We start from the raw sequence: 260,585 nt of genomic DNA, 5'->3' as shown, positions 1-260,585 counted from the left end.
CCCCTCCTGACTTGCAGCAGGGAACAGACATGCCTGTTCTTTTTGCAGAGTTTTCCATCTGCTTCCTTTGATCACAGAGAGGAGACAGAGAAATGCGCAGTGGAGATGAGCGGTAACTTACATCCTTGCAGAAGGCTCTGCTTGCAAACCAAGGGGAGAAAAGGGAAAAGAAAGGACCACACACCTGCAGCACAGAGAGCAGAGGACCCAGCGGGATGTGGGGATGCAGCCAGCATGGGTAGTGGGAGGTCTGGTGCTGGAGGGAAGAGTTTGAGTGGTTTGGGCTTCTCCACACCTCAGCTTTGGTTTATAGAGGGCAGAGGTTGCTCTTGTTGAGCGTGCAGGATTGGATGAATAAATCAGGCTGGATCCAGAGATGAAGTATCAGCATTTTTGTAGATCGTAAGCTACCTAGGAAACCCTGTGCCTGCTTAATTTTGCCACATATCGATTCAAGTGAACCATTTCATACACCCAGAAATGAGCCATTTGGTTTTGACTTTGGGAAACTCATAAGGTCATTATAACTGGAAGCCTGACTTTTCCTGCAAACTCGGTGGCAATTAATTGACAAAGGTGAAGGGAGAAGCTACTGCCCAGCCATGACCAGAGCCTGGGATTCCTCCAGCAAGACAAGCGTTCAGCCACACCGAGGCACTTTCTGCACCTCCTAACCCTGCTGTTGGCTGTGAGGTTCCTTGTGCAGGCCAGAGGAGGTCTCCTGGGGTGCTAATAACACACCCCAACCACCACACCACAGCGATGTCCGGATCCTGCAGTGATGAAGCTGAGAGCAATGGGGAGTGGATCCCAAATTGCTGAGGAAACACGAAATTCAGCCTGAAAGCCCTCCCCAGCAATGCTGTTCCATCCCAAGCCCAGGTTGCATTTAGCACCAGGAACACACCCTGCTCCCACCCGCCTCGCCCCGCTGCAGAAGCCCAAGCTCTGTCAGAGGGCCGTGAAACGCAGCTCTGCACCAGGGGGGACAGCACGAAGGAGCGTCTGAGCGACACGATAGTTGGCGGATACCCTCTAATTATGCTGACAGGAGAGACAAAAAGCACATACCAGCTGACACTTGGCTGCATCTCCACTGTGCTAACTGGCTGCAATTAATGAGATGGCGGCACTGAAGCTAGAAGGAGCCCAAGCCAGAAAGAAACCTCACCGATTAATTAAAAATTAACAGAGACCCAGAAGAAAATCTTCCCCACCTCCTTCCAGTCAGCTGCCAGCCTTGGAAAAGCTTGCCAGGGGAGGTGCAGGAGAACTCTGAAAGGGAAGCAAGCCCTGAAATTCAAACTGATGCTTCAAAACTGGCCAGAGGACTCACAAGCTGCCCATAAACCCCATGCAAATCATAAACCCCAATGGCAGGTCGCCAGCAACGGCCTGAAAATGGATCGCACTTCCATGCTGTTAACACGCTGGGAGACAACTTGCACAGATTTATGTTCTGCTAATGCTCCTAAGGTGCTGCGAAGCTGCGAGGATAGATAATGGCTTTGATCAGCCAAGAGCTGGGCTGGGACCTACGTTGAGAGCAGGAAGAATATCTAGAGGAGAAGCAGCCCAGGGCCCCAGCTCCAGCCAAAGCCTTGTCCCCTGAGAAGCATGCCCCTGGCCGGGAGCTGGGATGGAGAAGGGATGAGCAATCTTAGCTTAGCTCTAGTCCTTCGCTGAATCGAAACCAAACAGGCCCATAAACCAGAAAGGAACGTGCCGTAAATGGGACTGAACTGCTGCACAAATCATCTCCAAGAAAATATTCGGGTCCGATCCAAGGCTCGGCAGCTAGTGGCCACCTTGTCTCTGTTTCTAGCAGGCTTGGATTTGATCACTGTATAACATTTCTTGCCAGCATAGAGCTATGAAAATGCCAAGAGAAATCCCTTAGTTTTAAACAACAATAGGGCGATAACACTCACCGACTTCACAGCTGCTGTGGAGACTGGCCATATTTTCAGTGCATTCAAAGACATAAACCACGCTGAAACCACAAAGCATTATTAGTAAAAATACTTGTGCATCAGAAATTGTTTCCACTTGCATTACTCTAACCTCTCTCAGCTCAAACATTAAGACCCCAAACTCCCTTGTAGGTCAGATTCTTATTGGAATCACACGTGTATATATGTGAATACATATACCTGTGTACAAAAGTACACATACTAAAATATTAAAATCTTAACCAACTGATCAAAGCTCCTTTCCATGACAAAAATAAAAAATAAAATAAAAATAAAAATGACAGGCCAGTGTCATCTTCTTCCCCCACATACCTGGACTGGAAAAAAGCTAATTCTCATGTTAATGTCCCTTTTTCCATGAGTGAGTCTAAGTTCTTCCCCTGTATGGCTTCACGATGCAGGCAACTTTCAGCCAGTACCACCTGAGCTCATCCCACCTATTTTATTAACAGAATTAGTATCAAGATTTAAACAACCTTTAGGGGCACTTTCTACCATAAACGTAATTTGCCTTCAGTGTGGCTCATGGGAAATCAAGGACTGAGATAATCAATGAAGTTCACAGGACTTCTGTGCCTCCACAAGTTGTAGACGTCCACAGAGAGAACAGTTTCTGTGCCAGGATGAACTTGGGTGTTAATTCAGGCAAATACATTATTTTCCTCAACTGTGCTAACCCACGCACTCGGTGATAATAACCTTCGTGTTAGATTGCTTTGACCCATCACCACTGCTCAGGATTTGGAGAACGACAGATCCCAATCCTGGCTTTTTGCCACATCAAATAAAGTGAAAAAGCAATTTAAACAGTCTCTTGGAGGAAAATGACAGCGCTCAAAGGAAAGGTGCTCAAGATATAATTTAATTTAGGTGCGATGAGCCTCACACATCTCTCCTGGGTAAGTCAGTCAATGAAGTTTCCATCTCATCCATTAGAAGGGTTAGAATATTTTAATTTTTAATTTTTTAAAGCTCTTACAGAGCAGGCTAAGATAAGGTCACAGATATTAATTAGGATGTTACAACAACATAACAGCTAAAAAACTGTGAGATCCCATCAGCCTGGGGCACATCCAGCGAGAATATAATCCACACCAGAGACCATCACAGGTTTCCAAAGAGCTGGGAGGTGCCGATGAAGCAAGGGAGCTGCAGGTGGGCTCGCTCCTTCACTGCCCCCAGGACCTGCTCCCCTTTGGCTGGCCGTATTGCACCCCACTTCACTCTCTGTACCTGCCACGGCTTTGGTCAGGACGGGTTATTTTCCTCCTAGAGGCTTGCTTGATGCTGCGTTCTGGATTTCTGATGATGATGATGGTGGTAACACACCGAGGTTTTGGCTGTTGCAGGGCAGTGCTTGCACAGAGCCGGGGATGTTTCTGCAGGGACTGCCCCCGCCATGTGGTGTCGTGCTCAGTGATAAAAGCCAGGACATAGGAGGGAAGGGGAGATGTTCAGAGCGATGGTGTTTGTGTCCCCAGATGTGCACAGCAGGCACAGAGCCGTGTGAGGGGCACCCGAAGCCAAGGCGAAGCGGTGACCGTGCGTATCATATCCATCTCTGATGCAAAGACAGCGGTATCAGCTGCAGGCTTGTAGACATGAGGGTGCTGCTTCTGATCAGCGTGTGAATGGTGGCCAGCTCTCAGGGGGAGGAAGGATGAACCATATGTGGGCAAAACCACCACAGTGGACACCATTAATCTTTCCCTTGAAAGTGCAGAAGCAAAATGGCAATTTGACCCTCCTGAGATCCTCCGCAGCAGCAGGAGACAGTAAAACATGAGGTGCTACCTCCTCCGTCACCTCTGCCCATCTCCTCCGCCTGCAGGAGGCTCTGCAGCTTCCCTGCAACGCGGGACGTTGAGCTGGAGCTAAGTCTGCTCAGGCAGGATGAATAATTAATGGCAAGCACTTAGTGCAAACGTTTCTGCACAGCTCTTGCGCTGGGCGTTAATCAGTCAGCTCACCGACTCTCTAATTGCCACACTGGCTGGGGCTCTCCCTCTCTGTATAAACGCAAGGCTGACATCGCTCTGGTCCCTGCTTGCTGTGTTTGTACAGAGTAAAAAAAAAAAAAAAAATGCACCTGCACGGTGCAGATGCTCTTTAAGAGACAAAGAGGCAGCGAGGCGAGCTAGTGTCAGCTCACATGCAAAGGAGAGGAATGAGAAAGTTTGGAAGAAAAAAAAAGTCGATGTTATCGAAAGAGATTCAGGAGAGAGGGAGAAGATGAACAGAGAAAACACTTGTTACGGGGGGGGAAAGCGGTGGCACCAGGTGCTAGGAATGGCCAGGAAAGCAGCGAAAAATGGGGTTTTGAGAAGTAGGCTCAGAGAATCAGGAAAGCAGACAGGGTTTGTAAAGTCTCTGCGGCAAAAAAAATACTGGGGAAATGTGAGCATATGCTATCCAGTGATAAACATCCCTCAGCATGCAGCGAATTAACTAAGGCGCTCGCTGCGCCCAGATGCTTAATTAAGCCAACTACCAACAACCCGCGTTGGGTGCAAAGCAGAGGAGAGCAGCCTAACCAGGGCTGCAAGTGGCGAAGCACCTTGCTCGGAGAGGGCAGGGTGGGAGGCAGCAGGACTCGCAGGGACGGGGGGAAGGTGCCTGTGGGGTGGTTCCTGCCCGGGGTGCTGCACTGCCACGGGCTCGGGGTAGGACAGTCTGCACCAGGCTGTGAAAGCGAGCAAGAGAAAAAGGCTTCCTCTGCTCTGCGTGATCCAAGCCCCAGCCAGAGCGTGGGAAGGCTGCAGGCTGCAGGCTAACGCTGCTGGGGGATGAGGCAGATCAATCGGCACCGGTCTGGAAGCACCTCTCCGCGTTTCTGCTGGCAGACGGACTCCTCTCCTCACCTCGCTCAGTATCTGATGACTTCCAGGTCTTCCCGTTGGGTCTGCGGTTCTGGACCTCAGGCAGCCTCTGCTCTGTTAGCCTGTAGCTGCTGCTCCGAGCCGCTGGCAAGGGGCTGGAGGTCGGGCAGTTCCTCGGGTTGCTCCGTGCCCCGCTGGGACACCAGGACACAGAGAAATAGGACTCAAAGACCTGGAGCATGCAAAAATTCATGGCCTCTGAATTTCAGGGCTATTACCTGACTGAACCAAGTTGCAATGTGGCTTGGTTAAATAATTGATTTCTTCAAATGCACACAAATAAGGAAAAAAAATACACTCGGTATGCTGGGCTTCGTGAGGCTCGAGGTGTTTGCCTGCTCTCCAGCCCACCGGTTGGTGTTCAGTGCTCCGCAAGCTCTGCTGCCCCTGTGCACCAAGGCATCACTGTGTTCTCACAAACGTGATTTTCTCCCATTCAGATTCTTAGGCACAACATAAAATTCTAAAAAGCTGATTTGCCAAGCGTCTGGAGAGACAGCAAGCTCCTGCCTAGAGGTTTACAGCATTCCTCAAAGACTATGCTAATTTCCCAGGAGATAGCGACTAAACAAATTTGGCCTTTCATCTGCAGCCTCCAGTTAAATCCCCTTCAACACATCAACTTGGGAAATCAGCCTTCGGTCTTATTTTTCTGGATTTTCCATACCAGGCTCAACTCTGCAGTGGAGCAAAGCCCTGCTTCAGAGGTACCTGTCCTAATGCAAATGTTTGGCTTCAAAGCCTCCATATTTCTGCAGGGGAGGAGATTCTGATCGTAGTATTTTAGGAGTTGGGTCAGCTTCTTGGAAGATGTCTTCAGCTTCCAGGTTTTCCTGCACTTCACCTTGCAATCTCTTTAAGGTGTAACAATGACAAAATTTGGGTCAAACCCTTAAGCTCCTGAATGACTTTGCAGCCCATGATAAACTCCTGGAGCAGATCTCTAATTTTATAAGAGTTTTAAAGAAAGACCTCACAGGCTAATTAAGCCTCCCCTCCTGAGCAATCCCACTTCTGATTTCTATCAGTCCCCATGCCAGACTCCTTGCTGTGCGTGTTAATGGTCTTCTTGTGAAAGTGCAGGGAAACCTCTCGATGCTAATTCCAAAGCATTATTTTTGACTTAAATGTACATACAGCAATAATGAAATGACCTAAGAAACTGAAAACTCCAAGGAAAGTCTAGCTGGTACAAGAGGAGAGGGGAAAATACAAGTGTCTCCCTGGTTTCGGACCCTGGCAGCGTGTGAACACAGCCCTGCTGATTTACAGCCCCCTTGTACGGCTCAAGGGCACGGCTGTGGCCCCGCAGGTTAGCGGCACCAAGAGCACCACAGCGAGAAATCTTGGCTCCTGTTCGCAGGGCGAAGACGGGATTCAGAGGGACTCCATAAACACAAGTCAGGATTTTGTACCAACCGTTCGGAAACGTTAAGCAGAAGGTGCCCGCCTTCACCCACATGCCTCTCCCTTGGCTCCAAGGCTGGCTGGCAGGCTGGGCAGTTTGCTCCTCGCTGGACAGCAAAGCCTGTTACCACCCTCACAGTTAATAGCACGGATTTGGCGTTCACACTGCCTGCACAGACAGATCCCTTCTCCTTTGCTTGCCTCACAGTAATTTGCATGGGCTTTCCAAGCACCACCACGGCTTAATTTTCCTGCCCTTCTAATTCTGCTTTTAGGTGTGAGGCTTGGCTGCTCTGTCAATCACGCTTCCCTTCGCGTGGTCCCAGTGAGGAAAACCTGCTGTATTTTAAGAGACTCAGGTAAACCTTCCCAAGTCTGAGGATTTGATCAACTTCTGCGCTTCATCTGCTCACTGATCTCATTCTTTCATCTCATCTCATTCACTTGCTGGAAAAAAAAAAAAAAAGGCCAGCCTTCACAACTATCCTGTTCCCATCTTTTTGGTGGCTGTGCTGCTCTCTCCGTGGTGTTTTCTCTAATCTGATCCAGTCAGTGATATTCTTCACCTCTGCTGGGTGGTCAAATCACGGCTTCATCTCAGCAGATGAAGGGAGGGCTGCCTGGCTCCCACTGGCTCTGCCTCGCGCTTTTATCCAGGAGGAGGTTGGGAGAGCAGCAGAGAGGCAGTAATCGGAGCGCTCCGCCGAGCTGATTTTGCAGACTGAATCTGCTTTAATTACGCTCACCCATGAATTAAATATCTCCCCTCCCAAACACATTCTGGACGGTTTGCCAGGCGGGCACACGAAGCGGTCGCAGTCAATGGAAGCCGTGACTCACGTGTGGTTGCAAGGGAGGGGAACCACCTCGCAGTCCTGCAAACCCCTGCACGCAGCGCTTTGCACACACGGCTGGTGGTGAACTTGCACTTCCATGCACATGTACGGGCACACATGAAGCAGGTACTGGCAGCACAAGTAGTGTATTTAAAAATACAAGTATAATTTATTTTTTTTTTAATGCACGTTCTCGTATTTTTTTTTTTTTCCAGATGCTCTGAGGTGGGTTGATTCTTGCTCCTCAAACACACGCTTGGAGCATCGCTGCCTAAATCCCCCAGCTGCTGCCCAGTGCCTGCATTTGGGACATCCGAGGGACAGCTGGAGGCAACAGGGTTTGCTGAGCAGAGATGTCCACAGGGAAGTAAAACACAAACTAAACTACAAACCAGAGGCTTTATCAATACAGAAGAGGATCATAGCATTAAACGGGAAGAGCTAGAAGACCTTGAGGAGTTGGGAAAAAGTGAAGGGGAATGAAGCTTGATATTGCCAGGAGCAGGTCATGCATTTGGGGATTACTGAAACACCCTGTTGGGGATGCATGAGGTGAGTGTGTGCAGGGAGTGTAACACGATGCTGGAAGGCAAAAGGGGAAAAGATTTTGGCAAGAGACCTGCACAGGGCACATGACTGAACCATCACCAGATCATGCCTATGCAAGAGGGAGATTTCCTCCCAGACTGCAAGAGGAAAAATATTGACAGCAGAGACAGAGATGCCAATGCCGTCATATGAGCAACTGCTGCTACATTTACCGTAGAGCAGTGAGATTTTGGGGGTGTTTTGCTGCTGCTGTGAGCTTGTCTGCCCTACAAATTATCTCTCAGTGGAAAATGATGCCTGCTATTTCTGAACAAGCGGGGAAAGGAGAGTTATGTGATGAGACGCTCAGAGAGCCAGGCTGGAGGATTAGCTGCACGGCTGGGTTTGCTCACTTGTGAGCTTTCCTGGGTCAGCTAGCACATGGGTACCACCCCAGCCTTGACGAGAAGGTATTTATTAATACACAGAGGCAGACACAAAGGTCTCTCCAGAGTTTACAGTGGAAAAAAAAAAAAAAAAAAAAAAAAAGAGAGAGAAGATTTTGTGTGCAATTTGATTTAGTCTGGCCCAATCAGGACAAGAGCTTAGTTCTGAGTGCTTTCAGCTGAAATGCTCTGAGGCACGGAGAAGATGCTGCAAATTCATGCTAACAAATCAGCTCCAGACACACAGAGGCTTCCATCAACACCGGCTGGTTCTGCAGGCGCAGCTTTGCAGGTCCTTTGAGAGCCCTTCGATTGCAGATCCCACTCCTCACCGCCACACACAACGCAAGCTCACAGCCACCACGAGGACACCACCGCGTCCTACATCACCCGCTGCCATCCACCACCAGAATTTCCCCAAATTTCTCCGGCAAATAACAATTGATTCCCCTGCACATTTACCTCTGAGCAGCTTGAAATTACCCAAGGCAAGATTGTTTCCAAAAGCGAGCAGAGGGAGGGTGGGCACTCTGTTTTGCTCAGGGTATGTTCTCCAGGCCCCACGAGCCAGCTCAGCTGGGGGATACGGGGAGCTGCTCTGCTTTTCTGCTGCAGCGCCACATCCTGGGGGATTTCCTTGCTAGGTTATCTTAATATCACCTCGCAGTTGTCAGTTCTTTTCTGTACACACGCCCTTCCCCAGATTAACTTTCGGGCAGGTGAATTCCCCAGCTAGATGATTTTGTAGTGAAATCACTGGATTTTGCAGGCTTCCATAGGTCCCAGAGAGAGCAACACATATATCTACAGTCAATCACTCACAGAAAAGTGAGACAGAATTAAGAAAAATCACCATAGAAAAATGAGACCGAATTATCTGAACCTCACACTAACAATCTATCACAGGTATATCACAAGGGACAGAATTTCACATCTGAAAGGGCTTTTCAATCCACATCTGAAGGGTAGTGTATAAATGCTACAGGTTATTTAAGTCGGCCTTTCAAGTAGTATAAATTGGCAAGTCAGCTCCAATATTAATCATGAGATAAATTTCAAGTTGACTTGAGTACTTTCTGTTGGGTTTTTGAGCCTGCAGGTTCACATTTGCGACCATTTTTCTGTGGTCATGAGGACTAAAGAAAAGAAAATGCTTTTGTGATGAAAGCTGATATGCCCACAGAACTGGAGAATTCCCAAAGCTGGGGGGAGCGTGTGTGTGTGTAACCCCCCGAAACCACGAGACTTGCAGCAGGAGCTCACTGCACCAAAAAACACTACAGAGCTGTGTCACCGATCCCATGCAGAGCCTCATGCCTTGAACTGCTTCTTCCCAAAAAGCTCTTCCAGCTCTCGCACCCCTCTCTTTGCACGCTCTCAAGTCAGGCTTAGGTTAGTGCAGCACACCACGATAACCAAATACATCAATTGTTTGTTCCTTCCCAGTTGGATGAAAGCAGCTTATTAGCAAGAGCATAGTAAATTATTTACAAGATATAACAAACCAAATTTGTTCTTAGAGACATATTCAGACACACAGAGAAGGAACCCTTTGAGCACTGTTAGGGTCAGTATGAATCATCCTGCTCTCCAGTCATTTAATTACTCCAGGATTTGGGCTGCATAAGCTATGGTCTACACTTTTATTAATGAAAACATCCATTATTATTCTTTTATTTATGTGGAGCAGTGGAGCACCTGGAGGCCTTCTGCAGCTGAGCCCCTCATACCAGCATCCTGGTTTAGGAAAAATATGCCCTCAAACACCTTTGGATCGTGACAGGTTCAACTGCTAGTGATCTTGGTCTAATCATAAAGCAACTTTGAAATATTATACATTTAAAAAGAAAAAAAACAAAAAAGGTAAGTGCTACAGGAAACGGGCTTCAGGCATATTTCAGTGATAGTGGGGAGAACGTGGCTTGCTGAGAAGCAGCGCTTTGAAGTTGCTCCCAACTGGATAATGAATGATTAAAAGAACAAATGAGTTAAGCCAAGCAAAATGCACGGGTGTGCCCACAGCACCCTTCATCTCTGGAGCACACTGACTTTGTAAGACTGTTTCAAAAGGAAGGAAGAATCCCCCTGCAAAGAAGTGCTACGTACACCAGATCTGCACTGCACCCGACTGCTAATGGTGCTCACAAAAGCCTGCGTCAGCTTGCAACCAAAATGCTGCACTGCCTGACCAGCTCGATGCCATGTGGATCACGTGCATCAGACACACAGCCTTGGGCTAGGAGATGCACCGGGTCTGGGTAGGAAAAAGGCACCTGAAGACTCAAACCAGCATCATGGGTGCTATTTGGGAAGTCTCACAGCATCTGCTATCCAAGCACAATGCCTAATGGAAGAAGGGTTTAACCCACACCCTTCTCTTGTCCCTTAAAACCAAAGCATGCTTTTCCAGACCGCCCTCCCCAGCCAAAGTGTCCAAATTCCACCTAGACATCACAGCACATAAAGGTTGTTGTTTCTGGGCTAACTCCTTCTACTCTATAGAAACAGGGCAAATCCGTGGCAGATTCCCCTCGGGGCACACAGGGAAGGGATTTCTGCTTGGAAAGCCTCTCTGGGTTACAAAGCCTCTTGCGGGGCAAGCTATGCAGCACGGTGAACAGGAGTTAATTACCCCAGAGAAAAAGACCGGCGCTGCTCAGAAATGAGTTCGTTTCCATTTTAAAATCAAGGGGATTGCAGTAAAAAGTAAATAGATAAGAACCGTGGAAAGAAATAGAAAATACTGCCTGCAGAGCCCTTCCAGGCTGTGTGGATGACACCCGGGAGCTAGGAGATTCCCAAGCTACCTGCAGAAATACCGCCTGTGAGAGAAGCGCAGGCAGGAACTGCAAGCAAAGGCGTCCGAGCCCACCTGGCATTAGATGCAAACCACGGGCACTCCAGTCTGGAAAACACCCCTTGAGAAAGGCTCCCAGTGGCTAACTCCTCTATTTTCAATTTGACATCCAAACTTCCCTGGGACGACGTGTCCAGGAAAACAACCCCCCCGAACTTACAGCGACGGAGAAGCAGCAGCCGCAGAAGCCCACAACATCCATTTTTTAAGCTCTGGACATTACTGCACGACTGTGAGCAGCAGCAGGGGAGGTATAAGGAGATGGCATAATGCTTGTTTGCAGAACTTTTATGGCTAATTGACATTTTTGCAGAGCTCCCCAGACAGCCGCAGGCAGCGCTGGTTGGCCGGGCCGTGGAAAGCAGCCTTGAGCCACGTCCTGCGTGGTGCCCAGACGGGGACCATATTTCTGACAGAGACTCTGGGAAAGAAGTAATAGGTATAAACATGCCTAAACATGATAAATCTGAGCAAAAGCACTTGTAGCCAATCTTTGTTCAAACAATATGATTGTCTTACAAATTACACACTTCCCTTAATTTCCACTTTTATTGTGAGATGAGCTAAATCCCTCAGGGGCCATCAAAGCATCCCACTGAAGAAATACCACCGTATACAAAGGAAGGCTTTCCTTTCAACCGGCAAGGATGGCTTCAGCTGCTCATGAAGGGCTTTTTTTTGTGTGTGTGTGTGTGTTTTCTTTTTTTTTTTTTTTTTTCTCTGCATTTAGCTCATCCATCTATGGAAGTAACAAGGTGTGAAGACAAACTTTGCCATCACAGAGGAATATTGCTAATGATTTCCCTTTCAACTGCTTGCTCAGCTTTACCTTTGCTAGAAAGGATTACCTGGTGCTGACAAAAGGTGTCATCTCCACTCAGATTAATTGCACTCACATTAATTACTAGTGCAGACCAAGGCTACCGAGTGTAACATTATTTCAGCACATTAAAACAAGCTTTAAGTAGAGTTTGCTGTAATGGGACAGCACACGGTTCTTCCAGGTCGGTACAGAACTGCTGACCCTGTTACTCACAACAAAATAATCCTTTTAGGGTGACTCAGACCACGATGGCGTGGCTTTCCAGCCTTTTCTTTCTCGTTACTTCTTCTCCCTTTATGCCTGCTTTCCCCCCTCCATCACGGTACACCATGGCACCTTGCCCTGAGCTTTATTAGGTGACTCGTGGCAGCACATTTCCCCGCTAAGAGCCCTACAGGAGCACTGCACAGCTCTGCTGAAATTGCATCCCCTAAAACGCGCCACTTTCAGGATTATATTTCCCCACAGCACACAGCGAGTGCCTCAGACTCTATAAACCATGGTAGCACCACTGACTTCAGCTGAGCTCCAGCAGGTTGAGGATGCGAGCCAGCCCCAACTGGTCCTGGTCAAGGTTTTGCTGAGGGATGAAGGACAAACAACTGGCCCAGGTACCGAAAAGCCCGAGCAAACTCAGGTTTGCAGCACTGGCTGCATCCTTTGGGAGGCCTTAGGAAGGAAGAGCTGCACCACACCAAAAAGGAGCTGACCACAACTCGGTCTTACAGGTTTCCTGACGTTGGAGTCGGGGTTAGCCCTAACTGCGCATCGGTGAATTTTCACTTGGCTCAGCACCTGCTTAATCAGCTGTCAAAGAGCACGAGGATCGGCGAGAAACCTCTGAGAACCCGCTCCTCGAGCATTTCAGTCTAGCAGTAGCCAAGCCTGTGGCTGGAGCAATGCTACGAGCTTTCAGTCACCAGCAGCCAGAGGGAGAGTGCGGAGCCAGAGCCCTGCGGGAGGCACTCCTCCTTCCAGCCAGGCTCAGCCCAGAAATCAGAGCAGAGGGGAGAGGAGCCTGCTTTCCTCGCCTCCAGCTGTGGGCTGCTTTGAGAGGCACAGCACCTCCGAGGCCGGCCAAAGCTCTTTACAGGCTAAACCAGCAGTCTTGAGCATAAAAGCAGTGCTCGTGGTAGGGGGTGGTGGATTAAAAGGGCATTGTGCATTAGAGCTGAGCTCAAGGCTTGGTAGGACAGAGCCGAGAGCCAAATTCAGGGCAGGCAGAACATCTTGCCAACAGGGAGCTTGTAAAATTAAGTAATTCCTCACACAGACACAGGGCAAGATATGAGAATTAGACTGAAGAGCTTGGCCTTTTCCCCTCTCATCTTTCCCTATCTTAATGACCCATTACTTGCAGTGCCAAAAGTACGGAGCCGGCGGGACCCGCCGGTGCGGCTGCTCTGCAGAGCACACTCCTGGTTGTGAACAAAACCCACCCAGACACAGCTCCTCCTGTCCTGGGAGCAGCCCTGGAGCTGGTCAAAGAGCAGGTGGATCCCACACCAGCCTCTTCCCCGGAGATCCCAAAGAACCCAAACACCGCGACCCAATCCCGGATAATCCAGCTGCTTCGTGCTGCCCGCACAGCCCCGCTAAGAAGGGGTTTGCCAATGCGCTGGTAAGCAGCAAGAAGGTTAAATTAGTTCAGTTCATACATATTTAAGTACCAGGGCCTGCATTATCAAACTCAGGCTCAAAATATTTGTAATGGCACAATTAGCCTCAGGCACATTATCTCACTAGTATCAGCAACTGTATGTATTTATTTACAAATGACACAGGGGGGAATTAAATGTTGCTGTCGCTGTTGTCAGGGAAACAATCTACTTCTAAATTTTTAATTTTTTAATTTAAAATGTTGTATTCTAAGCAGGGACAGTCATTAAAATTGTATGAGGAAAAGGTGGGGGGGGGAAAAACTGGTGTATCTACCTTTGGTGGAATTGATGTACGCTGTAATTACAGCAGGTTACAGGAAAAAAAGTGTCTTTCATGTGAGACCACGGTTATGAATGTTTCTGCACACTACTTATGATTACTGTTGCTTAAGAAGGAGAAAATAATTTATTCTGCATGTGCAAATCCTCAGCAAAAATTGCAGGTTGGAATACATAATTTACCTTGTGTACTGCAATTTTTATGTAAATACAAGGATCATCACCATAAAAATGGTTGCTCAGTAGAGACAGTTTTATAATGATATAAATGGTAATTTGTGTAGTAGAATTTAATAACTAATATCCTAATTTCGTATTTTCACAGAATTGGTGGTTCTGGGAACATGCTTTCCTTGAGCAAATACCTTCTAAAGCCTCCGTGGCAGAGGTGGGCTATCAGATCTGTCTGGAGAATTGCTGCAATATCTTGTCAAGACATTTCTGTAGAAGAAAAACCAGGCAATGGCAAGAGGAAAGCTGCGTATCTGGAATAACACACAGGGTGAGGCTGCCAGTCTCCAGCCTTAGTGATCACACAATTACAGGCAATCGGATTTCCCTAAGGAAGAAGTAAATCTTACTTGGAGCTCGCTCCTCCAAAAACCCAAACGCCAAAGATTTACCAGCCTCTGCAAACCCAAACTCACCCCCCCACCCCATCCCCAAAGCCGACACTCCCTCACCTATCTGCCTGTTACACTGCACGCACATTTTGCCTTTTAAACTGTTTCATGTGCCCATAAAATGAAGCTGTGAACCCGGCCCGTACCCAAGCAGCACAGGGAGCAGGCTGGGGAAGGAGCACTCATCCCGTACCCTTGGGGTCCTCCTCGCCGTCTGCCCACGGCTCTCGCTCCCAGCCCACGTGCTACAGGGAAGGAACATTTGGTGATGGAGTCAGATGGAAAGCTCGTTTCTTCCTCCCTGCTCTATTTGCACTACCTGAGCTAATAGCTGGCGAGGAGGGGCTCTCCGGGGTACCCCATGCATCTGCAGAAATCCTGGCTTTATTTTTGCTCCAATATGCAGCCATCTGTCGACAGCTCCAGCACAGGGAGCAGGAGCGGCAGGATGCCTTGGAGCCTCCTCCACTCTCACGTCCTGGAGCATCTCTCCGGAGCATCCACGTGTCCTGACCGAGAGCAGCCGTGCTTGTCACAGAAAAGCCAGTGTTTGGTGCCACGGCCCCAGCTGTGACAAGTTTTCCCTTAGGGAAGCCCAATCCCATCCCCAGTAATACCCCAGGAAGCTGCTAAGGAGAAAGGCAGGAGGGAACAGTGGAGCAAACAACCGAGAATAAATGCATTCTGAGGATTTTTTCCCCTTGCATTTCTTGTAATTAAGAGTTGCTTTTGCCTTGAGGGCCGTTAACATGGGATGCATTTATTATTTTTTTTTAATTACTTCTGGTTTCCAATTCCAGGCCCTTTATTTGTTTTCATTTACAGCTGTAAAGTTGTTTGGTTTTCTCCCAGGTCTATCCTCGAATAGAAGACCTAGTAATATGAGTTCTGGGACATTTTTGTGGCAGGGTTAGGAAGTCACAGCGCTACTTGTGATTCCGTAGATTAAAGCCGAGGACATTAAATAGTTGCTAATGGGTTAACCCCTTGGTGTCAATAGGTTGCTGGCTTCGGTAACTTCCATTTGATAGAGTTGGAAACTCCTTGACATTTTGCACCAAGGGGTTAATTTGAAAAGGGATGAGAGTTCAGTTTCAGTTACAAGCGTAGGCTTAATAACAAAGGAATGAAAAATTTAGGTTACCTGGAGACCAACCAGAGTGTAAAATTGTCCTTGAAGGTGCAATTCTATGTGAAGGTGAAAACGAGGGCTTTGAACATCATAATGTTGGAAGAACAGAGAGGAAATACGAAAACAAGCTGGTACTTCAGCTTTTTTCCCCCCACCACTTGGCAGTATGTAAGGGGATGGTAAAAAAATTACACCAAGGGAGTGAAAAGGTATCAACACAATACATACATCCAAAACAGCTGGAACTGAACCATGATTTACTCTGAAAAGAGATTGAGCAAAGGAACTGGAGAAACTGAACGCCATCGGAAACCCACAAAGAAAAGCCAGAGCAGCTCCTTTGCCCTGACTTGTGCAAAAGTCGTATGAAGTGACCAGCAAGTGCTGAGCTTCCTCAGGATTACGCCAGAGCAAAGGGAAAGCAGCAGCTCAAGTGACCTGATTCTGGCCGGATAACGTGGGGACATGGTGTCAGACTTAGCTCTTGAGGTGCCCAAGCAACACCTGCTCCACTCTTTGTCCCCTTCTGCCTTGCATTTACCCTCCCAGCACTGATGATTTCCTACACGTTCCATGGGCACCAACCACAAGAAGGAACACGTCCACCCAAACACTGAATATTGGCCAATGTGCAGACAAACCACAAGCTCGCAGAACAAATTAAGGTATTCTGAGTTCTGCACATCTCTGAGGGGAGGGATACTGACAATGAACTTTTCAGTAGAGAGCTCTGGGAAGCCTGAATAGCCACAGCCCAACCCCTCCTACCTGGCTAAGAAATCACTCAACGCAAGAAGATGCTGCTCGCACTCTTTTTCCAGGATGTCACCTAGGCATTTCTCATTTAACAGCCTTGTCAAGTTCCTGCTGGAAAGATACTACAACAGCTTTAATAACGGCGTAGTGAAAATTGCTACAAGCCTTTTGTCCGACAAGGTGCAGGATGCCAGACAGGCATTACTAAAGCAGCAAAACTTGTCATGTAAAATCTCATCCCAAACGCAAAGGCCAAACTTCTCGGAATAACTTTGCAACACCATGCAAGATTTAGGTCACACAGAAGGCAATACACGTAGCCAGCATGCCCTGGTGGAGTCCCAGTTAGACTGGGAAGCCCTCGGCATTTCTCGCTGGTACACTCTGCTTTGTGGTATCTTGTCTCGCGCTACCACCACCACCAAACAGGGGAACTGAAACTCTTTTGCATACGAGATGTGCTGCTGTGCTGAAGGATGCTCTCATTTGCTGGTGCGCCGGCTGCATTTGAGCAATCCTGGCTCCATTCAGCAGAGCAGATAACGCTATGCAAATGTTATTGTTACCACAGGTTAAAAAAGTGTGACACGTATGCCTAGAACAAGCACATAGGTTTTGTGGTTGTTTCGTTTTTAATTTTCTTGCAATGTTTTTTTGCATACCTAAATTCTCCATTGCTTTTCCTAACGACACCCAGTGCTACTCACACGACACATAAAGTCAAAGCCTGGAACGTAATTAAGATGTTAAGAGGTAGCTTCATCTGGACACATAAACCAGAGCACCTGCTTATGGTAGCAGGTGCCAGACTGGATATGCTCGGGCAGCTTGGAAGCCCATCCCAGAGTCTGATTTCACATGCAGCCAAACAACCTTGTCGCGCTGGAGCACAGAGCGCGTCTGCTGTGCCTCCTGGAAGTGCTTGCTTCTCCGAACTGGCTGTTTGCTTCATCCACACTGCACTGAGGAACACTTCTGAGCTCAAAAATGGAAAATCACTGGACAGATCAGGTTACTGGACAACGTGAGATAGGTATCTAATCCCTTGCATGGTCTTATGCCTTTACATTCAGAGTGGCATTACCTCTGCACTGTCCAACACTCTTCTCGTGTTGCTCAGATACAAAAATTAGGAGAAATAGAGAGAGTTAGGTACAGAAATGGGCCACGGCTTGCTTTTGCAACCGTAAATTACCAGCTGAACTCAGTGGGAACAACAGGTGATATGACACTTGGATGGTTTCAGTTCCAGAGACCGCTTCTTGAAGCTCTCATTAACAGCAGGCTCATTTTCACCATGAAAAGGAGTAATTTCCAACCCATGCATCATCTAACTATCCACGTTAGGGAGTAAGAGACAACTGTGATGCAGAGGTCCTGAAAACACACTGAGAGCTCATTTTTGAGATCCTGATTTCAGATGGGATTCACAATACCAAAAAAGCAAGAACATTGTTTTTTTTGCCTAAAACCTTGCCTCAGTCGGTGAGCTCCGTTCCATCTTAAGGAAAAACAGATTACCACAGAGGCAACTCCTGTCTCAAGGCAACATTAAAACAGGGTCATGTAGAGGAAATACATTGTTTGGCAGTGATGGTGACAAAAGGCAGAGTCCAGTTATAAACTCCTGACCTAAACAAGGAGGTATCAATAGGCAGAAAGTTTCCTCTCCTCAAACACGTTGTTTGAAGAACGGCTCATGTCAAATGTTAATTACAATGGAAAAACATATAGGAACGATCATAAAAAAGTACAGTAATGCCCCCAAAGCTGTAGAATGAGAGACCTTTGAAGGCTCAGAAGTTCAAACGTGTAGAAAGATCAAAGAACTCGTGTTCCACTTTGTTAGATCAGAAGATGAGACAACTACCTCTTTAAAAAAAAAAAGGAAAAAGAAAAAAAAGGCTTTTCTTTTTCTTCAAATCTTCCCAACACATTCTTCTAAACTGTCTGTAAAGCAGGAAAACAGAAAGGAAATAATCGAAAATTTACAAAGAATGAGAACAAGCCATTCAGACAAAATTGTTATGTGAAGATAGAAGAAGCTATCAAAAGAAACTGCCAGGGACTTTGAAAAAGTCTGTAGAGCTTGGAAAACTCAAGAAACAGACCAATTTCTTAAAAACAACAACAAAAATGCTGCTGGAACACTGTGAGCATGCAAGCTGTGCTATGAGGAGCTGATACTTCCGCTGTCAGCATGGCAATGGAGAAAAACATCAGCGGTTCAAATGAAATTATAAAGAAGAAAATGGAAATAAAGACTAGGACTTCCGTGCTGCCTGCATTTTTTTTTTTTTTTTGCTGGTAAGGCTTTTTATGCAGCAGAGACATGAGGTTAAATGCACTATTCCAAAATCTTGCTTCCATTTTATCAAACATTAATACCATCACTTCACAAGGTTCCTCCCCCACTCCCAATTTTTAAAAATCTCCCTCCACCCTTGAGGGAGTCAACAGCTCCTCCCTATTTAGTATTGTCAGCAAATGTACCTAGCATCCCTTCGAGTCCTGCAACCAAGTCATTTAGTTGTCACCGTTCTGAAAAGAAGTGTGTTTATTACAGCATTCTACTCTGCAACCAATCTCTTGAAATTATATATTAAAAAAAAAGACCTAGTATGTCAAAAATACACTTCACAGGTCTGCCAAGAAAACATGAGTACTTCAACCCTTTAACCAGACCTTAAGGCCTGTTGCAACTCCACAGATGACAGCTGCTCATGAAGACCTCCCTGTGAAAGAACACCTTCTATTTCCCATGAAGAGGATGGAAGTCAAAACATTTTTGCTCTTCAACTTATCCAAAGTTATGTTTTTCTTTATTCCTCCCCCCCCCCCCCAGGCTCTAAGGAAATAGAGAAAAAACAAACCTGGGGCTGAACATAAGAATCTTGCTAAGTTAAAATAATTCATTTCTTAGGATTTTGGAGCTTCAGTGAAAAGATAAAGCAGCGAGCTGGCAGACTAGAAAATTGCAAGCTTTATCACAGTCCAGTACAACATATTGCTCATTCTCATACAGGATGGTTCACATGGACAATAAATGGGAAATTCTGCAATAGTTTTTAAAGACTCATTGATTAAACTGGAAAGATTGTGTCTGAATGTCTGCAGCAACACATTCACAGTGTCCTACATAGGTTTATTTTTTTTTTCTTTTTTGTTTTTATTATCATTTTTACTTAGTGCAGTTTCTCGTTTTATCTGCAACAACCACAAAAAACTTGAAGTAATCAACCAAGTTCTACCGAGGCTTTTTCGTTTTTTTTTTTTTTCTTCACATTTTTAGGGCAATTGCAAAGATCTTCACGTGGATCAGGACAGTGCACCATCTCAGGCAACAGCAGCTGGGTATCAGCTTTTGAACTTACCCTGCGGGCTGTCCTGGAGCCAGGGGACTGCCAGGAGCTGTGTAGCAGCAGGGCTTCGGGGGCTGCTCTAACACCTCTTTCCTACAAGCAGCAGCATATTCAGAGGAAAAGCACTTCCAGTTAAAAGGAGTGAGGGATCGGGACCAACGATGTGGCTTTGCCTAGAGTTTTTTGGAATCCTGACCAAGTTGTCATGCAGAAAAATAGTTCAGCACCAACTCCACTGTGTCTTTTGGCCTTTTTTTTGTGCATCCCTATCGATGAAAAATTGTTGCAGGGTCATCAAGGTTATGAGACAAGAGGTCCGATGACTCAAACGAAGGCACAACTTCAGTTACAAAGGCAGGAACAATGGCCTCAGGTCAGTAAAGCACAAATAAACACTTGGCTTTATATATAAACAGTCCTAAACCAGAAGTTAAGCTTTTGCTTTAGGACTTTGCTGATGTAGAGCCCACAGGCACAATTACAGAGGCACTCTGAAAAACCTGTACTGGCCCTGGAGATGACTCTTCCACAAAAGTAACTTTCATTTCTGAAAGTGACAATATTTTGAAAGCAGAATTAATGGACAATTTTATAGCCTGAGGAATGCAGGTAGGACATCTTGTACGTAGCCGGTAATTTCAGCATACTTCTCAGCTTCTGTTGAAAACTTATGAAGAGACACAGCCTGGCTTAAAGACTGTAGGTTATAAACCATCATATTCTTAGTGATAATACCATTAAAAGATGCCTCATAGCCTAGCCGTACCTTGCAATCATTTATTAAACTCTGGGTCATGCTGAAGAATATATAAGAAGGTGGGAAAAGCTGGTAGCCTGAGGCTGCAGTCCTAATTGCGTGCTTACACTCGCATTTCTCTAGCTTTTAACTTGGTGACATTTTAAATGGAGTGATTAATCGGCCTTTACTTTGTTATTTGCAATGTACACATTTAACGCTGCAGGCCAGATAAACTAGCCAACATAAATTAGCCACCTTATTGGCAGATTTATACCACCAGAGCATCTGGTCCTCCCTGAATTAATCTGTCCTGTAGACAGGAACCGAGCACAAGTCGTCTTTTGAACTCCTGTGAAAAATACGAATATTCAACTTTTCACTCGACTTACCTCTCAGTCCAGTTGTGTTTTTCTTTAGCAGGTTCTCCAAATCCAAGCTGACACGAGGCACGTGACTTACCTCTGGGAGCCCTGCGTGCTCAGCCCTTCTCACAGAGCAGTGTTTGCTGTGTGGCATGGCAGTTTCCCTTGTCAGGCACTGCACTGGCTGCCGCAGGAAAGCACTTGGCACTACTGATGGCTTTTCAGGTAGAAAATCTGCAGAAACTGGTTTTGCACAGCAGATGAAGCAGCCTGCCATTTTTTGCCCTGCCAGGATCTATCACAGAAGCAGCACACAGGAAATAATGCTCCACAGACAGTTATGTAAAATTCAATTTTTAAAACTCTTCAGAATTAATTCTTTATGGTATCACAGTGCAATGAGGCAGGAGGAGGAGGAGCAGGCCAGGCCAGGAGAGACAGAAAAGGCTTTCTGGTTTTGCAGTGAGATTTAGGGTCAAAGTTCCCACGCTGCTACAAAACCCAGCAGTATCATGCCCAATTTCTGTCTCTGTGAAGCACTGACATGGGCCATCAGAGTTAATACAGTGAAAATACCAAGCTCCCATTAATGCCTGCAGCAACACCAAACTCCAGTTACCCAGCTTACCACAGGAACAGGCAGCAAGCGCCCAACCTCAACTTTCTGATTTGGGAAGTGTGAGCAAAGCCAAACGGCGGGCTGAAAGAAGGAAGGGAGCTACAAACTGGAAATGAGGATGTGGCCTCCTGGTCAGGGGGATGATACGTGCACAGAAAGGTGCTGGAAGAAAAAGGAGGGGTGCAATACAAGCACAGGGCACGGTGAGGACAGTGAGGTGGGGGTCGGGTCCCTGTTGTTGAAGATGCGCTGGTGAAGTTAGCACTCCCACATGGAAGTGCTTGAGGAAGACTGGGAACAGCTGGGATACAGGATGCAAAAACAGTCTGGGAATCAACAGATTTGATTGGAATGAGTCACCTAAGAACCTGCCTCCCAATTCAAATTATTACAATGCCCAAGTCCCAAGAGACACATATTTAAAAGGTATTCAGATAGTCACATATACACAAAGACATTTAAGTCTACCCTGGTATCCCCACTGACAATAGGTTTTTAGTGGTTTTGAAATTTTACCTTAATTTTAGCTGTTTTCAGTGAAACAAATCAAAATAATTATAATGCTCTCAAAATTTTAATGATCCATTCTAATCCTTTTTTTTTTTTTTTTTTAATTAGAAACACTTATCATAGCAGGCTAGCTTTAGTAATGGAATCCAATTGTCTTTATTCATTTTATTAAATGTAAAGCATTATTGTTCTTATAATTTAGGTCATGAAATAAAAAATTACCAGTGTTGTTGCTTCAGGTTTTAATAACCATTTTCTACAATATGAAATAGTTTGATTACCAAGACCTACTGGTGGTCAGTGATGGCAACTCCCAAATAATGCTTCATACTCCTAAGAAATGGCACACAAAACTTACCTTCCATTATGCGTTTTAATAACCGAAAGCCGCTTTATTCTGCTTTTTATACAACCAATTATACATTAACATGTACATGTACCCAATTCCAGTCACAGTGTATACATATTTTTGGATCCGCAGCAATATAAAATGAGTTCTACCTGTATATACATGTGCAAGTCTGAATAAATCCTGAGTAATTTTAAAGTACTGTTAGTAAAATCCTGTAAATTTTAACTGATGCAAATAAAATTGAGGTCTTACAGTGTTATGCTCTTGTGAAGAAGCTGTTTTTCAAAAACAGAAATATAGCGCTTTGCATTAGCTTTATGCATAGCTTTGCGCTCTGTACACTGCACAGTATCCACTTACGGTCCAGGTAATTAGAAAACGTGAAAAGATGCTGACCGCATTCTTCGGTTAACTATTGCTTCCTTTACTTCTTAATTAGTGGCAAGTGATTTATTCTGCTTCATAATAACCAAGTGTGGAAGACTTCTACGGGTTTTAAATTATATTCTTTCTGCTTTATATATTTTGTAAACATTCAAGTCACTCAGGCCCTTAAATTCTTCAGAGAAAAACTATACAATTGTACAGTCAAATACTTATAACATGTGTCCTGGGGAAAAAAAGGAAACAACAGCAGAGTATGAGCATTACCTTAAATGCGACAGTATGCTATAGGGAATCAAAGGAGGCAATGTTCTTTAAGGAGCAACTTGGACAGAAACTGAAAGGCTGCTCAAAAACCCTGTCAGTATGACACACCGGCACAGGCAACATGAGATGATCTCACATGACCATAACAAATTGTCTGAGCAGAAGAGAGGGAAGCGTTCCCACTGAGGAGTGGATCCAAACCCAGCACGTGAGTCAGAACTTTCATATGGTATTAACAGAGCAACTCACTCATCAACGTCTGCATACCCCATGCCAGGAAAATGCAGGCACTTCTCATATTAATGCGAAGTGGCAGAGGACAAAAGCTAGCGTCAGGGCGTACGTAGCTGTCTTTAGCAGGAGTTGGTTTGATGCAACTTCCCGGGCATGAAAGAAGATACCCTTTTTTCTTCCCCCTCATTCTGCTCGTACCACGAGTGAAGGCACCACTGTCTGTGCTCCTCTGGCACAAGGGTCCTGGCAAGTTAGCTGGTCCCATGGCTGCTATAGTCAAAAACTCCTTTCCTGAAGAAGGGTGAGAATTCACAGATGGTGTGTTTGGACAGAGTTGACCCCACTTTATCAATGTGCAGTGGAGATGATGGAGATTTCAGCATTGCAGCAAAAAAGCTCCTGAGGTATTTCTGTGGAACAAAATGCAAAATGTCATGATTACAACCACTTCAAAGAATTAAATGAACAGCAGTACAAAACAAACAAACAAACAAAAAAATAGACTAAAACAGTATCTCCATGGACTATGAAAAGCCCTTTTAATTACCACCAGCATTGAAATCCATCCATTAAAAATGTCTCCTGACATGTCCACGTTAAGATCAGGAAAAGCAGAAAAAAAAACTATTTCCCACTTGCTTTCCCTGCCAAGCACGCTAACTGTTTTATTCTGTGCTCGTGTGATGCTTCTGCTAATCATGACCTGCTAATACTGCTGTCTAGCATTACCAAACACTGCAGCAGGTGCAAGCCTCAAATCTATTCTGCAGGAATTTCACTACATATGGACACAAAAGGACTTCAGAAATTGTTCCCTCATCAAGCCTTTATGAACCCTGCATTGAAAAGGATTTGTTTTGACCAAGGCCATCTGCACAAATATTGTATGACTTCCATAACATTTCAGAACCTAACAGCATCTTTTCACTGAGTTGCCCTCTAAATATTATTTTTTTTTTTAAGCAGTCTGACACCTAAGAAGCATTCCCCTTCCCAGAAGTTAATATTCACCAACCACTGCGCGACTCGCATCCATTTATATCTACAGAAATCGTGACAGATGTACATTAACACAAAGTTAGCTTTCACAAACCTGATGGGGTTTCCTTCACATATGGGTTGAATTATTAGTATCATTTAACATAGTTTAATAAGCCACATTTATAACTTTGAACTAAAACACAGTAGGTAAAATGTTGATCAGATAGGTACTAAAAAAAATAGATTACCGAATGTCACCCAAATAGCTGCATAGGAAATCTCATCTAGAACACAGGGATAATGAACTCCTTTCCTCTGCTACAGACTGACCACAGAAAAAGATAGCCTGAGAAATTATTCACTAATCCTGGATGCAGCGGGAAGTACATCTATAAGACAGAACGACACGGATATCCTATGAAAAACACCAGGTTTAGTCACTGAATGCAGCAACTTCTGGGTCATGAAAGAGGTTCGTTCAGGAAGCAGTCCTAATTATTCACTTTCTTCTCAAGGAGAATTTCTCCATAATATAACAACCTGTTATCTATTTAAAGTACCTTGGAAACCAGCTGTATTAATATCACAGAAAGCGGGATAACAACAACAAAAAATAGCAGCTGGCACATAAGCTATTCTCTTGGCAGGATTGGTAGATTTTCTTCTTTATTCAGATCTCCCACAGGTTGTATTAATGCTCGTGAACAAAATTCATTACAAAAATGCCTTCAAGATGAATTCCAGCAGACTAAGAGGTAATTTAAAGTGAGCAACAGATGTCATATCGACATTTGTCATAATTAGTTCGCAAAGTAGGGCCCTTTAAAAAAGTCCCAATCCAGTAATGCCTGAAGGATGAATATGGTGGAAAATCAAATGTAAAACAAAGCATACTGTTAGAGTTTTAGCACTGTGCTGAAAAGTTACTGCAGTAATTTCAGTTTATGGCTACTGAAGGCTCAAAGGTACCAAAATTCCTCACCGGAGACATTATAAGACCTATTGCATTCACCTTGGTATGTATGGCCAGATAATTGACTGTCATGCCTTTGCTGTAGAGCCATTATTCATTGTTTTGGCATGATAGCTCTAATGGCAATGAACAAAAAAAAAAAAAAAAAAAAGGAAAAGAAAAATCCCTCTGCTGTAAGCGTGTACTTATCTGACAGGGAAACACTAGGAACAGCAGGTATCCTTATTTTCCTGGATCTGTATGCAAGAGTTGCTCACTGAATATCAGATTCTTTGAACGTGAAGAAGATACTTGGGAAAATGGCAACAAGCAGACCCTACCGGATTATGATAGAATTCATTTTGTAGGAAGGTTCTCAGCCATATGGCTTTGCATTATGTGCTCTTCAACAACCATTTCCGAACAAATTAGCCCTCTTTTAAATCCCATATCTGCATTCGCCCTTGTTTGCAATGCTGATGTGTTAGCACAGCGCAGAGCCGGTGCGCCCTTGACACGAAGAAGCTGTTGCTTCGGTAAAATTGAGGCTGCTCTGTCCAGATACGTTGGCTAGGAGTTAAGTCCCATAAATGGAAAACAGTGATTGATGGCAGAAGCGTTTGTTCTCACAATTACTGGTGTGTATGCCTCTGTTACAGGGCTGCGGCTAGGCAGGAAGGGGGAAGGTTGCTCTGCCCTGCGTGCTGCAGTGTGGACAAAGTCAAAGAGTGTGTCAGGAGAAAAGGAAGAGCCTTCCTTACTGGTGTGTGGAAATAAGCATCCCTAGTTCAGACAGGATAGGCAGAGGATGAGGGTCACAGCAATCAGAGAGAGGGACAGGCACGTCAACACCAAACACTGGCGATGACAGAGAGAAAACTTTCCCAGGGATCCAGGAGGACCTTGGCACGGACTTTGCTGCAACCCAGGAAGCCGCTGGAAGCTGCAGCAAGGCTAGATGAAATGGTCTCCTCTGCTGGGACACAATGGACAGGGGGAGAGCTGTTTTCAAAGCTTTTATATTAAATCCATTTCCAGCAGCAGATACGATTTTTCTCTATTTACAGAACAACGCTGTTGTTTGTGCTGAGTTAAAACTAGGTGGGATGCACTCTGGTATCTTTTGATGTGTTCCCTTTAAAAGAAAAAAAAAAAAGTCTTTGATGCTGGCAAGCTCAGAGTGCCAGCAGAGAAACATGTACAAATTTTATATAAATTAATGCTGTGACATCCTACCTTCACTTCACCAACAGCATCCAAACAGCATCACCCCAGAAATGCAAAGCACCACGTTATAGCAACCCTCCTTTTGCAAGTTATGCATAACTAACTTAGAAAGAAAAACCTACGTAAATGCTACAAAAATTCCCAAAGTCTTGTCTTACTTGTTTTGTTTGTTAGCCTTTCAGAACTAGTCATTTGTTCTGGATTATTTAGCCTGGTAATCAGTATTCTTCAAAATGCACTTAGGAGTTTAATTTCACTAATAGCGTTCAACCTGCTATGCTGTTGGTTTGCTGGAAAATATCCTAATTACAAATTTGTAAATGTCTCAGTGTGAGGGCACAGGACCCTGGCATTGTAACAGGAATGGAAAATGGGTAACTTAGCTCGTGTTGGTTCCTCAATGTAAGCACACATCCAGGAACAGCAGTTAAGAGAATGAAAATACTTTTGGCATGTACCAAACTTTTAGAGACAAAAAGCCAGGTGAAAAAAAAAAACTGCAAAATAGGAAAAGCAGTGCTTTTCCTCTCTTGGCATGCATTATATCCTTAATGACCTTTAACTTAAAATTTATGAAAGTCATACCTGCAAATTTTCAACTTGGATTCTGAGTGTTTGGAAACGAAGCAAGACTGGAGAACGGTGCGAGGCCCACCTACGGATTTGAGTAGCTTTCCCTCCAGTTTCATTATGCAAATGGCAAAACGGTAACCATTTTGAAAGCTTATTAAAAATTATTACTTTAATAAGGTTTACTTCTTAAGCAGAAGGCCAGTGATCAGACTTGATCCATCAGCACAGCAAAGTCATTCTAATGATTTTTGCACTACTTCATAATGTGGGGACCTCATAATTTTATACATTTTAATATAAATCTATAACTTAATTTAAAGTTATTAAAGTAGTTATAATCAAAAAGCTTTCTTGAATGTGAAAACGTTCTTATCATCCTTTCAACTGTGGCATTTTGAAGGGGAATTCAGTTCAATGACATTGTTCTCATAATCCATTACAAACAGCGACAGCCTCCGAGACCAATAGCAGAGCTTAGGAAGAATTGGATTTTTCATTAAACTTTGGCTTGTTTAAAAAGTCATCAACTCTGGTACTTCCAGAAAGTGAAAAAAAATTTGACCTCCTTCCCCTATTGCAGTTTCTAGCAATTTCCCCCAGAAAAACAGTGTCTTAAATTCTTTAAATGTAACACTTCACAATTAGCATAATAAATACCACTAATATTTGACAGGCCTAAAAGCACCACAAACTGGAATCAAGGTAAGCCTCGCAAGGCTTCGGGGATTTTTGAAACAATAGCCTCTTCTCCCCAACCTTCCTTCAACACCTACACATCAATCTGATGGTGAAAATCTTTGCCACAAGGTCACAGAAGGTCGTCAGTGGCAGAGGCGGGAATAATTAACTTGCTCATCTACCTTTGAGCATCAGCTCCTCTCTCCCTTTAATAGAGATGCTAGTTTCTCTTGGCACCAATCACGTAATTATTCTGTTGACTAGTGTTAAGTGCTGCAAGCTTTAAATCAAATCTTGATTTGAATTATTCATAGAGCAGAGCATATGCAGGTACCAACAGCTGTTTTCTATAGGATAGGTAGCTGATTGCAAAAAAAAAAAAAAAAAAAAGACAGATTGGAGCATATTCCCTGACTCTGAAAAACTGTATTACGCTACAATTAGTCCCACCGATTTCAAAGGGAATATTCACCAAAGCCTGATATTCCTGAGGAAGAATCTGGCCCCAAACGAGAAGACAGGAGTGTGCTTAGCTGCCAGTCTGCCACCACAAAACCAAAAATCTGCTCGGAGGACAAAGCATGCAAAGGGAGCCCCTTGTCACTGCTTAGATATAAGAGCCTACCTCCTGCCTTTGTCTCCTAGGAGGGAATTGTTGGACACATGCAAAGGAAAATGAGCGTTTGGGGACTCTTTCCTAAATTAACCAGCTTTCTCTGTTTTAGACAGTTCCACTGGTGTCCTGATGGGAAGAGAGAAAAAAGGACTTTCAGGGTGGTTTTTCAAATACGAAGCGCTAGGGAAACGCCAGTTCTCATCACAAACAACAATCCCTACCAGCAAAGAAAAAAAGCCTGGCTTAAACGGCCCTGACAGGAGATGGTGTCTCGTGGTGACTTGGGGTTGGCAGAGGGCCCTGTCTGCGGTGATACCATGCACAGCATCTGAAGAGAAAGGATCTTACGTCTGCCCAACAGAAATAGGATGCAAACTTCTCATCAGATCTGCTTCTTCCATGGCTTTTTTTTTCTTCCTTTTTCCTTACTGGCAGAAGTTAGAAGGGATCAGCATGCTGCCAAGGGAGGTCAGCTGTGGTTGCACCCAGCTGTACCACAGGGAGGGCGCACAACAAAGGAACCCTTGGCAAAAGGATGGCAAGCTAGGCTAGCGCTGCCTCACTTGGGACACGCACATCTTAAACACCAACAGGACTGGATTATCTGGGGCAGGAAAAGCCATTAACCAAACTATTGGAAGTTTCTGTAGGAACTGAGTTCCAGGGGACCAGGTTCTCTCATATGCCAAATATGCCGACATTATCCAGCGAGGGGTACTCACACTGTCCAACCCGAGGCATTTTGTCCAGCCAGCAGTCCCAGCCTGTTCCTCCAGGACATGGCTCAGGTCATCACAGCGCAGCTTCTGCCTTGTGTTTGCCACTAAGACGATCTCCCTTTCCCTTAGGGATGTCCTGAGGCTAACTGGTTAATTAGGTGCGAGTAATTGCCAGCAAAATGCTCTGATTGCTCTCTAAAAGTAGTTTCAGATCCATTTCTGGATTTGTTAAATACGAGCGAGCAGGGAAAGAATTGGCAGACAGCAAGAATATGAAACACAAGGTGCCGTTGCTTTGGAGTACAACAGCATAGAAGTATTGGGGACCGTACGGAGACTACAATTAACATCTTCACCTCCAGCCATTCAAGATTCATTCAGTTCTCCGCTCACCAGATATAATTACTCACAAGCGTTTTGGTCCTCTGTGATTTTTTTTTTGGTTTGCTTTTTGTTTTTGCTTTTTGCTGTTGCTGTATTTAAAAAGAGAAAATGTGGGGCCTCAATTCCTTTTCCCAACAGCTTGACATATACGGTGAGATATCATAACGCAGATCTGAGTAGAATATGTGAGCAGGACAGCATATGATATCCTGTATCTCAAGTTATATTTCAGGCCCTGCAGGAAGTACCTGATGTCACCTCTGTACCCGGACACATTCATCTGCCTCGCACCCCCCAGGTCCTTATGTGCAGCTGTGATTTCATAACAGTGAGAAAAGCCTCAGCGCCTGGGAGACAACCTTCTGCCTAAAGGATCTTGTTGCTGTGAAATATTTGAAACAAAAGCTTCTAAAATGATGACACGATCACCTGGGCCAGTATCTTTTGCAGAAAGGCCTTGGAGGCTGGGTTCTCCTTACAAAAACTCCAGTCCTAGACACTGCCAAAGTTCTGCAGAGCTTCCTTGAGGAGTCAGAGATAACAAATGCCTCCAGAATTTATCTGTCCCGTAGGTACCACAGACCTTGTTCTGGTCTCACATGGCTTGTGCAAGCACAAGGAGATTTTTCAGGGGAATGAAGACAGATTCACAAACGTTTAAAAACGACAAGTCACAACTGTTAGTCAGACTATTCGAGGGAGGGCTGTCTGCTTCAGACTGGCAAACATTAATTAGGCTCAGGGCTGGATTAACTGGCTTCACATTATACAAGCGAAGAATAAAGGACTGACTCGTTTTAATCAAACCCTTACTGTTCACTTTGATTAGGCCTAATCAGAGGCAAGACTGTTTATGGATAATGCCGAGTAGTCAGGCAGAAACAAAGACCTTCCCAATCAGCATCACCCCTCCTGTATTTGCATCCCTTACACATACAACTTCCACCCCACCCACCACCAATTTGCCCCCAAAACAGAAGCACACCCCTGTTAAACTTACAGATGCCTCCCTGAGGGACTCCACTGTAATGTCCTCCTATCCATGGAAGAAAGAAAACCTGAAAGCCCAGGAGCAAGTGCTGCTGGAGAAGCAGCAGCCGAGCAGCTGCCCAGGGAGCAGAGCATTGCTGCAGAGCAGGCAGCAGGGTTCAGCTGGAGATGCTTCCAAAGAAAGCAGCGTTCAGGGGGTTCTCTTAGCACAGAGAGCATGAGTACGGCAAATCAAGTTGGGTCTTTGTTTTAATAAGCTAGCAAATATCTTGCCAATTTGACTGTGATATGCATATGTAAACTCTTAACTTGTTAGACCCAACTTGTTTGTTACGGAGCTAGATAGGAGGAGATAAGACTGAAAGCTCCTACCAAAAAATGTAATGTAGCTCTTTTGTTGTGGAACGGATTTACCTCTACTGCTCCCAGACATTAACATGACTAAGTGCTGGATCTATAAAAATAGGATATTCCTTTGATAGCGAAGAGTTTAGCCGTCGCTTTTGTTGGAGCTACAAAAGTGAACTATGGAGAGTTGTGTTCTTGGCTCCTGTAAGTCACTGCAGTGCCACCACTGCTGCAGCAACCCGTGCTGGCAGTGGACTTAACCCAGAGCTGAGAGTGAAGCAGCAACACTACTCACACCACCCTCTGGGCATGGTTAGAGGTACCTAAATGGCTTTGGAACGAAGCTGGTAAGAAACAAGCTTTTCCAATACCTAAATTCCAATTCAAAACAAAACAAAACAAAAACAAACAAACAAAAAAAAACAACACCCAGGACTAGCCCCTTGGAAAATTCTCCCTGTTTTTATGCACAGTACTTTGCAGACTCCTTGAAGCAGGGTTACAGTTTCCTCTCTAGCCATCTAGGTGAGAGCAGATTTTATCACTACAGCTCCAGAAGCGTTAGAGTGCCACTAAAATTTAATTTTACCCACGGTGGCACTGGAATTTACTTGAATGCATACACCTTTTTGAATTTTTGTAACGCACACGCATTCCGAGAGATGCCAGTTATGATTCAAGGTGAAATTGCTCTCCTAGGTTTTCAAAATCCAAACTATTCATTATAGCTATTTAGAGCATTTTTCTGTGCAAGTCTAATGGCATGAGCACATTATGTTGAATTACTATTATGCTGCATCAATTGAATTAACTGCTGAAGTCAGTCCACATCCCAAATTACAATCTTATTCTACCTGAAATTCATTTAAAATCCACAGGACTTAATATTTCTTACAATGTCTGCATGCTAAAAGCTTACATTCATGGGCTTTAAGTAGCCCCAATGAAAACTGAATTGTAGGCTGGAAAAAAAAAAAAAAAAAAAGGAAGCCAGCAAGGACTATGATTTACAGGTGCTCCATCAGCTTGAGTCTTCTTTTGGAAGTAAACGGCCTGGCTAGTGAAGGAAAACAATCTTTTCTCCGGAGCGCAAGTCAAAACAAGTCCTGTCAAAATCTATTCAGAAAGAATAACAACGGAATTGATTTTACCACGCATCCCCGGGCCAGCAGTGACAGCGTGTCATCTGCTGGAGTGGCCTTGGCAAACAGCTACCAAAGCACTTGACATGCATCACCCTCTGCTTCCTTTGGTGAAGTCAGATGCTGGAGGATGACTGATATGCTTGCTTCGAAAAGGGATAGCACCGAGTTCAAGCCAGTGTCCTTGGTCGAGCACTCCCTTTATTCATCTACTCACATCTGGAGGTGGGGAGCCATTACTGGAGACCGATCAAGGTGCACCACTACAAAATGTGATTTGTAGCAGGATGTTGGGAAATTTATTCAGAACTAACAGTAAAACACATTGTGATGCAGAGCTAAACTAGAGTTCAAGCTATATACTGTCACATATCCTGAACTAAATCATGTGGGTGGCGTCCCTGCCTATGGCAGAGGGGTTGGAGCTAGATGATGTTTAAGGTCCCTCCCAGCCCAAGCCATTCTCTGATTCTGTCATCAACATACCTTCTTATTTTTTGATACTCTAAAAGGAAAGAAAAACAGCCTGTGAGTTGCACACATCCTATTTAATTCTTTATTTGAAACACAGATGAACATTTTACCATAAAAGATCCAGTTTTTGAGGTAGGGACCTGAAGTTATGCATCTAAAGAAAGACATACCAAAGTTATTGTAAGGGGATATGTACACTACATGAGAGTTACCTCTAGCAAACTCTGCAAAACAGGATTTCAGACCTGATCTTGAATGAGCCGACAAGTTTGAGCAAATGAGACCAAGGGGCTGCTTATGCTTCGTGTCCCTCTGTGTCTAGCAGCCTGTTGAACAGAGCTTGAACTGAATGCAATTAGAGAACAATCCCAAGCTTTCACTTCTTCCAAACTATCGTTTTTCTCTTCTATTGCTATTATAAAACTAGCCTTTTGCGTTTGTTGTCATCCTGGCTCAGATTCTATGTTTTTTAATCAAAGTAAGTTTTTATTGGTATGGGATCAGCTGCTGACACATGCAAAGTCCTAATCTCTACTTATTTATATGTAGAGAACGTAATCAATGAGTAAAACTGAAATCATTATTCACTTTTTGAAGCCAACACAGCCTTGCACAAGAAGCAGTGACACCCAAAACCAGATGAAATGAAATGCTTTACTGCTGAAAGCTTCTACAGCTGCTCTGTGAGGGCTGCCACTTCAAAGAAGAGGAGCCAGGTGCCTTGAGCAGTCCCGATGACGCATTGAAGGCCACGAACCCAACATGGGAAATCGTTCTCGAATGGTTAACTGCAAAGTTTTACTACCTGCAGGCAAGGCAAGACTTCAGTGTTGCTGCTGAGAAGCAGAGAGTTTTGTTTAAAAATACTTTTAAACAGTTACTAGAGGTTATGAAGGGCTCTTGGTGCAAACTGACTATACCTAATCCAGTAAATTGTCCTTGACGTGGATTTCATACCAACTGATATTCACCATTTGGTCCCCTTCCCCACACACTTGTGCTCTTCTCTTTGTGGACAGGTCTATGCTCTTTCTTCTTGTGCTCCTATTACATCCTCTTACATTCCCCTGTTTCTCCGCTGGGAAATTAAAATCATCACTCTAAGATGTAGCATTCTGTACTTCAGACTACGGCTACGAAACAACCTTCTCAAGGATTATCAAACGCTGACATTTGCAGCAGTCTGCTTTTGCAATAGCAGTTGTATGGTATGCAGCCATATCTATAACAAAAGGACAAGCTTCCTTTTATCTTTCAATGATTATCAAATACATTCTGCATGCTTTCTGAAGTCTGTCTCATTGAGATGCTTCGAAGACCAGTATTTACAACTGCACTGTCAGAGGCAAACATGCAATCTGCAAGAGCCAGGCTGGTGAGCAGCTGGCTTTAAAGCTCTTTTAAAAAGCTTTGGTATTAGGGATGTTGTTGTAAGCTGATACTGGAGTCTAATAATTTCCTTTTAATAATCACTTTGAACTGACACACAAACAGTAGCTTAGAAAGGTCCTTGTGACTGGCGTCAGCAACAGGAAAAATCACACAGAAACAGAAACTCCTACTGACCTCACCGGACAGGATTTATTTATTTTTCCAATAGAAGTTCCAATTCACCTGGAACTAGCATGAAGCCAGTTGTCTCAGCTAAGGCACGGACTGTGAAAGAAAGGCTGGTGGGACGTACTCATGAAGTTCATACTGAATATTCAGATGACAAATCACCTACAGTTTCGTTAAAATGCTTCTGCCCTCATGACTCCATGGAAAACCGCAAGAAATGAGGACTTAAAGTGGCTAGAACATACTCAGTGTGCCCAAATTTGTGGACAAGTATTTTGAGATGTTTTCTCAAATTTCTCTTTTTCTGGTTGCCACTGAGGTGTTAATTCTGAAACAAGTAATACATTTCAATGACAGTAACAAATTCATGTTTGATGTGTGTTTTCCTTAAGAACTAGATTCTTGGAGTCATGCAAAAATAGCAGAACCCGCTTCAAAGGGAGAAGATGGAGAGGCTAGCTTCAGAGCTGTGTACAGAAAACCCTAGAAATTATCACCTTCAAAGGAAGGTTAAAAACACGTTAAAAACAAAACAGAGCATTTGGCCTCTTAAGTTAAAGAATCATAATTTGGAAGCTTAATTTTGACCAGAGGAAACAGCAATATTTCTGTTCAGTGCTTGTGATGCTTTCACCAGCCAGTTCTACAGCTTGGAGAGGATAATTGAATTATGCAGTTCATACAAGATTTATTTCTGCCTCTTGCATTAACACCTATCATTGATAAACTCATCATCAGACCCCAGAAAGTTACGAGGTTAAGGACAATTGTATTATTAATTTTAAATAAATTGAGCATGTCAATCTTTTAAAGAGATTCAAAGTATTAAAAAAAGGCAGAGACAATGCCAGGAAGATGTATGTGCTCCTTCAAAACTCAAAGAGGATTTGCTTTACCCTACTGGTACAGGTGGACTTACTTTCTTTCCCTGAGCTCCACAAGGAGAAGCACAAGGAAAAACACCTCCTACCGACCATTGTGCTGTCTGCTGGTGCATCCCCAGTCAGGGATTTTGCCTCTTGCCCCTTGCTGTCGACAAACATACCTGAGGAAACAACAGCTGTGGGGATGAAGAGTGCAAAACAACAGAGGAGACAGGCTGAGGTTTGAGTTGTGGGGTTGTTTTGTTTGCCTTTAAGCAACAGCCTGCTGGAATTTTGTCAGCTTAACAATCGTGCTCTTCTGAGTACACTGATGGAAGCAAGACTAGAAAAGAAGGTCTTCTAGCCCATGGCTAGAAGACTTCTGAGTAAGGAGTCAGGAAACATGACCCCATCTGTTATGTCAGCTCAGACAGTTACTTGTGCAGTTTTCCTGGCTGCACAATGGTTGAACAGGGCTAATACCGACCTTCATTACTACTACAAAGCATGAGCCCAAGAGAAGAAGAAAAAATAAGCAGGGGAATGATTATGATACAAAAATGCAGTGTCCAGGGCAGTGGGGATTTCAGGAAAACTTTTTACTGTCATCCACAGATCTAGTAACTCCCCCAGTAATAAAAGATACTCTGCAGACAAAATGGAAACAGATACCTTCATTGAATTATCTCTCTCCTGTGACATGTACTTCCTTTACAAAGTTTTTGCTTATAAACTAGAAAAGGAGGTATACATCTGATTTCATCAGGGGAAAAAAAAAGGATCCTATATCCTTATTTACCGGTTTCTAATTGCATGAAAGGATAGATACACACTAACTTCTACTCATTAACTTTAATCAAAAGAATTCTTGGCTGTTTCATTTAAGGCGGATTTAATCAAGCAAGGTTGGCTCTGAAGTGAAATTACAGTCTTTAGACTGTGGAACAATTAATTTAGAGTTTTGCCCTGCAACAGGTCCCTGATGAAATACTAAATTAATAGATTGCAACAAGGCTCTTAGGATAGGTGATTTTAAACATAGGTTAGGTGCTTTCTCTTGTGATATATAGGTGAAAACCCTGTGCCAACTTGCCTATTATTTTTCAAAACCTCTATGGAAATATAAGATATTGGTCAAAAGACTTTATGTTATACCTACAAGATCCAAAGCAAAAGTTTTTACATTGCAAATATGTATCACGCTAGAGATCAAAGAGTTTTTTCTCTCCATGTTCATCTCACACACACAAAAAAATATGCATAAGGTGCTTTCTTACCAACAACGTACTGTCAAGCTTTTGGTTATTAAGCACTTTTACCAGCTAGGATAGAAAGGATAAACGAATAACTTAATGTTTTACCTAAACTTCGCGTTTATTGTGATTTTGAATCACAACCCTTGTACTCTGGGAGTCTTTTACTCAAAGTAATGTCATACCTGTTACAATAGAGTAATACACCCACTTCTGAACTAAAGCTGAAACAAGGTAATTTACATGGCAATCTTAAAAATAAAATAAATAAATAAATAAAGCAACAGCCCACCAGCAGCACCCAATACACTCTTCCCCATTCTAGCTGCACTGAGCAGTGCCACAAAAGCCCTCCTGCTATTCTCAGGACTTCTGCTCCTCTTGTGGCTAGAACCCAAGGGGTGCAGTGTAGGAAAAAAAAACCCAACTTCCTAAACTGCTATGGGTCCCACAAAGGACATTTTGGGCAAATGATTTTATAATTAGGCACAAGAAAATTTTCCCTGACTAGACCCAAAGAGAGGCAATTACAATGGCTGTTTAGATGTGTGCAACGGAAGTAGCTCTCTGCTGTACATTTAGCTAATTTTGAAGAGTAGTTTTGCTCCTACAACTCCCAGTCTAACCGCCTCATTTTCCCAGATCAGACTGTGAGTTGCAATTTAGCCTTGACATAAGGAGAAGAGCCTACGAGACCATTTCAGTAACCAACTGCTCAATTCAGCACACACTTTAGATGGGCTGTTGGACTGAAATGACAGCCTTGGTTGTTTCATCCCTTAAAGAGGTGCACATTGCATCTTGAAATTTTATTTATGTGCATGCTTGGAAAAAATGTAGATTAGAAAAAGAAACTGCTGTTCCTCAGGGGATGCTGCTCAGGAATGCACTGGACTAGTCAAAGCTGTTCTATCCCACTCCAAAGTTAATCTAAAAAGTCCGGGAAAAACAACACAAAGCCCATTCAAGATATGCAAAGATCTAATACAGAAACTGGAAGAGGAGATTAATTTCTTTATCGTCCACCACAGAGATGACAGCTCTACTAATGATCTTACAACATGGAACATTTGTTCACTATTATTAGACTGATATTTGTCAGACTGCCATGTATTTTTAGTCAATAAGGTCAGCTCAGACTTCAGGTAAGAACATACAATTATTTTTTTTTGGTCTAGAAGATGGGCTTTGCTTTTATTAAAAGTGCTGTATTAGCTCATTAGCTCTTGCCTAACCATGGGAAACAATCAAATAAGCTTTTATACCATATAAAATTACTAGAATAACATCACCTGCGAGGCTTGCAAACCATTGCATAGTGTTTACAGCAAATCAAGGCACAGAATGGGGTATGAAAGCCAACTGAATGCATACTAGCCATGTTTCTGCTCATTATCAAGGTCTGACTTCCTCACCCTTTACCTGATCCAATTTCCACATGAGAAATGTGTCCTGTTCAAAAGGCCAAGAGACCATGTCCCTTATAGAGGCAATCCATCCATTACTACTTTCAGGTTAGTCTACTGAAACATGCTCAAAGTTCATTCCGGACTGAAAATGATGAGAAAGCAACAGACGGCATTTTAAATAGAATCGGTGCCTGTGCTATAGTACCCTATCACACATTCTCTGTCTGCCAAATAGTTTCCCAGTATAATTCAAGATGTGCTTTGAGTCTTCGAAGACTTCATGGGAAACAATCACTACTTAGGTGGTTTCTTCCACTGCTTTGCAAGGAGGCTGCAGTTATGTTCGCTGAAACTCACCGGCTACTGACCTTCAGTGCAAAGCCAGAGCAAACTACTGCAAAAATGCACAACGAAAGAAAGAATAAAATACCAGGAGCAGAGGTCCAAACATCAGGCATTTTTGCTATTTTCATGAAATGACAACAAGCTTATTGCATCAAATTCCTTATGGCAGGAATGGTAATATTTACTTGGCTCCTTGTCCTCTTAATACAACTTTCTCTTGACCACTGGAGATCTTGAGTTTCTCCAATGCTGACTGATTTGCCAAGATTACTGAATGGTATGGCCCAGTGTACTACCTGGCATATGGCAAAACATATTCATGTAAACAGTGTTCGTATATTTTTATTATAGTATTCGCAAAACATAAAGGTAATACAATTCTAAATGACTTCGCTAAAATAGATACAACTTAATGTAAAGCTAAAAACTGGCTACATAGAGAGCCATAAATACTACATGACTGTGATCAAAGCATCACTCTACACAGCAGTTTTAACATTCAGAAACATTACAATAAAGTCGGTTAGGAAATCAATGAAAGGTCAGAAAGATTAAGGGATTAAATTTCTTACTGGTACAAAAATATGCAAACTGAGTACTAGACGGGAATGCGGCCATGCCTTTATGCCCTCTATGGAGGACATGAAACAAAAAACAGATTACATTTTGTGCTATATGTAAGACAGCCTCACATCAAAAGTCAGTGGGAGGATGTTTTGTTTTTGGATCAAAGAAAAGGTGAAGTACATAGAAAAAATCAAAACATGCCAGAAAATATCCCAGTTGGAAGCAATCTACTTTTATATTAATTTCTCTAAAGCTCTACTTAATGCTATTTCAGCCCTACAAAGAAAGTAATTCTTTATGACTTGCATGATCAAGTTATCCCCATGTGGCTACAAAATAGTTGTGGGGTATATGGTTTAGTCTTTGTTCCCGCCTATTCTTCTTTCCCCAAACCCCACCTGCTGCCCCTGGGCTGCAATAATACGCGCATTAGCATGGAAATATAAAGACCTAAAGTGCGATAGGAGTTAAAACTGTGCCATCCACACAGCGCTGTAGAACAAACAAAAACCCCAAACCCTCACTCAGTAACTCTGTCCACCATAAAATTAAGCTTTAAAACTAATTCAAATAAAAAAAATAAAAAAAAACAAAACACTCCAAGCTGGGTTACAAAATAAAGCTCAGAGATGCCTAAATATCGCTTTCCTTCTGTCATGAGATATTTGGATATAGTAACCATGATAAAATAGTAAATCTTCAGATAACAAATCGCATTTAAAGCAGCAAGTTTTTTTTAATCTCGTCTTGCACAGAGACCATCTGTCTACAGTGAACACTTACCTCATCCGCAACCTTTCCCTACTAAATAAATGTACCTCCTGTGAACATCTCCGAAGAGTCGCTTTTTTCCAGACTAGGATTAATTTTTTTAAAAGGCATGTTTCATTACTTTGCAATCTACTGCTGCCATCTCCTGTGTTAAATGAAGCAGCAAGTAACTTCATACTTACAAGTAGGCTATTTAACTACGACTGTCCGGGAATGGTTTCTGTTGGTCAAGCAGATAGTACTCCACCTAAATACACTTCAGAAGGCTATGAGAAAGATGCCATTACCTCTAAGTGACTCCGTCTTTCTGCAATCACTCGTTCATCCTTGTTTCCAAAGAGCTTCTTCGGAGGGAATTCTAAAGTAGCAAGCTAGAAGATATTAAAGGATGAATTGGCATCATAAATGACAGGCTAAAATGAGAAAATTCTCTTTAAAACTACAAAGCGTCTGGAAAGAAGAAAAAGCCAAATATTCATGAGCTACAGTATATGCTATTAGCAAATATCCCATTATACATTTTTACCGACAGTATTATGATCTAGTCTGAAGCACAGCTAAAACAACAACACATTTTGTTCATACGTGAGTGACAGAAAGCAAATTTGGGAATTAGACTGTCACATTTACGAAGCTGAAAATTGAATCTAATGTTTTAACACCTACTAAGAAGGTAGAAAGATCTCTTCAGGAAGTTTTTTGTTTTTTTGTTTTTTTTTTTAAAAAGACTGCATTCAGTCTCTTAAAAACTGTGGTCTCCAATTGTATCGCCATTTCATTTGTTCATCTTATGTTAGATCATAAATGTAACATCCTTGCATTTAAGAACTATCACTGAAGTATGCTCTGGAATGCAGCACGGCTAGATGCCAGCTGACACCTGCGCACAACCTGAGGGACCTCCATGGTTAAACCACGACAGCTTCTTTCACAACAGGGACAGTCTAAGAGCACGTACACCCACTGTGATGGCAGCTCGGATGATAGCAAGAGGGACTTCCTGAGCCGTAACTCAACCATAGCTCAAATGCATTCAAATGTATGTCCAGGCAGGAAGGGGATAGTTTAATTTCTAAAGAGAACCCACATGAACAAACAAAATCCTATTTATCACAATCAAAATGAAAAGAAGGCAGGAGCAGAACATCTAAAAATGACTGTCCTTTAAGGAGTTCAACACAGAGGTGTTAAAAGCTATTTTTCCATTTCTTTTTTATTCCATAGGAACTGCAACAATCCGCTCTAGTAGAGGAGAGAGCAAGGGAACTTTATTCCTTTCTTGTATATCAGCAAACAAAACATTTGAACTAATTCCAGCCAGCTATATCTGGAAAACATACACACAGCTCAACAGTCGGTAACACATACCAATGAACTTTGTCTGCTAAACCACTGCTGCTGGGAACGACGTACAAGAAAGCAAGTCCTCTCCACGTAGTCCGTGTTTGCATTTTAAGGCAGTTGAAAACAATTTCTTTCTAGCTTTTATGGTATAAGATGGAAATATGCAACCTTACAGCGCTATTGCTGGAGTTGTTTTGCAGGCAGAACCCATGTGTAAAAAATGCCTCTTGCATGAATTCCCCAGGCTATCTGATGATATTGAAATAATAAACAAGATGCATCATTTTCTAGTATATCAGCACATAGAGGACTGTAGAGAGTCTATGGCTGGTTACAAGGAGCAGAAGTACACCGAATTAAATGAGGAGCTTCATCGTTAATGTTGAATGTAACCATTCTTTAAATACAAAGGAATTCTGCAATACAAATAATTTATTCCCACTGTCTGGTTCAACTCTGACTTGGATAGTTTTATAGAAGTGTCTAGACATCTTCAAATGAGCGATATCAAGTGATGTGGGGCACCAGAAGAGATGTCTGTTCTGCATCAGTCTTGCCAACATGCCCCAATTATATTTCTCAAGTTTTTCCAATCATATTGTGCTCTGTGTGCCTGCTTCTTCATGTTGGCAGGACAAGCAGTACGCAGCCAAATAGTATCCTGTAATTATGTCCTTGGGACTTATTTTCACTGCATTACTCACTCCTTAACCTATACAGAAATATAAGTGCTAATATTTTCAAGGGCTTCAAAATCCCACCCCTGCAGAAATTATATTTTATTAAGTAGTACTGAATCATGTAACTGCTAGAAACAAACAAGGTAAAACAACTGCCACCACAATCCCCTCCTGGCTCTAGGAAGACTGTTTTTGAATTTATTTACTAATAAATACTTTATTTATAGAATTTTAAAATAGTGTCTGTCAAGAAAAGGCCAATTTGCACAAATGAAAAAAAGCTACTGCTACCACTTCCTCAGACATACTCTGTAGAGCCAAAGCAAGCTATCACATCTGAAACCAAGAATAATTTCTATATCTAAATTAAGTTCAATTTTAACAGGTTTTGGGGGACTACTTCAACAAAACTTTGGGATGGGCAGCGGCCTTCGAAGTATTTTCCAAAGCTGTTAGCTTTTTGAATATATTTTAGGAGAAAAATGGTTAGTTGTATTTTCTAAAAACAGCCAGCCTTGCTAAACTCCTTGACAAGCAGGCCCATGCAAACTTCATGAGGTTCAACAAGGCCAAGTGCAAGGTCCTGCACCTGGGCCAGGGCAGTCCCAAGCACAAATAGAGGCTGGGTGGAGAATGAATTGAGAGCAGCTCTGAGGAGAAGGACCTGGGGGTGTTGGTGGATGAGATGTTCAACGTGAGCCAGCAATGCGTGCGTGCAGCCCAAAAAGCCAGAAGTGTCCAGGCCTCAAAACAGAAGCATGGCCAGCACAGCGAGGGAGGTGATCGTCCCCCTCTGCTCTCGTGAGGCCCCATCTGGAATGCTGTGTTCAGCTCTTGGCCCCCAAGAAGGACGTGGTCCTTTTGGTATGAGTCCAGAGTAAGGCCACAGGGATGATCAAGGGGCTGGAGCATTTTTCCCATGAAGATGTAGCTGAGGGAGCTGAAGAGAAGGCTCCAACAAGACTTTATAGAGGCCTCCCAGTACCTACAGGGTGCCTTCAGGAAAGCTGGGGAGAGGCTCTTCGTCAGGGAGTGTAGAGATAGGACAAGGGGTAATGGCTTTAAATGAAAAGAGGGTAGAATTTGCTTAGCTGTTAGGAAGAAATTCTTTACTACGAGAGTGGTGAGACTCTGGACCGGGTTGCCCAAAGGAGCCGCGGATGCCCCATCCCTGGAGGTGTTCAAGGCCAGGCTGGATGGGGCTTTTGGCAGCCTGGTCTAGTGCGAGGAGTCCCTGCCCATGGCAGGGTGGTGGAACTGGATGGTCTTTGAAGTGCCTTCTAACCCAAACCATTCTGAGACTCTATGAAACTCATTCTCACAAAAGTCGCTGGTCACATAGATTTAATGTTTCTTAATTCCCAAATCGCACCGATGCATAAATCTTTAAAACCAAGACAACAAAATTCCATTACCATAGACAAATTTAATACTTAAAAGACAGGCCCCAGCCAGTAAACCCGGCTCTAAAACACTTCAAGTTACAACTGAACCTAAATGAAAATCATTTTTTCATTATTCTGGTCCAGATGTTGACCAGCAATTTGATCTTGGAGAGTTATATGCAACAAAAACTTGCCATCCAGGTCAGAATGCCACTGTGCCAAACTGTATTTGCAACACGTATGTATGTTACTTATGTCTGTAATACTCACATGTACAGAGTATACCTACACACATACATGTATGTACCTGGAAAGATTTTACATCCTGCACAGGACATGTTACAAATAACCAATTGTCTACTGCAGGAACCATTTCTGTGTGGGCTGGATGCAGGAGGTACACCACCTCGGGTCTGCTGGCGTAACTCCGTGTCCCTGCTTGACTGCTTTGTCTTTCTCAAGGGTTCTCTGGCTCTTCTCTTGGCCAAACTCTTGGCAGTTGCTCATCACACAAACGAAACGCAAGCCACTTCTGTCATACGCCAGATGACCTCCCAACTACATGGCAGCAAAACCTCCAACCGTAAACTTCATCATCATTTCAGCAGCCCCTGGAAGCTCTGAATTGTTCCAATATGTCCTACGCTGCTCTATGCCAAATACCACATGAGATACAAAAGCAAATGCGTTCTCTAGAATACACTGCAAACTTAATTTTCCTCATTTGCCATTACAGCAGAAACTGTCAGACTGCAGAGCCTAATACCCATCAAAACAAAAAGGAGACATCCAAAACTCTCTAGGCTCTAATTTCAGGCTGTCCAAATGCTTAAGCAGACATCACAGCACCAGTTTTCACCCAGTTCACAGTCTGAAAATTATCTTTGCAACATAAGAACCAGAACTGTTTGTACAGCAATGTGGATTATGTAATTATGTGGCTGTGTAATTTCACTGTCATAGGAAGCTGATCCATTGTAGTATATTTATATAAAAATACTATATTAATACGTTTACCAGAAGTAGCGTACTTTTACGTATGGACCATTGATCTCTGTCAATGTCTTATAAAGTTAGTCCTTCAGTGTGAGGGAAAAATACTTTGGTGCAAGAGTTCCAGAAATATGCAGTGTTTATAAAAATGTTCTCATCTTGTCGTAATTTTCACTTATAAAAAGAACAAAAAAGCAGTCCAGTAATATGAATATATTGATGCAATGATAAACGTTGCCATAATTTCCTATAAATATTCTCTACCATGATGTGCCACTTGACAGGAAGACTCAGAATATGAAGCAAATTGTGTGCAATTCAGAAAATCAACAATTCAGCCGAAGTTATTCATACCTCATTCATTTAAGCCAAATCGCAGTAGTGGATATTTCAATAAATTCATCAAATTTTGTTATTAGTAGTGCTACAAAGCCTTCGAGAAGCTACACAGTAACTTCAAATGAAATTACCATTGCTACAGGTAATACACACAGCACAGTACGTGATCAAATTGTATTTGTTCGTACTACTTCAGTATGTACGATATATGCAGGTATAGATTTTGCACAGAGATGTTTGCCTCAGCTCCAACACTAAAAGAATTTCACATTCTCCAGATTCAGAGGTATAAATTATTCTTTTCAAATTAAATGACCACGTACCCTCTAGCTCAAATGTACTCTTAAAGGGTCACATCTTGACTAAGAGATGAGGGTTTTGCAGAAATATTAAGTGTAATTGTGGGACACTACAGGTGGTAAGGTAAATTATTCTACTTTCCTGAAATTTCTGAAGCATGCCCCTCCTCTCCCAGCCCGCCTCCCCCCTTCCTGCAGTGGCAATGAAAGTGTTTGGCAGTCAGTTTTTTCCTTCAGTTTGGATGTTTTGTCATTTTTCTAGGGCTGCTGATGAGGTGATGTGTATTCTGTCAGGGGAAATTAACAGGCATATTCCCCATCTTGACAGGAACAGTGAGCTAGAATGATTTCCTGAGAAGCTTCTGCATGTAGTATGCAAGATTTTTAATTTTTGTTTTGGCTGCAGAAGCATTTCCCTACCACACTTAACTACAGCATCACAAATTGCATTACATAGAAGCTAGTGGGCACATGCATGCATACACGTTACCATGGGCAAAAGTGGGACTACCCTTAGGCTCCAAATGCAAAAAAAGATAATGTTTTAAAATAGTACGGAGAGACCATAAGACTGCATATCAGCACTCCTAATGTCTTTTAGGCATTGAACTTTTTACAGTTAATGATGTTTATCCTATCTAGCAATTGTTGCTAGGCAGTAGCAGACTTCAGGAGAGGCAAACAGTCATTTGCAATTTATTCCCTAATTTCTTTTTAATAAATAAAGGCTGTGCTTTATTTCTGGTCTTGTATTGCTTGGGGGCATGTTATTTGTCTGTGTCTCAGCAATGTCATCTCCAAGAAACGATGCCCACCTACCATGATATAGTATTTGTGAGATTAATGCAATCAAGTTTAGACAGTCCCAGGTCCAATCCTCCAGTCAAAGGTGCTTCAGACCAACCAGGTATTATCCTAGCAAATCACAGATTATTCAATTCCTGTATTGCTCTCACATTTCAGCCAAGAGACTGATTTTAACTAGGTTATCAGCAAGCCTTTAATGCTGGTAAGAGTAGCTGGCAGAACAGCAAGTGCCCTTTCTTTAGTCACCCGTATTTTCTTATACACAACTCTTAAGATTCACCTAATTCTGGCAACAGCATTGTTGCTGTTTAACCTGGCAGCTCAGCACCATGCACCCCGGTGGGATGGGGGAGAGTCAGAAAAAGGGTAAAACTCGTGGGTTCAGATAAAGACACCTTAATAGGACAGAAAAGGAAGGGAAAAAAATAATAATGATGAAACAATACACAAAACAAGTGACGCCCGGTGCAATTGCTCACCACCCGCTGACGGATGCCCAGCAAGTCCCCCTGAGAAGCACTCACCTGTCCCCAAGCCATCCCCCCAGTTTAATTGTTCAGCTGGATGCCGTGTAGTATGGAATATTTAGCATGGGCTGGTATGGACCAGTTGGGGTCACCTGTCCCATCTGTGTCCCTTCCAGGCTCCTTTTACACCCCCAGCCTCCTTGCTGGCAGGGCAGCACCAGAAGCCGAAAAGTCCTTGGCTCTGTTTAAGCATGGCTGTGCAACAACTAAAGCATCTGTGTGTTATCAGCATTATTCTCATCCTAAATCCAAAACGCGGCATCATACCAGCTATTAAGAAGAAAATTAACTCCAGGACAAGCATATAGCTATAAACACATACATGGAAGCACAGACTTTTAAGGTAAAACCACACATCTTCATAACCTTCATCTACTGAGCCCCAGAAAAAGATGCAAATTTGGGGACTGGCCTTTTGGAAACCAGGAGAGTACAATTGAAAGCCCTAATACAGTAATAGATTTTGCCTGGGACAGGGAATATTCATTTCACGCTCTTTAGGATACAAAACTGTCAGCAGTATAAGGGTATCCTCTATATTCAGTTGGAAACTCTTCACTGACACTAATGGAAGTTTGCTAGGGACCTGCTGGATTTAATTCGGTTTAGGGCTTTTATGGTACAGTGGAACATAACATCTTAATGCAAGTCTTGCAAAGTACTTTGCCGATGATATTTCAATACAGAGTGGACCCAAGTAAAATACCACATAATGCAGTCATGTAGGCTTGTCACTTCTCAAGCGTGAAATTGTTCAAAGTGTTATGCTGCCTAAACATAAAAAAAAAAAGTGCCATTTTCCTACATCAAGCAAAAATCTACAGGATTTGAAACATCTCATTATTTCTGGTGGGTAAAATCTATGTTTTAGTGCCTACAATATGGTAAAAGATTTTTTAAGAAGAAAAACAGGGCAGACATTGATGGAGGCTGAGTCATCTTTAATCTTTCATCCCAAATTCTCTTTGTACTTCAGTGTTTTGATATATTTAAATGGGGGAAAAAGGGGAAAAAAAGAAAATTAAGGAAATGCTAACTATTAAATTAAAAAGTCAGTCTTCTTTAACTCTCATGTTACTTTTACAACTCTGAATTTTCTCATTTTTCAAAGGGCATGTCTGACTTTTGATCCTTTGTACCTGAATTCTCTGTCACAGATGAGAAAAATCAAAGAGAAGAATGTGGCACGGTTTTGCAGCTGGTATGGCTGCACCTGACTTGATTTTGCAGGGAGTAATGAAAGAAAAAACTGTCCTAGTTTCACTTTTTGAAGTTTAAACAAAGTAACTTAAGCCTCAACTTCTCAAGATGTACTAAGACTCCCAGACTCTAAAGAAATTGGACAAAAGCTGTATTCTTAACTTGGAACTTGCTCTAAATATTTAGAAATTAAGCAACAAGATTTTAAAAATCTTATCTTCTGTTTTTTACTGGTATTTCATCTGAAATAAATCACCTGTTCTATACAATTTCATAGGACAGCCTTAAGCAAAGGGAAATAGCGAATATTTAACAAACAGATTGAAGGCTATTTTATAAATTCTGAAAAAAAAAAAAATCTAATGGAGATCAAAAACAAGTCAATTGAGCATGTACTGTTCACTAAAAAGAAACAAACAGAATCAATTAAGAGCCACTTAAGTAACATTTTCCAGTTATATAGCTCAAAATATTTGAAGCTTAAATGACATTTTCCCAAGAGTGAGCCAATAAAATTCTAAACTTCCCCTGATTCAAAAAATAAAAATGTAGCTCACAGCCACGTAAACCCTACAGTGTTTCGCAGATGCAATAGGCAAGTGATGCCCTCAGAGGACAGGAAGATTAAAGGCAGTGTTCCCATTGTCAACTAATTGAGGAGAGGGAGTAACCATAGGTTTATTTTCTGGATACTCAGTTTGTCGCTTATTTTTCTCTCCCATTTCCAATTTTTTCTCTTGACTTCCATTTACTTCTCTTCCCATGTGTTATTCTCCACTTCCCAGCACGTCTCTATTTTATTGCTGTCTTTTTCACTAAGCTTTACCTATTTTTTTTTCTTATTCCACTGTCCATTTGCTACATCAAATTTCCTATCCCATACCTTCTTCTCTGCTATCTGCCGGAAGAGAAGAGAGATTTGAAGGCTCAGAGGCAGGACACCTGAGCAGCTATGGATCGCCAAAGCCCTGAGGTGGACTCACGTCAACCTTCTGACACAGCAAACTCCTCAGAGAATGAGCGGCTTTTATACAGCAACAAAGCCACTGCTTCCTGTAACAAGCAAACAAGGATAATCGACCTCCTAAACTTGAGTTAAGTGACCAGGGAACAGAACTGGAAAAAGCTTTTACACACCTTTCCTCCTGCCCACAAGAAGAGTCCCACAGAAGGGCCCCTGGCACCAGCCTAACAGCCCGTCCTTCACCAGCCTGGAGGGAAGCACGCTCTGCTCCGGCCCCTCTGCTCCCCAGCTCTTTGCAGTGTTTCTGAGACCCGAGGAGCTGCCCCAGGCCCATCCCTGCTATCTCTCCGCTCCTCTGTTGGAGCTGCCGGTTTCCAGCTTTCCGTCCTCACTTCTCCTTGTTGCTACAGGCTGCGACGTCTGGATCTCACTGAGACGTGCACAGAGCAATGAGCATCTCCCTTCTCCCTTGAGGGAATCCACCCTGAAAATCCTAAAGAAATCGGCCAACAAATAACTCCCTCCTGAAAAACACAAGAGACTGTACTGCAGAGCAATGCACTAGAGTTGCTATTTTTCTCTCTGTCTTAAGAACGATTTATGTCCCAATCTAGTTTCCCATCCTTTTACAGCACAACCTTTTCTCCAAAAGGAAGCTGTTTTGCCCACATGCATGAGAAGAATATTTTCTTCCTGCTCTCCATCACTGCCCTGCAACACTGGCACAGACATACTGAGAAGCACCACCACTTACATCCCCTCCCATAAGTATATGCAATTCTGTTGTGGCATCCCTCGAAGTCTAGATGCCATGACTAACTCCCCTGACAATCCTCTCTACAGTCCCCGGTCCACAAGCACCTTCTCAGGATGCAGGGGTTCCCACAACCCTGCTATCTCTAACTCTGGGTAACCTTCTCGGCAATTTCCACTCTTTGAAGTTGTAAGATCTTCCTGGCATCCTTTCCAGCAACCATCCTCAAAGACTGTCATCTCCAAAGAACATTTCGATTTCATCACTGAAGAGGGATAAGTACACCAAAAAGCAATTCACCTTCCTGTGAACTTCCCTGAAACCTCCCTCTGACGATGCAAAATTGCCACGTAGGATGGAACACCACAAGCTTCTCTTTTGCAGTTTGCTGACTGTGGCTCACTGTCCTTGAATCAAGCCCTCCTATCTATCGAAATCATCCGTAATTATCAAAACTGTTCAAGAGTTCTCAAGCAGATCGACCTAGATTCAATACGCTTTTTTTGAGCTACGGTGAGACGTGGATGCCACTATTTATTGCATTATTTTAACTCCATTTAGTCTATTGCCTGCTATTGAGAAAATCAAATTAACTGCAGCCAATGAAGTTACCTGGCATTACAGAGGTGTTTTTACTTTCCTTAAAGCAATTTTTAGACTAGTCGGAATAATAACACACCAAAATAGAGCCATAAATGATGCAGAATATAATATTTGACAAATTACTTCATCGTTTTGTTCATTATAAGCAGTACGATAGCGTTTAAATACAGAATACCTATAAAACTATAAAAATGAGTGATAGGATATATCACAGTTTGTGCAAGCCTTTCACAGCACTATAAAACCATGCTATTTTCTCTGGGAATTTTAATCTCTTAAGAAAACTGGAAATTAATATAGCTAGGGCATCTTTCTAAATGTAAACCACTACCCGCGTAGCTGAGAATTATTAACCCAGGGAAGAGGGACAAAAATTGGCCCAGGTGCCTAAGAAAATGCATTAAGTTTCCTATGCAGGCTGTAGATAGGAGGAATAAGAAGATGCAGAGACAGCATACATCAACCAAAAGGATACAGTTACCTCACATGTACACCAGTCAAAACCAAATGAAGCACAGATAAATATGCTTCTCAGATATATTTGGAAAATATCTTTTAGATTTTAAAAAATAATAATACATGCTGTGCCCTCGCGACCTTGGCTTTGCTCCCTTGTTTGTCTATCCCTTGCTCTAAGACAGAAATCTTTGGGGAAGCATACCAGTCCCACATGGCAGACCATGTTCTAACACAAAGGATCCAGAGAACCCACGAACAAGTTGAAAACATACCCTCTACCTTTTTAGCCTGTAATTTTGCAAACTAACCATTATTTTTTGTGTGTAGTTTCAGGTCATGGTGCTTGTTTATTCCTTTAAAGAAACGGCAACAACTGCTGGGTGTGCAAGGTCACATCTTCAAAGCTCAGCACATTGATTTATCTTCATAACCATGTGGCACAAATACCACTTCTCAAAAAGAAGAACAAGGAATCTTCTGGTGCTCTGTAACAGGGTTTATTTACCTTTCAAAAATAATTTGGGATTTGATTCATTATCCGCCCACTGGGATTTCTAGCAAGGTTAAGGCAGTGTCCCTGCAGAGCACAGGCAGCTGGGCAGAGCCGTGCCCGCTCCCCACGCAGGACACTCGGGTTGCACCCCAAGAAGCCTCTGTGCCTGCTGGCTTCCCCAACAGGAGCACGTTCAGAGAGAAGTCACTGTAGCCATTTTAACAGCTCTTCCAGAAGTGATTTGCTTCTTGCATACGAGCTCATCTCGGTGACATCTGGCAGCGTTTATGAAACATCCCCGTCTCGTGTGACCAACTGATGCCATAAATTTCAGTCACCCTTGCCTTTGAGAAATGCTAATAATGAAAACTCATCAAAGAGCAGCAGTAATTTCTACTGCTGACTAGATGGATGCCTTCCTGACTACTCAAAATTAATGGCAGATCTCAGGGTCTTAAAGAACAGCTGTCACCGAGAAATATACCTGCAAACAAATACGTAGTGTGCCTCTGCGTTTGATTTGTTACAAGTATAAAGCTGCAACTCTCCCAACAAACAGGACTGATTACAAGGAGAAGTTAGCTAGCCTTCTGTGTCGTTTAAAATGATAGAAAACAGAGAAAGAGCCATCTAAGTACGCAAATGGGAAGTTTAAAAGCAACTACTGACTCCCCCCTCCAAGAGTGAGAGTGGTTTATAGCCACATGGATTATACATAAATTTTCACTTATGTCTACTCTTACAGACACCATAAAGCTAGCTGCTTTATCACAGGATTAAAAACAAGCCGTAAACCTCATACAAATTAGGGATTTTCCCCTGCTATCAGCGTTGTCACTAGGTGAAGCTTAAAATGACTGATAACTAAATGCAATAAGCTCAGGAGATACATTTTTAGGGGGCTGCTTTCAAAGGATTTTGAAAAAGCAGCTATGGGGACCACAAAGACCACTGCTACTCTCTGTTTCATTACCCTCTTGAGATCCCAGTGTCACGGAGGTGACCGAGGACGTGTATTTGTTCCCAAGCATACCACAATTTATTCATCGCACACTTGATGAGAAATGCTGACAAAGCGAGATCCTCACACACCCTACACATGCAAAAGCTCCGAGACACACTTGACTAAAATGCCACGATACTGAAGTCAGCATCATTATTATGGGAAGGGGGGGGGGGGGAGGATGGTTCGAAGTGGGGATATGTCTAACTATCGCATATATTCGGCGCTGAGACACGTCAGCAACTTCCCAGTTACTGTCTGTCAGCTGATTTCTACAAGATCGGTATTTGTGTCCCCAGCAGGCCCTACACCTACACCTACAGGCACTCCAAATGCTGGTGCTGCACCTACACAGGTTTCAGTAACCCTGGAGAGCAGGGGTACAAGACCGGGCAAGGTACAAGACCGTAAAGTTGTTGTGTTGTTTATTTTTTTTTTGTTTGTTTGTTTTTTAACATACTTACAAAGAGTTACAGCACCTAAAATACAATCAGAATGGAAATTATGCTGCTCCAGATACGTAAATAACCCCCTGAAATACAGTAGTTTGCAATTCCTATTAATAACAACTTTGGTACTTAGTCAAAAATTGGGCTGACCTTAGAAGTGTATTGCTATAAACTCCAGTTCAAAAAAAGTCAAATTGGAGTTAGAACTTAAAGTGCAGCAAGTAATTTAAGGATTTAAAATATTGCTAAATCACTGCTGTAGCTTTTTTTTTTTTTTTTCTCCCAGAAAAAAATGCATAATAAGACTAGGACACGCAACGCTAAGATGAAGACTGAAAAAAAATTAAAGTATTTCATAAAAAATACAGTCTACACTCAACCTCAGCTCGGCATTGCCAACAGCACTGTACACCACAAGTCATTAAAGTATCATTAATGCCAACAGTACCTAGAACTGAGTATGACAGAAAATAATAGCTTCAGTTCAGAAGAGACTGGCCAGAAACGTAGCTCTGATTCCTTTTATCATTCACAGCTTCACAGCCATTTATAGATAATTACGAGCTAATTGCACATTTTAGCATTGGCTCCCAAAGCTCTGAACCCACAGAAAGGTGTGCTTTTTCATCCCACTGGCACTTGCATCACAGACATCCGCATAATGGCATTTGTCTTTTAAAGGAGACCACACAGTTCGCCCTCTGCACTATTACTTCTGGCTCTGGTTCTGAAATTAGCCCTATAGTGAACCAGACTGCATCCTCTACCTTTACTTTTCTTCTCCTTGACATTTTCAATTCTGTATCTCCAGCTCGATATTTTTCTTGAAAGCTACTGCTTCTTTAGGTATATTTTCATATTAAACCACAAGAGATTGTATTTTATTGATTTTTGTCATGCAGGGATGTCTAATAAATTTTACTGCTTGGGTTTTCTTGCTTTGGGCTCTGTAGTGGGATAGAAAATACTCTCTTGTAAGACGGAGCCTTCTTTATGCTCTGTGTCGCACAGACAGATGGTAAAAGACCCTTCCAGGTTATCATTATTATTATTTTTTATGTATTTACTTTGCAGCAATCAAGAAAGCGTCCCAAGAGGCTTACAGGAAGATCTCCTTGTGGACACACAACCCAAGGTCGCTCATGTAGAAACAAACTGTATTACTGGCCATGCAGGGCCAAGAAATTTGGTTTCTTCCTTTCTTCCACAGCCAACTCATTTCTAAATAAGAAACAGAACACTATTTTCAGCACAGCAAATCTGAAACCTCATTAGCGGAACACGATAAACTAATATTTGCAAAAGACCCTGAGGTAAGAAGTGCCTCTTATGGCAAGCAATTCACCCTTTAACTTTTCTACCTAAAGCACCGTATGGTAAGAAGGGGGATGCATCCCTGCTCCTGCTGGATGACGGCCGATACTCCTGTAAGCTTTCTGCTTGAGTCCTGCTAGACTGCCCCTGGGCACTGTGCCGCAGCCACCCCAAGCTCCTGGCTTGCCTTCCCTTGTGGATTAGCCCCGATCTTGTGGCTCTCTGGCAGGTGTGTAGGACCCTCCAGTGGGACAGTCAGGGTAGAGGACCCGCAGTAGGCGCTTTCAAGTGGTAATTTTAAGGCATTCATCTCTATAGCAAAGGCAAATACGGGAGCCAATGCTAAAATGTGCAATTAGTTCGTAATTATCTAGGCTATGGAAGCAAGGAACCATGCTTCATTTTAATCTTTATAACCCAAAAGCTGGGACAGTAAGTCAATATCTCAGCACAAAACACACCTCTTCTTCAACTCTTCAAGAGCAGCTGGATAAACTGTAAGCCATAAGCTTATGTTAGAACACCCAACATCTGTTGTTGTCAAATACAGGGGCAGAAAATGGTTTTTCAAGAGCATTTCCTTCCTTCAGACTACTTCAGCCCTATCTGAATGGCACCTCCACCAGTTAAATCACCCGTACCTTAATCTCATTTAGACAACAACTCACTTGTTTGCTTAATACAGCAAAATCAAAAGAAACATCTAAATATTCTTAGTATGCAGCAGCACCTGCAACCTATATCAGCCTGTTCCTCGTCCCTGAGGTTCCACATGAACAGAGGACAATCCTTTAACATCCTGCCCAAACCCTGTCATGCGAACCTCAAGAGAAACCTCCAGGTGAATTAAAATTATCCTAATAACTTTGTGCCTCCAGCTATGTCACCAATACCATCTATACATCTAAAGGAAAAAATGCAACTGGCAGCATAGCTGGAAGCAGCCAGGTTTTGCTACTATCTACACTACTGGTTGGAAGTAGCCTGGGTATGTTCACAAAATCTGGAGTTACAGTTGAGTCATATCCTAAATCAACTGAAACCAAAAGGATTCTTCTTGAAAAGTCTGCTTAATCTAGCAGCGTATCCCTGACCAACACACCGAGAACACGTTGTTCTTCACAAAGCTGTTAGAAGACAGCGAGACTGTCAATAACAGCTCATGATTAATGGAGCACAAGTCTTAATGTCTTCCAAAGCAAGGCAATTATTTAAAAAGAGAAAAGAACAGCCATAAGTCCAATCCTCCTCTCTGCCTTTCACTAAGCACGAAGAAAACAGAAAGACAGGGTTGCAGCATTAGGTTGCAGCATTCCCAGTGCCTACAGACACTCAGGAGCAGCTAAGAAGTGCCGAATCTTAGTGAGCCAGTAAAACTCTAGTTAAATTGTCGAGGAATTGTTCTTCTCAGAGGCATGCCCCTCTTACAGACAGCTATTATCCATCCGAAATTGGTAAAACAAAATGAGTATTTCGATACTATGCAGATTTACTAGATAATTGAGCAGAGCTTTGAAAATCAGATTATCAAATAATCAAAGCAATTATCCCGTCAAATGCTTCATGAATTATGAGACGAAGGACTCACCCCTTTCAAACTCTTCTTTTTTCAATTTCTACCTTGTTAACATGTAAGACTTGTGCACAGCACAATCAGTGAAACCTAGCATTCGATTTCTGCCTGCAGGTTAACCTTGTCTTGTGCTGAATTTATCCGGAGACCTATAAAGCCAATGGCATTTTCCCACGGAACTGTTTGGAAACTCACAGGTTTCATTAGCTGTTCAGGACAGACCAAAAAATCAAAAAAAAAAAAAAAAAAAAAGGTTGTCATTGACCAAACCACAGCAGGGAAGGTGGAAATAGGATGAGGAATTGAGAGAAACTACTCTGCGGAATTGCCTCTGCCAACCCAAGAAAACTTTGCTGCACAAACCTAGCATACCAAACAACAATTATTGCGAATGAATCCCAAAGCCAGGCTTTCGCAAGGCTCTTAAACATTCAAATTCAGTTTTATGATGCAAAATTCAGACACTGAATTAATTTTCCCACTGGAAATTAATAGGGAATTGTACAGTATGCTGGAAGCGACTATGCCAGTGGTTTCACTGTGCCTCAGATGCTCGTGTCCTAGTTGGCAACTATGAATTCAGACAGGCCACATGAAATAAATACACTTCTCTACATTCGAACCTGCAATGAACTATATGATGTGGTTAGCAGGGATGGTTTTTACACTTTATTTATGGGAACAAATTCTCCTGTTCATATACATTTGCAGACTGACATACCAAGCAAAGTGCTAAAAATTCTTTTGAAAACAGCAGCAGCAGAAAGTCTCACGCTACGGAAAGAAAGGCCAGACGAAGCATTTAGGGATCTACCACTTCAGTTACTTCTGTAGCTAATGGCAAGCTAAGGCTGACATGGCAGCACTATGTATACAGACCTACAGGCTCTCACCATTCTCTGAACATTATGTAATTAGCAATGTGAGCTGAAAAAGTGTATGTGACAAAATACGCTTCCTGTGTTTGTACTTCCTGGCTGTTAGAGGTGACAAGAATATAAATGCTAAAATCTAAAATTATCTATACCATAATTACTGTAATTTGTACTGAATAAAGGTGAAGGCTATAATCACATGCTTGTATAATAGTATTATAAGGTTTACATACAGATATGGATTCTAAAGATTACTACTATATTTTTCGTTCAATATTTATGGAAAGATACATTACTGTGGAGAGCAAAGTCCTGGGAGAGAAAGCAAGAAATAAGGTCTGCCAATACTTGGTCTGTTTTTCAAAAACTATTTTCCATATGCTTTCCTATACACATATAATTCTGCCAGATGTGTTATTATTGTTATTATTATTATTATTGTTAGGCATTGGAATGCGCTGCCCAGGGAAGTGGTGCAGTCACCATCCCTGGAGGTCTTTAAAAGCCATTTAGATGTAGAGCTTAGGGATATGGTTTAGTGGAGGACAGGTTAGTGTTAGGTCAGAGGTTGGACTCGATGATCTTGAGGTCTCTTCCAACCTAGAAATTCTGTGATTCTGTGATTATCACGGCACTCGCTATTTACAAGTACGTAAGTGTTGCAAACAATTTGCATGTTAACCTGTGCTCAAATATCCAGTTCTCTAAAAAACGACAAAAACAACTTTTAGACTGTTTATACATGCTCGGTGTTTGTCCTAGCATTAGCATGTTAGATTTACTACTATTTTATTACATTTTTGCGTTGTCATTCCATTGTTATTACATTTCCACTGCATAAATAAAAACCTACAGTACATACTCTTAATTATTAAAAAAAAAAAAAAAAGTAATTTCAAGATTGATGGTTAGTATCCAGAAGCATCTGTTCAGTCAAGCAACAAAGCATCAACAAGTTCATTTTTTCACTGGGTCAAATTTTCAAATGCAAAATAAATCTTAAAATATTGTTAGATACTATGCTCGCTAAGAGACATGGAGCTGGTAGAAACTGAAAGAACCTGAATTAAGAATCCACACATAGGCAAAAACAGACTTTTTAAAATAACGAGATAACATTTGCAGCAAGATTTCTACCATCATGTTCATTACTGTATGCTACACCCTGCTCTCTAGAGCATATATAAACCTGTGATTTTAACTTGCTTCTTGTTCACAAGTTTCTAAACATCAGTCTCAGCAATCACTGAACTTGTGAAAGGATTGGGACTTTGGTCACAGCAGGATCGAGCCTTCGGCATAAGCATTGAAGATTTCAGAACAAATTCATTTTAAATATTGTCTTAGAAGTTTTTAGTTTTTTACAGCCACAGTCCTTTCCATTTCCTACAATAAAGGCATCGAGAATTTTGCATTCGATACATATGTACGACCTAAATCTTATATATTAATTAAGTATACCATTACTGACGCACCAGTAAATGACAAAATCCAGTGGTAAAACCAGCAGAGCTTCTGGCAGACCAGCTGTGATGCAACAAGCTTTTGTCTTCTGCTGCCAAAGCAGCTCCTAAGCTCCAGAAACTCACCAGTTACATAGCAACTGGCTCAGCAGCCCCGCAAGCCAAGTGCCTCAAAGTTATTGCTTCCTCATCCTTTTCCCTTTTGAAGTAATCCCAGGAGATTAACACAGTTTTACGTTTAATGAAACGCTACAGCTGCACAGTTACAAGTCAGAAAGTGGAAGCAGTCAGAAAGCTAAGATCGCAGCTGAAAAGCTGCCCTAACTGCTCTGCACAAGGTACGTCGACCTAGTGCTGGTCGGGGTTTAACTTCCCTAATTGTGTTCTTTCTTAGCTGGGAGAATTCTGCATCTCAGACAAGATTTTTTTTCTTTAAACTATTACACAAATACACAGAGCTCTCCCAATTACTTTATAACTATCAGAAGAACAACAACAAAATTAACAAACTAAATCTCCACTAACCATGTCTTGGAAGTTACCAAAAAGTTGTATTTATCTGTCAGTGACCCTTTTGATAATCTCCAAACCTATGATTATCAAAAATCAGTGGCTTCACTTCATATTCATTCCCTTCTCATTAACTGTGCTGGCATTTCATGTTGAAGATTTCTTCCACTTCTTACTTATCAAGAGCAACAGAGGAATGGACCGCTTAAAAAGTAAATGAAGATCTTTTCCTTCTCTGGTGGTCATCCAAAAGAGGAGAATGGAGGCAAAAGGAAAGGACCGTGAGATCAGTCCGTGATGGCTAAATAAATAGTTCATGACTCTTCAGTCATTACTAAAGGGCAGAATTACTCCCAATAATAAGTGAGAGTAGAGAACTTGAGAAAGGATTAGAAAAATGGTGTTGTATCTTAATAACGTGCACCTACATAAAGTTGGGTCATTGCAGGCAGCATGGCTGGATGAAATAGGAACTGGATTCACTGAGATACAAAACATTTCTTACATCAACTTTGAAATAAAAAGTATTTTTAGTAAAAAAGGCAAACTACTTCGGACTTTCAAAAACCTGAAGTATTTAAAATATTTTAAAAGCTTGCAACAAATAATTTGAATTCAATATATATTTTAAAACTTTCACATACCATTTCTGACAAACTTGAGAAGTACTTTCTGCTCTTCGAGTTTCATGCAATTCTTATGCAAAGCAAGAGTCTATTAACACCAACAATTGAGTCTGCTCCAACAGAGTTAAATTCTGCTACACAGATCTCTGATTAGCAGAGGATATTTTCTTCAGAAGTAAAAAGAAGACATATGGCTCTCATTGACACTACCGATACCAGCCTTTCCTCCAGACATCTAGACTGAAAAACTAAAACCAGACAGACAGCATGTTGACCTAATGGCTATAAAATACAATCTTTACTGTCCCATACGTAATGTTCCTGAAAAACCCGACCATCCAAGCAACGTTCCCACAACTGCCTGCAATCCCAACTTCAAGATTCACGCTATGTGTTACTGCAATCTATCTCGCACACTCATGCCCCTGGCTGGGAACAGCGTATGGGGAGACCCAGGTCAGGTGGCAACTTTGGATCGAAGATTTAAGCTTAGGTAGACATTGCCGCTGCTTTGGATGTGGATATTATACATCCATTTGGTCATGGAACATGACAAAAAGCAGACTAGTGGAAGGGAAGCTGGCTCAATTATGATCTACAATTCTTCAAAAATCATAACCAGTCTTTTTGTGCTTTCGACAGTGAAAGATGTGAAAATATATTTATAGTCAGACCTCCATACATCATATACAGATACAGAAATTATTAAATTCTGTTCAATGGGCTAGAAGTCAACAGCTTTAGCACTTCAGAAATGTTGCCTACACACATCCTTATCTTCATGAATGAACCTGTAAATGCAAATATACATTTTTACCGCTCTTTGGCTATCTCTTCATGGATTTACTAATATTTTAAGACAGAGACTCATCATTAAGCTTAAAACGTCTTGATACTAGGTGCTTCCCGTAACGGCATTTAGAGACTTCCACGCACGTGAAAAATTTAAAGAGTGATGGGAAACTGTAAGCAAAGCCTACACTGAAAGCCCCACGAACCATGGCTCCTCCACACAGATGGAGGTGGGAACAAGGGACCCACACATGCATGAGCCCTTCACCAACCCTGGATTCAGGTAAGGAATGATAAATAGTCGATTGTTCCTCTGCTGTCCTTTGAAAAGAAAGAAGTGACAAGAAAGCGATGAGAAACGGGGAACACTGACCATCACAGATTTACAACACTCAAACTTGAATAACTAGCAGAGAGAGGAGAGAGCATCCCCCTCATCAAGGCAGGGATCAGGAAGGAAAAGTTTTCTGTAGCAACCAGCAATCCAGTACAATTCAAAACTGCGAACCTCTAAGAAAAGATGACGAAGGAAAAAAAGAGAATCTTACACTGAAAGTTCTCACATCTCAATTAAAGAGCCCATTCACTCCTGTTTCTGAGTGATGACAAACAAAAAGTACATTAATTACACAGACCACTGCAACTGAAAACCAAGGTATGATCTTAATTAAATTTCAAAATATAATCAGAATGTCATTAACAAATGAGGAGTGTAGCTGGGTAAATGGCAATTGTGTAGGCCTAAAATAAATAAATAAATAAACAAACAAACACTGTTAACATGCTGGTATTTATCTGCCTCTGGCACAATCTCACCCTACTTCAGCTTCCTCAGTCTTTCAGAATTTGCACGTGACACATTTCAGTTAGATACACAGCTCTCACCACCCAGTTATTTACATAACAAGGAATGTGCAGGCATATAAAATACAATATATTTTGAGACTGGAAGACAGACAGTTGCTGCCTCTGAAAAGATAGACATTTTTTTTTTAAGCCTTCCCAATAAATCAGTTTTCCAATGCATTCCTTTGGGAATTCAGTGACAGCAACATGAAATGCGAGATCAGCAAATTATTAAAATACTGATGTAGTAACTCACAGCCGAGCAGCTAATGAGATGTAAAGTTCACTTCTAAAAGCAGGGCACTCATATATTAAGCACCATCCACCATATTTTCCCTGTTCATTATAAATATTAATTTAGAGTTGGAAGGTGAGCGATGCAAAATAAAACACATCTCTGATGGCTTCTGATAATATTGCTTTTAAGAACCAAATTTCTTTGGAACAAAATATAGTAACTACAAATGCAACTTTGCCAAGTTTGGTATTAAAATGTATTTTAGTGTCATAATGAATGCCAAATTAAGTCACTGACAAATCAGCAGGAGACAGATGACTTTCAATTTGCCGAACAAACCAAACTCCTACTCACTTTGCAAAAACAATCCAAAATTATCATAAAGACTATTTTAAAAAGGTAAAAATATGGAAGCCATCAATCATTCACATGTGTAACATTGATAATGAAATTCCTTCAAAGAAAACAAACACCAAGTGTTTACTCCAGTGCACAACATTATAAGTTTCATCCGTCACAATGTGCTTGTCCCCTCCAACAAACAAAGGCACCCATCGTTTGTGGAAATGCTGATGAGCAGAAGAAACCAGCTGTGTATTAGTGAGGTTTCCTCTGCCCACAAACTTGCCATTTATTTGTGGGGCCTCAAAGTCTCAAAGCAGAAGTGGACACAACACAGCAGCCTGTACTGTATAAAACAGAGAAGACAACATCAGTGTTGCAGGGAACGGGGTTTCCAGAACAGGTACTTCAGTGACAGGGAGAAAACTACCACAAACGCAGTAGATGACACGATGAAACACTTACCTCTCTTCTCTTGAACTTTAGAATGCTTTATACTTAGCAAAGATATGCATATTGAACCTGACTGATAATTTACCCGACTCTGTTTTAAAGTGGAGGCTAAATAAAAACTGGAAGAAGATGCTAATAAAGCCACAGATCTGTTGTTTCAGAAAGTAACAAAGCAAACATTTCTGTCATGCACATTAGAAGCCAAAGCACATTAATGTGCTTCTTCAAAGAGCACCATATTTTAGCAAAAGGTATACTGACAAACTTGTAAGGCTTGGTATTTGCTCTGACTTACACAGAAACTGTTGAGAACAGAACAGATAACTCGGTAAAACACACTATAATACATCTCCTACATGGAAGTTAGAAATTTAATCATCTGTATAGTTAAACCAATAATTCTGTTAATGTAGTTGATGTAAATCTCAATGAATTTACCTAAGACCAGATAGATGGCAACACAAAAAAGCCAATAAAAAAGAAATTAGCACACTAAGATGGGAAATAGACTGAGATTGCCAGCATGACGGCACACAGAGTGAAGAAGCAAAAAATAATAAAAAACAATTATTTCAAGCATATATTCTCCATATTTGGGAAAGATTTACCTGTAATTGTTCTCAGGAGATGCACGGATATAATATAACACCAGGGCCCCTATGCCTCTTGCTCAAAGCTGGTAAGATACCTGCAGAAGGCGTTACCGCCTTTTTTTCTGACCTCCTAATACCACTCCTAAATTATTATGCTTCTTCAGAAAAAAATAAAACAAAAAAACCTCCCCGCTGTAACACCAAAAAGCCTGACTTTTTTCAGCCTGTGAGTCACAAACGCTTAATTCAAAAAGCTGACAATAACATGCTGCAGCACAAAGGACATTTTAATAGAAGCTTTAAGAACATCGGATTCCTCCTGAATCTGATTACTACATGCTGCAATGAAGTTGATCTCCCTCTGACATAATTGAAAAAGTCAAATACAATTGTTCCTCAATGTACTGTCATGACTCTGAAAAAGACTACTTGAACACATTTTCCTAAATGGGGAAGCTCAGTCTGCAGAGGGATATAGGTAACCTTTTTCTGTTTCACCTGCATGACTGTCTAGCCATCTTTTCAGGAGCTAGGATATTAGAGTAAATCCTAGATCTCTGACATCCAAGAGGAAACAGCAACTTACTTGGATCAAAAATATCACTGTGATGTTCATTCACAAATAATATTCTTAAAAGCTTTTGTAGAAAAAGAATGTTTCAATTTTCTCTTCATAATTCATTTTGCCCTTTTAAAACTTCCTGACAATCAGAAAAGATGACTGTAATTTTCTTTTCCTTAGGTTTACATTTCTTCAGATACTTGGCGTGTGGTAGTTTCAAATTCTGGTTTTCGTTCTTTTTTGGAATTAAAATGATCTTCAGTTTCTGAATCTCCACAAGACACAGATTCTGGATACTTTACTCTTTAAACCTCAAGGTCTTCCCATGCTTAATTAGTTTTTAGCTTAAAATTACATTAGGGTAGACCAAGAAAGCCTTCACACACTATTGAATTGTGCTCTCTCAAACATTAATGCATTACTATATAGCATTTGAACACACAGCCCAGGCTTCTTTACTTTTGACAACTCTCAAATCAGGATCACTTCGCTCACTTGAATGATTTATTTCTTCTAATATCCAATGGAACAAGGAGAAAGGAAACAAAGTATGAATAATTAAAAGCTAGATGTGGAAACCAAGAACCGTAATTCTACAAATGCTCACTCCAATGAACTAAGGCTCTGTCAGGCACAGCTCCTCATATCCTGAATGCTCAAAGTCTCAGAGGTGGTCAGAAAGATCAATTTTCCATTTTGCAGAAACCTGGAAGCCACTATTACAAAAGGGTATCTGTGGAACAACGCACTTCTTTTAAATGAGGAGTTGTCAGGATGACATGATATGACTGCAAGTATTTTGCAATGAACAAAACAGCAACCTCCAGGGAACGACGCCAGTCAGCAGTAAAGGGAATTAATGGTTAGAGGCAGCACATTTAGTCGCAGTTTTCACTGTAGCAACAGCGTGCAACAATCCATCCTTGCTCTAGCAGCCTTGGAGGTTCAAACTACCAAAGGGCTTGCCAATCTTACTAGAAGTATATGGCTAAGAATAATATTTTTGTGTAAGAATCTTTCAAAAAACAAAAACCAGCCAACCAACCCTACTCCCCTCTGCTGCCCATCTCCATCTCCAGCCTTTCCTGCAAAAGGACAATTACTACGACTTACCTCTGGGTACTTCAACTTCAAAGTTTTATGCATTTCCCGAAAACGACTATATCGCCTGAATACTGTCCACGTCTCATCCAGGACTGTTATCTGTATCAGATAATATAAAAAGAAAAAACAGAAGTAAAACTACACAACATACTACACAAAACGGTGTGCAGTATACAAGGTTATCAGATCAAAGTGGGTAATTTTAGTTTCCTTAAATTCCGTAGGCTTTTATAGGTTTACTTCTTTTTTGTTATTACACTGACAGAGGTTTTTGTTTTGTTGTTTTTAAAATCAGGATAACCGATTGCAAATTAAAAAACTGAACACACGTATTCCACATTCCAGAGTGGTTTGACAAGCCTGTAAACACATTAAAATATCCCCAATCACTCCTTGGTACAGTTATGACACTCACAGCATTACAATCAGTGGGTGTTCCACTAATGAATATCACCCATCACGAGTGTAGTGTAGCCTCCCTGTATGTTCATACGAACTCCTATATTCTCATACGCGTATGTATACATGTATGTAGAGATACACACAAATATATTAAATACGTTTCTCATACACACAGTTCATTACCATGTAGAACGTCGTTCCAATTTGCATGGTAAATATATTTTATATATATATATATATATAAACATATAAATATGAATATATATAAACCTATATGTAGGTTTATATATATTCATATTTATATAGGTTTTCAGTAGAAGATATTCCTTTAAAATACTCTGGGCCTGTGTCATCAGTATGTTGATGAAAACCCCATTTACAGAGGAAAATTCATTAAAATTAACAGAAATGTTCCTGTGAAAAAGCAACAGGAGCAAAGAGGAAGGCACTCCAACTACCCACATTTGCCACCACTTATATACCAAAACCTCACTGGAACTGCAAAAGCAAAATAAAAATTTCAGTAAAAGAATTTTTTTTTCACTGCCTGAAATTAGGTGTGATGAAAGAAATCTCTATGTGGGTCATAAAAGTGGTATGACTGGAGCCTTTGATTTTACAACAAAGTCCTTCCGTAGCTCTGATGATCCAAGGCTATCACAAAACGATGCTAGAGGGAGAGGTGGGCATTTTTCTACACCGACTAGCATTGCTGGAGAAAAACAGCTGGCATTGCCTACACCTGTGTACTGGGTCTTCTTCTTGTTGTGGTGGCTTTTTTGTTGTTGTTGTTTGTATTTGTTTTAAATCCAATGGGCCTCTGTCTAGCAATGATCTTGCGTGTGATCAAAAATAAGTATGTTCATAACACGCATTTTACAAAGCCGTGTGCTTGGCTTTTAATAATAAAGGGGCTCCTAAAATGAACAGGCAGCTCCCTCACTGCTGAGCATACCACAGAGTTACAGGGTTATGGAAAACAGGAATGGACCAGGATAACTGAGTAGGATAAAATGAAAGCGGGACAAGAAAGCCAGAGGAAGCCAGCAACCAAGAAACATTGCTGCCAGCTGCTAACTCAGGCTTTCAACAAGCTGATTTCTCGTACACCCTTCCCCATCTCCTCTGCCCTTGTTGGGGCATACAGAACAGTGAAACTGGGAGAAGTGCTTTGGAAACCAAAACATATTTTGTCGTATGACATCAGCAACCAGTTTTTGTTGTGTTTTCCAATTTTTAGCTACAAAGATACGCAAACAAAACTGGACTTTTCAAAATATACACTTTTCACAAATATGTACTTTTTACAGATAGCAGTTGGACTACATGATCTTGGAAGGTCCCTTCCAACTGAACTAGTCTGTTCTAAAGCGTATGTTTTCCTAGCCTATCTCCTCAATGCAAATTCGTTATTTCTGATGAAATTCATCTTTCATGTCACCAATAAACTTGACTGCTACTAGGATGTCTGTATGATGGTCTATATTCCCTCATAAAAAAAAATCATGCAGTTTCCCTCCCTCAATAGACTGTTAGCAATGTCTCAAGCCTTACAAATCAAGTGAATGGATTTAACATGCATAGGCAGGTTTAACTACAAACAGAGTAGCAATTCAGGAATATGCATGCTAGGCTGATCTTGATTAACCTATTAACCATTTTGTTCTGAGTAATTACTCAGAACTCAGTAAAGCGCTTTGTGACTTAAATGTTCGAGTAAACATTAGCATGCGATGGATAATCATAAAATAAAGATGCGACTCATTATTTCTGCTTTGCTTTAATTCTGTATTGCCAACTGAATTGTGAAATTCTGCTGTGATGGATTTCATTTGTACAGTCTCGATGCAGAAGTGACCTCTTTTTTCCCTAGAGCTCTCCCAGAAGCGTGCCTTTAGGGGAGCAGTCTAGCACAACACATCCAGGACTCTTCCAGCTGCAAAGCCTGGGGAAGGGCAGATACGTCAGCTTGCCAGCAAAGTCGTGTGTGCATGACAGATGTCTACGCGATGGGGCAGTGTCGAATTTATCCAACTGCCTGCAGTCAATTTTATTAAACTTCTTAAGGGAAGCTAATAAATACAACTGTTTTAACTATCTCTTCAGGAATACTTGTTAGAGCTGCACAGGAAGGAAAACAGCAAAGCCACAGACAGATCTGCGCTGCCTAGGACCTGATGCTGGCTCTCTAGGGTGTTTGGTGGCTTGGCTCGACTTGGGCCCCTTTGTGCTCTTCATTTACTTTCCCAGTTCATGTATGAGACTAGCAAGTAAACACACTCCAAAATTTTATTGTTGCTAATGATGTTTTTTTCCCCTTCATTCAGGTGAGATGCCATTAGCCATTCTCCCCTTCCATACCAGAGATATTATTGGAAAATGAATTTCAAAGCTGAACAAAATCTTAACCATTCCCCAAAGCTCCACAGTAATGTTGTTAAAACAGATGGGACCAAACTCCACTCCTATAAACAGGAAAACAATAGTGCACACGACACAGCAGTAACATTGCTAGAACACTGTCTTTTAATCCTACAGCTGATACAGCCAGTTTGGTCTGGGATTCCTTTCCCCCTATTTAATAAAGATGTATGACAGGTAATATAAACTTGCTACGTATGGGACTGGGACAAATGTAGATCTTGTGAACAGTAACAAGTAAAGTAAATTTGGATAGCCATTGACTTTTTGTTTGTAATTTACTAGTAGTTAAAGTATTTTCTTAATTAAAATATGCACAGTTGAGTGTATCTGTAAGATATTTTGAAATCATTCTTATCCGGACACTTAGGCGATCTATGAATACAGCATATGAAAATCTAGAACTTGAAATGTAGTAAGGAATTTATCCAGACCTGTTTCTTGGAACTTGTTTTGAACAATCTTTAAATGTCAGTTCAATTGCGTTGAGGGAAGGCTGGGCTTTTTGTTTGTTTGGTTGGTTGGGTTTGGTTTCTTAGTTTTTGTCTAATTAAGGTCCACATAGGGCATGCATCTTTTCCTTTAAGAGCTGTGTAATAATGAGCACTGCTTCTGCTTTACTCCAAAATTCTGCAATAGCTCATAAAGCTCAGGAGAAAACAATGTCCAAAAATACCAACACGCTGAGCAGACCCACCACAGCACTTGGCTGAATGGATCTGGAAAACAAAACAATACTGCTTTGGGGTGCGTCTGCCTGGATCTTCTGTAGAGAACATATCAATGATGACTGAAAGACTTCAAAACACAAGAAAAAGACAGTTTTGATGAAATATCAAACAGGATAAAGAAAATGAAAGGAGTCACAACAACTAGGGAAAGCTGAATAAAAATGAAAAGGCTTATATATACAGAACTTTGGTTCTTGTCAAAGGAACCCCTGCAGGGCTGTGCTTGATTCCTGGCTTGGCTTCCATCACCTGCCCTCAGGAGACCTTCTTGTGTCATCGAGCTGGAGGTTCCCCCTTCCCTACCACCTTGCTGCTCCTTCTGCCTTCCAAATGTGCTGCCTTTAACCAGAGGTACTCTCTGAAACAGATGCCAACCATCTTTACAATGTAGAAAATCTTCCCAAGTGCTGTTTCTGCTGTGGCCTTGCCTGAATGTTCTGTGCATCACAGCAACATGAGAGGAAGAGGAGAACATAAGAGCAGGGTTCTGGTATTCTAATTCAGGTCTACGATAACTAGGTTTAGATCTGATTAAGTTACCACTGCTTCAGCACATCTTTAAAGACTGCATATAAAACCGTTGCCCAAATGGAAGTTTATTTGGAAATTTAACCATTAATATTGAATATTTAATAGCAGATCATAAACAGCTCCATGATTTCTCTCGCTGTAAAAGAAGATGCTAACTTTAATATAGAATGTTTTTGCTTCTATTGCAAATTTTCTCCTATAGGTTCTCATGGGTCTTGCTCAATACCTTGGCATGTGACATATCTATTGACAGAGCACCTTGATGGTTCACTCTCAAAGGTTATATATGTCTAGATGGACAAGATGCTGCACCTGCACTGAAATTATTTTTGGATGGTATATCAGGGTTGAAACACTTATGAACTGACCACAATGCTGCTACGAAGTGTAAAACTTATTCCCTCTCTTTTAGCATATTATATACTTTTTCACCTCTTATATACTGTTTCATGTCCTGACAATAAATTTATATAGAATATTTTTCAGATTTGTTTCTCTATGCAGCAATAAGCCAGCATTTATCTACAACGATTAGAAACATCTGCTGATGAAAAAATACTTCTGAGATATGTAGGATTCAAAGGTTTGGGGACTGTCTTACAATGCAACTCCATCTCTTCATTCTTTGGTGGGTAACTCTGCTGTTACGTGCAAATGGGTCAGCTACCCATGTTCCCAACAAGAGCAACCTTGGTAAACAAAGCTCATTTGGATAGCAGCAAAGGGAATGAGATCAACACCACTCCAGCTCCTTCCCCAGACTGATGTACAATCTAATATGCCATCACCTGAAAATTAACTTGAGCAAAGTAAAGCAGGACTAAAATAAGGAATAATTTCAACAACTGACGCTGCACCCTGAGCCATCAAGAAGGGGCAAAACAGGTACACATTCTTTCCTCCCTGCCTGTAGAAAGACAAATCAGAAATTTCTCTGCTGGGAAAACATTTAACATAGAAAAGTTTGTGGATGCTCTGCAGATTGCAGCTTGGAGCCAAATCCTGACCACAGCAAAAGCAGCCCAGTGTGACGTAGACCTGGAGGCAAATGAAAAGCAGCATACACAGCTGATCGATTTGTGTAAGGGAGTATCTGTAAGAAATATTCCAAAGACTGCCAAATTAAGGTCCATAGGAGCTGCAATAAAAATATTGCTCTAAGGAAGTTGATAGCAATGGAATACAATTATTAAAGTGATAGCCCATTCCCTACTCTGTATGTCATCATTCCCTTGCTTTGAACTTCATCAAAGCAGTTATTTAAGCAGCAGTTTCTTTCATAGGCAGCCTAGAAATGGCACAGGAGAAGCAGCAAGATGATACCGACGAGTACGACAGAAGAGAACAGCCACTCCAAATACCCTGCTCTCAGCCACAGGATTGCATCAGGTCATTCCATGCCTTCAGAGAGGTCAGTCTGCAAGTCTTGCTCCTCATGGCAACAAAACACCAGCATCTGCTGAAGCCTAGTTTCATAAGCATTTGTACCTGTTCTTGGGACATCATCCTGTTCTTTGCTAGTTAATAATCACATTCCTTTTAAATTTTTCCCCATTATCTTTCCTTCCAAATAAGTTCAAGTCTTCCTTCATATATTCTTTAATTATCCCTCTATCCCAGGACTTTGCACGTGCTTCTGTGGGTTTTAGGGATGAATGGAGAGTACTCGGAAAAGAAATCCACTGATTGTTACTAAAAGGACAAAACATTTTATTTTTTTTTACCTTTACTAACCATTATCCAGTTTTGTAAACCTTATCTGCTGAAAATAGAAGGCAACTATAACAGTCCTTGGGGCAGTTTCACATGCATTTTTACTTAGCATCTCAGATGGCTACTGGGCTTTCACTGGCCCCAGCAAAGTCAACACTCAGAAGGCAGAAGGAAGTATTCCATCCACAAAAAGTGTAGTGTGTTTCAAGATGAAAATTTAATTAGCATAAAATGAGCTAAAATTGACCATCTTAATGAAAGACTTTGCAAAAGAGACCATAAGCATAGTTCAAAAACAGCCTTGCACTGTATGAAGGCAGGTCACTCCAACTTTCACCACCTAATGAAGCATCTGGCAGTACATTCAGCGAAGAAGGCTGCCAATTCAGTCTCTGATGCCATGTACATCAGTTATGCTACGTGTCCACATGCACTGAGAGCACATTTCCAATTAGATTTCACATCTTGCTTTGAAAAAACACTGGCTTAGTACCAGAGGAAACATAATGAATATGCATTTTTTTCCAGCATTTCTGCACAGAAGATTAGCTGAGAAAGACACTAGAATGAGGGGAAAGAGATAACAGTTTGGAGAAGGGAGACCTATTGTAAATGAAGAATCAGAACAACCAAGGGCCAGAAATGAACTCTTGTTGTGGATAAGTGAAAAATACTTAAATTAGGCTCTCATTACTACTGGTAAGTATTTCAAGTCTAATAAATTTCTGTACCTTCCGCTTACATCTCAGTAAGACCTGGAAATGTCCATCCAAAGAGCCTGACCACCAACTTGCTGTGAACAATTGACTCATCTAGAAAATACTTGTCTTGAGAGTATCATGTATCCTTTATCACATCCCCTCATCTCATATTTCACAGTACTGAGGCCACATAGACAAAGGACAAAAATTGCACATTTGGAATCTGTTTCCTTGGGGTTAGTAAGGTGATTTCTGGAATCTGGAGGTTCTCAGGCATGTTTCCTATTGCTGGTTCCACCTTTGCTAAATGTGATGTTGTCAGAGAGAACATCAGTGACTGGACAGAGAGAACTAGAGCTAACTTCTTAAACAAAACATATTTTTCTGTTATTATTGTTACTACGACGCTACTGTTGTAGAAATACAAAACATCAAGGAGAAGCAACTGAAAAGCACTTACCTTTATTTCAAACTCATAGTGTTCATCCTTTCCCTGCCCACACAGGACATAGCGCGGAATACTAATTTTAATTGGGTCCTTTAGGTCATCTGGATTTGCTCCCAGAGAACGACAGACCATCCGCTTTCATATGCATACCAAATAGGGAGAACAAAGGAAAACCAAAATCACTACATAAAGAAGAAGAAAAAAAAAACTTCACTAAAAAACAAGAAAACATTCGAAGCCAGAAGAGCTGGGACAAGAGAGTATGAAGGTGGCAGAAACTATTTTGAAAATGAAGGAATTATCTGAAAACAAAATGGATCTGCTTTTATAAGCAAGCCCTAGCATTTTGTTATGCATGAAAAGTATGAGGTGAAATTCCTTTACAATAGCGCTTACTCTTTCAAAAGGCATTTTCAGCTTTATATCAAAAATAAAGGGAAACAGAAGACTTATTAACCCTCTTTGAAAAAAATACATATATGAATCGTGCCTTTATTTTTTGTATGTATTTATATTAAAAAATCTGTTTCAAATATGCAAAGCTGTAGGGGATCTATGCAATTACGAAAGATCTTGGACAAATCCAAAGTCACTTTACAATTAAACAATAACCTAGTAATCCACTCTCAAAACAGTTTCCTACCATTTCCTTTAAATTTCATAATAGAAAACTCAGCTATAAGTTTACAATGTCAGAACAAAGCTACAAGGAGTTACTTGTAACAAAGGTACATTGGTCTGACAGCCAGGTAGGATTTCTAATTGTGAAGTTTTGTCAACAATAAAATAATTTTGCAATTGAAAAGCTCAACATTTTGCAGTGACAGTGTCCAAAAAGTAGCATAACCATTTGTAGGGAATAAAAGTAGAATCTGCCTTTATGATGTCATCCACTAACTCAATTGAAAAACTGAGTCTTGGTGTGAAAACCTTAACCATACTTAAAGAAGCAACAACACCGTTGCAAATATAAGTTAAAAAAATTGAAACAGTATCACTTTAAACTTATGGCCACACTACATGTTTGTTTTTAGCGATGCTATCCATCACTTCATCCATAACTGTATTCTCAACACTGACCTTCAGTAGTTTAGTAACTACCACAGACAAGTAGACATACTGCTTGGTCAAAATCCTTTAGTCTTGACCAATACTGTCCAGAAATGTGAATGTGGTTCACACTTCTGCTTCATGACGCTTGGCCTCTCTGTAGCAACTCTCAGTGACCAAGCACACGTTATACTTCATGATACTATTGAAAGCAACAGCGGCAGAGTTGGAAACTCATGGGTAGATGCCCCTCTGAGTACTGTTACAGATAACTTTTTAAAATCCTCATCAGGTTATTGAGAAGACAGGCTATCTCATTATTTTGTTAGTAGTCAATTATAACTGCCTTTTCCCTTAATGATAACATTAATAGTATTGGAAAAGAAAATACAAAGGAGAGGAGTTTTAGTTTCAGTCAACTGATTTTAGCTAGAAGTTGTTTTCCACAAATACTCTTCTTTACTGAATATTTAAAACAAAAAGGTTGGGTTTGAAGGTTGGTTTTTTTTGTTTGTTTGTTTGTTTTAAATGATCTTTGTTTACATAACAAAATTTTTCTTCCCTCCATTTTGCTTTTCTTTCACTTCTCCCCAAGTTCCTAGCTTTTTCAAGTTCTCAGCTTTATGGGGTGTAGAAATGTAAGCACTTCCTTCCTTGGGGGAAAGAGGAGTTCATTGCCTTGACAACAACATGATCCATTTTAAAACAACAAGAAAACCATAAAGTCACTCTTAAAACCACCTCTGTCAACATGTAATTTATTGGCAATCATTTTCAGGAAACTATTACAGCTAGTAGAAGAATAATTTCAAACACAATGTATTGTAAAAAACATGTCCTAATACATTAAATAACTCTTTGATAGTGATAAACATCCATCATTATGCTATGTTTAATTTACAGTGGAATAAAAGATACTGCAGTGAAGTCATTTTTTTTTTCATAAAAATGCATAATATCCAGCAAGCTAGATTTCAAAACAAAGAAGAAAATCATGTTATCTGGAACATAACATGCACAAACATTTTTTAAAATGTGGGGCATCATCTGAAAAGCAATTAGTTACAGTAATTGCTGTCATTTAGCAGCCTCGATTTAAGACCATCCTCACAGACAGTGCCATGCTTCAAGTTAACTTTCAGCAAGACTGAAGAAATGCCTTAACACTGTGAGTAAGGGAGCCACGCTTTAAGTGGGCTGCTGTGATGTTCCACTCCAACAAAAAGTGTCTACTCCATGGTCTGTGAGACATTTTTGTGTGTGTGTGTGTGTATATATATTTGTTGTTAAAAACAAAAACTATACATCAAAGTAAAATGACACATTTTGCCCTCATCTTTGGAATTGCTTTAGGTAGCATAAAGTTTGTGATTTATTTGTTTAATTATTTATTTATTAGTCATAACACAACTTGCTATCCAAACCACCCTTCATCTTTCCAGACACAACTTTTCCCTTCCAAAGCAAGTTATGTCCTTTTAAGCATCAAGTGAATTACATTATCATGTCTTAACGTATGGTAAGAACAAATGGGAAACATTCTTCTACTAGTAGAGAGACTGAAGTCTAACTGTCTGGTAGAAGATTACACCTCTCCTGGCAATATGTTTACAGCATTTAGAATTTCAGATTAGATGCCACCATTTTTTCTGCCAAGGACCATCTTCCTCCAACAAGGCAGATGGCACATTGAAGCAACAGGATCCAAAAGGTATTCAGCTCCCATTGCAAGGGAAAAAACAAAAGATAGGAAACAATGGCTTATTTATCTTTTGAACATCAGCTAGGAGTAACTTTTTACTGAGCTCGAGGCAAGCCTTGACAAGTGGAAATCTTCTATTTATTTTCGGTAGTTTCATTATTTTTTGGTACGTGATATTAAATAGCCAGAAAGAGATGCAGTCTCACAGCATCATCAACCCCACCGGTAAACATGAGAAAGTGAGGAAATTCAGGCCAGTTATCTGACACATTATATGGAGACAATTCTAGGGTTAATTTTGCTCCACCCTTCAGGCAGTATCCCCAGTTGCTAGCTATCCATTTAACATCACGAGAAACATGTACACAAATCATAAACCTGAAATGGCTGTCTTACTGTAGTTATAATGGTGTGACCAAAGGTCAAAAAGCCAAAGCATAACGTCTGCTTACATTCTCTAACCTCCATCATTTTAACATCACATTTTTCTTACGCACTCATTTCATAGGACTGTAAGGCATTCCATTCGTGAGAGTACAAGTTAACTGCCTGGATAAAGTAGATAGGAATGACTCGAAAAAGCCATATCTTGTTTCTCTGCAAGAGGAGAGTAGGGTGGCGGGGTGTGAGGAGTGGAAATTGAAAAAGGGTATTGGATGTTCTCTCCATTTTTGTTCTCACTGCTGTTGACTCACTGCTTCCATGTAGCCTACACTCTCTTGGCTGTAGGCAAAGGTGGGAAACCCAAGAGAAAAGAGAGGCGGTACATCTACTGATCCCTGGTACCTCAGCCTACGTGACTTAAAACATGCCACACAACTCCTTTTGCACTTGCAACAAACTTTAATCGAGAAGCATATTAATCCTGTGAAACTCTAAAGCAGAAAAGAATTGCCAATAGTGTTCTTCCCAAAATTTTAAGAATGAAAGCCATAAACATCCTTACTATTAACACCACATAGTGATGTACCACAGGCTTAAACACACCTTACGTTTCAGACATCTATTGCAAACGTTTTGAAGCATTGAGATCAAGGGCACGAAACAGATGAGAAGCATAAAAAACAAAGGTACTCAGAAAGATTAATGAAAAGGCAATCAAGGAGGAATGGAGAAGACATTAATTAAGATGGATAGGAGATGGAGGAAGCCAAAAACAACAGCCAAAATGGAAATCAGAAGACACAGCTGTAATTATAGTTTTGATCCAATACCACTTTAAATAGAACTATTTAATTTCCTCACCTTCCCAAGGAAATATACATACAGCATATTAGAAACACACAAAAAGTAAGCAATCAAGTAATAATGGTTTTTGGTAAGATGCGTGTACACATCTTTAAGGCATTCCCTTAAAGGCTCAAAGGACTCTTTTGCCTATTGACGGCGAAAAAAAAAAAAAAGTATTTTATCAATATTCATTAGCCTCCTATTTTGAATGTATCTAAATGTATTTCGATTTCAACACCTAGTCAGATGCATAATTAGCCAAATGGCTTCTTCACTTGAACTGAATGTTAATTTCCAGATTTCCGATGGGATATGCAAACTGCTTTGAAGAATTGATGGGATGACTGTCATTTGAGTATTTATTTCTTTTTCACAGTATTTCGAAAAACCCATTCCTGAATCAGATCCAACCTTGCTCCTTCTAGAAAACACAAGCTCAATTTTTGTGAAATTCTCTTTGTCTGGCAAAACTACACATCGAATATCCTTCAAACTGTACAACTGAAGGCTGTCAAATTGTGATCGCTGGCATGAAGCATCCAAAAGGTTAGGTGCAGGATAAAAGTTACTGTTTTCCCTTAGGAGACCTATATGAGTAGTTGTAAGAACCAGAGATCTATACACATTCTGCTTAGCACAGTCTATTTTCACAGTGACATACAGCACTACTTGAATGTCAGCTAATGAAGGTTTAATATTTTCCATATTTTCATGGAGTAAGTAAGCCAGATCAGCTAATATAGTTCTGAATTTACAGGTCAAAAGTACTCCGTTTGATAGAACTAAGTCATTTACTTCTGACGTCCAGTCAAGTGACATCTGCATCAAATCATCTTTCAAGAGCTGATGATTTAAATAAACAGCATCCTCTGTTGTAGAAATCAAAATGCTCATTATGTCATGGCAAAGTCTTTGAGTGTAGTGCTTGTTATAAGTAAATATTGTGAGCAAATCATCTTCAGCAGAAAGAAGATTCACACTCTGTCCAGCAAAGCCAACATGAATCTCCCTTATTGCGATGACTGGAACCTCATGAAATATTGACAAGGAACTCTGACAGATGTTTTCCTTGACTGATGAAACAACAACATATAAAACAGAGCTGAACAAAAGCAAGCAAGCAGGTTCTGGATCAGGATTTTTGCAATTGCCAACAGCGAGCCAATAGATACCTTTCAACTCCTCCATACTAATACAAATTTGAGGTAGGGCACGGGTCATAAATTCAAGCACTTTTCCCAGAGAACAGACCTGGAGTTTCAAAAAGACATCAGAAAAATGCAGAAATGTCTGTCTTAACACAAGACTATTTTCCAGCTCTTCATTTTTACAACCACATACACATCCTCCAGTGGGCTTTCTCACATGGGCACCCGAGATTCCTGTGCTTCCACACATCATGACATTCTCTTGCACAGGGGATTCAAGCTCCACATTTTCAGTATGAGCTTTGGTGTCATCACTAGCGTGGGATACATCTTGATTCATATCAGACTTGAAGAATACATCTACTTGCAAGTTTCTTATAAGTGGCAAATGTTTTATTAATGATACTGCTTGTGCACATCTCTCGCTTTTGTCACACAAACTTCCCAACTCCTTAATTTGTTTAGGAACCAAGGTACTGTTGAGCAGCTGACTGCTGGTATCTTTGTAAAGGCAGGAAAGCTTACTGAAAACATATCCCAGACCATAGGCGCGTTCTGGTCTGACATCCAAATGAGAACCTATTGACGTGGAAGAGATCAAATCCGAGTTTTTTTCCTTTGGAAGCTGAGAACTACTAGACTGGTCTTCCACTGCCCGTTGCTCTGTCTTAAATGGTCTGTTTTCTTTACAAGTTCCAGAGTGCATGTTAGACTGAGAAAAGACAAGGCATGATGAGCTGTTAAAACCAGCTTGCTCATTAGCACACATTAAGGATCCTAAAGGAGACAGCTGTTGAAAGTGGGAACAATCAGATTCAGCTCTTGAGCTGTCACAATCCTGAGAAGTAATTATTTTATTGTCAAAATGATTGAAATTTTCAAACTTGCAGAGTGAGTAAGCCACATTATTTAAGTCATGACTTGGTAAAGAAGTAGATAAAATGTTCTGATAAGGAACGTGCTTACTCTTTAAAGTATTACTACTTTCAGAGTGTGTTAAACTACTTTCAGTGTCACAGAGACAAGCAAAGCTCTCCTGTTCTGAATTACCACTTTCCTTCTCAAATGCCTTTTCTGATGTAAAGGGGGAGGAGATTCTTCCAAGCCTGGGAAAGAAATTCCACATCTCTGTATGTTCCTTCTGTCTGTTATGATCTGTTACTCCTGCGCTTTCTCCAAGCAACTCAGAAGCACATTTGTCATCTTTAGAAATAAATGGAAAGTCATAATGTGGCTGCCACTGCTGACTTTTCTGTTAAAAATGTCAAAAGAAGAAAACAAATGTCTTTAAAAGTCTTCTGATTTGAAAATTTCTTTAATTCAGATTTGATTTTGATTCCATTTGTACAATCATCCAAAATTTGTATGATTGCATAATCTCCCAAAATTAGAGAGAGAAAAATCAAACAAAACAGATTGAGGTCTGATTCAGGAATGGTTGATCTTCCCAGCCCACCACTGCTTTTCCTTTTTACAGTATCCATTTCACTTGGTTTATATCTGTTTTACTCAAAAAAAAAAAACAAAAAAAAAAACACAGGGAAGTCAAAGGACAGTGCAGAAATGTATAAGACCTTTATTATTTTTCCACACATGCACAAAAAAGGAATCCTGTACCATCCAAGACTGCACAAAAACAAGCAACAGATAATGTCAAGAGTCCAAGATAGTTTAAAAATAACAGTGGAAAAGTCCAAAAGAAAAAAAAAAGTCCTAATGAGAGGGGTTGCAGTCCTCCTCCTATTAAGGTTTAAATCCATAAGGCTATTTAGGAATTACTCCCTGAGTCAAGTAATTAACAACACTTCAAGCAAGTTAAGCAACCGAATACAGTGGGAGGGGTCTAAACTCAGTTTAGGAAGGCATGTATTAATCCTTCATGACATTCAGGTAAATTTGCCCAGTGCTACTGCTATCATCACAAACATCCATACAGTAGCGAGTTTACCATGAGTCACAAAGCGTGTAGTGGTATTCTGCATTCAATCAATCTCCTTATTAAATACTTTTATCCTCTAAAAAATCAGGAAAGGGATACTGTTCCAAATAAAGATCATGACAAAGCAAGGAAGAAACATCCACAACAATACACCTTTCAAGTAAGGAAAAAGCTGTGCTCAATGTAGAAAAAAAAAAAAAAACACTAATTGCAAGCTAGAAAAATAAATTGCTGTCTCTATTAGCCATTAATCTTGCTGTGAATTCAAAATTCTAATTGTGCAGCTAAACATTAAGAAATTTAATTACAGGGCATGCCATAATTTAAGGCAACCACTTCATTCTAACAAATTATGACCTACCTCATACTTCAGTTTGCGCTGAACAGTGCCATTATTAAGTCTCTCATTATCCTAAGAACAAAAAAGGTACAGGTGATTATTTAATAAAGTGCCTTTCTTGTGTAAGTTCATTTAAAGATATTTATAGGAAGAGATTTTATTTTTAATAGCTAAAAATAACTGTTTTCTTATATTTATTAAACCACTGGCATAGAAGTCGATCAAGCCAGTCCTCAGATGAATCAGATTATCAGTTTTTAAATAAACATTTGTTTCCAGTGTAAACGGTTACAGTTCTTATGACGGAAAATTTATCCATGTAGTTTAAAAGGTATAAAATGAAAATCATGATTCCATCTGCAAGCTTCTTATTACCATTTACACAATCCTCATTGAAAAGAACTGGAATAGAACATGATACAGCCACTAGAAAATAAGAACAGCAAAATCTAAAACTGATAGCCCTGACTTATTGGTTGATTTCATTTTATTTTGTTTTATTTTTTAAGTATGCGCAGGAAAACATGAAAATTATTGACCAACAATAAAATCAGTGGTTACACACAGTACATTGAAGGTCAGAATTTCCTACCAGTCACTGCTCACCTTAAAACTTTCTGTAGACCAGAACAGGGAATTATCATTATCCTCAGCTTTATGATGAATATTTTGAAGCCTTCGCTGCACTTCTTGTTCAATAAAGGCATTTATCCTATAAGACATAGCAAAGTATGAAGCAAATATATATATAAATATATATATATGTATGTATATTCTTAGATAAAATTTAAGACAAGTGTTTCAGAGAGTCTTTTAACTTAGGAACCCTAAACACTGCACAAATATAAATTGTTAGGCTTAACATTAGACCATCTTTATCCCTCAAGGAACGTGGATTTTTGAGCAAGTGTTCATTTCACAGACAAAAGTTAACAAATTTGTTATCACAATTACAGAATTCAATGGGCCACAGGTTAAGCCGCTGCTTTGCATGGAACTATGTACAAGTAGCAGTGAAAGTAAGATGGATGAGGAAGAAGTAGAAGGCTGGGGTTGAATTTTTATTACTTAATGGATTGCTTTTATCAGTTTTGTAATGTAGGCAACTTGAACTATCAAACTTTTGGTCTTCAAACAGAAAGAATGATCCAGGAGTTGGTATTAATGACTTCATGTATAAGTGTAAAAAGAACAAAGAGGAAAAATAATAGATTTTAAATAATAGTGGGCAATTGACCTGTTAAAAAAGGCTTAATTATTTATTTTGTTGCTTTTAGTGTACATAAAGCAATACCATATAGACAAGTAACTGTAAACACAAACCAACTTAAATACACTTAAGTCTAGAAGTCACAAAACTCTATTGAAAAACAAACTGCATGGGAGCAACAGATAAGCCTGCTGGTTATTTATAGTATAGCAAATTAATTTTATTTCCAGACTACTCTTTAGGTACAGTTAGAGAATTTAATTCCAGTTCAACCCTAGAAGAACAGAACTTTCAAAATATTTATTTTCATATCAAAAAGTTGCAGAAATCCAGGTTACCTACCTATCATCAACTAGTGGAGCACAGGGTGGCTGTGGCTTTGTTGGGCTGGTAGGGGAATTGGTATGGGACAGTCTCTCTTCTAATGTTCCATGATTTCCTTTCTGACCACCATCACCCTCATAAATTTTTTGCTTCAGCTGCTGAATTTCCTGGTCCAGGCTGCAAAGGTATCTTAAAATGTAATTCATGTTGTCTGTATTCAGGTACCATTGATTCCCATAGTTCTTAAAAGATGTGCAGTACTTACGCTGAGAAACATGTTAAATCTTAACTATTAATATTTATGAAGATATGAGCATACTAATTGTTCTTTAAGCATATTTAGATAGGAAAATAGAGATGGCTCAAAAAACATGTTCCAACAGCAATGCTAGTCTAAATAAAACAACTTCATAAACCTCCAACACAAGTGGTATCTAAACTCAGCACATTCAATATTAATTCAGAAAGACTAAACTAATCTAATAGGATCATTTGAATAAAACTTTCCTCATTACAGAACTCTACCAATTATGTCAGTTACTTCACTTCTAGGTCGAAGTAGATTAATAAATAAGGAAAAAAAAATGAAATAAATCAAAATACAGTAGTACTAAAAACAACAACCCAAGACAACAATGTGGCAGAGCATATTTGTAAGAAAATCTTAAAACTGTGTACTATACATATAAATCAGTATTTTTCAGCTACTCTTTTCTGCATATATATTTCTGAAAATTTACCAACAAAATAAAAAGTCTAGTATTTATTTTACGTACATTATAAATCACCTTTTGAAATGGAAACCTCCTCACTTTCTCTAACAAATAAATTTCGTATCAGCCAGGTTTGTGCACACAATAGGATATGTAAAATCAGATACAGCATTTTTGACCAAAAATGCCTGAGGCATCTGGTATAAAATAAGAAGCACTTCTTGCAATATTTATCATTTAGTCAAATTAAACTATATTATAACAAAGTAATCTGCAGAACAGCTTTCACTTATAATGTAGTTGAGATTATTACTGTGTTACTAATCTAATCTTCCTCATTTCCATTACAACTTTTGTCTCCAAAGGTAATTGTTTTCCTAGGGGTTACTCGAAAATTAAAGAGTAAAAGAATAGAAGTTCCTGCAGAAGGAGTGGAAAGAATGCAAAGTAGGGATTCTAACATTTTAACTGCAATTGCAAATATCAAAATTGAAGTACAATGCTACAACTACTGTATTCCTTCCTGCAGGTTAAAACCGAAAATTGAATAGCGAGTAAAAATGCTGTGGCTTCAGCAGGAGTAAAGCAGGCTGAGTTGTTACTTCATTTTTAGAGTACTTTCTGCAGCACAGCCAGAAGCCATCTGTTTCTTTTGATTAGCAGCAAAACAATCTTGCATCCTGAGGGAAAGTGGATGGGAGATGGCTGATAGATATGGGGGAGTGTTTGCATCTATGGAAAATCAATTTAACCACAAAAATCACAATTATATTAAGGGAACATAGCTTATCTCTTCATTTGTAAACATCCTTCTATCAAAAGATATCATTTCCTACAGTTATAAGCTTATCCAGCTGTGTGATGCCTCTGCCAGTAAGTGCACTGAATTGCTCCTTGCCCCTTTTGAGCGATGCATCCCATCGCCTCAAAGATAGCTCTGAAGTTGCTTTGTGCTCATTCTACAGACCCAAATTTCTGCCAATAAAGACAAAGTGCGGGCGCGTAATTCCAGTATGAATTGGCTCTAGGTTATCATTTTGGGGGTCATCCCTGTAGGTGAAAGGATTTCGAGCCGGCAGATTATACCAACTGGAAAAACATTTTATCCAGTTATGATGGACTTGGGCTCACAGAACATTTCAGATGGATATTGGATTTAAATATTTTTAGATAGCTTTGAACCTCTTTTCTGATTTGAACCTCTTTTTCTGAAGCACGCTCTTACCAAATATTATCTAGATAAATAATAAGCAGCACATACAGTTAATATGCTTGTTAGGGTCCAAGACATTATTTACTTGGAAGTATAAACTTGAACACTTGTGCACAAGTGTTATATAAATAGCCTGAAGTATTTAACATGTATCTTAAGATTTTCTTTTGCCACAACATTCATAGAAAGTTAGCTATCCGTGTGAGTGCGTAAATGACACTCTGAACAAAATTATTCAGGCCCCTGGGCCTCTCACTGAATGACTACAAAGTTTTATTCAGTTTGTGCAAGAGATTTTTAAAGTTAACAACAACAAAATAAACAGACCTTTTCACTTCTTTGGAATCTATTTCTAACATAATTTTTCTAGCTGACAACATATTTTTCCCACTTATTACACAAACCAGCAATATCTTGAGGGCTAGCTAAAAAGCTGTCTATTTTTGTGGAACCTCCAGTTGTTTATAGCTGGCTTCATTCAAGTGAGATGCTCAGTGCAGAAAACTAGATTACATGTTCTTCAAGACAATTATGAAAAATATAGGCAAATAGCCACAACAAAATGATAACACAGTATTGAAAAAGCCTAACTAAAATCCACACAATGTAGCTTTACACGTGGAAAGAGTGACCTAAAGGTCAGTGTGAAAAAAGGAGCTATTATCTCCTGCTAACAGTTTAAAATAAACAAGATACAGAAGAGTTCATCAGTTTTGCTATAGGTAAGTGTATTTTTGGTGATTCTTCTCATCAAGCATCTGGTTTGAAGTGCTTCTGAAAGAAGAATCAGGTAATCACTGGAATATTAAAATAAAACAAATCTAATTCTACCTCAAGAAAAACAAAATCATTCTTTCACCAATAACAACAAGTTTTCAAGCTCTTGTGATAGCAAATCAGACAACGCCTTTTTAAAATGCTAATTTTGCCCTTCTTCTGGACTGCATGGATTGAATCCACTAACCCCAATGGATTTTTGCTCAGGCCAAAAATACAATAAAAAAATTCTTCCTCTCCTGTGAAGGAAGAACCCTCCTTACCTGAAAATTTTCCTCTGAGCCTTCTATACTTAGCACAAATACTAGGCTATAGTTCCAAATATCATATGTGTAGTTGATAACATTGCTTCTGTATCTAAAAGGGTTTGTCATCACATAGGGCTGTATCGAAGCAGCTGTGTATTTTCAAATATGTTTGAAAAACACCAACAAATTTTACACAGATATATGGCTAGTCTACTTTATTTAGCCCTAAAGCCAGTAACAAAACATTAAACATTACACTGGTTTACTTGGAATACCAGGAGTGTTCCACACATCATCAGCTGAGAGAGACAATCTGAGAGAGACAATCTTGACTATCAATCTCCAAATCTTGAACCAACAAATAGCTTGCTACCAATAAAGAAACAAAATGCTATACATTCATATTTTAATAAAAAGAAACTTGTAAAATAGTGCATGCATTTGTAAGGGCTGAGCATGGGGTTGGCTGAGCTTTCTAAATAGGTAAAAACAACTTAACTGAATGCTGTGATGGCTCATGCAAGTACTGTACTGCGGGGGATGAGTTAAGTGTCCGAACAGAAATCAATGAGCAGGCAAGAATCTTTCAAAAAGCAATACATAACGTCAATTCTGGTCAAACTACTTGAAACAACAAGAAACTCAAACAGTGGGACACAGAACAAGTTGCCCTCTCAAAATCTACGCCATAAAAATTATGTACTTTTTGTGAATCGCAGGTCCTAAAAACTGAAGCTATCAGAACACTTACCGTTCCCGGTCTTGTTCAAGGGCTTTTTGCTCAGCTTCTAGACTAGCCTGCAGACCTGCCTGCTCGCTGCAGCTGTTGTTTAAGGTAGCAAGCTTCTGTTTCTGCTCTTCAATTTCAAAGTCTATCGTAGAACGACGCTGCAAAGCAGAATGCCTCCTTTCTAACTTAGCAACAGCTTGTTCCAGCGCCTCCCTCTGCTGTTTTTCCCTTGATTCAAGGATTTCTTTTTCCTTCTTCCGAACTTTTTCTTCCTGCCGAGCTACATTGGCTGTGAATTCAAATGTTTCTTGAAGCTGCTGCAACTGATTTGTGCTAGCTCTATATTGTGCAAGCTGCTCTTCTTTTTCTTCTATTTCTTTCTCTATTTGATAGAGAGTATTATCTAATCCTAAGAAGCCTCTATCGAGGACTTCAGAAGCTCTTTGCTTTTCTTCCAGCAGTGCTGGCAAATGATTACTCTTCAGGTACTCAAGCTGCCGTACTTTAGACTGAAGCCTGTATTCCGCTGGCTTTATCTTGTCAAATTCGTCAGCCTTGAGTACAGCATCTGCAAAGTTTTCATCATCTTTCTTGAAACTTACACGTTCTTCCTGTGCAAACTTTAAGTGTTCTACAGCTCCTTTTTCATGTGCAATCTCCTTTTCTAGGTGATCCATTTGCTGAACTAAATCTTTTTCCAAAATAGTCAACTGTTCTAGTTGTTTTCTTTTAAACTCTATGAAACTATTCTGTGCTTGTTCTAACTCTTCACAGTTTTCATCACCTTCAGATCGGGCTTCTTTGACTTTCAAAAGAGATTCCCTGATATCTTCAAGATCTCTTTTCTCTTCTTCAAGTCGTTGTACATCCCCTCTCTTCAGGAGCTGTATCATGACCTGTTTTTCTCGAAGCTGTTCTTCTAGATGAGCCACAAGCATCACCTGCTCCCTTTCTTGTTCCTCAAGTCTCTTTTTTTCCGATTCCAGCTTAATGTACTGTTCATCCTTTTCCTTTTTAAGTTTTTCTAGTTCTCGGAAAATCTGCATTTTCTCTTCTTTTTCATTATGATTAAGTTCTTGTAGGCGCTGCAATTCCTCTTTGACACGGGCAAAAATTTCTTCCTGCTGCTTCTTCTTTTGAAGCTCTATCTCCTGTTGTTCCCGCAATCTCTCTTCTTCAAATTTTTCTTTTTCAGCCAGCAAATCCTTTAACCTGCTCTCAATGTGAACACTTCTGCGTTTCAGACTCTCTTCCTGTTTTCGAATTTGCAGCTGTACTATTTCAGTTTCTTTGCGCTGTGACTCTACTTCTTGTTGCATTCTTACAAGCTCTGCTTTGTCAGATCTTTGTTTCTCCTCCATTTCTTCTATTTGTTTCCTGCAGCAAGAACATTTACAAGAAATATATCAAACTTTTATGTTTGCTTTATCCAAAGGACAATGTATCACTTAGAAGTTAAAATGTTTTGGACAGAGATTTTGCAACCCATACCACAATTATATATATATATAGTATTGTATATATTATATATAATACAATATATATATATATATATATATATATATATATATATTTTATATAATATAATATAATATACATATATATATATATAATTTTGTTTTGCTGCTTGGAAGTAACTCAATCCTTGAGAAAATGGCACAGACTCATATAATTTATTTCAACATGTAATGTTGTGGATACATTAAATTCTAAGAAAACATGTTAGATAGCATTTATGTTGGTATCATAACATTAGACTCCATTAGCTTTATCCAATCCAATAAGAATATTGATAGAACACACAGGGCACAGTGAAAAATAACCGTATGTATTTTTTACACATGCACACTTATTTGCATACAAACAAAAAGGACTTGGTGTGAAATTTGCCTCACCAAATTTGAGTCAACAGATGAATTGAAACAATGTCTTCTCTTTTTGCAAACCCAACTGATCTATTGATAAATGGGAATATAAGCTTAGGAACAGATGGAGTTGAAAGGCAAATTACTTTAAGACAAAGTATGGCCCGTGCAATAACTCTTTTAAAGGTTCTAATGGAATCCAAGTGAGGAAAGACTGAGACTTGAAGATGCCACAATTACCCCTACAATACAATCACCTGGACTACAGGTTGTTTCTATGTGTATTCCTTGGTTGGTTTGGAAGAAGTTAAAATCTGATCGATTAAAACACAAATCAACTTCAATGTAATCTGAATTCAAAGTCTATCAACATAACAAAGAGGATAAGATCAGTGATTCTACTGTATCATTTTCTGAAGGACATCTTCTAATTGCTCAGAGCTTGGGTAGGATTTGTGGTTATTTTTTGTTTGTTTTTTTTTTGCTTTTGTTTTTTATTTATTTTGACTTTATTTAACTTGGTCCAACTATATAAAAACTCTTTCAAAACTGAGCAAGCTGTATAAAGTGGAGAAGGCAGAAAACGTCTTTCAGCTTATGAATCTAATCAATGCTGTGATCTGCAACAAGGTGAGATCTTTTACTTGTAAAATCTTAGCAGATACAATGAGTCAGAAAAATCAGCTTAGTTCTCCAGCTGATAACAATGCTTTATTTTTTGTTTTGAACTGATTGCTAAATGTCATTCTGATAAGTATTACTAGCATGCCCATACCGTTGCAGAAGCAGAATTCACAGATTAATCAAGATTCAATTCAAAAATGACTGGAGTGTAAAAAAGATCCAGGTAAAGAGCCTCATTTGTCATCAAGTCCACAATGTTCTCTCTCTATATATACACATACACGTGTGTGCGTATACTTATATACATACATGTATACTTAAAGAGAATAACATTACCTTTTACTTTCTAATTTTTCAAGCTCCTCTCGTTGTTGTCTCTCAAATTCTAGCCTGATTTAAGGAAAAAAAAAATCTTGAATATATATGAGCGAGATACACAATTATGTAATTCACAATGATTATTATAACAATGATGCAAATGAAAAGTTTTATGAAACTACTTTCTACAGTAAAAGAAAGTATTTCCTTCATTAGGGTTACAAATTAGGTATCATGCTGTCTAACACTTAAGTACAAACAAAAAAGTGAATGAATTTCTGGGGGAAAAGACTATTTAAAAAGTTAAGATAAACAAGACAAATGATTAGCATAGCCTCTGCAAGTTAACTACATGCGGACATGGCAATCAATACATACGAATTGAATTTCTCTACCTTAAACAGATCGGTCCTTTTACAGGGAAAAGACTGCCATTGGAGGTAGGGGGAAACAGAGCAATCAGTTAAGAGAGGAATTGATAGCAAAAACATATTAGCAGTACAGACTATAGTAACATCACCAACAGTTTGTTTTATTAGAGGTTAAATCAGTTAGATTCATGGAACAGCAGTCCATCACATTACAATTCAAAGTAAAATTTAAATAGTTATTCTTTCTAAACACGTTTTACAACTGCCAGTGATAGTTAATCGATGCTCATAATCCTATGGTTTATTAGCTTGGCCAATTCTGAGAAGGGAGTGAGCTACGGAACTATGCTACAGCATATGCCTGTAATTCTTCCTTTTCCTCCCAAGAAAAGAAGCATTACTTTGATGTGATCAGTGAGGCTGAAAAAAAATTCATACTCCTGTGAAGTGAAACATTCATGGACAGAACACAATACAAGCCCATTTATCTAAAATATTTTGAGATTTTAATATGTTTAGCTTGATAAGGTTCTGAATAATTACAGGAGAGTATTTTTTGTCATTTTTAATATCAGCTCTTATTACAGTCATACAGAAGTCTCTTATTTTAATTTCCTTTGAAAGACTTGTATTCTTTAAGGCAATCTTCCAAAGGAAATGGTCTCTGTGCTTTTTTTAAGCATAAAGAATCTATATATGAGCTGAAGTACTCTACCAAATACACAAATATTCAGTTATTTCAGAGCTGAAAACAACTTAAGGAGTTTACAGGTGAGAGAAACGCTGAAAAAAATGCAAGACTGCACCACAAGCTAAATTCAATTATTTGAGGAACTGCACTTTAAGATGTCACAACTTCAATTGTGTAGGCATGTGTTTTAAATATAAGGTATATTTAATATCTCTTTCTAAAGTCATACAAATGTCTGAAAAGGAGTTATCATTGGAAACACGCAGAAAATACAACATTAATGTGATGTTTATAAAACAATTCAAGTAAACTTTGACTGCAAAGTGCTCAAGAAGCATCTTTCTAACCATTGGAATAGTGGAGAAACACTAATTTAAAAAAATATATTTTTCCCCATTTTAGATTGTTACACACAACTCCAGATATTCAGAGCCTTCATATACATTTCTCATCAAGACCCCTTTACATTAAGATCATGTCTAAAACAGGCACTTGTAGCCACCATCTCAATGCCACAGCACAAGGAGAGATAAATATGTTTCCTCAATTTCTTTAGTAGTAGTGCAAAATTCACAAAGTTATGCAAAAGCAAGTACAAAAGCAATCTTAAGAGACTGTCAGAAAGCAAAAGTCTTATTCAACGGTTACCAAGCTTTCTTCTTTTTTAAGCTATACCTGATAATCCCTCACTGTAGCTAGTCTGCCTCTGGAATTCATAGCTGCTAGCTCTCGCTTCTTAGCTAGGGCTTGGCTGTCACTATATTCATCATTATTTCAGTCCAAAATAATATAGAGCTGGGGGATTTGGAGTCTGGAAATGCAGATGCCCATTAAGCACTGTCAGATGTAAACCATCTATGCTAAGAGAGTTGGCAGAGACGATTTACAAGTATTCCCATGCTTAGTTAAGCCACAGTGAAGTAAAACATTGCAGATCTGATGATATAATGCACAAACCCAGAGCAAAGTCTTTTGATATTGTGACACTTCTATAAAACACATAATTTGGCAAACATATTTTATATATACATAAAAATGGTAACGGGCTTTTGATAGAGATCTTATCCAAAGAACGTGAGCCATCACAGCAATCATTTATATATAAACACGTGAGCAGTGAAAACTCCCTGGTTTTCTCTTTGATGAAGCATCTCTACTACCTTCGCCAGTCATGTCAAGGCAATAAGTTTTATCTTACACAAAAATGAAACTAGAGCTGCTCAAAGGGTTGCTCAGAAAAGACAGGAATGAGCTACACAGAAATAGTTTCTTCTTCAGTGTAACTGGCTACTTCCCAAAGCAAATACAGATCACCATCAACATCCCCATCAGCAGCTTCCAAACACTACATCTAGCTGCTCTAAAACTGTATATTTAATGCATTTTAGACAAGTGAAAAATAGTTCTGTGAACAGAAAGCCTAACATAGCCTTGTGTATTGCTGCGTATTTAGATTCAGTGATGCCTAAGATGGTCTGAGCTCCACTGAAGGCTCTCCTCCCACACAGATATTCAGCATCTCTATTCTCTACCAGTGCTTGCACTGCGGACTTTATTATCACAGGGGTAATAATGATGCATGTTTTCCGCATCTGGATGCCCATTTTATCAACACGTTCAGGAATTCATTTCTTTTGAGACAACCACCTCTGTAATATTTGCTTCAAACTGGTTACGGGTTCAAAAGGTGTTTCAGGACAGGAAAGGAACTGAGGAGGCAGAACAGGCAGGCAGTGATTGCAGAAGCCTTCCTTCTTTAAGAAGCTAGTAAGAAAAAAAATCTCAGCATCCCCAAAAACATCATTGGCTGTAACAAATCACTGCCAGTTTTACAAAGCACAGATACAGGACTGATGTTTTTTGGATTAGGATATCCTTAATAAAAATATTTTTTTTTTTTTCATAAACTCTACTCCCTTTATTAATGTGAGAATTACTGTGAATAGAAAAAAGTATTAGCTTGAAATTAAAAAATATATATATACAGATATTAAGGACTAGAATCTACTCTTTCTTCTTTTGTAGATCTACCACAAAGGACCTTAATCTGATAAGTGTAGAATTAAATAGTCACCATTTTCCTGGAAAATGTGGCGTATCTAGTGATAAGGACAGTGTAGATAAGCCACAGAGAAAAGGAAGTCAGTTCTACTGGTACAATACAACAATAGCTTAATTTACACAGCACAAAAGTGTGATCTGGTACTACATCTGTTAGGAAAGACTGAGTACCAGCAGGACTACAAAGATGTTACAATGCTGTTCAGTAGCCCAATTTATGAGATTAATTAAAAAACCCAACATGCTGAAGACAAGACAAGATCAAGGTTTCTCATGAGTGGTTTTAGAGTTATAATATAATATACCTTACAGAAGGTCCACAAATGAAATCTTCAACACAGATCTACAAGCAAAACTGTTTTATCCAAAGCTTATTACCTGAAGCAGCGTTGCATGACACTGGATTAAAGACAAAGACTGGGAATGAACAGAACAAAGGATTTTGCACAGCAAGCCAAAGTTTTATGCAACTATCTCCACATATAGGAAATCAACAGCCTAACAAACAAACAAAGAAAAACACAGCAAAAGCTGCACATACAGCCCACCCACCTGAAAAAAATAAAAATCAATTAAAGGTATCACTGATTTTCACATGGGAAAGACATAAAATAAGCAAGACCTGCATGATATCTTCTTTAAAGAAAACAAAATCTCAGAGTACAAATGAAGTTAGAGAACAGAACCATATAGAAAGAAACACAAAGTGCAGCAAACGCCTCTACTCAAGCAGCATTTAGCAATCATGACCAGACACACTGTCTAAAATACAGTAGAGATTTTGTTATGAATAATGTCTCAGTGACCACCACTAAAAGTGTTGGGACTGAGAAAATATAGGTTTAAAAATCAACTGCTAATTTGGACAACACTTAACCTGAACAGCATAGACATTCATCTCCTTGCCAGAAAAACACCAAATGAGGAAGGAATTTTCTACAATAGAAAACAAAAATACTCAAGGCCTAAAAATACCAGGGCCAGTTAAGCAAGGTAAAACGCTCGTCTCCAACCCTGCATAGGAGGGAAGGACATAGGTGGACAATCTGCTCCTTGGAGTTGTGCTACTGTGCAGAAGGATCTAAAAGACTTCTGGTGCCACAAAGGAGAAGGACTCCAAGCTCAGCAATGGAGACCCTCGCTTTCAATGGAGGAAAACCCGGGGCAGATATAGCAGAGGTATCACCAGCTTGGCTCCTCAGGGTGGCAGCAGTTCTGGGCACAAGCAGCAGCAGAGCTTTAATGTTTAGGATGCACCTTTCGGGTATCAGCACGGGACAACCTGGGGAAAGCTTTCGTGGAATGCAGATGTAATGCACCTAAATTTCACCCTGCATGACAGGGAAAAGTAGGTTTTGGTGCTTTTTTTTTTTATTTTTCTCCCCAAAGAAGAAATTAAGGGTTTTTAGTGGTTGTTCAAATTGCAAAACAAAGGCAAAACTTGAAGTAATGGTATTTTTACTGTTTAAAAGGTGAATCTTTTTCAAAAGAGCATAAACTCTCCCTGCTGTCCCATTTTCTTCATTTTAGAATAACAAGCATTAACGTGCTCTGAAAGCAGAGTAGAAAAACTAGCTAATGCCGAGTGCTTTAGGAGTTATTACCAAACATTACAAGTTTATTTTAACTTCTATTTATTTATTTATTTTTAAGTACACCGTACTTTAAATCACATACTATCACTTTCTCTCAGGCTCTGAAATAAGGCGAGATCACATACAGCTTCAAAATGGACAACCTCTAATGACACATTCAGAAATTCAGAAAATTCAGACAGCTACTTATATAGACCCTTAGAGCCACACACACGGAGCAGTTGTCATTTATCTGCTATCTGCTGTTATCACAACTGAAAGGAATATCCCACAGGCTCTTCTGGCATTGATTGGTAAAGATACTAGACTTTACAAGATGTTTATTGCAACCTACAGAAATTGCAAATTTAGCTACCAGCCTTTAGGTGTTCAGTATTGGAAGAAAAGAAGAGCTTGAATTACCAAATTAACAACAGGCAGAATGCTGGTCATCTACCGAAGCCTCACAAAAAAAAAAAAAAAAAAAAAAAATTGGCCTGCTACTCTGCACAGAAGGTGAGCAGCATGCCATGACATTATGGGGAACTGATACTACAGCCCATTGCAATAAAGGTTCAGAATAAAGGAAGGAGTCCATGCCCTATATTGCAAGCTAACACTTTATGGATACGGTGCCATTGGCTTTGAATATGACCAAGCCCTAAATACTTGGGAACTGCTTTATTCAAAACATGTTTTCTTTAACTTGCAATTACTCCAACCACCTGTTTCCCTTAAAGTGACATTTTCTACAGAATTACACCTCTTTGGACAAGCTCACAACATCACAGGAAAAAAAAAAAAAAAAACACACCACTGTCACAATGGATGATACGGAAAGCAAACAATTTTAGCATCAACATAAACAAGCTTAAAATTATCATGGAACCACAGCCTAAGCTGAAAAGCTGCTATTGCCAAATTGCTGTCCACAACAATGCATCAATTATGGAACATGCTTTCTTCTACTGATTTACATGACCAATGCTCAGTTAAACAGCAGTGCAAACTTCAGAACATACTTTCTCTTTGCAGAAGTTATAAAAACAGTAAAACCAGTCATATTTGATTTTTTTTTGTTTTAATCACTGATCTATCAGAACGAGAACCACCTCTACACTGTGTGGGCAATGTGTAGTATTAGGTATGGCATATATTGTTTTAAACTTTGTTAAAGCCTCCGAGGACAGGGATAAGAGTTTAAATTCTGAATACGCAACTATGAGCTTCCTCACTTTAAAAAACAAATGCACGTAACAATGAAAGGAACAGGCAGGTTGTATTGCTCACAAACAAGTAACAGTCATGCATTCCTCCTGTATGGTGAGACTTAAGTATAATGCTTCCTTGTGCTTACAAATTAAGCAAGACAAAATATCCATTCCTGCAAGACAAGCCACAAAGATTAATTGAATGCAGAAGAACAGGACAATATTATTAGCCCTCTGCTCATAGTTTACAGACTAATAGCACACAGGCATGAAAGTTTTCAGGAATATGAAGGTATTTCACCTAACTTGAGCCTCAATTTCAACAGGAACAGCTCTCACCACACCCAAAAAAAGCAAAATACAGTTTAGAAGAAGTGCTAGATGGGTGGAGTTTTTAAAATTTGCTGAATACACTGATAATTTAATTATATGAGTCATACTTATTGAGTTCCAGGAAAGCAAGGCCAGATATTTGAAGAACTGACAATGAAAAAAGCTACATTGCACAAAAGGTTGGGGGAAAAAAAAAAAAAGAATTTGTTGCAAACTACTCTATCCTGGATCAAGTAACTCTTCTATTTGTTTGCTCTCTTGTTCTTGTTGAAATCACAAGTCACAGGAAAATTCCCTTCTACAAGACGTGATTTAGCATTATCTGCAGACAGTATGAACTCCTTGGGCAGGGAAATCATTCTTAAGCCTACCTTCAACTGGGCCATGCCCATGCAGTTATATTTTGCTGTAAATCTGGAAGAGTAAACATGAGGCAATGCTGAAAAAATCTGTCCTGGTTTACACTGACTGCAAAGTCAAGGCCACCACTGTGCAGTATGATACAATTATTCATAAAAGTATTTTAACAGTCATGTCACTAGACTAGAAAAACCCACTATAGCCCAAGGTAGATCAATAACCAGAGGTAACAAAGAACAGTCAGGAACTTTCATAGAACTTTCCCTGGCCCTCAGAAGATGTAATGCTAGCAGTTGTCACTACAAGTTCATTAACTTTTCAAAAAGGCTAAAGAAACAGGAAGAAAAATACACACGTATACACACACAGGGTTTTTTTGTTTTTGTTTTTTACTTTCTCTTTCTTCTCTGTCAGAAAAAAATATGTAATTTATGAACAACTAGCTCATTGTCTCAAGTTCTCAGCAGGTATTTTAGTGGCAAAAGAGTAATAAAGAAGACAGCGTTTGAAGCAACGTTATTAGATATACTCACTGTATTTAAGACTTTGCTTAACTTGAAGTTATTATTACCCATCTGATCTTCCTAAATTCTAACAGATAAAGAACAACCCCCCAGTAAAACTCAGAAATAGAGCTGTACTATCCCAGCTTGTAATTCAATTCATGGCCAATTTTTCAAAAGCACATAAGTGGTTTACGCGTCTCATCTCACTCTCAATTAAAAACACAGGCACTAGCTTATGAAAAAAAGTAGAACAAAAACAACATCAATTCTATATAAGTCACTTAAAGAACACTGGTAAAGACATTAAAGCAGATTCTCTACAATAAGTAGTCTATTTCCCTGTAACCATATAATAAAATGGTTTTCCATATCCTAACTTGGCCACCTACTAGGAAGTATACAAGCAAGAACATAAGACATTCATTTCCCAGACTTCTAATGCCTGCATTGGTTTTATACTAGACTCAAGAAATCTTAATTTTCAGTTTAAAATTCATTTTTCTTATGAAAAATAGTTAACGGTTAACTTGTAATTCTGAAGAAAGCATAAACGCAAATTTGCAATGTCATTACTGTGCTGAACTGCCTTCGTTAGAATACCAAATCTTTTCTCCCAGAAAACTTATGTCAGATCTGTCAGTGTGGCTGTTGTCTGGTTCAGTTACGGTTCTTGTATTTCAATAGTGAGACCCCAGGTAAAGGCAAGCTTTAAGCTGGATGGAAAGCTTCTGTGTCCTTTTACCTCTTTTTCTAGCATGAACTTGAATTTTTAGTTCAAATAACATTTCTTAGAAGTTCTCACCTCGTTCAGAACTCATTATTTAGTACACTATTAACATTAGAACAAAATATTTTCTATTACAGCCATTTGGAATATTCAAACCATTAAAATGAAGAATGGGTGCCAACTGCAAGAAGAACGTTTTTTAACATACTCACCCTGGATTATAAAGCATAACGGCTGATAGGTTCTCACAAGATTTTGAGAGATCTGTCATAGACAAGCTGAAGGAAGACAGCAGTCCACTCTAACAACAGACCATAAAATATATATTAGACAAACACTGCTGTGCTTGCAAACTTTTGTTTCACTTGATGAAATATGAAATATTCTATGTAAAACAAAACTAAGCAAACCTACAACGTTCAAGGTATGTCTATATTAGCAGTAAAGTTGTGAAGAGGTTGAAATTCCCCCAAATGCTGATTTTACCTCACCTTTCTTTTTTCCCTTAGTTTAGCAGCTTCTTTGGGATGGTTAAAGCGAAACATATTGGTTCTTCCAAGTAATATAACAGCACCTGATGAGAAAAACACACACCATTTACTGACAATAGACTGTATCAGGAAATGCCAAATAATTTTTCTGTCATCCAATATGTAAGCACAGCCTTCCGTTAAGTAAGAACAAAATGAAAATGCACTTTGACACAGCTATGTTAATGGATGTGTATATTTTATTCCTCCTTCTTCCTACCTAAAAAAACAAAAAATAAACAAAAAAAACACATATGTTCATGCACAGAAAGGTCAATCATGTTCATGCAGTTTAGTTTAAAGAATAAGTAGAGGAAGCAGTCATAACAGCTGCCGCAGTTTGACCTACACACTTCAACAGTGTTACTTTAGAGGCTACCAGCAGGTACGGAACACCATGGGAACATCCATAAATGTGACTAAGAACAAACTAATCATTATTCATCCACTTCTGATCGAAGTCAAGATTGAATCTACCTAAACTGAAAGCTACACTTTTTCATAATTTGTACTCTCACTTACCTTTTTCTTCTTTATGTAGAGCAACACTGAAGTTTGTCATCACTCAAAACAGGCTTATTAGTCTTTTATACCCAATAGTTATTTTCTGAGGAAAGAACCTTGAATAATTCATATTGTTCAATGCACATCCATTATTGTATTTAATCAGCTACGGTACAGGTCATATATAATCTGACTCTGGGCAACTCTTATAATATTTTAAAGACACTAGCACCAAGATTAATACTTTCCCACTAAAAAGCACATTGTTAGCGATGTCTCACTGCTGTCATAACATTGAAATCTTCCAAATTAACCACAACAAAATTAACCATTTATCTGTCGAATGGTGTGAAGGAATTTTAAAAGAGAACAGATTCTATTACACTTAAAACCTGAAAAAAATGCACTTACAACTGCTTACTACAAACAAATTGTTATCATCTGAGAATGAAATGCTGCCCTGCATAAGCAGTGCTTCTCTTCAGATTAGCTTAATTAGGAACATCAACACAAATAAGGCCATTCAGTCTTGGCAATTCAATGATAAGAGGCACTATAGTCACAATATCACTTCTTGCTGTCTACACAACACCTCAATTTTGGACCATAAACACAGTTCACTTCAGACTAACGTTAAGATGAATTACCTTCCACAGATCTATATGCAGCTTTGTATTGCCAAGTCATTTTGATACCACTTCTGTAATTTGTGACAGAAGCTGGTTGACCCTTCCTTCATGAATTGCGCTGGGCACATATATACACATATTTTTAATGTAAGCACATTAAAAGGGGTCGCTGCCAGTCATGACTGCTGTAGTGAAAGGGGTAAGTCTTCACATGCTCACAGTCGTGCCAAACATCTCTCTGCTCCACTCTTGCTGCCTGCCTGGAAGGATGTTTTGATTACTTTAGCAGAGGAGACATTGAGGATTCCAGTGAAATTCCTTCAGTTACTTTCAAATGAAGATGCTGTAAACATTTTTGGCCATGTTACTAGGTAGAAGTTACTTAAGTAAATTATTAAAAATTTCAGAATGAATTCAGCTAAAGATACTTGTTCCTAACTTGACATATCTGAAAGAAAACAGGTGGAAGAGGCTTAACAGCAGCACATGACATTCAAAATCAGATGGAGGATCATATGAATTACAACTAGGTTTCTCTTTCAGTACTTCTCCAAATCATACAATGATGAGCCTAGCATAAGTCTGAACAGGAAGAAGGAAAAGGGCTATGTGCACGTCACACGATACGCTTGTGAAGTACTTCAAATCACAGAATGGTTTGGGTTGGAAGGGACCCTAAAGATCATCTAGTTCCTAACCCCCTGCCACAGAGACACCTTCTCGTAGGCCAGGTTGCTCATTTTAGTACACCATTATAGTCAATGCACAGATTTGAAGGGGACTGCAATTCCTCTGCTTTTCCCATTACATTCCTTTTTTTTTTTTTTTATCCCAGAATGTCATAGGCATTGTTACTTCACAATGCCACTTTTTGCATTATGGAACCTCTGTTTGCTGATATAGGATTTTATTGTAGGATTTTATTATTATTGCAGTTTTTCCTTATTAATATAATCCTAGCTCCCACTTGACAGAACTTAGATACGCAGCAACATGAAAACAGATCAAGGAAAAAAACTTTGGATCAAAAGCATACTGTCAAATATTTCCTAAGCATTGGGTTAGATGGTCCTTTATCGTACAATGCAGTTCCCCATCAGAATGCAAGTGTGCAGCATCAATGTCGTCATGGAAACATAACTGGCTTTGCTATGGGGTTTGCTTTTCATTTGTTTACTCTAAGCAACAATTCTTATTCTTCTAGAATGTTAAATAGCAAAGAAAAAAAGGTTTCTCAAATACACCGACAGTACTAAGAACAACAAGAACCATTCAAGAACAGTCTTTATCATTTAGGGAACTCTGATCCGGTAATTTAATTGGTTGACTCCAACACAAAAGTGACCAGAGAATAGGAAACAAGTATGAAGAATGCATGTTCAAATACCATCAAGCACTTCTCATCTACACACATCACTGTTTTGGAACTGTGCAAACAAAGGAAACAAAGGTATCCATAATTAAGATCTTCCTAACTTCTAAAATTTTATTTTATGATTCTAAAAGTTACTTGTATTACCAAACTATAAAAAAACAAGCATGGAGAAATGACATTAACTACAGACAGGTTAGCAGTTTGGCCTCGAAATGGAAAATTCATTTTAAACTGAGGATAAATTTAAGGTAAAGAACAAACTCCAGTGAGTATTTGTTCAATTACCTTTACAAATCTTATCACATGTTCTTTGTAAGAACAAAATATCATAGCAAGTTGCATTACTCAAGAGGCCACATTAGCCAGAATTCACAAATGGTGGAAGTAATCTGAAGAAGGAAGTGGTAATTAATGCCTCTTTTTTTATATATTAACTATTATTAATAACTGTTCATTTGAAAGTGTGCTGATTTTTTTTTAGACTGTCACAAACGGAAGCATTTAAATATATCAGTAGATAATCAGCAATACCTAAAGCAGATATTTAAAGAGGCTGGCATTTCATGCTGTGAGACTAAATGCTAACACAGCTAGGAGAGATATATTGTGCACGAGTTGTTAAACCAGTTATTTCATCAGCTTTGCCCACCTGATGTCAAAGCTGCCATCCTTCTTTCAGACTCAATCTGGTTACACAGTCTACAGATCCGCTTGTGCAGCTGTTTTTCAAAATTTAGTAATTCAAAGCAACCCTTTTCCAGCCCCCCTTTTTCTGAGTTGCAAATTTCTTTAGACAGAAATTCAGGAGAAGAAAAACAAAAACAAAAACATGCTTCTACTCTTCACAGTACAAAAATCAAGTTGCTGCATATGCCTGAAAGAAGGAAACAGGACCTAAACTTCTGCCTTCTTCTGAGCCAATCAAACCTATAATGCCTAAGAAACACAGCAGGCTAAAATAAAGATGAGCCATTGCAAGCACAATTCGTGTTAACAGTGTTTCTTGCCATCAATGCCAATGTTCCTAACAATTTATCAATAGGAGTTACTCAAATCCAAGACAAAGGAGTTGGGCTTTCTTTTTTTTTGTTCTGTATCTATAACAGAAACAACTGAATGTCTCTTATTTCACATGAATAGACACTTCACAGAATCAACATGCCCTGGCCATAACAAAGCTATTTTCTGAAAGCAAAATCTTGCAGCACTTGAGTTTGAGAAGGTGCAAGACTCGTTGTTCAGCACTACTTTGTCCACTGTGTTCCTCATTTGTTAGAACGAGCTTATTCTGAAAGCTTCTGTCCAGGAGAGGGGCACTGCTTTTCAGCAGCTGAGCTCTGTTACAACCTCACTTCTCAACATGACTTCAGCTCATAGCTAAACGGGAAAGTATTCTGGGTGATCCTGGAAGATAAAACATCCAGAACCTCTGCTGCAGCACTCTTCAGTTTACTTGTTAGTCAGTCCTTTCCAGGCCAACAAAATACACCTTTGTTCCCAGTTGTCCCGGCTGCTTTCAATCATTTCCAGATTTTAAAGCTTTTATATTAAAATTGTAATCCTCTGAACTTCATCTGTAAGGGTTAGCCTCCCTCTTTTTGTCACTTTCCTACATCTGTAGTTAACAGATACTCCAACTAAATCTCCTGCTACCCAAGAGGATTTGGCAATAGAGTGTTAAGTGGGACTGCACTGAAGCCCTGAGAAGGAAAAAAAAAAAAACAAACAACTCTGATGTTACTTTAGTCATGCAGATACCAGTATTATTTTTCTTAATATCACACCAACCTAAGCTATCTGCCATGGTGTTCACTTTACGTATAAACTTTGAATGAAATCAGACAGCAAGGATCAGTTCATACTCAAGATTCTGAAGTGGCTCAAATTAGTAAATAATTCTCTTTTCACCACATAGCAACTCTGTGACAGAACAAAAACTCCATGGCTCTCTCCAGATAACTTTGGGCTGCAGCTAAGAAGAAACTGAATTAAAATTAAACAGTAATCTCTTAATATACACACAGATTTTTCAGTAGTGTTGCCAGAAATAAACAGATGCTGTATGGAAAACTATACTATGCTGGGTAATACCTTGGTTTAGGTGCGTGGCCTCTGTAATCTGAATTCCGTTCACAGAACACTGCGCGCCATTCAATGGTATCAGATTCACAGTACCATTGAGATTTTCAAAGATGCAATGCTCACTTTCCAAATCAAGACCATGAAGAACTAAACACACACAAAAAAAATAATTAGTCTCGTAACAACTAATAAGATTTGCATGCTGATGGTGATTTATTAAGGACAGACTATGTTACATATTTGCAAGCATCTTTTCTTTTTTTCTTTTTTCCCCACCCTGCAGACAGTTTTTTTTCGTTCTTTCACGACCTCCTGCATTCCTTAAACATTGACCCTATTTCTTGTTTTACTGTAGTGGAAATAGAAGTGTTTTTTTCTGATTTATTTTACATAATGCTCATTTCTCTTTTGTTTTGGCACCAGATTAGTAAATGCTTATTTTGCTCTGTTGGAAATCAGTGAAGAAAAGTTTACATATTTGTAGAGACAGGGTTTTTTGGCTAGTTCCACTAGGAAATCGTAAGTGTAGCTGCTTTAAGGTCTAGAAGCTTTTAAGTCTGAATAGGTAGGATATAACATATAATTGTAGACAATAAGAAAGGCTGAAATAAGGTTATATCTTCTATTACACTCAGGCACTTATCCATCAGTTATGCTACTTTCCATCTCTTCTTCAAGTAATGTGCGATTATCTCTACCCGTATTGCTTAATCTTACAAAGCAATGTGAATTTCATGGAATTTATATATAAATTTTAATCCAGGCATCTTTTGACCAAAGGAAATACATAAAACTATGTTATTTGTCTCTCAATTTCTCACTTGAGAACTAAAGGATGTAGCTTATTTGATTAAACTGCCTCTAAGCAGCTTATGTGACAGGTTAGTCCAGCAATGGCATGAAGTTGCTTTAGCAAAAAGTAAGAAAAATCAGCACAAGGCTACCTACTTTTCACTAACTTCCAGAATTTTCTTCCAAAATATAAAGTCCAAAGACTGCTTTAGGTATAACAATATAGCAATACTGTCTTTATACAAAGGTTAAGAGAATGATTCTGCAGTAATTGTGGCAGGCGTTGTATGAAAAAGGATGGTATTTTTATAGGAGGCTTTTTCAAAAGTAGCAAGAAATAAATTAGTAACAAGTATATGAATAGATTTGAAGCCAACAAGCTATTTCAGAAGACATGCTTTTTGAAGCAAATCCCATGTAATTTAGTTTTCATAAATTTTCTAAAAATTAAAATACACAAGAACATATAAACAACTAACTACTAGGAAAGAAAGGAAAACTATAAAGCTCTGTTAACCTATAGGGATGTTGAAAGAAAGAGGGGAAAAATGAAGAAAGAAGGAAAAAAAATGAAGAAAGACCATAAAGTAATGCAAAATTCCATACCAATGTCCTGTTCTGTCACAGCATCTTCCCTGCCAACATATGTTTGGCCCTCCTAATTAAAAACGAGATGTATTATTTTCAGTTGAAATTTCCCTTTCTCTCACACAGAGACGTTTTATTCTTTTACTTTCTCAGATTATTCTGGATGAACTACATGTTTAAACATACTAACTGATTTCTTCCCCTTGTATTTTAAGAATGCTTTCAGTCATTATCATACGATGTTACTAGTAATTTTAAGTTTCAACTATACTGCACAACGCCACCATTGTAGTTTTGAGGCATTAAACATAGATCTAGATTTCAAGTCAAGCTTCACAATCAGATAAATGGAAAACCAAAATAGATAGATAAGCATATGAAGCGCCTATCTCTGGTTAACCAGTCTACACAAACCTAAATAGTAAGATAACTGGCATTATAATGTAATTCAATGAATTATAACTTCTTACTCTAGCAGAGGAATGTAAAGAACTTTTCTTTCCATAGTGGTGAGATGTAATGAACACTTATATGAGCATTTTGACTACTATTTGCCTACTACAATTTGTCTACTGAAAACTCACAAGGCATATATAAAGGCTATGGAAACATAGATGTGTATTTACCTTCAAGTGATACAAGATGATACCAGTACTAAGAAGATCATCATCAATGCCAATTAGATGAGGCAGTTCAGAATCTAGCACAACACCTATCCCTTCTTTCCTCAAAGCTAACGTTTGTTCCTGTAAAGGACAAGAGTATAGTTATTAAAATATGCACAAAATAGCACTCTTCTTTCGCTTTCTAAACCAACCTTAAAGTAACTTATCCTCTGTAATAAACCCTGCTTATTTTTTGGTTCTTTTTTCCTAACATTCTAAATACAACTTTTATATTTCCAGTGAGTGTTCCAAGCTTGCCATTCAGGAAATCTGTGAAGGTGTTACTTGAAAGAAGCCAGACAAACAGCTGAATTATACCAGATAAGGGAGATCAATCAAGAGAATAACAAAGCAATGTTTTCTGAAAGCAAGCTACGTACCACCTTGCATGACAGAAAGAATTTGAAATTACACAGAATTCAGTATGGCTAAGGAACAGAAAACCGAAAGCTCTTTAGCAATCCTTTAAATAAACTGAATCTTGTGCAATGAAAATCCCAGGCACCTGAAAATCTAGTACGCCTAAGCAGATAAAACATCGTGCAATGTAATGGAAGCAGCAACAATAGTAAATAAATGTAGGAACAAAACTTTAATTTTCCAAAATTCCTTTTGGCCACATTCTGCAGTCACCTGTATGGTAAAGTATCATTCAACAGGAGAGGAGTACAAGTGGAAGGCTCCAATAACTCGAATGAAACGTGATCTTGTACTTATCAGCATATGCTATAAATAAGAGATTAACTATACCTTTGAAATAAGGTTTTAGTATTCAAAAAGTTTATTTTACAACTCAAATCCTACTGATTTCTTAGACCCCAAAGCTAACATCAACAGGCTGTGAATATGTACGCAGACTGCCTTTCAAAGTGAATCAGTTTTACTACCTAAACAACTGAACCATTATGAGCCAAGGAAGACTGACACCTCAGGAAGGAGAGGCAGCAGCAGCACGTATCGCTTCTGTGTATTATGAGGCACACACTTTTTTCCTGGTGCCAGCAAACACAGAAAACAAATTTTCTGACGACAGTACGACTACTGCTCCTTTTCCAAGTCATCAACATGCATCCTTCAGAGCCAACCAAGACATTACAGTATTTGTAAGAAAAAGCAGAGAGATTGCTGTATGTATTTTCCTAAGTACAGCAACTTGACAAATCTGAAGAAAACAGATGTAATATTTCATTCTCCTGCACAGTATAAAATGTCGCCAATATTGATACTGTCTAAAAAGTTCTCTTGTGACTGCAAACACCTGGGCAAAATGAGACGGTGACACAACACGCTAAAAGCGCTCCAAAAGAAAACCAGGAAATCCCCCCCTGGTCACGGGCGAATTAAGAAGTTCTCCAGCGTTCAGAAAGAAAGGAAAAAAGCTGTGATTAACGTTGCCCTGCAGCTCCCTGACATTCAAACTGCATCCAGCTATTCCTTGATATTATAAAAGTGTCACCTCATAAAACCAAAAAATACAGCTTAAATCACTGTTCAAGTGAAAAGTAATTTCAGTCAAAATACCTATCACATATTAAATATTTATTGAGTGGCATCTACTGCTATACATAATTTATAACGTTCCTATACGACAAGGCTGATGACTTAGAAGAGTGAATACGGGTGGCTGTTCACACAACTGCCGGCACCTTTCACCCAGTGGAATTGATAAAATATTAAGAGCTGAACATTTTTTTCCAGCATAACAAAGCATTTACTAACATCCCGGACCGAGGAAAAAACAGGCATCCCAGGAGGCAAAGCAATTATCGCTGGGTGAGAAAAATCTATCACATATAATTAAGAATGAAGAAAAAAAATGCATCATTTTCCAGTTTTAAATATTTAATATATTTTTAGTATATTCAGAAAGAGAGCATGTATAATTATGATTTAAAATTGATGTGTTGCTTATTTATTCAGGTCTAAAATTAGAGAACACAAATTAATTGAGTTTCTAAATCCTTTGTAAATGACTACCATTCATACATAGAATACATCCTATTGACGGAAGCATTATAATAAATGCAACAGACTAGTGGGATTAAGTGCGTTTTTTTTTTCCTTGAATATTTCTTGCCTGTTACATTTTATCTTCAGTACTACTTACTAAAAATCCTGAATCTTAATCAGTTACCTGGAACAACTGCTAAACTTTAATCATGTGGCTGAAAATTTAATTTTAGATTCAAAAGAAAACTCCAACCTGTGAACTTTTGCCCCAAACGAAAATCATAGAAACCCTTTCAACAATATTTATTACTCCGTTCTCTCACATTGAAAGAAAGATGAGAAAAAGGCCAGAAAGAAGTAGCCAAATTGCCCCTCTTTCATCCTTGATGGCACAGGAAGGACACATCTAAAAGAGGAAGGACCTCTTTTGAAATAAATTGAAGGTCTGTAAGCTATTATAAGGCAGAGAAATGATTAGGTTTGATCCGCAACTTGATTCACCTTCATTTGTGTAACACAATTTTAAAAAGCAGTGAATCTATAAGCCAAAATGACAGGAGTAGGAAAGGTCACTGTCCCCATTAAAAAAGTACTAATTCAGAAAATGTATGAAAGCCTCAAGGTACGATTTAAAAAAGTCGCATGTACTGCATGCGTCTTATCTTGAATTATCCTTGAAAAGAGAAGTGTACATGTACTCCCTCTGTATTTAAGATGCATTCATAAACTGTGGAAAATAAAGCAAGCCAAGTATTACACACAAAGGAGTGCTCCAGTGAATATAAATGGCTGCTCTGTGCGGAGAAAAAAGTTTGCTTCTTTAGGAGCCTCTAGACCAAATGGACTCATGTGAAGAGTAGAATTATTTTCTGACTGAATTTCTGAGTCAGTACATAAGGAAATACTTTCCGAGTCACAGTAAAGATAAAAGGATTTATATTGTTTGTGTAAACGCAGGTCTCTTGGAATTCAGCTCTGACTCAGCAGTCAGAAACATCCTGATAGAATAAATTCAGTAACAGTTCGGTGGCAGATAAGGAGAGCTATTAGGGAAACTCATACCTAGAAATTCTGTGATTCTGTGATTCTACACTGTTGTTATGTTTGCTCTATTAACCAGATCTAGCGGCATCCCCAAGCTTGCACCTAAGATACATGCCAGCACTTTAGAAACATGACGTTTGTGTAAAGTACCTGCACGACCCTGTAAGTTAATTTTCACCATACACAACTGCCCACGACAAAGAACCGTGAGGATACATAACGTTTCTTTCAATGCATTCATATGCACACAAACACACACAAAAATGGAATCACATTCCTGTTGGATTTTAACCAACAAGATACTGAATTGCAAAAAAGAAAGTGAGCCCAAAAGATACTTCTAATATTCCTTGACCAATCTACCAATACAGTAAAAATAGCAAAACCTTTGCTGTTTCCAGCTGCTACTGGCCCAGCACCTATTAAAAAGCATACGTAACTAGTATGGTGTCCTTTCAATGAACAGAACTGCTTGATGAAGTTTAATTTGTGTCACGCTTTCCATTGCAAAATCTCAATTCTTTCATTTAAATATTCAACAGTTAACTGCTGGCACACAGTTCTGAGAATACACCATGCAGAGACTTACAGTAAAACACATTATGCTAGCTAAGTAAATTGTCCAGATGTCTATATTTAAATTATGCAAAAATGCATAATACCAAATTAAAGAAGTTATGGGTAGAAATGTGCAATGGTGAAACTCTTTGCATTAATATTTAACCAGACTATATACTAGAGCAAATTCTTACACTAACAGGTACTTTGGGTGCATTTGATTTCATTGAAAATATGCTATTACGTCCTGGGTTCACAAAACTGTCTGAAGATCCTCTGTGCCATGGCACTAACATTAAGCTCCCTATGAAATATATATGCAAACTGTACACAAAGGAAATTCTTAATTGTTTTTTCTCCAGTAGTGTACTCACTATATTTTGCATTCCCTTTAAATCACTGGAAACGAATGCTTCATACCTGCAGAAAAAGATATTCCATATTGCTCAGAATTCAAAGGCACCTGAAAATGTGTATTTTAAAACCCAGCAGATACACAGAATTAAAGAGGCTACTCAGAGACAGTAAGAATCATGGATGTAACATCCTCAGCCAGTCATCCCATGATCAAGACAGATGAGAAAACAGGACTTCACTCACTGAAGTAAGAATTTATATAATCTCCATCCCAGAATAGTGAAAGATAAGGTGACTTACAATTCCAGTTCTGCAGTAGAGGTTTTTGATAAATCCAGGAAGCAGAGTAACTCCTGATTTACAACAAAAAACGCATATACACCAGTCACAGCTAGTTTATGCATGTGTGCTGTAAGAGGGCTATACTGCTTGCATTTCCAGAGATAATCTTTCAGAAAATAGAAAATAAGGCGTAACTGTAGGACAGGCACCATGATGAAAGCATACAAAACCCAAGCAGGAGAAGTCCCCAATGAGCAATGCTCATTTGCTGTTTCCTTTACTAGGGAGTAGAAAATAAAATTATCCAACAGCAGATCAGAAATGAAAAACAACCCCTTGCTAAACTGAAGGATGCCACTGACATCAATAATTTACATAGGTACAAGAAAAACTGGACAAACCGCAAGAAAAAGAAAGGAGGGAATGCAGACGACTGTACAAGGGTATCTATCACCTAACTCCAAGAACTGCAGACAGAAAACACAAAGTTTTCTGAGGAAGGATTATTATTATTCTGCATGCCCTGTTTTATTCTCCAACAGTGGGCACCATTGCATAAATCTGAATTCACCTACAGGGGCATTTAATCTGATCCAGTATCATCTTTAACTAATGCAAAAAGGACGAGAATGTTTTAAAGTTTAATTTAAAACCAGGTTTACCGGTGTTTTAAAGTATATTACCAGTAAATACACTTTAGAAAACTGTGTTACAAATAAAAATCCAGTCTCTTTTTGAATCCCACTGATTTTTGACTTTAAAAAATCCTTAGAGCAATGAGTTCTTCAGCTACTAAGCATAAAAAACAACATAAGAAAACATTTATTGCTTTGTTTCATATAATAGTGTTTTTCTCCTGTGTTCTGAAGGCATAGGATCTTAATACTTTAAACTCAATTTTGTGATACAAAAATCCCATAATGATTCATTATGCAGCATCGTCTGCTTTCAGAGAGTTACCTTTCAAGAGATGTCTGCAGAGAAGCGGCAAACGTTGACAGCAGCACTTCTGAATGAAGAGAAATGCCTCCTTCCCTGGCCACCTCCCTACCTTTGCAATTTGTGGCAACTCCTACAGTTCTTGTTGTGTTGGATGTCTTTCTTTACCTAGCCCTCTTTTTCTTCTTAGTTTCTTCAAGGTGTAGTTCAAGACGTCTATGGGTAATGTATTGTCGTTTATATATATATCCTCCCCCCTCTTTTTAAAGCACATAGCTTTCTGAATCCTTATGTGCAGCAACAATACAAGTTTTATCTATATTCATAGTTTTAAATTTTATAACCAAAGGGCACTGCATGCCTTGTTAATAGAAAAACTCACAACGTTCATTTGCATTAGATAGTAAAAACCTGTGTTCAGTCACTCACCATCCCAATGACTAAAGAAACTACATTCTAATTTACTAGCAGAAAGAAATTTTCAGTTAAATTTTGTTAACCTCTAAATCCTTTCTGCACAGAGATGAAGGTTGTCATTGTATCATAAAGCTGAACAAGCTAAATTATACATCACGGAAGTCTTACAGAATAAACCCAGAAATTGTTTTGCTGAATAAATTACTAGAGCTTCCATGAAACAATTGAAGTACACAAGCTAAATTATTCTGCAATCTTCCACATTAATGTATTGCTTTGACACACTAACTAAATTATCAAATAATCAGGAACTCATATCAACAAAATATTATCATATTCTTGTATGCATTATCTGTGTGTCTCAGAGAAGTCTAATTTATCTTTGGAGTTTAAAACTTTTCCAGATTTGGCACTGGGATATGTGATGCTTCTATTTTTTGTATGTCATCCTCCATACAGTAGTATATTTATGTGTTTAGATGTGTTAATCAAATACTCTTGTAAAATATGAGACCTTTCAATGAAAGTAAAAACATTCTGCTTTTCATTATCTGCCTACCCTCCCCCATCCCCTTTTTCTTTTTTAAACGAGGGAACGTTTTTTACTTACTTAAATAAGACAGACCATCCTCCAACATGCAATTGTTTTCTGATGGAAGCCTTGAAAAGGTTGTTGTAAATATATGAATTCCATAAGGTGTAGGTAGATAGTAACTGTCCATCATTAAAATGTCTAAGGACTTCACCTTGCCTGCTATTCTCATGACTCATGTAATTGTTAAAGCCTCATGTCTGAAGCAAAACCCACCAAGCATTTCTATTGTGCACTCTCAGGTGGGCAAACAAATGCTTGCAAAACACCAACCTATTACCAAGTCAAAGTCTGCATAAGAGCTCTGAGAAAAGCCAGTCCTGTAAACTCAACTATGCAACAGTATCACCACAGTCATACAAAAACAGCTGCAGGTCATGGCCCAGGTCCATCTACACATACTTCTCCTTCCTTCCAAACACAAACTTTCTAACTTAATTTCCACTGAAAGCTTATTACCACTAATAAGTACGATCATACAGTCCTAGCACTTGGAAAGGTTTTTAGTAGATTACAAATAGCAATATTTAAGGAGAATACACTGCAAATAGACTTCTATTTACAGAAATTATCTGAATGATTCTGGATTTCACTCTTCTGGAAGAGAAGTGCTACACAAACAGATGGACTACTCTGAATTTTCAACTGCATGGCATGCTAATGATTATACTTTATTACATAACAGTATAATACTGTATACATGGGATGTTGTTATGTACTGTAAAGAATACATGGCATACTACTAAAGTTGCACTCCATATTAAGACATGATCACACTAAAAAATAGTGAAATTTCCAGGTTTCACCGCAGATGACGAGAAAACTTACTTGATTAAGTCTGTAGTTTAAACAAAGCTCCAGGAATTTTGCCTCTGCTTAAAACGACAGCAATGTTCCTCCTGTCTGAGAAGGATGAACTGAAAGTGACCTCCCATGTTACCAGTGCAGTTCCCAAATTCCATAATAAACCATGTGAGAGATTCCATTCAGGCTCTCATCCATTACATAACTGAAATTGTTTCCAACTGTTTTCTGTCTGAACTTACTAATATTTCATACTCCCATATTTTGCATCATCATTGACATTCAGCTGAAATAATTATTCTTCTTCCTGTATATTTATTTATTGATGTGGTTACTGACAGCATTTGTATCCCCTCTTCTCACTGCAGTTTTAACATGCCAAACTCTTAGCGTCTCCTTTCACCTGACCAGCCTGGCCATACCATGGTGTTTAACACATCCGCTGTCTGCATCTCTCATCTGAACTCATCTTCCTTGCCTAAAGATCACAGTATCATAGAATATCCTGAGTTGGAAATGACCCACACAGATCATCAAGTCCAACTCCTGGCTCCACAAAGGACCACCCAAAAATTACACCTCATGTCTGAGAGCGTTGTCTAAATGCTTCTTGAACTCAGGCAGGCTCAGTGCGGTGACCACGGCCCTTGGGTGCCTGTTCCAGCGTCCTCTCAGTGCAGAACCTTCTCCTAACACCCACCCTGAACCTCCCCTGTCACAACTCCATGGTGTTCCCTTGGGCTCTATCCCTGTCACCAGAGAGAAGAAATCAGGCGCTCCGGTCCCCTCGTGAGGGAGCTGCAGGCCGCCATGAGGCCTCCCCTCAGCCTGCTCTGCTGGGGGCTGAGCAAACCAAGGGACCTCAGCCGCTCCTCATGCATCTTGCCCTCCAGACCTTTCACCACCTATGTAGCCCTCCTTTGGAGGCTAATAGCTCTGTATCCTTACACTGTGGAACCCAAAACTGCATGCAGTGCTACAGGTGAGGCCCTTTTGGTGCCAGGGCACGCTGGTAGCTCATGTTCAACTTGCCATTAACCAGATCCCTTTCCATGGGGCTGCTCTCCAGCCATTCATCCCCCAGTCTGGGGGAAGATTTACATGCAGTGTTCCTCATGGATATGCAGGTTTGCTTGTGTCAGGTATCTCTATTTTTCAGTCACTACACAAAACATCTGAATCTTCCAAGCTTTCATTTGTCTTTCATGCTGGTGCTGTACTATCTCTTGACAATGAAGTCTCATGCTGTCCTCCCCCCTTTCCATGGCGTTTCAAGTTCTTATTAGTCCCCATGCTTCAGCACTTCAAAGTATCTACCATCAATCTCCCTTCTATTATTCTAATTCTGACTCATCCTGTCCTCAGTGAGATGTTCTGCTAGACAAATGATGTCTCCCAACTTTATTATCAGCAAACTGCACCAGTTAACACTCCTAAGGAAAAGATTAAAGATGATCAGGGCCAACAATGAGCTCCCACTACCAACTTCCCTCTCCTCTTCTATCATATCCTTGCTACAACCATTTTTTAAGGTCTAATCTCCACACTAGCTAAATAAGGAAGCATTTTCCTGTGTGTCCCATGGCCAGGTGGCTTTCCTGATAGGCACAGAGATGAGGACAAGTCCTACAGCTGTTTCTAGCATGGGTCACTGACGGACCAGATCACAGACAGACTTCAGTGTGTACTGAGATGGCAAAGTAGTAACAACTAGTTTTAGATACTACCACAAGATCATAGACAACGTTTTAAATATTATCTGAAAAGGCAAGAATTATATTAAAAGCATTTTTTTAAAAAACAAATTGTTCCAACTTTGAAAGACACATGGCAGAAGTATTCCATTTTAAAGAAATCTTCAGAAGTAAAGCATTTCTTAAATTTCCTCACTAACCCTGCAAATACAATCCAGTTAATATTAGTCAAGGCTTTGAGTTCCTCCACAATTTACTTCAGCATAATGAATGTAGGTCAAAGTAGCAGTTCTGAATTTAACATTTGATTTAACTTTAAATGTTTAGCTCCACTAAGTAGCATTTTAACAAACTGTTCTTCTTTCATTTCATGTTGAGAACAAAGCTTATAATGACTTTTCTGGTAGTTCATGAAGGCATTATCACCTTACTTTTTCCCCCAGAAATAATGTGCTACTTTTTACTAGGTCAGTGACAGTAAACACGAGTTGTCACCGATGTCAAGTTTTTAATGCAAATTAAAGGACTATTAAAAGGTCAGAAATTGCAAGAAAATATATATATATATTGTTTGATCTCAAGTCAAACATTTGAGGATGATACAAAATGACAGAATAAAGTGCCCTTTTAAAACAATCAATTTTATTTTGTATACCCAAAGCATAAAATAAATGGTGCTTTAAGCTGACACAAATGTCATTAGTAATTGGTTGCACATCACAAAATGACTATGTTTGTTGATACTCTTCTTTTGAAAATCTGGTCAATTCAGGAGAATTAAACTTTTCTTAGCAACTATATGCATCTTTAATCCAAATTCCAGTGAAATAAACCCTACATAAACACAAACACAAATCATATCATTAAAAGTATATTTTATAACATATTCTATACTTACCTAAGATCTGTTTAAGAACATAAAAATATGTAAATAAAAACTGTCTACATATATACATATATATATATATATATATATATATATATATAAAATATACTGTCAGTTGAACTGAATTCTCAAAATTGCAGCATTTACTGTACCATTACTGAACGTCAGAAGAGATGAGACACAGGAAATGCCTATGCCCATTAATTAACTAATGAAGCTATACTATTTCACAATTCTAATAACAAAATATAGATTAACAACTTACTCTAGTTCACAATATCTCGATACAGTCATTTAACTGCTTTTAAAGGAACAGCATGAGGGCACAACAAATGCTTAAGTGTAAACATAACGAAAGAACACCTGTTATAATCAGTGACAATAATGAATCACTTAATACACACCTCAAACATGACAGAAACATCCATTTAAAAAAAGAGAATCAAGAGAATAAACACACACAAAACAGGGAGAAGAGGGAAAATGACTCTTGTCATCTTAATCAAAACAATATAATCCTCAAAATATACTCAGCAGAAACGTACTATTTGTATCAAATGGAAGTGTCCTATAAAATTAAATAAATAAAATCTACCTAAGAGGTAAAATCTATAATCCGGCACCAGTCCCTAACACTAAGGCCAGAAGAAATATCAGATTTAGTGAACAAAATAATAATGCTTAAATCCTATTTCTGAGTCAAGACAGAAATTCCAAATATTCACTGAAAATTTCCAATCACATTTTTGGTCATGTCAACTAACGTTGAATAGAAGAAAGTAATCAGAAAAAGGGCTGGGGTGATGGTAAAGAGATTTCTTGAAATCTTTGTAATCTAGATTAAGGTATACTATGGCATTCTTGGCAGACTAAAGTTTTTCCAGGTTAGAACACTTTTAAAATTTAGTGTCCATTTAGCCCATGACAGTATACTAGCATAGCTTTGCCAACTATCAGCAGACAATAATACTTCATTTAAGGATGTAAACTTGCTGTATCGTTAGGGAGAAAATTCAAAGCAATCCACACAAACCTCAAGATGCTGCCAGTGACCTTTGCACTTCACTGATTGATTTGAATCCTAACTCAGATAATCATCATCTTTCTTGCATTCTCAGAAAAACCTCCATGGGCCTACAGAGCTACTACAGAGTAATAAGAAAGTCATGTTCATGAAAGGAGGCATGACATTATCTTTTTCCTTCTCCAGCAGCAAAGATTTATGATATTTTTATAACCATATTGAGATTTCCAAACATCAGTGCACAAATGCTGCGCATCGTGGCAGCTTTGCCTCTCACATGAATTCTCAGTGACTTCTAACAAATGCTACTGCACCTCAAAGTCCTAGATCTAGTGCGAGGAAGGTTCTTGCCATTAAGTAAATGAGCTCAAAACAAAAGATTTATGCACTGGCATAGAGTACAACGTAGCACTTTTCAACAGCTTTATGACTGGCAAGTAAATTACCCTCTATTTGTTGTGGTTAGAGAAAGTCTACCATGTAAGCCCAAACCTTTGATACAGCCCAGACACCAAGAGTTTCACATTCCCAAAAGTTAAATTAGACCTTGTAATGGGTCTAATTTTAACTATTTCAATAAAAAGAGGACTAGGTGTTGGAAATATTCATTTGAACGCTTCATTAACTTAGACTGATTGTGGAACTCTGTCTCCATTGATTGAAACCGGAGAAAGAAATAATGGGAAACTCTGATGTGATCATGTAATTAAACACTGCATAAATAGAGGTAAAAGGGGTGGGTGTTGCTCTAATTCAGCTGGGCAGCTTAAACATGCACATTTCAGTTGCTCACAAGTCCAATATTATATTTGCCACATTATCAGTTGCATTTGTCAATATAAAAGCTTTCTTTGCAAACATTAAGTAGGTATATGCAACCAAAAAGATAAATGGATGCATGCTTTCATATAGGGGTCAATTAACAACTCAGAGGAACACCAGAGAACTGGAAGCATATTCTCTTCTTCCTTACTCATCTTATCACAGTTAATTCTTGGTTATCTGAAAGTCACTCTGCCTAAGTATAATTTTTCCCCAAAATTCTGAGTGCTCCTGCAGCATGTAATCAGCAAATAGATGAATATTGCAGAGGAATTCCCATACCGGTATTTCAAACTCTGGTTTTCTCAGCGTCCCCATTAAAAAGCTGTCACCACAGAAGCTGCAGAAATACAAATGACAGGTAAATCCCACTGCTGGTGAAGAAAAAAAAGAAAAGACACACCATTTCTTCATGCAAAAACATAATCCACAATTAGGTACCCTGATTGTTTTTTATTTTTTTTTAGAAGCTTCTGGACAGCTTACCTTGATCTTTAGAGCAATCAAGTTTCCCACCTTGCCTAGGACATGAAAGTTTAAATAGTTACCCCTAACAAGAAATTATTCTTCAAAACAAGCTCCCCTGCATCCAGCTGAAAAACAGCGAAGACCAATCACTCCTTTTTCCAATGATTCAAAAGATGGTGTTTTCCTGAGCCACTTGTCTTGGCCTACCACCACCTATCACCCACCCATCACTTCGGCCTTTCATTACCTTTAGGGAAGGCTAAGAATAGAAAGAGAACAGTATTGAGCTACATTAGATTATCAGGGCTGGATATTCTCTATACCGTCTGCCTCAATAACATCCTCATAATCGGAGGGTACAATCTGAGTATACCAGAAAAAAAAATATTCTGCATAAATAAGCCATCTTGCATGACTATGAACCAACTAGAAAACCTACAATAACTGTGCCAGAAAAGTGACCTGGAAGCCACACAGCTATATTCAGAGAGCTTTTTGTATTTGCACTTATGGGTTCAATTATCCCTACTGCTGAAGACTACATGCTGAAGAGATGGGAAAGACCCACTTCTTACATTTGAACATTACATTGCCTCTTGGAAGAGAAAGGCATTTCAACAGTTTCCCACACAACTAGCACACATGCATGCAACCTACCACTATTATAAAGTATTGGCAATGAGTACCAAAAAGTATTCTAAATGTCAACATTAAGAAAGTTACTGTTACAATGGCTTAGAATGTAAAAAGTATCATTAATATTCAAGGAACTCAAGGAATAGAAGAGGAACAAAAAACATTTATTGTCAACACAAGTGTGCAAATGAGAGGAGCAAATGATAGGGGATTGGGGAAGATTTCAACATACTGAAAACTGGTTTGGGCTTACTAGTAGTAACTCCTAAAGAGATGGGGGGATAAGCAGAACTGACTATTTAATTTAAATTCTAGATGGGAACATTTAAATTCTAGATGGGAACTAGTTACACGTATATTCTTCCTGCTCTGCAGGCCTGCACCCTTGCAAAATCTTGCCACAAAGATCAGCCAAGACAAAACACTGAGAAATTCAATTGTGTGGAGTAAAAAAAAAAAAAAAAAAAAAAAAAGAGAGAGAGAGAGAAAACTGTTCCAAGAGAACAACTTTGAAATATCTGCAATTCCCACTGAAATGACATATCAACTAGGAAAAGCAGGGTTTTTTTCTGTATTGTATCAGTGATGTTGCTTGTCTCATTAGTGCACATTTTAAGCTTTTTCTGTATTCTATAAAGTTGTACATACAATACCAACTGTTTGTCCTATGTTATACAATGCTCAGCATGACACAGATGCAGTTTTGGTAATAACAAAAAAAAAAATAATTATCGATCACCATAAAAGTAGACACTTTGGAAGGCAAAGGGAGGAGGGGAGGAAATACGGATAATACCGCCGGCAATGAAGCATCTGTTTCATAATCTGCGGAAAAGCCAAACTACATTTTGTACTATCCCAGGACTTCAATAAACTGGTTTTGAAAATTAAGGAATATGCCCTCCTTTAAAAGCAAGAAATTAATTATTGATATAATGATTAATTATGAAAGGTGATATTGATTCTCTCCTGCATACCCGTATTAAATGCAGCACAAATTCCTACCAAGCCTGCTCCTTCCAGTCAACAGGTCAAAGAAATAACACCATCCTCCTGGCTACCAAAGCCAGTTTCAGTACAATTAGTACAGATAAGACACTTAGGTCTTGCGAGGGGAAGAAATTTCTAATACCCAAAACCACAAAGAGAACCACAACTGAGAAGAAACTCTCTAATCAGATTTTTTACCGTCTCCTAGAGCTTTAGGCCACACCACCCTCATCAATCAAGAAAACCCATTAAAAAGCCTGCAACAACGAAGATCAGAAAACTGTACTTTTGTTGTGAACAGCTTACTGTGAAAGTACATGTGCTCCTGTAGCAGTCCACACAGGCATCAATAGCTGTCTGAAATGAGTGTTGATTAAAAAGGCAGATGCAAAACTACTCAAATGAGCAACTGCTAACATAGTGAAGCTAAAATTATGGAAAATTAATGATGCTATTCCTTTAAAGAATAAGGGAATTGCTCAAGCAATTATCATTCTTCTAAGGTCAGCTTACCTTTTCCATTTTTTATTTTTTTTCCCCCCTCAAAACTGGTTGTTCCATGTTCACCATGGAAATTCAGCTGTGTATTAATACATGGACATCCTATTATTGCAGTGGCACCCAGAAGCACCGTTATATTTAACGTACTTTAAGTTATTTTCATTAGAAGCCTTGGCAAATTCAAAGTAATTTTTCAGGAACCTTGGCCTTCATTCCTGGAATTACCAGGACAAATCCAACAGGTTGAAATGCCTGCGCCTTGACACTTTAGATCTTGTACAGACACAACCGCTACTCACATCAGAGAAAAAATCCCTGAATAGAACTGCGGGATTTGGCTAATTTTAAGTATAGATGCTTGTTTGGCTGCTTAAGCTTCCTGGACACTCGGCTGTAAAATCCTGTTTTCCAGTGGCTTATAAAGCTTCAGCCATCAAAGCTGCCATTTATCCACGCTGAAGCATCTGCAGCAGGCTGGTTTGTGCCCTCATCAACTTGAGTTTAAGGGACAACTATTCTTCTATTTCAACAAATGAGGCACGCCAAGTATTTTATAGGTAAGCTGTGTCTGAAGCAGGACAGGCCTCACCTCTTCGCAGCCTTCCATCTGTGACTGCACTGAGCATATCTTAATCTCAAAGGAAAACTATATCCATGACTTTCAAGGCTGACTATCACAGGAGGAAACATGACATGTTTGCCCTTGTTGATGTTTCCTAGCAGGAAGTACTGTACCTTCCAGCTAAGAGAAAGCAAATCTGCCCTCAGTATTCTCCATCTAAAGAAGGGAAAGAACCTGGCTGGAATAGAAAGAAACAGCCAATCTTAATTCAGGCTCTTCTCCCATATGCATTATGATACAGTCTTTAATTACATGATCATATATTGTCTACAGGACCTCTGAATAATTCATTCTACAGACTGTACTCTGGGAATGAATCAAGTGAATGCAGTGAACAAGACTATTATCTACAGGACTCCTACCTCATTTGTTGCTCAAGCGGGATGATGAATGAGTCATGGAATTGTAGAGGAAAAAAGACTAGTCTCCTAGCTAATACATTTATTCATTTTAAAAGCTATTTTCTTGTTTGTATTTCTTGAGGGATGGGAAAATTAAGGAAGTGTTTCACTTCTCTGGAATTCTGTTTTATTTATTTACCTAGAACATCATCTCTACTTCCGCAGATTACCTTAAATCTATTAGTCCCTTAATACAGCTAAAATGTGCCCCTCACTACTGAAAGAAACTCAAGAAAGGAGCAGGACTATGGACAGCAGTATGTAGTAAATACCAAGGAAGAAGAGAGAGGGAAAAAAAAAAAATCTGGAATAGCAATGCAACAGCAAAATCTTTTTAAAAAACAAACAAACAAAAAAACAGCTTGGTTGCCAGAGCATTCTTGTCCCTCACAACCCAGTTAGTGAGGTACAGAATAAATGAAACTGGAGAGACGCGTGGCAGCCAGAAAAATGAACCTGTCCTCTCCTTTGTTCAGGAAGACAGTCTGATTGCAATAGCCGCAGATTTGTGCTGCCATCTGTGTTTGAGACATCTTAGTGGATTTCATTAAAAATATCGTCTCTGTACTTGAGAAGAAGAACAAAGAGCAAACACACCACTTCTACAGCAGTAGGACTGTATGAAGCAAGGCAATGCTCAGTTGCCAATTAAGACATTAAGTCAGGTGCACAGCAGTACCATGTATTCAAAGCTCTCAGAATCACGTAGTAATAAACTCCTAAACAGGCTGGAAAAAAAAAAAAAGTGGAATAAAGCAGTTCTAGTATTTCATATCAAATACGCACATTTCCATACAAATATTATAAACAGTTCTTTTGTGAAGGTCTCAGACATATTTGCCTTTTTCTTCTGAGATCTTGATGTAAGAATGTTTCTTTACCCTCCCATAACCAAGTCCAACAAGGAATTTACATTCTGTCTTTGCTCCTTCTCATTACTGCTCTGCTGATCCTTTAGAAGAAATGGCTTTCAGGGTTTATTTCTTCTTCTCTTTTTTCTACAGCCTAAATCAGAAGCTTCCTCTGCTTTCAATTTAGCTCCCCTTCCTGCCACAAGAAAATTAATAGAAAAGCAGACCAAATGCCCAGGAGAAATTGTTGAACAAGTGGCATCTGAGCTGTAGAAAGAATTTCAAAAGCAACTCTCTCTGTCTGACTCCCTCTCATTTGAAAACTGCCTACAAGCCCTAGGGATGGATTAAAGCTAAGTATGGCCTGGATAATCTACAAATGCGGGGCCCCAGTTGTAAGGAGAAGGATGGCAGCAAAATAGTTGGGAGTATGGTTATTCCTAGAAACCAGAGGGCCTCTTTTGGAATGCACAGCCAGGATCAACCAAACTATTCAAGCCTGCCTTAATCCACGGCTGGTGAGCTCAGAAGCTGCAGCCTCCAGCTGTGCTTCTCTGATGGTCCAGGTGGTTTCAAGTGGGGGAAAATGGCTTAAAAGTGAAATAAAAAACAATCAGCAGCATTAGGCATCTCTTGATTGCGACTTTTTAGTAGAAACTGAAAGTTAAAAGTGGTCAGACCACCACAGAGGCATAGCAAGCAGCTAAAGAAGCTACACGAGAGAAAGGAGGTTTCTTAATAAGATGAACACAGGTGGCAAAGACAGACTTGAAATCAGACATCTATTTCTTTTGAAATCTACTTTTGACTGCTGCACTCAGTGTTCCCCAGGTGGCTGGGACACTTTCAATAGTGTTTCTATTAGGAAAAGAGCTACAGTAGATCAGTAGCACCAGTTCCCAATTTAGTATTTTTCCTTTCTCTGACAACAGCAAGCCAATGCCGTTGTGGACAAAGCACTTTAACAAATCATTGGTGAGTGAAGAGCAATGAGAGCTGCTCTCCTGAAGAAAAAGCAATGTGTACCTTAAGACAACTATATATTCCCTTTAAAAGTTTTGGGTTGTTTGCTTTTATAGAATTTTTTATCTTCCTTATTCTCAGTCTACACTAACCTGCACATATTGATCAGACTTAAGCAAGGGGAGCAATCTGATGATTAAATCATCTTTATTTAATAATGGCATCTGATCCATAACATAGTATCAGAAACAATGTCTGTTTTCTGCTGAAAGAAACCATATATCCTGTTTGCACGATCTCTGTCCAAATTCGAATGCCAACGCAGAAGTCTGTGTATTGACCAACAGCATACAGATCCTGGCATGTAAATAAATTAATTTCATCAAACTGGCAAAAAACATGATATGTTTTCATGTCCCTGTGTCTGTGAACCAACTCATAACAAACAAATAGTTGGTATGCAGAGGCTGTGGAGGCAGGAAGAGAAGAGACATTTAATAACTACGATGTGCCCCAACTTTCTATGTCATTACCAGAGTAGATGATTTTATGAACTACACCTACTGCCAGTAACTGCTACACTTGAGAAATAAATAAACAAAGCACTGGTATCAGACAAAAAATGCTAATAAAGCTAACAACTAAATTAGACATTATGTGTCATGACACGGGGCAGAAGTTAAGTACTGTACAAGGACGAATAACTAATAAACGTTTCCTTGTTATCAGACAACTTTCCTTTTAAAAAAAATACTAAATTAACTGAAACTTAACTAACTGTTTTTTTCCAACTCTAAGATACATTAAAAGTGAAAGAAAATAGATGAAGTGTCCTGGATCTATATCCAAAAGCCTGTTTGGTTTTTCGACTGTACTAGCTGGCCAAATAAACAGGAACTACCTCTCTCATAACCTACTTTTTATTATCCCCAAATTATCAGAGCTTCAAAGTTGAGAAAATAAGTGTTTTAAAGGCTTTAACTAAAGTGATTTGTCAAACATTCTAGATACGCAGTAGTTTGAAAAAGAGAGTTGAAAAAGGTACTGACAAATAATGGTGATAATCTTGAACGTACATAATCACTTTACACTTCATCCCACCTGTGAATTGTTGTTCAGAACCATTTCTGTCAAAACAGTTACTCAGGTTCTTCAGGACTTGTTCTTAAACCAATGTTTTGGCATACTCATAATCTTATTTTAGTACATCTGCACAGCAATGAAAGTCAAGATATTGCAAATCATTTTGCCTTAAAATATCTGAATTAAACCTCAATTAAGGATGTAGAAACATCTGATTTTTGTATCTGCAGTGACATCTGGTGTTAAAAAAACAAAACTGCATTTTAACAGGCTTCTAGAGGAACAGAAGCTCTTATCTGTGTGATTCCTGAATGAGAAAGGCAGACATGAAACATTAACATCAGCTCTTTTAAATCTTTCTTAATATCATCTTCTTCACAACATTCACAAGCCCGCTGAAGGGAATATTCGGGATAATATTAATAAAATATTAATAATAATAAAAGAGGCTATTTAACACAAATGTGCATTCATGCCTTTCCATACATATCCAGTTTTAAAAAAACATATAAACTCAGTTTGATAAATGTACATACATTATGCAACTGTTGAGCAGAGGGGTTGCCCTGACAATACCACCAACCTTCAGATTAGTTGGTATTCTATTTATTCTGTCAGCTTTTCAAAAAAAGGAAACAAATCCAGGAATAACATCTGACTTAAATTCTTCCTGCCAGTGATCTTGAAACCTCGTCCTTTAAAAGCTCAAGCAGGAGACATAGCTTCTAAAGTAGAAAACAAAAACTGGAAGCATGCAAAGAGTCTTGTATAACTTCTATTTGTCATCTGTATTATAAAGTAACAAAATTTGTTTAAAAGAAAATACAGATTTAAGTCTCATTAAAAGTATACAGCTATGCTTTAGACACAGCCAACACCACACATTCTAACCAAAATGCAACACCAACATGTCTGACTAGCAACAATTTTACAAAAATGATTCACCAACTGAAATGTGAAAAATCCTTAGAAACAAGTGGTATTCCTGCCAAACATACAAATAAACACATATGCCAAAGCTGAAAATGAACAGTTTCAACACGGTATCATGCATACATTTTGTATATAAACGCACACCATTCCTCTAACTCCTTTTTTTTTTTTTCATTGACCTATAAATACAACCATTTTAGGACCTGTGTTTTAAAGGCACACATCCAAGAAGACTTGAAGAGTCGCACATAAATTTTAAAGGGCAGGACTGAAGTATATACTGGTGTCTTTTGGAAAAACTTCCATAATATATGATTTTCCAATACCCAATGGTAAAATAATTAAAGGTGATAGAAATGATTATAAGTATCAAATTGTGGTTTTTGTCAGATAATTTTCATATATACATATATGTACAATGAATATGTTATTCATTATGTATTCATTAGTGATCTAGGACAACTAGATTATGCATTAGGGTCCTAATGCTCTAGTACCAACAAGATTTTATTGATTGCTAAAAGTATTGAATAGGGGAAGTGTCACAACCACTGAAATATGTCATGAGTCATGAACTACCATTAATTCATGATGTTAACGTACTTAAAAAAATAATAATCTAGAGTTTGTTCTTCAAAAACCCAACAGTCTGCACAAGTTCTCTACTCCACAGTCAGAGTGGATTTAGTAGTCAGGAGGATTTTATGTTGAAGTTGCAGATAATTAATTGAAAGCACTTTTCACCTGAGGATTGAGCATGTTAAAACGGTTAAGAAAGTCCTTCAATCGGTATTTTATCCCTGCTTGCTGCCTGTCTTGTTATAATAGTCACTACACAGAATGATGCAGGTGAGAAAGATGTCAGTGAGGATAAAGATGAGCAGACCTGTTAAGTCAGAACAGACAAGATTTAGGTTAACATGACTGAATTGCTAAAGCGAGTAAAGCACAGAAATAAGCTATGAAGTTAGCAGAGGCCAATTCAAGAAGCACAATGAAGAGAAGGAAAGAATGGAGAAAACAAATGCTCAAAGGGCAAAGTACTGGGGAAGAACATGAAACGTGAGAAGAAGAAAAGGACACAAAATAGTCAAGGACCAAAACAGTCAAAGTTTATATATAACTAACAAAAAGGCATAAAACAGGAAACTGTGACATATGTCTAGCCTTATATGCAAGAGAACTGAGATAAATGTTCTAAAATACCATTTGGCAAGTGAGGGTTAAAAATAAAAAACACTATCTGAAAGTGCAAATAGCTGCCGAGTAATGCAGAATTTCTATAGAACACAACAGACTACTCCTGACAGAGTTCACTCCAGTATACAAGCCAGCATGGAAAGGAAATGATTAAAATCAAAATCTATTAGCTTCTGCCACCCTAATCCATACCTTACATAGAGCAGCATAATTACTTTCAGTTTTGGTTTCCTGATGCCTTTGCTGGATGTAGCCAAGATTCATAAAGAAAATAAATTCCTGTTTAGATAAATGTCTACTAGAATAAGTGTTTAGTATTAGTCTGCATTTATTCATAATGGCAATTTGAGTGAGTTTTTCACCTCCCTCAAAAAAGGCGTATGTAGCTAAAACAAATAATAATTAAAAAAAAAAACAACAGTAAATATTAATGCTTACAAATGGACACAATTAGCAAGTTTTCTTCCCTAGGTAGGAAAAACAATTGTTTTTGTAGGAAAAACAATAGTACATAAAAATGTACTAATAACTGATACTCAACCAAAGGGCACAAAAAAGATGATCAAATAGACAGTGCTCAATAACATATTTATACAATGTGGTAAAGGACTGCAGCAGAATTAGTATTATTGATTAAAGTGAGGCTATGTCACTAAATCCAACCAGACAAAGCCAGAAGAAGCAGCTACTAGTTAAACTATTGATCATGAGAATCAGACACACACAGAATAAAGAAAAAAAAAGGAGTCTATCCTCTCATAGACTCTGGGAAGACTGCATCCTTTGACATCAGTTGAGCGCTCCTACACAAAGCTAATGACATGATTAGAATCAAACAACAATATAATGAAATAAAATGCAACTAAATCCACTTAAAACGCATGCATGCACACACAAAAGAGCATCTGAATACCTTAACACTAGGTAAGAATGGCATACATCAAAGAAGGAAAACACTAGAAGTATTAAACCAATTTCTATACAAACAGTAAGAGGGAGAAGAAATTTAAAAGACAGTTGGAAGAAAACAGCGGAGAATTATATAAAGGAGTGCACATTTAAAAATTTAATATAAAAGCTGGTAAAGGTTACAAATAGAAATTGGAACATGCACAGAACAAAAAAAAATAAGATGCCAGTAAAAGAAAAATAGACAATACATGCAGTCAAATATAGCTGCCACATCACAAGAAGTTTTGTACCAATTAAAGTCTCAAAGAAAGAAATCAAAAGTTGGATAGGCTACCTTAACATCTTAGAAATGATCCAAAGAAATTATAGACCCAAGGACTGATCTTTAACAGAACAATGCAAAAAGGACTAAGCTAAGGGAAAGAAGTTTTTCTTCCCTCCTCCTCTTTCACACGGATGTGCATTGAAGAACGTTAATGGAAGTAAAATTCAGAGAAAGACTCAGTGAGAGCGAGATGAAAGCAAAATCCTAAAGTTAAACAAGCGCTGAGGTTGCAAGACACCTGAAGACAGAGAAATGATGCAAAGCAGTACTGTCTTGTAAAGTGCAATTCTTTTGACAGCTGATGACATCTGAGGAAATAACCCAAAGCCTACAGGCTTTAAATCAAACACTATCACTTCTGTTTACCATGCAGTATTTTACCCAATGCTAACCATCACTCTACCTATTTATGAGGCATTGGAATATCCTCCCTTTGATTAAAAAGAGGGATAGAGGACAGAATCTACTGCTAGGTTAGTCAGGTTAGAGTATCATGCTATACTATAGTGAGGAGGTCAAGTATGGAAGTAAACACCACCATTGGAAACAATGCTTGTCCCTTCAGACAGAAGTCCAAGCAGCTGCCATGCTGGAGTAAAGGGTAATTCATATGAATTAGCATAGATTGAAACCCCTTTTTAAACTCATTTTAAAATGTATGCAGTGTCTTAATCTTTGCATTATGATAGCAGGAGGATTTTGGCTTTAGATGTGATTTGGCAGTAGTTCAGACTCCATATGAACCCAGACAATCTCCCTACAAAGAAAGGGCTTCTTCCAAATGCATGGAAGAAAGAGCACACTATCACTGCTACCACCGCCAGTCCAAGACAAGTTCATTCTGGCAGCGGTACATATGAAGGATTATAAACGATGTTCAGAGCTGATAACGGCACTCAAGTCACACAGACTTGGCACCAAACTCTGGATTGGTATCACTTCCAGACGGAATGGTTCAACGTCCTCAACATGAAGATGCACCCTGTCATGGAAACCCTAAGTTCGGGTGAACTACATCGAGACAAAATATCAAAAGGGGAATAAGCATGTTAAAAGCTACAAGCAGAAATAATGAACAATACCTGGATGTTTATCTCAGCTGCACACATGGAACTGTACTGACTGAAGTACTTGAACTTTAAGTTGACGGATACTTTTTAATCAAAAATTTGCCTTCACATGGTATTCTCTCTTTCTCAGTTTTTCCTATCTGAACAGTTTCCCATTCTGAATGTTCTGTATTTTCAAGGTAGCATTTAGTTGTTGCTGATACAGTTTAAGACAAGGTTCAAGTAATTCTGAAGAGAGATCGAGTTGGTTAAATTTTTTGAACCATCACAAAGAGATTAGAAAAGAATGAACTCAACATTAGAGTCTGCCATAGTGCGCTGCAGGAAGAACATATTAAAGACTTGAACATTTCCACTGAACAGCAACAAACAAGCCTCATCTGCTCAAGCACAGCTCAGACAATCTTCCAATAAATGGAACCCAAATAGAACTGCCATTTAACCAAGCCCGAATCACACAGACAAGGAACAACACACAGGCAAGAAATTACCAGACTCCTCCACACAGTCAGCATCAATGTCCTACATACCATACTTACTTACTTAGGGAGAAGAAGGTAACGAGAAGCAAGTTTTAAACACAAACGTGATATATTAAAGATCTTAATGAAGAATATTCTGAATGTAACTGGATTATGGCATGGAAAGTTGCAGCTGTGACAGTGGTGATGTGGGCACATGAAGACAATCGCATTTCTAAAAGTGCACTGAGACCTTCTAGTTTCATAAACCCAAGGTATGACCCGTGCATGTGAGAGGTGGTATATGAACGAAGAAACAAAAAAGCCAGTGAAGTTAAAGGAGTCTATTACAAGAAACACCACTGCTTTCTCTAGTTTAAAATCTGCTTTCCTGCTATTCAGCTTGGCAAAGTTCCAAAAAGCTCTTTCCCACTCTAATGCTGGCAGGGATCTCAAGAATTGTTAAACAAGAAGCAAATAAAAATACAGATAGCTTCAGTAAAATGGTGCAAAATAAAGCAGTAAAAACAAGGAAGCTTTTGCAGATTTTCAGTTTTTCAGGGCCAAGAAAGTTTCATCAAATGCCTTTAACTCAAAAGCGAAATATAAGCTATATTTATATGCTAAAATATCGGCACATAAAAGTGCAAAATACAGAAGCTGTGTGAATTAAACTAACAAAAGCTCAGTACCAGAAGAGCAGAATTACAGCTTCTTGGATTTTAAGTCCTTTATGTTCAACTATTTAATAAACATGGCTTTTCCTTGTTTATTTGAATTGCTCAATTAATTCCTCTTACAATCCTGTAATTTTTGTGGAATAATCAGCGCATTTCCAACATTATGATATAAAGATTTTCCACATGCTACCTACATCACGTTGACTTTGTAACTGAACAACTTCAATTCAAAAATTCTCCATGTAACAATGAACTCTCCAATCTAAACCTGAGTAAAGAGAGGATTAACAAAGTTCCATATAGATGTATATCTGTAAAGATGCTTCAAAATAACAAAACAGAGGAATAATGTAAAACTGGACCCAAAACATCTCTGAGGGATGTGCAAATGGTAATTCCCAGTTCAGTATCTGGACAGACATTAAACAGTCCATTCTGCCATGCCATCTGCTAGGCAGTTACCAGCCCTGCTCTGTTCTCTAAGCTATCTGTGCTTTATTTTTAAGCATGGAGTCATTTGACTTACTTGGAAGTCAGATAAAAGACATGGAGGTAAACAAAAAATAAATTAACAATTAAAAAGTGATATACAGCAAAAATCAACTCCAAAAACAAGTCTCAGGTCAACGATAGGGGGAATTAAAAAAAATACTCCCATATGCGTGCTTGAATTGCACTCTGAACAAGCATATGCACAGCATATACAGCAAGGCATGAAAGCTTAAGGTTTATTTTTCCATATTTGTATTTAACAGAACAAATAAAACATTTGGCAAAGAAGCTGGTGAATGTTGTGGAAAAAGACACTATGGGATTCGTTACTCTGTGTGCGTTCACGTACAGAATCATGAAGTAGCTCATTAAAATATCACCTCAGAATATCACTTTCATCAAGAGCCAAACACCAACATAAAAACTTACCAATACAATCGGACAGTACAGAGGCAAAGATATACACAGAGAACACAAGAGTCTCAGTCTGTATCATGCAAAAACACAGTATGTAAGTCATCAAGTTGCCCTCTCAGATCTATACTAAATCTACAAAATGCAAGAGAGCACTGCGTGGATTTAACTGCTCCAGAAGTAGTCTGGAGTCATATAAAGAGTGCAGGCAAGCCAGCTTATGTGAACCACTTGCAAAAATCCCTGTCCTTGTAGACTCCACAGCACACTTAGCTCAGATGCATCTGTTTTGTTTGATGGAGACCTACTGGAGGATATTCAACTGCAGAAGTCCCACTGAAAGTTTTTCTTCAACTTTACATGCTCCTTCTGACTGAAACAAATCTGAAGGCCAATGCAAAAATCTGTATCCACACGCACTGCATTCACTGAGATACCCAGTGTAGCCTAAAAGGTGATTATTCGCAGGTCTTGATACAACACAAACACCAAGGGGATCCACTTGCCTTTGCGATGGAACCATTCAGTATTTTAAAGATTTGTAATAAACTGTTTTATACTGAAAAAAGCAGAGAGTTGTGCTTTTTATTAATATTACGTACAGTCTAATTCACAAATATCACCCCTTGCCTGAATCTTTGCTCTTGGAAGTTCTCAAGAAAGAAAGAAAAAAAAAAAAGTGAAAAGGCTGAGAAAGTTCTGTGTTATTAAAAAAAAAGCCAAAGAAGGTGACTTAGCACATGAATCCCCCCCCCTTTTTTTTTTAAATAAGGAAAAAACTCTAAGATTAGTTCAAATGCCAGGTTGAAAAAGGATGTATTTGCCTTACTTTCAAAATATTTTGGGTTTCATTCCACTTGTTGGTCCATTCTTTGGTCAGTTCTTGTACCTATAAAAGAAAACAAATATCTGAAAAATCACATCCTTTCCCAAGTTCTTGATAATGAATTCTTACACAAGTATTAAAAATTTGTGAAATTCATTATCAAGTTTAATACTTAAATACTTAAAAGAGAACTACTACTCCTGCATTAAGTGACCATACAATTTTTCTCTCTCAAAAAGGAAAACTATAAGGCTCTTCTTTATAATGTAAAATGAAACAAAAGACAGGGATAGCCACTTCAAATAATGATAGGTATTTTCAAAGAAACTGAATAATTTCAAAAATTGCCTAGTCAGTCCTGAAAATTACTGCAACAGAACGGTCCCTTAACTATGACAGGAAGGCAGCTTCTTTCCTACATCTCAGCTAGGCATGTTCTGGCTCAAACAGTCTCGTGAATGAGAGGAAGAAACAGACAGACAGCGTTCAGGAGGGAATGAAAGCAAAGTTTGCTGCAACGGAAAAGTCACACACTCGGAGGAAATCAGCACTGAAGTGAGGACCTGCTCGCAAAGGTGGGCAAAACGTGTATCGATGCTTGTGTTGCCCTGCTGTTTCTGCTCACCAGGCTGCCCAACTCATAGCTTATATCCACCAGTAAAGGCTCTTTGCATTTCAAAGCCCTTCCAAATTTTTAGAAGGCGCTGTATAGAAGGTGCTTCAGGCAGATCAGCCTCAAAGCTCTGGCTGACTTGGAATCATACTCATATTAAATTGATGTATGTGCATGTTTGTATACATACACATAGAAATATATATGGATATATACACACACACGCACGCATACACACACTTCCATTTCCTGAAATCACCAGATTTCCACGTAGGAATATACAGACTTTTGAAAATGTACACCAGCCTTTTTTATAGTTGAATTCACTTCAGCATGCAGAACGCTGAAAAACACAATGGCTAAGTCCCTTTAATACTTTATATTTAAATCCACTGGGGGAAAAAATGGTCTTTAGCTCTTCCTCCAAACTACTCTCCATTTGTAGCCTATAGCCTACCACCCAAGCTATCTTTGCATTTCAAGTGCAAATTAATCAATAAGAACCGAAGAAATTTATCTCATTTCTACTTACATTTCAAAATTTCAACAGAGAAAAAGTAACACGTTTTTCAGTGCATTATTAGTGCTGGTAATCAGAATGTTAAAACAGAACAATAACAACCGAAACGAAAAATATGAAGAATGTCCATCGTGAGTCTTATTACCATGCCAGAGCAATTTTTATGCAACAGAATGTTATTCAAAATTGTCCTTATATAAGGACAAATCAATTCGTTAAAGAAAGCCACCATATATTTATCAGATCATTTAAATATGGTGATAAAATCTGTAGATCTGTATAAACAAATTAATTATTGCACTCAATTATAAAAAAGCTATAAACACTGCAATATTTACTAAGATTTTTCAGTAATTGTGGCTGTAGTAATTGCATTAAATAGTAATCACGTAACCTTCTAATGAGGTTGACAAAAGATAAAATATGCTCAATATACTTTCCATGCAGAGGCCCAACACTTATGAGCAGGACAAGCAGTGATTACTGTCAGGGCATGAATAACGTTCTAATTAGCATATATCCAGCAGTTCATATTGCTCACTACTCTTAGATAAAAGCTTTGTGTTTGTGCACAAAATAAAAGCATATTACATTAGTAACACTACCAGCAATTTTTCTGGTTCAGCTGAAAACATTTTTAATGCCTCGTATTAATATGAAAAAAATATTTACAACTTGAAGGCTCCTATCACTGCTTTGTAGGTTTTACTTGAAGTATTGAATGCAACACAATATGGATTCCTGAATATATTACAGAGTTGCAAAATACATTCCTAAAAGAAACTTGGCTTATGAAGAAGCCTGAAGTCTGCTTTGTAGCTATGGTTCACACTAATACACGTTGTACATTTTCATCAAGAAGTTTGTTTTTGAAGAATCGTTTCACAGAAAAGTACTTCGACATTTCTTTAAAATTGGCATTACCAACTAGAATCCCAAAAAGTGCAAACAGATACTATACCACCAATTACTTCAGTCAAAACAAGATTCTCAGAAAGCAGTGCATTGATTCTCTAATTGTAAAGGTCTGAGCAGCACCAGTGAAAGCCTTACGATTTTACCCTGCTAAGAAACCCCTATTTTTTTTTGAGGCATCTGAATCTATATATTGGTTAGCATGTTGTTGACAACATTCAAAAGTAAATATGCCAGTAAATAATTTTGCAATATGCCATGTAGCTGAATGATTCCAAATTATTTCCTCCCTCTTTTCCCAAACTGTGTAATACTTTTCGTGGGTTTTTTTGTTTGTTTTTTAAATGGTTTATAGTAGCTTTAAGAACAGTCAAGTAGACAGAAAAGAATTAACACAAAAAGACAAAATAAAGAGTGAATGATTGCAAATTCAAGAAATCTGAGTACCATTACATTTATATTATTTTGGACCCTATCAATAAATCTCAACTGTCTGGGTATCCTTTCCAGCTTCTGCACTGGGCTGGATTACTATAGGGGCACACCATGAAGTACATCCACCCAGATCTTAGACTCCCCCAGAAAGACAGTTAATTAGAAACTGAACATATTTGTACATGTCCATTCCAGATTTAAAGACTGAAACTTTCCAGAAAACCTAACCTGCAATATAAATTATTGATTACTTGAAAGCATGAGCAAGTTGGCCATTTCCCTGGAAAATATTTACTTTATTGTCTAAGCACTGAACGTTTTATCAGCCTGATTTAGTAGTATAAAGCAGTCAGTTTTCCTTCTCTGTTCTACCTCCAAACACACTTTATTTTTAATAAAAGAGGGCAAGCTTGCCAGGGAACGAATATTTTCATTACTTTAGGAGAGCCGTAATATAAATATCCAAGACACATAACTTGTTCTTAGTTGTAATCTGTTATCTTACCTTCTAAGACAAAAAGATACAAGTTAATGTATAATTAAAAAAAAAATAAAACTAGGAAATGCTGGTTTGTGGGCGAAAATTAAGTCATGTTATTAAAAAAAATGAAAATGACTATAATTTGCATCAAGAATACTTTTTTATTTTTTCAAACTGATTTATGAAATAACTCACCCTTGCTTCATTCTGCTGAAGCTTTTCCTCCATACTTAAAGCTGTCGGAGAATCTAAGAGAGCGATCTAAAATCATAAAAAACACACAGTATCAAATTAGAGAAACAACAAAAAATGGTGAGAATTTTCTGGCAGAATCAAATGAAAGAAATGCATTCGATCAACTTCTTTCATTATTTAAGATGAAATATTTTGAACTCCTACGTATACCATTTTACCTTAAAATACTATAAAACAGAGTAATCAAAGTGTTGTCAAAGCAGATATTCTGAATACAAATCACCTGTTTAGGTGTACTGTTTTCATTCACTATGTATACATATTGTCACACACATGCACACAGAAACCAGACAAGTTTATAACAGGTAATTCCTGACGTTTAAAGCTATATTCCTGTTAAACATGAAAATTTATGATGTATCAATATTTGATGACTTTGCTATAAAAAATATCTTACTGCTTATCTTTTATTAAAAAAATATATTAAGATAACTGGCCTTAGAAAAGGAAAATTACTATACAACACGCACAAGCAATACTCATTGTTATATGACCTCCCACACTGAATCCAGCACTGTATTTGGGTACCAGTATCTTCAGTGATCTACAGAAACATTTGCAATACAGTACTCTGGGAATATAAAGGAAGATTACAGAAGAAATTATACAGGTTTTTATATTCTGTTGTGCATACATAACACCACTTTGCTTTTTACCAAGCATCACAAATTCAATTAACTTAAGCAAGTTCTCTGCTGTGCCCAACACAACCATCTATCACATCCTACAACTGAACTAGATTTATTTTGTGATATCCTCTGTGTTACAGCTTGGAACTAAGTCAAAGCATTAGATCTTCAAAGAGGTCTATGTTATACCTACTTCAACTCTAACACAACTTATTTCGAAAATAAAAGTGATCAGACAATCCAGGGAAGAAAAATTCATTTTCCCCTCCTAAAGACTACAAAAGGAATACAAAAGTAGAACAGTAATTCAAACCGATGAAGAGCTTTCTAATTGTCTGTAACAAAACAAAGCTCTCAGCTTCAATCATCTACAATACCTATTACTGTTTCATACTGTGGTCCCATCCCCTTTTCAGGGAATCTTTTATACAACGAAATCTAGCTGAAGTATTAAACTTCCATGAAACAAGTATGTGCTAAACTGACATTTCACATTGCACAGCCTATGTAAAGTAAAATTCGGAAGTTCTAGAGATAAATCTAAAGTATTCTTTCACATGTCTTCCCATATCATATTTGCTCACGTATTAAATCTAGCCATCTCAAGTGGCATTATTTAGAAGAGACGACTGGCATGAGCAATTGCATATTTCTTATTGTTAGCTTGGTTTCATCACCCTGAAAACAGCAGAAATTAAGCTTAACTGGGCTTGTGCAGCACATGTTTATAGTGGCCAATAGTGATAGAAGAACAAGAAATAGCAAAACTATGCAAAAGAGAAACTCTGCTGGTCAATACAGGTAGGGAAAGAGGAGATACAACAAAAGGTCTTTGTTGAAGCAAACCAACATTCTGTATATAGAGAGGGTGAAACATTTCTGAGAAACCGTGCTTCATTCTGAACAGCCCCTTAAGTACATCAGATATACTCCAGTATGCAGAGCCTTTATACTGGTCAGGATGATTAGGCCAATAACCTGTACTGATGTAAGGAAAGCTTTCAAATCTGATAAATCCTAATGCCTCAGTTTTCTTGAGTTTATTCATAAGTTTGAATCAATCACTGTCCTTTAAGATTTAGGAAAGATTTACATTTATTTCAGCACTATTTCTTTATTTTTGTCAGCTTGCCTAGCACGTGGGGAAAACAGCAACAGTGCATTTTCTGACCCTTCAAACGAAATAGCTCAGTGACTCAACACTGCAAGCGTAAGCCAAATTAGCATGCTTTAAAACAAAACAATGGTTGTTCAGGCAATCAAGTTCAGAATCCTTCCTCACAATAAAAATAACCCCAAAACAATATAGCTTTTAACCACTGGCATTTCTTGGCCATATGAACTCCCAGTCAGTAATGGGTACATTATTTCTGTTCATGATAACCTCTATCATAATCACCACGTGTTACTTCAAGAACAGTAAGGTTAAGTAAGCAGTTGGTATCAAATAAACGTTGCAAGTTTTACTAATCAAGATCAGAAAAGTGAGAAAAATATCTAAGATCTGTGCTTTTATCTTTTTGGATTTACTAGTATATCAATCCTGTTTTCTCTGCTCTGTATTACATACACACAAGTGGAACCTGATATTTACTGGAAGAAAAGAATTAGCAGTCTAAGAAGACAGAGTCCCTCAGCAGTTCTTTATCTTCCCTTATCTAAGACAAATCTAACTATGAGAGTTTCCAGTCTGTTCAAGTAATAAGTATAAATCTTTTCTTAGACCGTCATTGAAAATACTTTCACATGTTTAGCACATGGCATGCTTTCTAATGTACCGTGCATTCAAACACAAATGCCATTCGAATTCTTGTAAATATAAAATGCAGAATTATAGACATTTTAGGTATTTAAGGTACTTAATACTTTCTGCTACTTTTAAGATACTAAAGTACAGCTTCAGTCCATCAGACTAGTCATGGCAAATGTTTATGCTCAGTCTCCTTTGGCTGTGGTGAGTACCTGTTCCACAGCACACTGCAATCAAGGTCTGATTATATTAAGAGAAAACTAGAGGCATTAGGCTGACAATTTTTCCCCCTTATGTTAAAAGAGGAAATCTACTGGCCATATGGAAACTGATTCAATCAGGAAAATAATATTCATTCATAGCCTCATAGAGCTTGTTTACTCAAATCAATATAATGAAAGATAATTATCTCATTACATTCTAGAAATAGATGTTATAACTCAAGGAAAATTACACATAAATTTTAAGTAAAGCTAACCTGATTCCCTTGAGCAAGCAAGGCTTTTAATCGGGCTATTTCAGCTCTCAGCTCACGGATCAGTTTGACGTTAGGATCCTCATTAATAGTAGGCTTGTTGATGATGTTTTTGGCTCTATTTGCATAGCGAAGTGTACTTAAAGTTTCTCCATAATTGACATCAGCAGGTGAAATAGCTAAGGAGACGAAATCAGAAACAGTTTATCCATCACCATATGTTTCATTTAGTGAAGTTAGCTCATAGTTTAAAAGTCGGATGAAGTTAACATAGAAGAGACAGAAATACATAACCACTACAGCTACAATTTGCTCCAGCTCTTCACATTGCTCCACTACTTTCACGTCAATACAACTTTGCTTAAGTGAACACTGTATTAGAATAATTAGGTCCAGCGATCAAGATTTATAAAGCAATCTTGTTGTGAATCTATTTAATATTTACAACTCTCTGTTAAGTGTAAACGTCCTGTATGAATACTTCATAGGTGCTCTCATGAATTTCTACATCAACAGTGGGAAAACCAGCAAGTATTTTGTAGAGGATCAATGTAATCACGTAATGGAAAAGTCATTTCGAGTTAACACTGTACTTTTGCTCCAAGTTTTGAACAGAAATTAAACAGCATTTATGCAAAAAGCAGACATGAAAACAAAAACGAGAAGAGCTATCACCCATTTACAAGTCTACCTGCCCTGCTGAGCTGCAGGTGCCTGGCAGCATGTAGAACTATCACTTAGCTTAGGCATCAAGTAAAACCAGGATGATTTTTGCAGATAGCTTAACCAGGAAACATGATGGATTTTTAATGAAAGTGCTAATGCTGTCCTTCAATTAATTTTCCTAATATATAAGATGTTCAAAATTTTAAAAAAAAAAAGATAATTTACTGCATCCCAGTAGATGAGGGAAAAAAAAACAACAAAAAAAAACAGAAGGAAACACCATTCAGCAATGAGAGATCAGACGTCTTAGTGATTCAACTGAACTAGAAACCTGAAGAATCAGGCAATGAAAACGCCTCAAAAATACTTAAGCAACCAGTATTCTGCCCTTCCTCATTCTACCAACAGTAATAAATACTCTGTGGTAGATACTGCCTGAATTAGGGGGAGATGCTATAGCAATAGAATATACTTCCCTTAGCTCAAACTACTCACTTTACTACTTTATTTACTGTCTCCTTTCCAGTACTCAATTGCTTTCCTTTTGGAAGAATGTTACAATATCTTATAGAAACATGACAAATCAGAATTGAACATGTTTTTATAAGATCCCTTCCCAGAGTTTGAGATCATCTTCCTGCATTTTTGTGTTTAGTTACAGAAAAGGCACACCAAACATATCTGGACAGCTTGTCAGGCTCTGTTAGGCGATTCAGCCACATTATCAGTGGAGTTACTGCTGGAGACAAGATCAACCATCAGGGCTCTGCCTAGCAGATGCATCGTTAATAGATGGGGAAGTAGCTGAAAAAACAGCTGTGCACTGTAATCATTAGTAAAGGCACTGAAAGCTCCCTGTGTTTCTGAAACTTCTTCCCCATCCCTACAACAGAAAACATCAAGTTAGTCAAGCGTGTAACTAAAAGAAAACATCAAGAAGCATGTCAGCACAGTGGTACTTGAACAGCCAGAAGAACAAAGCAGCATCTGGTCTGAGATCCTCTTTTCATACTATGAGCAGTCTCAGGAAAGAAATCAGCATGGATTCCAAAAACATCCCCAAAATCATGCAACAAAAGAAATGCTAAGAAGAGAATTTGCCTATAGCAAAGCATGTGAAGAACCAGAATTTGATCCATTGCATTTTACTGTCTCACCTTTGCTCCCTCACCATTCCCAAAAGACGACTCTATCAGTTAAACTGCATCTCATTTGAACAGGGGAGGAAGAGAAATTTCAGAGCTGCTCGTCTCTTCACACCTTACATCTTTGACATCCCAAATCCATCCCTCTCCTTAAATACTCTCACTTGTTTTTTTTTGGAACTGGCACTCCCATTCCAATTTATTTCAAAAACTACAATTATGGCATATGTGCATTTCTAAAACAAGTGATCCTTAAAGAACTTCCAATGGGTAAAAAGAAAGCTGTAAAAAAAGTTTGTAACATGACTGATCATGAATAATTAAATTTAAACAAAAAGTTAAAATGCTGTATGCCTCAAAAATTGGGTTATACAAAAATGACATTCTAATCCACTGAATGTCAAAAGAGACCAGGTTGTTCTGCCACTAGCACTACAAAAACAACACAGCTTTGAAAAAGCAAACGAATTCACACATCAATATTGACTAGACGCATAAATCTTTTTTTTTTTTTTTTTTTTAAATGGGAATGAAAGTTTGCAACCTGGGGAGGATGGAGGACAGGCTTACGTACAAGTCTTGGTACAAGACTTGATCTAGATCCCAGTTTGAGCATTTATCACAAGTAACAGAGCTGTCTGGAATGTAAATAAGCCACAAGAGCTATTACTTGAAGCTTAACTAGTCAGATTAGATTATCGTTACACTGTGCATGTGTTAAAGATGAATATGGCAATGAGTCTGATGTCAGAGCAGATGCAAACCATTATGCACATACACTTGGATGACCTTTATTTATACCTAATGACAGTACATACACAACCTGGATGCCCTCTTACATTTGTGACCAAGTAGCCAGTGATGTATGCACACAGATGATGTGGGTATGGCAATCAAACTCGCAAGTTCTGGTGACACACATCCCCGCTATTGCTCACGACATTACTGAACAAACTAGATGGTCCCCTTATACACAACGAGACCACCTACAGTTTTACTGCTGCAAGAGATGTTCTGCAGAGCATAGGTAAAAGCAGAGTGTTACTAGAAAACTCAGGAAGAAAGAGAGAAACAAAGAAATTAAAACATGTAAATAACACTCTGCCTTAATGAAGCATCTGGAATCTAAATATTTACAGCTAATCCTATTAAGCATGAACTGTTCAGGATGCAAAAAAAGTAATTTAAAAACACTTACTGGCAATCATTATAGTTTTAGAGTTTCCTCCGAGGCTATCTTTTAACAGCCAAGTCAACACGGAGTCTCTGTAAGGCACAAATACTTGCTTCTTCTTTGAAAGAGGATTTGTTGCATCCTGAGATAAATCAGCTGTGATGTGGGGGTAGGAAAAAAATACCATTTATGAAAATACATAACTGCTATGTGCTAAGCCACTATTTGTGTAAATAAAAACTGTAAGTTAGCAGAACAGTATTTAACAATTAAAAAAAAAAAAAACAAAAAAACAAACAGCCAAGCATAAAGACCAGCGACTTACCTAAGGCAGAAATGACATTTCCCAGAGTAACTAGAGATTTGTTAATATTCCCTCCTTCCTTTAATCTAACCCCTGTGGCACCAGTGGCATCTGCTCTCTCACTTCCAGCAAGATCTACCAAATGAATCTTGCTGACAGTCTCACAAGGCATTTCAGAATCAAATTTAGCCTAAAAAAAAAAAAAAAAAAAAAAGCATTAAAGCATTAAGCTACCAGATTCTGAAATCTTACTGAAACCAATTTAATTGCCTTTTTCATGTCATGATTTATCTTGTTTACATTAGCACAGCATCAGAAGACAGGTGTATTAGAGGTGCCACAGAAAGGCATTTGATCATGAATCACTGCATAACTCCCACGTGAGTAGCTATTTCCTGTAAGTGTAATATTTGCAACTTTCAAGCCATTTAAGCACATGCAATGACAATTGTGAATTTGTATTTACCTGGTGCACCGTAAACATTTGAGCTCCATTCATATTATCCGGCTTTCAACTAACATTTAAAGTTGCACATTCCACACACGGATACACCTACACTCACGTTGCCCCCCCACCTCCAAGTTCAAGCAAGTAGCAATTGCAATTTTACACTACGATTTTTAACTGAGGCTTCCAACCAATTTTTATCTTAATTTGTATAGATTGATTCAGACTTCTTTTACAACGCAACAGTAAAGCAAAAATCTTTAAGCCTTGCTGTCTGCCTCTCACCCTCTTCTATAAGCTTTGTGACGAGCAATTCGCCACTAGTCAACAGTTAGTGCATGCCACTTCGCATGTGTTTGCTTTGGGGTGGAGACACGCAAAGTTCCATCAAGACAGCAAACCAACTCTATGCTGCCTTCTCCCAGCAAGCTACCCACATATTGTCTATAAAGCTCTCCAACCCCTCCCCAAAACAATGACAAAGAACAGGTATCATTAGAAAAAAGAGTATATAAACATAAAATATAAACAAAAATATCACTATGCTCTGAAAATATGTAATCGGTCTCTCCATCGTTCCATCAGTAAATCAAGGCATGTAAATAGGTTTCCAATAGTAACAGAGTAAGAGTCAGCCAAAAAATGCTCAGAAAACAATTCTACTCTCTCTGATTTTGGTCATAGAGACAGAAATTTATTTTATTTTTTTTAAACATTGGATAACATCACAGCATAAAAAGTAGCTCATGCCCAACTCATGCTGAAGTCACCCAGAATGTTCTCCTCAGTCGTATCTCCTGTCACAGCAGTGTCATGAAATGTGCCTTAACTGTTCGGTGTTATTTAGCCTGAATTTCCTAGCCAAATTGCCTCAAGATCTATTAAATGACCAGGTAATCATATTGCACTGTAAATTTTGTGTATGATCACCGATAAAGATACTTCCAGTTCTCAAAACTCTGTTTTCACACTTTTAACTTTGTGAGAAGACAGCCTACAGCCATCGTCTATCCATAGTTGCTGATTTGAAAACTGTATTTTTTAACTATCAGATGAGTTACTGAATTCAAGTACATTGAAATATGGTTGTTTTACCTGAGTGAAGTTGATTGTGAAAATGGCATGAGACCTGCTACTGACATCATTCATCCCAGTTGCTGCTGTAGTTCTGTTCATATTTCCTGCGTCCATCAGTTCCTCTACATCAGCATAATTTTGCACTAAGTGTTTAGACAAATCTGAAGAAGAGTAGGGTGTTACAGTATGCTCATGCATGCACTTGACTTTCTTTACAAGAGGATTCAGGTAGGAATCTAGGTATGGCAGGATTACTATCACTATTATAAAGCATTGATGCAATTACAGTGTTTATTGTTATGCTTGTTTTTACCACTCTTAAGGAAAAGAACAGGGCCTCATGTGAACAATGGAGAATTTACACAGTTACAGCAAGTTAAGAAAAAATTATGCAATCTTACTGAAGAATTTAGCGCATAAGCATAATCTCTCAAGAGACAGGAACCTTTCCCTGGCAGAAGATGGATTAAGACAATTAGTTTAGTTCTTTCCATCTCAAACATTAGCTTTGTAAATTACGTTCCACGAATTCTTAAAACTAATTGCATTTATTAGCATTATTTAAAATGTTATATTTTACAGATAAAAACTGTACAGGTGTAATAATCTTAGGATTTGGAAAGCAGGTGGGGATAGAAAATGAAAGGCTATTCTCCTTGATTGGTTTTATATCAAAGCAGAATTCTGTACCCATCGTCATCTATATTGTAGAAGAAAAAAAGTCTTATGCAATTAGATCTAACACTTTATATATTTTAAAGGTAATAAAATATTCAGTGCAAAACACTGAAAGGGTTTTTACCCTCAACATACGGCCCTTCTTTTGGATGTTCTCGTATTCGTAAATTATTTGTTTTTGATGACTTCCGTCTGAGAAGATCTCTCACCCGTTCATTATAAATTTCCAAATAACTGAAAGAAAAAGGTCAGAAAACCACTGGCTTATTCAAGATTCTTTCAAGGAAAGCCATGTTAAGGTTGTTTGAAAGTAAGATGAGATGCCTGGCAAAGCAAATCCAAAGTTAAGATTCAAAGTCACTTAACATAGTAATCACTATGGTGTACTTGTATCATGAGGGAGAAAAAAAAAAAAAAACAAGAACAAGAAATAGAAAGGAAATGCACATTAGCAAAATGAAGAGCAACTAATGACAGCCTTAAATAAAAGGGTAAAATAAGAAATATGCCCTCTAATAGCAAAGGCATTTTCACTACCATGTAAATAAAGCAAAATATACAGTTGTAGATTGAGGTTTTGCACTTTTTGACTCTGACTGCCAACAAAAATCAATTATAGGACTGAGGCCAAGCATGGAAAGTTATCAGAGAAGCATACTTTTCTCAGAGATAAGCGAAACACAGTGGTTCTAAATGAGACAAGTTTGATGAAAACAGCAAACTATTAATGTGCCAAGAAGTACCTGACTTCTGTTCGAAAGGATGCCTCATTCCGCTTTGTTTTTTCACTTATTTTGCTGAATAATCCTTCACAAATCCGAGGTATTAAGCCAGCATCACCCTGCAACAACAACAATTCTTATTCTCGAGGCTATACATGCCTGCACAATATATTTTGAAAAATAAAATCCCAAGTCACTAGCTGAGAGCTTCAACATCCAGAAACAGCGCTGGGGGGGGGGGGGACACAAAACCTTTTTGGCAAATACTGTCTTGCCATTTATTCAACTGCCTTCACCGTGCTACTTTAATCTTTGCATGTGTTGTGATGTATGTACTAGCCCCAACGCCTCGCTATCGGGCTATACAGCACCCTTATGTCTTAGTTCAAGTCACCCCGGCTGCTTAAGGCAAAAACTGACTGTACACAACCTATGAACTGCCTTATCTCAAGACTATCTTTTCTAACCCCTCCATCTATTCCACTTCACTATGGACCCAGCAACATGTGCAGTGAATGGGATGAGCTATATACATTTATCCACGTGCCACCCTCTGCCAAATCTCCAATCCCCAGCTCGCAGTCCATCCACTGTCTCAAAAGATACCTCTGGATAAATTAGTATTAGAACTATATCCACTACATCTCCCAATGTAGACAAATTACATTTAGTGTTGACCTTCTGGATGCTCAACTTCGTAATTAAAGACTTTTTATGCACAACCTTATCAGTTTAAAAAAAGCAAACTGAAGAAACTCATCCTTTCACACAGATCCCTACAGGCCATGCTTTACTGGCAGGGCCAGAGGGGTGAAGGAGAACTCCATGTAGCTCTGGTTTCAGCTGCCAAGTGGCTGCTTGCTCCCAGCTCCCATGTCCCCACGCAGGGCTGGGTCCCAGCAGGTAGATAACCACCTACCTGAGCCCACCTCCTCCTCAGCACTTCAGAAAGACAGCAGCTGACACCCCGCCAGAGCTGAAATGAGTGAACTTGGCTCCCAGGGACAAAGGGAGAGGGCACAGACATACAGATGAGCTCTGGGCTCAGGGACACACAACCAGAAGTAGCTTACAAAACAGTCTGTCAGCTACAATTTGCTTCCAGTCCAAAAAAGCAGAAGAAATTTGATGCGATGGACTAATTCTAATTCTATGCACCGCCGAGACGAGAACCATTCTTCCTTAGAGTTAGTGGCCTTGTAATGAGGCAGGAGGCAAAGTAGGACAAGCTAGAACTAACATCCCATGTGAATATAGCCCAGGCACTTCAGGCACCCTAAAAAAGTTGCCTGATGGGATTCTAGAGATATCTGTCTGCAGGAAAACACAGAACCCGTGGACTCACCTCCACCAGTGCAAGACAACTGCTGCATAGCAATGGTTTCTCTTCTACTTGGTAATAATCTCACCCTGTTTGCCCAAGTTCACTCCAGCCTGCTCCTGCACTGGCCCCATCCTTCCTCAGCACCTTCTTCAGTGCCACAGCTGAGCTCCTCATTTATTTCCTCTGCTCAGATGGTATTCCTAACTGGTTCTTGGTTCTTCATCCAGTTCTCGCTTTCCCCCCCATTTTCCCTTTTCCTCCAAGATCTTAACGACGGCTGCACTGCCCTACCCAAATCAGCCTTTATTCTTCAAAATAATTTTTCTATTCCCTCCTTCAATCACACCTAGCCCTTCACCTGACTGCACCTTGTTTAAAAAATAAATTTACACATTAATAAGGCTTATTTTTGATAGTTGCCTTTGTAATCAACCTCTACTCCAGCTAAAATTTCTGGGTGCAATATTGGCATTTCCCCACACATTTTTCTTTCTTTCCTTTTTGAACATAAGAAGAAAAAAAGACATTTTTTTCATCTCATGCTTGGAAACCCCTGAATAGTTTTAATTAAAGCTTAAGGAAAAAAACATGAAAGATCCATCATGAAGTTTTAGGCAAGCCATTAGTGTCTGACATAATTTAGCAACTGCGAAGTCTTAAAATAGGAAATATTAGCTCTAACTGAGTAACTTCAACCATAGCGATACAGTGGCAAGAAAGGAAGAACACGTAATTCCCAGAATACTTTGTTGGTAAAGTGCACATCTTACAGAACGTATATTCTTTTTTTAGGAAACAAATTTAAACATTTTCTCCCTTTTCACCCCCTACAGCTCCACAGCAGGATTAAGTACATCTGCAGCATCCCTGTCAGGGTTTTTTCTGGGTTACAGAGTTTCCAGGCATGGAAGCCTGTAGAACCAAAGTAAGTTGTTCACTCCAGAGCTGAATTTTCTCATTAAAAGCCTGCTTTCCTTCTGCATTATCTAACCAGGAACTTCTTCATGGCAATTTAAGCATATTGCTGCTTTCCCATCTACCTTAGACACAGGGAAAAAAAAAACACTCCCTTCTATTCTGCAGCAGCCTTTCAGATCTTAGATGACTTTTGTTCCTCCAGAGCCTTCCTTTTTCAGCGTATGCAAGTCAGACTCTCCTGATAGCTCATGTTTTATAAACCTGTGACCATTTCAGTATCTCTGCTCAAGACTTCTTCTGGTCCACATATTTCTCGAAACGGTTGCTGCACACAGTATTGCAGAAGCAGCCTTCCAGAGCCAACAACAGCAGATACTTAAAGCAAAAGGAGAATAGAATTCATACTTGTTAAGGAGAAGTAGGGAAAAGAAAATTTATTTCCAATTCAAGTTTTCTTACAGCACTGTAGTGTCTCTGACAGGGCCATCAATTTTAAAGCATTTAACTTGGCAGCCGAGTGTATTTTATACACACACTGTACAAAACCAGATTAAAGTATTTATGTATCATGGCAAGAAGATTAGACCTTTATTATTGAATAATGTCAAACAAACTTCAGCACCTATTCATTTGCAAAATGTCTTGATGATTACGGTCATTACATATAGTCAGGCAGTCCCATAAAAATGTCACTTACAAAAAATTCTGAAACAGAAATCCACATCTAGGTCATAAGATCTTTTCTGGTTACAAAAGTCTGTTCTGTTCACCATACTGAACCTGAATATAAAGCTACTTATTCTCTGACAACTGAAAGAGAAACATTTACAGGTAATTTACTATCCTAAACTCAAGGAGGTGCAAAGTGGCCAGTCTCACTGCATTTCCAAAGAGTGATCTAACGAAGGACAAGAGGCAATATTCCCCTTTTCAGTTCTGCTGGGAACAGACTGGTTGTGTTTTTACAAAGGATTACAGGAGAACTAAACCCGCAGAAGCTGCCTTGCAAACAGGCTTCATCAGTTGGCCCTTTAAATTGCTCTACTCCCAACAGTTTTATCAGTTCCTTGCGTCCTTGGGCAATCATGGAGGAAGCTGCAAGAAACTACTCTTGTTCTTTACTCAAAAACTGCCCAATATCCCTCCTATCACACCTTGCCTTTTCCAGGGTCTTTACCGCAGTGCTAAGCAGGACGAAATCCTTAAAATCAAAAATCAGCGTATCAACTCAAACTTATCTCATTTCTACTCCCTACCTGATACCCTTTTCGAAATGAGGGTCAAGGACCTATTTCAATCTTCCAGCCCTTCAAAAGAGGTCTAAAAACCAGATCTCTTCAGAAGGCTGACCATTCACTTACCCAAAATCAGTATCTGTTTTTGGACACTGAAAATCAACAGTAGCATTTGAAATGTTTGGTTCTGTTACACAACGGAAATGATTGTTATTTGTCCAATATAACAAAGCATCCCTTAAAGACGCATCTTCCAGCTGCAAATATCAACACGTAGAAGAAAGAGAGCTTCTAAAACCTCTGACTGCTACTAGAAGTTACGATACCAGGGGAACCAGTAGTATTCAGAGCGGATTGGTGATAATAATAACATAAAGGCATGCACTCGCAATAGCACAATTTCAATGCATTGCTACGGAATAAAAATGCACATTTGCAAAATATACATACCACATTTCCCATCATGGTGTAGGACTTCCCAGATCCTGTCTGTCCATATGCAAAAACACAAGCATTATAACCTTCAAAAGCAGATTTAAGTACATCTGTACCAAGATTTTTGAAAACCTACAAACAAAGAAAGTTTTTTGAAGACAATAGAAGTTTGGGGGAAAAAAAAGTTGTCATCAGCCCAGCATAATAAATACTAAACAATAATATTGAAGTACCACGTTATAAACTATGGCCATCAACCAGCAATATTTACTATGACTGAAAATAAGAGCTTCTAATAAAATTGCTAAATTTTATTGTATTTAGTTTACAGCAGCACAACACTGTATTTCCTACTTGTTTTTCTGTTAGACATCACCTTGACATGCAGAAGTAATAAAAAACAAACAAAAAAAAAAACACTCCTCCTTTCTATAGCTCCATTTTTTAAGCTCATCTCAGATGCTTCATTCAGTTTTCCTTACTGTTAATACCTACTTTTAGCATCTTTGCCAATTCTGCATGTCCTATAAATATCTGTCCTGGTCTCAAAAGGAAACATTTCGATGATCCTGTTGGTACTTTGGGATGGGATTCTTTTTTGCATACTTTAACCAAGTGTAAGAAGAAAATAGCCTGTTAATTTTCTAACTGGCTTTTGATTATTGTTGTAATTTAGACTCTGGCAAATAAGGAAGCATGTTTTTTATAATGGTAAGTAATCCTTTTTCTCTTTTACCCTTAACATTTACGTCTGAAACCGGTAACACTCCATCCTCCCCATCACATAATATGGGTTGGTCTGTTCTCACCCAGTAAGTTCAGCTCTCATTAGATGCCTTCACCACCTTCCTCTGCAGTACTGCCTCCAGTTCGTTCCACCGCCCCTGGAAACCTGGCCTTTCATTATCATTACTCCTTGTTTCCATCTGTGCCCCCACTAGCCCACAAGTAACACTTGGTGCAACTTTCCCCTCAATGAAAACATGACTATGGGTCCTAATCGATAAATGATTTTCAAAAGATCTCATAGCTGCTTCTATGGCTTCTACACAATTCTACTCCTCAGGATATGTGGTATAAATCAACCAAGGTGTCCAAGTCCTTATTAATAAAGAATAGTGTACACGCACACACGCTGTAATTATGCCACTCCTCATGGAGGAACGCCAGTAGTTCCTTCAATTATTAATGCTCAGTTGCAAGGGTGCCTATAGAATACTTAACTTGACCTTCCCTTGAGCAAAGAGACTACACAATGCTGTAATCAGTTATGCTTGTCAAGGAGAAAGAGTACAAGGATCAGGCAAGGCACAATTTCCCTTTCTCTTGTCATTTGAAAAGTAGCAACTCAGTAGAGTTCTCCCTCCTGAGTACCAGCTACATTGACTTTTCCCTTTTTCTCTTTTCTTTATGTCCAAATATTTACTTCACCATCTGGACCACGTCTGTATGCACTACTGTTTTGACTGCAGCTTTCCTGAAATTCCCACCTGCATTTATGTCCTGCAGCACTGCCTGGGCCTACCCACAGAATCACAGAATTTCTAGGTTGGAAGAGACCTCAAGATCATCGAGTCCAACCTCTGACCTAACGCTAACAGTCCCCACTAAACCATACCCCTGAGTTCTACATCTAAACGTCTTTTAAAGACTTCCAGGGATGGTGACTCCACCACCTCCCTGGGCAGCTTGTTCCAGTGCCTAACAACCCTTTCAGTAAAGAAGTTCTTCCTAACATCCAGCCTAAAACTCCCCTGGCACAACTTAAGCCCATTCCCCCTCGTCCTGTCACCAGGCACATGGGAGAACAGGCCAACCCCCACCTCGCTACAGCCTCCTTTAAGGTATCTGTAGAGAGCAATAAGGTCGCCCCTGAGCCTCCTCTTCTCCAGGCTGAACAAGCCCAGCTCCTTCAGCCGCTCCTTGTAGGACTTGTTCTCCAGGCCCCTCAACAGCTTCATCGCCCTTCTCTGGACCCGCTCAAGCACCTCGATGTCCTTCTTGTAGCGAGGGGCCCAAAACTGAACACAGTACTCGAGGTGTGGCCTCACCAGAGCCAAGTACAGGGGGACAAGTCCCACAAGTCCTCCAGGGTGCACAGACTACCATTAACTGTCTTCCTGTAGTCACAGAGGTGTAAGATCATTATTCCCCAAATGCTTCTCCCTACACATCCTTCACTCACAGCAAAACCTGAAATGTTTCCTTTTTGTTAAAATGTCTGTAGGCCATCAACACCAGACTTTATGAAAATGCACATCACTATTTTTATCCAGAAAACTAGCACCACTTTCTTCATTCTTGCTGTATCATGAGAAAAAAGCCTATTTCCTCCTTTCTAAGCTTCTGGAAAACATTTTCAGAGTGGTTTCTTCTTTCTCATCATTCCAGCCAATTTTAAATCAGAGCCACATCTATCTGGTCAGCTTTCTGTACTTCCCCTTTTAAAAATTTGTGCATACCTTGCAAAGCAATTTGAAGCAGTACATAGGAGAGTCAATTATACACAGCTGTCTGAACACAGACTTAACGTACAGGCCAGAGGAAAATACATTGTTAAGATGGGATTTCATCAGGATCAAACCACTGAGATACTGTTTTGTCACAGAAGGTCGGGAAGCTCATCAATATTCTAATCATTTCTCTTCCATGAATACAAACTAAGTAGCTTGATGATAAATTGCCACTCCCACTCTAATTTCTGAATTCTAAAGCATATTTCACATCTACAAGACATATTAATGGGGTACACAATATTAGACAGAATTTCATGTGTTATTTCTCTGCCATTCAAATGGAAAAACATTAACAGTCACCAACAAAGCACACTACCAACAATCAAGATCAATTTTGTTCCACAGAAAGATGAACATGAATGAAGGGTGGTGCCCTTCTTCCACACCACTGGTGCAGTAAACTGGAAATTCTGCAGCAACTTGATAAGAGCTTAACTACAAAGTCTCCCGATTAAATATGAAATGAATAATACAACCAAAACAATAGCTTGTGCAGCTTTTGTTTAGAAACTGCATTCGCATTGTTCAAGAACTCCTTTTGTTTTCAATGCGCTGCATACGCTGTAATTCACACCACACTTGATACTGGGACAACATTGTTTTTTCTGACAGAACAAGAGGAGTTACCATTCCTGCCTGTAAGGATCAAGGAGGCACGTTGGGATCAAGACACACACTGTAATATCAGTATACTAAGCACAGACATCTAGGCTGTGTTTAGGATTTATCGTTAACATCCTACCACTAGGAACCATAAAGCTCACAGCTTTAATGTATACTTACATTAATACATATACGTACATATATTTTGCTCAAGGCTGCTGCAACTATCCCTATATAGGCATGTTTTTCCCTAAATTATTCAACTAACTAGAAACTAGCACTCCAAACCTTGTGTTCAAATATGCTTCTTCTTGAGTTTCCAGCAGTGCTAAAGCAATTAGGATATTCCTACATGAATATCCAAATAAAGATATACTTCTTGATATTTCAGGAAACAGCAAAAAACATTAAACAATCATCATCAAGAAATTAAGTTTAAGAGTATGTGATCTAATGTCTAAATTAAGCACTAACTATTGACTTTATGAAGTTAAGAAGTTTTCAGAAAAAAAGATGATCATTTGTTTATGCAAATGGTTCAAGAGAAATTTCAAGTTTAAATTCCCTATTTATATATGTATAAATATATATTATATATAACAGCTTAGTCATTAGGAATGTCAGCACAGCTTGCCATTCCTATAAATATTTAAAATCAACTTAATCTTATTGTTTTTTCTTATTAATTTTAATTCTGAAGCTTGTTAGGATTAGCCACTCTAATATCCCTGAATTTGGGGATTACAGAATAGATAAGGTACATACCAAAAAGGGATGTGTAGTCAACTGGCTTACAGTATATTCAGCAAAGCCTTGCCTTACTTTAAGGGGAAAGACAGACTCACATATTGAGCTTACATTTCCCAAGTCTCACAAAACCAAAAGAGAAGATACCAATAATGGAATACTTCAACTTCGCTCAGTAAATGTATTTGGGGATGTGAAACAGTAAAGAGGTTCAATGCTCACATGAAATGCAAGGTCAGGCAGGGCCAAGCTGTTCACCTAAACTATGTTTATTGTTCAAAGTTAGATTTTCTATTCTGAATGTGCAAGAAGAAAGGTGATTTTGTTCTTTCCTAAGCTGAATACTCAAGGGAAGAGAAGAAACAATCGCTTTCAAGAAGGTTCTTCAATGTGTACCAAGTCCTGTGGACAAAAACACAAAACCACACAAAACAAAACAACAACAAAAAAACACTTCAACTACCTAAGAAGAATGTTTCTGTCTAATTGAATTAAAGATATATGTTTGCTTCTCAAAAGTGATTTTTACAAAAAGCTTTTCAAAAACAAATTTAGTGCCTCCTCCCACAAAATAGCCCAGAGAGGTTTTCTAGCTTGACCTTACAAGACACATCAGACAAGAGAACCAGAAAGAAGGCATTTAGCCTGCTGTATTAGAAAACACAGCACTTAACAGTGTTAGATAAGAAAAAGAAAACAAAACCCAAACTCCCAGGCATCTAGGGAATTTCTAAATTAGAGGAGAAGCACTTCCAGTGGAAGGAAGTTTCAATAATGCTTTCACCACAAAGGAAAGGGGGGTGGGTGGAAAAAAAAAATTCTTTTTAACATTGAAAAAACCTACCGTTTCTTGACAAACAAAGCTGGGACTTTTACTGTCTGCTGAGAAATAGGAAAAATCATAGGTAAACGTCTTAGTTCTTTCTCTTCCTGTGTCTCCAGTACCACCCTCTGGTATCTAATAAAAAATAAAGAGATCATACAATACATGCTGATGAGATAATTAAAAACATTTTATAATAACCAATCCAAATGCAATTTTAACATCAGGCTACAGACATTAAAACAATCGTAATGACAGGTTAGCCTGCTTTTCTAACAGTGAAAACATTAGCAGTAGATCTATCACATTCATAAGTAATGATAATCGTGTTACAGGACAGCATAGCAGGAATCCTTTGGATTTTAGCATACTGCTCCAAGCAGTATATGCTTGTCACAGTATTTATGTTTAGTTAAATCAATCCTGTGTATGAAAAATAGATTATATTAAGGGATTATCCTACACTTGTAGTTAGTAGGATCCAGAGAGACCTTTGCACTGTGAACAGCATTCAGTGAGAAGCCATAATTAAAATGGCATCACATACCTGCTACTTACATATATCTTGCTCAAGACTTGACAGTTAGCAATATACTTCAGCAATGTTCACAGTTATCTGAATCTGTCCATCTAACCAAACTACACTGAAATTACTTTTCATATATTTGTCATTGGAAACTATCTTGCAAAAATCTATTTGCTGTGCATGATTTCTCCTTCTGGCAACAGAAATGTTAAAATACACCATCAAAATATTATAGCAAGCGATAGGCACTTTGGGTTTAGTTCATTTTCATGGAAATGCTCAAAGACTGCTTCTACAGATGAACTGAAGGTTTAATAGCTACTGGGCATGTACTTTTCTTCTACCATAGGCTTTCTTCCAGCTCAGTAATGACCAGAAAAATAAACATATGAGATACATCCTACAGTTTAGTTAACAGAAAACCCTGGTACAGAAAGAAACAATTTAATCCATTTCACCTAGGGATTACTTCAACACTCTATTTCCAAAACTAAGGGCTGTTCTCTATAGTGTCACGAGCATCACTGATTTGTCCATATTTTGGCAGCTATTTGGTTAGAATTTCCTTCTTGAAATTGTGTTTACTCACCTTTAAGTTGGTGATTGTCGTTTTATTTTTCTCCATTGAAATAATAAACTTTGCATTGAGGTCTTTCTCCCTGAAAGTAAAAACAATATTTGAGTATGTTACACAGAGCATATCACAATCATCCACAGTAATATTTCTGTTCAGTAAGTTACTTGCCACAGTCAATCAATCAAATGAATCCATATTTGACTGTTGTGACCGATACCTATTTTCTTTCTATGGATATATTTGAAGCACTTGGCCTTGCCTCAAATCCAAATCCTTTCACTCAGGAGCAGAGAACCAGCTTGGGGAAACCTACTTCACAAGTTTGACTCCACAAGTCAACTAAGCGGTTTGTTCTCAATTTGAAGTAGTCTGATCCAAAGGTCAGTGAAGTCAATCACGTGGCTCTAAAAAATTTTGAAACAGAACACTGCAAGATAAACCCCAGCTCTTACCATCTTAGTACCCGTTCACCCATATGGGTTAGGTAACAGGGACTAAATATTAGAAGCACAAACGCTCAGTATTTTAAACTCTTAAAAGTGGGCACCCAATTTATTTTTGAAATGTGATACATGGCAGTGTAGGAGAGAGGCTCTACTACCAAAGGTGTGTTACGCAGGTTTGCTGCCTCCCATAGTACGATTCCAGGAAGAAAAGCAGTCCATTTCTGTAGCAGTGTTTTCATGCACGCAGATCTGTATCTCAGCATTTGTTTTCTGAATGTTTTCAAAAGTGGCACAAAAAGTTGTTAGCTGGGTGTCTAAAACCCGCATATATCAACCTGCTTGCTAGAGATGGGATTTCATCACACCTGGCCATAAAAGCAATACAGGCTGCTTTTGCATGACAACTTCCTGTATTATTAAAAACATGCACATAAAAAAAAAAAAAAAGAAAAAAAAAAAGAAACAAGAGGAAGACTGCTATACATCATACAAAACCTTGTTCCCCAAATGCTAACAGACACGCCTGTTCCAAATCCATCTGCTAAGGCACCTGACAAGCGGGTACTGCTGACTGGTACAAAAGCCAGCAGAGGGCTTTTAAAGCAGCGATGTGAGGCTTTACCATATTGTATGGCATCTCAGCAACTGCCAGCTCTCCCCTTACACCAACCTAAAAATGAAAGAGAAACTTCTTCATATTAACAAGAGAACTGAGTTTGGGCTTTTTAACATGACTTTTTCCTGTCCATGGTGTGCTGGACCACCCAATTCTCCAACGTTCATCAGCTGACTGTGAAGTCACCCTCTATCCACAGCCAGTTTTCTGGTAGAAATTCTGAAGAAAAGCAAAGCCTATTTTAAAATCTACATTAATGAATAAAGATTAAGCAAATAAAAGTGCTTACTTAAATATCAACACATTAAGTTATTTTCTAAGCTAATAAAATATATAATTGTAATAATTGCAGCAATAATTATACAACTGAATTTAGATCTACCAGTGAAAAACATTAGAGGCATACTTTTAGAGATGCCTCTCAGTCATTTCTAAGTCATCCTCATCATCTTTTACTAGGTCTAAACTTAAGAGACTCAAATACTAAAACACAGCTATGGGTAATAAACAGGGAAAGGAGAAGTTTCCAGCGGTCCTTTTTAGCAGGAAAAAGGCTTGGACAGAGCAATAATGCAGCTGTGCACAGCTCCTGCTCACCCCACCTCCACCCCACACCCTACCTGTCAGTAACTAATTGCTTGGAGAAGGTGTAATAAGTAACTTGGCCCAATTAAATGGTCTATTGTGTCACAAAAATGTTTCAACTAATTAGCAACCTGCTTCCTCTAGGAAGTTTGGAAGAACTCCACGTGGGCAGAAGGTTGTGCCAGAACTCCTGCTGTCTGTCTGGGCTCCGTCATGCTCGAGGTGCACAAGGGAAAACAAGAAGACGTGGCTGTGCTTTCTTTGCTGCACCCAGCTGGCTCTCCATGTTACCAAACCTACAGCTACTCAATAATGAAAAGCTGAAGAAAAATCTTTAATGTCTAATACCCATACATCAGCCGCCCACTGTTCTGACAAGCCTGGAATCATTAATTTTTTATGATAAGAGTGATAGTAAATATTATTGAGGAATAATAATATTAAAAATAGATATTATTTTATTATTATACTAAATATTATTAAGGAATAAGGATTCCAAAGCCACAAAAATAAATAAATAAATAAAAGGCTAGTTAAGCACCAGCCAATAACAAAAAAGAATTTTGCATTTTTATATGGGAAGGGAGAGAATGACCTGAATCAGGAGTGCTGTTTTCTGAGTTGGTGAACCAACCTGAAAGAAGCAGGGTGCACTGACAGGAGAAAACATTCGAATCAAATACTAAAGCTTCACTTTGTTATCTGACAGTTGAGTATGATTTATTGAACATAAGGAGCTTGAGAAGATCCCATAAAAACAAAAAAACCTGCTTGCCCACCACCAGTCACTTCCAGGCAACCATTTCATGCAGCTCAGAAGGGGCTGAATCCCTTTCAAAAAGTTCTGATTGCCAGTTCCACCCCATTTAAAAGTTCAGGCTGTAAGCAAGTGGATTTCAGTTTTAGGCACCCAGCCCCAAATGTATTTGGGGCTGGAAGAGGCCCTGGCTGCAACCAGCTCGGCCCAGAGGCAAGCACCAGCCGATAACCAAAGGCGCTACCCCGCAAGTCCCACACCCTCCATAACAAGGCAATGTTGAGTGGCCGGCTGGCTGCCAAAACGAGTTCCCAATTACTGCTTTGGTGGCGGAAGATGACTTGTTTCCCCTGAAGCCCGATCTGTTTGTGCAGTGGTGTTTCGGGCCAGCCTGCAGGCACCACGTGGAGTTCCAGGATCACAAGGAAATGAACCGTGTAACCCGTGATCCCTTGGCCCCAAACCAAACGGCAGTGTGAGCAAGCAGGAGAGTTTCTTGGCACAGATACCAGGAAACCCATCACCTCAGTGCTGCTACTGACCCTCTGCTACTGCTGAATTCAGCTAGCTACTCAACTCATAACTAAGGGAAAGCGAGAAGAAGCCATCAGAAAAAGCTCTTCAAATAACACCGTCACTCTATTTTTATATAAACCATACCAGCATCAGTACCAAGACCCGTTCAGAAGAGCCTGCATACATCTCTTTTAATGGGATAACCTGATAAATGCTTCAGTTGGACAAAGCTTCAGCAACTCCTCCTTCTGTATGAGTTAGGAAGAAGTGCCCCAACCTGGAGATGGTTCAGCAGCCCTGTCAAAACACAGCAGCTTCGTGGAACAACCTGCAATGTAGACACCTCTAAAGGGAGTTTCTTTCCCTCCTTCCCTTATATCCCCTGACTATTTTCAGGGCACAGACCTGAGCAGTTTTGCACCTCCATGGGCATCTAGTCCAAATGCAGTAAAATATGAGTAGTATCTCCAGCTTTCACGGCAGTTTTCAAAGACCTCCTTGCGTGAAGTCACTTATCTCATCCTCCACGAGACTTTCTGAGGATCCTCCCGCAGACAGGCAGAAAGGAGTGGAACATGGAAATGCACTCTTTCCTCAATGTCACTAACAAGGGAAGCTTTAGGAAGAACCCTGTTACAAAGATGCAAAACACCTTTGGTCTTTTTCCAAGCTCATCCATAAGGTCCTTCACTGGAAGGTTAAGTTATTCAAATGGTGGCTTTTTAATAATCTGTTCTGTATTATTCAGACATCAGAGCATTTGCTATAGCTTCTCCTGTCAGGAAATCATGATATGATTTCCATTAAATTGATGCCACGGTGATCAGTTGTGAGTACCATAATACCCGACAGACATGACTCTGAGAAAAAGAACAGAAAAAAAACAAGATGTGTTTCAGCCAGGGGACTGGAGGGGAAAACCAAAAAAGGACAGGACAAAAAGTGCCATCAGTTTTCTCCAGCACAGTGTTTCTAAAGACCACTTCAGCAGGCCTCCAAGGCTGCACAGACAAGGTACTCCCTGAACTGCCTGCTGAGCATCTGTGTCAAAATGAAGAGAGGGCCTGTAAAATACGTCTTGGAAATTCACTTTACTGTAGACATCTAATGGACTACCTGTTGGAAAACAGGGTTATCAAAGAGCAAGCGTGTGATTTTGTTTTTCAACTACTCAAAAACACAGTCTGAGCGCTTGTTAAAGCAACTCAACCATGCTCAATGGCTTTTCTTTTCAGCCAAGTGCATGCTTCCTACATTCACACTTGAGGCATGACGTTACAGATTTCCTATCTTACCACTCCGTTTGTTCACTGCCCAGGCGTATTTCTGGGCTCATGATGGGAAAAGCATGAGGGCTGCTTCACCACGATTCGGGAGAATTCAAGGTAGATTTAACTACAAAACAAGCACAATGTGTCACAGAAAGAACTTGGCTTGTTCTTGTAGCTCGGTAACACACAGACTGTACGTTGTGCCTTCACGTCTCATTGACTTGCACAGACCAAGAGCACTTCCCTTTGTTTGGGGAACTCTTGCAAGGAGAACATTCAATTCAACTATATGCTTTAAGATGTCAAACAGAAAGCCCACTACACAAGGATGTTTTTGTTACTTTCTCTAACTACAGGAAAAGTCAGCACAAAGTAAACCATCACACAATTTCCAGTTTTTCTTTTGTTCTCCAGAGGTTTTTGTTTATTAGCTTCCTCAATGCTTATCGAATCATTTTTTATAAAGTGCATTTTCTTTAAACGTGTTTTTTAAAAACATATATAGGTTCAGATTAAGAACAAATCTGGAGGTCTGCATAGGAAACATCCAATTCAATCCCAAGATTTTGGTGGTTTGAGTCACCGGTGCCACATGACAGCACCCTGGGGGAAGGTTCACTGGGGGAAGCTCTGCTGACTTCCACCGCCTCCCATTTTCTCTAAACACCACAACTTCATCACCTTGGAGACCTCTACCAAGCTGCCAAGTCTGGATGACTTCAACCAACAGATTCAGAAGCTGTGACATGGGAACCGACGGGCTGCACGACATCTTCTGCTTCACCTCAAGCAGCCTGACAAGAAGAAAACAGCCGAAAACAAATCCTGGGGATTGAAGTTAAAATAAACAGCCCGCTGTGATATGATTGTGTCTCAGGAAGACAAAGACATGATACACATTCTTGAGACTTTAAAAAAAAAAAAAAAAAAGCAGTAGTTCGGGCATGAAGCCCATTTTTCTGTGGTCAATATAATCTTAGTATTTTGCTAGTGCAGACTGCTGGCTTAAGATGATAGCCACATTCCCCTTTGCGATACTACTTTATAAGAAGAGCTGGCAAACTTCGCAAATCATTAAAGGAGAGCTCTGCCACTCTCGGCACATTTCTTCCCACAACACAGCTGAAACCAGAATACCAAACTCAGGCACAGAGAATGCAGAAACAGGACAAATATTGTACAGCTCCCGAAACAGAAATATTCCCTCCGTTTCTATACTAGTACACACGTATCAGTTCTTGTATGAAGGACAACCTAGATTAAATGCCTGTAGCCATAACAATAAATTTCATCAACAACACTGAAAGGCAGTGGTTTAATCTACAGCAGGAAGGCTCTCCTGGAAAATGAACGTGGGGGTGTCCTTGTGCTGTCTTATGTCCAGTGATACCTCGCTTTCCTTGGAAAATTATACATGCTCATGGCAACACCTACAGACCGGTCACTGCATGAAATCGTGTACCTGTCCTGCTCCTTACATTTGTTTTTAACAATACGATAGGTAGTCCTCAGGCCTAGCAGGTATCCACATGAGCAAGTTTTTAACCACTAGCAACAGCTGGCTTTTAAAAAACTTTACTGTATCCATATACGCCACAATCAATGATCACATAACCTGAACAATATGTAAGCCTCAACCAGCAAGCTATCTCGGTGGCTATTCTCAATTTTGTCTGTGCCAGAGCAGGCTCAGTCATGGCCTCACCAGCTCCCAGTCCTGCCTGGCTCTGAGCTGCGCACATGTGAACCCCCTCTTATACCTACCTCTCTGTTGGCACTCTAGAGGAAAATGCAGCAAAATCCCTTCTTTAGCAGAAGCAACGTAGACTAACCTCACTCACCATCAAGTTGATTTGACATCTTGGAATTTTGTTGCCATTATTATGAAACTATAAAGTTTCTCTAGGACTTGGATTTTAGGCCACATGTTACTTTGCTTTTAATATCCTGTCTCTTCCGATTCCTTCTGTTGTTACTGCTGCTGTGCCAAGTCATACAGACAGTATTGACTTAACCTCTTGTGTACAGAAAAGCCTGATTCAAAGGAAGCAGATTGCTTCCCTGCAGTGTCCTTGGCTTTTGGGGTAGGGGGTCCTCTAATTCGAGATCCAGAACTGACAAACTGTGCCTGACCTCACACATCTATTAGGCTCCCAAGTAATCCGTAAGGCTGTTCTCTGGTCACTCTTTCCCTTAGCCGAGGCACACACAAGCAATCTGGATTGAAAAACAAATGACTTCAGTAACCCAAGTACAAATATCTTCCAACCATCAGCATACAGAGAAATGGCTGGTGCGATCCAGGTTTCCGTGTCTCTCTGTTGCTTCATATTTACCATATCAACTCTTTGGAGGAAAGCCTTCATAAAGCCAGTATTTGAAGTGTCTGAGTGTTCAACAATAAGAACTTTAGCCCATGGGCAATTAAGATGCCTACTGCCATGTATGCTCTCCTTCTGCTAGATAACTCTGAAAAACCCTCTCTCAATAAATAACCCCGGCTTTGTATTTATAGCTGCTGCAAAAGAAAGGACTTTGCTCTTCAGTTCAGTCAGCTGTTCTCTCCAACAATACCTGCCTTTCAGAGATACTCAGACTTCTGAGAGCCTTCTAGTCCAAGAGCTCAGTTGGGTTAAAACAGCTGAGTGCTAATCCCATTTATTCAAAAAATCGGTCTTCATTTCAAATAAACAGAGCCTAAGAATCCAACAGACTCACCTTTCTCTTGCTTTGTTTCATTAGGAAGGTTACAACACAGAGACTCACTGCCCTTCTCTGCTGGTCTCAAGGAGCTCTCAACAAAAAGCAGAGTCTGAAAACATTTTATCGTCCATCATTTTAGTGATATAACATGTAGGTAACCTGCTAATGTGCTCAGTAATACTGAATTCAATGAACTAGGAAATGCTGTTCTAAAGCCAGGCTTTCAAGTTCAAAATGCTTAAGATCATAAAGCTTCGGGGGGTTAGAAATTGTAAATGAGGGCAGTTGAACCATGCTGCCACATGTGCCCACGCTCCTGCTGTGCTCCGGTCACGCTGGCACTGGAAGGTCTTTGTTCCTTCGTGCCACGGAGGGCAACAGAAGGAACAAGGTGGCGATTGTGACAAATTCCCCAGGCCTGAAAAACTTCGAAGCATTTGCATTAAGCACCGAAAAGGACAGAAAAATGAGCCCACATCAACAGAAGCTCTGTGTGGGTCTCCTGTTCTCTCCTGGTTTATGCAGGCTGAGCTGTGGGTCGCAGCCGCTAACCCTCCAGGTAACACGAACACAGAGCTGCGCTCGAGCACCTCCCGCCGTGTCCCACTCACCTCTCGCTTCGCCACTCGCTGCTGCAAGGATAAAGCTCTGCGGCTGGGGCTCTCCCTCCCTGATACACCTTGCGTTATCAGTGAAAATGGCAAGATGCTGCTGGAAAGACTGCGTACTTGGTTTTGTTTTTGGCCTGTGTGTAAGGCTGTGCCAAAACCCCTGCAGAGGAAGCCACAGGCAGAATGGCAGAGGCAGGAGCTACTTAAGTCATCTGCATTTAGTCTCCCCTTCCCATTCATGCCAGATCACATCCTATAATGACGTTCTTCAAAGGAATTAGCTCTTCCCAACTGCCTGGGCTTTCGTTCCCCTTGGGAGATTGGCTCTCCCACAACCTAAACTATCTCATTAGCAGTAATTCCTTAGATATAGCTTAAGCTGATGCATCTTTAGCTTCAATCCATTATTCCCAAGATACTATGAAGAAGCCATAACTAAATACTTAATTCCTCTTTTCAACATTTAAGCCCCGCAAATATTTCCAGATTTGCATCTCCTTATCTATTCCAGCAGTCATAACGCATGAAGTACACATTTAGCTCGACGTTTTTTGAATCAATGATTCCAGTCAGTTTTGTTAAGCTTTTCCAACGTAATTCAGATAATGAGCTTCTAGAAACTGAATTTAAAAAGGCGCGGATGCAGGGGCTCACTGGGAGAAGCAGAGAACACAGCTTCTGTTTGGTCACATGAGCTATGTGCGAGCAAGAGCTGAACTCCGATCACACTCAGAAATTCAAATTCATCAGCTTGCTGAAGAACTTCAAAGATTAACCATCGAGGAAAAGGGCTCAGAAAGAAAAGAAGAGGAAAACAAGTCACAAGCCACTGATGTCCAAAGACCATGTACTTTAATGTAGGTGAGAAGTTCTGAAGAAATGAAACACCAGAGTGCTGGTGTTTGTTACCGCTTGCACCCCTAAGTTTCAGCTTGCTTCAGCAGCGCTGACATTTTTGATTGTGGAAAAGCCTAATGAGAGTCCAACAAGTTTTTCTAGAATATCCTGACCTGTGGCATCCCAATTCCCTGCCAAGGATCATCCTTGCTGTTGGCAACTCTTTGGCATTAATTTCTCATCTTAGCAAAGGCCACGCTCATTAGACCCCACTCCATCCAATGCCACATTTCACCACCCCTTAGGAAACACGTGGCATTTGCTATTTAAGCTCTCGAGGAGAGCAACTGTTCTGTTTGACACTTGCCAAGTTCTCTCTGTACTACTAGGACACCTTTGGCATTTCCCCCCCAACACTCACAGCTGCCGCTTCTTCCATTCCTACAGGGCCAGGGCTGAACTCCACACCTACTACTTACTACCTTTAAGCAAAAAAAAAAAAAACAAAAAACACCACAAAACCTTAAACCATAACCATATTCCATGCTACTATATTGATTATAAGACTTCTGTCACCTCCTTCTTAGTTTTGCCACTGACGATGACCTGAATTCATGACAATTAATGACAGAGGCAATGCTCTGCTATGAGCAAACTATGATTTCTAAATGTATTTGCTCCAACAGCAAATTCTCCAGCCTTGCCCCCATTTTCAGAAGGTCTGCTTGCAGCCTTATAACACGCCTTACTACATCCTGTCCCCAAGCATAATTCCCTTAGCTGACATTTCAAGGAGCCCCAAAACACCAGCACCTCTGTTTCCCAGCAATCTCTGTTAGCTCAGCTGCACGTTGATTCCAGGATGACAGACAGCAGGAACAGTCACAAGCTGCCAGCACTGAGCCTTCCATCATCTGTGAGGGCATTTTTACACTTAGAGAAATCCACATCACCATTTGCAGACGCCTGAAGAACTTGTGGTCTCTCCACGTCAACCCCACCTGGGAACCTGACCGTACCTACAGGGTATCATCAAGCCATTGCCTGTCTTTACCCATCTGTTTAGTGTGTCTTCATTGGGGTCAGTTGAAAGACAGCAATTATTAGGGACAGAAGATGCATACACTGTCAACTGATGCTCGTTCCTCTGGTTCTCCAGCTCTCCCATGATAGGTCCTATGACCTATCCTGAAAAGATGAGCATGACCACGTTGTAGAATAAAGCTCTTTCTACTGTTTGCTTCTCTTGAAAAGATGAGATAATAAATAGAAAATAAAAACATTCCTTTACATGCTGCACAAAACCACTGATTTTTTCTCCCCCAAGATCTCTTAGTATCAACTTCACCTGATACAAGAACTCAGATTTCAGCCTACACCTTTATGCACCGGTCCAACACTCACAAAAGAAATAGCATACCAATGATGGTCTATACACACCCCCTCCTCCTTATTTTCAGGGAGAAAAGCGTCTGTCCTCTTGCAACCTTCCCAAAGGAAAAATCTACTGGAGGTTCCAGATTTTGGATATAAAAAATGGCAAGGTGGAAAGTCACTTTCAGAACAGTTAGTTTGTCTTGCCAACCTAGCATCTAGGTATATTTTTACTGGATTCACACTCCCCCACTGACAAAGGCTGAGGCGAGACAGAAGTACGCTCACTCTAGGCACACCAGAGCCTCACCTGTCCTTATAGATCTTTCAACTTCTTTTTATAATGGGGAAATTGTACATGATAATAAATGAAGTCACAAGCACCATTATTACAACAGAAGTTCAAAGAGTTAACGTAAGAAATAGCAAACTCTACTTGCTGACAAATGGCTTATCCTCATTGGTATTGTAGTTTAAGAAGCGATGGTTTTGCACCATTTGGCCATATTTAAGCTCTGAGTTATGCTTCTCCTATCGCCCTGGTGCCTCTTAGGAACCACAACCGGTGAGCAGTGCTCAGAAACAGACCCAGCAAAATTTCACCAGGCACTTCAGAGACAAACACAGGATTTAACCGTTGGTGTGCTTCATTCTAATCATTTCAGCTTTTCTTACTCTACCTGCTATACTGATGTTTTACATATAAAGATGAAGTGTTTTGATAAAATAAATTCATGAAAATGAAAAATACCCACAGTAACACGTATTTCAGCCAGAGCAATTTATGAAGAGACACCAACGCATTCCTCTCTTGCTTGCATTAGAAATCCTGTAATATATTCTCCATTTGTATGTCGTGTGTCTCAATTCCAAAAAGCATGGATAGCTAGGAAGAACTTTCACGCTCCCAATAATCTCCCACATAAATCACTTTGAAACATAAGGAATACAAATTGCGATTTCTGCTGGCTCTTGGTTGTTTACTTGTTTATCACTGCTGCCACTAAAAACACTCTATAGTCATGTGTTTCTTGTAAAATGAAGCCCCTCATTTTATATCTCTTGTCCTTTGCAGTGCTATATTAATTTGAGATGTTGAAAACTCTGCTACTGATACTAAGGCTTCGATTGTGCAAGGAGTTATTTTTAAAAGATAAAAAAGTGTTGGTCCTATACATCCCAAGGTACTCAGACTCCAGCCCTGAAGCTGAAGAGTTACTTAGACTTAACCGAGAGGCGTAAAAATGTAAAACCAAGAGGGACAGCCTTATGTGTAATGGCTAATATACAGCTACAGCCTACATGACTGAATTGTCAGTACTGGCATGGCTTTTAATCCACACAAATCCCAGAGCCACACAAAAGCCTTCTATAAGCAGTAAAACATCTTCTGTGTCTCACCACTATCAAACACAGAAGCTGTTAATCCTCGTGCAGTAACTGTGAGCCACTTCAGGTTGGAGAGCGCATCTAAGGAGAGCTAAAAATTGATCACTTTGAGAAATCAAATCGGAATTCCTATTCCTTGATATCAGAAATAATAACAGAGCTGTGGGAAAGTCTACCAAGTTCATTTAAATAAATGTTTAAAAACATTGACAGCACTGGATAACCACAGGATCGTTTAGGTTGGAAGGGACCTCGAAGTCCATCCAGTGCCAACCCCCCTGCCATGGGCAGGGACACCTCCCACCAGCCCAGGTTGCCCAAAGCCCCACCCAGCCTGGCCTTGAGCACCTCCAGGGATGGGGCAGCCACAGTTCCTCTGGGCAACCTCTGCCAGTGCCTCACCACCCTCCTAGTGAAGAATTTCTTCTTTATATCTAACCTGAATCTACCCTTTTTTAGTTTAAAGCCATTCCCCCATTGTTGTACCCCTACACCCCTGACAAGGAGTCCCTCTCCAGCTGTCCTGTAGCCCCCTTTAGGCTGAGCAACCCCAGCTCCCTCAGCCCGGCTCCATAGGAGAGGTGCTCCAGCCCCCTGAGCATCTTCATGGATAAGTACGCAGGAGGAAGAACTTGCTGCAGTGCAAAGCCAGGAAAGGCTGCATATGACCTTTACTTAGTTTATTCAACTAATTAAATTCAATAATTAATTTATGCAAATGCAAGAAACAGATAAAAAAACATTAGAAAAAACAGAAAAGGTTTGTTTTTCTTTATTACTTCATGGACCGAAAGCTAAACAGAACAGAGCTGTCAGGTATAAGAAAGTGAGGGGCATAATAATTAGTAATATCAACTCAGTTCTTTCAGATACCACTCCCTTTATTAAATATCAAAACACTTTCTCTTAGACTTCTAATTTTCTCATAGACTTCTACTCTATGAAAAAAAACTAGCCTTAAAACCTGCTGACAGGTTTTTACCCGTTTTGTAGAATTATTACAATGTCAGCACAAACTGAAAGACTGTCACTGCAATTGCATGTTGAATTAGGGAAAGCAAAGATTAGATGGAGACTCACGAAGTAACTGAACTTTCTAAGCTCATGCTCACAACTGGCTTCAAAGCAGTAACTGTAAAGTAATTAGACACCACTTTTATTACATTATCCAGAGATACAGTCAAAAACCTTTGAGGTAACCTCTGTGTGATCAATTTGGGATGTTAACTGTTTATAAAGGAATGGTCGAGAGCTTTGACGGTGACACTGAAATGAACGAACTCCTTCCAAGTTAAGACAGAGAAAGAGAACAACAAAAATAAGTCACTGGAGCAAGGAAAGGAAAAAAAAAAAAAAAAAAAAAAGGATCAAAGCTTGTCATCTAAGCCATGGCACAGCAAGCAATCCCAAAACAACCCCCGCCCTGCCACATGATCCATTCCAAGATCCGTGTTCATGACTTATTACACAATTAGCAGGGGTATGACACCACACAGTGCAACTGCTCCATAATGCAGCAGTCTGAACAACTGTTCATTAACTCAGTCTTCTCTAATTAAAAATGACTCACGAAATAAGTTGCATTATATGACTAAGCTTAGAAGAAACCAACGCAAATTTACAGGCACACATGAAATCAAATTTAACTCTATACAGGATCACGTTAAAGATTTCGGAACGGAGCACTGCAGAATGAACACCCCAACTTTCCAAGTCTTCCCCACACATATCAACCAACTCAGCTACCTCACTTATACGAAGTTAAATTGCACATCCAAAGAGCCTCTCTCTTACTCTGGTGGAGGAAAAGAATTACAAAAATCCTGTAGACTATAATTTTGTCAAATGTTTACCACACACCTAATGTTCATATCTTTAAGCATTTCTCCAGTGTGTCCTGTATAGGTCTAATGCCTCCCTTTATGCGTATTCTTTAATTGTTTGATGGCTTGCCAGAGCCGTCTGCTGTGCTGCTGAGTGCCAGGCGGAACAGCAGCCGTTCACCCAAAAGTTGGGGATTGGGAGCAACACCCCTGGCACTGAACCCAGCCTCCTGATACCTACCGCAAACATCAGGCACCATCCTGTAAACGGTGGGGTCTGGGGAATGTTAACAGGGAGCCTCTCCACTGCTTTTTTTGCACAGTCCTGGAAACTTTCAGAAACAAGATGCTCCTCCACAGCCACCCCACACACACACACGGTGCCAGTGCCCACCTTCTCAGTTCGCTGCTTTGCCTGCAGCAGGGCTGCAGCCTGCCCTGCTCCTCGCCTCTCGCTTCCCTATCACACCCCGAGCTAACTTCACCCCCTCCTAGGCGTGCTCTGACCCGCTCCCACCCGAGCCGTCCCCTCCTGTGGCACCTGCCAGAGCCCTCCCGTGTCAGCGGGTGCCCGACACCGGCCCCCCCGACCCCCTCCCAGGCCGGCACCCACCTGCGGTTCATGGGCCGCACCCTCACGGCCACCTTCACCGACGCCATGGCGCTGCCGCTGCCGGCCCAATGCCGCCAGGCCCCGGGCAGGCCGCGGCCTAGCCCATGTCGCTATGGCGACGCCGCCCTGCCCCAGCGGGCCGCTACGGGGCCGCGGCGGGGACAAACGAGTGGCGGTGGGGAGCTGCCGCAGCCCGCCCTCGGGTGGGCAGGAGGAGGAGGAGGAGGAGGAGGAAGGGCACGGGGTGGGGAGGAGCGGCCCCTAGCGAGGGCCTCCCGCTGGGAGCCGGAGGGCGCCGTGGCAAAGCTGTGAGGGCAGAGGTGCGATGGTAATGCGGGGGGTGCCAAGCTGCCCGCCACGGCTCTCAGGGTGTATCCGTGTCTAGATAAATAAATAACTTTGATATTAACTGTTGGTTCCGGCGTCTGTCAGTATCTGTACATCCACAACGTGTATCTATACGTCCACAGCTGACAGGGATCTGTGTCTGTAAGCAGGTCTATGCATCCACAACAGACACAGGTGTTTCCGTAAGCAGATCTACACATCCGCAATAGACAGAGATCTGTGTCCATAAATATACATCCACAACAGCCAGAGAGATCTGCATCGATAAATCACACAGAATCACATAATTGTCTAGGTTGGAAGAGACCTCCAAGAGCACCGAGCCCAACCTCTGACCTAACACTAGCCAGTCCTTCACTAAGCCATATCACTAAGCTCTACATCTAAACATCTTTTAAGGACCTCCAGGGATGGTGACTCCACCACTTCCCTGGGCAGCCCATTCCAATGCCTAACAACCCTTTCGGTAAAGAAGTTCTTCCTAACATCTAACCTAAATGGATCTGCACATCCATGTCCATACATCCACATCCACACTTCCCTACAGATTTCCACTGGTACCTTTTTTCTCCTCATTTTCTCATCCCAGCTGCAAGCAGCCCCCAGCAGGAGCCCCATTGCCATGCCAAAACAGCAACAAAACCCAGTGTGGCCGTGGCCACCAGAGCCTCCATGGTCCCCCCTTGTTGGTGCTGGCGCAGTTCTGCGAGGAGGGGTGCGAGGCAGGTGGGCTTTGTGCAGGTGGGCTCCTCCAGCACTGGCTCCAGGGGGGCAGCAGGACACACAAGAACAACAACAACAACAACAAAAAGCCAGCTTAAAAGTAATAACGCAATACATAATACAAATGTCGGTTTGTTTGAAGCTGTCAGTGTCTGGAAGCTACACCCAGGACTGAGACATCCACTGCATGGACTCAGTCGCCGTCACTGCAGTGGTGTTGGCCTGAGAAGACCTAGGACCCCAAAACCTTATCTTCAGTGAACACTCATCATAACAACTGATTGTGTCCAAAAAACAGGAATGAGGCATAGGGGTGACAGGGACAGGACTAGAAACATGTACTTGGCTAACCAAGTAAATCAGATAAATGCCACAAGTCCCCACCAGCTGCTGGGGAAGTCCCACAGCAGAAGGACCACACTTGGCAGATGCAGCACCGGCTCTGTGAGCCCTGGCCCACGCAGGGGAAGCTGTGTGGGGTGCAGAGCAGCAGGAACGGGTGTCAGAGAAACAGAGGGAAGGGGAGGCTCTGAGTGGGATGCTAAGAGGGCAAGGTAGAGAGAAACATCAGCTAGTGAGCGGTTAGCATAGGTGGCAGCCAGGGCCATGCAGGCTAATGAGATGATCCAGGAAAAGGAAGAGACAGACAGGCCCCATGTGTAAAACCTAAAGGTGTTGGCAGAGTGTTAGGAAGAGGGACAGAGGAACACTGAAATGGGTTTGGAGCCAACCCAGCGCATGAGCCAGATGGGCAGAGCGTGGGACTCCCCATGGAGGAACTGGGCACATTGCTGGAATTTTGTCGGAAGTTTTAAAAAGGATATGGGAAAAGTGCAATGAGATGACAGTGAATACCACATTCAAATTAGAAACAGAAGAATAAGCTAAAAAGTGTGTGTAGATAAACCTATACATGCATGCATAATAAGACAATAAAAAACAATGATAAAAATAAAATAATAAAATAAAATATAGCTATTTTCAGCATCAGCCAGAGATGCTAGGAAAGTGAAACAATGCATACTTTAATTTGTAGAGCATCTACTAACTCTTCCCAGACAACTGTGCCTCTGCTAGCTCTGACCAACAAAGCTATAAAGCAAGGCCTCCGGTACAACCTTTCATTGACCACATCTCCACACACTGCTGTTCAAGGCTGCATCCTAAGGCCAGCCATAAGGGCACGCAATGAGCTTCCCCACCTGGGCAGATCCTCCCATGAAATGGAAAATATTTTCGCATTTCACTAGGAAGCTTCCATTACAGATGGAAGTCGGAGCAGCTGATGTGCACGTGCAACGCACCCAGAGTAAAGCAGCAAAACCTCCCCGACTGCACTCTGATTGCAATTCAGTCCAACACAAATTATGGCCAGGGAAGTGGCGTAAACAGTGCGGGACAGATTAGTCCATTCAGTACAACTAAGCAGCCCTCAGTTAAATATTGCTCTGGTTAGAGACACTCAGCACCTGCACTGCTTGCCCATCTTTAACAAACATCCACAGAGAGCACAGTTTTGCTCCTTGGATCCATTTCTGTCTCTGGGGCCCTCTCCCCTCTGATGGCTCTGTTCAGCAGTGAGTTAATATTTGCCTTGAAATTCATATTCTTTCAGTCTGACACATTCTCACATCAAGCATGTAACATCTTTTGCAATTTCAGTAACTACCGTGTTAGTTGTAGAAGATGGGGATCCAGCAGGAAGTCTGCTTCCTTATGGATGCGTCCTGTAATTAAGCTTTTTGGTGGGTGTTTGGAAGAAGACTGAGCCTTTAGGGAAGTCACTCTATACACAGTCTGAGTCTTACAAAAGTTGCCAGAACATGGTATTTTTAAGGCTTCCATTTATAGATAAGAGTGTGTAGGTATCAATGAAAAAGCAAACATAAAGGCACAACTTACATATCCCCAAAAGTGCATTAACCTCCTTTACTTAAAAACCTGGTGGAAAGCACAGCTGTCAGTTTCTAAGTACTAAATATTTTACACTCAGAAAATGGTGGCGAACGGTGTAAACCAAAATCCAAACCAAACCCAAGAACACACATTCCCAAGTACTCCTTTATTTCCCTGGCATAAAAGCATTTAGTAAAGACATCACTGGGATATGGTTAATGAAGCATTTCCAAGGTTCCTCCTTGTGTTATCAGAAAGAGTTTCTGCTACCTTTCACTCTTGGTTTGGAAAGCCTGTTCCGCCTGCTGTAGAAATTGGGCTTGGACTCAGAGATGGGACCTTTGGTGTTCCTGTGAGTCTGCAAAGGAGACAAACTGGGCTTGACCTAACTCCTGACCATAGTCTTCTGCACTTCCTTCTGCTCCTGGTCAGTGTAATTGACCTCTTACCATGGATCTGCTCACTCAGAAATGCCCTCAGGCTCACACTGTTGTCTCCTGGGGTTGTAAAACAGGTCACAAGGCCAGAAAATTACAGCCTGGACTTTAATAATGAGTGATGCAAATTCATTCGTTCACACCCTTCAGATGCACCCTTCCCCATGACTATGCCCAGCTTCCCTTACTCGCCCAGGCCTTCCAACTTTACTCCCTTTACATGCAAATAGCTTCAAAGGGCAGCAATTAACAGCTCGGCCAGTGGTGACATCCTACCTGCTGTAATCCTCTTTATCCCATTTAGAAATAGGTTCCTGAGAACAGGTTGGAGACCTTGACTTCTACCCAGGCTTGCTGAGGTATCCATTCAGCTGGCAGCCGAATGGAGGGACAGACAGATAGACAGACAGACATCTCCCTGTCTTGTGGGGAGCTCGCTGTGAGCCCCCCCAGCTGCATACTCTGAGCGTGTATTTACTAATTCGATGCAGAAAGCCGAGCTGTCACCACTAAAGAGATTGGTTTCACAAAGTGACATGAGGGTCCTCTGTGGCCAGTGTTTGGGAACAAGGTATTATCTTGTCACCGTTACGGATCAATTCATCAAGCAGGTTATCCTTCTCTTGATTCATGTGAAGTCTTCAGAGAGAAACACTCAGCTTCCTCCTGAGGCCTGCTGCTCCCCGCCATGGTGAGCCACAGGCTGGGGGTGCTTTTAAAATCTACCTTGCCATGCAGAATTAGCTGTCATTTCTGCCTTCCCCACCAAGACATGTTGTGAACTCTATCTCAACTAGAGGAATTGTCCTCCTGGCTGGGCTGCTGGATTCCCATCGCGCTGTCAAATTCACGAGGAGCAAACAGCATTGCCCCTGCCCATTGACATCCTCCTCCTCATCCACATACCATTCTTTCTGTGGGCTTGTTCTCTAGGTAACTTTCAGGTGTATATTCACACCCACTTGGCGCAGTACGTGCACCTTTGCATCTCCCTTTTGAACTCTTTGCAGAAACAAAAGTGAGCAGCACGCATCCCTCCATGAGGTCTGCGCTGCCCTCGCTGCTGTCACTCTTTGGTGGCTGTCCCCAAGATGATGCTTCAATTCAGGCAGCTGCACTTGTCCTGGCTAACTTCTACATGCGGTGGCTGCTGCCCTGCTCCCTTGGGGGCTGCCAAAGCTGCTTCATATCTTCCTGGTGGAGCATCCAAATGGAATCCCCCGATGGTTGAAAAAAAAAAAAGGTTTGCACTCTATTAAGAATTAAACCAAGTGCTGCACGAATCCACATTAAACAGGGAGAATTACTCAATTTCCAGCAGGGCTCAGCAGGAAGTTTCAAGTAAATAAGTATCAAGCTGTCAGCTTGAAATTCTCCTTTGGAGCCATACAGTTTTAGTGAGCTACCACCAGTGCCGGATTTTGGCACCTTCCCCCTTGCTCTTTCCCGCAGTTGCCTTTTTGCTTTCAATGAAACGCTGGGGATGGGGATGCTGGGGTCCTTCAGCCAGCCCATCTGGCAGGGCACTGCTAGCAGCTGAGGTTGGAGCCGGGAGTTTTTGGCAGCCGGATTTTGGTCACCTGGAGCCCAGTGGCTCAGGGAGAGCAGCGGCAGCAATTGCAGCAGAGGCAGCAGCACCCAGTGCCAGAGGTGGTGGCAGTGAGCAGAGTCACATCAGGCTGTGTGCCAGGCTGAGTGCTGTCCTGGCCACCGCTTGGGAAGCCCTGTGAGGCTTTAAATGTTAGTGGGCCCATTCCCCTCACATCTTTCTTATTTGCATCCCTCCCATTGACCCCTGTGGTTGCAATAACAATGACAATATACAACACAACACAACTCCTGGCTCATCCAGCAGCTGGATGTCACGGCTGGCAAACACCTTCCTCCTCCCTAGGTGCCCCCCTTCCTGGAGAGCCCTGTGCCCATCACCGTGTTCAGAGGCTGCACCAAGACGTGCTTGCACAGGAGATCAGTGAGGACAGAGCAGCTGCTGTCCAAGCCCATTTCCACTGCAGGTAGCACATCCACTGTGATTATTTGGATTCCTTGCCAGAGCAGAAAGAGAAATGGGTGGCTGTGTTGAAGGGTGTCCTCACTGATACCCCTATGCAGACCTCTGTATAATGAGAGAGGATGCAAAGGGCTAACAGCCGTACTGAGCATGGAGAAACGTCCGTGCCCAAAGCTTCCTGACCTTGTGTTTCTCCAGCAGAAAGCTGGCAGGTGCTTCCTGCTGGATGGTGCAGAGGATTTCCCAGGCAATTCCTCCCTCTGTCCCACGGGAGCAGTGGAGAAAGGCTCAACACGCTGTGCTGGCCACTTCTGCCCAAGCAGGAGAAGGACCCACCCCAGCCAGCAGCCCCTGGCTCTCGCACAGAGCTGGGGAAGCAAACCCAGGGGCTTGCTCAGCACCTCGTCCTGCAGCCAGGGAGGTGAGGAGGAGCTGCTGCGGTGGCAGGAGGGGGAAAGGGCTGCAGCTAAACACACATGGGGGGTGGTGAGTTACTGCCAGTGCAGCGTTTGGGTACAGACAGCTGAATTTCCTGCATGTAGAAAATGAGCGGTGCTGCTTGTAAGGCTCCTGCTGGATCTGCTGTTAGTGCTGCATCATGCTGGGCTCCTCCCGGAGGAGATGCCTGAGTACACGTGGCACGAGGGGCAGTGAGCTGCTCTGTGGGAGCAGCAGGGAAACAAATGCTTCAGGGTGCTCATCTAACCAAGAGTAAAGCCCAGTTCATGGAGCAGAGATCACTTCTTTCAGCTTGCCAGGTTGAGCATCAAGATCAAATCCTCTTCTGGACCGCACAAAAGAGGTAGTGATTTGTAAATAACCTTTGAATTTCACCATCTGGGAGAATTAATCAAACCAAACCTGGATGAAGCAACCATTCAAAGTGCTGGATACGCGGCACCATTTCCAGGTTCTCTTAGATTTGACCCAGAGCTGAACCAGAACAGCTCCAGCCAAAGCTTCGAGCTGAATCCACTGCTCTGCCTCTCTGCTCTTTCGATCTACTGCTGATTGCTTCATTTATTCTTCTGCAAATTGATATCCCTTTTGCTGCATTTTTTATCTCCCCTTAGTTTCAAAGAATTTTAAACCTATTTCATGTGGGAATAATCACATGAGGTACATAAGAACAGAGAAATAAATGTACTGCTTACATTTCTATATGTTTTACAGGAGACCACTTTCCCCTTTGACATACAATTGTCACCTCAAATCCTACCCCTGGAAATGCAGCCTCTTAGTTTCTATTTTATACTAAGGAGAGATGGCTTTGCACAACAGGAAAAGTTTGTCCTACCCAGAAACTTTTCTCATTACGAGCAGCACTCAGAAGTTTCACAGGGTACGTTCCAGCATTTTAAATGTATTGTTGGCTTCTCAGAAATGAGCTTGTTTTTGTCCCCTCTCGCTTCACTTTCAGTTAAGAAGTCTGACAAGAAAAAGTATGGTACATAGAAGTAGAAATGAAGAATAAGTGGTTGTAGTTGACATTTAATTTCTGCACAGTTGGAAAGAGAAATGAGACTGTCTATTGTTCAATCCATTATTTTTCCCAACCAACCAAGAACATAGCAATTTGTTGTTTCTTTATTAAATATAATAGGGAGATGTTCTGATAATTTTTCCCTATCAAGTTCTTATTATTTACAACTCATGTACAGTGGCAGCTTCTGAGCTCCCTCATTTGCTCTGTTTTCTGTTACATCACTCAATTAACACAGGCAATCTGTTATGTCAAAAGGTAATAAGACAGCGCTTGATAAGCAAGCCACAGAAATCTCTAATAACTTCTAATGAATTATTGCAATGCTGCATTCAGAGATGCTCTCTCGGAGGCACCCTGGGATTTACATGATACATTAACATGTAAGCTGTCTCTGGCTGGTGCCACTGAGTTAAGAAGTGTCAATGCTCGGTACCAAAAATAGCCACGCATTTCAAGTCTCTCTTTATAGAGATTAAAGAAAAAAGTGTGAAAAAACATTTCTACAGAGGAGAAATCCTACCGTTTGTGCCCATTTTATAGAAATGTTTATTGCTGCTTTCTCCACAGCTGGCATTAAAGAGGGAAGAAGCGTGGGGCTGTGCAGGGTTTCTCTGAGGCTTTTCAATGAGTCACGAGATTCAGCGGCTACCTGTTGACATCTCACATCCAAGGCCTCGGAAGAGAGGATGCTGATGGCGACCACCTCATCAGCCAGAAAGAAAAGCTGCGAGGTGCACGTCTGGCCTGCCAGGTCCAGGATCAGCTACAGCTGCTGTCAGGGCATCTGGGTTTAAGGCAGGAAAGGGTCCTCCAGGTACCAGCCTTGGGGAACAGCAGGCTGTGGACTGAGGCCATGACTTGTGTGGAGTAAGTTAAACAGCATGAGGCGTTTAGTGGAGGACTTGTTAGTGTTAGGTCAGAGGCTGGACTAGGTGATCTTGGAGGTCTCTTCCAACCTAGATGATTCTGTGAAGTTTCTCTGGAGACCACAAAAGGTTTGCTTGATGTCATACAGAAAGTAATAATTCAGCTTTCATTCTGTATTTCCGATGTTATTCCTGTTCCTACTCAGGCAGAAGCTCCCTTTCCCTTTCCCTGGAAGGGCTGAGGATGCAAATTAGTGAACAGTTTACACTACAGGCTGAGGGCAACTGATAGTCAACAGCCTCTTGAGTCTGGACTCTGGAAGCTGATGGGCACAAAAAGCACAGCTGCCTCTATTTCACTGTTTGCTCCCTGGTCTTTAGGAGCTGCTGGGATTCCAGTGGAAATTAAATTATTATACCCCCCAAAAAATAACAAAAATACCTACCTAGAACCTAGGAAAATATAAATAGATACAAAGTCTAAGGTAAAACTCTGAAAATCATTAAGAAATCTTGTATTGACCTCAGTACGATGTGATCAATATCTACAGGGAAAGACAGACGATTGCATTCTTGGAATAATGCTCCCAGAGAAAACAGAGGATTTGGATAAGCCAAATTCACTGAGAAAGATCTCTCTGAGTTAGTATAGTGCATGTTTATTTCCTAATACAGTGCTTCTACGCGAAGCCTTCTTGTATTTAATGTTAAGATTAGGATCAGTGGAAAAATAGTCTGAGTACAGGTCAGCTTTTTGAAGATAAGCCGTATCTGTAACCCCCAGGGAAGGAGATGGTGTAGGCCTGAACTGCTGAATATGCTAATATCCATAAGAAAACTATTTCAGAAGGTACTTCAAAGACAACACACACATCTTCAAAGGATCTACGGATTCCACTCGATTGGAATGAAATCTTTAGGCGCTCCAGAAGAGCCATTTTCCTGATACTTGCTCATGAAAAATAAACATAGCCGGCTTTCTAACGGGGCTCGGAGCAATCAGCGGCAAGCCGAGTCTCCTGCCCAGCATGGCAGCGGCAGAGTCACGCTGAGAATTTCAAGGGACCAAAGAGGAGGCCACAACACAAACACCAAACAGAGGCAGGCGCGTGGTGACAGATCGCTACCTGGGGCTGGCGGCCTTCTTCTGAAGAAAGGGACATTTGGGGAGCACACCAGCGTGAGAAGAGCTGATGAATGCAGACTGTGTTCCTGTCTGGGGTGGACAAGGGGGGGATTCAGCCCGCTGGGGGGACAGCACAAGCAGCCCACTGCATACATCCATCCCTGCAGTTCCTGCCAAGACCCTGGAGATGTATAGAACTGACTCCGCTTTTCCCCCAAGATAAAATAAACTTCATCATGCAAAGCTGCCATTGGTTTCAAAGGCCGGCTTGGCCTGAGTAAGGAGGAAGGACCGCAGGACTTGGCCTCTTTTGAAAGAGAGCTGGGTAGGTAGAGCTTGGTGTGCTCTCCAAAACCCCTGCCCGTGTTGCTTCAGCTGCAGATCGACTCCCCCAAAGGAGGCATCCCTCACAGTGTGCTGGGTACAGAGCCCTCACCACGCACTGCCTGCTCTTCCTCACTTGGCAGCGCGGGACCGATCTCCTTCACTGTCCACGAACAGAAACGGAGATGTTCAGACAAGGGAATTGAACAGCTCAACCAGATAGAAATAATAATAATAATAATAAATAATAATAATAATAACAACAACAATAACAATAACAATAAAATGGCATATATTACAAAAGAGTGTTTTAAGGAGAATTTAGCAAGCAGCTAAACACTACCAGAAAGCTTTCTTTTCCTCTTCTAAGTGGCCAGTGTTACCCAGTCCTAGTTTCTTTTAGAAATAACCTTTACTGAGCAGAGATGGCTTGTTTATTAGCAAGTATTTCTCCAACTTGTAACATCATTTATTTTTTAATAATAACTGCAAAGTGCATTAGGTGATGGTTGCTGTAATCTATACTCAGATTGAGTCAAATGAAGTATTTTAATGAAACTACAGCTTGTAATTTTGACTTCATTGTGTTTCTTCAATGAGATAAAATTAGATTAGGATCACATGGATCAGAACACGAAAAACAGGCTTTGTGTGTCAGTAATTGCATATAGATGTCTTTAGTGTGAATGAGAAGCATGCATGTCCAGAGCAAACACAACCTATTCTCCCTCTAGTAGCCAATATTTCCCTTTAAAAAAAAAAAAAAAATTAAAAAATGGTGTGGAGATAAATTGTACTGTGCTGCAAAAGCAACGTCAGGAAGCAGAGTGAAGAACCCTAAAACTACTCTTAATTTCAAGTGTCTACCTTTCTGCTTAGCACCATCTCCCTGGCTGATACAACACTGCTGGGCAAAGCCAGCCACTGAGATCTCATATGCTCATGCATGAGCTCCAGCGAGAATCATCTGCTTTAAAAGCACAGTCAGAAGGATTTTGTTGGAGAGGGGCCAGCTGCATTTCAATCGCTGAGCTATGGTTCCAGCAAGAAAGCACTAAAAACATTTCTGAGCTGCCATATAATGACTGCATTAGAGTCACCACTCTTCACTAGAGTTCAGAACAGAAGAAAAACTCAGGTACAGAATTTTCTTTTTAGCATTACGTTTAAGTATTTCAATTGCTATAGTTTCCATGTTTGATATGAGGTGTAAGCAGTGCTACAGTTATTTAAAGTAATATCACTTTCTTGATTAGCAAAAAGTTGTGTATAAACACCTAAAACACTAATACAGAATTTCAGTGATACCTGACAGCGTTAAAAACCTGTGATAGCATTTATGTTGGATGTAAGAAGCATCGCTGCTGCTGTAACAATGATGGCATCCTTAGAAAATTTGCATGGGATATTGTTGTACACATACTCTCAGATAAGCACTGCCAGAGAGAATTTATGCTTTTCCTCCTTGCCTTGGGATAAATACGGTGATATTCTTATTGGCAATAACAATTTATGCTGCCATATAAAACATCCGGAGCACCCACTCAGTCAGACAGAAGGCCCACTGTAGGGGCGGTGTTGCAGCGTGGCTCCTTCTGCACAAGGAATTCGCAGCCCAGACAGGGAAGGTGGGTAAAAGAGGGTGGCAAGAAAGAAGGGAAAGGAGATGCCTGCAGTAACGCTACGAGTCAGCGAGCAAGAACAGAGGTTTTACCAACAACACACCCAAGTCCCACAGATGGATCAGGAGGGCACAGATGCTTGGGTCATGTTGGAAGACTGATGAGCGGCCCCCAGCACACCCCCAGCTAATCCCGCCCCTGATTAACGAGGAGGGGAAGACTGAAAATATAATGGCACGTGGGCATTTTATCTCACACAGCAGCCCTGTCTGGCATGCTAGGGAAAAATGTGTCCTGCCTCTGAACAAAAAGCTACCTGCTCATGCATGAAATTAATTCTGGTGAAGTACTGAAATTACAGTCAGCGCAGTTTTAAGGTGTATTTACCATTCACAGGCTGAAATGGAACTCCTCATATCAACACACAGGCCAAAGACAGGGTGTTAATCCCACATGGCAAAGCTCATGGCTGTCAGGATGTTCCCCCCCCCCCCGTGCTGACAGCAGAGGAGACACAGGCTGCACTGCTCCTGCTCTGCCCATCCCTCTGCTCCCAGCGACTGTGGCTCTGCTGGCACTGACAGCAGGGGCAGGATGAAACCAAAGGGCCTGCTTCAAATTGAACATGGAAACAGGGAGAGAAACATGCAGGAAGAGGGTGTCTGGGCACCCCTGCAGCAGGCAGCTTGTCCGTGCTCTGTCACGCCATTGAATTTAGCACAGCAAATGGCCTTTTCCAAATTAACGTAGATAAACTCTTCCTGGGTGTGGGACCTTTTGCTAGCAAGTTTTAGTATGGCTGGTAGGGCTGATTAAAGACAGGAGGGATTTGACCCTAAGTGAGGATTGTTAAGAGCCTAAGAAATACCGGATGCCTTGGACAGTGACAGTGCTTGCATGCTAAATCAGGATCCCAATTTTCAGCCACTCCCTTTGTGACACAGCCCAAAGTTATCTGTTGGTTATCAGAGTCCCAAAAGACGTCCCTCTGACTGATGACAGTTCGCTTGGTTGCTCCATCATGGACATCTGCCAGGCTTCCACCCACCACAAAGTCAGCTCAAGATCAGATCTCATCCCCCTGAGGAAAGAGCCCCTCCTAATGGGGGGGAAATAGGGAGGCATGACAGGAAAGCGCTTGCTGTTAGAGAGCAGAAGCAGCTATACCCATTACCTGTCTCACAGGGCCATCGGTCTTCCAGGGAACCATCTCACTTTTTCCCTGAATCTGTTTAGACGAGGCCTCTAACACAAAGGGAAACACAATGCGGTGGGGCCGTTTTGTTCTCCATTAGAAGCTCCCACCTGATGGACAAGTTCTGCCTCTTTCATCTCCACATTTTCACGTCCCGTTGGCTGGAAAGGTCAAAACGCCGGGCACATTCGCTCAGGCTCCTTCCCTCTGAAGCTGGGCAATACCTCTCACAAGATTGGTTTTGCTTCTCTTAAGACATACATTTACCAGAGGTTAGGGCACTTTTTTTTTTTTCCCTCCTTTGGAGATGATTGCTATCAGCACTGGAAGAGCCTCCCAAGATTGCTAAAAGGAAATGTCATATCTCAGTATCTAATTTCCAAAGAGAAGCTACAAATAGCCTCTCCGTGCGCTACCGAGGAGCTGCCTTTCACTGCAGCATTCACGACTCCTGCATTACCTTTTCAGGGAAGTCTCATCATTTAAGCACTCCTTAAGAGGTGCTATTTGAATAATTAAGACCAAGATGTCAGCCTGCTGCTTTCAAAAAGATGGCAAGCAAAGACAGCAATGATAGTCCAGCTGCCGAGAGGAGAGACAGCTCTCCGGGGTGATGGGCACTGGGAGCAGCAAGGAGACCACAGCTGCTACCAACACCGATGTCCTTTGCCCACGTCCTGACCCAGCTGAACTGTGCTTTCCAGCGGGTATTTATAAAAGATGTATGGAGTCATTTTAGAAGAGCCATACACAAAAATTGCTTTCCCTTAAGATTAAAAGAATAGAAAGACTAAAAGTAGCCTCGGACTTTCATTATAATCAGCCCTTTGAACTTGCAAGAAGTCTCCTGCAGCAGATTCCAGCAGAGCCCAAGGACACTGGAAACACAAGGAAACTTTTCTTTATTTCCAGGGCTTTTCCATGCTTTGAAAATCCCAACCTAATGACAAAAGACACGAGTGAGAGAAAGCTGTTGCTTTAAAAAACATACTTTCAACTTCTCTGTAGTCTTTGCCACAGCTGACTATGCTTCTTACACAAACTTAAACACATTTTTCTGAATGACTGCTAAAAGACAAAGGAGACTCAAAACCTTACTAGAATTCATTACCCTTACTAGGAACTGATGTTAATCCTTTGAAAGTCAGCAGGACAGCAGAAAGTTCCCTGTGTGGGTCAGACCATTAAAAAACTACAGTCTTGCAAATGTAGATGTGAACCTTATGCCTTTCCCACTGAGCAAACAACAGGAAATAAGGCAGAAGGGAAAACAAAAACCCTCCATGTTTTGGTAAAATCCTATACATTACATTACAACCTGTGACTCAAAGATATTTTCTTAATTCTGCTCACACAAAAGCCTATAAAGAAAAGCCCTGTCTTAATTAATGAGGTCCCTCCTTTGCCTTTTGTAGTAAAAATGAGCATCTCTGTGCATTAACCACCACTAACACCTGGTGGCCCCTGGTCTTGCGGAGGCAAGTCACCGTGGCCATACTCCCCACATCTAAGGAGCAACCAGTAGAAATGCTTTATGCACAAGCACAAAACCCCATAAAACTGCATCTGAAGCAGCAGAGGACATTTTTCAGAGCTCTGTGGTGATGCTGTTGTTGGCTGGGGTTTTTAATGTTCTACATTTTTAGAAAACTGTTAGTGAAATGACCTTCCAAAAATCCCTGCCAGCCTGTGCAGGCATTCGTGTTTGCAAATGATAGAGATCTCGTGTCTGCGAAACACAGGATTAATGCAGCAGCCCCATATCCCTATCATCAAGCTGGCATTGCTATACTTTCATTACAGTTTCCTGGCAACAAAGCACCCAGGCACTTTCATGAATGCTAACAATTCTTATTCATATAGCCTCTAGACATTTCCTGAGAGCCTTGCAGAAATGAATGAGCGTATCAGAGTTATCAGCTCCTGGAATATCAGGCTCAAACACAAATCACGGTGTTGTTTTTTTTTTTTTTTTCCCTGTACAGGGAAAGCATTATTAATGTGATTTTTATCTAAAAATCACTTCTGTTTCTATCTAGACACAGATTTTTGAAATCATAGCATATTATTTCACCCAGAAAGATAACAATACCATTTCAGCTCCAATTGTGAAGAATAAGCCTGATTTTATCAGTACATTCAGCTCTACCAGTTGGATGGTTTGATGGTTGGATTTCTGTCCTCCCAGTTTACAGGATGAATGTGTGGTCATGTGAGAAGTCTAGTACTGGGGATAGAAGTTATTTATTTTAGAAAGGAACATAATTAGTATTTCCCTTTCTAAGCAGAGGTATCATTTCGTTAATATAAAGACTAGAAGACAAAAAACAAGCCATTACACTTTCCACTATCTGAGCGATACCACTCTCAAGCCTTTTTAGCACAGAACTAAGGCAGAAATAACTAAAGGCAGAAAAGCAGACGGAGACGCTGGTTGTATTTTATACAACGTTCTGAATGCACAATGGGAGAGGATTGCTCCCTTGCCAAGCAACTTCTCCTTCAAGTCCTAGCAGGCATGGGATGAGAAAGACCAACAATGCATAACGCGCAGCTCTCATAAGCACTTTCAAATACACATTTGTGTTTTCGAATAGAGCACACTTCCTTCTTTTCCTTTCCTCCCCGTAGTCAGCTGCCGTTTTGGAGGCTCTGAATTGAGCCCAAATCCTCACAGATGATATGGGGAGAAAAGGAAGGGGCAGAGCCCTCCTGCAGCGGTGTGATGGTACCTACTGGGGCTGCACAGAGAAGTTCTCACCTCTCTGCCGTGCCGTGGACTTCGCTGGGCACCAGCAGCTCTTCTCAGCTGCAGTTGTTGGCTGAAGCAGTGTGCACCAGCAAGCCCTTGCTTGGTCTAGGAAACCTGAAGAGGTTAAAAAGCCAAAAGAAAATGGATAACCAAAAGCATTGCCTGTATTAGGACAAGTTTTGAAGGACATGGAGCAAAAGGGAAAGAATACTGATCCTCATTCTTGGTTACGGAGAACTTCTGCCAGTATTTTCATACAAGGCTTCTCTCCTTCATTCCTGTTTGGCTGGTTGTCTCAGGTTATGCAGAGTATCTGCAGTCCTCCGGCCCCAGATGGGCACATCATTCATCCCCCACTCCTTACAGCCTTCCTCCCCAGCCCTGGTGAAGCTTTAGTTAATGCTGCAGTGCTCATTTAACAAATGAACACACTCCATGCACTGTGTCTGCCTTCCCCAAGGGCTTGCTCATGCCTAACTGCTGTCAGTTTTACAGCATGCAGATAGAGAGAAGATGCATTGCACAGTCCCATTATCAAGAAAAAATATGATTGACAAAGAACCAATACAGAGGTTTGCATTGATGCTGCCAATATTGCTAATACCTTGAAGTCCTAAGGCAACATTTGTTTATCTTGGGGAAGAATGCAAGCATACCCTTGAACAGGCAATTTTCTGTGCTTTTCCCTCTGGCAGCTGGCTCTTGTTTAAAGTTGGAGCAAAGAAACCTTTTGGGTCATTAACATTGTTCTATGACTGTCTGCATAGGGAGTTTTTCCCCCCAACGATTGTTTTCTCGGATAAAACTGTCCAGGTAGTGAGAAAGCCTGTGAGTAATGTGTTTCAATCACACTTAGCAGATATAAAGGGTTAGCAGCCCCTTTATGTAATATATGGCTCTGACTGTGTTAGCCTAAAATGAGTTTAAGATGGATTCCCTGAAGAAACGGTTCAGGGCATATAATCTGGCTTCCTAGCAGTATTTCTCGGGGTGACAGCATCCCTAGCTGACTTACCCAGGCTCAGTGGCTGTGGAGACAAGTTGCACCAGGACATTTCCTGCATATAAGCAGATATCCCACAAAAAAAAAAAAGTAAGTTTTTATTCTTTGGTGAGTCCTTCGGAAGCCAAACCCCACAAGGTGAGCCCTGACACAATCATGCCCTCTGTGGTCTTGGTACACAGGGGCAAGAGACAACACCTTCACAGCCACACAGGCCTGGGGAAGTCACACAGGGTGCAGAGACGTGAGCACTGGGCACCTAGGAGCAATATTCATCCTCTCCTCGTCGATATACCCACTTAGGCTAAACAACAGGTGACTCCCTGCCCGGGGTATGGATTTCTCCATTGCGAGACTTCTTGAAATTGAGAGCTCAAGGTCTGCCGAAGTCTGAAAGGGCAATGACAGTCCCAAGTCTTGTTTGCTGCTTAGCTACAAAGAGCAGGCGAGGATGCAGCATGATAAAGTCCAAGTACAACTGATTACTCTCCCAGACATGTTTTGGACACCAGTTCCCACTCACAGCCCCTGTTTTGGGGAGATTAGAGGCAGAGTTGCCAGAGCTAAGAAGCTATGGGCTGTCTCTCCCAGGGCTGTTTGCAAACCAGCATCTGGTGCTTGGAGGGAGACTGCCAGAGGGAGGCTTTGCTGCGAGCCCGGGCCTGGTACAGGAGAGTGGGAACAGAAGTAGATTTGGGGCTTTATTCAACATTATTAATAGTGCATAGGACAGACCATAGCATTTTCTGTGGAAGAGGGGGAATTTGCTTTGTGTGAACCAAATTTAGGTTCACTGTTCCTTGGGAACGTTTAACACTGATTTATAACATGGTGTTAGTGACGACCATAGTTAAAACCCATTTAACGACCATAGTTAAAACCCAGACCATAAGAAAACCAAAAGGTTCCACAATTAGCAAACAGAAAAAGACTACACGGCTCTACATTTTTAGAGAAGAGATTTTACATAACGTGGAAAAGGTAGCGTTATACTTCTAATGCTATCCCAGGTTTGGGGGTGGTATATAGGAAAAGGCAGTGTGTTTTAAGGCAGTGCTACCCATGAGGTACACCTTCACTGACAAACTCACAGAAACAGGCTTAGCTCTGCCTGCTGGTCCTGCCCGGTAGCTCTCAGGCTGAGGAGATGCCCATACTGCCCTGGCTTACAGCACCTCTCCCAGTAAAAACCCCAGGTACAAAGGTAGCAGTGGAAGTGGGCAAAAAGGTAACAGCAGCCCAAGGTCTGGTTGGAAGGGCAAGTGGAAAATAGCCACAGCGCTGCAGCAGAGCCAAGGGAAAAGCTGCAGCCAGGGAGAAAATTGCCATCTTGTTCAGCTGAGGCTCAACTATCACTTCTCCTGTCTACCTTACAGACAGTTCTCCATGTCTTCTTGGAGGGCTTTGGTGCATACCTGAATCAAGCACAGGAAAGAGAAACCTGCCATTCCACTACCCGAGGTCACTGGCCGCTTTGCAGAAGTCACCTTTCTCAGCTCTTGTCACCTTGATGCTACTGCTACATGAGCTAGGAAAACTGCTGCTAGAGCAGAAATGTCTCCCTGTGCTGGAAATCACATCCTTGGCAGCAACGCAGACCTCCCTTCAGACAGCAACCATAAGATCACGGTTTCACATTTATCTGAAAAACTACTAGCCTCAAAGGAATGAGGCTGCATCAGTTGAATGGGACTCCGCAGTACGAGGCATCACCTCGAGCACAACGAAGGAGGCAAAAGGAGCACTGCAGAGGGAACTTAACAGTCCCTGCATCTTGCAAGAAAAGAAGAAAGCACCTTTTTAATAAAACTTTTGGTCTTGGAAAATGTTTGGTTTATTTTATAAAATGAGAAAGCCTTCCATGGAAAATGTAATATTGTTTCTAAAATATTCTTAAGCAAAATATTTTTTTTGTTGTCTAGGTCCCTATAAATCACCTCCCATAGGGCTAATTCCCTCAGGTACTGGATTACCTTCTCCATAGTGGTCCACTTGCCTGGTAGACGTACAAGTTCTTCCTTGTAGGGACACCTTTCCTTCCCAGCTGACAGGAGACACCTCCAGAGGCTGTAAGGTGGTGCTCCGTTTCCAATTGCTTTGCCAATGCCTGCATCTCCAGCAAGGGATCCCAGCCACCTGGCTTCCCTGCCTTCTAATTCCAGACTGTTGGCTCCAGTGTCCCAGCACCGGAGCAGCCAGCTGACAAGCTGCTCACCTAGACAACGACCAAAGTCTTTTTGCACATCTTGTAGCTCACGCTGGGACAGGTTTCAGGTAGTTACCGTTGTTTTTGTGACATCTTCTTCTTCATCCTCCTGCTCGGTAAGCATCGGCCAAGCCCCAGCTCGTTGCAGTGACTTGTGTATGTCTGGTACTGCCAGGGTGATGACATCTTTTTCAAGCACTCCACCAGTTGTTTTTTTTGTTTGTTTGTTTGTTTGTTTTAATTATTTTTTTTTCCTCTTTTTTTTTTTTTTTTCTCCAGTTGTTCAGGGGTGAATGTCCAAAGCGCTGGAGTTGTCCACTGCTCTAGATGCCTGCCCATATCCTCCCACTCATAAATATCCTGCCTCAGGACAGATCTCTGGATGATACTCTGAAGTATTTATTTAACCTCAGACAAAACCCAGAGTGCGTTCAGGAGACATAATGATAAGAACATGCTGGTCTGAACATCCCAAGGATATTGAAAGTTTTGGAAAGCTACCATAACTCGCCTAGAGAAGAAAGGGAGAGTGAACAAGTGGGAAAAACATCTTCCCCTGACGCTACCTCAGAAACTATTAATGGTTACACATTTCATGCTTTTTCTTCGGGGAGCCACTCTATGGAGGGGTCAAAGGGAGACATCCAACAATAATTTATTTATTTAAAGTTACCTCCTTGGAACTATAACTTCTAGTAATTTAAAGTCTTTTGACTTGCATATTGTGAAAAGAGCATTTCTTTTATGAACAGCACATTCTCACGATTTCCACTTAGTGACAGTAACAATAATGCCTCCAGTATCTATCCAAATCTCTTTCTCCTCACCACAAGGCAAAATTTGAATTCACATTAAGGCACCTTTTTCACACAGCCTCTTGTTCAATCTTAACAAATAATTAAGAACATTCTTCAAAGTCAGGTTTACCTGTATGCACTTGAGCTTCTGAGGTTGTGGGGTTTTGGTGTATTGGTTTGTTTTAGGACTGGGAAGGGAGCTTAGAATCCATGACCTTGTGGAATAGGCTCATCTACCTGGCTTCAATGTCTTAACGTCAATCGCTCCTTATCACTAACAGAAATAACCTGACAAGGGGCTTAGTGGTTAGAGTTGACGTAATGAATTAACTACAAAAAGTGCACAAGGGTCATATTTCTGTTAGTCATTCTGTGAGGAAAATTAGCATGGAGCCTGATAAAAACATAAATAAAAATAAATAAAATAAATAAATAAAATAAAATTGCCTTAAAGAAAAAATTGCTATCATAGATTTTCATCTGTATAGTCATGACAGATAAAGAATATAGCAATCAGAATTACTTTTCTTGACATTCATGTTATTTAAATTTACTTTTCTGAGTTCTCTTCTTTATGCAGGACTTTTCAAAATCTAGCCCTCTGACTACACTATTTACTTTGGCTGCATATAAACTATCACGTATGAATGCCAGGATCTGGATCCTCACTCACTATTCAGGTTAAGGACTGGGCTGAAAGTTTTTGTTCCTTGCACTGGCTGTTCCTTCACCTCCTCGTCAGGTACAAGGACATGTGTCTCTTTCACGCTCCTTCATTAGTAAACAAACCAGGATAGATTAAAACCTCTTTCTTCAAGTCAGTAAGACACCTGCCTTTGGTTTCAGTGAAAATTCATGCCCTACAAACTGAAGTTTTTTCTGGATGGTGTTTCTTCTGTTTGGGATAATTTCATTTCCTTTTTGAAGACTTACAAGGATGTAGTAACCAAAGCAAAAGCATAAAACAGTACCTGAGGCATAGGCTACTTCTGAGCCTGCAGCAGACTATAGCTATGATATTATCATTTCAGACAAATATATGTAATGTGAAGTGTCAGCATGCTTACAATCTGCCAAAGGCCAGAAAATAGGACCTTCATTTTAAGACTGTATGGAAAAGAAAACAAAAACAATAACAACAAAAATTAAGAGAAGGAACTTTTCCTTCACCTAAATTTTATTATTTTGCAACTCCTTCAGGTGTCCACAAGGAATTACGCCTCCTCCTCCCTCCCCCCCCACAGAAAAAAAAAAAAAGAAAAAAAAAGAAAAAAAAAAAGACATTGTGGCATAGAGGTATAATTTCAGTTCACACCAGAAGACATTCTTCTCACTAAAGCACAGTTAAGCCCCACAAAAAACCTGCCAAAAAGTAATGTATTTACAAGTTAGTTTTACATGTTGGCATTATTTACTTGTCTTGCATTCAGGGCTTGATCTGTCTGGGGGGGAACCTGTAATGCCGTGCAAGGTTGTTTGGTTGTATGACTGACAACAGGACTTTAAAAGTTTGAACTGTTTGTATAGAAGCAAAATACAGAAGAGTACACTATCCCCAAGGGAAACGTATAAACTACCCGCTGCATTTCAGGTTTAAAGTTTTCCCTTAAAAGATGTAAGCATCTATTAAGGTGTAAGAAAAGGTGTAATCAGCTGTTTGAGTACAATTCTTACATATACATGAACATTTTCCTCTCCAGTTTCCAACTTGGAGTGCAACATTTTTCATCGTGCTCTTAGATCAGAATTCTGATTCTAACACTGGTTCCTAGTGCAAATTTCCAGAGCAGAGAGAAGCAAACCAGTCCTGTCTGCTTTGAATGAGATGGAGAGAGCAAACAAATGTAAATGAGGAAAATAAACCTGTAGGAATGTTTTCAAATAATTGTCATTGTACAGAAGTTTTAAATTGGTTAGGTCCTTGAAAGTTAATTAATGTAAACTCAGGTTGCATCACTGAATTTGAAGTAGTAAGAGAGACTTGCATCATTGCAGAGCCTCAGTCACAGTTTAAATTGGCACTGCCTCTAACTTCACAAGAATGAAAGAGAAAAGCACATCTTCCTACTTTGTCAACTACTGGCAGACTTAGAAAAAAAAAAAGTTGTTAAAATTAAAAAGTAATGTATTTTTTTTAGGTCATTTCACTGAATATGTAATATTTAGTAGTAACCAGACTACAAATGAAAGGGAAGATGAAACAGTATATGGTGCTTGCATGGCCTTAATTTACATGGCAATTGATAACAATCACAATCTGCAATGATTTGTAAGTGCCTCACACCATTCACCCTTGAGACAGAAAAATGGGATTCCCATATTATGTAAGGGGAGTGCAATCCCTCTCAAAATATGAGAGTCTGGGGTACGCCACTGAGTACTGAAAATCTTGAGTAGGCAGCACCGAACTCAACTGAGAAGGGAGGATGAGTCTCTTTGGATCTTCGTGTAACAGAATGGAAACTGAGATTTTAGCCCTAAGCAACTATTTTTAGAGACAGGCTGGGAACTTGTTCTTTTTAATCCAGGGTTCGTTTCAACATCTTCAAAGCTAAAGAAATGGTTGACTGCTCTGTTGAATCATGTTCCGGGCAGAAAAACTCATGTTCCTATTAATATAAAGAGCTTAATGTCTTGCTTCTGTCCTAAAAATGAGTTTTGGATTCAAACATAGCCTCTCCAAGATGAACAACTACGTTTACTTTGTGGGGCTCATATTTTGCATAAGAGATTTGTAACTTCAAGCTTCATAATGTCTCCTCTCGATGAAGGGAGGAAGTTGCAGATGCATAAAAGGGCAAGACAACCTCCAAAAATACATTGCATTGCCACAAAACTACTTGAACCTATTCCCGCCAGTGCAAAAACTCCTTTACAAACCACCATTGATTGGACATTAGGGCTAAAATGTGTGGAAGGCATTAACTGTATACTTCCAACTCTGCGAGCAGCCAGTCAAGCTGAGATGACAGCCTGAGATCCCAACTGTGGCTCAGGATCTGCTGTGCACCAGAGAACTTCCCTCCTCATGAGACGTCTTGTTCAGGAATTACATGCTCTGTGGCGATCTGACTTTTAAAGTTCCTTCAAAATGTTCCTGGTGTTATGTGTTAAATCACCCTGCCTTAATCCAGAACTTTTTCAGCCACTGTTATTGACTAGAAAATATTTGGTTTGACAATGTACGACAGATCTGGGACAAACTGTTGCCATTCACAATAGGTCTCCCTCCAACCCCAATGGAGTGGCAGTATTAAACACCAGCCAGCCAGGCTGGTAGCAAAGCCTTGTAGCTTTTTTTTTATTATTATTATTATTTTTGAATTGGTTGGAAACAGAAGTGCCAAGGTACTAACAAGCCAACTCCTGTTCTTATGCCTGCCAACAGAGGGGTTCCAAAGAGTGTTTATCAATATGGAGATCTGGGACACGTCTGGGTTTTTGTCACTGCTACTTTTCTCTTGAAAGATTACAATAGCTACATGTGGAATAATTACCTTCCAGTCAGAAAACAGGAAAATTTTATTTGATTTAGGATGCTGGCTGCTGAATATTGTATAGTCTTACTTTGTAAGCAGAAATGCAGCAGGAGGGATTGTCTTAATCCACCTGCACACTGCACACTTAATTTTAAGCCAGCAGATCCATACATCCATATATATCCAAGCACCTGTTCTCATTTCATTCTTTGGAGGTGAGAAATTTATTCCTTCAGAGGTAAAAATCTCATCTCATGGAGCTAAGATTTATTTCTTACGTTACTGAAGGCAGGACAGCGTAAATCATTGCTGGAATGGAGTATTTTCAGAAGCTAATGCACACACACAGCTGCTCCAGGGTGGAATTCTGACAGAGAGAAGATCAAAGCCCCATTTGACACTGCTCTCGACCTACACCATATATATATATTTTTAAGGGTACGTGGCACACGAGAACCCTAACACTTGGAAGGGGCTACACCACGCTAAGGCTAAATGAGAAATAGGCACTGAAAGGTCCTCTGCATCCCAGCATGGCTGCAAACACAAGGCAGCACAACACGAGCAGCCTTTTCCACAGACAGGCAAGCTTTAGGAACACTACAAGAATTTATGGCCTGCTTGAGTCCACCAGATATGGTAAATTTACAATTTGAAACTCGAGTACCAGAGATGGTATGATTTACCATCAGCTCCCCAGTGCCTGCTGTTACTGAGAACTCAATGATTTAGGTCAATAAATGTTTGAAGGAACGAGACCATCAAAATAGCTCTCAGGCTTTCTTAGTATCCACACGGAGAACTGGCAGAGCTTCAACACAAGTCCAGGCAGAATTTGTTAGAGAGGCTTACTACTGCTGTTTGCCTAAGCTGCAGGAATTATTAAGCACAAGACTTATAACAAACAAGCTTATTTATGGCTTCATAGCTTGACGCTGGCATGGGTCTTAGCAATTTCAAGGCTGAGCTGGCTTGAGAAAAAAAAAAAAAAAAAAAGCTGTGGAAATCTGAGAACTTCTTTACAGGATCTTATGGTCCATAAAGCCCCACACTTGATGCTGACAGCAAGCTGCTAGTGCTGTGAAAACCCTCAGCTAGGCAGACTTCCCTCAGTTAGGATCAAGGTGACAAACTCTCTGCTTTTAAGGCCCTCTTGCTGGACAAGCTTGTCTCAGTTTTGTAGTCAACCTGTATTTCCAAGGGAAAGTTGCCCTTCCATCCAGGGCATCCTGTATTTTCTCCTCATCTATGGAAAGGTTTCTTCAGCAGTAAAGCAGTAACAATAGATGCTTGAGACCACCATACCTAGCAATTTCTTTAGCTTCCAACCCAGCAAAACTCCTTAAAGCAGCCTAAGCTGGCTAATCACCTGCACATCACAGCTCACCCAGGCCATCACACACATCACCCCTAGCCTTGTACTTCCAATTCACTGCCAGCTCAGAGGCACAGACTATGCCTGCAGTACCCATTTGCACATGATGCTCCTGGCTCCACCATCAGCAGTCCCTTGGGTGTTTGCAATCTGCATCACAGCCCTCATCACATCCCTCCCAGCTGTTTACCTGCCTGTGCTCAACACCAGCTCTGACATGGTGCAGCCGTGACTTTGGCTCAGACTGCTGGGAGAAGGGCTGTCTTTGTGTGGGAGGTGTGTTTAGAGCCCGTCTGTTGCCTCTGGTCCTTGCCCGAGCTGTGTCTGGCCAGGTACCTCAGATCCAGACCTGCAGACTCATCTGAGACCTTTTCTTGTTCCTCACTTGTCCGCTGGTTAGCGTGTTGTAGCCGACTCTCACTGCTGTTGCCAGATCTGCTCATCTTGTGCAGGTACTGAAGAACAGTGCCCCTGCTGGGCCTTACCGTGCACGGTTCTTGGGCTTGCCATTCTTCATAAACTTGCCCTTGCTGCTCTCTGACAGCCCGAGCCAGACCCTTTGGTCTCCATCTCCCCTCTAGCAGGCAGCAGTGCCTTCCCCAGCTGTTCCCTCCTGCATTGCCTGGGCTTGGCTCTGCAGCAAGTCATGCCCTGCAGCCAGCTCCCAGCCTCCTGCCTCTGCTCCTGGCCAGGCTTTTTGCCCGGTGAGAGCCCATCCCTCCTGTGCCCAGCATCCCTTGTGGGCGCGTTGCACAGAGAAACCATAATTCTGTTTCTTTTCCCGATTTTGTAGCCAGAAAATCCCCAGTGAGCTGGAAGCTCATGCACTAGGGAGATGCTGCAAGAGTTGTAGCTAAAACTGCTTTGTATCAACATGGGTAAAGATATTTAGTGAAGAATTGGCTATTTGTAAGATTAAGGAAAAAAAAATATGAGGCAACTTCACATAACTATGCAGATAAATCTTGATTACATTATACTGCAGTGTTTTCTATGGGGTAGGATTTAAAAGAATTTAACTTAAAATGCCAAAATAACGTTAGTCACCTCACTTACCCTGTACTAGTATGCTGATTCCAGTAAAACTAAAGACTTAACCCAAACTGAAATAAAAGGGAAAGGAATTCACCTGTTCTTGCAGAGTAATAAAACAAACGAGTGCTGCCGTTCTTCTCAGCAAAAAGTTAGCAAGGACAGATGATGCTGCCACCAATCAATGCCAATAAAAGGGAAACCCAAGCACCCTAATTTGAAGCCATCTGCATGAAATTAAAAACACCACCCACATTTCATGTTTTTCAGTATATTAGCATGCCCCAGTGAATGGGGAATTACCATAACATTAAATAGAGTAAATGTGAGGAATTCTCTGTTCTTCCAAGGGTGGTGTTTAATGTACTTGTAATTTCTGATTTATTTTTTTCCTTATGGGAATTGAAGTAGTCTAAAAGATGTAACCCTATGCAAAGCCCTATACCTGTCAGGAACAACAACTGGTCTGAGAGGGGGAAAAGGCTCTCTGACAAAGGAAAGATCAGTCTAGAAAGTGTGTGACCACAGAAGAAACTAAAGAGCCTACTAAGGGTTTAATAAGTTCCCTAGGATATAGACCCTTCCTTTCTGTTTTTTATTTTACTTTGGGCAGGCAGAAGGAATGGGAGAAGGCAGCTGTTGCCAGCTTCCAACAGCCCTGATCTTAGCTGAAACTTTTAGGTATTAATATAGCAATGATAATTGCTGTCATCTGTTGACCACTAAATTGAAGAAACCAAGCTGAGATGGGGAACAGAGTAATTAATTCATTAGTGAGCTTGCATGGGGGCTTTGTTAAAGAAGTTTGTTCTATGGCCTGTTGAGTCCCCCTCTAAGTTCAATTTATTTATTTATTTATTGACTGATTTATTTATTTATTTATTAGTATGGCTAATAAAGCACAAAGGTGAAATGTAATCCTTTCATAGCTTATGCTGGTTATAACTAGCTATGAAAGGTAAGAATCTAAAATTTAATTCTGGCTCACTTAACCATGATAATTAGTTGCTCCTTTTAAAGCAATGCAATTGCTTTCTATTGTCATAAATTAGAATATATTATAAAGAGATAGTGTTCTTTCTTTCTTTCTTTCTTGGTGAGTTGGAAATGCGATGTCAAGAGAAGAAGCAGAGATTTACATATTATAATCAAGATAGAGCACTCTTCCTCTGAAGCAATAGTAGTAATTGGTTGTGATGGTGTACTTTGTTCTTGGTTGGTGAAGCTTCCTTGACTAAGTCACACAGTAAGTGAAAGGCTTATCAGGCAGTGTATTTAATAATTAGAAATATAAATTGCTAATAATAAATGTCAGAGGAACATATGGGGTTTTGTTTTAGACCGAGCAGTAATAACTTCAAGCATCTTTTCAGTGATTATGAAGCAGCCTTATTAAGGGAACTGCAGTACATTATTTTTCCTTCTGTGTGGTGTTTTTGTTTGCTTTTTTTCCTAGCTCTGGGTGTTTTATTGTCCTCCAGACAGGGTCATCTAGGTCTTCTTCCTGAGTGGTTACAGTTAATTCAGAACTTCACTATGTGTAGTTCAAATGATTCTTTTCCAAGTGCCTTGCCACATGCTTGTCAATACTAAATTTCTTCTGCCATCATGTTGTCCATTCCCTTTGCTTTGTTAGTTTAGAGATCATGTATCCTGAGCCTTTGAACAACTATCTGTAAATCACTGCAGCCTCCTCAGCTCCCTCTGGCAATTTACGCTAGTGGATGGCAGTCAGCGTAACGGCACAGCAGCCACTGATTTACAGGACACAATATCTTCTATTTTGCACCTTCCAATTGAATATAGATCTGAAAGTTGCTCAACCTTCAAAAAACCTTTTATGCCTTAGATGCGATGTTTCACGCAGAAATGAATTTCATTGACTCTGCAGATGCTCGCACCACCAGTGTACATTGGTATTTGCTTGGGAATTTCCGTATTTCCTGACCCTTTGTCCATTGTGTCTGTCCCTTTTCCACTGTTTAGCAATGTGCTATATTATCATACCTGACACAGCAGAACAGATCAGTCAAAGGGTGGAACCAAAATACTAAAGGCAAATCCAGCCACATCACAAAGCATTCACACGCATGCTTTGTAGCATGTGATTTCCCCCCCCCCCCCCACCTTGAGACAAAGATATTCCTGTCCTGATAAATCTGAGTAACTATTTTAATGATTGTACAATCTTAATGAAGCAAGATAACTACCGTGACAAGTCTGAAGCATCATTTTGTGTATGTGGACCCCATCAAAGCTGTGAAGACTGCGCGATGCTTTAAAACCAGGAGTGAAATTTCTACTGTTCGCAGCTCTTAGTTATTGTTGTACTTTATTTTAGAGTAACTGTTTTTAGAAAAATAATAACAAAAGGATTTTTATTACAGGTGGCATAACAAACAACAGCAATAATAAAGAAATGCTAGGTTTCCTTGACCTTGAGCAAAGCGCAGGAAGAGGGAAGAGCTGTGGCTACTATACTAAGATTTTTCAAGAACCCTGTCTTTGCTTTGCTTCTCCAGCACTGCTTGACAGTCTCTGCAAAGTGGCTACCTGTTAGAGTTGGAAGTATGTTTCCAGCACATTATACTGGTGATGTATTATAACTCCTTACTAAGTTGCTATGGGCATTCTTGGTAAGAAACTGGGAATAATTTTTACAATATTTCAAGCTTTCAGAGACTTTTAAACAAATAACTGGGGTAGTGAATACAAGAGTATTGTACCTCCCTGGAGATTATGAAAACAAAAGTAATCCAAATAAATCTTGGGGAGGGGTGGGGGAGCCAACCTGAGAAATGAATGCTGCTTCTATTGAACCTGCAGTCAGGCTGAAATCCCACCTGAAGAGCAGGAAAGGAAAGGCACAGCTTTCTGCTTTATTGCATTCGCATTCGGCAAGAATAAATCAGCAGTGCTTAAAGTGACGCTGAGCATGTATGAGTGTGGCACGCTGCACTGGAAGAATTATAGAAGTCATGAATTCTTCCTTACTCTGTGTCAGGTTGAGGTTTTTTGTGTGTTTATTTTCTTTAGTTTCTTTATGAACAGTTTAAAGACTTTAAAATGAAGTCATTTATAATAAGTCATTGTTTTTGATTCCAGGAGAAAATCAAATTCCCTTAGCTACATTGATTCAATAACAAATAAATAGTTTTGAACTTTGTTACTAAATTATGAGTTATGTGGGTTGTATTGCTGATCAGCACATAAAATAGCACATAGCCTCTCTGAAAACTTTTTTTTTTTTAATAAATTGTTCATGCTTGGACTCCAACTCCAAAGATATTTTTTGTTAAATACTTATAGGACAATTAAAAAAAAAAAAAAAAAGGACCCTAAAATGGACAATAAAGCGTGCCTTGAACTGCTGTCTATCATCATTTTGTTATGTGTATATATTGCACACAGCTTTCTATGGGCACTATTTCCCATACCATGCAATACTATTATACAACTGAAGATAACGCTGTTCTCTTCCACCAGTAAACTCTCAATCAAGTGCTGTGGGGTTTTTTTGTTTGTTTGTTTTTCTCTCCTCTGTTAATTCACTTTAGAATCTGGAACTAATGTGTTAACTTCCCCTGACAAGCAACTGAAGCAAGAGCTCTCCAATAGCCTTGTTTTTTTATTGTTGTTGGTGGTGTTTTTTGTTTGTTTGTTTGTTTTTCAAAGGAATGAGTTTCAGTGTGGACCTGACCAAATACAGTTTAATTTGAACGCAATGTCTCTTATGGATTATAACCTTCCCTGGTAACTTTTTGATATGCAGCCAGGTTAAACTCTGACGACTTGAAGTCATTTCTGGAAGGGACTGCATCATTGTTCATTCATAGAAACGAAGGTATGCAGCCTGAAAATTATTCCAAAAATTCAAAGGCTGCAACCCCAATCTGTTCTCTTGTGTATTTATCCAGAGGTTCCACTACTGCAGGGATTTTCAAAGTGCTTTCAAGAAATTAAATGTTCGGATAGTTGGGATATTGAAAAGGAAATCTAAAAAGAAACGTTAGCTACTGGATGCTTGTTAAGAGAGGATTTTTAAGGTGTTATTTCTCTTCGTTCTCCACAGAAGACACGAGAACAAGAGTTAAACGTGTTTATATTTCTTTATTAGAACACTATCAAGAGAGAATCTGGCTGAGGAAGCCCCAGTTTCTGTCAGCTTCACCCCGGGGCTGAAGAACCCCACAGAGTCGGCCCTGAGGGGCGTCAAGATGGCGGCGGCGGCCGCCCGCGCCGCGCCGCGCATGGGCCGCTGGGCGCAGCGGCGGCCCCGCCTGCGCGCGGCGGCGGCGGCCATTTCGGAGCTGAGGCGCTGAGGGGCTGTGGGGCCCTGCGTCGGAGGCGCGCCGCGGAGGATGGATATCAGGCCCAACCACACCATTTACATCAACAACATAAACGATAAGATCAAGAAGGAAGGTACCGCTGTGCTCGGGGGGCGCTGCGGTGGGAAGGTGCACGGGAAAGCCAGGCTGGGCTGAGCCCCCGGGACGCAGCTGCCTGCGGGGGGACCTGGGCTCCTCACAGCGTGCTTTAAAAACTGAATAAAATATGCCTTATCCTTTAGCTGGCTCTGCATTCACTGTATAGAGCCGTCCGGTTCTTAAAACCGTGTTTGGGTGCTGCTCAGGTGCCTCCGGGTGCTGCGGGAAATGGCCTGGAAGTGGAAGCAGCTCTGCTAATAAAGTGATGTGTCGAGGTGGTTCTGTGTAACGAAGGAAATGTTAAGGGCTTATTTGTAGCGTTTTAGGTGCCCTATAAGCTAATAAGTGTCCATTATTAAATTGCTTGGTTGTAGTTTTTAAACGCGATATTTGAAATGACCAATAAAGCCTGCAAATCCCATTTTTAAGTACATTTTTTAAGGTATTTAAAGATAAAAATTTCGATAAGAAAACAAAAAAACGCTGATGAAGCAAGCTGCATTCTTGTATTTCTCTATGTATCTGTTGCTTTTGGAAGGTATCATACTTCACAGGTTGCTTTAATTGGCTTCCTGTTGATTTTGATTTTTTTTCTTTATATAGGGCTGTGGCTGGTCAAGAGCAGCTGGAAGAAGTGATGTTGGGCTGGTATTGTCAGGTCTCAGCAGCAATAACCAAGAGGCAGTGCTCTTATGTAGCTGAAATGTTTCAAGCGTAGGACTTGTCACTTAAAATAATTATGCCATACAGAGGATATATTTAGCTTAATTGGAGAAGATTAAAGTTTAATTTGACATGTCAGGTGACTTTAAATAATAAAAATAAATCCATGGCAACTGCAAGTTACAGTGAAAATGCATTCATATATAGAATATGAAAAATATTTGATGCACTTGAAAGGATTGATTAAACAGTTAGAAACTAAATGTCCAAATTTGTTTAGCCTTTGATTAGCTCTTTGCAGTATTCTTAAGTCGTACCTCTTTACTGTTCCATGTGATGGTATTGATTTGCTAATTGGTCTTCAATAGCTGTAATACATCATACTGGAGTGTGTATGTTTGTGTATATATATGTGTGTGTATATATACGTATACTCAAGAATGTGTATTTGTAACTTCCTGTAGTGTTTGCTGTCTGAAAAAGTTAAAATGCATGGAGGTACAGTTTCTTTGCTAGGTGAATGCTTGCAATGTGAAACCAAGAATTGCACACCAACTTGTAAAAACCAGGCAAATCAACTTACGCTTGTGCAGCAGTCTGACTAAGCTCATGTAACTTATTACTGTGAGATCAAGGTGGCAGAAATGACCCTAAAGGACAGCAAACTCTCTAGAAGCAGACATGTATATGTAACTGGTTATAATATTTTTTTTTATTTTTTTTAACACGTCAACAGAGCTGAAGAGGTCCTTGTATGCATTATTCTCACAGTTTGGTCATGTGGTTGACATTGTGGCTTTGAAGACTATGAAGATGAGAGGACAAGCTTTTGTTATATTTAAAGAACTTGGATCATCTACCAATGCTCTGAGACAACTACAAGGCTTTCCATTTTATGGGAAACCAATGGTGAGTTATTTTGTTCTTTATACATAACAAAAATTTATTGTGGTATGATGCAGTGTTTGGGTATTTGCACCTTAAGAATTAGCTGTCACGTGTAATTGTGCTGTTATTCAGTGATGACCTCTCTCTTTTAATAGATATATTTATGCAAACTTGAGGAGAGATTGGAGAGACGGTACTTAAAGTACAGTGAGGCTGAACTTAGCATTTAGGTATCTTAAATGATGGCATTATGTTTTTCTGTGGTAGGTTGAAGTTTTCAAGATCGGAAATGCTTCCAGCTTACACATCATGTCTTCTGCTGAACAGATAAAATTCCTGTAGTAATGTTCTTGAAGTTAGGTGCTTTCTGTTGAAATGATCATTATTGATTACTTAAGTTGTTCATAGTTAGACTACGATGCTTCCATTTTGAGGCAGCAGTGAGTAGGGTGAAGATCTCTAGTTTTATTTTCCAGAAATTGGCAGATGTGGTCAGTAATATTTTTTTTTGAAATTGTTGACTAGTTTTGCTTGTGCATACATCAGATTAGCAAGCCAAATGACCAAATTTCGGTATCGCTTCCGTGATGCAAAAGCACTACTACTCAAGAAAAGCTGATTTAATAGTGTACTTGATTAGAGGCAGAATGGCACAACAGTTGGCACGTTTCTGTTGTTGCCTGCTTGGATAACTATGCATCTCTGATAACATGCATATGGCTCACTTGACTTCAGTGCTAGATGGATATATTTGTACTGGCTTTCAGCTCGTGGCTTTGAGTGTTAAGGAGTGCACAGGCTGTTGTGTTGCTGAGTCACAAGCTTGTTTCATTGACACTTTCAGATTATCTAACAAATTCTTTAATGAGGAATTGTGCAAGCTTAATTCTGTCATTTGCCCTTAAAGATCTTTGTGCTCTGTAAAACTTAATAAGAAATAAACTACTAAATAAATTGAGGCATTGTAAGCTTTTGGGCATACTTTCCTCTTTAAATAATGACTGCAGCACGCATACTACATCTGGCAACATATAAAAGCTTAAAAAAATTTTTGCTTTGTGTAATTCTGTATTGAGGTAGTTCCAATAAGTGATAAGATTGTAAATGTGTGCGCACATGTGTGTACACGTTGACATATATAATGTTATGTCATCTGTAAATTTCTAACTGAATCCGTTTAACTCCGTGAATTTGTGCATTGGGAAGCCTCTGTCAGAAAAATAATGCAGTTGTGGTGCTGACAAAATTGGTGCAGTTCAGGTTGAATTAAGGCAAGTACTTCACTTTTTTATTTGAGTTTTACTGAACTCATTTTTTCTGCAGAGATCTGAGAAACTACTGTGGAGTGTTAATGCCTAACACCCCCCTTCCTGCCCCTGAATGCTTTAAACCCCTCATTTTTTTAAATAGCATCTGGTGGCAGTTTTGTTAACTGACGTTATATAGCTTTGTACAGCTGTTACCTTGATAGACATTAAAAAGGTGCCATTAGCTGATTAGAGTTCCGATTCCAATGAGTGAGGTAAAATTAGTAATTTCTTCTCATGAGTGGTCCATCTGAGTTCTTAAAAAGTTCTCTAGTTGTGATCAGAATTAATTATGAGGATTGCGTACTCTGTAAGCATACCTACAACTTACAACAGTATTTTTAATACAAGAAGTTTCTACAAAAATACCACGTCAGTAGTGCACAAGTAGAACACTGTCAACAAAGTTGCTACAAGATTTTTGGTATAATAAACAACAATGTATTTTTTCTTTTAAAAAGCGTATTCAGTATGCAAAAACAGACTCTGATATCATCTCTAAAATGCGTGGCACTTTTGCTGATAAAGAAAAAAGGAAGGAAAAGAAGAAGGCCAAATCTCTGGAGCAGTCAGCAAATGCCGCAAATAAAAAGGTTATCCAGGTAAGCTGCTGTTGTTTTAAAAAACAAGGGGGAGCAGGCTATTCAGGTTTTTCTTCTGAAGACTAATTATTGTCTTTTAGTATTTTTCAGTTCTTTGAATTGTTGTCTGTTGATACCTACTGCTCTCTATCACTCACTAGAACACAGAAGAGAGAGCAATTACTTAGTCCTTGCTGCTTTTTTATAATTTCTTTCTCATTCCTGTTCTTGGATGAAAAAAATAAAGGGCAAAGGTACAATAAACCAAAGTAGAAACAAACATTTTTTTATTTTTAAAAACAACTAACGAGAGGTGGCTTTAATGTTGGCTTTAATATTATCTTCAAATGCTCAACCAGCTCTTCCCTTCAATGTTTAAACGCTTATTTGCACTACAGACACTGAAGAATGGCAAAGGGGTAAAAGGGAATAAGATTACCCATTTACAGTTAGATGGGAAGGAGTTGGTTTGAAATATATCTCCACTAAGGGTTGTCCTGACATAAACTAATAACGTTTAGTCACTTATATCCTCAAGTTTAGTAGAAAATACCAAGGTGCAGGGTTTGAATATTGTGTTACCCCACTACTGTTCCTGCTAAGACATAATTAAGGAGAGATCAGAGCGATCATAGAAAACAACTTTTTCCAAGTAGAATATTAAATTTTCTCACAATTTATTCAAAATCAATGGTTATATACAAACCTTTTAGGAAGAATTAGTTGTCTCTATTGATAATGGTAATAGCTTTAAGCTATCCTTTGTAAACTGCTGTCGGAACATCTGGTTTGATTTTTCTACTAGATGTGTCCTGTCTAGGCCTTCATTTTCAGAACCACTTCCTGTCTTATAGAACTGAATTTTATGATGTGGAGAAGTAGTGATTCTGCTGACATAGCCATTAGTTAGATGTTTTTTTCTTTTGTTGTCTGGTTTTGGGGTTCAGTGAAATGTACATGTTGTTGTTTCCCTACAGCAGGTATTTCATAAACAACGAATGTTCCTTGGATTATGGTTTAATCAATCAAAATATTAAACAAACACACCAACCTTAACATACTGCTCGAGTTTTACAGAAACATGGTGATGTGTGTTTATATATTTCTAACCAAATATCTTTTAAAAACTATTTTTTACTTATTTACTAGGGAGCAACACAAAATTCAGCCAGTGCCCCTGGGACTTCACCACAGAATCAGCAGGTAACGCTTGTTTTTGTGACCAAAACCGTTAAAGATTCTGAAGCTTAAAAGCTAACAGGGTTTCTAATCAATATGTTTTAATAGAACACTCTCTAGTAAAACCGGTGTTTTGTGTGGTTTTCAGTTGCTCAAAGAAACTTCAGTGGTTCAGTTCTACTGTAGATGAACAGAGTATTTATTGTGGCCTCCAACTGCTCTACCAGAGAGGGAGCTGTGGAGGGCTTGAGTTCATCACTTCCCCCACAGGTATCTTGGATGGCTTGAATAATCTAAAATGGCCTACGGGTAGTTGTCAGGCACCTGCTTTGGTGGAGTACTGCAGCATCAACTGTTGAGCTGTCAAGTTTAAATAAGATGTCTAAGAAAATATGTTAATGTGATTTTTTTTTTTTTTTTTTTGTGGAAGCAAGAGACCCTCTACATTTTTATCACTGTGAGATAGACAGTTTGAAAAAACAAATGGGGATTTGCCTGCATGTTGCATGAAGGTATCCTAAAGCCCAACTAGCAGTATTCTGAGTAAAAACTGAGAATGCACGAGTCTTAGTTCAAATAATAATGCAGATAGATTGCAGAGGAGTGGACAGTTGCGGATAATCTGCTGAGCATTGTTCTTTTGCAGGTGCCTGATAACCCACCGAACTATATCCTTTTCCTTAATAACCTACCCGAGGAAACGAACGAGATGATGCTGTCCATGTTATTCAATCAGTAAGTTTTCAGTTCTTTGAATCCCTCTGTTACCTTTATGCTGTCTCAGTTGGCAAGTTGATATTTTAGAAATAAGAGGTTTTGAAAGTATTTCAGTTTTCTGTGTTACTGCCAAGATTACAGATGTCTGATGTCTTGGTGCAGAAACCAAGTGCAATTTTCTTTTTTCTTTTGAGTTGCTTTTGATTGTGTAAGTTAGCTATTATCAATCTGCACTGGATTTGAGTTAGTGATCAATATGAAAGACTTTACAATATCAGGAACGGTTTCAAAACTGGCTTTAGTTGCTTCTGCATGTGTGCAAGACTGATTGAATTACTTCCACAGAATAATCCTTAGGTCCATAGTTATGGGGACTGGACATACAAAAAATTCTTCAGCTGAATCTTTTATTAGTAGTAATTGTTATACTAGTAGATGCATATGGTAAGGTCCTACGGCTACTGAAGAGATAAAAATTATCAAACCAGGAAATAATATCTGACTCTTTCAATTTCTTTTAAAGGTTCCCTGGATTTAAAGAAGTACGATTAGTGCCTGGGCGCCATGACATTGCATTTGTGGAGTTTGAAAATGAATGTCAAGCAGGAGCTGCTCGAGATGCCCTCCAGGGATTCAAGATCACTCCGTCTCATGCCATGAAAATCACTTATGCTAAGAAATAACTAGGCACTCTTTAAAGGACTTCTTTGGATTGATTTTTTTATCATGATGATACTTTGATCAGCTAGCATGTTAGCTGTTCTATGCAGAAAAGATAAGACTGTTGTGTAGAATGGCCACAGCTGTTGGGCCAGTTGCAGGACTTCCATGGATCTGTTGAATAGTGAACTTTTGTGCTAAAATGCCATTTTTTATAAAATAAATATAGTTGATGCTGTTTTCAAACGATGTTTTTCCTTGAATTTGTCTTTCCTTGAATCTGTTAGGCGTGCAGGGCCAATTAATTATATTGGTTTAACTACGTTTAAGGTGGTCTTCGTTTCTCAGAAGTGGATGCTGGAAAAATAGCCGTCTCTTCAGAGCAAAAAGCATGAGCAGGTATACTAAGTGTCAGCATATGCAGAATGCAACACTCGGTTTTCAGTACTTTTATCTTAAGTCTTAAGGCAAGACATTAAGGCATTATCGTTGTCTTAAGACAAAATTACTCTCACAGAAAAGCAACAGATTATCGTTGAAGTCTTTTTTTTTTCTCCAGGTACTGGTAGACATTGATTAGACTTCGATAGCATTGTTCAACTTCTTTGGTTTTGTCTCTGCAACGATGGCTGGTAATAGAAGCAAGTGTATAGAGGGCCCATAAAAGCTTATTTTTCCAATCCTCCGTTATTTTCCAGCAGTTTTAATAAATGGTTTAGGAAAAGCTTTCTTGCTCTATACAAAGACATTGCTGATATGTCTGACAGTCTGACAGACGGGTTTTTCAAAATGCGTGTCCTAATGTGTGTGGTTTGCTGAGGTCTTTTCCATTTGTTTAAAACAGTTAAGGGGCTTGTTGGACATGAAATACACTACATGCAGAGAATTAATCAGATGCAGTGCTGGGAGCTGTAACTATTATAAATACTTGCATGGTAAAAAATTGCTTCAAGAGCTTGAGTGCTTTGTTGAGGTGAAGGAGGACCTAGGAAGATATTTTAGGCTAAGAGAATAATGAAATTTTATTAAAAGTATTATCATATTTCTGGTGGAACAGTAAGTTTTGCATGGTGATGTCTAGAAGCATTTCTATCAGACCTTTGGAGATCCATGTTTGAGAGGAAGGGGTGATGTGTTTGTGCTGGTCATGTTGCACCATTCCTCAATTCTTAAATTCTTTCTCTGTGAGGCCTCTAACTACCCTTTCAAAAATGTAATGGGATGGAATCAGCACAACTTTCTTCAGAAGTGGTTCAGGCAAGTATTAGAGTACCTGATGTGAAGACCAGAAACTACAAGGAAGAATGTTCAGATTAGCATAGCAGCTACATTGGAAGTATTGAGGCTTTTTTGTTTCCAGAGTAAGTAGGTCAACTGGAAAAAGAGGGAGTATGCTGGTGGCTGTAGCTCTTCCTGTTACCATGGCTTGTTGCAGTCCCTACCTGTGTTGTGTGGGCTTAGTTGTAGCTGCAGAACATTGTTTTTCTTAGTTTGTTCTGAGAAGATTGAGATTTCACTTCAGACTATTCTGTGGACGAAGAGCTGTGCTTTTTATTGCTTTTTATGAAACCTTGCAGAGCTCCGTATTTTGGCACGTCAGCACAATTTCTGAGCAAGTGCTGTTTCAGGGCATCTGAAACTGCTACATGAAACTTTTTTTGCACAAGATCTGCAAAACAAACAAATTGATCTTTTTCTCAGATCACACTGCAAGATGATGCTCTTTCCAGTAGTCCTGATTAATGTCATTAATCATGATTAATTTCCATGTATGCATTTTTCATTCTTTTTAGTAAATTCACAAATTTAGAGCACTTGCAAGTGAATTTTGTTTGTGCATCTATAAAGAGTAAAAGTGATTATGTTCTGTCATTAACCTCGGGTTTTATCCTCTGCAGTTGCAATTTTGTAGGTATTAATGATGCTGTTCTTGCTTTCCACTATTTCATGTATGTGAGACTCCTTTGCATACTGCCACACTCTACCTTGATTCAATTAGAAGGGTTTGTGTGGAGCTGTCTGCAAAAAAAAAAAAAGAGGGAAGAAGAACAAAAGTGAAGATGTATGGGAGGTTGGAGGAAGGAGTAATGGAGTAGTGGGCTAGAAGGCTAGAGGAGGGTGTTGTTAAGTCAGCTGTAATATAAGGGTGATGTTAGAAATAGCAAGATGCTCGTTCTTTAAAAAATAGTGTGTTTTTTCAATGACAGTTGTCTGAAAGATGGTACAGCTGGTAGCTCTTCAGGCCTTCTTGTGAATCACAGAGCACTGATGGGCTGGAGTGCCATTTGGGGAATTCACACGCTTGCTTTTGGTCACTTCTAAGGACTGATCCAAACTAGCTCTTTGTAGCGTGACAGCTGTGATGTGAGCAGTTTACAGTGTAGTAACTCAGGTTTCTCTTTGTGTGTGTGTGTGCATATATTTTAATTATAATACTCCTATTTTTCTCCTTACATGTATGTTACAATGAGATCTTGGTAACTTAGATCAATTCTGGATGTCCTAAGGCATAATGAGCACCTCTTAAGTCAGTGGCATGGTATGTTTTTAGGGTCCTGCATCTGCAAATCTCAACTGAGTTCAGCTGTGTAAATAGAAGTGAGATGGCCACTACCCTGGCACAACCTGAGTACTTTGCTCTTCTCCTGCATCTTCCCATGGAAAATAAATCTTGCCTATACAACTATGCAATGCTTGAATTTTAGACCACCAATTTAAACGTCTGACTTGCCAAGCCTTATTACTGGGTTACATTTGCATCTATGTTTTAGGGTCCTCATAGGGCCTGTCTGTGGGCTGTAATGAGGAAATTTCTGCCGTGGTGGGTTTATGGTGCAGGGAAGACGGTTTGTCAGTGAGTGTACGTGAGAATAAAGGACTGAAGGATTTGAAAGGATGTGATTTCCTTTCCCACTTACCACAGTCCGACTTAATTTTTCATTCTCAGACAATTTTTGCTTGAGGTAAGATTAAGCCTATGGATGACTACCGGAAGGCTGAAGAATGTGTAATACAGTTGTTCACTGAAATGCTAACCCAGAATGTGTTCGGGAAGGGATTCTGTTTTGTAAGTGGAACCTGAGTCTTTCCTCCTGCCTGCAGCTCCTCCTGTAGCAGTGGAATGTCCCCTCGATCCCTTCCCATTGGCCAGAGATGTTTGTCCAGATGTTTGCTTCTTCCATAAAAGATACGGATCGCTTGACAGGGTCCGCATTTGGGAGGTGCTGCGGCAAAGGAAAAAATGACACAGCGTGTTTATTTGGTTATCTTGCTTCTGTGTCTCAGATTAATGTATCCCCTTGTAACTGGAATTTTTATGGATAAACTTGCCAGCAAGAAGCTGTGTGCTGATGATGACTGTGTCTGTAAGTAATCCTGCTTTAACTGAAATTATGAGAGAATATATTCTGAAAAACAATTGTGGAGCTTGGATGGAGTTTGACAGAAAACTGCTCTGCTTATTTAGCTCATTTCTAGGTTGGTTTGTCAATTGAAAGCAATGTGGGAGGATTGATAGAGAACATCACATCCCATTTTACTGCAAACAAAATTTGTAAGGGACCTTTTTCACTTGAGTGAAAGGTAAGTGTAAAGAGGAGGACTGTGATTCCCATCCCGATGAAATACACATTCTTAAGCTGTTCATTTGCTTACTGGAGATGGAAAAATAAGCAGGACAAATTCTTGGCAGACAATAATTTCAGAATAACCTACTTTTGTCTGTAGAAGTGGTTTTACATGTGTGCATCCACAGGCATCATATAGTTATATTTCTCTTTATAAAAGTATGTCCTTAAATTCATCCAGCTCATTCTTGATCTTTTTTTTTTTTTTCTAGACACCATTTCCCTTGTCAGAGCAGAAGAGGATTATAATGCTCCAGACTGCAGATTCATTAATATTAAAAAAGGGCAGTTGATTTATGTTTACTCAAAACTAGTGAAGGAAAAAGAATCTGGAGAATTCTGGGCTGGAAGTGTAAGACGAGATTCTTGTGTCTATGAGCAAACCAGAAGTAGATTAACGTGTACTTTTGTCAAGAAATGGATGCTAGTGTGGGTTTTGATGTAACAATTTAGTTTTCAAAGTGGGTGTTAAAACTGAAGAAACTGATTGAGGAGTCTTGAGGGCTTTTTTTTTTTATTATTATTAATGTTATCTTCAATAACTGTACAGGAATTAGGCATTGAACCTTAATGGAATGTCTCAACAGTTCTTTTCTGTGGGTGCTTGCTGAAACTATGGATGAGAAAAACTTCTGTCACAGCTGCTCATAAAACTCTTAAATTTAAGGGAAGAAAAGATAAATATCACCTGTATTTGTATATTTAAAAAAAAATCCAGATAAACTATAGCTGGTATTACTTTACTCCAAAAATACATGCCTATGTTGGAAATTAATTGTTCATTTCATGTGCTAGTTAATTGCAGAACTAAGATATCCAGAGTAAGAAACGCTATTAGTGACTGCTTCTGACTAAATTATGGACTAGCTTAAACCAGATGAGGATGGTTGTAAGGTACCTAATTATACATCTCCTTGCTTCAAGGTTTATGGAGAAGAGTATGAAGACCATATGGGGACGGTTGGTTATTTCCCTAGCAGTTTAGTCTCAGAACAACATGTCTATCAAGAAGCAAATAAGACAGTTCCTACAACGGTAAGGAATTTGCAGAAGCCCAGCTGGCTGCATAATTATACTTGGCTGTGCAATGCTAATTTGCTGTAAAAACAAATCATAATTGTGGCAGTTGATTGTAGCATATCACAGATGCTTAGGGATGCAATCTTTGGGCCTTTATACAGGCAAATAGCCTCAATAAAATCCTAACATAAGCTCTCATAATGTAGACATTGCAAATGCTGCGTTGCGGCCTTGATACTATTAGAGTTCCTATTGATTTGAATGGTACAGCTTCAAGGCCACATCAGCCTGTTACCTGAGCTTCTTGCAATGTGTTGCAAATGTTTTTCTTCTTTGGAATCTGGACATTGTGCTGCATATTTTATTAACATGTCCAACCCCATTTTCTATTAATTGTGTGCTTTGATTGCCATTTTTATAGAAAACTTTAATTTTACCCCCCGAACATCTCCCACTTCAGTGAGAGGAGGTCCCTGGCAAACAACTGTATGTGAAAACTCACTTTTCCACTCTTCATTCAGAAAGATGTACTTTTTAGTTCTTGTTTTCCATAGTAAAAATGGGTTAAAATCTTGGATGCAACTTAAAGAATAAAACTTTGTGTTCAGAGTACGGTATGTGTATGAGAAGAGTATGCTTGCTGTCTGATAGCAAAAGTTCTTAGTACATTTTAAAAAAAAGTTGAATTGCAAAGCCATTGAAAACATGTCTTTAAGTAGGCTGCACTTCTGAAAGAATGGTTCTCCCTGATCATACAGTAGTATGTTGTATAGCAGACAGTTCTTAATTTTACTGAAGGTCTGAAACACATCTCACAGAAGAGTGGAAGAGGAGGGTCCTTTCTCACAGGCTGATGTGGTCTGGCTTACAAGTAACGGTACTGGTAACCTATGTCTGTGCTTAAAACAAATTGAACGGTAGGTTTCCAATAACTACCTTCAGTAATATTGAATATTTAGTTACATTCTATTTTGAAGTGTACAGCAAAATACAATGATTAGTGAGTCAGTCTTGAAATCACATATGGAGTCTTTAATCCTAGCTCCGGATTACTAGGTGGGTTTCATTAACACAGGAAATAAGCAAAATGAAGAACTTAGTTTCACGTTAATAGTCACTAGGATTTGCATTATTAATGTCAGACAACTTTTATATGAGCAAATGAAAATCTTGAAGTAAGTGATTGCTTTTCTTGACACTGTATTAGAATATTCTGAATTTGGCCCAGAAGCATTGTAGCAATTAGTCACAGAACATGAAAGAATGACTAAAATATGTTTCTAAGCTCTTTACTCAACAATATGACAGCCAGTCTGCTGAACGGCAAGCTGAATTGGAAGCAGAGGCAGGTTAAAGTGATGTCTCAGCCTGCAGGCTGGCTGAGGGTCCAGAATGGGACATTGCCAGGCTGCAATGCAGAACTTTAACTGGCAAGTAGAAGTTCTGCATCAGGCCTCCTGCAGAACTAAGGACACTGAGCTTCACACTCATTTCATTCTCATTTCACATTCTTGCTATACAGGAACTTTGTGACAAAAACTTGTTGTAGCAGTTCTTTTCTTTGTTCCTCTGTTCTTGGTTGTATGTTGCAAACATGACCTTAAGTTTGACTGCAGGTTTACCTTTAAAACTGTCTACAGCACATCTTGACCAATCTGTATGGGCAACACTGCTTCTCCTTTAAAGGTTACTGTCTTATACAAGAGCTACTATTGCACAGCTCTTATATGCCTCTAATGCTACCAGTCTCCTATTTGCAAGTCAGTAGCCAGTCTTGTGCTTGCAGCTCTGTAACCCTTCAGTTACAGAGCTCTTGGCAGTAATTCAATGTTAAGCTGTTGGCAGTATTTTCCCTTGCTTTCCTGGTCTTGGACCTGTGAAGCCCAGGGCTGTTGCTACCATGGGTTCTCTCAGGAAGTGGTGACCAGTGGTATGAGAACCACCTTCTCCAGCCACTCTTTCTCCTACCCCTTTACTGCATTGTTTCATTTGCACTGGGGCACCCGATGATGCCCAAAGCTTAATGATCAATCAGCATGCACCTGCCTGATAACAGCACTGAGTAAGCCACTCAATAGTCAGCTTGATGTGTGGGGAGGAAAGGAGATCAAAGGGGGACGTGCTCCTCTCCACTGCAGCAGGAAAGAGGACATTAGAATGGGGGTCTTCATGTCATTGTCTCTCCTTTCATTTTTTTTTCCCCAAATAGTAACTTCTCACAACTGGAGTCAATGTATGCCATCAGCTACAGACCCTCCTAATAAATTCTTGGTCTTGTGAACTTCCGTCAGCATCCTTTTTGCAGTGTTAGGTAATCCATGCCTATCGGTGGCTGTTTCAAGTGATAAGTCTTGGAAGATGTTTTTCTCAGTGCTGCTACTTCTGAATTGCACTGAACACAACAGATTCAGTACAATAGACTGTGTACTACAAAGTGGTCTTGGATTGCCTTTCTTCCCTCAATCACTTAAAATTGGCCATTTGCTAGCTAAGATGAAAGTACTTTTATTACCAGTAAGCATCTGCTCTGAAACAGCTCCCTGTCTTCTGCTTCCAGGGGACAGGTACATGTGATAGGCTGGTCTAATGTATATGTTGCTCGGTTTCAGCAGCATGAGGTGACAATTCTCTACAGTAGAATCAAGATGAGATGTACATGGCTATGTAAAATGCTAGCAGAAAGCTAGATTAAAGCAATATGCTGTGAAAATGTATCGCTTGCTGGAAGTTTTCAAGCAAAAAAAAAAGGCATTTATTTTCTTAGTGGGATTTCTCTGGAGGAAGTGTAACAGCCTAAGTCTGTTTAAGGTGTCCTTTCCATGTGTGATTAGGAACAGTTTAAGGATAAGGGGTTACATACAACTCTTAATAAATCCAAATATGGATGTGGGAATACAAAACAAAAAGATAAAGGATTTGCTTGAAATAAGAAAGAACATGGCATTGCCTATTTCAATTTAAAGATTTATGGCAGGAACAAATCATCCCAACTACATAAAAGGAGTTGAAAGAAAAAAAGACTTTTTTCTCCGGAATTGTGAAGTTAATTTATAGAGAACATACTTTGAGTATATTACAGTGTATTCAGTGTTTGCATCTACTTATCTACCTTTGGGGGATGATAAAAGGATGTTAATCCTTCAGTAATCTCAAAAGATCTTTCCTTTTAACTCTTTTTCAGGACATTGATTTCTTCTGCGAATAGTGCTGAAGATGGCTACGTAATCTCTAGGGTGCCACAAGAAAAGCTGACAAAGAAACATGGACACTCTCACTGAACATATATATTTTTAATCGATGTTTATAAGATAAGTAGTGTTTCAAATGCAAAAGTTGATTTAAAGGGAGTTATTTGGGGTAGGAGGAATGGCCTCATAACAGACTTTATTCTTTAGATTATTTTTTTTATCTACATATTCTTTGCTTGTTAATAAACCTAGCCTTTGAATTATTGTATGTCTGAGTGGCATAAATATGCTATATATAAAATGGGATGTGCTATCTTCACACAATCACAGAATTTCTAAGTTGGAAGAGACCTCAAGATCATCGAGTCCAACCTCTGACCTAATGCTAACAGTTCCCACTAAACCATATCCCTAAGCTCTACATCTAAACGTCTTTTAAAGACTTCCAGGGATGGTGACTCCACCACTTCCCTGGGCAGCCTGTTCCAATGTAACTTTATTACCCTTTCAGTAAAGAAGTTCTTCCTAACATCTAACCTAAAACTCCCCTGGCGCAACTTAAGCCCATTCCCCCTCGTCCTGTCACCAGGCACGTGGGAGAACAGGCCAACCCCCACCTCTCTACAGCCTCCTTTAAGGTACCTGTAGAGAGTGATAAGGTCGCCCCTGAGCCTCCTCTTCTCCAGGCTGAACAAGCCCAGCTCCCTCAGCCGCTCCTCGTAGGACTTGTTCTCCAGGCCCCTCACCAGCTTCGTCGCCCTTCTCTGGACCCGCTCAAGCACCTCGATGTCCTTCTTGTAGCGAGGGGCCCAAAACTGAACACAGTACTCGAGGTGCGGCCTCACCAGAGACGAGTACAGGGGGACAATCACCTCCCTAGCCCTGCTGGTCACAGTGTTTCTGATACAAGCCAGGATGCCGTTGGCCTTCTTGGCCACCTGAGCACACTGCTGGCTCATATTCAGCCGACTGTCCACCATCACTCCCAGGTCCTTCTCTGCCTGGCAGCTCTCCAACCACTCATCTCCCAGCCTGTAGCTCTGCTTGGGGTTATTGCACCCCAGGTGGAGGACCTGGCACTTGGCATCTTGACCTGCATTTTGCTGACACAGCCTCATACTATGTATTAAATAAATGTTAAAAATACGTTCTCTTGTTGAGCCATCTGTTAATCATTTTTTGTTGCAAGCGCTATCCTCTGCTGGAGGAACTGATAGAAACTAAAGGTGGGCTTTACTGTGTCTGGGACAGTGTCACCAGTGTGTCACCAGGCGCATGAGGGGAGGGAGGCGAGGGGTAATGCCCAACATGGCACCGGGCCTGCGCCTCGCCCCGCCTGCTACAAGGCCATGGTGCCAGGCAGGAGACTCTGTGGGGACGAGGCGGCCGTGCGAGGAGGCAGATTTCCAAACAAGGTGGTTGTATGCATCTGTTTTAGGCAGGCTTAATGCATCCTACCCCAGGCACATGCTAGAAGCCACGAGAACATGAAGAGTACACAGCACCAGGTGCTCGTGAACAAGCAAAACATGAAATTGCACATGAACAAAAATGGTGAGGTGATGTTTAGCAATTGTTATTGGAAAATACAAGTTTTTCCTCATGTCATCTCAGATAGTCCCTTAGAGTTGTTAACATATGCAGTTCTGCATAGATATATACAAGACGGTTGTGTAAGCTTTATATACATTTCTCCACAAAGGCACTGTAATCCCCGTTTACAGTGCAGGAGCTCCAGGCCATAACTGGGCTCTACGTGGTACAAGATGAGACCAGTGTTTATAACCCTAGACATTGCATGTAATCCTTAACCCATGTCCTTGTAAAGAAAAGCTTGCAGACAACTGCTTTCAGCTCCTGATAACTCCACAACCAGCTTATGGATGCTTCAGGACAACAACACAACAACTAAGGAAGAGAATTCTTTCTGTACAGGATACATACAACAGGGAGTAGGTACACATTACATATATTTCCCTTTTTGAGCTTGCACAAAGGACAACATTTGAACTATCAGTGAAAAACAACCTGCAATGCTTTTTTTTTTTTCTTTTTTTCCTATTATGGCAAGTCTGAGGCCTTAGTAGGAGAACATGGATGGTGGCTCATTGGCTATTTATTTCTTTTTACCTTTTCCCTGTCAGTCTTTAGAGACACTGTTCTGTGGTCATCTCTTCTGTGCACACACACACACACACGAAAAAACAACAACAACAACAACAACAAAAAAAAAACAGTAGGCTTGCAATAGGCATCAAAGTCTGTCTTAGCTACTTGAAAACCTAATTCAGAGCCAAGACAGCTAAGGGTTCACTTTGTGTGGTATTCCTAAAGCACCTAGCTGTGAAGCAGCTTTGTACTGATGAAGCTACTTGTCTACTGAGTTCAGTCTCTAATGTGCAACTGTTGGATGGTTTCCAATTTAATGAAGCTTTATAGCACCTTTTGTCTGCACAATGTCATAGGTATTTGTTTTATACGTCCACTTTGTGTAAAACTGTCATCTCACAAGCATTGGTGACCTATGCTACAGTCTGAACTCTGGTATGACAGACTAGATAAATTTATAGCTTCATCATGTAACTTATTGGCTGGATCCTTTTTTAAGTTGTCCAAGGGAGAATTGTGACTTCATTCACTAGTCACCAGGGATGTGGTACAACAAATGCAGCAATTCCTGATCTTTATGGCCATTGCTGCTCTGAGGGCAATCTCTTCACTATATAAATGCTGCACAGAGAAAGTGTGTTGGGTAGATTTGCTTTGCAAGAGATGGTGTCTCTGCTCAGAAGGGTGGAGATGTTGCAGTCTGACATACTCATCTCTCTCAAGAGATGTTTCCCCACTGTTGTTCATTTACTTAAATCATCACGTGGCTGTATTTTCAGTATGACATTTTTCATTATTTTATTGCAAATTTCACAAAGTTTGGTTAATTTAAAATTCCCACTGTTGAGACCTGATTATTGCTCGAGAATCTCTCTTGTTTTTAAAGCAAAGTCTGAGTTTCTGCCCGGCACAAAGGAGTGGAAGTGTGACAACCATAATCTTAACAGCACTGGCACGAAAAGTAAACAAAATGATCCCAGACTTGTACTATGAGATCCGGGGGAGGAAGAAATGCCAAGGGAGCATAGGATGTCTGCAGAAAACTTTTGAGTACTTGCAGTTGGCAGCACTATTAATGTAAACCTGACAGCTGAAGATCGATAGTTTTGACACTGAACACAGATCTGCTTTCTGCATTTCACATTCCTAGGTGAAGCTCATTTCAGAACAACACAGCTTGCCATTCAGACCCCTAAGTGTTCATGCTGTAGCGTACCTGGCTGAAATAAACAGGAACCGACTTTCAGGAGAAGGAGAGGAGAATCAATATTATGCTAGCAGGCAGCGGAGGATGCTTTTGATTTTCTAGCTTTTCTTTTTCCCCTACAGTGATTATTCCCCTTGCAGTTTCCTTATGGAAATCCCAGCAATTTCTCCACTATTGTTTTAGTAAAATGTACAAAATATCTTACATGTGGTGTGTGGTAGCCATATAACAAGACCTTATAGTCTATTTTCATTCGTTTTATCCCAGCATAGGGGAAATACACTCACAGCTTGTTCTGTGTTTTAAGTTTTGTGCTTAAACAAGACTGTGGAGGACTCTTGATGTGGCCTTAAACCACCCTGTTTAACTTGCGATCTCGTGGTATCTATTTGGGTGGCGATCCAGAAGCCTTGAAACCAAAATGCTGTGTATTTCTCAGCAAGGCTGGTTTTGAAGAAGCGGAACGCCCCTCAGTCATTACGTGAAGTAAAAAGCTTGTTGTAATTAAGAAAGCCTCCCCGCTGCGATGGGGCTTGAGCCTTGTTTGCCGGTGGGAGCAGCGCTGTTGAGTGAGCGCAGGCTGACATCTAGCGGCTCGCCTGGCCAGCATCGCCGAGCACATCCCTGCCGCCCAGGGCCACCAGGGCTCTCCCGTGCAGCCTCCTGCCCGACCGAGCAAGGCCATCTGAAGCCACGTCAAAGTGCTCGGAGTCCTGCGCAAACCTGAAAACCTCCAATAATTAATCTTATGAAAATTATTTTCCTTATCTAAAACTCCCCCCCTCCCCCCCAATGGAATTTCTGTCCATTGTCCCTTTTCCCCCACGGAGCACCTCAATAAAGAGCCCAAATCCATCCTCTTAAAAAACCCCTTGTAGTTGCTGGGGGCTGTTTCTATGTCCCCCTGAAGCAGTTTCATCCCGGGAAGAGCAAGCCCAGCTCCCCCAGCCTCCGCAATCATGTTGGTGGCCCCGTGCCACCCCACCGGCTCTCCGCAGAACATGCTCAAATGACAGCAGCTGGCCAGCTTTCTGGTTTGGCTTGCTGGTAACAGTAAGGATGACTGAGGTTATGAAGGATTTAAACAAACTTATCTAATCCTTACTCCTGATGGCACTAACGTTTTACACCAGAGATTTTCTCCTAATTATATACACTGCTTTAATCATCTTATTATCTATTCTGCAAATGATAAACATGCCTCGGGGCTTATGAAAGATGGCAAGTTCACTGAGGGCTTTCCTGCAATGTGTTTTTTCCACAGAAAATGCGTTCCCGCAACCACAATTTTGTCATGCCAATGCACTCTGGCAACGCTAGCACTGTGTGTTCCTGAAGTGCAGCTGGCCCTGTGGCAGAGACAGTGTGCGAGGCGCCTGTGCCACAGCGTGGTGGTGCCACCAGCATGTTGGCCAACTCAGCGCAACAACCTTCAGCGACAGAAAGCAGCAGGCAGCAGAGACGGTGCGTGCCAAGTCCCTTTCTGCTCATGGGTTGCAGCATGAGGGCTTTGGAGGAGGGCAAAACTACATCCCCAGCTGCCCTGGGATAGCCTAATGAATGGCTCGCTGCTGCCCTGGCTGGGATCAAAGGGTGACTAGCAACAGCAGCTGTGAAAACCACCACCCTGGAGGGAGCAGGGGAAGGCAGGGGCTACGAATGTAGGCTGAGAGGGGGGCTCAGGCTGACAGGTAATGTGAATGCAGGAGTAAGAGAAGATGAGAAACGATGTTCTCACTTGAAATGGGGTTGCCTGTGTTCTGCTTCACCTGTGCTGTTTTTTTGCGAGAAGTCTTTCTGATGTGAGTTTGAATCTTTTATGACCGTGAGGTTTTGGAGCCCCTGTTACAGAGTATTACAAAAAGTAGTACAGAGTAGTACAAAAAGGACTTTTGTGCTGGGCTTGGCTGTGAAGTGAGACTGTGGGTGCTGCTAGGCTGTATCTCCATCAGCAAGTAGCATGACCCAAAGCATAGTGAGAAGCGTAACTGGCCCTAAAGTCACAAAATCAGAGAGTTGTAGGGGTTGGAAGGGACCTCCAGAGATCATTGGGTTCAACTGCTCTGCCAAAGCAGCTTCCCTAGAGCAGGCTGCACAGATAAGCATCCAGATGGGTCTTGAATATCTCCAGAGAAGGAAACTCCACGACCTCTCTGGGCAAATTCATGATTCTTGTTCTATACTGATGTGTGGGTTTTGTCTGGTCTGGTCCTGTAGCCACACATCCCTGGTGAGGGAACATGTGAGATGCATTCCTGGGGTTAAACCTCTAGTTGCAACTTGTTCTCGAAGAACACAGTAAATGTGTGGTGAGGCTGTTCTGCACCGTGCCTTAAGAGGAAATGGAGGAGAGGTTTTGCTGGAAAGGCAACTTTCTGCTTCAAACCAAAATGCCAGTGTGGATGTGCCAAAAGGTGGTAGAGGAATGGTTTAAAAATACTTGAGGTGTCAGAGCTGGTGGAGGTAGCTTCTTCATGAGGAACTTTATACCTCAAGTGAAACAACAGGTGAGAATTACACCTGCTCTAGAGTATGTGTGACAGAGAAAACTAAGGAAAAGAGTAACTGGAGAATATTGCCAGTCTTTGGGCCTGAGCTGATTCTGAAAAATTGTGCTTGCTATTACACTATTCCTGATTTAGACTGGAAGGCTCTTAGTTGTTGGTTTTGTTTTTTTTTGAGGGTGGCGGGGTGGCGAAGGACAGATGATTTATCTGTAGCCACATGTCTGCAGGGTTTTCTTCCTTTACAGCCTCCCACTCTTGCTTTGTTGTCTAGAACCAGTGTGATATGGCTTTGTCCCCAGCCCTCAAAGGTGACTGATGAACTTATGGAACTAAATGGCTTTTGGGTTTAGAAATAGCAGGTTTTTTTAGGAGTGGGTGGAAAAAATGGCTTTGGAATGAATAGTGTTATGTCAGTACAAATCACAAGGAACCAGTGTGAAGCTGATTGCTTTTCCTGCTCAGACTGAAATTATACTGCCAGCCCGTGAAAAGCAGGAGCTCAAAATATATGGTATTAGGTAAAACTCTGTGAATGTTTAGTAAATAGCACTGAATATATATGTATATACACATAATATTGGAGTTCTTCAGCATCACTTAGATGAAGGTGTCGATGTCTCAGAAGACTGTAAAACGCAAAAGAACACCTAGCCTTGAACAATTGCACAGACTGTAAAGCTTGTCATATGCAACAGAGCAGTGAGAATGCAGTTTAAAGGCAGCTCTCCCCTTTGTACCGTAATGCTTGTTTTGGTGTGTGGCTCAGTAAAATGCTGCCTGTTATCAGGCCCTCAAACAACAGTAGTATTGTTGTTAAAATTTTTTAGAAGACTTCAAAAATTTTTTTGAGATGAGGCTGCTTCCCTTAACAGGAAACTGCTCTGCTATGTGTTTTTTTTGTTTGTGTGTTTTTTATACAGGAGTGTGTAAAATTGCTTAAAGAATGTACTAAGTTTGGGTGTATAGTACTCAGCTCTACTCAAATAGATTATTTTTTTTTTTCCTCCTATATAGCATATCCTTCGAATAGTAGTATGGAAGAGAAGGGCAGCTAGTCCGTCCCCTAGTGGCTGTAGGGGAGCATAGCCCACACCGGTCAGTTTGCTACTGATAACATTCAGTGATTATTACATACTGATTACATTCAGTGATTTTTCGTTGGCTGACGCTGCTCAAGTTCTAGCTAGGATTTTAGGAAACAGAGGTGGAGACTGCAATCTGCGTGTGTAATAAACGAGGGGTCTGGATACTCAACCAGGATACAGCAAATTCCTATTTCTAATTGATTCCTATTTCTAATTCCTGGTAGTTGAAACTGACGAGCTGCCTTCACTTCTGAAGATTACTGGGGCAACAACTGGTGTCAGAATAGGATGGCTCCTAGTTCTCATGCAGAATAGAGAAGTTTCTCATTAAGCAAGTTTCATTGAAGGAAAACCTCATACATCCTTCTGACTTCTAGCATATTTTGAAAATCTTCACATTGAGAGAAATATCCAGTAGCTGTTTAAATGCTTGTAGGTGATGTAACCTACCACTGCCTTCTTGTTTACACTTCTTTGTGAACAGGGACGCTCCTTGGTGCAAACTAAGTGCAGCTAGCTTGGCACCTGGGTTCTTCTACGTTAGACAGGCTGCTGCAATTAGAGCTAAAAATGTGAAATTGTAAGTACTGGTCTGGTGTACCATCAGTCTAGCTCTGTATGCTGTGCAGCATGTATTGATTTTGATGCCAATGAAAACATTAAATTTATTTGCATTGTCTTTCATGTGCAAATGGATCTTTGCAATATTCCACATGCAGTTCTGTGAGATCTCTAGAAGGAGCTGTAATAGAGAAATTATAAGCTGACCTCTTTAAGGATATCTGTAAGTATCCCCATTGTTTTCTATTGTCTCTTTAAAAAAAAAAAAGTTGCCTGTGATTCAAAATGCAAAGCAATATTGAGAAGAGAGATAAGGTAATAACTTTTGGGGGGTTGTAGCAGTATGCAAAATAACAGTAAAAGCAGAAGATGCTAAGTCACAATAAAGTCCTCAATGTGTCTTCCTGATACTGTACAACTGGAGCTGCAGAGACTGGCAAAACTTCTTGATTTGGGCTGCAGCTCCTCTGAAACTCTTTAAGCAGAGAGGTTAAGCGATCCCTGGAGGAGCAGACCTTACTCAAGTAGTTGAGATCTGTAATTGGTTTCCATTTCTGCTACAGACCTGTTTCCCGTGTCTTTGGCTGTATAGTTAACCTGACCTCTTACTGTGGTGCTGCCCTTTCACCTTGGTGTACAACCCATCTTGCTAAAATTTAGCCTGTTTTTTTTTTCTGTGTAGGACACTGTGAATATTAGAACCTGGGCTCAGTTGTCAGGAGTCATGGGATGTTTGGTTGTGAAAGTGCAATAGTAATAATTTGAAATAATTTACAGTCATGATGGGTGCTCTGTCTGCCATGTTCGTGGACCAAGAAAGGCGGCTGTAGCTCAAGGCAAGACTACAGCGAATGTAGCAGTCTACTAATACAGAAAATTCTGGGCTCAACTGATACCGATGGGGGTGAGAGGACTGTGGGCTGAACAGTAGCAGTGAGAGACCGAATGATACCAGGGCAGGGAGAGGACTGGAACTCCTCAAGAACTCAGAGAGGCAGACCTGACGTAGGAGAAGATCCAAACTGGGGGAACAGGCGTGGGAATCATGGCTGTGCATTGATGAATGCAGCCAGCCTGAGTTAGGTGATGGGTTATCACCATGCACCTCGGACCAGAGATGGTGTCTTTGAATTTAGTAACTCTGGATGGATTCTTCTTTCACAAGCCTGCTTGGTTGCTTTTCAAAGCTCATCTCAGCCACCATGGATTAATCTACCCACAGTATATTTGTGCTGTTCCACTCTGTGTTCTGCAAGAGTACTCAGCGTGTACCAGACTTCACTCTACCTAAACAATGTCAAGTTACAGTGTTCCAAACTATGAGCGTGGCTCAAAAAATGCTTGGCCACATGAGCGACATTGTACCTAGTGTAAATCAGCCCTATTTTCAACCTAATAAATGGCTTTTGCAGAGCATTGCAGTGTTGTAACTCTAAAGCCTGCAGCTTGTTTTTAGCTAGCTCAAAGATATCTTCCTTATGCTGCCTTTTACAGTATAGACAGACTTGTGGATCACGCTGTTAACTTGGGAGAAAAGGTCAGAGTGTTGTGGTCCAAGTGTCACGCTTTTCAACAGGGAAAGCTGCATGTACAGTGAGAGCCTTATGTTATTAAACCTAATCAATAGAGGGAAGACTGTAAAATCTCTCTCCCTAAGGCATTGCCATCCCCCTTTTCCCTGGGTGAGATGTGGTTTTCTGCCAGAACAAGTCCAATACGCTTTTTCCAGCTTCTGGTTGGTACTGTAGAAGTGTCAGCAGATGCTATGTGTTCTTAAGGGCCTGAACTGCTACCTTTTGTTCCGGCTACAGAGCTCTGTTCACAATACCTTGTTTTTTTCACCTGTTTTAAGGGTGAGAGGAAAATGCAGGAGCTAGTAGCTATTCATGGATACTTGGAACAACCATGGTAGTGAGCTAATAAATCTGTGGTTCAGGCTGTTAAGGTGGGTCATCTGTTGCTGTTTGCAGCACACATACATACGTGCATGTGAATAGTCATAATGTGCTGCTGAGCAAACTCTTCCATGTGTTTAGCTTCATTTGTGGGGGCTAGACAAAATTGGGCACTAGGAAAAGATTGAATTGTTTTCAGTGTTTTGATTGTTGAGGGTTTATACAACTTGAGTAAATGGTAGTGTTAAGACACTAAGGGGAGTTGTTCCAGATGTGATTAGTGAACGTAAGGAGTATTGCAGGACATCTCTGGAACTTTCTCAGAAAAGCCGTGTTGCACGAGTACCTAGCTGGTACAGTTTATGGAGAAGCTTAAAGAAGTGTAGTGGAAAAATGCTTATTTTGACTTCCTGAAAATTTATATATTGATTGTTTCCCACCCTCTGCCTGTCAACTAAATACCCCTATGACTGTTTGTTGCAAAAACAAGTGAAGGGTAGGCTGCTTTAAGTGTTCCTCATGCTGTGCTTTCTGCAGTTCTGCTCTGTTGTACCTTGAGCTGATTGTGGTATTTTGGCTCTAGCTGGCTGAAACTTAAATCTGGCAGTAGTGAGGCCCCTGACTGCAGGGTGCAGGCAGTGGCTTTCTCATTTTGTTTAATTTGGTAGCCGTTGATGGCTGGCATTGTGTGAAGAGCAGCTGGTGTGATTGGGAAGATTGGCAGCTTTTAAAGCCTTTCTCATTGTGGGAGGTGCAGTGCACGATGGATTCAATGTCCTCATGATGTAATGGAGCTCATTGCTTTGGTTTTCAGTTCATATTGATTGCAGTGCAACTTCAAGCAGCAGGGTTCTGTGTACTTGCTGCATGACACCATGGTCATCTCTGTGTGATCTGCCACGAGGTTTCCACTCATAAGCCAGCCTTGTTGGTTTCTTCATCTGCTTGCAGACACACAGCTCTGCTATTTGTGAAATTCTGGGGTCAGCTGCTTTGAAGTTTCTCTCTTCATGTATGTATGTATATATGTATGTATATATATATATTTAATATATCTTCAAAAACAAGATGAAGCTGCTTGTAGTTGTCTGTTTGCATTGATAGCCTGGAACATACATGTAAAAATAACACCCTGCTGGTTTTGGCACCCTCTCCTGGGGGCCGTAGGGAGGGAAGATTGCACCTTGCACCGTGACATTGGGGTTGCAGTGACATCATCAGAACAGCCATTGCTACCCTGTCTTTCTAGGGGAAAAAGTAGTTTCAATGACTAACAGAAATGATGGTAAACCTGAATAGTTTTGCTAGCCTGTGCTTTAAAGAAGACTTAGCATTCATATCTCTTTTATTATACTTGACAACACTATCAAATTTCTTCTCCAGTAACACTAAGATGATGTAAATGAAATCCCTATTCTAATTTTTAAGAACATATTACGTGTCCTCTGATATCCACAGGGAAGGAAAGGTTGTTGGTCTCTTGTCAAAGTCAGTAGTGCTTCAGTGAAAACTGCTGTGGGATATGACAGAATCATTCTCAGTCCTCTTACCATGCAAAGAGCCGGCTTGCTTCAAGGCATAGCTTGTTCTGCACATGCCATAATGTGAACAGGTTCCATACCAAGGCCTTCTTTGCCAGCACTCATGTGACTGGCATCCTGTAGGTTCTGCAGTCTGAACAGCAGTAGGAATACAATCAAGCCCTCTTTCTAACCTCAAGCATCTCCTCAAATAGGTTTGCTTTAACTTTCTACATCTGGCACTTCCTCTTAACTAGAAGTGCCAAAATGGACATGCATGTAAGCTGACCTCTTCTACTTTTCTCATAAAACACCTCAGGGAAGAGATTCGAAGTGATTGTACCACCAGACAGAAAACTAAATGCCTTCACAAAGCTGGCTGCAAGCCTGACTTTTAGCAAGATTTGACAGGTAGCGTTGGCCACCCCTTCTAATATTTCAGAAGAAAGCTTTTGTTTTAATCCTGCCAGGTACTTTTTAAAATGAACTGTTCTTGTTCCTGATTTTAAGTGATGAAGGAGGAAAAATCAGTTGAAGGTAAAAGCTATTAGTGCTTCAAAGGGGGGTGGGGGGAGCATGTCCTGCTTCATCCCTGTTGAAACTTTAAAATTGTTCTGTTTTCCATGTATAAAACAGAATCAGAGGCACTGGAAAATCAGCTCTGAGAAAGGGCAGTCTGAAATAGGTTGTTCTCCTGCATGGAGGCATTGATTATTCATGATCCTCGCCTACTGAGACTGCAGTGTAAATTGCTAATCGAATTCTTCAGAGACTAAGCCTTAGAGTAGAACCTGTTGGGTTTAGTTGGTCTGTTGCCACAGACTGGGGTAGAGCTGCAGTGATATCTTTATCCTGGACTGTGATGTGCTCAGGTACAGGATACACCTCTTGGTCAGCAGCTCCTCATCTCCTCTGAGGAAAATGGGTAAGGACCTCATCCTACAGAAGCCTTCTGCTCAGTTAGCACAAAAGGTTATAATACACAATGAGGAAGAGAGATTTTGGGTTGCTGATGACGAAAATGGGTTGTTTCAGGGGCCTTCGTTTTGAAGCAATATTCAAGAATATGTTAATTTTTTGTCATCTATTCCGTGATGTGTTGACACCACTATCTAACTGTGAGCTAGCCTGAAGACTACTGTACAACATTGAATATGTTATTGGATCAATTTGGTCTAATAACATTTATTAAACAGGATGTTTCTCTGAATTGTTTGTGACATGAAATGCCTTAAAGACACATTTTCTGGGCTGTTTTTTTATTCCTATGGCTGCAGAGACTGTTCTAGTAAGACTTGTGGAACTCAGCTTTATTTTGAATACTAGGACATAGGAATGTCCTGGGTTTCCCTCAGTCACAAGCAGCTTAGCTACAGGCATAATGCTTCATTTTGCTCATACTTAAGATTCCTCTGTAATGCTATCTGTAGTCTATCCTCTACAGAGTAATATCATAGAACAACTGAAATCACAGATGTGTATTGGCTTTCATTAGAGCAGCTGGATTTAGTACTTGCCTTGAGCTCTAGGTGGCCTTCTTGTTTAAGTTTAGAGGCATAAACATCTTTCTGGGTACAAATGAAGCCTTATAGATTTAATAGTTGTAGACTTAATAGTGATGGTAGTGCTAACTGAAATGCTGTTGGAAAATGTTGACAGTATGTTGTTTTCTCTTTGTAAATCCAAGTGATGTTGGTGACTGATCTGCGCTGTCAAAGCATTCTATTTTAAATTCTCTAGGAGCCAGTGTTAAGTGAATTTCTGAAATTGTACCATGGCCCTAACCTGGGGAAAAGGGCTTATGCCACAACTGGTGGTTCGCTTACAGACTAAATGGTTCCTGATCCTGGAGTCTGGGAACCTGCAGATGTAGGGCACCTAATCACGTTTGGTCTCTTTCGGTACTAGACAAAGTCAGACCCAACCCACTGAAACATTTTATCTGTTTTCTCACTCTTACCATCGGCCTGACATTTTGGATGCAAAGGTCTATGAAAATAGTGCAACGTTAAGGGGAACAGCAAACTTCCAAGGAGATGTGCAGGCAAGGGCTGCAACAGAAGGGCCTGCAGCAGCATCACGGAGCTGTGTTGGTCATCTAAGTCTCAGTGATTTGTTGGTATATGCAGTTTCAGATCTTTTTCTAGAGGATCCCTCACAACTTGTTTTCTGCTGAAGCTTGTGTTTACTTTGTTCAGTAGAACTTGATGGAGCTGAAGAGGCAACTTTCTCTGTAAGAAGCTGGAAATGGCAGTTGCTGAAGCTTTTCAAGACAACGTGTCCTGGGATAGAGTTATTTTTCCTCCTAATGTGGAACAAAAATCAGTCTGAACCGGTATCTGAGAACAGAGACAAAGTATCTTTGGACACACAACCCGCTAGCAAAGGCTTGCTTTTTAACCTTTTACAGTAGGCAGACTGCTGAAGGTTCGTAGTTACCTTGCTCTAACCTGTGGGCGCTTTGGAAACACTTTGCAGGCTCCTGTAATATTAATGGCTCTGTAGTTCCTAGCACTGCGCTCTTCTTCTGTTTGTAAAACTTGCAGGAAGTATTTCGTTCATGTGCAGGTTTGTCTCCTCCAGCATCTATCTAGGGGAAGGGGGCTTGGCTTGGACGTCTTCAGTTTAAACTAGCTGGGCCTAGGTATCTGCCACTTTCTTTTATATCCTGTCTAGCTTTCCTCTGTGTGTTATTTTTTCGTTTCAGCCCATACTTTGCCTTTCAGCCTGTACTAATTATGTCACAGCATCAGTCTCAGCAGCACTATTGATTTTAATTCAAGGTGATTAACTTGGGCTCTGCAGTGTATGGGCTGATAAGCTGCTTACAGATGGAAAGATCTCTTAATGATCTTTCCATCAAATACCTGATGCAGGAGGAAGTCTGTTAGGGGATATAGCAAGATCATAGCGGGATCCAGTTGGGCACCCTTCTGTAACCACGATCTTGCTCCTGACAAGCCCCGTGCAGCACCATTCCTGGAGCAGCAGTGGGAGTGGGTGACTGGCTTGGGTCAGACCCCTACAAGCTGTGGCCTCTTCAGAACAACAGAAGTAGCTTTCTATACATAACACGTTAGATGACAGAACTGTCTGTTGGCTTCACTGCTTATTTTTTTTCCCCAGTAAAAGGGATTCAAGAAAGGGGAATGTGAACTATGAATGTTGTGCTCACTTGGTGGGAGCAGCTGGAGATGCTGCTGGGTGGGATAGAGGAGGCAAGGGAATTGTGGCAAAGTGCTCTGGTCTTGTAAGGCTTAAGTGAAGCCTTAGATGGTTGTTATCCAAAATGCTTGCAAATTATTTTCACTTCATTTAAATTGTTCAAAGCCTCCTCTCTGACCATCCCACTATGTACCTGAGATTAAATAAACTTGTCAATGGCTAGCTGTATTTGATTTAGCAAAATCATAGATTCTTAGAGGATGAACTGTCAGTTGCTTTTTTTTTTTGATAATGTGGTGTCTTATTAAATCATTCTTTTCAATGTCTTGCATTAGTTATGTCATAGTTTTATACAATACTTTTTCTCTTGATCTATCCAGGTTTCCATCTGAGAGGTGGTGGTTATTTCAAAGTACTTTTCTATTTCCTCTGTAGTTGTCCAGGATTCTGCATACACAAGCAATGTGATTTTTTTTTTTTTTTTATATATATTTTTTATATCATATGTCAGTGAAATGGAAATAGTTTTCTCCAAGGGATGGTCTGGAAATGTTGGGGAGGCCAAATGAGTGAGGGGAAAAATCACTGAAACAGTTTTACAAGTTACTTTCATCCTGCTTTTGGAAGTCTCCAATGTAAAATTCAGTGAAGGATAGCTAATACCTACAGATCTTTGTGTATATATTTGATCCTAGATTAGGTTGTATTTATATAGAAAATCAAGATTTTTGATATCACCTGCTACAATGCTTGAAAGAATTGTCTTCAGCTGTCCTTCCTGTTTAAAATTGGTTGGGATAATAGCAGATTAAAAGCACTTGTTTAGCACTTCTAGTGGGGAGAAAAAAGGATTTTTTGCAAGGAAGAGAGTGATTATTAAGCCTGGGCTCATGAAAATATAGGGAAGAAAAAAGAAAGACAAGCAAGTTCATAGGGCCTGAGAAATGCAAGGGAACAAAACCAAAGATGAAAAGGGGAACAGCAAAGGGAAATGGAACAAAATATTTTGAATTGGCAGACTCCATGAAGGAAAAAAAGCCTTCCCACTTTTTCTAATCATTCATAATTATTTTGTTTTTGTTTAAGGCTTGATCTTGAAATTCTGAAACAGGCTTTAAAGCTGTGTTTTTCAAAGCACATAGCAATTGCAGCTGGAGGAGGAATATCACAACGTAGTTCTGTAGAAAAACAGATTGATCTCTGTTGTCCAAGTCTTATGAATGTGGGCAGAGAAGACTATTTCTTACATTATTTCTTCTAGGATTGGTTTGTTTGTTCTGTAATCTAAGCTATAATTTGGAGTGACACACTACTGAGGTTTTATTTGGTGTAAAATATTTACAGTTAAGTGAAGGGAAATAAACTAAGATATGGGTTGATTGTGTGCCTTTTTGCTTTTCTGAGAACACATCAGCCAGTTTATTACAGTGTACTGATACGTGGTTTTGCTGCTGGGCTGTCTGAGCTGCTTAAGCAGCCATGGTGGGCCCTCTAGTGCTGGCTGTTGCACGGAGAGGGGTGCTCTCATCTCACAAAAAACAATTGCTGCAGACAGAGTGGGCATCAAGCCCAGGTGTCGGTGTGCAAAGTTCCAGTGTGGTCCAGCAGCATAAGGCTCACAAGGCATCTTCTGTGACACCAAGTGCCACAAAATGTAACTCTTTGTGGTAACAATCAATAAGAAGTCCTGGAATTCCTTGGTTTAATTAAGATTCTGGGGTTTTCCAGTCTCTTTTCTTTTAACTGTATGTAGCAGTATCCCCGAGCAGCATTACTCTTCTAAATGCAGGCTTCATGGCATCTTGACTTTGAAAACGAGCAGCAATTCTGTTACAGGGCCAATGCATGGAAGACTAATTCTCTAATTATGAGTGAAAATGGCAAACTTTTGGTTTGATGTTGTGGAGAAACTTGAGTAAAACCAGTTGCAGTGTGCTGAAGTTTACTTACCGTTGAATATTGTGGGGGAGAAAAAAATTTGTGCCCTAGGGTAGAGTGCAAGTTTCTTGTTCTCTTTTGTTAATCTAAAGCTACCTTTTAGACTTGTAATCATTTCTTAAGGCTTAGCAGCTGTGATAATTGGGCAATGTTTTTGCATGCAGGAACTGCCAACCCTACAGTGTTCTATGTGCTTACCCTCCATACCCTGTGGATATTTTGTTGGTGAAATGAAGCTGTCATGCACGCAAGCAATATTTATGGCTAAGTAGAAATATCACCTGGTACAATTTTTTTTGGGAAAAAAAGTAGCTTTGCAATTAAAATGCAACTGAGTTTTGCAATTCAGATTGCTCTATCGTATTAATGCATGATAGAGCCATCTTCTGTCTTCACCTGTGCTTGATCCCACACTGGCTGTTAGCTAGCTTAGTATTGATTTTTTTTGCCCTGAATACACAGGAAAATACTAATGTATTTTTTTGTCAGGATGATAGACTGAAGCATTCAACTAAGGTCTTCTGGTGCTAATTTGCTCATCTTTCTTAACCAAATTAAAGCTAAATCCATGTAGGTCCATGCTGTATCAGCTATGTGCTACTGAAGATTACATGAAAACGTTCCATCTGGCTTAGCTACCCATCTCTTGCTAATATCTTTTTCTTGAACGTGCCAAGTCCTATTTACCAAGCCTGCCAAGTGCCTACTTGGCATGCACGTGGCTGTTCGTGAGGACTGCATTCCCGTCATCCTCAGCACTGCAGAAAGCAGAGCCCTTTTCAGGCTAGCTGCAGCTGCCTATGGTACAGCCTGGCTGCTGCTAGTGGGCAAGTTTTATTTTTGGTCCTCTTTCACACATCCATCCTGGTATGTGTGCATGTACCAGCATCACAGCTGGGATCCACTGAGTGTGACCAAGGTGATGGCTGGAGCGGGGTAGGTCATGTAGGGACTGAAAAGAAGACCTCTGGCTGCTACCATCGTGCACTTCTGCTAAGAACTGTGGTTGTTAACCAGCTGTTTGTGTACTACCTCCATGATTTGTAGATAGTAAAATATCATGAAAGGATCACTGCAATGTTACAAGGCATTCAAGTGCCTCTTGTACTCACTCTGGTCAACTCCAGAGCCTGATACACAGCTAGTCTTCATGCAGCTCTTTTGTTGCTGCTTCACTGCCTTCTTGGGCTCCTTTGGGAGAAGCTTTGCTTGATTTACTTAAATATAACAGAATGTGAGTGTAGCACTCTGTTCACCACTTCAGGGATGCAGGGTGCAGTGCCTCTTTATTTATTGGCTGTCTGCTTTTAAGAGTTTTTTTTGGTGAAATCACTGTTGTTCATTTTCTTGCACAAATGGAAGACAGACATTCCTGTAGGCAAATCTGTTACGACCAAAGAAGCTTCTAGTGATTCACTCAACACAGGGACTTGGTGGGGATGGAGTGTTAGTGGGGAGGGGAGGAATGTGGAGCTGGTCTGTCTGGCAATAGCAAATAAAAAGGCAACTTTGAATAGAAGGGCTCTGATGCTTGCTTTGTGGAGTGCTGCCTTCTGCCCTCTTTCCCTTCTCCATTTGAAGAAGGTTTGCTTGCACCTTCTCTCTTCTATCTCCAGTTTCAAGTTAGTGCCAACAGTGAACAGCAGCAAAAGAAAGAAGATAAGGCAGGAGTTTCAGGCTTCATCACCTGGGAGAGAGAAGAAAGAGGCTGGACTCTCTGTCCATCTTCTGTGCAGAAACATGCACAGAGTTGTGTGGCATGAGGGCTCTTGGGTCTGTGGGTTGGACACGGACTTTGTGGCTGCCTGCTTCTATCTTGGTGACTTTGAGGTTTTGTGCTCTTGAGTTTGACACGGTTAGTTACTGCATTTCTAGGACACTGAACTAATTCTCAGGAAAGAGCTTATTTTGCTCAGTCCAAGATACCAATTGTCAGTGCACTAGATAGAAGAGTTGTCTTCTAACAATCTCAAGTTAACTTCTACGGTAATTCAGTTGATATGGATTACTGTGTCTAGGGGAAGAACTTTCTTTTGCAGCTGTGGAGTATCTAATATGGTATTGGAAAAGCTTCTTTGTCTTATGTCTGCAGAGATTTTTTTCCTTGCGGCATAGCATGCTGTTGCCCCTCAGTGTTCAAACACCTCAGCCCTGTGCTCAGAAACTTCTGTTGAAAGGGATAGATTGAACTTGGACTTGTATATGGACAATTATATGGGTTTAATTGCAATGTCAATGGCTTTGAATAAAACACTACAGACATTCGAGGGCCAAGACAGTGTTGGACAGACTGGTTTTCTATACATACAATTAAAACGGCCTATATGAGCAAAAACTTGAGATTGAGATTAAATGAAGCCTGCTGCTGCTTATTCTGAGCTGCTTGTTTGGACAGTAGGTAAACTGCATACAAATAGTTCTGTCTAAATACAGTTATCCCCACGTCCATCCTGGTGTGACTCCTGCATGTAGGGAAAAAGAAGGGCTGCTGCCTGCAGGGCTGTCAAGCCTCGTTAGATGAGGTGATGCCAGATACATCAGCAGCACGGCACCAAGTGGGTGGCTAGTAGCTGCTTTCCATCCTGAGCTGGTGGGCCTTGACAGCTCGTACAGTTGTATGTAAACAAACCTGGCAATTAAAATGCACTTATTGATCTGGGGGAAAGAAACGCCATGTGGTTTTTCTGAAGTGTGGAACAATAGTTTCTTCACATGAATTCTATTCATGGAGATGGATATGCAATATCTCCCTCCTATCCCCCCTGCCCTCTCCCCCTAAAGAAGAGAAGTTTAGGCAGTAATTATAAAGCGGAGAATTAATTTTGGAGGGAAGATTAATGATTCCTTGCTCATGCTTTTACTTGACAGCTGAAAACTGAGAAGACAAAGGTATGACAAAATGTACCACGCACCTCTCTAGCTGTTTGGGAGCAGAGCCCAGGCCACCCATTGATGGTGGTGTAAGCAGCTCAATAAAAAACAAAGAGATCAATGTGTCAGGTGTGTGAGTTAGATTATGCAGTTTTGAAAGTGAGGAGACAAGGAAGCCAGTCAAGAGGATTCCAAGACAGGTGTAATTCGAAGTCAGTCATCAAGGGGGGAAAAAAAAAAAAAGGAGATTGTTAATGGGAAACTGAGTGGAGAGAAAACTGGTTTTGAATTTCGTGGTGGGGATGTAATGTTGAAATCTAAAGTGAAACGTAAGGGAAGAGATGTGTTAACATGTACAGCAAGACATTAGAGTTGGTCATGCTGAGTCAAGGCAGAGAGCCAAAGGGCTGAAAGTAGAGGTGGTCGCATCTGGATGGAAGTGAGGATAACTGTGCTTAGACAGAACAACTTCTTTGCAATTCACCCACTGCAGTCTTGGTAGGAGCTAAGTTTCATATATTACCTAGGAGAAACAAATGGTTCTGCGTGGCCTAAATGAGTGGAATGCAATGCAATGCAATGAAATGAAATGAAATGAAATGCAAAGAAATTAAAAGGAATGGAATGGAATGGAATGAAATGGAATAGAACGGAATGGAACGGAATGGAATGGAGTGGAATGGAATGAAAATAAATGAAATGGAATGAAATGCAACGAAATAAAATGGAATGGAATGAAATGCAATGGAATGAAATGGAATGCAATGAAATGAAATGGAATGGAATGAAATAAAATGACATGAAATAATGAAATGGAATGGAATGAAATGAAATGGAAAGGAATGAAATGAAAAGGAATGGAATGAAATGGAATGCAATGCAATGGAATGAAATGAAATGAAATGAACTGGAATGGAATGAAATGGAATGAAATGGAATAGAATGAAATGGAATGAAATGGAATGGAATGAAATAAAATGAAATGAAATGGAATGGAAAGGAATGGAATAAAATGAAATGAAATAATGGAATGGAATGAAATACAATGAAATGGAATGAAATGGAATGGAATGGAATGAAATGAAAATAAATGGAATGAAATGGAATGAAATGAAATGGAATGAAATGGAATAAAATGGAATGAAATAAAATGGAATGAAATGGAAAGGAATGGAATGAAATGAAATGAAATGGAATGGAATGAAATGAAATGGAATGGAATGGAATGAAATGAAATGGAATGGAATGGAATGAAAGGAAATGGAATGAAATGAAATGCAATGGAATGGAAAGGAATGGAATGAAATGAAATAATCAAATGATATGGAATGGAATGGAATGAAACAGAATGAAATGGAATGAAATGAAATGGAATGAAAGGAAAATAAATGGAATAAAATGGAATGAAATGAAATGGAATGAATTGGAATGTAAAGGAATGGAATAGAGTGAAATGGAATGTAATGGAATGAAATGGAATGGAATGGAATGAAATGGAAAGAAATGGAATGAAATGAAAATAAATGGAATAAAATGAAATGAAATGAAATGGAATGAAATGGAAAGAAATGAAAGGGAATGAAATGGAATGAAACGACATGGAATGGAATGAAACGGAATGGAATGGATTGGAATGGAATGAAATGGAATGGATTAGAATGGAATGAAATGAAATGGAATGGGATGGGATGGATTAGAATGGAATGAAATGAAATGGAATGGGATGGGATGGAATGGGATGGAATGAAATGGAATGAATGGAATGGGATGGAATGAATTGAAATGGAATAGAATGGAGTGGAATGGAAATGAATGGAATGGAATGGAGTGAAATGAAATGAAATGAAAAGAAATGGAATAGGATGAAATGGAATGAAATGCAATGGAATGGAACGGAATGGAATGAAATGGAATGGAATGAAATGGAACGGAATGGATAGGAATGGAATGAAATGGAATGGAATGAAATGGAATGAAATGGAAATAAATGTAATGAAAATAAATGGAATGGAAAGGAATAGAATGGAATGGGATGGAATGGAATGGGATGGAATGGAATGGAATGAAAAGGAATGGAATGGAATGAAATGAAATGGAATGGATTGGAATGGAATGGAATGGGATGGAATGAAATGGAATGGAATGCAATGAAACGGAATGCAATGGAATGCAATGGAATAGAATGAAATGAAAAAAAATAAATGAAATGGAATGGAATGAAATGGAATGGAACGGAATGGAATGGAATGGATTGGAATGGAGTTGAATGGAATGGAATGCATTGGAATGGAGTTGAATGGAAGGAATAAAATGAAATGAAATGGAATGAAATGGAAAGAAATGGAATGAAATGAAAGGGAATGAAATGGAATGGAATGGAATGAAATGGAATGGAATGAAATGGAATGAAAAGAAATGAAATGGAATGGAATGAAAAGAAATGGAATGGAATGAAATAGAATAAAATGGAATGGAATGACATGAAAAGAAATGACATGGATTGGAATGGAATGAAATTTAATGATATGGAATGGGATGGAATGGAATGGAATGAAATGAAACGGAATGGAATGGAATTAAATGAAATTGAATGAAATGGAATGAAATGAAATGGAATGGAATAAAATGGAATGAAATTGCATGAAATGAAATGAAATGAAATGGGATGAAATGGGATGAAATGGAATGAAATTAAATGAAATGAAATGGAAAGGAATGGAATGAAATGGAATGAAATGGAATGAAATGAAAAGGAATGGACAGAACTGGAATGAAATGAAACGGAATGGAATGGAATGAAATGAAATGGAATTGAATGGATTGGAATGGAATGGAATGAAATGGAATGAAATGAAATGGAATGATATGAAATGAAATGAAATGGAAAAAAATGAAATAGAATGAAATGGAATGAAATGGAATGAAATTAAATGGAATGGAATGAAATGAAATGGAAAGGAAAGAAATGGAATGGAATGAAATGGGATGGGATGGAATGGGATGGAATGAAATGAAATGGAATGGAAAGGAATGGAATGGAAGGAAATGGAATTGAATGAAATTGAATGGAATGGATTGGAATGGAATGGAATGGGATGGAATGAAATGGAATGGAATGCAATGAAATGAAAAGGAATGGAATGAAATGAAATGAAAAAGGATAAATGAAATGAAATGGAATGTAATGAAATGTAATGAAATGGAATGAAATGAAATGAAATGGAATGAAATGGAATGGAACGGAATGGAACGGAATGGAATGGAATGGAAATGAATGAAGTGAAATGGAATGGAATGAAATGAAATGGAATGGAATGAAATGGAATGGAATGGAACGGAATGGATTGGAATGGAGTTGAATGAAATGAAATGGAATGGAATGGAATGGAATGGAATGGAATGGAATGGAATGAAAAGAAATGGAATGGAAAGAAATGGAATAAAATGGAATGAAATGAAATGAAATGACATGGAATGGAATGGAATGAAATTTAATGAAATGGAATGGCATGGGATGGAATGGAATGAAATGAAATGGGATGAAATGGGATGAAATGGAATGAAATGAAATGGAAAGGAATGAAATGAAATGGAGTGGAATGAAATGGAATGAAATGGAATGGAATGGAATGGAAAGAAATGGAATGAAATGAAATGAAATGCAAAGAAATGAAATAGAATGAAATGGAATGAAATGTAATGAAATTAAATGGAATGGAATGAAATGAAATGGAAAGGAAAGAAATGGAATGGGATGGGATGGGATGGGATGGGATGGGATGGAATGGGGTATAATGGGATGGAATGGGATGGAATGGAATGAAATGGAATGGAATGGAAAGGAATGGAATGCAATGGAATAGATTGAAATGAAAAAGAATAAATGAAATGAAACGGAATGTAATGAAATGGAATGTATTGAAATGGAATGAAATGAAATGGAATGGAATGGAATAGAATGGAATGGAAAGGAATGGAATGGAATGGAATTGAAAGAAATGAAATGGAATGGATTTGAATGGAGTTGAATGGAATGGAATGGATCGGAATGGAATGGGATCGAATGAAATGGAATGGAACGGAATAGAATGGAATGGATTGGAATGGAAATGAATGAAGTGAAATGAAATTGAATGGAATGGAATGGAATTGAATGGAATGAAATAGAATGGAATGAAATGGAATGAAATGATATGGAATGAAATGGAATGAAATGGAATGGAATAGAATGAAATGAAATGGAATGGAACGAAATATAATGGAATGAAATGGGATGGAATGAAATGAAATGACATGGAATGGAATGGAATGAAATTTAATGGAATGGGATGGAATGGAATGGAATGAAATGAAATGCAATGGAATGAAATTGAATGAAATGAAATGAAATGGGATGAAATGGGATGAAATGGAATGAAATTAAATGAAATGAAATGGAAAGGAATGAAATGAAATGGAATGAAATGGAAAGAAATGAAATAGAATGAAATGGAATGAAATGTAATGAAATTAAATGGAATGAAATGGAATGGAATGAAATGGAATGGAAAGGAAAGGAATGGAATGGAATGGAATGGAATGGAATGGAAAGGAAAGGAATGGAATGGAATGGGATGGGATGGGATGGGATGGAATGGGATGGGATGGGATGGGATGAAAAGGGGTATAATGGGATGGAATGAAATGGAATGGAATGAAATGAAATGGAATGGAATGGGATGGAATGAAATGGAATGGAATGAAATGTAATGAAATGAAATGGAACAGAATGGAATGGATTGAAATGGAATGGAATGGAATGGATTGGAGTTGAATGGAATGGAATGGAATGAAATGGAATGGAATGGAAAGCAATGGAATGGAATGAAATGGAATGGAATGGAATGGGATGGAATGGAATGGAATGGAATGGGATGGAATGAAATGGAAAGGAATGGAATGAAATGTAATGAAATGAAATGGAACGTAATGGAATGGAATGGAATTGAATGGAATGGAATGGATTGGAATGGAGTTGAATGGAAGGAATAAAATGAAATGGCATGGAATGAAATGGAATGGAACGGAATGGAATGGAATGAAATGAAATGGAATGGAATGGAATGAAATGGATTGGAATGAAATGGAATGGAAGGAAATGGAATGAAATGGAATGGAATGAATTGGAATGGAATGACATGGAATGGAATGAAATGGAATGAAATTTAATGAAATGAAAAGGAATGGAATGGAATGGAATGAAATGGAATGAAAAGGAATGAAATGGAATGAAAATAAATGGAATGGAATGGAATGGAATGGAATGCGACGGGATGGAATGGGATATAATGGGATGGAATGGGATGGAATGGAATGGAATGAAATGAAAAGGAATGGAATAGAAATAAATGGAATGGGATGGAATGGAATGGAACGAAATGAAAAGGAATGGAATGAAATGAAATGAAATGGAATGGAATGGAATTGAATGGAATGAAATGAAATGAAATGAAATGAAATGACAAGAAATGGAATGGAATGGAATGGAATGGGATGGAATGGGATGGAATGGGATGGAATGGGATGAAAAGAAATGGAATGGAATGGAATGGAATGGAATGGAATGGAATGGAATGGAATGGAAAGAAATGGGATGGAATGGGATGAAAAGAAATGGAACGGAACGGAACGGAACGGAACGGAACGGAAAGGAAAGGAAAGGAAAGGAAAGGAAAGGAAAGGAAAGGAAAGGAAAGGAAAGAAAGGAAATAAAAACAAAATGGAATGGAATGGAATGGAATGGAATGGAATGGAAAGAATTTGAATGGTATGGAGTGGAATGGAATATAATGGATTTGAAAGAAATGGAAAGAAATGGAATGGAATGGAATGGAATGGAATGGAATGAAATTTAATGAAATGGAATGGCATGGGATGGAATGGAATGAAATGAAATGGGATGAAATGGGATGAAATGGAATGAAATGAAATGGAAAGGAATGAAATGAAATGGAGTGGAATGAAATGGAATGAAATGGAATGGAATGGAATGGAAAGAAATGGAATGAAATGAAATGAAATGCAAAGAAATGAAATAGAATGAAATGGAATGAAATGTAATGAAATTAAATGGAATGGAATGAAATGAAATGGAAAGGAAAGAAATGGAATGGGATGGGATGGGATGGGATGGGATGGGATGGAATGGGGTATAATGGGATGGAATGGGATGGAATGGAATGAAATGGAATGGAATGGAAAGGAATGGAATGCAATGGAATAGATTGAAATGAAAAAGAATAAATGAAATGAAACGGAATGTAATGAAATGGAATGTATTGAAATGGAATGAAATGAAATGGAATGGAATGGAATAGAGTGGAATGGAAAGGAATGGAATGGAATGGAAATGAAAGAAATGAAAAGGAATGGATTTGAATGGAGTTGAATGGAATGGAATGGATCGGAATGGAATGGGATCGAATGAAATGGAATGGAACGGAATAGAATGGAATGGATTGGAATGGAAATGAATGAAGTGAAATGAAATTGAATGGAATGGAATTGAATGGAATGAAATAGAATGGAATGAAATGGAATGAAATGATATGGAATGAAATGGAATGAAATGGAATGGAATAGAATGAAATGAAATGGAATGGAACGAAATATAATGGAATGAAATGGGATGGAATGAAATGAAATGACATGGAATGGAATGGAATGAAATTTAATGGAATGGGATGGAATGGAATGGAATGAAATGGAATGGAATGAAATGAAATGCAATGGAATGAAATTGAATGAAATGAAATGAAATGGGATGAAATGGGATGAAATGGAATGAAATTAAATGAAATGAAATGGAAAGGAATGAAATGAAATGGAATGAAATGGAAAGAAATGAAATAGAATGAAATGGAATGAAATGTAATGAAATTAAATGGAATGAAATGGAATGGAATGAAATGGAATGGAATGGAATGGAATGGAATGGAATGGAATGGAATGGGATGGGATGGGATGGAATGGGATGGGATGGGATGGGATGAAAAGGGGTATAATGGGATGGAATGAAATGGAATGGAATGAAATGAAATGGAATGGAATGGGATGGAATGAAATGGAATGGAATGAAATGTAATGAAATGAAATGGAACGGAATGGAATGGATTGAAATGGAATGGAATGGAATGGATTGGAGTTGAATGGAATGGAATGGAATGAAATGGAATGGAATGGAAAGCAATGGAATGGAATGAAATGGAATGGAATGGAATGGAATGGGATGGAATGAAATGGAATGGAATGGAATGGGATGGAATGAAATGGAAAGGAATGGAATGAAATGTAATGAAATGAAATGGAACGTAATGGAATGGAATGGAATTGAATGGAATGGAATGGATTGGAATGGAGTTGAATGGAAGGAATAAAATGAAATGGCATGGAATGAAATGGAATGGAACGGAATGGAATGGAATGAAATGAAATGGAATGGAATGGAATGAAATGGATTGGAATGAAATGGAATGGAAGGAAATGGAATGAAATGGAATGGAATGAATTGGAATGGAATGACATGGAATGGAATGAAATGGAATGAAATTTAATGAAATGAAAAGGAATGGAATGGAATGGAATGAAATGGAATGAAAAGGAATGAAATGGAATGAAAATAAATGGAATGGAATGGAATGGAATGGAATGCGACGGGATGGAATGGGATATAATGGGATGGAATGGGATGGAATGGAATGGAATGAAATGAAAAGGAATGGAATAGAAATAAATGGAATGGGATGGAATGGAATGGAACGAAATGAAAAGGAATGGAATGAAATGAAATGAAATGGAATGGAATGAAATTGAATGGAATGAAATGAAATGAAATGAAATGACAAGAAATGGAATGGAATGGAATGGAATGGAATGGAATGGGATGGAATGGGATGGAATGGGATGGCATGGGATGAAAAGAAATGGAATGGAATGGAATGGAATGGAATGGAATGGAATGGAATGGAATGGAATGGAAAGGAATGGGATGGAATGGGATGAAAAGAAATGGAACGGAACGGAACGGAACGGAAAGGAAAGGAAAGGAAAGGAAAGAAAGGAAATAAAAACAAAATGGAATGGAATGGAATGGAATGGAATGGAAAGAATTTGAATGGTATGGAGTGGAATGGAATATAATGGATTTGAAAGAAATGGAAAGAAATGGAATGGAATGGAATGGAATGGAATGGAATGGAATGGAAAGGAATGGGATGGAATGGAACGGAATGGAATGGAATGGAAAGGAATGGAAAGGAATGGAAAGAATTTGAATGGTATGGAGTGGAATGGAATTTAATGGATTTGAAAGAAATGGAAAGAAATGGAATGGAATGGAAAGAAATGGAATGGAATGGAATGGAATGGAATGGAATGGAATGGAATAGAATGGAATGGAATAGAATGGAAAGGAATGGAATGAAATGGAACTGAGTGAAATGGAATGGAATGGAATGGAAAGAAATGGGATGTAATGGAACGGAATGGAATGGCACGGAAAGAATGGAAAGGGACGGAAAGAATTTGAATGGTATGGAGTGGAATGGAATTTAATGGATTTGAAAGAAATGGAAAGAAATGGAATGGAATGGAAAGAAATGGAATGGAATGGAATGGAATGGAATGGAATGGAATGGAATGGAATGGAATGGAAAGGAATGGAAAGAATTTGAATGGTATGGAGTGGAATGGAATTTAATGGATTTGAAAGAAATGGAAAGAAATGGAATGGAACGGAACGGAACGGAATGGAATGGAATGGAATGGAATGGAAAGGAATGGAAAGAATTTGAATGGTATGGAGTGGAATGAAATTTAATGGATTTGAAAGAAATGGAAAGAAATGGAATGGAATGGAATGGAATGGAATGGAATGGAATGGAATGAAACTGAGTGAAATGAAATGGAATGGAATGGAATGGAATGGAATGGAATGGAATGGAAAGGAATGGAATGGAAAGGAATGGAATGAAATGAAATGGAATGGAATGAAAAGAAATGGAATGGAATGGAATGGAATGGAATGGAATGGAATGGAATGAAATGAAATGGAATGAAATGTAATGAAAAGGAATGGAATGAAAAAAAATGGAATGGAATGGAATGGAATGGAATGGAATGGAATGGAATGGAAAGGAATGGAATGAAATTGAATGGAATGGAATGGAATGAAATTGAATGGAATGGAATGGAATGAAAAGAAACGGAATGGAATAGAATGGAATGGAAAGAAATGGAATGGAAACGAATGAAAAGGAATGGAATGGAATGGAATGGAATGGAATGGAATGGAATGGAATGGAATGGAATGGAATGGAAAGAAATGGGATGGAATGGGATGGAATGGGATGAAAAGAAATGGAATGGAACGGAACGGAACGGAACGGAACGGAAAGGAAAGGAAAGGAAAGGAAAGGAAAGGAAAGGAAAGGAAAGGAAAGGAAAGGAAAGGAAAGGAAAAGAAACAGAATGGAATGGAATGGAATGGAATGGAATGGAATGGAATGGAATGGAATGGAAAGAATTTGTATGGTATGGACTGGAATGGAATTTAATGGATTTGAAAGAAATGGAAAGAAATGGAATGGAATGGAATGGAATGGAATGGAATGGAATGGAAAGGAATGGAAAGGAATGGAATGAAAGGGAACTGAGTGAAATGTAATATAATGGAATGGAATGGAAAGAATGGAATGGAATTACAAGAAATGGAATGGATTGTAATGGAAAGAAATAAAAAGAAATGGAATGGAATGGAATGGAATGGAATGGATTGGAATGGAATGGAAATAAATAAAAGGAAATGAAACGGAATGAAATGGAATGGAATGGAAAGGAATGGATTGAAATGGAATGGAATGGTATGGAATGGAATGGAATGGAAAGAATTTGAATGGTATGGAGTGGAATGGAATATAATGGATTTGAAAGAAATGGAAAGAAATGGAATGGAATGGAATGGAATGGAATGGAATGGAATGGAATGGAATAGAATGGAAAGGAATGGAATGAAATGGAACTGAGTGAAATGGAATGGAATGGAATGGAATGGAATGGAATGGAATGGAAAGAAATGGGATGGAATGGAAAGGAATGGAAAGGGACGGAAAGAATTTGAATGGTATGGAGTGGAATGGAATTTAATGGATTTGAAAGAAATGGAATGGAATGGAATGGAATGGAATGGAATGGAATGGAATGGAATGGAAAGGAATGGAAAGAATTTGAATGGTATGGAGTGGAATGGAATTTAATGGATTTGAAAGAAATGGAAAGAAATGGAATGGAACGCAACGGAACGGAACGGAATGGAATGGAATGGAATGGAAAGGAATGGAAAGAATTTGAATGGTATGGAGTGGAATGAAATTTAATGGATTTGAAAGAAATGGAAAGAAATGGAATGGAATGGAAAGAAATGGAATGGAATGGAATGGAATGGAATGGAATGGAATGGAATGGAATGAAACTGAGTGAAATGAAATGGAATGGAATGGAATGGAATGGAATGGAATGGAATGGAATGGAATGGAAAGGAATGGAATGGAAAGGAATGGAATGAAATGAAATGGAATGGAATGAAAAGAAATGGAATGGAATGGAATGGAATGGAATGGAATGGAATGAAATGAAATGGAATGAAATGCAATGAAAAGGAATGGAATGAAAAAAAATGGAATGGAATGGAATGGAATGGAATGGAATGGAATGGAATGGAATGGAATGGAAAGGAATGGAATGAAATAGAATGGAATGGAATGAAATTGAATGGAATGGAATGGAATGAAAAGAAAAGAAAAGGAATGGAATGGAATGAAATTGAATGGAATGGAATGGAATGAAAAGAAACGGAATGGAATAGAATGGAATGGAAAGAAATGGAATGGAAACGAATGAAAAGGAATGGAATGGAATGGAATGGAATGGAATGGAATGGAATGGAAAGAAATGGGATGGAATGGGATGGAATGGGATGAAAAGAAATGGAAAGGAAAGGAAGGAAAGGAAAGGAAAGGAAAGGAAAGGAAAGGAAAGGAAAGGAAAGGAAAGGAAAGGAAAGGAAAGGAAAGGAAAGGAAAGGAAACAGAATGGAATGGAATGGAATGGAATGGAATGGAATGGAAAGAATTTGTATGGTATGGTCTGGAATGGAATTTAATGGATTTGAAAGAAATGGAAAGAAATGGAATGGAATGGAATGGAATGGAATGGAATGGAATGGAATGGAAAGGAATGGAAAGGAATGGAATGAAAGGGAACTGAGTGAGATGTAATATAATGGAATGGAATGGAATGGAATGGAATGGAATGGAATGGAATGGAAAGGAATGGAAAGGAATGGAATGAAAGGGAACTGAGTGAGATGTAATATAATGGAATGGAATGGAATGGAATGGATTGGAATGGAATGGAAATAAATAAAAGGAAATGAAACGGAATGAAATGGAATGGAATGGAAAGGAATGGATTGAAATGGAATGGAATGGTATGGAATGGAATGGAATGGAAAGAAATGGGATGGAATGGGATGGAATTGGATGGAATGGGATGAAAAGAAATGGAATGGAATGGATTGGAATGGAATGGAATGGAATGGAATGGAATGGAATGGAATGGAAAGAATTTGAATGGTATGGAGTGGAAGGGAATTTAATGGATTTGAAAGAAATTGAATGGAATGGAATGGAATGGAATGGAATGGAATGGAATGGAAAGGAATGGAATGGAAAGAAATGGAATTGAATGGGATGGAATGGAATGGAATGGAATGGAATGGAATGGAATGAAATGAAATGAAATGCAATGAAAAGGAATGGAATGAAAAGTAATGGAATGGAATGGGATGGAATGGAAAGGAATGAAATGGAAAGGAATGGAATGGAATATAATAGAATGGAATGGAATGGAATGGAATGAAATTGAATGGAATGGAATGGAATGAAAAGAAACGGAATGGAATGGAATGAAAAGAAATGGAATGGAATGGAATGGAAAGAAATGGAATGGAAACGAATGGAATGGAATGGAATGGAATGGAATGGAATGGAATGGAATGGAACTGAGTGAAAAGAAATGGAATGGAATGGAATGGAATGGAATGGAATGGAATGGAATGGAATGGAATGGAATGGAAACAAATAAAAAGAAATGGAATGGATTGCAATGGAATGGAAATAAATTAAAGGAAAAGAAATGGAATGAAATGGAATTGAATGGAAAGGAATGGATTGAAATGGTATGGTATGGAATGGAATGGAATGGAATGGAACGGAATGGAATGGAATGGTATGGAATGGAATGGAATGGAATGAAATGGAATAGAATGGAATGGGATGAAATGAAATGGAGCGGAGAGAAATGAAATGGAATGGAATGGAATGGAATGGAATGGAATGGAATGGAATGGAATGGAAAGAATTGGAATGGTATGGAATGGAATGGAATTTAATGGATTTGAAATAAATGGAATGGAATGGAATGGAATGGCATGGAATGGAATGGAATGGAATGGAATTGGAATGGAATGGAATGGAATGGAATGGAATGGAATGGAACGGAATGGAACGGAATAGAATGGAATGGAATTTAATGGATATGAATGATTGGAATGGAATGGAATGGAATGGAATGAAAATGAGTGAAATGCAATGGAATGGAATGGAATGGAATGGAATGGAATGGAATGGAATGGAATGATATGAAATGGAATGGAATGCAATGGAATGGAATGCAATGGAATGCAATGGATTTTAATGAAATTAAATGAAAGGGAAGGAAATGGAAAGAAATTAAATGGAACGGAACGGAACGGAATTGAATGGAAAGAATTGGAATGGTATGGAATGGAATGGAATTTAATGGATTTGAAAGAAATGGAATGGAATGGAATGGAATGGAATGGAATGGAATGGAATGGAAAGGAATGGAACGGATTGAATTGGAAGGAAAATGGAATAGAATGGAATGGAATGGAATGGAATGGAATGGAATGGAATGGAATGGAAAGGAAGGGAAGGGAATGGAATGGAATGGAATGGAATGGAATGGAATGGAATGGAATGAATTGGAATGGTATGGAATGGAATGGCATTTAATGGATTTGAAAGATATGGAAAGAAACGGAATGGAATGAAACGGAATGGAATGAAACGGAATGGAATGGAATGGAATGGAATGGAATGAAATGGAATATAATGGAATGGAATGGAATGGAATGGAATGAAATGAAATGGAACGTAGTGAAATGAAATGCTTTGAAATGCAATGGAAAGGAAAGGAAAGGAAAGGAAAGGAAAGGAAAGGAAAGGAAAGGAAAGGAAAGGAAAGGAAAGGAAAGGAAAGGAAAGGAAAGGAAAGGAAAGGAAAGGAAAGGAAAGGAAAGGAAAGGAAAGAAATGGAATGGATTGTAATGGAAAGAAATAAAAAGAAATGGAATGGAATGGAATGGAATGGAATGGAATGGAATGGAATGGAATGGAAATAAATAAAAGGAAATGAAACGGAATGAAATGGAATGGAATGGAAAGGAATGGATTGAAATGGAATGGAATGGTATGGAATGGAATGGAATGGAATGGAATGGAAAGAAATGGATGGAATGGGATGGAATGGGATGAAAAGAAATGGAATGGATTGGAATGGAATGGAATGGAACGGAACGGAACAGAATGGAATGGAATGGAATGGAATGGAAAGAATTTGAATGGTATTGAGTGGAAGGGAATTTAATGGATTTGAAAGAAATGGAATGGAATGGAATGGAATGGAATGGAATGGGATGGGATGGAATGGAATGGAATGGAATGGAATGGAATGAAATGAAATGAAATGGAATGGAATGAACAGAAATGGAATGGAATGGAATGGGATGGAATGGAATGGAATGAAATGGAAAGGAATGGAATTAAATAGAATGGAATGGATTGAAATAGAATGAAATGGAATGAAATTGAATTGAATGGAATGGAATGGAATGAAAACAAACGGAATAGAATGGAATGAAAAGAAATGGAATGAAATGGAATGGAAAGGAATGGAAAGGAAAGAATTTGAATGGTATGGAGTGGAATGGGATATAATGGATTTGAAAGAAATGGAATGGAATGGAATGGAATGGAATGGAATGGATGGAATGGAATGGAATGGAATGGAATGGAATGGAATGGAAAGGAATGGAATGAAAAGAAACGGAATGGAAAGGAATGGAAAGAAACGGAATGGAAAGGAATGGAAAGGAATGGAAAGAAATGGGATGGAATGGAATGGAAAGAAATGGGATGGAATGGGATGGAATGGGATGAAAAGAAATGGAATGGAATGGAACGGAACGGAACGGAATGGAACGGAACGGAAAGGAAAGGAATGGAAAGGAACGGAAAGGGAAGGAAAGGGAAGGAAAGGGAAGGAAAGGGAAGGGAAGGAAAGGGAAGGAAAGGGAAGGGAAGGGAAGGGAAGGGAAGGAAGGAAAGGAAAGGAAAGGAAAGGAAAGGAAAGGAAAGGAAAGGAAAGGAAAGGAAAGGAAAGGAAAGGAAAGGAAAGGAAAGGAAAGGAAAGGAAAAGAAACAGAATGGAATGGAATGGAATGGAATGGAATGGAATGGAATGGAAAGAATTTGAATGGCATGGACTGGAATGGAATATATGGATTTGAAAGAAATGGAATGGAATGGAATGGAATGGAATGGAATGGAAAGGAATGGAATGAAATGGAACTGAGTGAAATGGAACGGAACGGAACGGAACGGAACGGAACGGAATGGAATGGAAAGAAATGGAATGGATTGGAATGGAAAGAAATAAAAAGAAATGGAATGGATTGGAATGGAAAGAATAAAAAGTAATGGAATGGAATGGAATGGAAAGGAATGGAATGGAATGGAATGGAATGGAATGGAATGGAATGGAATGGAAAGAAATGGAATGGAATGGAAAGAAATGGAATGAAATAGAATGGAATGGATTGGAATGGAATGGAATGGAATGGAATGGAATGGAAGGAAAAGAAAGGAAAGGAAAGGGAAGGGAAGGGAAGGGAAGGGAAGGGAAGGGAAGGGAAGGGAAGGGAAGGGAAGGGAAGGAAGGAAGGGAAGGGAAGGGAAGGGAAGGGAAGGGAAGGGAAGGGAAGGGAAGGGAAGGGAAGGAAGGAATGCAACTGAGTGAAATGAAATGCAATGAAATGCAATGAAATGCAATGGAATGGAATGGAATGGAATGGAATGGAATGATATGGAATGAAATGAAATTAAATCGAATGGAATGGAATGAAATGCAATGGATTGTAATGAAATAGAATGGAATGGAACGGAATGGAATGGAATGGAATGGAATGGAATGGAATGGAATGGAATGGAAGGGAATGGAATGAAAGGAAATGGAATGAAATGGATAGAAATGAAATGAAATGAAATGAAATGAAGTGAAATGAAATGAAATGAAATGAAATGGAGTGAAATGGAATGGAATGGAATGGAATGGAATGGAATGGAATGGAATGGAATGGAATGGAATGGATTTGAAAGAAATGGAAGTAAATGGAATGGAATGGAATGGAATGGAATGGAATGGAATGGAATGGAATGGAACGGAGTGAAATGAAATCCAATGGAATGGAATGGGATGCAATGGAATGGAATGGAATGGAAAGAAATAAAATGGAATGGAATGGAAAGAAATAAAATGAAATAAAAAGGAATAAAAGGGAATGGAATGGGAATGGAATGGAATGGAATGGAATGCCATGGAATGGAATGAAATGGGATGAAATGGAATGGAATGGAATGGAATGGAATGGAATGGAATGGAATGGAATGGAATGAAATGGAACGGAATGCAACTGAGTTAAATGCAATGCAATGCAATGCAATGCAATGGAATGGAATGGAATGGAATGGAATGGAATGGAATGGAATGAAATGAAATTAAATCGAATGGAATGGAATGGAATGAAATGCAATGGATTGTAATGAAATAGAATGGAATGGAATGGAATGGAATGGAATGGAATGGAATGGAATGGAATGGAATTTAATGGATTTAAAAGAAATTGAAGTAAATGGAATGGAATGGAATGGCATGGATGGCATGGCATGGCATGGCATGGCATGGCATGGCATGGCATGGAATGGAATGGAATGGAATGAATGGAATGGAATGGAATGGAATGATATGGAATGAAATGAAAGTAAATCAAATGGAATGGAATGAAATGCAATGGATTGTAATGAAATGGAATGGAATGGAATGGAATGGAATGGAATGGAATGGAATGGAATGGAATGGAATGAAACGGAATGAAACGGAATGGAATGGAATGGAATGGAACGGAACGGAATGGAATTAAAGGAAATGGATTGAAATGGATTGAAATGGATTGAAATGAAATGAAATGAAATGAAATGAAATGGAGTGGAATGGAGTGGAATGGAATGGAATGGAATGGAATGGAATGGAATGGAATGGAATGGAATGGAATGGAAAGGAAATTAATGGATTTGAAAGAAATGGAAGTAAAAGGAATGGAATGGAATGGAATGGAATGGAATGGAATGGAATGGAACGGAGTGAAATGAAATCCAATGAAATGGAATGGAATGGAATGGAATGTTATGGAATGGAATGGAATTTAATGGATTTAAAAGAAATGGAAGTAAATGGAATGGAATGGAATGGCATGGCATGGCATGGCATGGCATGGCAAGGAATGGAATGGAATGGAATGAATGGAATGGAATGGAATGGAATGGAACGGAGTGAAATGAAATCCAATGAAATGGAATGGAATGGAATGGAATGGAATGGAATAAAATATAATAGAATGGAACGGAAAGAAATAAAAAGAAATAAAAAGGAATAAAATGTAATGGAATGGAATGGAATGGAATGGAATGGAATGGAATGTCATGGAATGGCATGGAATGGGATGAAATGGGATGAAATGAAATGGATTGGAATGGAATGGAATGGAATGGAATGGAATGGAATGGAACGGAACGGAACGGAATGAAATTAAATTGAATGGAATTGAATGGAAAGAAATGTAATGTAATGGAATGGAATGGAATGGAATAGAATGGAAAGAAATAAAAAGAAATGGAATGGAATGGAATGTTATGGAATGGAATGGAATTTAATGGATTTAAAAGAAATGGAAGTAAATGGAATGGAATGGAATGGAATGGCATGGCATGGCATGGCATGGCATGGCAAGGAATGGAATGGAATGGAATGGAATGGAATGGAATGGAATGGAATGGAACGGAGTGAAATGAAATCCAATGAAATGGAATGGAATGGAATGGAATGGAATGGAATGGAATGGAATGGAATGGAATAAAATATAATAGAATGGAACGGAAAGAAATAAAAAGAAATAAAAAGGAATAAAATGTAATGGAATGGAATGGAATGGAATGGAATGGAATGGAATGGAATGGAATGTCATGGAATGGCATGGAATGGGATGAAATGGGATGAAATGAAATGGATTGGAATGGAATGGAATGGAATGGAATGGAATGGAATGGAACGGAATGAAATTAAATTGAATGGAATTGAATGGAAAGAAATGTAATGGAATGGAATGGAATGGAATGGAATAGAATGGAAAGAAATAAAAAGAAATGGAATGGAATGGAATGGAATGGAATGGAATGGAATGGAATGGATTTAAATGGATTGGAATGGAATGGAATGGAATGGAATGGAATGGAATGGAATGGAATGTTATGGAATGGAATGGAATTTAATGGATTTAAAAGAAATGGAAGTAAATGGAATGGAATGGAATGGCATGGCATGGCATGGCATGGCATGGCATGGCAAGGAATGGAATGGAATGGAATGGAATGGAATGGAATGGAACGGAGTGAAATGAAATCCAATGAAATGGAATGGAATGGAATGGAATGGAATGGAATGGAATGGAAAGAAATAAAAAGAAATGGACTGGAATGGACTGGAATGGACTGGAATGGACTGGAATGGAATGGAATGGGATGAAATGGGATGAAATGAAATGGAATGGAATGGAATGGAACGGCATGGAATGGAATGGAATGGAATGGAATGGAATGGAATGGAATGGAATGGAATATAATGGAATGGAATGGCATGGCATGGAATGGAATGGAATGGGATGAAATGGAATGAAATGAAATGGATTGAAATGGATTGAAATGGAATGGAATGGAATGGAATGGAATGGAATGGAAAGGAAAGAAATAAAAAAGAATGGAATGGAATGAAATTAAATGGAATGAAATTAAAAGGAAAGGAAAGGAAAGGAAAGGAAAGGAAAGGAAAGGAAAGGAAAGGAAAGGAAAGGAAAGGAAAGGAAAGGAAAGGAAAGGAAAGGAAAGGAAAGGAAAGGAAAGGAAAGGAAAGGAAAGGAAAGGAAAGGAAAGGAAAGGAAAGCAACTGAGTGAAATGAAATGCAATGAAATGCAATGAAACGGAATGGAATGGAATGGAATGGAATGGAATGGAATGGAATGGAATGGAATGGAATGAAATTAAATCGAATGGAATGGAATGGAATGGAATGGAACGGAATGGAATGGAATGTAATGAAAGGAAATGGAATGGATTGAAATGAAATGAAATGAAATGAAATGAAATGGAGTGGAATGGAATGGAATGCAATGGAATGGAATGGAATGGAATGGAATGGAATGGAATGGAACGGAGTGAAATGAAATCCAATGGAATGGAATGGAATGGAATGGAATGGAATGAAATGGAGTGAAATGGAATGGAATGGAATGGAATGGAATGGAATGGAATGGAATGGAATGGAATGGAATTTAATGGATTTAAAAGAAATTGAAGTAAATGGAATGGAATGGCATGGCATGGCATGGCATGGCATGGCATGGCATGGCATGGCATGGAATGGAATGGAATGGAATGGAATGGAATGGAATGGAATGGAATGGAATGGAATGAAATGAAAGTAAATCAAATGGAATGGAATGAAATGCAATGGATTGTAATGAAATAGAATGGAATGGAATGGAATGGAATGAAACGGAATGAAACGGAATGGAATGGAATGGAATGGAATGGAATGGAATGGAATGGAACGGAACGGAATGGAATTAAAGGAAATGGAATGAAATGGATTGAAATGGATTGAAATGAAATGAAATGAAATGAAATGAAAAGGAGTGGAATGGAGTGGAATGGAATGGAATGGAATGGAATGGAATGGAAAGGAAATTAATGGATTTGAAAGAAATGGAAGTAAATGGAATGGAATGGAATGGAATGGAATGGAATGGAATGGAATGGAATGGAATGGAACGGAGTGAAATGAAATCCAATGAAATGGAATGGAATGGAATGGAATGGCATGGAATGGAAAGAAATAAAAAGAAATGGAATGGAATGGAATGGAATGGAATGGAATGGAATGGAATGGAATGGAATGGAATGGAATAAAAAGAAATAAAATGTAATGGAATGTAATGTAATGGAATGGAATGGAATGGAATGGGATGAAATGGAATGGAATAGGATGAAATGAAATGGATCGGAATGGAATGGAATGGAATGGCATGGCATGGAATGGAATGGAATGGAATGGAATGGAATGGAATGGAATGGAATGGAATATAATGGAATGGAATGGAATGGAATGGCATGGCATGGAATGGAATGGAATGGGATGAAATGGGATGAAATGAAATGGATTGAAATGGATTGAAATGGAATGGAATGGAATGGAATGGAATGGAATGGAATGGAATGGAATGGAATGGAAAGGAAAGAAATAAAAAAGAATGGAATGGAATGAAATTAAATGGAATGAAATTAAAAGGAAAGGAAAGGAAAGGAAAGGAAAGGAAAGGAAAGGAAAGGAAAGGAAAGGAAAGGAAAGGAAAGGAAAGGAAAGGAAAGGAAAGGAAAGGAAAGGAAAGGAAAGGAAAGGAAAGGAAAGGAAAGGAAAGGAAAGGAAAGGAAAGGAAAGGAAAGGAAAGGAAAGGAAAGGAAAGGAAAGCAACTGAGTGGAATGAAATGCAATGAAATGCAATGAAACGGAATGGAATGGAATGGAATGGAATGGAATGGAATGAAATCGAATGGAATGGAATGAAACGGAATGGAACGGAATGGAACGGAATGTAATGAAAGGAAATGGAATGGAATGGATTGAAATGAAATGAAATGAAATGAAATGAAATGGAGTGAAATGGAATGGAATGGAATGGAATGGAATGGAATGGAACGGAACGGAACGGAACGGAGTGAAATGAAATCCAATGGAATGGAATGGAATGGAATGGAATGGAATGGAATGGAATGGAATAAAATATAATAGAATGGAACGGAAAGAAATAAAAAGAAATAAAAAGGAATAAAATGTAATGGAATGGAATGGAATGGAATGGAATGGAATGGAATGGAATGGAATGTCATGGAATGGCATGGAATGGGATGAAATGGGATGAAATGAAATGGATTGGAATGGAATGGAATGGAATGGAACGGAACGGAATGAAATTAAATTGAATGGAATTGAATGGAAAGAAATGTAATGGAATGGAATGGAATAGAATGGAAAGAAATAAAAAGAAATGGAATGGAATGGAATGTTATGGAATGGAATGGAATTTAATGGATTTAAAAGAAATGGAAGTAAATGGAATGGAATGGAATGGCATGGCATGGCATGGCATGGCATGGCAAGGAATGGAATGGAATGGAATGGAATGGAATGGAGTGAAATGAAATCCAATGAAATGGAATGGAATGGAATGGAATGGAATGGAATGGAATGGAATGGAATAAAATATAATAGAATGGAACGGAAAGAAATAAAAAGAAATAAAAAGGAATAAAATGGAATGGAATGGAATGGAATGGAATGGAATGGAATGGAATGGAATGGAATGGAATGGAATGTCATGGAATGGGATGAAATGGGATGAAATGAAATGGATTGGAATGGAATGGAATGGAATGGAATGGAATGGAATGGAACGGAACGGAATGAAATTAAATTGAATGGAATTGAATGGAAAGAAATGGAATGGAATGGAATGGAATGGAATGGAATGGAATGGAATGGAATGGAATGGAATGGAATAGAATGGAAAGAAATGAAAAGAAATGGAATGGAATGGAATGGAATGGAATGGAATGGAATGGAATGGAATGAAATGGATTTAAATGGATTGGAATGGATTGGAATGGAATGGTATGGAATGGAATGGAATGGAATGGAATGGAATGGAATGGAATGGAATGGAATGGAATTTAATGGAATTTAATGGATTTAAAAGAAATGGAAGTAAATGGAATGGAATGGAATGGCATGGCATGGCATGGCATGGCATGGCAAGGAATGGAATGGAATGGAATGGAATGGAACGGAACGGAGTGAAATGAAATCCAATGAAATGGAATGGAATGGAATGGAAAGAAATAAAAAGAAATGGACTGGAATGGACTGGAATGGACTGGAATGGAATGGAATGGGATGAAATGGGATGAAATGGGATGAAATGAAATGGAATGGAATGGAATGGAATTGAATGGCATGGAATGGAATGGAATGGAATGGAATGGAATGGAATGGAATGGAATATAATGGAATGGAATGGAATGGCATGGCATGGAATGGAATGGAATGGGATGAAATGGAATGAAATGAAATGGATTGAAATGGATTGAAATGGAATGGAATGGAATGGAATGGAATGGAAAGGAAAGAAATTAAAAAAATGGAATGGAATGAAATTAAATGGAATGAAATTAAAAGGAAAGGAAAGGAAAGGAAAGGAAAGGAAAGGAAAGGAAAGGAAAGGAAAGGAAAGGAAAGGAAAGGAAAGGAAAGGAAAGGAAAGGAAAGGAAAGGAAAGGAAAGGAAAGGAAAGGAAAGGAAAGGAAAGGAAAGGAAAGGAAAGGAAAGCAACTGAGTGAAATGAAATGCAATGAAATGCAATGAAATGCAATGAAACGGAATGGAATGGAATGGAATGGAATGGAATGGAATGGAATGGAATGGAATGGAATGAAATTAAATCGAATGGAATGGAATGGAACGGAACGGAACAGAATGGAATGGAATGGAATGAAAGGAAATGGAATGGATTGAAATGAAATGAAATGAAATGAAATGAAATGAAATGAAATGGAGTGGAATGGAATGGAATGCAATGGAATGGAATGGAATGGAATGGAATGGAACGGAACGGAGTGAAATGAAATCCAATGGAATGGAATGGAATGGAATGGAATGGAATGGAATAAAATATAATAGAATGGAACGGAAAGAAATAAAAAGAAATAAAAAGGAATAAAATGTAATAGAATGGAATGGAATGGAATGGAATGGAATGGAATGGAATGGAATGTCATGTCATGGAATGGCATGGAATGGGATGAAATGGGATGAAATGAAATGGATTGGAATGGAATGGAATGGAATGGAACGGAATGAAATTAAATTGAATGGAATTGAATGGAAAGAAATGTAATGGAATGGAATGGAATGGAATGGAATGGAATGGAATGGAATAGAATGGAATATAATGGAATGGAATGGAAAGAAATAAAAAGAAATAAAATGTAATGTAATGGAATGGAATGGAATGGCATGGAATGGAATGGAATGGCATGGAATGGGATGAAATGGGATGAAATGGGATGAAATAGCATGAAATGAAATGTATTGGAATGGAATGGAATGGAATGGAATGGAATGGAATGGAATGGAATGGAATATAATGGAATTGAATGGAATGGCATGGCATGGAATGGAATGGAATGGGATGAAATCGGATGAAATGAAATGGATTGAAATGGATTGAAATGGAATGGAATGGAAAGGAGTGGAAAGGAAAGGAAAGGAAAGGAAAGGAAAGGAAAGGAAAGGAAAGGAAAGGAAAGGAAAGGAAAGGAAAGGAAAGGAAAGGAAAGGAAAGGAAAGGAAACAGAATGGAATGGAATGGAATGGAATGGAATGGAATGGTATGGAATGGAATTTAATGCATTAGAAAGAAATGGAAAGAAACGGAATGGAATGGAACGGAATCGAACGGAATGGAATGGAATGAAAGGAAATGGAATGGAATGGATTGAAATGAAATGAAATTAAATTAAATGAAATCAAATGGAGTGAAATGGAATGGAATGGAATGGAATGGAATGGAATGGAATGGAACGGAACGGAACGGAGTGAAATGAAATCCAATGGAATGGAATGGAATGGAATGGAATGGAATGGAATAAAATATAATGGAATGGAATGGAAAGAAATAAAAAGAAATAAAAAGGAATAAAAAGGAATGGAATGGAATGGAATGGAATGGAATGGAATGGAATGGAATGGAATGGAATGGAATGGAATGGAATTAAATTGAATGGAATTGAATGGAAAGAAATGTAATGTAATGTAATGTAATGTAATGGAATGGAATGGAATGGAATAGAATGGAAAGAAATAAAAAGAAATGGAATGGAATGGAATGGAATGGAATGGATTGAAATGGAATGGAATGGAATGGAATGGCATGGCATGGCATGGCATGGCATGGCATGGCATGGCATGGAATGGAATGGAATGGAATGGAATGAAAGGAAACTGAATGAAATGGATTGAAATGAAATGAAATGAAATGAAATGAAATGAAATGAAATGAAATGAAATGAAATGGCGTGAAATGGAGTGAAATGGAGTGAAATGGAAAGGAATGGAAAGGAATGGAAAGGAATGGAATGGTATGGAATGGAATGGAAATTAATGGATTTCAAAGAAATGGAAGTAAATGGAATGGAATGGAATGGAATGGAATGGAATGGAATGGAATGGAATGGCATGGAATGGAAAGAAATAAAAAGAAATGGAATGGAATGGAATGGAATGGAATGGAATGGAATGGAATGGAATGGAATGTGGAATATAATGGAATGGAATGGAAAGAAATAAAAAGAAATAAAAAGAAATAAAATGGAATGGAATGGAATGGAATGGAATGGAATGGAATGGCATGGCATGGAATGGAATGGAATGGCATGGAATGGGATGAAATGGGATGAAATGGGATGAAATGAAATGGATTGGAATGGAATGGAATGGAATGGAATGGAATGGCATGGCATGGAATGGAATGGAATGGGATGGGATGAAATGTGATGAAATGAAATGGATTGAAATGGATTGAAATGGAATGGAATGGAATGGAATGGAATGGCATGGAAAGGCATGGAATGGGATGAAATGGAATGGAATGGAATGGAATTAAATTGAATGGAATTCAATGGAAAGAAATGTAATGGAATGGAATGGAATGGAATGGAATGGAATGGAATGGAATGGAATGGAATGGAATGGGAGGAAATGGAATGAAAATGAAAAGGATTTAAATGGAATGGAATGGAATGGAATGGAATGGAATGGAATGGAATGGAACGGAACGGAATGCAACTGAGTGAAATGGAATGGAATGGAATGGAATGGAATGGAATGGAATGGAATGGAATAGAATGGAATGGAATGGAATGGAATGGTATGGAATGGAGTGTAATGGAATGGAATGGAATGGAATGGAATGGAATGGAATGGAATTTAATGGATTTGAAAGAAATGGAAGTAAATGGAATGGAATGGAATGGAATGGAATGGAATGGAATGGCATGGCATGGCATGGCATGGCATGGCATGGAATGGAATGGAATGGAATAGAATGGAATATAATGGAATGGAATGGAAAGAAATAAAAAGAAATAAAATGTAATGTAATGGAATGGAATGGAATGGCATGGAATGGAATGGAATGGCATGGAATGGGATGAAATGGGATGAAATGGGATGAAATGGGATGAAATAGCATGAAATGAAATGTATTGGAATGGAATGGAATGGAATGGAATGGAATGGAATGGAATGGAATGGCATGGCATGGCATGGAATGGGATGAAATCGGATGAAATGAAATGGATTGAAATGGATTGAAATGGAATGGAATGGAATGGAGAGGAAAGGAAAGGAAAGGAAAGGAAAGGAAAGGAAAGGAAAGGAAAGGAAAGGAAAGGAAAGGAAAGGAAAGGAAAGGAAAGGAAAGGAAAGGAAAGGAAAGGAAAGGAAACAGAATGGAATGGAATGGAATGGAATGGAATGGAATGGAATGGTATGGAATGGAATTTAATGCATTGGAAAGAAATGGAAAGAAACGGAATGGAATGGAACGGAATCGAACGGAATGGAATGGAATGAAAGGAAATGGAATGGATTGGATTGAAATGAAATGAAATTAAATTAAATGAAATCAAATGGAGTGAAATGGAATGGAATGGAATGGAATGGAATGGAATGGAATGGAATGGAATGGAACGGAACGGAACGGAGTGAAATGAAATCCAATGGAATGGAATGGAATGGAATGGAATGGAATGGAATGGAATAAAATATAATGGAATGGAATGGAAAGAAATAAAAAGAAATAAAAGGAATAAAAAGGAATGGAATGGAATGGAATGGAATGGAATGGAATGGAACGGAATGAAATTAAATTGAATGGAATTGAATGGAAAGAAATGTAATGGAATGGAATGGAATGGAATGGAATGGAATAGAATGGAATATAATGGAATGGAATGGAAAGAAATAAAAAGAAATAAAATGTAATGTAATGGAATGGAATGGAATGGCATGGAATGGAATGGAATGGCATGGAATGGGATGAAATGGGATGAAATGGGATGAAATAGCATGAAATGAAATGTATTGGAATGGAATGGAATGGAATGGAATGGAATGGAATGGAATGGAATGGAATATAATGGAATTGAATGGAATGGCATGGCATGGAATGGAATGGAATGGGATGAAATCGGATGAAATGAAATGGATTGAAATGGATTGAAATGGAATGGAATGGAATGGAGTGGAAAGGAAAGGAAAGGAAAGGAAAGGAAAGGAAAGGAAAGGAAAGGAAAGGAAAGGAAAGGAAAGGAAAGGAAAGGAAAGGAAAGGAAAGGAAAGGAAAGGAAAGGAAAGGAAAGGAAAGGAAAGGAACAGAATGGAATGGAATGGAATGGAATGGAATGGAATGGAATGGAATGGAATGGTATGGAATGGAATTTAATGCATTAGAAAGAAATGGAAAGAAACGGAATGGAATGGAACGGAATCGAACGGAATGGAATGGAATGAAAGGAAATGGAATGGAATGGATTGAAATGAAATGAAATTAAATTAAATGAAATCAAATGGAGTGAAATGGAATGGAATGGAATGGAATGGAATGGAATGGAATGGAACGGAACGGAACGGAGTGAAATGAAATCCAATGGAATGGAATGGAATGGAATGGAATGGAATGGAATGGAATAAAATATATAATGGAATGGAATGGAAAGAAATAAAAAGAATTAAAAAGGAATAAAAAGGAATGGAATGGAATGGAATGGAATGGAATGGAATGGAATGGAATGGGATGAAATGGAATGGAATGGGATGAAATGGGATGAAATGGGATGAAATGAAATGGATTGGAATGGAATGGAATGGAATGGAATGGAATGGAATGGAATGGAATTAAATTGAATGGAATTGAATGGAAAGAAATGTAATGTAATGTAATGGAATGGAATGGAATGGAATGGAATAGAATGGAAAGAAATAAAAAGAAATGGAATGGAATGGAATGGAATGGAATGGAATGGAATGGAATGGAATGGATTGAAATGGAATGGAATGGAATGGAATGGCATGGCATGGCATGGCATGGCATGGCATGGAATGGAATGGAATGGAATGGAATGGAATGGAATGGAATGAAAGGAAACTGAATGAAATGGATTGAAATGAAATGAAATGAAATGAAATGAAATGAAATGAAATGAAATGGCGTGAAATGGAGTGAAATGGAGTGAAATGGAAAGGAATGTAAAGGAATGGAAAGGAATGGAATGGTATGGAATGGAATGGAAATTAATGGATTTCAAAGAAATGGAAGTAAATGGAATGGAATGGAATGGAATGGAATGGAATGGAATGGAATGGAATGGAATGGAATGGAAAGAAATAAAAAGAAATGGAATGGAATGGAATGGAATGGAATGGAATGGAATGGAATGGAATGGAATGGAATGGAATGGAATATAATGGAATGGAATGGAAAGAAATAAAAAGAAATAAAAAGAAATAAAATGGAATGGAATGGAATGGAATGGAATGGCATGGAATGGAATGGAATGGCATGGAATGGAATGAAATGGAATGAAATGGGATGAAATGAAATGGATTGGAATGGAATGGAATGGAATGGAATGGAATGGAATGGAATGGAATGGAATGGCATGGCATGGAATGGAATGGAATGGAATGGGATGGGATGAAATGTGATGAAATGAAATGGATTGAAATGGATTGAAATGGAATGGAATGGAATGGAATGGAATGGCATGGAAAGGCATGGAATGGGATGAAATGGAATGGAATGGAATGGAATGGAATGGAATTAAATTGAATGGAATTCAATGGAAAGAAATGGAATGGAATGGAATGGAATGGAATGGAATGGAATGGAATGGAATGGAATGGGAGGAAATGGGATGAAATGAAATGGATTTAAATGGAATGGAATGGAATGGAATGGAATGGAATGGAACGGAACGGAATGCAACTGAGTGAAATGGAATGGAATGGAATGGAATGGAATGGAATGGAATGGAATAGAATGGAATGGAATGGAATGGTATGGAATGGAGTGTAATGGAATGGAATGGAATGGAATGGAATGGAATGGAATTTAATGGATTTGAAAGAAATGGAAGTAAATGGAATGGAATGGAATGGCATGGCATGGCATGGCATGGCATGGCATGGCATGGCATGGCATGGCATGGCATGGAATGGAATGGAATAGAATGGAATATAATGGAATGGAATGGAAAGAAATAAAAAGAAATAAAATGTAATGTAATGGAATGGAATGGAATGGCATGGAATGGAATGGAATGGCATGGAATGGAATGAAATGGCATGAAATGGAATGAAATGGGATGAAATAGCATGAAATGAAATGTATTGGAATGGAATGGAATGGAATGGAATGGAATGGAATGGCATGGAATGGCATGGAATGGAATGGAATGGGATGAAATCGGATGAAATGAAATGGATTGAAATGGATTGAAATGGAATGGAATGGAGAGGAAAGGAAAGGAAAGGAAAGGAAAGGAAAGGAAAGGAAAGGAAAGGAAAGGAAAGGAAAGGAAAGGAAAGGAAAGGAAAGGAAAGGAAAGGAAAGGAAAGGAAAGGAAAGGAAAGGAAAGGAAAGGAAAGGAAAGGAAAGGAAAGGAAAGGAAAGGAAACAGAATGGAATGGAATGGAATGGAATGGAATGGAATGGTATGGAATGGAATTTAATGCATTGGAAAGAAATGGAAAGAAACGGAATGGAATGGAACGGAATCGAACGGAATGGAATGGAATGAAAGGAAATGGAATGGAATGGATTGAAATGAAATGAAATTAAATTAAATGAAATCAAATGGAGTGAAATGGAATGGAATGGAATGGAATGGAATGGAATGGAATGGAATGGAACGGAACGGAACGGAGTGAAATGAAATCCAATGGAATGGAATGGAATGGAATGGAATGGAATGGAATAAAATATAATGGAATGGAATGGAAAGAAATAAAAAGAAATAAAAAGGAATAAAAAGGAATGGAATGGAATGGAATGGAATGGAATGGAATGGAATGGGATGAAATGGGATGAAATGGGATGAAATGAAATGGATTGGAATGGAATGGAATGGAATGGAATGGAATGGAATGGAATGGAATTAAATTGAATGGAATTGAATGGAAAGAAATGTAATGTAATGTAATGTAATGTAATGGAATGGAATGGAATGGAATGGAATGGAATAGAATGGAAAGAAATAAAAAGAAATGGAATGGAATGGAATGGAATGGAATGGAATGGAATGGATTGAAATGGAATGGAATGGAATGGAATGGCATGGCATGGCATGGCATGGCATGGCATGGAATGGAATGGAATGGAATGGAATGGAATGGAATGGAATGAAAGGAAACTGAATGAAATGGATTGAAATGAAATGAAATGAAATGAAATGAAATGAAATGAAATGAAATGGCGTGAAATGGAGTGAAATGGAGTGAAATGGAATGGAATGGAATGCAATGGAATGGAATGGAATGGTATGGAATGGAATGGAAATTAATGGATTTGAAAGAAATGGAAGTAAATGGAATGGAATGGAATGGAATGGAATGGAATGGAATGGAATGGCATGGAATGGAAAGAAATAAAAAGAAATGGAATGGAATGGAATGGAATGGAATGGAATGGAATGGAATGGAATGGAATATAATGGAATGGAATGGAAAGAAATAAAAAGAAATAAAAAGAAATAAAAAGAAATAAAATGGAATGGAATGGAATGCAATGGCATGGAATGGAATGGAATGGCATGGAATGGGATGAAATGGGATGAAATGGGATGAAATGAAATGGATTGGAATGGAATGGAATGGCATGGAATGGAATGGAATGGAATGGAATGGAATGGAATGGAATGGAATGGAATGGGATGAAATGTGATGAAATGAAATGGATTGAAATGGATTGAAATGGAATGGAATGGCATGGAATGGCATGGAAAGGCATGGAATGGGATGAAATGGAATGGAATGGAATGGAATGGAATGGAATTAAATTGAATGGAATTCAATGGAAAGAAATGTAATGTAATGGAATGGAATGGAATGGAATGGAATGGAATGGAATGGAATGGGAGGAAATGGGATGAAATGAAATGGATTTAAATGGAATGGAATGGAATGGAATGGAATGGAATGGAATGGAATGGAACGGAAAGCAACTGAGTGAAATGGAATGGAATGGAATGGAATGGAATGGAATGGAATGGAATGGAATGAAATAGAATGGAATGGAATGGAATGGAATGGAATGGTATGGAATGGAGTGTAATGGAATGGAATGGAATGGAATGGAATGGAATGGAATGGAATGGAATTTAATGGATTTGAAAGAAATGGAAGTAAATGGAATGGAATGGAACGGAACGGAATGGAATGGAATGGCATGGCATGGCATGGCATGGAATGGAATGGAATGGAATGGAATGGAATGGAATGGAATGGAATAGAATGGAATATAATGGAATGGAATGGAAAGAAATAAAAAGAAATAAAATGTAATGTAATGGAATGGAATGGAATGGAATGGAATGGCATGGAATGGAATGGAATGGCATGGAATGGGATGAAATGGGATGAAATGGGATGAAATGGGATGAAATAGCATGAAATGAAATGTATTGGAATGGAATGGAATGGAATGGAATGGAATGGAATGGAATGGAATATAATGGAATTGAATGGAATGGCATGGCATGGAATGGAATGGAATGGGATGAAATCGGATGAAATGAAATGGATTGAAATGGATTGAAATGGAAATGGAATGGAATGGAGAGGAAAGGAAAGGAAAGGAAAGGAAAGGAAAGGAAAGGAAAGGAAAGGAAAGGAAAGGAAAGGAAAGGAAAGGAAAGGAAAGGAAAGGAAAGGAAACAGAATGGAATGGAATGGAATGGAATGGTATGGAATGGAATGGTATGGAATGGAATTTAATGCATTAGAAAGAAATGGAAAGAAACGGAATGGAATGGAACGGAATCGAACGGAATGGAATGGAATGAAAGGAAATGGAATGGAATGGATTGAAATGAAATGAAATTAAATTAAATGAAATCAAATGGAGTGAAATGGAATGGAATGGAATGGAATGGAACGGAACGGAACGGAGTGAAATGAAATCCAATGGAATGGAATGGAATGGAATGGAATGGAATGGAATGGAATAAAATATAATGGAATGGAATGGAAAGAAATAAAAAGAAATAAAAAGGAATAAAAAGGAATGGAATGGAATGGAATGGAATGGAATGGAATGGAATGGAATGGAATGGAATGGAATGAAATGAAATGGGATGAAATGGATTGGAATGGAATGGAATGGAATTAAATTGAATGGAATTGAATGGAAAGAAATGGAATGGAATGGAATGGAATGGAATGGAATGGAAAGAAATAAAAAGAAATGGAATGGAATGGAATGGATTGGAATGGAATGGAATGGAATGGAATGGAATGGAATGGAATGGAATGGAATGCAACTGAGTGAAATGAAATGCAATGAAACGGAATGAAACGGAATGGAATGGAATGGAATGGAATGGAATGGAATGGAATGGAATGGAATGGAATGGAAAGGAACGGAATGGAACGGAATGAAAGAAAATGGAATGAAATGAAATGAAATGAAATGAAATGAAATGAAATGAAATGAAATGGCGTGAAATGGAGTGAAATGGAGTGAAATGGAATGGAATGGAATGCAATGGAATGGAATGGAATGGTATGGAATGGAATGGAAATTAATGGATTTGAAAGAAATGGAAGTAAATGGAAGTAAATGGAATGGAATGGAATGGAATGGAATGGAATGGAATGGAATGGAAAGAAATAAAAAGAAATGGAATGGAATGGAATGGAATGGAATGGAATGGAATGGAATGGAATGGAATATAATGGAATGGAATGGAAAGAAATAAAAAGAAATAAAATGGAATGGAATGGAATGGAATGGAATGGAATGGCATGGAATGGGATGAAATGGGATGAAATGGGATGAAATGAAATGGATTGGAATGGAATGGAATGGAATGGAATGGCATGGAATGGAATGGAATGGAATGGAATGGAATGGAATGGGATGAAATGTGATGAAATGAAATGGATTGAAATGGATTGAAATGGAATGGAATGGAATGGAATGGCATGGAAAGGCATGGAATGGGATGAAATGGAATGGAATGGAATGGAATGGAATGGAATGGAATTAAATTGAATGGAATTCAATGGAAAGAAATGTAATGTAATGGAATGGAATGGAATGGAATGGAATGGAATGGGAGGAAATGGGATGAAATGAAATGGATTTAAATGGAATGGAATGGAATGGAATGGAATGGAATGGAATGGAACGGAAAGCAACTGAGTGAAATGGAATGGAATGGAATGGAATGGAATGGAATGGAATGGAATGGAATGAAATAGAATGGAATGGAATGGAATGGAATGGAATGGAATGGTATGGAATGGAGTGTAATGGAATGGAATGGAATGGAATGGAATGGAATGGAATGGAATGGAATTTAATGGATTTGAAAGAAATGGAAGTAAATGGAATGGAATGGAATGGAATGGAATGGAATGGAATGGAATGGCATGGCATGGCATGGCATGGCATGGAATGGAATGGAATGGAATGGAATGGAATAGAATGGAATATAATGGAATGGAATGGAAAGAAATAAAAAGAAATAAAATGTAATGTAATGGAATGGAATGGAATGGCATGGAATGGAATGGAATGGCATGGAATGGGATGAAATGGGATGAAATGGGATGAAATGGGATGAAATAGCATGAAATGAAATGTATTGGAATGGAATGGAATGGAATGGAATGGAATGGAATGGAATATAATGGAATTGAATGGAATGGCATGGCATGGAATGGAATGGAATGGGATGAAATCGGATGAAATGAAATGGATTGAAATGGATTGAAATGGAATGGAATGGAATGGAGAGGAAAGGAAAGGAAAGGAAAGGAAAGGAAAGGAAAGGAAAGGAAAGGAAAGGAAAGGAAAGGAAAGGAAAGGAAAGGAAAGGAAAGGAAAGGAAAGGAAAGGAAAGGAAAGGAAAGGAAAGGAAAGGAAAGGAAAGGAAAGGAAAGGAAACAGAATGGAATGGAATGGAATGGAATGGTATGGAATGGAATGGTATGGAATGGAATTTAATGCATTAGAAAGAAATGGAAAGAAACGGAATGGAATGGAACGGAATCGAACGGAATGGAATGGAATGAAAGGAAATGGAATGGAATGGATTGAAATGAAATGAAATTAAATTAAATGAAATCAAATGGAGTGAAATGGAATGGAATGGAATGGAATGGAATGGAATGGAATGGAACGGAACGGAGTGAAATGAAATCGAATGGAATGGAATGGAATGGAATGGAATGGAATGGAATGGAATGGAATGGAATAAAATATAATGGAATGGAATGGAAAGAAATAAAAAGAAATAAAAAGGAATAAAAAGGAATGGAATGGAATGGAATGGAATGGAATGGAATGGAATGGAATGGAATGAAATGGGATGAAATGGATTGGAATGGAATGGAATGGAATTAAATTGAATGGAAAGAAATGGAATGGAATGGAATGGAATGGAATGGAATGGAATGGAATGGAATGGAATGGAATAGAATGGAAAGAAATAAAAAGAAATGGAATGGAATGGAATGGAATGGAATGGAATGGAATGGAATGGAATGGAATGGATTGAAATGGAATGGAATGGAATGGAATGGAATGGAATGGAATGGAATGGAATGGAATGGAATGCAACTGAGTGAAATGAAATGCAATGAAACGGAATGAAACGGAATGAAACGGAATGGAATGGAATGGAATGGAATGGAATGGAATGGAATGGAATGGAATGGAAAGGAACGGAATGGAACGGAATGAAAGAAAATGGAATGAAATGAAATGAAATGAAATGAAATGAAATGAAATGAAATGAAATGAAATGGAGTGAAATGGAATGGAATGCATTGGAATGGAAATTAATGGATTTGAAAGAAATGGAAGTAAATGGAATGGAATGGAATGGAACGGAACGGAATGGAATGGAAAGGAAAGAATTGGAATGGTATGGAATGGAATGGAATTTAATGGATTTGAATGATATGGAAAGGAATGGAAAGGAATGGAATGGAAAGGAATGGAATGGAAAGGAATGGAATGGAATGGAATGGAATGGAATGGAATGGAATGGAATGGAATGGAATGGAATGGAATGGAATGGAATGGGATGGGATGGGATGGGATGGGATGGGATGAAATGGAATGGAATGGAATGGAAATGAATGGCATGGAATGGAATGGAATGGAATGGAATGGAATGGAATGGAATGGAATGGAATGAAAATAAATGAAAATAAATGAAAATAAATGAAATGAAATGAAATGAAATGAAATGAAATGAAATGAAATGGGATGAAATTCAAAGAAATGGAATGAAATGGAATGGAATTGGAATGGAATTAAATGGAATGAAATGGAATGGAATGAAATGGAATGGAATGAAATGGAAGGAATTGAAATGGAATGGAATGAAATGGAATGAAATGGAATGACATGAAATGGAATGAAATGGAAAGAAATGGAATGGAATGGAATGAAATGGAATGAAATGGAATGGAATGGAATGATATGGAATGAAATGAAAGCCGTGCCAAGCTGTGCCAAGCCGTGCGCAGCCTGGGCAGACCCGTGGCAAACCGTGCCGAACTGTGCCAAGCCGTGCCAAGCCGTGCCAAGATATGCCGAGCCGTGCTCGGCCCGGGCAGAGCCGTACCAAACCGTACCAAGCTGTGCCAAGCCGTATCAAGCCGTGCTCTGCCCGGGCAAAGCCATGCCAAACCGTGCCGAGCTGTTCCAAGCCGTGCCCAGCCCGGGCAGAGCCGTGTGAAACCATGCCAAGCCCTACCAAGCCGTGCCAAGCCATACCGAGCTGTGCCCAGCACGGGCAGAGCCGTGCCAAACCGTGCCGAGCTGTGCCACACCCTGCCAAGCCGTGCCCAGCCTGGGCAGGGCCGTGCCAAACCGTTCGGAGATGTGCAAACCGTGCCAAGACGTGACCAGCCCAGGCAAAACCGTGCCAAACCGTGCCGAGCTGTGCAAACCGTGCCAAGACGTGACCAGCACAGGCAAAGCCATGCCAAACCGTGCCGAGCTGTTCCAAGCCATGCCAAGGAGTGCCAAGCATTGCCGAGCCTTGCCCATCCCGGGCAGAGCCGTGCCAAACCGTGCCGAGCTGTGCCAAGCCGTGCCACGCAGTGCCCAGCCCAGGCAAAGCCGTGACAAAACATGCCGAGCTGTGCCAAGCCGTGGCAAGCCGAGCCAAACCGTGCCCAGCCCGGGTAGAGTCGTGCGAAACCGTGCCGAGCTGTGCCAAGCCGTGACAAGCCGTGCCCAGACCGGGCAGAGCCGTGCGAAACCATGCCAAGCCGTGCGAAGCCGTGCCAAGCCATGCCGAGCTGTGCCCAGCCCCTGCAGAGCCGTGCCAAGCCGTGTCGAGCTGTGCCAAGCCGAGCCAAACCGTGCCCAGCACAGGCAGAGCCATGCCAAACCGTGCCAAGCAGTGCCAAGCCTTTCCCAGCCCCGGCAGAGCCGTGCCAAACCGTGCCGAGCTGTGCCAAGCCGTGCCCAGACCGGGCAGAGCTGTGCCAAGACGTGTCGAGCTGTGCAAAGCCGTACCAAGCCGTGCCCAGCCCGGCAGAGCCGTGCCAAGCCGTGCCCAGCACGGGCAGAGCTGTGCAGAGCTGTGCCAAGCAGTGCCAAGCCTTGCCCAGCCCCGGCAGAGCCGTGCCAAACCGTGCCGAACCGTGCCAAGCCGTGCCCAGACCGGGCAGAGCCGTGCCAAACTGTGCCAAGGCATGCCTAGCCGCGGCCAGCCCGGCAGAGCCGTGCCAAACAGTGCAGAGCTGTGCCAAGCCGCGCCAAACCGTGCCCAGCCCGGGCAGAGCCGTGCCAAACCGTGCCGAGCTTTGCCAAGCCGTGCCCAGACCGGGCAGAGCTGTGCCAAGACGTGTCGAGCTGTGCAAAGCCGTACCAAGCCGTGCCCAGCCCGGCAGAGCCGTGCCAAGCCGTGCCCAGCACGGGCAGAGCTGTGCAGAGCTGTGCCAAGCAGTGCCAAGCCTTGCCCAGCCCCGGCAGAGCCGTGCCAAACCGTGCCGAACCGTGCCAAGCCGTGCCCAGACCGGGCAGAGCCGTGCCAAACCGTGCCAAGGCATGCCTAGCCGCGGCCAGCCCGGCAGAGCCGTGCCAAACAGTGCCGAGCTGTGCCAAGCCGCGCCAAACCGTGCCCAGCCCGGGCAGAGCCGTGCCAAACCGTGCCGAGCTTTGCCAAGCCGTGCCATGCCGTGCCCAGCCGTGCCAAACCGTGCCGAGCTGTGCCAAGCCGTGCAAAGCCGTGCCCAGCCCGGGCAGAGCCGTGCCAAACCGTGCCGAGCTGTCTCAAGCTGTGCCAAGCCGTGCCCGGCCCGGGCAGAGCCGTGCCAAATCGAGCCGAGCTGTGCCAAGCAGTGCCAAGCCATGCCCAGCCTATGCAGAGCTGTGCCAAAAAGTGCCGAGCTGTGCCAAGACATGCCGACCTGTGCCAAGCCGTGCTAAGCCGTGCCCAGCCCGGGCAGAGCTGTGCCGAGCTGTGCCAAGCAGTGCCAAGCCTTGCCCAGTCCCGGCAGAGACGTGCCAAACCGTGCCGAGCTGTGCCAAGCCGTGCCATGCCATGCCCGACCCGGCAGAGCCGTGCCAAACCGTGTCGAGCTGTGCCAAGCCGTGCCAAACCGTGCCCAGCACAGGCAGGGCCATGCCAAACCGTGCCAAGCCGTGCAAAGCAGTGCCAAGCATTGCCTAGCCCCGGCAGAACCGTGGCAAACCGTGCCGAGCTGTGCCAAGCCGTGCCCAGCCCGGGCAGAGCTGTGCCAAGCCGTGCCGAGCTGTGCCAAGCCGTACCAAGCCGTGCCAAGCCCCGGCAGAGCCGTGCCAATCCGTGCCGAGCTGTGCCAAGCAGTGCCAAGCCTTGCCCAGCCCCGGCAGAGCCGTGCCAAACCGTGCCGAGCTGTGCCAAGCCGTGCCCAGCCCGGGCAGAGCTGTGCCAAGCCGTGCCGAGCTGTGCCAAGCCGTACCAAGCCGTGCCCAGCCCCGGAAGAGCCGTGCCAAACCGTGCCGAGTCGTGCCGAGCTGTGCCAAGCCGTGCCCAGACCGGGCAGAGCTGTGCCGAGCCGTGCCGAGCTGTGCCAAGCCATGACCAGACGGGGCAGAGCTGTGCCAAACCGTGCCGAGCTGTGTCAATCCGTACCAAGCCGTGCCCAGCCAGGGCAGAGCCGTGCGAAACAGTGCCAAGGCATACCGAGCCGCGGCCAGCCCGGCAGAGCCGTACCAAACAGTGCCGAGCTGTGCCAAGCCGTGCCAAACCGTGCCCAGCCTGGGCAGAGCTGTGCCAAACCGTGCCGAGCTGTGCTAAGCCGCGCCAAACCGTGCCCAGCTCAGGAGGAGCCGTGCCAAACCGTGCCGAGCTGTTCCAAGCCGTGCCAAGTCGTGCCCAGCCCGGGCAGAGCCGTGCCAAGACCTGCCCAGTCAGGGCAGAGTTATGACAAACCGTGCCAAGGCATGCCAAGCCGTGCCAAGCCCGGCAGAGCCGTGCCAAGCCGTGCCGAGCTGTGCCAAGCCGTGCCAAGCCGTGCCCAGCCCGGGCAGAGCCGTGCCAAGCCGTGCCCAGCCCGGGCAGAGCCGTGCCAAACCGTGCCGAGCTGTTCCAAGCCGTGCCAAGCCGTGCCCAGCCTGGGCAGAGCCGTGCCAAACCATGCCGAGCTGTGCCAAGCCGTGCCAAGCCGTGCGCAGCCCATGATGAGCTGTGCCAGACCGTGCCGAGCTGTGCCAAGACGTCTCAAGACGTGCCCGACCCGGCAGAGCCGTGCCAAAACGTACCGAGCTGTGCCAAGCCGTGTCCAGCCCGGGCAGAGCCGTGCCAAACCTTTCCGAGCTGTGCCAAGCCGTACCAAGCCGTGCCCAGCCCGGGCAGAGCCGTGCCAAGCCGTGCCCAGCCCGGGCAGAGCTGTGCCAAACAGTGCCAAGGCATGCCGAGCCGTGCCAAACCGTGTCCAGCCCGGGCAGAGCCGTGCCAAACCGTGCCGAGCTGTGCCAAGCCGTGCCAAGCAGTGTCCGGCCGCGCAGAGCCGTGCCAAGCCGTGCCCAGCCCGGGAAGAGCCGTGCGAAACAGTGCCGAGCTGTGCCAAACCGTGCCCAGCCCGGGCAGAGCCGTGTCAAACCGTGCCGAGGAATGCAAAGCCGTGGCCAGCCCGAGCAGAGCCGTGCCAAGCCGTGCCAAGCCATGCCGAGGCGTGCCCAGCCCGGGCAGAGCAGTACTAAACCGTGCCAAGCCGTGCCAAGCCGTGCCCAGCCCGGGCAGAGCTGTGCCGAGCCGTGCCGAGCTGTGCCAAGCCGTACCAAGCCGTGCCCAGCCCG

At 40.1% G+C, this 260,585-nt stretch overlaps 3 protein-coding genes across 11 annotated transcripts; 2 read left to right on the top strand and 1 right to left on the bottom strand.

The window, feature by feature from the left end:
- Positions 1–22,146: 22,146 nt before the first annotated feature.
- On the bottom strand, positions 22,147–160,849 carry KIF16B (kinesin family member 16B). Of its 8 annotated transcripts, XM_072035270.1 has the most exons (27): positions 160,578–160,811; positions 147,049–147,118; positions 145,955–146,068; positions 141,260–141,376; positions 137,354–137,451; positions 136,735–136,844; positions 135,951–136,093; positions 134,429–134,597; positions 134,128–134,259; positions 131,122–131,297; positions 128,205–128,270; positions 125,049–125,108; positions 99,810–99,929; positions 99,202–99,253; positions 97,813–97,950; positions 93,175–93,257; positions 92,896–92,984; positions 85,245–85,277; positions 84,868–84,921; positions 82,064–83,419; positions 78,380–78,538; positions 77,434–77,539; positions 76,849–76,899; positions 69,431–69,553; positions 62,481–62,570; positions 39,169–39,252; positions 22,147–23,439 (listed from the first exon to the last, which is right to left on the bottom strand). In XM_072035270.1, the coding sequence occupies exons 1-27, from the start codon at positions 160,622–160,624 to the stop codon at positions 23,281–23,283; spliced, it is 3,999 nt and encodes a 1,332-aa protein (XP_071891371.1). In that variant the 5' UTR covers positions 160,625–160,811; the 3' UTR covers positions 22,147–23,280. The 8 variants fall into 8 exon arrangements, with proteins under 8 accessions (XP_071891371.1, XP_071891372.1, XP_038032580.1 ...); XM_072035271.1 differs by lacking the exon at positions 39,169–39,252 and having other exon boundaries at positions 160,578–160,813; XM_038176652.2 differs by lacking the exon at positions 85,245–85,277 and having other exon boundaries at positions 160,578–160,810.
- A 28,665-nt stretch (positions 160,850–189,514) lies between these two features.
- Positions 189,515–195,929, top strand: SNRPB2 (small nuclear ribonucleoprotein polypeptide B2). Of its 2 annotated transcripts, XM_005019808.6 has the most exons (7): positions 189,542–189,680; positions 190,289–190,343; positions 191,085–191,257; positions 193,005–193,145; positions 194,274–194,327; positions 194,950–195,038; positions 195,544–195,929. In XM_005019808.6, exons 3-7 carry the CDS (start codon positions 191,156–191,158, stop codon positions 195,701–195,703), a joined length of 546 nt encoding a protein of 181 aa, XP_005019865.1. In that variant the 5' UTR covers positions 189,542–189,680; positions 190,289–190,343; positions 191,085–191,155; the 3' UTR covers positions 195,704–195,929. The 2 variants fall into 2 exon arrangements, with proteins under 2 accessions (XP_005019864.1, XP_005019865.1); XM_005019807.6 differs by lacking the exon at positions 190,289–190,343 and having other exon boundaries at positions 189,515–189,680.
- A 135-nt stretch (positions 195,930–196,064) lies between these two features.
- Positions 196,065–203,782, top strand: OTOR (otoraplin). The gene is made up of 4 exons (XM_005019809.6): positions 196,065–199,045; positions 199,519–199,658; positions 200,231–200,341; positions 203,508–203,782. The coding sequence occupies exons 1-4, from the start codon at positions 198,922–198,924 to the stop codon at positions 203,529–203,531; spliced, it is 399 nt and encodes a 132-aa protein (XP_005019866.1). The 5' UTR covers positions 196,065–198,921; the 3' UTR covers positions 203,532–203,782.
- Positions 203,783–260,585: the final 56,803 nt, after the last annotated feature.

Source organism: Anas platyrhynchos, chromosome 3, assembly GCF_047663525.1.
Source record: "Anas platyrhynchos isolate ZD024472 breed Pekin duck chromosome 3, IASCAAS_PekinDuck_T2T, whole genome shotgun sequence".
NCBI lineage: Eukaryota > Metazoa > Chordata > Aves > Anseriformes > Anatidae > Anas > Anas platyrhynchos.
This window is presented reverse-complemented; position numbering and strand designations above follow the sequence as displayed.

Excerpts from the sequence above, each read along its gene's own strand:
- OTOR (XM_005019809.6), top strand. The coding sequence starts at position 198,922 with ATGACACAGCGTGTTTATTTGGTTATCTTGCTTCTGTGTCTCAGATTA. Across the intron at positions 199,046-199,518 it reads TGCTGATGATGACTGTGTCT|ACACCATTTCCCTTGTCAGA; the intron begins GTAAGTAATCCT and ends TTTTTTTTCTAG. Across the intron at positions 200,342-203,507 it reads ATAAGACAGTTCCTACAACG|GACATTGATTTCTTCTGCGA; the intron begins GTAAGGAATTTG and ends ACTCTTTTTCAG.
- KIF16B (XM_072035267.1), bottom strand. The coding sequence starts at position 160,624 with ATGGCGTCGGTGAAGGTGGCCGTGAGGGTGCGGCCCATGAACCGCAG. Across the intron at positions 147,119-160,577 it reads GTGCGGCCCATGAACCGCAG|GGAGAAAGACCTCAATGCAA; the intron begins GTGGGTGCCGGC and ends TTTTACTTTCAG. Across the intron at positions 137,452-141,259 it reads ACACCATGATGGGAAATGTG|GGTGATGCTGGCTTAATACC; the intron begins GTATGTATATTT and ends TTGTTGTTGCAG.
- SNRPB2 (XM_005019807.6), top strand. The coding sequence starts at position 189,617 with ATGGATATCAGGCCCAACCACACCATTTACATCAACAACATAAACGAT. Across the intron at positions 194,328-194,949 it reads CTTCACCACAGAATCAGCAG|GTGCCTGATAACCCACCGAA; the intron begins GTAACGCTTGTT and ends GTTCTTTTGCAG. Across the intron at positions 195,039-195,543 it reads CTGTCCATGTTATTCAATCA|GTTCCCTGGATTTAAAGAAG; the intron begins GTAAGTTTTCAG and ends TTTCTTTTAAAG.